The sequence below is a fragment of the Budorcas taxicolor genome, chromosome 3, assembly GCF_023091745.1.
Source record: "Budorcas taxicolor isolate Tak-1 chromosome 3, Takin1.1, whole genome shotgun sequence".
Taxonomy (NCBI): Eukaryota; Metazoa; Chordata; class Mammalia; order Artiodactyla; family Bovidae; genus Budorcas; species Budorcas taxicolor.
In genome coordinates this window covers 16,124,095-16,365,130 of record NC_068912.1, presented here as the reverse complement: position 1 = coordinate 16,365,130, position 241,036 = coordinate 16,124,095, and the positions used below count along the sequence as shown (strand labels likewise).

The following is a 241,036-nucleotide window of genomic DNA, read 5'->3' as shown; positions in this document are numbered from 1 at the left end:
ATGCTGCATTTTTGCTCATGGCCCTGATTCAACTCCTCAGTCATTCATAACGTAGTTAGGCCGGAAGGCCTGGATGGTAGGTGGGTACCATCTTAAAAAAAAAAAAAAAGGCTCTCAGCTACACTGGCTAAGTTACTAATGCCTCCAAATCAGTAGTCCTTGGATGGAAAGTTCAGATTAAGTATTTTTAATATGTTATAATGAACATCACCTTTAATTCGGCCATTTTGCCACCCCAACTGAGACAAGAAATATTACAAATAATTTAAATCTTCTAAGTGGGCCCCATACTGTACCACTGCTTTCTGCTAAGAAGTAACCTCCATCCTGACTTGTGTTTACACAACTTTTATATTGCTTTCATTTATTTTCACATTTATGTGCATTATTAAACATTTTAAAATTAGTTTTTTGTGTGTGTATGTGTGATGTTTTTGAACTTTCATCTACTGTTCTGGGCATTTATTTTAACAAACATATTCCTAAGTTACTTAGTCCATTCAGACTGCTATAACAAATACCAAAGATTTGTAAACAGAAATTTATTTCTCACAGCTCTAGAGGCTGAAAGTCAGGGTGCCAGGATGTTCCAGGGAAGGCCCTTTTCCTATTGGCAGAGTCCTTGAATAGCAGAAGGAGTTAGGGATCTCTGTGCCGTCTCCTTTATAAGACTTTAAATTCCATTCATGAGGGCTCTACTCTCATGAGTTAAGCCAATGGCCCCACCTCCTAATACCATCTGTTGGGCATTAGGATTTCAACTTATGAATTAGGGGGAGAACACGAATGTTGACCATATCACTAGGATTCATTCTTGTTGAGTGAAGTTGCGTTTCATTTATTCTCACGGCTGTAAAACAAGTCATTCAATTTTGTGAGTGTACCCATTATTCATTCTCTGGCAGCCTAATATTTATGTGATTTCCAGTTGTTGGGTTTTTATTTTTGTATATATAAAAACTATATATATATATACACAAAAAATATATATTTATATACAAAATATGTGTATGTATATACATATATATGTGTATGTATTCAGATTCTTTTCCACTATAGGTTATTACAAGATTTTGACTATAGTTCCCTGTGCTATACAGTAAGTCCCTGTTGTTTTATCTATTTTATATATAATAATGTGTATATGTTAATCTTAAACTCCTAATTTATTCCCTCTACCTTTTCCCTTTGGTGAAAGTTTGTTTTCTATGTCTGTGGGTCTATTTCTATGTCTGTTTTGTAAATAAGTTCATTTGTACCATTTTTTTGAATTTCACATATAAGATTCTCTGTCTGATTTACTTCACTTAGTATGGTGATCTCTAGGTCTATCCTTGTTGCTGCAATTATTTCATTCTTTTTCTGTGGCTCTTCTATCCATTCATATGTTGATGGACAGATGGTTCCTCAAACATTTGTTCCCCTTTTTGTAGGAGGACTACACATTTCTACCTATTGCCACGTGATTTAAAGTGCCCATTTTGGGAGGAGTATGCATATCCACCCAACTGACAATGACTTTGGTCACAATGACTTCATATCTGACCAGAATCTTTAAAAAATATTCTGTGTTTCCACTAGCTCTCTTGCTCATTTCCCTCTTCAGTGAGAATGGCATGTCCTCCATTGGGGATCTGAGAATGCAGAAGACATGTGCTATACAGAGCAAGCAAAAAATAAACACTGAGATTTCAGGTTTTGTTAGTTACCACAGCATATTATAGTGAAAACTGACTGATAAATTATTTATCTATGTCTTCTTACCTGTTTTTCACAGATAAATCATTGCAGAAGTTTATTTTATTGGTCTTTTCAAAGAACCAACTTTTGGCCTTGTTGCTTCTCTCTACTGTAACTTAGTTTCCTATTTTATTTTTTAGTTCCTACTTTTGCTCTTATAATGATCATATTCCATTCACTTTCTTTGAGTCTATTCTGTTGTTTGTTTTCTACTTAAGTTGTACACTTAGTTCATTAATTTTCAGCCTCTTCCTCCTTCTGTAGAAAGTATTTAAAGCAATAAATTTCCCTTGAAGCACTATTTTCATATCCTACAAGTTTTAATATATACTGTTTTCATTAAATTGTAAAATGTATTTAAAATTGTATTATAGTTTCTTCCTTGACTCATGACTTATTTAAAAAGCATATTTTCCAATTTCAAAATCTATGGAGATTTTAAATTCTGAAATATCTACATTGTGATTAGAACATAGTTTTGTAATACTTTTCTTTGAAATTTGTTATTTGCTTTATAGCTTAACTCATGGCCCAATTTTGTAAATGTTCCATATGTGCTTGAGAAGAATTTGTACTCTCTCACTGTTGGGTGCAAAATTGATGTATGTCCATTACTATAAGCTTGTTAATTTTGTCATTCAGATATACATCTTGGCTGATACATTTTTTTGGGGGGGGGGTGGTCTGCTTGAATCATCAGACACAAAGACATGTTTAAAAAAATCTCCTGCAGTGATGATATATTTGTCCATTTATCCCTGTAGTTTTTAATCAAGTTATAATCTATATGTCTTTTTTTACTGGAGTAGAATTGCTTTACAATGTTGTGATAATTTCTGCAGTACGAAAAAGTAAATCAGCTATATGTATACATATATTCCCTTCTTCTTCAGCTTCCCTCCCACCCAACCCCCATCCCACCCCTTTAGGTCATCACGGTATATTCTATATTATCTTGAGCATATTTTATTAGATGCTTATACCTTTAGAACTGTGTTATGGTGTATGCTCAGCTGTGTCCGACTCTTTGCAACCCCATGGACTGTAGCCCTCCAGGCCACTCTGTCCATAGAGTTTTCCAGGCAAGAATACTGGAGTGGATTTCCATTTCCTTCTCCAGGGGATCTCCTTGCCCAGGGATCAAACCCTGCATCTCTTGTGTCTTCTGCATTGTCAGACAGGTTCTTTACCAGCTGAGCCACAGGGAAGTGTTATGGTAATTAAATCTTAAATCATTATAGAGTTACCCCTTTCTATCCCTATAATGCTCATTATCTTCAATATATTTTATCTGATATTAACATGGCCAAACTAGCTTCCTTTTAGTATTTGCTTGGAATATCATTTTCATTCCTTTTACTTTTAATCATTCTAAGTTCTTTTGCTTTAGAAGTACTCAGAAATCCAGATGGACTTTTAAAAAATTTTGATAATCTCTGTCTTGTAACTGTCAATTTTTGTCCACATGTATTTATTTTAATTCTTGATATATTTGAAACTGAGTCTGATTTCTACTTGATCCATGTTTTCTATGTTTCTGCTTTTTTTCTTTCTTACTTCCCCTACCCCTTTTCTTTCGTTTTGGATTAACTGAGTTATTTTTGAACTTTTTTCCTATTCCATATTTTTCTTTTGAAATATTTGGAATTATGCTTTCTCTTTTTAGTGGTTACCCTTAAAATTTTTCATGCATTCTAAAGTTTAAACACAATGTTGACATCCTCTTCTACACAGTACAAGAGCTTTTGAATAGCTTAGCACTTTTCTTACCCCTTCTGAATAATACAGCACTATTGTCTAATTTTTGGTTCTGTTTTTTCTCTTTTTTTAACTCCGTAAACTGGTCATTGTTATTTCATTCTACCCCAACAATATTTATTTGAGTTTACATACAGAGAAAGAAGGAGGGTTAATATGAGGATGTGTTTATAGACTAGCTGCCACTTCATGGAAATAGGATAGCTTGATTTTATGGGACTGTTCTCCAAAAAGTCACATAAAATGTGTTTCAGGAAAGTCTGCCTGGGGAAACATTTTAAAGATGTCTTCAATTGCTTAATAAACTGTCTTGGGGAAAGAAGACCAGAATTGTCCCACTGACTCCTGCTTTCCTTCTGTTAGGAGAGTTGACTCCCCTGCCCCTTCTGCCATGCAGTGCGCCTCACAGTTTCTGATGTCTCTGCATCCACTGGGTAGCCAGGAGGGAAAAGGTGTGCGGTGTTAGCATAGAGTGTGTACTTGCATGAAAGTGGGTGGAGTCTATGCAGAGCTGGCCCAGATTAAAAGTGAGGCCAAGGAAATCTCAAGTGGAGCATATAATGAAAAATAAAGTGGGAGAAGGTTCTCAAAAGAAGGAATAGCGTTTTAGAGGCACAGAGATGGAAGAAAGCTCTCTTCCTTCAAGGAAATGGAAGAATAGCAATTTCTGAGAATTCCCTGGCAGTCCAGTGGTTAGGACTCCGAGCTCCCACTGCCAGGGGCCCAGGTTCAATCCCTGGACAGGGGACTAAGATAGCTGCAAAACAGTTTCTTTCAAACTGAAGAATTTCCTTTCTGTGACCTCTTAAAGATGAATTTTTACTTCTGTGAGCCTTTTCTGTAAGCTCAAAGTTCAGGTTGTATATACATGAATTAATTTCTAACATTGGGAGTAATTACAGATAGAGGGTACAGGTTACTGGGAAGAAGAAAACGATGTTTGTGGGCATATATGTTTTTGCAGTGATAGTTTGGTAGCGATAAAAAGCTAAGGCAAAGAAAAGTCTTTGGAATGGTCCGTCTCAGTATCCCTTCCAGGAATGGTACTGAATATGTCAGGACTTCTCAAGAGCCAGATCAGTGTGTTCTGTTAATGTTCTGGTGGGTTCTCAAAGTTTTTATTGGCAGAATTTTATATTTGAGAAATACTTTGGGTGTTATTAAGGACTTCCATTTAAAAAATCTTTGAGTGAGGTAGAATAAATTAAAATCATCCAAGGACATTTCAAAACATTGTATCAGACCAAACCTCCCATGAAGAATAGTTAGAAGAACTGGATAAAACATTTTTTAAAATGTTTGAAAGCATCTATTTGAAAGCATATCCATTGAGATAGCAAAGGATTTAAGAGTGAAGAGACTGGAGAAGAGGGAATCCCACGGAAGTGAGACAAACATTTGACCCCACATATGGTATTTACTGTTAGCTTTCCTGGTGGCTCAGTGGTAAAGAGTCCACCTGCCAATGGTTGCTGGCCGCCTGCCAATGCAGGAGATGTTGGTTCAATCCCTGGGTCACCAAGATTGCCTGGAGAAGGAAATGGCAATCCACTTCAGTATTCTTGCTTGGGAAATGCCATGGACAGAGGAGCCTGGTGGGCTATTGTCCATGGGGGTCACAACGAGTTAGACATGACTTAGAGACTAAACAGCAACAACAACTGTATTTTTGAATTCTGAAGTCAAAGCTGTGAGGGTAAGAAGCTGGATAGAGCTTTTGGAAGGGGGACAGTAACTGAAGTTCAGAACTCACTGATGAGAAGGGTTCTGGTAAACATACCAGGTTTAGATTGTGATCCCTAACTCTCAAGGAAATTGAAATCCAACTTGAAATAATTCAATCTTAGATGTATTAAGTGGTTTGCCCCTGTCTTAACCTCTTCTATGAACCATCTTCCCTGGGAGAAGATAATATTGTCCAGTACTTCAAACATTTTCATATAGTACATCTAGCATTAAAAGAAAAATAGGGTGGAAAAACAGAATAGACTTTCCCAAAATTCAGACACAAGATAAATAATAAAAAGAGGTCAACAGGAAATCCACATATTAGAGTTATCATGCACAGAGTTTAAGATGGCTATAATGAATGTGTTTCAGAAATTAAATTACAAATACAGTATTTTTGGCCTGTGGTTGTACAGTAAAAATGTATTTTTTGTCCTCCCAACTGACATCAATTGTTTTTACAAAACAACATGCAGGGAAATTCTCAAGTTACATTGCAAATACAGGATTGTTGGTAGAATATTAGAATTGTTGGTAAAATATCAGAATCAGATGTTTTGAGACGTAAACCCAGTGTCAACAAAGGAGGTGCATATAGGGATATTGGTTTTTAAAAAAGCAATTCTACTGCATGCAGAGCAGCTGTTTGTTAACAATTATATTAATTATTGAGAGTTTTAGCATTTTCTATCCTATTATTACCATCTGTTACTTCAGTTCAGTCGCTCAGTCATGTCCGACTCTCCATGAATTGCAGCACGCCAGGCCTCCCTGTCCATCACCAACTCCTGGAGTTCACTCAAACTCACGTCCATCGAGTCCATGATGCCATCCAGCCATCTCATCCTCTGTCATCCCCTTCTCCTTCTGCCCCCAATCCCTCCCAGCATCAGAGCCTTTTCCAATGAGTCAATTCTTTGCAGGTAGCCAAAGGTAGTCAAAGTACTGGAGTTTCAGCTTTAGCATCATTCCTTCCAAAGAACACCCAGGACTGATCTCCTTTAGAATGGACTAGTTGGATTCCTTGCAGTCCATGGGACTCTCAAGAGTCTCCTCCAACACCACAGTTCAAAAGCATCAATTCTTCAGCACTCAGCTTTCTTCACAGTTCAACTATCACATCCATACATGGCCACAGGAAAAACTATAGCCTTGACTAGATGGACCATTGTTGGCAAAGTAATGTCTCTGCTTTTCAATATGCTATCTAGGTTGGTCATAACTTTCCTTCCAAGGAGTAAGCGTCTTTTAATTTCATGGCTGCAATCACCATCTGCAGTGATTTTGGAGCCCAGAAAAATAAAGTCAGCCACCGTTTCCACTGTTTCCCCATCTATTTTCCATGAAGTGATGGAACCAGATGCCATGATCTTAGTTTTCTGAATGTTGAGCTTTAAGCCAACTTTTTACTGGTGTTCTATTGTGTTTAGTTTTAGGAAATTGATTTAGAGAGTTTGGTTTGAAATTTAATACATTATAATTTTCTCCTTTTAAAATAATGGGGAAAAAATCAACAAAGTAAAAAGCTGGTTTTTTGAAAGGATAAATACAATTGACAAACCATTAGCCAGACTCATCAAGAAACAAAGGGAGAAAAATCAAATCAATAAAGTTAGAAATGAAAATGGAGAGATCACAACAGATAACACAGAAATACAAAGGATCATAAGAGACTACTATCAGAAATATGCCAATAAAATGGACAACGTGGAAGAAATGGACAAATTCTTAGAAAAGTACAACTTTCCAGAACTGAACCAGGAAGAAACAGAAAATCTTAACAGACCCATCACAAGCAAGGAAATTGAAACTATAATCAGAAATCTTCCAGCAAACAAAAGCCCCGGTCCAGACAGCTTCACAGCTGAATTCTACCAAAAATTTAGAGAAGAGCTAACACCTATCCTACTCAAACTCTTCCAGAAAATTGCAAAGGAAGGTAAACTTCCAAACTCATTCTATGAGGCCATCATCACCCTAATACCAAAACCTGACAAAGATGCCACAAAAAAAGAAAACTACAGGCCAATATCACTGATGAACATAGATGCAAAAATCCTTAACAAAATTCTAGCAATCAGAATCCAACAACATATTAAAAAGATCATACACCATGACCAAGTGGGCTTTATCCCAGGGATGCAAGGATTCTTCAATATCCACAAATCAATCAATGTAATTCACCACATTAATAAACTGAAAAATAAAAGCCACATGATTATCTCAATAGATGCAGAGAAAGCCTTTGACAAAATTCAACATCCATTTATGATAAAACTCTCCAGAAAGCAGGAATAGAAGGAACATACCTCAAAATAATAAAAGCTATATATGACAAACCCACAGCAAACATTATCCTAAATGGTGAAAAATTGAAAGCATTTCCCCTAAAGTTAGGAACAAGATAAGGGTGCCCACTTTCACCACTACTATTCAACATAGTTTTAGAAGTTTTGGCCACAGCAATCAGAGCAGAAAAAGAAATAAAAGGAACCCAGGTTGGAAAAGAAGAAGTAAAACTCTCACTGTTTGCAGATGACATGATCCTCTACATAGAAAACCCTAAAGACTCCACCAGAAAATTACTAGATCTAATCAATGAATATAGTAAAGTTGCAGGATATAAAATCAACACACAGAAATCCCTTGCATTCCTATACACTAATAATGAGAAAATAGAAAGAGAAATTAAGGAAACAATTCCCTTCACCATTGCAACGAAAAGAATAAAATACTTAGGAATATATCTACCCAAAGAAACTAAAGACCTATATATAGAAAACTATAAAACACTGGTGAAAGAAACCAAAGAGGACACTAATAGATGGAGAAATATACCATGTTCATGGATCGGGAGAATTAATATAGCGAAAATGAGTATACTACCCAAAGCAATCTACAGATTCAATGCAATCCCTATTAAGCTATCAATGGTATTTTTCACAGAGCTAGAACAAATAATTTCACAATTTGTATGGAACCACAAAAAACCCTGAATAGCCAAAGCAATCTTGAGAAAGAAGAATGGAACTGGAGGAATCAACCTGCCTGACTTCAGGCTCTACTACAAAGCCACAGTCATCAAGACAGTATGGTACTGGCACAAAGACAGAAATATAGATCAATGGAACAAAATAGAAAGCCCAGAGATAAATCCATGCACCTATGGACACCTTATCTTTGACAAAGGAGGCAAGAATATACAATGGATTAAAGACAATCTCTTTAACAAGTGGTGCTGGGAAAACTGGTCAACCACTTGTAAAAGAATGAAACTAGATCACTTTCTAACACCATACACAAAAATAAACTCAAAATGGATTAAAGATCTAAATGTAAGACCAGAAACTATAAAACTCCTAGAGGAGAACATAGGCAAAACACTCTCTGACATACATCACAGCAGGATCCTCTATGATCCACCTCCCAGAATTCTAGAAATAAAAGCAAAAATAAACAAATGGGACCTAATTAAACTTAAAAGCTTCTGCACAACAAAGGAAACTATAAGCAAGGTGAAAAGACAGCCTTCAGAATGGGAGAAAATAATAGCAAATGAAGCAACTGACAAACAACTAATCTTAAAAATATACAAGCAACTCCTGCAGCTCAACTCCAGAAAAATAAACAACCGAATCAAAAAATAGGCCAAAGAACTAAATAGACATTTCTCCAAAGAAGACATACAGATGGCTAACAAACACATGAAAAGATGCTCAACATCACTCATTATCAGAGAAATGCAAATCAAAACCACAATGAGGTACCATTTCATGCCAGTCAGAATGGCTGTGATCCAAAAGTCTACAAGCAATAAATGCTGGAGAGGGTGTGGAGAAAAGGGAACCCTCTTACACTGTTGGTGGGAATGCAAACTAGTACAGCCACTATGGAGAACAGTGTGGAGATTCCTTAAAAAACTGGAAATAGAACTGCCTTATGACCCAGCAATCCCACTGCTGGGCATACACACCGAGGGAACCAGAATTGAAAGAGACACGTGTACCCCAATGTTCATCGCAGCACTGTTTATAATAGCCAGGACATGGAAGCAACCTACATGTCCATCAGCAGATGAATGGATAAGAAAGCTGTGGTACATATACACAATGGAATATTACTCAGCCATTAAAAAGAATACATTTGAATCAGTTCTAATGAGGTGGATGAAACTGGAACCGATTATACAGAGTGAAGTAAGCCAGAAAGAAAAACACCAATATAGTATACTAACGCATATATATGGAATTTAGAGAGATGGTAATGATAACCCTGTATGCAAGACAGCAAAAGAGAGACAGATGTATAGAACAGTCTTTTGGACTCTGTGGGAGAGGGAGAGGGTGGGATGATTTGGGGGAATGGCATTGAAACGTACAATATCATATATGAAATGAATCATCGGTCCAGGTTTGATCCATGATACTGGATGCTTGGGGCTGGTGCACTGGGACAACCCAGAGGGATGGTACAGGGAGGGAGGAGGGAGGGGGGTTCAGGATGGGGAACACGTGTATACCTGTGGTGGATTCATGCTGATGTATGGCAAAACCAATACAATATTGTAAAGTAATTAACCGCCAATGAAAATAAATAAATTTATATTTAAAAAAATAAATAAAATAATGGGGAATGAGCCCTGATTAGATTTTTTGTGTGGAATATCTGGTTTTCAGGATTGGATTACTGATATTATCAGGCATTATCAGGAGATACTTGGTGAGCAGGTTTCACTGTATCTTTTTTTTTTTCAATTGCTGCAGTTTTTAATGCTCTCTTCCTAAAGTCCATTTTCTAATCAGTTATTAACTATGCAACTAACTTTTGCATATTTATGTTTAGCTTTTAAAATTCTACTGCTTTGTTTATTCTATGTATTTTTCATGTAGATAATATGTCCTGTGAATATCAGATTTGACTCTTCTCTTCTAGTCTGTATACATTTTATTCACTTTTTTCTTTTCGGTCTTACTGTTCCAGGTAGAAACTGTAATATAGGAAGTAGTGGTTTTAAAACATGTCTGCATGTTCAAACCTCTTCTCACAAAAGGGGAATATGGGTTGCTGTAGTGACTTGCTTCTAATGAATAAAATTTGGCAGAATTAATGCTGTGGTGTGACTTCCAATGTTACACATAAAAGGCAGTATTGCTTTGTGCCTCTTTTTCTGTCTCTCTATCTTAAACGAAATCAGTTTCCCTCACGTTTATCGATTTTCAATCAACCTTGGCTTTATTGATCCTGTTTTCAATTTCATTATTTCTCTACTTATTATTTTCTTCCTGATATTTTCCTCTTGATTAGTCTGTTGTTCTTTTTCTAATTTCTTAAGTTGGACATTTAGCTCATTATTTTTATTCTCTCCATGTTTCTAACTAATTTCCCTTCTTTTAGAATGTCACCGATTTTTTATTTCTGGAAGTTCAGTTTGGCACTTTTTCATAGCAAGGTCATTTTTACAGTCTTGTTCCTTACCCATGTGTCTAAGTCTTTTTTTTTAAATCTACCAATATATTTGTTTTTGTTTATATGATCATTTCAATACTACACATCTTTGTGGGTCTGATTTCGCTGTAGGTTTTTCTTCTGATTTTCTCAGATGATGTCTTGTTTTCTCATATATTCTGTAATTTTTATTGTGTTCTTCTGTTTGTTCAAACTGTATTGTGAGCAATATTTGAGGCCTACATTAAGGGTATTTCCCTTAGAAACACTTTTTATTTCTGCTTATTATGTCAGGGACACTCCAAAACTTGGAGCCACTCTGAACTGAATTTTTGGCCTAGAGTTTTCTGATCAAGCAGTAGCATGAATTTGGTTACCAAATCTTTGTGAGGGCCAACTTGCTGCTTATGAATTATTTGGGGGAAATTTTACCTTACTCCATTCAAGAGCTATATCCCTCTCCCTTTATGAAGCAAATTTTCACAGAGAGTATAGCCCTTTGACAGTACTGGCTTTATGCAAGCTTTTAAAACCAAATTTCCAATTTGCAAGGGCACTAAACTTGGCTTTCTGTTTCATAGCATGGTTGATGAGACTACAGCTCTAGGTTATTGGGGGTCACGAGATGCTCCTAGGAAGGGGGCTGGATTCAGTGCTCATTCACCCTCTGGTTTTATGCTTTTGATTTATTTTAGCCTCTGAGGAATTCCCTTACTTTCTTGCCTGCTCAGCTATATATATATATATATATATATATATATATGTATGTATGTATGTATGTATATATATGTATATATACATATATATATATGGAGATTTACAAAAATATTTTATTTAGTATTTTTAGGAATTGTTTTTAAAGCAGGAGTGTTTTTTTGTTTCTTTTGGAGTGCTTTGAATAGTAACTTTTCTTTCATATTGCCAGAATGGGAGCCCCATTAATTAATTCTCCAATGCTTGCTGAAGCTTCCATTCCTACCACTTTGCTAAAACTAATTTTGCTGAAGCTATCAACCATTTCCTTGGTGCCATATTTAATGACCCTTTCAGTGGCCTTGCGCTTACCTGACCTATTCAGCACATTTTTATTACATCCTTTTCTTTGAAACATTCAAAAAGTAGATTCAAACGGTATTAAAATTCTCTTCCTGGCTTCAAAACTGTTGCTTGTTCCACTCTCAACACTGCTACTGAACACAAATGTATATTAAATACTTAATTGAAAGCATTATAATCAGTATCATTCCCTGTATAAGTATTTCCAAAACCTTCAGGCTCCTTATGCAACATTTACTACAGCATAAAATCAAAGCAATATGATGAGATTAGAATAAATTCGTAACCAACTTTCTATTTTTTATAAGCACATTATCTACTTTGTGAATTATGTACTGTGATGTGATACTTTTCCTTAAAGTCATGACCCGCCCCTGAGCTATCAGTTAAATAATTAATAACATGACATAACCAGAAGAGAAGTTTTTGGTGAGGATACTGATGAATAGCCTGGTTAGTCACTGCAGAGAATAAACTTAAAATTCCTTAGTTTGGCATTTAGTTCCTAACTTACTCTTCCACCCTCATTACTCCCAAGAAAAGTTCACTTTTTTCAACAATATGGTCTATGGTCTAGTCCCTTCCCTGAAAACACTTACCCACTTTTCTCCCGTATATCTTCTTTATTTCTGTGCTTCCTTTCCGTATTTCCCTCCACTTTTCTCTCATTCTGTTGAATTTCTCACTCTTTTTAGTTGTGCCTTTCCAGTTCCTCCCCGATGAAGCGGTTCAGGCTATTCCAACGGTCACAGGAAGCATCTGACCTGGCTATTCCAATGGTCACAGGAAGCATCTGACCTGGCTCTTCTGGTATTCATGCCCTTGTATAATCTTCTCCCCTCCAGCGTGGGCTGTACCTAGTGCCTTGCTCCTAACAAGCAAACAGAATAGAGCAAAGTAATAAGGTAGCAGGTCCATGGCTTTTGTTTTGCTGACATTCTCTTTTGCTGGTACTATCTCTTCCCCTTCACTTCCTCACTCTGATGTTGTGGGATATTCTCCAGAGAGACTTACATGGCAAGGAATGGAGGGTGGCCTCAGGGCAAAAACTCATGAGGAATTAACCCTGACAACCACTGTGTGAGCAAACTTGCAAGCAGATCCTTCTCAGTTGAGTCTTCAGCTGAGATGGCAGCTGTAAGCTGACACTCTGAATGTGGCTTGTGTAAGTCTGTGAAGCAGAGGACCCAGTAAAGTCGTGCCTGAATTCCTAACTCACAGAAACTGTGACATAGTAAATATATTTTGTTTTTAGCCACTTAGTTTGTGGGGCAGTTTGTTACAGAGCAATAGATAACTAATACATCATTCTATATTTATTGTTACAGTCCATAGGGTCTCAAAGAGTGGGACAGGACTGAAGCCACTGAGCATGCACCCACGCACACACCTGTGAACACAAAGTATTTGTTATCCACAGTTTGTAATTTATTATAAAAGACATACATGTGCATGATGAAAAAATGCAACAGTATAAGTGTCCTAAAATAAAAAGCAAAAGACTGCCATAACCTGTTCCTGACGACCCTCTAGGGTAAATACTACAATCATTTCTTATGTGCTTTAGAAGTGTTTTACCATAAATGGGATCATACTATAGATACTGTCCAACAATTTACCTTTTTTCACTTAACAATCCATCTTTCCATATATCACTTCATGACAAATAGATGGGGAAACAGTGGCTGACTTTATTTTTCTGGGCTCCAAAATCACTGCAGATGGTGATTGCAGCCATGAAATTAAAGATGTTTACTCCTTGGAAGGAAAGTTATGACCAACCTAGACAGCAATCCCATGGACAGAGGAGTCTGGAAGGCTACAGTCCATGGGGTCGCTGAGGGTCGGACACGACTGAGCGACTTCACTTTCACTTTTCACTTTCATGCATTGGAGAAGGAAATGGCAACCCACTCCAGTGTTCTTGCCTGGAGAATCCCAGGGGCGGGGGAGCCTGGTGGGCTGCTGTCTATGGGGTCGCATAGAGTCGGACACGACTGAAGCGACTTAGCAGCAGTAGCAGCAGCACACAGCATATTGAAAAGCAGAGACATTACTTTGCCAACAAAGGTCCGGCTAGTCAAGGCTATAGTTTTTCCAGTGGTCATGTATGGATGTGAGAGTTGGAATATAAAGAAAGCTGAGCGCCAAAGAATTGATATGTTTGAACTGTGGTGTTGGAGAAGACTCTTGAGAGTCCCTTGGACTGCAAGAAGATCCAACCAGTCCATCCTAAAGGAGATCAGTCCTGAATGTTCATTGGAAGGACTGATGCTGAAGCTGAAACTCCAATACTTTGGCCACCTGATGCGAAGAGCAGACTCATTTGAAAAGACCCTGATGCTGGGAAAGATTGAGAGCAGGAGGAAAAGGGGAAGACGGAGGATGAGATGGTTGGATGGCATCACTGCCTCAATGGACATGGGTTTGGGTGGACTCCAGGAGTTGGTAATGGACAGGGAGGCGTGGCATGCTGCGGTTCATGGGATCGCAGAGTCAGACATGACTGAGCGACTGAACTGAACTGATAGGACTTTTAGAAATATAAACAATATTCATTGCTTTTCCCCTGTTTATGAAAATAGTACATGGTCTTAGATGAAAATCTGACATATAGATAAAAACATAAAAAATTAATTTTCTTCTACTCCTACCACCCAGAGATAAAGTGTGGGACTGAATGTCTCTTGTGGTCTGTCTCAGGCCTCTTCTGGCTCTCTTCTTGTACAGAACTCCTTTCTTGTGAGGAATCCATCTGATACAATTAGTTTGGGCCTACCTTCCCTCTCTAGGTGTGGTTCTATGACCTATATCTGGCCAGTCAGAACCCTCCTCAACTCTTCTGCCTTCCAGAGTGGTACATAGTTGGGCATGCAACTCAGCCAAGCAGGAGAACAATCAGTCTTTCTAAGCTTTTGCAGGGGGCTGTGGGGGAACTAATGATGGCTTCTTTTTCCAGGTTGTTAAACTAGAATTGATGCTTTTGAACTGTGGTGTTGGAGAAGACTCTTGAGAGTCCCTTGGACTGCAAGGAGATCCAACCAGTCCATTCTAAAGGAGATCAGTCCTCAGTGTTCTTTGGAAGGAACGATGCTAAAGCTGAAACTCCAGTACTTTGGCCACCTCATGCAAAGAGTTGACTCATTGGAAAAGACTCTGATGCTGGGAAGGATTGGCGGCAGGAGGAGAAGGGGACGACAGAAGATGAGATGGCTGGATGGCATCACCGACTCGATGGATGTGAGTCTGAGTGAACTCCGGGAGTTGGTGATGGACAGGGAGGCCTGGCGTGCTGCAATTCATGGGGTCGCAAAGAGTCGGACACGACTGAGCAAATGAACTGAAACTAGGATTTTGTGATATGAGGGCTTCCAAAGGCCATCTCGCTGTCATTTGTGGAGTGGATATCTGCCTTCATAGCCAAGGAGGGATAAATAAAACTGAAAGATGAAGAGAGTGGAGCCCTAAGGACATCTTTGATCCGTGCATGTCTAAATTGACTGGAATTCAGGTAAACCCTTGGTTATCTCAACTTTTGATATCAGCAAATTCCCTTTCATCTTTTAATCATCCCTGTATCCAACGGAGCCTTACCTAATAGAAGTATTATGCTGACCTTTGTTTGAATTTGATAGAAACCAAGCAAAATTTAAATGAAAATGGAAGAAATGATGACAATAGATCATTTCTTAAAGGCCCTTTAAACGAAACATGTTTTGAAAACATTTAAAGGTTGAAGTATTGTGTTTCGTGCTTTATAGTTTGACTTGAGATTTCATAATGAATATAAGTTTAAATATCTAGAATCAATCAGTCAATTGTCTCAAAAACTAAAAGCTATCTCTGATGTCTAACCAGTCAACTAACTAACCAAACATATCCATTTAATTTTTTAAAAAGCAAAACAAATTAAATTTTATATCTATGTATAATATGTATGGGCTTCCCTGGTGGCTCAGCTGGTAAAGAACCCGCCAGCAATGCAGGAGACCTGGGCTTGATCCCTGGGTTGGGAAGATCCCCTAGAGAAAGGAATGGCTACCCACTCCAGTATTCTGGTCTGGAGAATTCCATGGACTGTATAGTCCACGGGGTAGCAAAGAGTCAGACACAACGGAGCAACTTTCACTTTCACTATAATATGTACACGTGAATAATTTTGAATGCAAATATTTTATGCAGAAATGTCATGAGGTTTTTTGGATTTTTTAAATTGAAATATAGTTGATGTTCAATATTTTATGTCACAGGTGTACAATATACTGAGGACAATTTTTAAAGGTTATATTCCATTTATAGTAGCTATAAAATATTGGTTATATTCCCTGTGCTATATAATATGTCCTTGTAGTTTATTTATTTTATGTATTGAGTTGGCCAAAACGTTTGTTCAAATTTTCCTGTAAGCTGTTATGGAAAAGCCTGAATGAACTTTTTGGCCAACTCAGTAAGCTGGTTTGTATCTCTTAATTCCCTATCTCTATCTTGCCCCCAACCCCCTCTTCACAGGTAACCACTAGTTAAAACAAATATCTTGTAAAATATAGGTCCTAAGCCTACCTTGCCTGGAAAATCCCATGGATGGAGGAGCCTGGTAGGCTGCGGTCCATGGGGTTGCTAAGAGTCGGATACGACTGAGCGACTTCACTTTCCCTTTAGACTTTCCTGCACTGCAGAAGGAAATGGCAACCCACTCCAGTGTTCTTGCCTGGAGAATCCCAGGGACGGGGGAGCCTGCCGTCTGTGGGGTCGCACAGAGTCGGACACGACTGAAGCGACTTAGCAGCAAGCCTACCTTTAGGGTCATTCTTTAAATTATTAGGGGACGTGAGGCTTCCCTGGGCTCCGTGGTAAAGAATCCGCCTGCCAATGCAGGAGACACAGGTTTGATCCCTGATCTGGGAAGGTGCAGCAGAGCAGCTAAGTCTGTGTGCCATAACTACTGAGCCTCTGCTCTGGAGCCCGGGAGCCGCAGCGAAGGAGCCTGTATGACGTCACTACGGAAGCCCGTGCACCCGAGAGCCTGTGCTTCACAACGAGAGAAGCCACCGCAATGAGAGGGCCCCACGCCACAGCTAGAGAGTAGCCCCCACTCTCTGCAACTAGAGAAAAGCCCAAAGAGCAGCAAAGACCCAGCACAGCCAAACAGAAGGTAAAATAAATAAAATTATATAAAAAATTATTAGGGAAGAAATTAATACAGATGAGATTGATCGATAAGCACAATATTTTTTTGTGTAAAGAAATCTCCACTTTTCAAGAAAAATAAAAATACCAAAAACTGGAGAAATAATGATGGTTATTGCCTATTATAGATCTGAAGTGAACTCACTTAATCCAAATGGTTCCGATACGTCATTCAAATGATTCCGTCGTTGGTCTCTTGTACTTAGTGTAGATTAAAGCTGGTTGTTATTGTGTTAAATTTCTCTTAATGTTCCAATGGCTTAAAAAACCCACAATTCTTCTTAGAGAATTTCAGAATATTTTGGAAAAAAAGATTTAAGCTAATTTGGATACTGGCACCAAATATCCTCCAGAGTATTTTACTTCAGGAAGAACCATTTAGTCTATATTCTACTGGAAGTAATATGGTTATCATGTGGAAGAACCCATCTTGTCTAATGGCATATTTAATAAAAGCATATATGGGAAGACAATATAACTGTCTCCCCAGCCCAAGAATGAAGGATGGTCTGCAGTGGAAGTATGACCTGTTCAAGTTCCATCAATTTAGAAACGATCAACCTCAACCTGGGCAGCTGTCCATGGCCTTGGAGAGGCCAGCTCAGGGTCTCTGCTTAGTGAATGCTATTGATCGACAATGCCAGGTGAGGATAAATTTGTGCATGCTCGTATCCCTGTGGCAGGGTAGCTATCCAGAGAATCTCCTTCACCATAAGCTTTCCCATGTAAGTGTAAGCTGTAACTGCTGTGCTCAGTCATACCCAACTCTCTGCGACCCCATGGACGATAGCCTGCCAGGCTCCTCTGTTCTTGGGGATTCTCCAGGCGAGAATACTGGAGTGGGTTAGCATAAATTTGTAGTTATGCCTTTCTTTGGTTTATTTCTTGTTTTCTACCCCAATAAATATGTATGTTGAATTTTCAAGCTGGCCAGGGCCCTGGAATAGCTGAGGATAAATTTCTATCTGACAGGCAAAGGTGAACGGCAGTGTGTGCTGTGTTGTGCTTAGTTGCTTCAGCTGTGTCCGACTCTTTCTGACCCGATGAACTGCAGCCCGCCAGGCTCCTCTGTCCCTGGGATTCTCCTAGCAAGAATACTGGAGTGGGTTGCCATGCCCTCTTCCTCCAGGGGATCTTCCCGACCCAGGGACTGAACCCACATCTCCTGTGATACCTTCATTGCAGGAGGATTCTTTACCACCGAGCCACCAGGGAAGCCCAAAGGTCATTGCAGTGGTGGCCTAAAATCAGGTCTTTGAGTCCTCGCTCTGCTGGGTGCCAGCCTGACAACCCTCCTTGGGCAAGTCCTGAAATCACTAGTGCCTCAGTTTCTGCATCTAAAAATTCAGGAGAGTGATAGTCTTCTTGCGTATTTCCTACGATTGTTGTAAGGATCAAATGATACAATGGATAGAAAAGAGCTTTGGAAATGAAAAAGGGCTATATCAAAATGTTGCTTTATCACCCACATAGTATTCTGAAATATTTCTGAAAAATTTCTTTATTTGTTAGAACTTTTACACCCAATCCAGCCAGTCCATTCTGAAGGAGATCAGCCCTGGGATTTCTTTGGAGGGAATGATGCTGAAGCTGAAACTCCGGTACTTTGGCCACCTCATGCGAAGAGCTGACTCATTGGAAAAGACTCTGATGCTGGGAGGGATTGGGGGCAGGAGGAGAAGGGGACAACCGAGGAGGAGATGGCTGGATGGCATCACCGACTCGATGGACGTGAGTTTAAGTGAACTCTGGGAGTTGGTGATGGACAGGGAGGCCTGGCGTGCTGCGATTCACGGGGTCGCAAAGAGTCGGACACGACTGAGCAACTGAACTGAACTGAACTGATACACCCAATTACCAAAATACCATTTGTTTGTATACCCAATCACTTCTATGCAAATTCAGTAGATTTATTTCCTTACTTAGTTCCTGGGTAAATAGCAAATAAAAACACAGTTAGTGAAATGTGAAAATGTGCAGTTTCCGATAGTCAAGGGTAATGTGTTTCCTTTATGGATTTGGAACTCTGTATAAGCCAAAGGCCTTCCTCTTTGCCTGCCAGTAATGATAAACTCCATTTCAGCCAGTGGCACACTGCTTCCTGGAGAGACTTGCTCAGGGCTCTGCTCTTTGCCAGGTGTTGGCAGATTTTCTCACCCACCTTGGAGCTGTGATCAGGGCTCCCCCTGCGGGTGACTATAGCTCTGACGCTTGCTGCAGGGTTGGAACTGTGGCCGTGTCCTCTCTGAGTAAAGGAACCAGGAAGCTGCTCCATTTGCTATTTGGCCACTTGGCTGCCACCCAGGATGGTATAATTCTTCCTTTAAATGCGGGCATCCCAAAGTGGCTGGGCATTTGGCTGAATGATAAAACAGGTCATTTTGTTAACAGTTGCCTTCTGGCTCATAAGCTCAAGAAGGAGAATTGAGGCTTCAAAATGCCATTTGTAACAGCAAATCAGTACTAGTTATACATAGGAATAAACAAATTAATCTCTCTATGAAGAAAATTATAAAACATTACTGAATGACAGTTTAAAAAATAGGATGAAACATATTCCTGGATAGGATGATTCACTATCATGTCAGTTGCAATTCCTCTTCTCCCTCTTCTTGGCCCCCTCCTGCTACTCAAAACACTAAGTCCTGTTGGTTCTGCTTTCTTCTCTTTCATCTGCCCACTTCTCTCCCACTCTCACTAATTCAAATTTATTTCAAGTCCTCCTTATTCTTCTCCTGAATTACTGAAGCAGCCTCATAACTGTTGCTCCTTTCCAATCCATCTTTCTACAACTGCAGTTAAGTTTAACTTTCTAAAGTGCTCATGTAAGCATGCCACTCCAGCTTACCACCCTCCAATGACTTATCCTTAGAACAGAGCCCAAACTCCATAGCAAGGCATTCCAGGGCTCGATGTTAGTAGTTCCCCAGGCGGCCCTGGCTCCTTTGGCTGGGTCCCCTTCCTCCTGCCCCCCCATCAGCACCCTCTTCCTCTCTTCCCTTTGTCACCTAATGAGCTCCTGCTAATTATTCAGAACTAAGCTTGACTCTAACCTCCTCTGGGAAGCTTTCCTTCAGCTGTCAAGGCTCAACAATCTGTCTTTCCTAACGGCCACAAGCCTCAATTTCCTCATCTGCCGAGTGGGGATAATAATTCCTATGTTATATGGGCTTGGTATTGGTCTAGTGATAGGTAGGGCAACCAGATATCCTGGTTTATGCCTGTTGTTCCTAAGTCATGTCTAGTTAGCGTCCCTGAGAATGGAAGCCATCTACACGTAGCTTAATAGGGTTAGGAACAAACACTCCATTAACAATACTTGAACTTAAGGAAACTCCAGCTTAGGAATCTGTAAATATCATTGTTGCTTATCTCAGGCACATCTAGAAAAACCCACTTATTTGAACGTAGACTACTCAGCTAGTCCTCATCAGAGTAATAGCCCCCTTCTCACTCAGCAGTCGATCACTCAACTGGCTTGTGAAACACCTGTATACTCCTCCGCGTTCCCTTGAAACCCTCTCCCCCCTGTATCCCTCAATTCTAAACTATGAGATCATAATTTTGGTCAGTTCTAGTCATCCTCTCAGGCCCCTGTATTGAAAGACCTCATTTAGGCCCAACTCTTCAAACCTTCTGAACCCACAACCGCCTCCTTAGGAGACACTAGTAACGTAATGGTCTCCCCTGCTGCACGAAGTAAGGAACCTAACTTTGCTGATAAGCAGGTGATTTAGATGATCTCTTTGAGGAATCAGCAGTTGACACCCTTTTACTCTGGAAAGAATCCCAGTTTGGATGATAAATTAAATGATTCCTATTTTAAATTGTTACCCTATTAATCTGTAACATCTATTGCTTTCATTTAACCCCTACAGCATCACAAGGTATGTATTACGATTCTACCGCTCTACAGACATGAAAATGAAGGCACAGGGAAGTTCAGTAATTTGTCCAAGATCCTGCAACTGCACCCATGGACTCAGACTCCAGAACTGATATTCTGTAAAAAAAAAAAAAAAAAAGCAGTGTTCCATATAAAATCACAAACTTATAGAAAAGTTACAAGTATAATACAAAGAACTGCCCCTTCCCTTCAAATCACTGGAGAGTAAGTTGTTAACTTATGCAATGCCCCATTACCTTCTAATATTTTAGTCTGTGTTTAGTATTTGTCCTACAAATAAGGACATTTTCCTTGATAACCACAATACAGTCATCAAAATCAGAAATTTAACAGATATATAACAACCATATAACCCTCAGAGCCCACTCCAGGCTTGCTGATTGTCCCTATAACAGCAGAGGAATCCAGTTCAGAACATTTTGTATTTGGTTCTTAAGTCTTTCAGTCTTTCAGACTTTCCGTCAGTCTGGAACAGTTCCCCAGGCTTTCCTTAATTTTCATGACCTTGACACTCTTGAAGATTACAAGAATGTTAGCCTTACTCCCAAACACTTCTAAAGTCATTTTAAGAAGCCACCATCATCCTGATACCAAAACTAGACAAAGACACTACCAAAAAATACCAAAAAATAGGTTAATATCTTTGATGAATATAGGTAAAAAATCCTCAACAAAATATTAGCAAGCTGAATCCAACACATAAAAATGATAATACACCATGATCAAGTTGGATCCATTCCAGGGTCACAAGGATGTTGTTGCTCAGTTGTTCAGTCCTATCTGACTCTTTGTGACCCCATGGACTGCAGCATGCCAGGCTTCCCTGTCCATCGCCAACTTCTGGAGCTTGCTCAAACTCATGTCTATCGAGTCAGTGATGCCACCTAACCATCTCATCCTCTGTTGTCCCCTTCTCCTCCTGCTTTCAATCTTTGCCAGCGTCAGGGTCTTTTCCAATAAGTTGGGTCTTTTCCAGTAATTTGGCTCTTTGCATCAGGTGGCCAAAGTATTGAAGCTTCAGCTTCAGCATCAGTCCCTCCAATGAACATTCAGGACTGATTTCCTTTGGGATTGACTGGTTTGATCTCCTTACAGTACAAGGGTCTCTCAAGAGTCTTCTCCAACACCACAGTTTGAAAGCATCAGTTCTTCAGTGCTGAGCCTTCTTGATGGTTCAACTCTCACATCTGAACAGGACTACTAGAAAAACCAGAGCTTTGACTAGATGGACCTTTGTCAGCAAAGTGATGTCTCTGCTTTTTAATATACTGTCCTAGGTTAGTCATAGCTTTTCTTCCAAGAAGCAAGTGTCTTTTAATTTCACTTCTGCAGTCACCATCCACAGTGATTTTGGAGCCCAAGAAAATAAAGTCTGTCACTGTTTCCATTTTTTTCCCCATGTATATTTGCCATGAAGTGATGGGACCAGATGCTATGGTCTTAGTTTTTTGAATGTTGAGTTTTGAACCATTCACAAGGATGGTTCAAATGAATTCAGCAGGCTAGCGGGATATGAGACTAATATACAGAAATCTGTTTTCTTTACACTAACAATGAAATATCAGAAAGAAAAGTAAAAAAAAAAAAACATTTAAAACTACATCAAAACCATAATGAGATATCACCTTACACATGTTAGAATGTCTATTATCAAAAAGACAACAAGCAAGAAGTGTTGGTAAGGATGTGGCAAAATGGAAATTCTTGTGCGTTTCTGGTGGGGATGTAAATATGGCAGCCACTTAGAATTACTGTATGATCCTAGCAATTCCACTCCTGGGTATACACTTGAAGAAAGTGAAACCACTAATTTGAAAAGATACATGCACCCCAATGCTCATAGCAGCATTATTTGCAATAGCCAGGAAATAGAAGCAATGTAAGTATCCATCAGCTGATGAATGGATAAAGAAGATATCATATACAATGGATATACCACTTTATATATACATATACATATGTAATACTACTTATTCTACATACAATGTATATGGAATATTGTATACATATACAATGGAATACTACTTATTATAAAACAATGAAATTTTGCCATTTGCAACAACATGGATGGACTGGGAGTGTGTTATACTTAGTGAAATAAGTCAGAGAAAGACACATGCTGTATAATATCACTTATATGTGGAACCTGAAAAGTTAAACGACCTAGTGAATGTAACAAAAGGTGGAAATAGACTCACAGATATAGAGAACAAACTAGCAGTTACGGTTGGAGAGGGAGGGGGGGAGGGGCAACACAGGGAGAGAGGATTAAGAGGTATAAACTACTATGTATAAAATAATTAAGCTATAAGGATACATTGCACAGTAGAGAGAATATAGCCAATATCTTCTAATACTATAAATGGAATATGATCTTTAAAAATTGTGATCATTATGTTGTACACATAAAACATATGATGTTGTAAATAAACTATACCTCAGTACAAACATTGGACCGCCACTGTGGAAAACAGGAAAGAGATGCCTCAAAAAATTAAAAATAAAACTACCATATGATCCAGCAATTCCACTCCTGGGTATTGATCTGAAGAAAATGAAAACACTGTAATTAGAAATTTTTCTGCACCTCTCTTTTTGTTGCAGCATCATTTTTAATAGCCAAGATATGGAGGGAAATTTAATGCCCCCAAACAGATGAATGGATACAGAAGATTTGGTATGTAGAGACAATGGAATATTACTCAGCCACAGAAAGAATGAAATCTTGCCATTTGTGACAACATGGATAGACCTAGAGGGTCTATTATGCCAAGGGAAATAAATCAAACAGAAAAGGACAAATACTGTATCATTTCACTTATATGTGAAATCTGAAAAACAAAGCAAATGAACAAACATAAAACAGAAACAGACACATAGAGAAAAACAGGTGGTTGCCCAAGGGGAGGGGTAGCAATAGGAAGGAAATAGGTGAGGGAAATTATAAGGTGGAAACATCCAGATGCAAAATAAATGCATCGTGGGTATGAAATACACAGTGTGGGGAATATAGTCAGTACCTATATCCTTGTATGGTGGTATAACTAGATTTTCAGTAAAGATTCATTTTGAAATATATAGAAGTATTGAATCGTGTAACAAAGACTAACATATTATGGGTCAATTACACTTCAAAAACAAAGCAAAGGAACAAATTCATAGAAAAAGAGATCAGATTTGTGGTTACCAGAGGCAGGGGGGCGGGGGGAAATGGATGGAATTGGATGAAGGCAGTCAAAAGGTACAAACTTCCAGTTATAAGATAAATACATACTAGGGATGTAATGTATACCGTGATAAATATAATTAACACTGATGTGTCCTATATATGAAAATTGTTGAGATCAAATCCTACGAGTTCTCATCACAAAGAAAAAAATGTTTAAGTTTCTGCCTTTATGAGACAATGGATGTTTACTATACTTATTGTGATAATCATTTCATGTTGCATGTAAGTCAAGTCATCCTGCTGTACACCTTAAATGGGTACAGCGCTGTCAGTTATGTCTCGGTAAAACTGGAAGAAGAACAAAGTAAACTATATATTTGCAGGCTTTAAAAAATCTACTTGTCAACAAATTTCAAGGGCTGTAAATAGAATAGTACTATTATTATTATTTTTAAGAGTTTAACAAGACAAGATTCATTTCTTCTCAGAGTTTACATGAAACATGGGTTGCTGGTAAGAAGGATCCTCTTCTTCACAAGCCACACAGGATAAGGCGATGGAGATACCAGTTAGAACAGTATTATTAACTATAGTCAGTATCTGTACTTCTGATCTCCAGAACTTCTTTATTGTGAATAACTAAGACTTTGTACCCTTTGAACCAGTGTCTCATTTCCCCATACCCCTTAGCCCCGTGCAAACACCATTTTACTCTCTGCTTCTAAGAGATCTGCTATTTTAGATTCTATGTATAAATCAGATCATGAGGTATTTGTCTTTTTGTGCCTGGCCTTTTTCACTTAGCATAATGCCCTTCAGGTTCATCCATGACCCATACTGTCATATGTAATAAGATTTCTTTCTTTTTTTGAAAGAAAGACTGAGTAATATTCCATTGTGTGTGTGCATATATATTTGTTGTTGTTTAGTCACCAAGTCATGTCTGACTCTTTTGTGAGAATGTAAATTGGTGCAGCCACTATGGAGAACAGTATTTGTTGTTGAAATCCTTTCTCTTGCAACCCCTTGGATTGTAGCCCACCAGGCTCCTCTGTCCATGGGATTCTCCAGGCAAGAATACCGGAGTGGGTTGCCATTTCCCTCTCCAGAAGATCTTCCCAACCAGGGGTCGAACCCACATCTGCATTGGCACGTGGATTCGCTGAGCCATCAGGGAAGCCTATATATATATATATATATTCACATTTTCTCTCTATATATATATTTGTGAATAATATATATATTATTCACATTTTCTTTATCTATTCATCTGTCAACAGAAACTGGTGGTTTCCACATCTTGGCTACTGTGAATAATGCTACAATGAGCATGGGAGTATGGATATCTCTTTAAGACACTGGTTTTGTTTCCTTTGGATATGTACCCAAAAGTGGGAAGGACTGCTGGATCATATGATAGTTCTATTTTTAATTTTCTGATGAATCTCCATATCATTTTCTTGTATTGTGTACCAATTTACATTCTATGGGGTGATATTATAAAACTAGGGTGATACTATAAAACTATGTAAATGTCCTATTCATCAAATTTTCTATTTATTCATTTAATTTATGTACTTCAGTACAGGGTCATATTTCCTATTTTATTCAATAGGCTTTAATTTGTCACTGCATTATTTATCTTGATGCCCTAATTTTTCTGGATTTGTCCATTGGGAGTGCTTTCAAGCTGCCTTCCAAATCTTTCTGACAATTTCTTGTTTTGGTAGATAGTATTTTTTACTTATCTGAAAGACTGAATTAGGTATATATAGAATTTAAGTTAATTGCATTTGCTCAAAAGATGGTATTTTGTGCTAAAATGAAATATCCTCCCAGAGTTTTAAATCATGCAGTGTGAACAGATACAAATGAGAGTACCAGTTTATCAATGGGAGCTCTCACTGAGCGTCTGTTATATCAGGAGAAATGAAGCCGTTCCATGTTTTCTCCATTAGGAGACTATAATTAGAAACGGAGCCTTTGAATAGCATTTTTCTAAGTCACTCTTAATTTTTAGTTTCTCATTAAAAAACCCATATATTTGTTGTTCTGTGAAAATTTATTAATAGTTCTGCAAATTCTCTGCTGCCCTTAGGGAACAGATTGTGTATTTAAATAAGTCTTTTCAGGCACTTATGTGTGAGTGTCTCCCTCCTATGGGCTCCGGCTACCTACTTATCTGTCTACAGTCTCGTCTTATTCACTAGTCTATTGGCAATCTCCTCAGGGCAGGGGCTTCGGCGTCTACACCTTTGTACTGTCTGGACCCATGTCCAGACTTGGTATGTTACAGATGCCCAGCCAATGCTGGCGGGATGGCCAGGTGGTCATACACTGTGTCTTGCTTCTGCCCACAGGATGGCAGCATTTAGTCAAGGCTCCAGCCCCACCAGTGGCCTGGCTGTCTGGGAATTTGAAAGTACCTGGTTTCTTCTTGAAATGAAAACAGTCTTCGGGTCTGCTCCTACGAAGAAACCCTCCACAAAATGATGGCACAATGTTATCTGCCCAGCCTCTCCCCAGTGGGCTTTCTGGAAGATGACCTCTTTGAGGTGAATTACAGGATATTATTGGACTGTGGGTATCCATCCTCGAAGGACTATTTAGGTCTAGGGTTTGTGTTAGTTAAAACTGAGCAGGTAGGCTGAAATCACTAGCTCATTTCATGTACAGTCATTAGATGCAAAGAACTGTTGTTATTTAAAGAGAAAAAAGGAAAAAGGAACTCTTGGGTGCTTGCTGTATGCTTTGTGCTTTAAACCAGGGGCTCTCATTTCTGTATGGGCATCAGAATCACCTGGAGGACTGGTTAAAACACAGATTGCTGGACCTTACTCCCCGAGTTTCTGGTTCAGTAGGTCTGGGATGGGGCTGGAGAATTTGCATTTTAACAAACTCCCAGGTCGTGTTGATACCACTGGTCCAGGAAATCATTGCTTTAAACAATCACACTTGATCCTCAGCGGCTGTTTCACTTGCTTTCTCCATTTTGCAGATGAGAAAACTGAGGTCCAAAAGTTGAAATAACTGATACGTCCTAGTAAGTGGAGAGCTGGGATATGAACCCTGGTCATTCTGACTCCAAACCCTTGCTCTGCTCACTGCACCATCTATAAGAGAAAGGGGATGAATCTGTACTTTGGGGGTTTCTCGGAATCACGTGCTGTGCTGTGGTTAGTCGCTCAGTCACGTTCGACTCTGTGACACCATGGCCTGTAGCCCGCCAAGCTTCTCTGTCCATAACGATTCTCCAGGCAAGAATACTGGAGTGGGCTGCCATGCCCTCCTCCAGGGGATCTTCCCAACCCAGGGATTGAACCCAGGTCTCCTGTGTTGCAGGCGGATTCTTCACCAGCTGAGCTAACAGGGAAGCCCTTCTCAGAATAATAAGGCTCCAAAAAATATGAAACAATACCCATTACCGGTGTAATACTTTTAATTTTTAAGAGTTTAGCAATAACACTTAATCTTTGCAATTCCTCTGGTACAAAAGTAATCAGGAAAACTGCCAAGCTGAAATAAACAGGTGCACTTGTGTATGAAGGTAACCGGAAGCTTTGCACTATTCATTTAAAATTCAAATGTCTTTGGAAACAAAATATTGATGTTAGAGATATTTTAATCACCAAACTCCCAACTTTGAGACTAGAATAGGGTGGGAAAATAAGGCAGAAGTAAGTAATTATCAAATCCATTAGCTTGCCCATGGAGATAGAAGACGCAGTTTGTCTATGGAAATTAATGAGGAAGTCAAAGCTGGTGGGCTTCTTCCAGAATTGAATCAGCAAATTAATGACTCGGCTACAGGTTCCAGCCATCGCTGTGGCCCTGATGTGTCAGCGTATGATGTATTGAGAATCTGTTCTGTATTTATTACTCAGACATAGCTTGCCTCCAACACACTCCCCCCAATTTTATAGAAAAAAATTAAACCTGATCTCTCAGAGGCAAGGGTGGAGTTTATTCTAAATGTTTGTGGAGAAGGAGTGGGACATGGAGGAGGAGGATGGAAAGTGAGCGATGACCTCAACTCAAGCTGAGGCTGCCAGTCTGGCCGAACAAAATGGTCTCTTACGTTGGCCAGGCCCCTTCTTGGCTCCTGCTTCTCCTCGACAGTCAGGTCTCACCTGTCTGGTTCAAACTGAACAGCCTTGTTCAACCTGGCCTTTAAAATGCTGCACCAAAGGCCTTAGGAATAGACCATGGAGGGGCAGAGGTGGGCAAGCTGGGTGGTGCAATCCCGCCATGCTGACCCTCTCCAGTCCCGGCTGAGTCTCACCTGCTGCCTGCAGTCCACATTTCTAAGGGGAAACTTGGTTACTAGAATCTGTGTGATAGGAACTTTCAGAGCCTGCTCCAGACCTGAGGGCTCCTCAATGTTTCCTTCTATCACCTTCCCCCAACAGCATCAGAACCAGGCACCTGGGGAAGAGAGGTGCCTCTGTCTGGGGCACTGAGTGGCTCCCTGAGCAGTGAGGTCACCTGGCAGGGCACTGGGAACAGCGGGACTGGAGACAGCCTGTGTGTCTGGAGGAGAGTCACCTATCCTCCCAGCCTGCCCCAGCCACTGCAGCCCGCCGGGAGGGTCACAGGTCCAGGGCTGACCTTCAGCCCCTTCACCCTGACACACTGAACTTCTCAGGGAGTGTGAGCCCCCAGCGGGAAAGTAGAGGCTTCCGAGGAACAGAATGCTATGAACGAAAGTCTGTAAACCGGGAAGCTTATCCCAGACAAAGCAAAATACTATTCGATGGTCTGAAGATTGGGAGGGCTTCCCAGGTGGCACAGTGGCAAAGAATCCACCTGCCAATGCAGGAGACCCGGGTTCGATCCCTGGGTCAGGAAGATCCCCTGGAGAAGGAAACTGCAACCCACTCCGCATTCTTGCCTGGGAAATCCCATGGACAGAGAAGCCTGGTGGGCTTACAGGCCTCGGGGTCGTAAAAAGCTGGACATGACTGAAACAACTGAATACACCCTCTGGGGACTGGGAACCACGGCTTTCACAGGCACTGATGGTGGGGGGTGTGGGCTTGACTCCGGCCCCTTCATTGTTTGCTACCAAGTACCAGCACAGGTCCCCGGGGCACATCACCTCGCTCCAGCTCTGCTGGTTGGGGCAGGTATCCCAGGCTCTGTTTCCAGATCCAGGTGAAGGCCACTGCTGCTCTCCCGGCGAGAGGGAGCTCAGGCCACATGCCTTCCACGTGACTTTAACTTCTTTGTTAAATTCGGTTTCTGCTGCTGCTGCCTTGACCAGTTACTCCTCTGGGAACCCCTGGGTGAGTGAAGGACCCACGGCTCACCCATGTGCCTCCTCCGTTTGACACGTGTGCTTAAAAAAAACCCAAACAAACGTATACTCTTCAAGCTTTCCCAGAGGTAGACCCCATGGCGAATGCATCACCAATGTTACTGTTAATTAGAGAACATCCACAAATAGGAATTTCAGACTTCTACCCCTTCTCTCAAGGAGGGAAACTTGGGTAAATTCATCAGTAACAAAGCTTTGTTAATTGATTTATGTACTGTTTTCATAGATGATTTGGAAATGACTTACTACATTAAAATACACAGAGAAGAGAGTAAATAAAAGATAAGAAATCAAGAGATGCATGATCCATTACTACCCTTTGCCTCCATTTTCTTACCTGTAAAATAGGGTGACTACTATCCTTGCCACCGGATTCCTTGTGAAGGAGATAATCTTTGTGAAGACATTCTCCCAAGGGTGGTGTGTGGCCCAGTGCCAGGCTGGGGAGCTGCTCAGACTTGGACCACTGTTCTTGACGGATTCTCCCCCTCCCTGCTTTCTTTTTTTTTTTTTTCTCCCCTCCCTGCTTTGTTTTCTTATTAATTCACATTTCAGCCAATATTAATGGAGGGCCGATGAGATGGCATTTATTGTGCTAGGTGTTGGGGATACAAAGGTGCCCAAGACATGGATCCCAGCTACACAGAATTTAACAGCCAGTGTTAAGTGGTCCATCCAAATGGTAAGGCCATTTCAATGTGACTTGCTCGCCACACACGTAAAGTGCCACGTAGTTCATGGGAACTGACCTAGGATCCAAGGGCGGGTTTGGTCTTAGATCCTAGATCTGGCTATGAGCCCTAGGCTTCTTTTTCTCTCTAAGCTGCAGATCCTGCATTGTAAACTATGATTAATCATAACTATCCTTCAGGGCTATTGTGAAGATTACGTGAAGTGTGTGCCAGAAACACATAATAATAGTTAACACCAATTAAACACTGACTCGGTGCCAGGTGGTTGTCCTGTATTAGCTCACTAAAAACTCACAGCTCTGTGAAGTAGACACCATTATTACTGTGGTGCCTATTTTATGGAACATAGAGAAGCTGAGTGACTTGCCCAAGGTCAGGCAGCCAGTTAGTAGCAGAGCCAGGCTTTACATCATTTGGTTCCAGAGCCCAGGACCTCAGCTGTTACACAGCGCAGCGTCTCAGCCACGGCCTTGCGAGAGCATCACCTGTGAGGCTTTCAGATGCTTTGTTCCCGCTGGGGAGAATCTGACTTAGAAGGTCTGGGATGAGGTCCAGGAATATGTATTTTTAGAGAGCTCTCCAGGTGATCTTGATGTGCAGGTTGAAAACCAATAGGAGTTTAGACAAATGAGGGCTGTTATCCTTAGAGTGAGGGAGATGGAGAGGGCTTTAGCGAAGCGAGTCTTGAAGCATGAGGTAGAATTTTCTTGGCAAAATGGAGGTAAGGGCTCTCCAGCAGGAGGAAAGCATGTGTAAACCCTTAGGGAACACAAGTATGTGAAACTCAGGTTTATGAAACCCAGCTGTGTGTGCATGAGTGTGAGACAGGCGAACAGAAGAAGGAGAGAGGAAGGGAGGATGGGGAAAGGACACGACAGGGAGAGAGGGAAGGAGGCTGGAAGGTGGGTTGGGGTCACAGTGGGCCAAGGATTAGAAAGGGATGTAGACTTGATCTCACAGACAGGGGGAGACTGAAGAGTTTCCATGCAGGGCAGAACCTAATTTGCTCTCCACATGGTCTTTATTTAAAAGCTCGCCTTTTTGATTCCAAGAATTTTGACATATTGAAGGAAAATAAACATAAGCAGGAAAAGGAAGATCACAATTTATAATTAATTTAGCTAGAAGCATCTTAGCGCTTTTGGTGAGAGAAGAGAGTAGACTGTCGAAAATTGAATGCACTGTGAAGTGGCTATTATTTCACTGATTTACCTCATTTGGAAGAAAAAGGAGGAAGAGAGAGTATTTTCACAGCAGAGGACATGGAGGTTCGATAAGGGTTTGAATCGATCACTGCGCCTTACCGGGTGGAAGGTGGCAAAAGGCAGGCAGAAGAGCACTCAGCTGCGGGGCGGGGAACGGGCGTGGGGACAAGGGGAATGAGATGCAGCAGGAAGAGGTTCCGGAGGCATCCTCCTCCGCAGGAACTCGAAGCTGCAGCTTCCCACGGCCCCTGGGTTTCCCAAATGATCCATGCCTCCCTCTGCATGCCCTTGAGAAATTCAGACCTCTGTGAAATGAAATTGGAAGGAGATATTTGTCAGTCCTTACGATTTCTTGATGATTGGGAGGATTGACAAGATTGCGCGGTGGAGGCAGTCAAGCCTCTTTTTAATCACAGTGAATAATGTGCTTTAGACTCCCGGGTGTAGTAAGAGTCGTGTGAGCTGCATTCTTGATTTGCCGCCCCTGGGACACTCTGTCGGGATTTCCAGCCCTCTTTATTTTATGCTGATGGAGTCGGTTGAATCTAGGCATGGGGGAGGCTAGAAAGCACCATCATTAGATGGAAAGAAGCAATGGTTGTGTAAGTCAGCTCCCTCTGGGTAAAACATCAAGCTTGAAAATAAGCGACTCCATACAAGCAGCAGGAGTCTGGGCTAGCCCTGTGTGGTGGGAGGTGACCTCACATAGGTTACCGCATTTAATTTTCATAGCAGCTCTCTTGCAGGAGTACTATTACTGTGCCCATTTTACAGATGAGGAAACTGAAGTTTGGAGCTCTTCCATCTCACAGAAGGTCACCAGCTATAAGCACCAAAGTCAGCATAAGAAACCCAGGCTAGCTGACTCTAAATCCAGCTGTTGGGTACTTAAGTTGTTCTTGACTAAATAAGACATCTTTTGGCAGGGCTTGTCTTCCTCTTGTTACCTGTAAGGACTGCTTTCTCTTTCCTCAGTGTTCAGGAGTGTCTGTCACATGCTCAAGGTCAAAGTTCTCTGGATAAAAGTTCCGTTGGTAACTGAAGAAGTATGGATGTCATTTATGGGCATCTCTTTTGTTTCCTAAAGTCTGAAACCACATTTGAGGCTTCCAGGGTGTACCTTAAGCTTTGCCCTGCTTTCCTGAATGTTGGCTCATTCCTTCTACTTACCTTAGAGGGTGCATGCATGCATGCCAAGTTGCTTCAGTTGTGTCCGACTCTTTGCAGTCAATCCTATGGACTAACCCTCTGCCCATGGGATTCTTCAGTCAAATATACTGGGGTGGGTTGCCATGCCCTCCTCCAGGGGTTCTTCCTGACCCAGGGATCAAACCTGCATCTCTTATGTCTCCTGAAATGGCAAACATGTTCTTAACCAGTAGCGCCACCTGGGAAGCCCACCTTAGGTGGTACTACTGCCTATAATGCCAGCCAGCTGTACTAGATCAGAGGAAAAAGCTAAGATATGTTGGGTGCTGCTTTATTAACAACTTTGAAAAACTATGAGGCATAATAGGTATACAAAAGAATATATGAATACGTTTCGTACAGGTTAAAGAAGAATAATAAAATGAACATCTGTGTCTTATCTACCTGGATTGAAATATGGGGAGTGTTTAGAAGCTTAGAATTCCCTGACACCCCTCTTCAATCCCATCCCCCATCCTCCCTTCTTCCCCATGACACACCAATGTCTATCTTTAAGAAGGATATCATTTAGTTCTGCTTGGTTTTGACTATCATATCACAGGCACATACAATGTGTATTCTTCCTGGGCTGGTTTTCCTCTTCATATTATGTGACCAGGAGTCATTTTCGCTGCTGTACATGGTTGTAGTTCACTGATTTCATTTTCGCTGGTGCATAATATTCCATACTTTTTCTGCTCACTCTATTCTTGTTTGAGGTTGATGCCAGTGGCATTTCTTTTGTTTTACAAATAATCCTGGGTCATTGGATATACACATTCTCAACCGATCTAAGTGATGACAAATTGTTTTCCAAAGTGGTTACACCAATTTATGCTCCCACTGGCGGTGGTGGTTCCTGTTGCCCCACACACGTATAACCTTCAGAACTGATTTTCAATTTCACTCTAGTGGGTATGATAGTAACTTGTGATTTTGTTTGCATCTCCTTGATCACTGGAAGCGGACCACATTTTCAATATGTTTGTGGACATTTGTGGCTCCTTTTTCTGTGAAACTCATGTTTCTTTCTTCTTCCTCCCCCTGCCACCCCTGCCACTTTGGTTTGTGTGACTTTGTCATACAGGTTGTAACTCCCTTCTCACTTTAAAAAAATATGGGATAGAAAGTCTTAATATATCAAATTTGTCAGTCATTTTCTCTTGGTTTGAGCTTTTGGAATCTTGCTTAAGGAATGATATCTACTGTCTTCTGAAAGTGTCACGTTTTTCTTTATGTTTTTATTTCAACCAGCATTAATTTTTGTGTATGAATTGTTTCATACAATAGTCATTGTTTCAGTGCTGTTCCGTGAATAGTCCATTTTTCCCAACTGATTTACAAGGCCATCTCTATAATAGATCAGATTTCCAAAAATGTTTGTATGTTTGTCAGCTCTCAGTTGTGTCTCATTGTTTAATTTGTCTTTCTCTACACAAAGGCCACGTTACCTTAAGTAAGAGAGCTTTATGACAAACATTCTTGATATATGGCAAGTCCTCCTACCAGCTCGCCTTCAAAGATATCAGGACCTCTTGGTTTCTGTATCAATTTAACATTCACTTTGTCATGTTTCACACACATCCAAAAACCTGTAGATTAATTTGGGGGAGAATAAACATATTTGCAATCCCGAACTTGAATATTTTCCCATTTAAGTTTTTTTTAATTGTCCTTTAATAACGTTTCATAATTGTCTCTCTGAAACTCTAATATATATTGTTGGTTTACTGCTAGATTTTTAATATTTTTGGATGCTATTATAAATGGTTGCTTTTGTAAAATTTCATTTCCTAGCTTCTTATTGATAAAGTATCAATAAGAATAATTAAATTTTATTGATTGAATTTGTATCCAGCAACCATGCTGTCTGATTAACTTATCTCTAATGATTTGTTAATTTATCTGTAATGGTTTATCTTCAGATATTTGGGGGGTAGACAAGCAGACAATCATATCAGCTGCAAATAATGACAAAATTTTTTTCCTTTCTGCTCCTTTCCCTCTTCTCTACAGATATTGTGCTGCTAGGAATTCCACCGCAGAGATGGTAATGACAGGCATCTTGATTTCACCATTAAGTGTGGTGTGTGCTTTAGGAAGAGTTATTTTGTAGATCTCATTTATTGGGTTAAGAAAGTTCCCTTTGTATTAGTTTTCTATTGCTGTGCAACAATTTGTTCAAAACAACACATATCTATTATTTCAGTTTCCATGGGTCAAGGGTACAGCCACAGCTTAGCTGGGTCATTTGTACAGAGTCTCACAGGGTAAATCATCTTGCTAGCTAGCCTGCCGTCTCATCCGGAGGCTCAACTGGGGAAGGATCATTTTTCAAAGCTCATTCAGACTGTTGACAGAATTCTTTCCTTTCCATGACTGAGAGTTCTGGCTTTTTACCGCTGTTGGCTGCCCTCAGGTCTGACAGGCCACTTGCTCCTTGCCACAGAACCTTTTACAAGGGCAGTTGACAACATGTCTGTTTGCCTCTTCAAAGTCAGCAGGAGAACGTCTCAGTCCACTAGGAAGGGGTGGACATAATCACGGGAGGGACATCTTATCACCTTTGTGATCTTCTATTGGCTACAATAAGTCACAAGTGCCACCCACACTCAAGAGGTGAAGGGTATACGAAGGCATGAATCATGGACTGATTGCTGTTGTTCAGTTGCTAAATGGTGTCTGACTCTTTGTGACCCAGTGGACTACAGCACACGAGGCTCCCCTATCCTTCACTATCTCCCGGAGTCTGCTCAAATTCATGCCTAATTTCCTCAGTGTTCTGTCTTTAATTAACCAATGTTGATATTAATTAATTTCTTTTAAAGTTACTATTTATTTAAAAATGCTTATTTATTTATTTACTAGGCTGTGCCCAGGGCCTTGGGATCTTTTAGCAGCAGCATGCAGGATCTTTTTAGTTGTGGCATCCGAATCCTTAGGGCTTCCCTGGTGCCTCAGTGGTAAAGAATCTGCCTGCCATATGTAGGAGATGCAGGTTCAGAAAGATCCCCTGGAGAAGGACCTGGCAACTCACTCTAGTATTTCTGCCCAGGAAATCTCATGGACAGAGAAGCCTGGTAGGCTAGAGTCCACGGGGTCCCAAAAGAGCATGACACAGCTTAGTGACCAAAACAACAATAAGCCGCACAAACTCTTAGTTGTGGCGTGTGAATCCTCAGTTGCAGCAGGTGGGATCTAGTTCCCTGACCAGGGATCAAACCTGCATTGGAAGGATAGAGTCTTGGCCACTGGGCCACCAGGAAAGTCCCTAATTAATTTCTTTTATTTATTTTTATTTTTAAATTTCTTTTAAAATCTATTATAATTAAATGATCTTTATCCTTTGATCTATTAATATGGCAAATTTCATTATTTTTCTAATATTAAACAAACATTTTGGGGACAAACAATTTAATTATGATGTATTTTCCCCCATTTATTTCTAGATTTAGTTTGATAATAGTATGTTTATTTTGATAATAGTATGTTTATGACTTTGCATCTAAAGTCGTAAATAAAACTGGCCTATAGTTTTCCATTCCTGTACTGTCCTATGGTTCTGATATCAATACTATGCTAGCCTCATAAAATGAATTGGAGAACAGCCCTTTTTTTTTGTTATGCTTTGGAAAAAGTGTATTAAGATTGGAATTATTTTGCTTCTTGAATAGTAGATAGAACTTGCTACTGAAATCATCCAGGCTAGGCATTTTCTTTGTGGGAAAACCTGAACCATTTACTTACTTATTTTTAATGATTTTATGATTATTCTATTTTTAACTATTTTTTTGAGTCAAGTTTGGTAAGTAGACTTTTTTATAGAGATCTATTTTTCCATTTCTTTCCAAATAACCTCCTATTATCTTTTCAGTGATTATTCCTAGGCATCATTCCTAAGATTGCTCTGTTTTCTCTCTCTCTCCTGCTCTTCCCTTCCTTCTCTGACTCTTTCTGTTCAATCTTGCTAGAGGTTTATCAATTTTAATTGTTTTTTCACAGGATCAACTTTTGGATTCTTAAAAGTCTTATCTAATATATATTTATTTTCTACTTAATTTCTGCTCTTGTCTCTATTTGCTCATTCTGCCTTTAATAAAATGACATTCAACTAATTTTGAAATGTATTTTCATTAAAGTTCTGTTTTACATATTTGAAAATTTATATTATGATTTATTTTTTGACTCATGAATTATTCATAAGTATGCTTCTTAATTTCCAAAGGACATTCTTTTGGTTAGAATTGGTGGCTCAGAGGGTAAAGCGTCTGCGTACAATGCAGGAGACCTGGGTTTGATCCCTGGGTGGGGAAGATCCCCTGGAGAAGGCAATGGCAACCCACTCCAGTACTCTTGCCTGGAAAAACCCCATGGACTGAGAAGCCTGGTAGGCTTCCATACAGTCCATGGAGTTGCAAAGAGTCGGACACGACTGAGGGACTTCACTTTCTTTCTTTAGTATATATTACATTGTACTCAGGGAATGTTTGTATGGTGCATGTGTGCGTGTTCAGCCACCTCAGTTGTGTTCAAGCCTTTGCCACCCTATGGATTGCAGTCTGCCAGGTTCCTCTCTCCATGGGACTTACCAGGTAAGAATACTGGAGTGAGTTGCCATGCCCTCCTCCAGGGTATCTTCCCGATCCAGGGATTGAACCCGTATCTCGTGCATTAAAGGCAAATTCTTTACTTCTGAGCCAGTGGGAAAGCCCCCTGTTTGTATGGTACCAGTCCCTTAAAATATGTTTATGGCTCATTAAATGGTTGATTTTCATTAATGTTCCATGTACTAGGAAAAGGTGTAATTTTATGATTATTAAGTCATTCACATTTTCAGTATCCTTTCAGATTTTTTTGCCTGTTTGATCTACCCTTACTCAGAGAGATGTGTTAAATTTTCTCACTATAATTGTGGGCTTGTCTGTGTTTTGCTGTAGTTCCACAAATGTTTGCTTTATGTATTTTGGGGCCAAATGACTAAATATATAAATTCAGAATTGTTATAGTTTCTTGGTGAACTCAATGCTTCTTACATTAAATTATATTTCCCCATGATATGTATATAGTTACGCCACTTTGTTTTGGTTAGAATATACTTGGTGTAGCTTTTAACATTGGTATGTTCAGTTTGTCTTTATGTTTTAGATGCATCCTTATAAATAGCATTTATTGATATCTGGGTAATTAAAAACATTGGGTCTGACAATCCTTTTCTATTGCTTAGAGCATTTAGTCTGTTATTTTGTTGTGATTATGGAAAGAGTTGGATATGTTCATTCCATTTTGTTTTGTCCTTTTAAAAATATGTATTTATTTATTTGGCTGAGCCAGGTCTTAGTTGCGGGAACTTCGACCTTTGTTGTGGCATGCAGGACCTTTTAGTTGCAACATGCGAGCTCTTATTTGCAGCTTGTGGGATCCAGTTCCCTGACCAGGGATTGAACCGGGGTCCCTGTACTAGCAGTGCAGTCTTAGCCTCTGGACCACCAGGGAAGTGCCTTGTCCTTTCAATTTGTTCCATCTTTTCTGTGTTTTTCCTCCTTTTGAATTGATTTTTTCCCCCTCAGCTTTTCAACCTCTACTAATTTGGAAGCTACAGACTCTGTTTCAACTGTATAACTTATAATTTTAATTGTCTAACTCTGAAATTATCGATATTTACCTTCCTTCCAAGTGATAACCCAGGTCACTTTTACCGCACTCCTCTCCCCAACCTGACTGATGAATCACGGTCTGGTTTAGTCTCTTCTTTTTGTGATTACCTGGCTGATTCATGGAACAGGATCTCATTCTGTATCTTTCCTTCTTCCATCACCCTTATACCCTGGTCAAGGTACACTCTAGAGTCAATTTTGGCATTTTCCAATTTTCTTGTTATCCTATTTAGTTTTTGTGTTTTAAACTTTTTAAGATCATGGCATCCGGTCCCATCACTTCATGGGAAATAGATGGGGAAACAGTGGAAACAGTGTCAGACTTTATTTTGGGGGGCTCCAAAATCACTGCAGATAGTGACTGTGGCCATGAAATTAAAAGACGCTTACTCCTTGGAAGAAAAGTTATGACCAACCTAGATAGCATATTCAAAAGCAGAGACATTACTTTGCCAACTAAGGTCCATCTAGTCAAGGCTATGGTTTTTCCTGTGGTCATGTATGGATGTGAGAGTTGGACTGTGAAGAAGGCTGAGTGCCGAAGAATTGATGCTTTTGAACTGTGGTGTTGGAGAAGACTCTTGAGAGTCCCTTGGACTGCAAGGAGATCCAACCAGTCCATTCTGAAGGAGATCAGCCCTGGGATTTCTTTGGAAGGACTGATGCTAAAGCTGAAACTCCAGTACTTTGGCCACCTCATGTGAAGAGTTAACTCATTGGAAAAGACTCTGATGCTGGGAGGGATAGGGGGCAGGAGGAAAAGGGGATGACAGAGGATGAGATGGCTGGATGGCATCACTCACTCGATGGACGTGAGTCTGAGTGAACTCCGGGAGATGGTGATGGACAGGGAGGCCTGGCGTGCTGCAATTCATGGGGTCGCAAAGAGTCGGACACAACTGAGTGACTGAACTAAACTGAAACTTTTTAAATGTCAGAAGTACTGAATAAGCATTTCCATTTAATTCTCATTCTGGTTATTCCTCTGGGGAATCAGAAGTGCACTGAAGATTGGTTCTTCTCCACAAAGACTCTTTACATTGAATGTGGTTGAAAATCCCTCAAACTTCATCATAAACCTGCAAACTTCATCATAAAGCAAAGTTACCAGCTCAGGTAATTAGAAGTCAGTGGCTCCAAGGCTGTTGGCTCCAAGGCCCCCGTTTCTCTCTTCCTCTCCTCTCTGCCTTCTGTGGTTTTGGCTTCATGTTCCATGTGTTGGCCCCTGACAACCCTACCCTCTTCCCTCATGAAACAAAAGGGGACATCAGTTCCTGACGAAATCTGTACACCACACCTTCCTGGGGAAGACTGTTTACTTGTTTGTTTTTTCTGATAGCTTCTGCTTAAGCCCTCATTCTGAGACTCATTTGCTCAGGTTGGCTTAATTTGGGCCATGTGCCCATCTTTGGGGAGGGTGATGAGTTCCTCTAATTGCCCTAGCCTGCCTTGGTCTTCCATGGGTCTGGAAAAAGAATCACTTCTACCCAAATGCATAGTGGAGGTAGGGAAGGGTGTATTTGCCAAATTAAAATCCATGTACCATGGGCTGGAGAACTGGAGGGAATGGATGCCCTGGAGGTAATGAATTCTGTCCTCTGTAGCTTTCTTTCACCACTTTTCTCAAAGAGAACCGAAGACGTCAGCCCCTCTTGTGGGTGTTCAGGCAATACTAGATGATTATTTTCTCATCTGAACCAAAACCAAACAGGATTCTAGCTTCCCAAATTTCTGAGTCAAGTAAACATTGCATTGTCATCCCGAGGGAAAAAATTCCCTAGGAAATCTTTAATCTGTTAGGATTCCTAATTTCTGATGTTCAGGCAGAGCTATGTATCTACCTTCTCATTCCAAGAGGTGGGAGGTGAGGAGGGTGTTAGAAGAAAGGGCAATTGAATCACGGTGTACAGGCGCTTACAGAAGACCTGACATTTCCCTTGATGAGTGACTGGGGTGTGGGTGCCCCACTGCTATATGTATTCTTTCTTGAGAAATACTTGATGGCTTTTAAGTGATACCCCAGTGTTGGAAAGTAGGAGATAGAACAGATTTGGAAAGAAGCTTTACCTAAGCAGAGAGGAAATGGCCTGTAGGTAGCAGTAACATATTGCACTCATGTTTTCCACCTTTGGTTTTCTAGGAGACAGGATTGCATTTTAAGACATGCTATTAAATGTGACTTGTCCCCGGAAAAAAATAATGTGTAAATTTCAAATTCATGCTACAAAAAAAAGATTAAGCTAATTTTGGCTAATGTTCATGTACTATTTGCAGTAGTGACTGGAATAAAGATTAATAACCTTGACCACTATTAGCATAATCCACTGTAATTCTGGATATAAAATTGCATCATTTTAATAATCTAATTTAATGTCTCCTAACCAGTGGGGGTTCTTGTAGATTTGCAAGTATTAGCTCGAAATTCTCTAAACTAAAGGCAGATAACATTGAAAATGATCAACGTCTCTGGAATATGAAATACATGATGAATTAATTTAGCCAGTCACAATATGCAAATCTTTGTTTTCAATGAGAGACTGATAATATGGTGTGTGTGTGTGTGTGTGTGTGTGAACATGTATGTGTAGGGGGAAGCAGGGCATTTTATTTTTACCAACATTTGCAAAATTGATAACTGACTAGGAGGATGAATCTAGGAAGAATGTGGTGAGGCTCTGGGCAGGCCTCAGCTTTCCACACCGGCACAGAAGGCATTCTCAACATGGGGTGGCAGCGTTCCAGTTCAGTTTCTGCCCAATTAGGCAGAAGTTCTCTGTTTGATTTTGAGCCAATCACTTCTCTTGCCCCTCCGTTTCCTGTGTGTCAGGTAAGGGACATGACACACATTTCCCGGATGCCTGTGTCGTTTTTTCTAGTCCCTTGGTTGCTGTATTTCTGTCTTACCTGCAGAGGGCAGTCTTACTCAGAGGGCCCCGTATTTAGCAGGATTGCCCTGTTCTGAGATCTGGGCCCAGTTTGGGGTTCCGATGTCCCTTTACCCAGGTTTTCATAGCTATGCATAATGTAATAAAGGATCAAGTGTTCTTTAAGATAGGAGTCATTTTATTTAATGGTTAAATACAGTTAGGAAAGGATCCATGAGTGTCACAGGGCAGGTTTACCCTGTTTTTGTGTTAGGTTTAATGAGACATCTGCTAGCAAGGGCAATGTGTTATTTTCAAGTTTAATCTTTTTTGCCTAATGAAAAATGTTGGAATGGCCCTCCCCGAATCCTCATAGAGACCTAAGGCCAAAGAAAGATATTATGCCCCAGACAGACTGTGTGTCAGGAGAAAGCAGAAGGCTGCAGCAGCCAGGCAGAGAAACACTGAGTGAATAATAGCCTGGCAGCATTGTTTGCCAATATGTGTAGAGTTGAATGCAAATTAGCACAGGTTCATGGGTCCAGAACTGGAAAGAAACGAGGGCAGGATGAAAGGAATGGCGCTTCAAGCAAATCCCCATCTTAATGCAAATCTCGCCCTTTCTGCCCCCTCCCCAATGGCTCCTTGCCAACTCGGGAGGGTAGAGATCCCTGGGGGCAGGGGTGGCAGGCACTGGCCAGGCTGGACACCTGCGGGGGTCTCACTTCAGCAAGCTCTGGATCAGCCTTCAACTCTGAGAGCCCTTTAGACCCCCTGGGGGCTTCAGGGAAACTCCCCGGGCACCACCCGAGACTCAGCCTTCTGAATCTCAGGTCTCAGGGGCACTGGCTTGAATGTTTTCAAAAGCTTCTGAGGTGCTTCTAGTGTGAAACCAAGACCGAGAACCTCTGCTCAGATAAATGGAATCACCGTACTGTGTAACTGCCTGACCCTTTATTTGAACATAGCTGCAAGCGTACTTTATCACACATCAGTGTGTCTGTACATCCTCATTGATAACAGTCGCTTACCTCTGGCACAGTTCTCACTTTCTCCCCAACGTTGTTAAAACTGGGTTAGATACTAAACCCGTTCACATGTTCGCTTCTTGGCAGGGCCAATCTCTTGAGTCAGGCACCGCCATCAACACTAAGCCAATGCTGACCTTGATTAAAGAAAAGAGGCAACTTTTTCCAGGGGGCTCTGTTTCCAATCTAAATTAAGATTTCCTCCTTTAAAAATTCCTATTTTCACAACTGACTTAGGGAAGGAAGAAGATAAAATTAAAGGAAATCAGCCGCTTGCGCTTTTGGTTTTGTGTTTGAGTCAATTCTCTTCTTGTTTTTATTTAATGCCATCGTATTGTATCAGCATTTACCAGAACATTTTTAAAATGCCCCTTCTCTCTAGCTTCAGTTCAAGAGGAAGTGGCGAAGGCCATGGGCTCAGCTCACCCTCAGTGGCACAACTCTCACACTTTGCACAAAGAAAGAGGTGTCGTCTCCCACCCAGGCCTCCAAACCCACCCACCGTTTACATTCCAAGCCTGGGTCTAGGCATGTGGTTGCCATACATTCTTGGTCTTCTTCATAAAGGTGGCCAGCAATAGAATTTGAGCCGTTAATTTCTGTTCTTTCCCAAATGTGCTGAAAAGTCTTAGGTTGTATTTTCAGCTTAACTCCTGACTTTGATGAGTCATTTGCTGCTTGCTTTTCTCTAGCTCAATTTTCCCATCTGAATAATGGGAATAATATTTGTCATCTACCTCACAGGGCGATAACTGAATTATTGAAAGTTATTACTGTTTTTAAGTATGAAGTATTGTTGTTTTGTAATCATTGGGTTGGTAAATGCATTACTTCAATAAGGGATTTTGGAAAGAGCTTTAAGTAATGAATGGCTACAGAAATATAGCTAGATATTTTTTGAAAATATTTTATCAGAGAAAAAACCCTCAAATATTAGATACTGGTTTTGAAAGTACCTAAATTGTGTTTTCTTCTTTTTTATCTGGAGCTACAGAAATGTTCATGGGCAGAACAGTATGGTATGGGGATTCAATTTGGGGAACTTGGTTTGCCAAGCCTTTAAAAAAAATTAATTAACTTGACTGCGTGCATCAGGTCTTAGGTGCAGCACACGCAAGTGGAATCTTCCAGGGATAAAACCCACGTGCCCCATACTACAAGGCGGATTCGTTACCAGTGAGCCCCCAGGGAAGTCCTGCCAAGCCTTCTTAATGACAGTTCCACAAATGTGGCTGTAGCAGGGGGACACCTGGAGAGACTGGCTGTCCTTCTGGGCCCCTCTGATATTTTGAAGTGTCTCTTCTGATTGACACCGTGAATGGGCATTACCTCTCTGGCCTGGCCCTGGCTGTCAAGAGGGCATTGGCACTTGGGCAGGGAAATGGAGAGAAGATTTAGTTGATGTGAAGAAGTAAAGTGTTTCCTTGAGCTCATGAACAGAGCTATGGGAACCGTGGGACTCTGCCTGGGACTCTGGAGAGCTTCTAACCAGAGAGGCGGGCCCCTTAAAAGCTATCGCACCATAGAAGGAGATGACCTTTGGTAGACAGGCTGATCGATACAGAGGATCGTATTATTGTAGAAAGGCAGGGAGCAGGAGCTCTAGAAAGTTCACTGGGGTCCCTTGGCTGGCCATCTTGGAGTTTCACCTGGTTCAGGGAGAGAAATTCCTACTTGTCCTTCTATGAGTGCTACTAAATGGAAGCAATATTTGTTTGGTTAGTTGCTAAGTCATGTCCAAATTTTTTTTGTGACCCACAGACTGTAGCCCACCAGGCTCCTCTGTCGATGGAACTTCCCAGGCAAGAATACTGGAGTAGGTTACCATTTCCTTCTCTAGGAGATCTTCCTGACCCAGGGATCTAGCCCATGTCTTGGTTGGCAGGCAGAATTTTTACCTCTGAGGTACCTGCGAAACCCAAGCAGTATTTGAGCCCCGTCTCCTACAATTTAGTCTTTCAGATGACAACAAAACCGTGCCTAGCTCATAAAGACCAGAACCTTCTGATGCTGCTGTGTGAAGAGAACTTGGCACTAGAGTGATCAAAAGGTTTGCTGTTAAAATGGATTATAATGAAATTACAAAATCACTGCAACCACTTTTACTTAGGCAGTCCTGCAGAGGGAGAACGACAAGCCACTGAAACAGAAAAATGGTTCCCGAAAGCAAATTCAATTTCCTTTTTGGCGACCTGAGAAAGTTGACCACAGTTCCATTCAAAACCTTCAGGCACTTGACTTTTTATATCCTTTACCTTTTTAATAAAAAGTAAAAAACAAACAAAAAATACATCAATGTCCTGGATAGAACCTCTCTATGTAAAGGTCTCACTGAACAAATAAACATAGGACCAGACAAAAGAAATGGAGCTGCAAATAGCAATATGATATATTACGAAGCATTTATATATGTATGTATATATTATATATGAATGTGCAGGGTATATGTGTGTGCACCTATGTATGTATAAATTGTAAATATTTGCCTACATATGTCACACACACACATATATTTATACTGACCTCTTTAGATTGAAGTCCAAGGCACTTTTTACAATGAACAGGTTAAAGCCATTAATTCAGAACATAACTGTTTCTGGGTACATATCAATTTATGGCGCCAATATCACAATTCACATCTTTCCTTGCTTACCTCAGAGTGTCAGGTTGGTGTAATGAATAAGAGACTTGGTTTAAAGAGAGATTAGGAATGTTTCTAGATGGTTAAACTAACTTCTCTTGCTAGTTTCCTCTAGGGAGGAGAGTTCCCATTGGTGGGATGCTGAGTTTCTCAAGGGAGGAACACAGATGCAGCTATTTCTGCGTTATGCTGAGCAAGGAGCCAGGTGGCCTTCCAGGGGACCTGGCCCGAGGAACCACCTGATATTCTGATGGCCCTGCCAGCATTCACTAAAACAAAAATCTTAAAAAGGTGCTTTGAGATGGCTCACGGCAAGGAAGCGAGTCCTTTTAAAATAAGACTGGGAAAAGACTGCTTCTTTGTATATACCACTCGAGCTATCTGACCTCAAGAGGAATTTTAAGGTGCATTTGTTTTTATGATCATATGGGACCTTTACTTCATCAAATAATTCTATACATGAGGGTCAAGGAAGAAATAGTTTGATTTTCTGAATAGTAATGTTATTTACCATTGCTGTGTGGTCAGGACAGTGCTTACAATTAATATGTATACCACATGGGGACCTTGTTAAAATGCCTAATATGATTAAGTAGGTCTGGGATGGGGCCCGAGATTCTGCATTTCTAACGAGTTCCCAAGTGATGCTAATGCTGCCGATCTGTGGACCACACTTTGACTTACAACTGTCAGCATATAGCTACATGCCTGAATTACTGTCCAAAGGTCCCATTTTCCCCAAATCAGGAATTGGTATTGGTTTTCTTAATTCTAGATGGAATAATAACTTTGAGTAGAAAAATCAGAACACTCTCTATAAACGTAGAAGTCTTCGTCTGAGAACAGCTAGAAGGAAAAGCCAAAAGAGACAGTTCTATTTAGTAGCAGAAAAGTATTATGAGACAAATAAATTACCACCAGTACATTCATCAGTCAATTATAAAATTGAGAATAAACTAATTTCCATTACCGAGTGAGTAACTTGCTAAAAACAGGTGCCCTGGAGTTCTGATGGCTTTAATGGAGCTCAGCCAAACATGTAACTGAGGACCAGTATAGAGACTGAGAGAATTCAGCTCAACTAAAATACAATGTGTGTTCAGGTACACACGGCTATATTTAACATGGATAACTAACAAGGACAAATTGTATAGCACAGGGAACTCCGCTCAATGTCATGTGGGAAACTGGATGGGAGCGAGTTTGGGGGAGAAGGGATACATGTATATGTGTGGCCGAGTCCCTTTGCTATCCACCTGAAACTATGACAATACGGTTAATCGGCTATACTCCAATACAAAATAAAAGGCTTAATGAATAAAAATGAAATGTGTCTCCAAGTTAGCTCTCAGCCACATGAGCCGATTGAAGCTGGGCATTTAGATATTTCTCTTTCGAATGGCATGAGAACATTACTGAGCCCCCAGCCTTATCTATATTTAAGCTCAAATAAAATGGAAGTGTGAGAGGATTCCAGCCTTTTTCCCAGGAGAAAACCTACTGTTTTGCACTATCAGTACATCTGTGTGAATTTTCAGAGATTGTGAAGGGAAGAGATACACTCAGTTGAAGAATCTATTCTGATGCTTCTTGGTGTGCACCTGTGCAATATTTTACCAATGTGATAACAAGCAAGGGTCCTCCTCGGGAGGAGGCCACTGATTCCAGGGAACCTTCGTTCTATGACCAAATGCATCCCGTCTTCATCTACAAATAGTCCCATGGCCAAAGGAAGGAAGTGAGAAGTTTTACACATGTGTCTCAACTGCTCTATCAGAGAAGGAAGGACATCGATATCGTAGTTGCTGAAGTAGAAAATCTGTCGCAGTTTTGCTGATAAAGGAAAACGTCTTGATGGAAACTCCTTCTTTCCTCCCAGCCAAACTAGCAGAAAGGGAAGCCCAGCTCTTTGCATGTCCTGCCTCCTCCCTTCATCCCCTTAGGAGCTGTGCTCCATGTTGTGGTTTAAATGTGTGGAAACCTGGCTCCCTCAAGGAGCCGACTCAGAAAAGCATAACTGCCCACTGGGCTCTCACTGAGCCCCCAGGGAAATGCAATTCCAATCCCAGTTATACTCTGACACAGAGAAACTTACAATCCCTAGGAGTCTGAATCCTTTGTGTCACAGGAGAACAAGACCCTTCCTTATGCCCCATTCTGCCATTACCAAAGGAAAAACTGATTGGCTGAGTTTGAGACAAATCATTTATGTAATAGGGCCTTTGCATTTAGAAAGAGCCTGCCCTTTAATTAAACTGGCTTTGCACAGCTGCTAAAGGAGTGATGGCTTTTAAAATCTCTTCTGAAATGGCTTGAAAGAATTTAGGGTAGAATTAGTCTTCTAAGTGGGGTATAGCGTTCTTTTATCTCTATTAAGTCAGGTCTCAGAGAATTAGAATATGGCAGTTCAGTAGGCTGAGGACCCTTGGTCTGGGTGTCAGGCAGTCACTAACAGTGATGTGTACTCAGAAACAGTCGTTGGGAGAGCAGGTTGACACTGTACCTGCTAAAGACTAGTTTGATACAAAATGTTAATTGAAAGTTACAATATATTTTATAATATAGCAACATATTTCATATTTAAAATAAACTGTTATACTTTCTCCTATCATTAAAAAATAGCAAGCAGTACAGAGGCAAGATGCAAATTCATATTGAAGCTCATCTGATTCTGATAATAAACACATCAGTTTCTGAGTTTGCCATGGATATCCTTCCTCCATTGACATCCTGCTGCTCTCTTCTGTTGTTCTCTTCCGGTCAGTGCAGAATGGAGAGTCTGGGACCAACGTTGAGTTGTTGCGCCATTAAAAGGTGTGTCTGATGAAGGTAGATCAGTCCTGGTTGAGGTTCAAACACTGAGACGATATGATACAGCTAGAGAATGTTGTTTATTCCCTGTCCTCCTTCTGTGAACTTTCATGTTGGCTGTTCCGATCAGATTGATATTTGATTTGTCAAAAAAATTTTTTTGGCTATAAATTCAGCATCTCTTTGGGATCTGAACTATAGGTTGGTATTGAATTTTGTGCTTTTCCTCCATCAGCTTGGTTGGTCACAACGTCTGTTTGGTTTGTCTCAACACATGGTCCAAGCCCAAGAGTACAGCTTCCAGAACATATTTCTCAGGTGTGTAAACAACTGTGGCAGGGCCCTTGGCACCTAGATTTGGAGGTCATATGTTGACGATTTGATAATGGTTTTGTTCAGAGGGAACTCCAGTTCATACTTGGGCATTTCCAGTAATGGTGTAAGGAAAAAGATCACAGTTATTTTTTTTCTCTATCTGTATATATTTCTATACCATTCCACTGAGAACTTTTTAATAAGATTCAGTCTATTTTAGTAAAAATCTACGTATTACTTGTCTGACAGGAGTTTAGCGTTAATTTCTGTTCATGCAGCTTGGCACAAGCTTTCAGGATGAAGAGCAACTCACCTATATTCTACCACCAGAGGCAGACACTTAATATTGCTATCCCTGTAACCTTCCTTTCTTAGTGGTATCAGTGATCCCGTTCCCACAGTGTTTACTTTGGCGGCAGTAGAGAAGGAAGGGATACTGTCCAGGGTGTCATTAAGCCGACCGACTGTAGCGGAAGGATGGGAAGGGAAGAAGCTGTTCCCGCCTACCAGGAAGCCATCAGGTAGCTGTCTAAGGTACTGAAACCGAACGCGTGCAGGGTCAATAGGGGCAGCAGAATGATGACTTACAGAGCCTTCATCTGCTTCTAAGCAGCAGCTAGGGAAGTGGGATGACTGCAGAACTGGGGATATATTTTACGATTTAAAAGCAGTAACTTTAAAAGAGCAGTAGCCTACTGGTAGTGCAGTGACTCCACAGTGTCTCAATCTGGTACTGTGATGGCAGCAACGTCATGGGTTCTGGAACGAAACACTGATTCTTAACTTGGGGTGCACTGTTTGATGAGGTGCACTCTGAAGGAGGAGAGAGGTCTTGGGACTGTGTGCTAATCCCATGCTTCTCTCCCTGCTAATTTCACACAGGTCAGTATGTAAGAATTACTTTTTGGTAACTACTGAGTACACTCTGAGGCAACACCAAAGTGTGGACTAGACAGAGTTGGTTTGGGCTGGTGTTGTTGACAATAGTGATTCCATTTTAAAATCTACTGAGTACTTCACACTTAAGAATATTAATTGTTATCTTCATTTTAAGTATAGAGAAATTGAGGTCTGAGGTGGTTATAGTCATTGGCCAAAGATGTGGATCCAGTGTTAGATTTTTATTTATTCTGATTCTGTATCTCTAGATTTATTTTCTTCCATCATGATTTATTCATAAGAAATTATAAAATATCAAAGGGGAAAGCCCTAAATGTATTGAAATCATTATTTCTTCAATATTGTTTCTTCCCAGCCTTTAATATACAACAACAGTTTGCACTTGCTCAACACTTTAGAATTTACTTGTGAATACATTTTCTATACCCTCTCACTTACAAGATTATTGTTACACCACTGGTACTTGCTGAGGTCAGAAGTTAGTGGTGATTCAAGGCCTTACCCCTCTTGCTCTTTTGCATTCTATTATACCTTTCTAGAGATATGATGTCATGAAGTTACATATTATGAGGATGGCAAGAGCAGCTCATAGATACTTTATGATCATTTATTGATGATGATCACACATATGTGGCCTTTGATCCAATGATGCAGATTTTTATTTGGACTTCAATCTAAGGAGGGGTGAGCCCCTAGTCTGGTATAACTTACCAACTGATGTTCTGACCTGAAACCCCACTGAGATTAGTGGTCTTAAGTAATCATATACATCCCTGCCTTTACAGTACATGAAGCTATAATATGGCTTAAGCAATGAGGGGGTGGCTCTATATTTTTAATTCAAGTGTCTAGATATTTTAGGGAATATCAGAGTATACTTTGATCTGACACAGAGTTAACAGAAAGATTATAGGAGGGGCTTGGCCACTGGGTCTGACTTCCAGGAGGGGGAAGAACTCAATCAGTTCAGTACTGGAGTGGGATTACCGTAATTAATTGTTTTTTTTCATATAGCCAACTCTTGAGTAGATAATTAAATCTCCTCTACCACCAAACTTGAAATTACAGGAGAAGAAGGTGTAACACGAAAACCCACCTGGCCCCCTTTCCCATTTGACTGTGATGCTGAGGCACAGTGGACTTAGCCAAAAGAAGGGCTGTAGGAAAAAACGGGTAATCAATACCTAAGTCATCAAAGGTTGATTGTACTTGCAGGAGAATGGGTAACTTCCTCACCTAAAGCTGAAATAGCGCAGAGAAGCAGCATCCCATTTACCACTGGAGGGTCAACATGCGAATTCAATCATTTTCTTTTTTTGAAGAGTAAATACTCTTTTCCCAAGGAGAAAAACCATACTTAGCTATTGCACTACCAATAGGTCTAGTCACACTACAAACGCCTGTGTGTTTCTAGGATACCAGTGACTGCTGTTACTGAAAGTATCTCCAGCCACTCTCTTTGCTAGTGTTGCTAGCTTGGTCATTAGGATTTACCCAAGTGAACAGTATTAGTGATGGGTTAAAGAAGAGCCACCCATAGATAACAGTGGGTCAGTGACAGTCTGCACATCCTTTTTGGCAGGAGGAGTAACAGTGGAATCTTGCATGCCATTTGTTTGAAATTCAAATGAAATCCCTACATATGCACATGTGCACGTGTGCACACACACGCACATCATAGGGCTACCTGGGGAATGGGCAGAGTGACTAGGAATTAAGAATTGAGGGCTGCAGTTTAGATGACTGAGATTGGCATGCTCAGGTTGACCTGTCAGTGCTTTTCACACTGTGAAATGAACTAATGCCACAAAGAAAACATATGGTTATTTCATCTGCTTATCTGTCTGTTTATACTTTCAGCTGTCACTGAAAACAGGAGCACCATTCTTGGGACATAAAAAAAAGATACGGATCTTTTAGATAATCAATAGGTAAAATAACAAGTAAAAAAAAGCCAGCAGTAAGTGTGGCATCTATGGTATACAAAACAATCAAGGAAAATGCTCAAAGGAGTTATTGAGATAAAAATGAGGCCATCAAGGGAAGAGCAATAGCAATAAAAAAAGATAAAAGAAGAAATTTAACAAGAGACCAGATCTTCTTGAAAGAGTGGCCTTCCTAGGGTTGTCTACCTTTTGCTGTCTGATTATTCCCTTGTCCTTAGAAGACCAGGCCCAGAGCTGTAGAAGTCTCCACAGCTGGACTCTGCTTTCAGAAAGGGGATGATGTCCTGTGATACCCCACAGGACAATCATCCGCACCACAGATGACATCCTTCATTTTACCCTAAACAGATGAAACATTCCCTACAGTATCATTTAAGTCCCCACAAGCAGAGGCCTTGGAATGAGAAATGTGATGAGCAGTTGGATGGTTTTCACATCACAAGCATTATGTATGGTTAGATGGTGGTATGAGAAAAATATCTTGCATCCGGATGCCCTGTCCTCACAATTCCTGTCATACACAGGATCTGGATGTTTCTGAAGCCTCTTGAAGTTGGAGAAGTATTACAATAATTTTTGCACTGAGATAAACGTGGCACAATAGGAAGAGGCTACTGACAAACCTGTGTCACCTTATCTTACCCACAATGTTCCCTAAGGGTTCCCTTTATCTTCAAAACCTTGCACTCTGACGTGGTTTTAGGTCACATAGAAGGGACCACCTGCGTCACTCATCACTTCTCCTCCCAGCTCTCATGTGAGGCCCTTGACACATGTGTGCTCTTAACATCTGGGGCTGGAAAACTGTTACTGGATAAATATCACTGAACAAACCCCCAGACAATACTTCTATTCACGAAGGTGTCCTGGGGTTGCACCTATTCACACATGTGTGTGCATGCGTGCACAGATCCTCTTCCCCTGCCCTCATATCCATACACCTGATCATGCACTCCTGTGGAACACAGCTTGTTTGGATACAAGATAAAAAACTCTGCAGAAGCTGTTATTTTTAGAAGGCTGCTTATCTCTCCAGAATGCCAATTTTGGCTTGTCATTCATCTCAGAGCAAGCATGGTGTACCCTGTTTTGTATTTGAAGGGATCTGCGTCTTCAGTGAGGCTCAGAATGTGGCAACACTGGCAAACCCACTGAACTGACAGCACCCACATCCAGATTCAGACCAACTCCATGTGCATTTAGAGAGTGCCTTCTGTGTGCAGAGTAAGGTACCAGGTCCCTCTTTACGCGGGTCAAGTGCAAACAAGAAAAGACCTGGGTTGAATGTGGGATGTGTGTGTGTGCATGCACACGCTTGCCAATACATGGGGTTATATGAGTATTAATATTGAATGGAGAGTCTGGCTTTTTATTCATCAATTTTTCTTTCAGTCTAAATTGTATGACTGTGTAAGGGATGGGAGGAAAGAACATCTATTTTGGCAAGCTGTGGACAGCTCTCTCTTACTTTTGTCCTCTGGGGGCTTCCTTAGACAAAAGGAAAGGAAAGCAATGGGCTGGAGGGCCCCAGGGGTGAGGAACCCATCTCCCAAGCCTGCTACCACACCCTCCCCCCAGCGGGACCCACCTCCAGGCTGGCTTCACTGCTGGCTACTTCGGTGCATCTGACCCCCCCACCCCTCCCCACGTGAGGACCTGAGATTGGACGTGGATTTCTGCTCTCCACCAACTCTGCAGCAAGGGCCCTGCCAGAGGCGTCGCTTCCTGTCATCTCCTCTTCCTGCTCCCAAGTAGAGGCACCTAAACAGAGATTAGATTTCTGGTTTCAAGGCATATCAAACCAAGCACGCTGAATGAACATGAGTTAGTTAATTAGCTCGGTGTCTCTTCTTTACGATCCCTGGTCTGAAATGTTCCTTGATGGCAAAGTGACCAGGAGAGAGTTGATTTGCATCTTAAGACCTATGGGTAATGCTTCTGGAGTGGGGAGTTTTATTTAGCAACTGCTTGAACTTGTGTATGGGGTCGGGAAGGAGGTGGAGCTGACCCCAATCGGGCTGTCGGAGAGTGGGGTGTGGGTGGTGCCCACCGCCACGCTGACGCCCCGGGCCTCCATGAGGGCAGACAGGAGCTGCTGTTGCTGCTGGCGCAAGGTGTCGGCGATGAGCAGGGGCAGGGAATTGAAGCTGGCGGTGAGGTGTTCCAGCTTAGACTCCAGGCTGCCGATCTGTTTCTCCAGGTCTTCGCTCCGATCGTTGAGTTCTGTGATCAAGTCATACATGACATTCTGCATCTGTTTGGGGAGATGGAGAGGTGAGAGATGGGAAGACAACAGGTCATCACCGGGGAATCTGCGATGAGAAAAATGAGATACTCTGCCAGATGACGGTGGAAAGACCACTCTCCAGGGACCAGCTTCCACATCGGCTGCGTCTGCTCTGGCCAAGGACGGAGAAGCCGTTTACTTTCTTAAAGACATGGAGGCTCCTGGCACAGTGTTTTTTATGTTGTTCTTGTTTTATTACAAAAACAATGCATATCACCTACAAAAATACATATTAGAAAATAGGTAGGGTGGAAAAGCAGCAGCACTTCTGAAATAGAACAAGTCCCCAACGTGTCCTGTTTCTTCCTGCATCCAACCTCTCAGCTCACACAGCAGTGACACCTACTGATTAAAAAGAGACGGCTCTGAGGCAGGGAGTGCACAATGCGACAGGCTCATCCTTGGTAGGCCAGGGTTCAAGTGCATGTATGCTGCTCACTAACAGTGTGCTTTCCCTCAGGTCTCTTAAATGCTCTGAACCTTGGGCCTTACAAAATAGAAGTTAATAATAACTGCACATAGTAATGAAATCATTGCTCCGCCCCCCCCCCCCCCCCCTTACTTCTGACACCGCAGCCAAAATGTACGATTATCTGATGAAACTCACTCTGGCCTGGGTTGCAGTGAAAGGGAGCCGCCTTGCAGAGATTATAGTGCCTCTCCTGCCTGGTCAAGAATGGAGGGCGCCTCAACTTGGGACAGCCCTGAAGGGTCAGTCCACCTTGGGAACTGCCATGGGCCGGTCAAGGACTTTGTCTATTGTATCATGGTTCAGGCTATCTTTCTACCACGTTCTACCTGACTCTCCCTCTAACAGGTACGGTCCTGACACTGCCCCCCAGTAAACATCCTGCTCTCGTGCTATCTCCCAGTGTCCCAGGGACCCACCCATCACCAGTACTCACCCCATACACATCCCATGGCCAACAGTCTGACCTCCTCCAAACCTCCCCACAGAAGGAAAGGGTGGGACAAATTGAGAGAGTGGCACTGACATTCATATACTTCTGTGTTTAAAGCAGATGCTAGTGGGAAGCTCTGTGTAGCATACAGAGCTCCCAGCGGTGCTGTGTGATGACCTAGAGGGGTGGGATGGGGGCAGGGGGGAGACCTAAAGGGAGGGGATATATGTATGCATATGATTGATTCACGTTGCTCTACAGCAGAAATTAACACAACATTGTAAAGCAAGTAGACTCCAATTAAAAAAAAAAAAATCCCCTCCCCTCCCCCATGCCCTTGTTTATAAGGCACCTTGTCCGCACTCCACTCCTGACCCGCTAACCCTGCTCAGTGCTTTCCTTTCTTTGATGCTATCGTCTAATACACTAACTATCTGCTGTTTCTTTTGCATGTTGTTGCTGTCTGCCCTCTCCCACTGAAAGGAAATCCCCTCCAGGGCAGGGACCTTTGCCTGTTGTGTCCACTGACGTGTCCCAAGGACTTAAAATAGTATCTGGCACATACGAGATGCTCAGCTAACATTTTTTGATGAATAAATATTCACAGATGTGCCTAGCAAGGGGGTCTGTTGCACATGGTCAGCACCAAAAGCTGTTGGTAGGACTAGTGAATGAATGAAGTGCTGTCTCAGGGGAAAACCTCTGCCCTTCCATTCTTCAGCCAACGTAAAAGTTTAACTGATGGGAGAAGACCTCTTATACCACAAGTTATTTCCATATAACTAGAAGATTTCCCCGTGTTTCCCGCTGAGACCTGAGTGGCTGAAGAAAAGGAGAGAAGAGTCCCGGGGGGGCCCAGCCCAGGGCCCACCTCTGGAGAGCAGGTGCTCAGGAAGTTTTTGTGAATGAACCCTGAACGAGGTCGTGAGAGAGGGAGAGCAAACATGGAGTACCTCCAGGGAACTGCAAATACGATACAACTTGAGAGGAATAAAGTCGTCTTCTAAACCAGGTCAGCAGAGTGCTGAACAAATGCAACTCACGCCTAGTGCTCCATCTTCTGCTCTAGCTCTGTTCTCTGCCAGTGCTCCTTATCTCCAGGAGAGGCCGTTCACTCAAGCTGTTCCCACCTGAAACCTGGGCACCAGCCTCTCCTGGCCCCCTCTCACCAGTACAAAGTCCTGCCCACTATACATCTAATGATCATTATATCAATGATCATTATATATCATTATATCACCTAACGATCATTCGATTGAAATGAAACCACTTTTGTTCCATTCACTACCCCCACGGTTCTGACTCTACGCCTATCAGGCAACTTTCTGGTTATAATTTGGCTTCCTGGGTTGGTCTGTAGGGACTTTATCAACATGACAGTCACATTTCTCCTTGCAAATTAACAAATGGCATTAGACTTGGGAGCAAGATTCTTGGAAGGCTTCAGGAACACATTGTTGGGTGTTTTTGTGGCTGCAAGGGCAGAGCCGGGTTTGCGGTTGCTTTGTACCCTCCAAGCCTCACCTGCAGGTACTGTGGCTCTGGTCATTTGCCAATGACGCTTTGATCCTATTTCACCTGAAATTTCAAGTTACTCCAGGAAGATTCATAAACCATGGGTGCAGGCAGGGGCCAAGGGTGTAGGAAGTGAGGCGAATGAAAAAAAGAGTTAGAGGTGGCAAAATGTGAGAAGCCAGAGAGGAGATAGGAGAAGGGGCGTTGAGAATGTAGTGATACCTTCCCAGGGTTTCCCTGGTGGCACACAGTAAAGAACCCACCTGCCAATGCAGGAGGTGCAGGAGATGCTGGCTCAATCCCTGGGTCGGGAAGATCCCCTGGAGGAGGAAATGGCAACCCACTCCAGTATTCCTGCCTGGGAGACCCCTTGAACAGAAGAGGCTGGCAGGCTAGAGTCCATGGAGTTGCACAGAGTTGGACATGACTGAGCAGCTAAGCATGCACGCACGACACCTTCCCACCAGGAAATTGGCTGCAGCCCCAGAAGGAATGAGGCAGCTGTGACTTCTGCAGGGCAGGACTCTACTGTGGCCCTCTCAGAGGAGAGGCTGTTTAGGGGCGGCAGTGCTTCCTTTATTAATTAACATTCACAGAAGTTCCTCAAGGTGCATGTTCTTCCCGGAATGTACAAAACTGCAAATGGATTTGCCTGCAGGGGCACCCTGATGAGCTCTGGACTGAGTCTGGGCCCTGGGGTCCCAGCCCCAGCATGGCAACTCGCCAACAGACCGAACTTGGGATGGTCTCTTTGTTCCTTGGGATCTTGGTTTCCTCATCTAGATTTCTAATCAGCACTACCAGGTGCAGAACCATTATAGTTTTTGGAGCATTTTCACAGATATCACCTTATCTGATCAGTTGAGCCTCAGATGTGGGGAAGGAGTTTTACATTTCAATGGAAGACACTGAAGCTAGGTATAAAGAGCCCCAGCACACACACCCCTCCTCGGCCCCCCAGCTCTGCCACCCTACAAGAGAGCTCTTCCATAGAGCAAGTGATATTTGGAGGCCACATGCTCTTTTCTTGATCTCAAGAGGACCACAGGACAGGAGTGGGAAGTGGTGAGCTGGGTGGACGAAGCACAGAGAGAAAAGGAGAGAACACCGTGTTATTATTGTCTCCCCTGTTTTGTTGCTTGGCGACAAGATGCCAGGCGGGAATGCGGACCAGTGTGAAAGATGCTAGGCTGCTGCCAAGACCTTGGCTGAGCCTCCTGGGAGGAAAGATGGAGCGTGGCAGAGTTCACACCACCCCTGCAGTCCAGCAGACACCTTCCCTTAACCCTTTCCCCCACACCCTTTCTTTCCAGTTATTGATGGTTTAGCTTCCCCACCCAGTTTCTGTGAGCCTCTTTCCAGTTCATGGAGTTTGCTTTACCCAGCCTGCTCTGCAGGGCCCCCATCTCTGTGATAGGCAGTGACTGACAATGAAGAAATGCAGGCTTGAAAGCCCAGGGTGTCCACTATTTCCAGGAGAACTCCAGCCACAGAGGCAGAAATACGGCTACTTGTTAAAGAAATATCTTGGGGCTTGGTGACCATTCCTGCATCCCCCAGCAATGTTTGCCTTACCTGACCCTCCTCTGGCCTCAGCTGATTGGTCCGAGGGTGAACATGTGACCCAAACTGGCCAGTAATCTCATCCCTTCTGAGAATTTAGAATTAAGACCAATAGGAGGTCAGTCAATTTGTCTTTGTCTGTGGCTAGAACTAGAACATGGACTTTCTGGATAGGGGCCTCCCATGGAGACAAGGGGCATAGAAAGTTGTTAGGAGATGGGGGAGAGGAAGAAAGAGAGAACTGATGCAAGCGCTTGAACACGAGAGAGAAGAGAGGGTGGGCACCTATTTCCTGGGGTGAAGTTCACTTCTAGTTAGCTCCTTCCTGAAGTCTAACCACATGCCTGCCCTGAGGTTCTGCCTGGAATGAGACCCTTGTATTCTTAAACACCTACATTTTTAAACCTACTTCCAAAGGGTTTCTGACACTAGAAGCCAAGAGTATTGAGCAACGCACGCTTGACCCTGCTGAGGGGTTCCCTTCTGCATTTGGGCATTCCATTCACATTCTTGCCTCCTCCAGGCTCACAGGAAACAGTCTACCTCACCACCCCCTGCAAAGACAAACAGGCCTGTGGGCTTCGCCCAACCCATGCCAGCCACACATTCCCTGATGAAAGTCCTCCCAAGCTTGGGAGATCCTTTCTCTGGCCTGATGCCTTCATTGAACAAGGCACTGCACGCGGCCCAGGAACCGGCAATTTCTCTGATTACACCCTCTTTTCAAAGGGGTTTAATTTGCCTGAGGGAGTTTCTCTTGCTTACTCAGGGAACGTGTTCTGCGATAATTGACATCTGCTGGAATGTTCTGCCAGCCTGGCCCTGGGCTATACACTTGACATACAATTTTTATCAAGAGGCAATGAGGAGGAGGAGCTGAGGAGGGGAGGTCCTTTCTTCAGTGGCACCTACACTCAGCTCTGCCAGCGGTGCAGCCTCCGATCCTTTCACTCCAGAGATTCCCCAAAGGAGCGAGTTCCTCTACAGTATTTGCGGCAGTTCAGGGCCAGAAATGCAGGACGACTGTGGGGCTCTGAAAGCAGGGCTCTCTTCTTTGGCATCTTTGTGAGGTAGAAAGAAATGCACCTCCCCCTGCTCCTGACTGGGGGCCAGAAAAGCTTGAGTTGTAAGGACTGAAGGATGCAGGAAAATGAGCTTACAATTATAACCACAAATCAGAAGGCTCCTTCTAGGTGTGACCTAGACAAGCAGCATCGCCATCATCACCATTTGGTCTTGTCAGCGTGCTTCCCCCTCTGCAAACTCAGCATACAGCTAATCAAGCGACACACTAAATGGACTTAGCAGGTCAGCCCATCGGTTCCCAGCAGAGCCCGACCTGAGTGATGGAACTGAAGGAACACATGCCAGGTTTTCAAAGTCAATAACACACACTAGTAGCTTGCAAATGTCAAGAACTTGAACCCAGATTATTTTTTAAGGAAGGAGGAAGTGGCCTTAACTTTCCTGGTCCTGCTCTGTGCAGTTTAGCCATGGCACTTCTTTACAGCCACACCTAAGGAGATGAAAGGCCAGCATCTGAGAACCCTTTGTGAGGTCTTTGGATTCCACCACTCACCTTGGAAAGGTCCACCAGGGTGTTGGCTTGGTCACTCAGCTTCCTCTGCTCCATCTTGACGCTCCTCAGTCTGTGGGAAAGAGTCGAAAGAGCCACACTCTTCAAGCGCATGCTGGGTTCACCCCACAGCTGATTCCACATCCATGTCAATTCATCTGGTTTTGAAACCCAGCCCAGGACCTTAAACATGGGTGACAACTGACCAGAATCAAGGGCTTGGCAGGTCCCCAAGAAAGCAAACTCATCTCCATGGATGCTTGCCTCTAGTCACTGTAGCTTGCCCACCACTCTCAGATCATGTCCCAGCTTCCAAGCCTTTATCAAGGCTGTGCCTTCCACCTTGAAGGTCTTATGCTCAGCCTTTCAACGTTTCCCGAAACTTCCAGGTCAGACTAAATGTTTTCATCCTCTACTTTTAAAACTCCACTATAATTTTTAAAATACTTAGCTTATAGAAAGCACTGATCACAGTTTGCTCTGCTTCCAGTTGTAATGTGATGTATGTGTGCGTATGTAGACTGTGAGAGCTCCCTGAGGCTCTTATCTAGTTTTTACCTTCCATGGCAACCTGTCCAATGTCTGGCAGGGGCAGGTGCAATAAATGAATAAACAGACTGATCTGGATCCAGTTCACCACCCCCTGTGCTTGCTGAGTGGAACAGAATAGCTCTCTCCCGCTCCTCTAAGCGTGTGAGCGGACGCCGGCGGGGCTCGGGGCCCACCGCTCCTCGTTCGGCGGCGCACTCACTGGTGGATAGCCTGCAGGAACTTCCTCTGGTGCTTCCTGACTTTGGCGTGGTCAATCTTCTTTAGCAGCTTTGTGTGTTTGTAGATTAGCCACGTTTCCCGAAGGACATTGGCTGCAGCATTCTTGATCTAAGGAAAAGCAAATAAACAGGTGACTATCAGGTGAGTTTTCCTAGCTTCACATGACACATGTTGGGGGGGGGGGCAGTTTGCCGATAGAGTCGATTTGGCAAGGAAATGAGTCTGCAATGATCTTTTTCCTTAATCAAATCGTGACCTCTTAGAAAGGATGATGAAAATTCATCTCTCATTAATCCTGTATTGGACACAGTAGACTGGAGGCTGAAGTTGAGGAGTGCCTCTTTCTCTTAATTATTCTGGGACTGCCTCGCCACTGCTGTTGCTATATTTAGATAGGCTGCCTTGCCGAGGCCTGGAGGCCTGGGGTACACTTTGAATAGATAAATATGTACCACTGCTGCCCTTGGATGCAGAGTTCCATGCTCTACATGGGATTTTTATTTAGTGCACATGGCACATTTCTTGGATTCAGAGAGTAAACAGCTTTCCTATCAGCTAGAGATTGTAGTTATTTAAAAATTGTTTAAAATTTAACTAAAATTTATTTTTTTTAATGTAAAGGTTACTTTCCACTTACAGTTATTACAAAACATCAGCTACACCCCCCATGCTGTCCTATTTGTCCCTGAGCCTGTCTTACACTCAGGCGTTTGTATCTCCCACTCCCCAGCTGCTATGTCACCCCTCCCGCCTCCCCCCTGGGAACCACTAATTTGTTCTCTTTATCTGTGAGTCTGCTTTTTTGTTGTTGTTATATTCACTAGTTTGTTGTCTTTTTTAGATTCCACGTGTAAGTGACATCATACGGTGTTTGTCTTTCTCTGACTTATTTCACTTCAGCTGCGGATTTTACAAGGCCTCCTTGAGGAAATCTTTCCCACCAAATGGAGCTCTAGGCATCAACAAGTCCATTGTTTCCTTTCCCAAATGGCCCAAAACAGTTACACTGCAACTTTACATATAATTGGCATAAAACTGACATCATTTCCAAGAAGGGTCTGCAAATCAGTGAAGATATTTTGGTGTGAAACCAGAGCTGCTTCCTTCCGCAGGCTGGCTCCTTCTCTGCACTGCAATCACACATTTCCACATATGACGCTGTCATCTGTTGACATGGAAACCACTGATATCATCCAGCTCACGATGGAACTGAGACATATCAATGGCATCCAGATGGCAGGGGACAAAGTTTTAATCCAAACACAGACATCTTCAGCAATTAGTAACAAGAGCAAGAGGAAACATTTTTTATTAAGCACAAGCTAAACAGATTTTTGATGAACTGTTCCCATTTCTATCAGCCATGCACATTGGCACAGGCCCACAGGCCCAGGGCCTGGAAGTAAGTAGGCCAGCCTAGTAGAAATCAGGTTACTAGCCAGAAAAGATTTTAATAAAATTGGAGAGTACAGGCCTGCTTCTTCAGACTGACATCAACAGATGGGACGTTGTTAAAATACTGAGACGTGTGGGAAGGCTTAGGAAACATTGTTTTGTAGGCTGATAACTTTTGTGTGTGTGTTTAAAAAATTTATTACGAAGGCTGGATTATATTTTTCACTGGCGCTGAAGCGATGTTATAAAAGAACAGCTAGGTCTTCTCAGAAATGTCTAAGTGACATAAATACTGCTTTTCTGCTCAGTAAAAATCTACCATGAAAATGGTTTTAAATGACTTAATTGCCCACCTCTGGCACTTTCGTGCCTGAGAGGAAGCAGGTGGTGGTGAGTGGAAGCTGGGAACGGTGAGTGTCCAGGTGAGGAGGGGGGAAGACGAGGTGGGGGTCACCACGGGGGTTCTGTTCAGGGGCTACAGTGGGTGTCACCTCCTGGCAAAAGAGGCAGCATAGCAGGGAGGGCCTCTCTGTGGAGGGCCTCCTCTCGCCACCCGCCCGTAGGGAGAGGGCAACTTGACAGGTGGTTTCTTCAGTTTTCCGAGGCGTGTAGCCTCCTTGGACAGCCTCCCAGAAGAATAGGAGGGAAAAGCCTGCCCCAGCATTTAGGGTGACTGGCAGCGCCCCAGTTATTCAAGTCTCATCCCTGGAACATTGATAAAGGCATGGAACATCAGCGTGGATGAGCCCCTGACCACAGTCTCTGTGTTGGTGGGGAACCGGTACTGGAAACTGGAAAAGCTGCAGGTAAATCCTTGTTCTGCCAGTTTAGGAGTAAGTGCTTAATTATCCACAAGATGGGAAAAGTGAATCCTTACCTTAAGGGTTGTTTTCAGGCCCCTAGGAGGCAATTACCATCGTGCTGATGGTGCTAAGGCTGAACATTTACCGGGCGCCAGATTACATATGTGCAAATGCATTTAATCTTCACAACAGCCCCGTCAGGCAGGCATTCATGTTATCCCCATTTTACAGATGGAGAAGTGGAGACACAGACCAAGACCCTAAAGTTATAAATGGCAAACTGAGTCAATTTGAATTTAAGTGTCATAGCAACTATAAAGCACCATGAAGATGTTAGTTATCATCATCTGGCCCACGTCCCCACTGAGACTATGAGGAAATGGCAGTTCCAGAGATAGGATGTGAGGATCAGAATCCCACAGCTAGCTAATGGCAGAGTCAAAACAAGAGCCAGGTCCAAAAAGAGCAGAAGGTTTTCGTGTGGTCTGAAGAAAGACCTGACGAGATGTCATCGCTACGCAAACAAAATTATTTCCTGTTTTCCAGGATCAAGGAACTGGAAAGGACATTAGATGTGTTTTTAATCATCACGGCCCTCACTTAGCAATATGCCAGAGCAGGGAGTCCAGGTCCTGCCCTTAACTTCAGCCCAAATATAAGGTACTAAAACCACAGCACAGCCTGGGTCGCTGAGCGAAGCAGTCACAGCGCCTTTATGGGTTTGAACAGGAGGCCCCCACGTATTCGGGAAAGCGATGTTAAATGCGAGCCTTGGTGCTGACTCTGAATTAATTGTCAGCAAACAGCCTGGCACAAAGCTAAGTAGATCAATATCTGCAAGAGAAAAAGAAATAGGCTTTTAACTGCACTGTGCTTTCCCGAGTCGACAGTAAATGCTATTGTGACCAGGTTCTCCCTCCAATTCACCTGGCTGATTGCTTTGGGCATCACTGGGGTGGGAAATGGTAGAGGTCATGTGCACCTCCTGGGATTCACTGAGCTTCACAGGGTTCTCAAGCACTGTTTCATGATGGGGGTTTGGGTGCCTACTGAGCGCTCCTGATGGGCAGGGCATCAGGGCCCAAAGATACTCTTGAGGGTGAGAGTGGGTGGGTCAGGGAACTGGGAAGATCTGGGTAAGCTTGGCCATGATCTGATGGACTCAGGAATAGTTAGAAGAGGGCTGTTTGTGCACGAAGACTGGCTATTCCATCCCCTAAATCTGTAGCACATGAGCTAATTGTTTCTGTGGGTCCATTCATTCTCTCCCCAAAACTGTGTGCCAAAGAAACGGCTCAGAGACTTATATACTTCAGGGAGGGCTCAAAGATTCATGGGCCTGGGCAAGAAAGTCGTCCAGCTAAGATCTTGCATACAGCACCGACAGCTAACATCCACTGAGTGCTTACTATGCGCCTGGCTCTGTGCTCAACACTTTATGTTTATGTTGCTCCACTGGCCCTTGGAAAAACCTCACAAGGGGATGATCACCTTCACTTCGGACCAGTTGGGAAAGCTCTCTGTGACTCAGTTTTCTCATTCATTCCTTCCCAGATCATTTACTGCAGCCCAAAGATGGGGCTGACACTGTTCTAGGAAGTAAGAATCCTAGGCACAAACCAATAACCTTTCTGCCCTCAGGGAACTTCTAATCCTGTGGGGCCAGCATACCCTGTAGCTGCAGCATAGAAGGGTGCTACAGAGTAAGTTCTGACCTGTGAAACGGGATTGCAGGGTTGATTCAATGAGAATGCACTTCAAACACTTAGCACAGAGCCTGGTTGCCCGGCACCTTGGTACCTGGTGCCTTGCTGATGCTCTTCCCCCGCAACAAATGTCAGCTTCTTCCTCCACCTCCAGCGAAAGAAAACACAGAGCACATATGTCTGTTCTTTGAGCTCTTGGCTGTATTATACATGTCCATGACTTGCTCTGGCCACCTCTCTGCAGGGTAATCTGTTCCTCTGTTTTATGCGGGAGAGGGGCTGGTTGTTGCAGGAGGAACATGGGAGGCAGGAGGAGAAGCACTCTTCTTGCCGGCCTCCCCATGCTTCCAGCAGCCACAGGGAGTGCTGGGAGAGTGATTCCCAGGAGCCCTGTTGGTGGGGCCCCCAGAGAAGAACTATTAGCATACCCACAAGGCTGCCAGCACTCCACCCCAGGGAGAGGGTGTTTGTACCTGGAGGATAGAGAAGTGGGAAAGGAGGAAAGGAGGAGGGCAGATCAGACCTGGCAAGAAGGTGTGACTTGGACAACTTCAAGAAGTTCTAGAGGTTGAACGTAGATGAATAAATCTGAACGGATGGTAATATCCCAGTCTGAGAGCCCTCAGGTCCGGCCTGTCTTCAGATGCTCCACTGAAGTTGTCCGGGATGCTCGGACGTCCCCTCTTCTCCATCTGCCTCCCCGACTCTCCACCCCACCCCAACACTGCCTGCTGGCTTCCTGCGGCTGCCATCTCTTTCCTTTCCCTGCTTACACTTACCCTGCCTCTTCCCCATCTTACTCCACCTTTCCTTTTCAGGCTCCTCTGCCTGCCTCGCCCAGAAGCCCTCAGTGAACACTAAGAAATGGGGGCTCCTGTGGCCGGCAGGACACTGGGGCTGCGAGCAGGCAGGGCTGTGCTTCCATGTCCAGAGCTGCAGTCTGGTCTCTCCCCAGAGCAACACGGTCCTGAATCTGTGGATTCAGCAGGCTAGTTCCGTAATGCTATTAGTGTGATGCTCAGCTTGTTTGGAGGTACACTGGCTTTTTCTTCCAGCAGACCTGGGACCCTCACCTCTATTCTGAATTCCAAGGAACCAACTGTTCTGGGAAACCCACTGGGTTATGGCTGGAGAGCTGCCTACCAGCCTGAAAACAAACAGCAGCCCTGGCTGGGACCCAGCTCACTGCATATGGCTGGGGGGCCCCCTCGCCTATCTCTGGGCCTGAGAAGCTCATCCCTAAGAACCTTCCAGCTCAAAAATTCAATGTTCCTATGACTATTGTTAAAAAAAAAAAAAAAACTGTACCCAATCTGTCTGAGACAGAACTTTAGTGGGTGATATAACTTATAATTCCCTTCTGGGGACAATTAGCATTCCTGATAACTGCTCAATTGATTATCTGACTAATTCTTAAAAGATTAAGACCTGTTCTGGGAATCCACTCGTGGGTCCTACCGGGTGTCAGCCAGGAATCTAGCGTCCTTTAGCCAGACTTTCTGTACCCAGTATAACAATGACTACTATTGTTTCTTCCGATAGAAGACCCCTTCTCTGAGTAAACCTTTGAATTAGCCTGCTGGAAAAAAAAAACAAAACATTTTTTACCCAGCAGGATTGTGATAAAACTATGACACGTGCTTTAATTAAAGAAAAGTTTCCTTTAGCACTGATCAGTAGGTTCTGGGCGGCTGAGAAAGGTTTTTGAGCAGGTTGGTGGCATGTGCAGAGCTAAGTCTCATCATCTAAGAAGAGTCACAAGGATAAAGTACAGGATGACTTGGGCAAGGGAGGTCCAGGTGAGATGAGAAGGTAGCAAGCAACTGAAATGGCACAAGACTGAGATGGTGGCTGAAAGTATGGTGCCCAGAGGACCTGGAGAGGCTGGTTTGGCCAGGTGGAATCAGACTCTGAAGCTGTTTGGACCCCTGTGGGTACCAGAGCAGAGAGGAGTCAGCGATGCTGCTAAATTTTCAGACCTGGAGACTGGAAGAATGACGATGTCATTAATAGGAAAGTCGGGAGAAGACACTAGTGTTAGGGAGGTACAGGTTTGGTTTTTGTCTTACCCACTGATTGCAGGGGGAAATGTACTTGGATGAAGTATCTGAGGCAGGAACCCTTCGCGGAAAGAATGAAGAGATAACAGTCCTCAGCCGGTGGCACCACACCATGGAGGTGTCTGCAGATTTGACGCGGAGAGTGGGCGTGGCAAACAGAGCACCTCCTGGTACCTCTTAAGCCAAGTGTGTACGTCGGCAGCTACCTTGCTCTTTAGAAGGGAGAGGTGCTCTTTGAGGACAGGCAGCAAGTATGTGGGCAAGGACTGCCTCCTATTCATCTCGGTGTCCCCAGAACATGGGACGTGGTATCCAGCTGCAATGGATGTGTTTCGTCGCATAAAACAGAGACACAGGGATGTGTAGCGTTGCGTGGGAGAAAAGATGAGGATCTAGTATCTTTTTCATAGTCTCTCTGTGTGTAATTTACATATACATTATCTAGTAGCCCAGAGGTTAGCAGTAAATTGTAATTCGAGATTAACAGTGGCGGTAACACTGCAAAGTCCATGTGGGAAGATCTGACTGCGTTAAATACAGAAATGGTGTTGCTGCCAGGGTTGACAAGTTATACAAGTGAGAGACAAAAGTCATGCGACTCAGAAAACCAGAGTTTGGACCCTGTGCTATCAGACCACCACCCTACCTCCCCCTGCCTCCCTGGCAAATAATTGAATAAAAATAGTGTGACTCTAATGGTAAAAAGGCTGGGCTGAAGCCTTTATTACAAATAAAGACTAGAACAATTTGAATATTTTCACGATTAATAGGTTAGAATTCCTCTTTTTTAGTATTTTGCTTAGATGTTTGAAGAATTAAGGCTGCATGTACTTGTAAGAGATGGCTTTTATCTATTAAATCTGCTAATTGTCCACTCCTGGGAGGTTTGCAATTATGCCCCAGTGAGCTCCTCCCACGATCGGATCTTTCTCTGTGAATTCACTGAGATCTTATGAGTAGACTAAGCTTAGCATCTGTTTGACCCATGAGCCACTCCGTCTGGACACAGTGGGCCATTTGGAGAAGACGGAGGATGGATGAGGGAGGTATCACGGGGGAAGGAAGGTCCGCTTCTCTGAAATCAGGTGAAGGGGAGCTGCAGCCAGAGCAGGCCAAGCTCACAGCCCGTGTCCTTTCAATTAAGGTTACATAAAAGAACCTTTCCAGTCTTGCCAGCTTTGAGAATCCTCTCTGTGTGAGAACCATCCCTTTCGTGTTGGTTGTTTCTCTGGGAAAGAGATATTAGACATTAAAGGACCATTTCAACAGATTTAAGTGTTCTCAGGCAAGTGAGATGTTATTCGATTAAAAAGGTGCCTTGTACTCATAGACGGGCAATAAATATTTGTTGATTTGGTTTTCAGTCCTACTTTTCAAAAAATAAGTAGATTTGAGGAGGATTTTAGAGACTATGTTTGAAAGAAAGACTGAAATTAGCCACCACAACCTCATCTTTTACAATCATAGCACAGAAAAATTGTTTATTTTCTTGTCATAGGAGGGAGCTGGCTTTCTTCAACTTTATTTTCCTCTAGTGTCTGATGCAAACCGTGAAAAATGGAGAGGACAAAGGGATAACACGAAATACAAAGTATATCCTTGGTTTCAAATGCAAATAGAATAAACAGAGAGGCTGTCAATGCCTGTGCGCTAAGAAACAGCTTCTGAGAAGGTTTTGGGGGCCAAATACCCTTGTCCTTGACTCCTGCACTACATTGTTCCAGGAGAATAGAGGGAAGTATATTTGCGGCTCAGATGGTAAAGAATCTGCAATGCAGAAGACCTGGGTTCGATTCCTGGGTCGGGAAGATCTCCTGGAGAAGGGAATAGCTACCCACTCCAGTATGCTTGCCTGGAGAGTCCCCATAGACAGAGGAGCCTGGCAGGCCATAGTCCCTGGGGTAGCAAAGAGTCAGACACAACTGGGCAATACTTTTTCTCCCCAGTAGCTTTGATAATTTGCTCAACTCCTAGCATGACTTCTACACGCATAGTAGGGGCTGAAGGAAAGCAGCTGGGCTGCAGGGCCCTGGATGGAACCCGGCTGGCCTACCACTGGGTACAGCCCTCACCACTGCCATCTGGATGCTACAAATCGTGCTCCCTTTTGTACCACGGACAGCTCAGTGCCATGATGTGCATACGTAACCACCTGTATGTCAACCACAGAAGAATATCTGCCTGTACGTTTTCTTTGTAACATCTTTTAAACGGCTTGTTAAAGAATCCAATACATGTAATCAAAGACCAAACAATCAAACACCATGAAGAATTCTGCTGAGAAACTGGAGAGGCCTTGGCAGCTTCCCCCTCCCCCACTGCCTCCCTCCTGAGCGCACTCACCCTCTATCACTCTCCCTCTCTTTCTTTTCCCCTCCCTTCCTGCCTTTGTCTCTATTTCGAACACATTTTTACTGTGCCACAACATTCATCACTGAATATTTTCTCCGGCTTTCAAAAACCCCAATCAAAATCTGGCTGCTCATGGGTCTCCCAGCTCCACTTAAATCCTAAATGAGAAAGACTCGCTAGGGTGGCCGAGACCCCAGCACAGGTTTTTGCTTCTCTCTCACTTTGGAAAGAGGAGAGTTTTTTGCAGGAAACCATATTCCTGACCTTCGTTCAGCCTGCAGCTCTAAAGAATTTTCCATAAAAGCTGTCATTAAATAAACAGCTCCTGCCTTGCTCATTTGGCCTGCTCTTATCCTGGAAGGCTTGTTTCTGTCTCTTCTAAAGGGACCTTTTCTTTTCTGACAAGTCAGGGGGATGTCAGATTTTTAGCAGCTAAATGATCTCCCCCATTCCTGCTTAATCAGTTTTTAACCCTCCTTACCCACTTTCCTAAGGGCACATGGGAGAAATATTATTTGGAAAACCCAAAAGGGAAAAATTGGATGTTGATATTTTGATGAACATTATTTAGGAGTGATTGTCTGTAATGATTTTTTTTAGGGGTTGAATTTAGATACATTTCCAATATCATTTTAAAGAGTTTCTACTGCCCTTGCTAATGAGAATCATGAAAATATTTAAGCAGAAACCAAAACATCTCATGGTGGGTGATTTACTTGGTACCGTTAGGCAAGAGAGTAGGTTACACCATTGTAGGCTATAGATTTAATTATCAGGGAAATTATTTGGTTGCCTGAACCATGCACGGTGATTTAAGAAGACAGGAGCCTGTAGCACTGAGGCATGTGGCCATTCTGCACCAGCTGTTTGCATGTGTCCGGGGCTCCCTCAGCCCTCCACTGAGAGATGCAGCCCTACCCTGTTGTGGCTACATTCTGACTAGCTCCCAGGTGGGTCTTAGGTCCCCCTTTAAGACATGGGCAGTGGCGTTTTACCCGTTTGGTGAGCTGAGTGTCCATCATGAAGTTGTGAACGTGCTTCTCCGCTTTGGTGAGTTCCAGCTTCCGGGCCACCACGGCCACCACCAAGGCAGTGCAGCCGGCACCCTGTGGCGGGGGGAGGGGGGGGGGCAAGAGGACCGGGGAGAGAGCACATCATTAATGAAGCAGGGCTCATGCATAAGACTCCACGTGCCCCGGGCCCACAGAGGGGTTCTGGGGGTGGGGTGGAGACCTGAGCTCTGGCTAGTCAAGGCCAAGTCACAAAACCCAGCAGAACCCTGATCCCCACACCCACGAAGGTGTTGACCTCTGGGACATGAGCCTTCCTAGAGCTGGCCACTTCCTCATAGAGCAGGGTACTCGATGGGGCTGAGGCTTGGGGTCATATAAAATACTGGACAAGCGCTCGGTCACCTGCCAAGCTAAGCAGGGAAGACAGAAAATCCAGCACACGTGCGCCCTCTGCCTCACCCATACCCCAGCCCCACTGCCAGTCTAGAGCACGGGGGGCTGGGGAGGGCAGGAGGGAAGCCAGCCAGCCAGGCAGTCTGGACAGATCATCTGCTGGTGGTGGACAGTTTTCCTGAAAATGATCTAATGAAGAGGCAAAGCATCTCCCCTCCCCCCGAGACTGCTTTCCAGGGCAACCCCGGTTGGATAGAGTCTATGCGCTCAATGACTGCGCTTGCTCCTCAGTTGGGTCTTTTCACAGGAGTTCTAGCCTATGACTCAGCACAAGATATCAGTTCCTTCTTGCTTTCACCAGGAGGCTCCAGAATTCACCATCTTGCAGAGATTTTAAAGATGACAACAATATATCTGCCTCAACCCAGGATTTTAAAGGAATGCGCAGAAGGCGCTCAGTATTTTCCAGGGCAGTGTTCCTACTCTGCTCTGGAAGGTCTATTCCAGGGGAGCCCCGGGAGGGTGAATAATAGAGGCAGGTTCCTGAAGACTCAGTTTCTCTCTCCTAATTCTCTGGGCACATGCTTGACTGTCTGAGAAATGAGCAGACAGGGACTCCTCCCAATATTCTCCAGAAGGACTTTGAAGTCCTCTTTGCTGTGCATCTTGAGTTGGGGGACAGGCTGGGGGGTGCCGGGGATGGCAAGAGAGAACCGCCTGCTTCTCCTGCAGGCAGCGGTGATAGCCCTGCCCTCGCCTGGTTCTTGGAAGAGAGCACATGCCTCTTGGGGACCATTGCCTCTCTCTTGCATGTGGGGCCCTGCACTGCCCTGACCTCTACTCATGGAAAGATGATGAGTTCAGGAAAGTCAGCAGTCTAATGCTCTGGATGCCAAACAGTAATTATAGGTGCCACTGAGCTCAGTTTAGCAATTGAGATCCCAGGATTCAAGGAATCCATCAAGAACTTTGGGACTCATGCAGTCTAACAATGTGTAGGAAGTCACAAAGACTTTTTTCAAAGGTACTATCTTCTGTGTCAGAGTTGAGCAGCATGCATATGACAGATCAGCCCCCTACTCTCTCCCTCATAACTGCTTTCTTTCCTTTGCCACAGATTGGCAAAGGCTAGCCAGTGTGAGGTTTGGGCAAAGCTGAAGTTGGCAATGTTTTTCCCTAGCTTTTTTAGAAGGGTTCTCATGAAAACAATCTCCTGTTTCTTGGTACATTTGGTCAGCGACCCATTTCTAGCACAATCACCTGAAAAGAACGGAGTCTGTGTGAACCTTCCTCTTTCTGACCTCATTTTCCTTTCTTGTTCAGGGACAGCCCTGTTTTCTTGGCACCTGTGACTTGCAGGAGACTCTGTGCCCAGTTTTCAAAGGATAGGTATGGGCAGTTGGACAGCCTGGTCTGTAGGTGTCATCAATTAAGCCAGGCCTCTAAAAGCAAAAAATAGCTTAAAAAGCTCTTCTAGCAGGAAGATGTGTGATCCATTTCCCCTCAACCAGACCCACTCTTTTGTATGGAGTTCCAAAAGTACTTTGGGCTAAACGCCCAAAAAGCGGGATATATCATAGCGTTAAAAACAGAACATCAGATGTATAGGGTTCTTCCCTGACTCCAGGCTCCCTAATCTCCCTGGGTCCAGAGAAACTCTGCTTAAATCATCCCTGAGAGCTGGGGGCAGAATTAGCCTGAAGGAGTCTCCTTGCTTGTCATGTCACCTGGGGAATTTCATTAAAGCAATCAACCATCCACAATCCCAAAGTTTCAGGTGCTAGACGGATTGCTCCAAGGTTCCTGCCACGGCTTACAACGGAGCCTGCTGAATGCAGAGGGGTTCTAAAGAGAAGCTAGAGTGATCTAATTATTAAGGAACCACCTATCTTATATGATTAAGACACATTTCTGCATGGAGGCAGGAGGTTGGACTAGATGACATTTCTCAGTTTCCTTCAACTTAAAGAGGTCCAGACTTCCTTGTGGATATTTCCCAGAAGGATGCTTTGTTCTTAACCTGTAATTCTAACTCGAATAGATAGCAGTGGATACTTTCAACTTCGCTTTTCTTTTAGAAAAAATCCATCATCTGGATGGGTTAGGGAAGTAGCCATTAATGAAACCTAATCTGGTCATTCCCATTAAGGAGCAACCTTGCAAAGATGGGGTCAGACACCAGCAACCTTCAGAAAGTGGTGTGCAAGGTGCTGAAATCCAGACTGGTCCTCTCCTGTGTGTGTGAGAGAGAAAGAAAGAGAGGGAGGGAGGAAGGGAGAGGGAGAAGGGAGAAGGAAGGAAGGAAGGAAGGAAGGGAAGAGGGAAGATGGAGAGAGAGAGTTGGAGCAGAGACTGAGATAGGCGACAAGTTGTGCTGCCTCCTCAACAGCGTGGGACAGAGAGCAGAAGAGGAAAAGAAGTGAAAATAGGAAAGAAAATAGAAAGGAACAGGGAAGAGGGATGGGCTCAAGGGAACTGGGTGGAAGGCAGGAAGAACAAGGAGCCTGACTTGGGTCAGAAGTTAATGTCAACTTTGGCTCTTTAGGGGAAATGAAGGAAATAAAGACAGCAGGATCCCCTCTCACCTCCTGCTGTCTTTACTTTTAAGCGGTATAACGATTACTTCAGGCTTCCCTGATCGCTCACTCCAGTATTCTCGGGCTTCCCTTGTGGCTCAGCTGGTAAAGAATCCACCTGCAATGCGGGCGACCTGGGTTTGATCCCTGGGTTGGGAAGATCCCCTGGAGAAGGGAAAGGCTACCCACTCCAGTATTCTGGCCTGGAGAATCCCATGGACTATATAGTCCACAGGGTTGCAAAGAGTCGGATACGACTGAGCAGCGACTTTCACTTTCCCTTCACTTCACTTTCAATGATTACTTCTGCTTTTTTGGGGACAATGGGCCTTTTTACTTGGGTGAGTTTATCAGCCAGATAGGGCCATGTTAACAGTTTAAGAAGGCTCACGCGATGTGGCAGGGATGTGGGTTGATTTCAAGAGACAAAGTGCCAAGGCCGTGGCTGATTTGGGCATGTGAGCACTCCTGCTCTCCCAGCTGTCCTCACGTGGAACCTCAGAAATCGCTGGTGGGCAGAGGGGGAATTCGAGGAGAGGACAGAGTGGGACCGAAGAGGGTAAGCAGCTGCTGGTGTGACTTCCACTGGATCAGACTGTGGAGCAAATCCATGACTCAGAGTTCTGCCTTCAGAGGTGCCAAGTCCTGAATCCCGGTCGACACTAACTGGATTCCCTGGATCTTCTCTATCCAACACTATTTCCATGGGAGAGTGGTGGGAGGGGATAGGGTCCTCTAATGAGGTCGTACTTTCCAAGGTACATAGTGAGCAGGAGCGCAGGAGTGAACAGAGAAAGGAGTGGCTGGCCTGGGGTCAACACGCCTAACTCATCCATGGATTTGGACCCAAATCAGAGGCCCAGTCTCCTTCACACTGGTCCTCCCACTTCTTGTTTCCAAGAAACAGTTTCCAGCTGGAAAACCTTAGACTCTCGAAAAATAAGTATCCCAAGGGGAAGAGTATGAGGTGTTCTTAACTAAAGAAGCATAAAATAAAATAAAACATAAATGAAAGTGACAAATGGAGGAGGGAAGCCTGGAGGATTTACAGTTGGATTCTGTTTCTGCAACAGATTCCATGTAACAACTAAAATAACATCAATTGGTTTGAAACCAAGGTGTTTCAGGGAGAAGCTCATCTTCTAAAACTGACATTAAGCAGATGTCTTGCTGAGCCCTCTCCTTTACCTCCTCCCCAAATGACTCAATTTGTGCCACCTTTTACTTCATCATCCCTTTCCTTTTGCAGTTCAAAGAAGCCTCTTGCATGAAATCTTGGGGGAAAAGCTCAGTGTCCCCAGAACATATCCTGGAATCTTTTGTCTATTTGTCCCTAACTCCTGAAGGGTCCACAGAGTGGGTCCAGCTCTGTTGTTCAGCCGCTCAGTTGTGTCCAATGCTTTGCAACCCCATGAACTGCAGCATGCCGGGTTTCCGGGTCCTTCACCATCATCACTCAGAGATTGCTCAAACTCGCATCCATTGAGTCGGTGATGCCATCTAATCATCTCATCCTCTGTCGTCCCCTTCTCCTCTTGCCTTCAATCTTTCCCTGCATCAGGGTCTTTCCTAATGAGTCCAGCTTTAGAAAATGTATATTGAAATGGGATTTCTACCAATCAGTCTTGGGGTCCCAAAAGTCTTCCAGATGACTGCAGAGCCAGAAAGCCTTCCGAGGCCCATTCTGGATACTAAATATTGTCAGCTTTCTCTCTGCCTTATAACTGTCATCATAAAATTCTTTATGGAAAGATGCTGGACTTTGATATATCTGCTTTAGTGGGTGAAATCTCTCAAACACACCAGGCCTGTGCCAACAATGTCAAGTTGTTCAGACAATTATATACCCTGCTTAATGGTTGATAATTACACCGTTACTGGGATTGCCAAGAGAAAACAATGATTAAGACTATTTACAGCCTGCACACACAAATTCTTCCTTTCCCTTCCCGCTAGGCCTTGCCTTGGCCTGCGTCGTATCCATGGTAACCAAACAGGAAGCCCTACCTTTCGTAAAGGCACTTCCAATAATAATCAGGAGAGGTACAAAATGTTGGGAGACTGGGGGATGGGAGGAACGGATTCTCAGCCATGTGAAACCCTGGAAAGAAGTGACTCAGCTAGAGAAGTCCCATTTGTAAGAAAAAAAATGCCACCAGGGTTCCTCACTGTGGCTGACCCCAGAGGGAGGCAGCTGATTTTAATTTGGGTAAAAACACAAGTGGAGGGAAGCTCCCTGTCCCTGTGTATAGACAGGTATCTATGCAGCAGGGTTGATGCAGAGAGAGAAGATGAAAGGCAGGTGCTATATTGTTAATACAGGGGGTGGGTATCAGTTCCTCCTCACTCGTTTATTCTCTCCACTTTGATCACACCTTTCTCCTCAAGGAACAAACACTTTCTTCCAAGCAGCTGCTGAAGCCCCTGGAGCAAAAGCAGGTGTGAAGACCACACCCAAGGAGAAGGCAGGGAGGGGCCAGGGTCCGGCTGGCCCACCGCCCAGCTACGCTGGAGCAGAAGCCCAGAGATGCAGGAGTGAGGAAGCCAGGGAAATGATGGCTCCCAGGCTCTGGCTTCTTGGCCGGGGCATAGCACCATGCTGAGAGGGAGAATGGCTAGTATTTAAAAATAACGGAGGCTCCCAGCAGGGCCGTTCACCTATCAGCAGCTGGGCTCCGTGAAGGCCAGACTGAGAGCTGGTTCTGAGGCACATAGCTGGCGCCCCAGGAGCAGCTCAGAGACAGGAAAGCTTTGGTCTTTGGGCGGCATTTCATTCTTTTCTGGAAGGAAGACTCATTCCCTGGTTTCCTGGTGACAGCTGGAGCTGTGCCAGGCAGACTCCTACCAACCAACAGGAGGTATTTGTTCTGAGCCCTTACACTCACCCATGGTTTATCCCAAGCCCGGCGCTAAGCCGCCTGTCATTAACTCCTGCCCAGGACCCACTAATAACAGCCTGCCCTGGGTTTCGGTCAAAAAAGGAGAGGACGGCGTCCAGTCGTGACATGGCAGCGCCGGAGCCCTCCTGACCCGCGGCCCAGGCCTCTGACCCCACGGCCTCCGCTGCTCTGAGCAACTGGCTGCTGTCAGTCTCAGGAGGCCTCCATGCTAGTGAGGCGCTAAACCCCTGCCCACTGCGGGATGGAGTCATTTCCTTTCCAGAAGGAGGGTCTTTTGTTTCCTCCTGGAGAAATGGGGGTGATGGCTGAAATCTGAGGGAGCCCTGGAAGGCTTTTGATGACAGGGGTGCAGAGAGGACTCCTCGGGGTGGGCTGCCGTGACCCAGCAATGAGACCTAGGAATAAGCTTCGGGCCTCCGGTCCCGCCCCCCCCCCCACCGCCATCTCCACCAACACCTCCCCAGCCCGCTGCAACACACAGCCTTAGATTCCTGCATCTTCTCTGACCCTCAGTTTCCTCTTCTGAAAAGAGGACCCTGCATGTTTACTCTGTGCTCTGGGAAGGAGGTCAAAGGGCCCGGTTTTCTGTCCTGGTCAGAAAGCAAGGAGAGAGGCAAGAAGCTGGGGACGCTGAGGACTTGCCAGCCCTGAAGGCAGGTGCAGCTCCCTGTTGTTGACAGAGCGGTTAACATAAGCACTGCGGTCTACCCTCATCAGCAGCCAGGGAGGAGGGCGGAGCAGGCCTCCCGTCTGCACTTCCTACTGGAGAATGCTGAGGTCCAGCAGGCTAAGTGCCCTGCCTGGGTCCACACTGAGGTCCAGCTATGGGCATTCAGACTCTGGTCTGAAACTCCCTACCCACTGCCCTCCCATGCTCCATACTGTGCAGCCATGTGATGGGCACGAGTGTGTGGCAGGCTGGGGATGGCAGGGTAATGGGGCAGGAAAAATACAGCTTAGAAGGAGGCAGCACAGCTGCTGGGCACCTGGGGAGGGATGGGGATGCTGCCACAGGCTAGCCGGCTGCCAGCACGGGGAGGGAACTGGCACTCGGAGCTCAGCACCTCAACACTTGGACGCAGAAGCCAAGAGCTGGCCCAGGGCCATGTCATCAAACTGGGACCAAACCAGTGGCCAACCCAGCCTAGGCCCTAGGTCTCTCATGGTCAGCTCAGAGCACTTGCCCCCGTGAGTTCTAGCTACACTTTATCAGATGTGGCGCTTAGGTCTGTGGGGCCCAGGGCACTGGAAAGAGGACAATTAACTGCAGGCCCTGATGGGAGTGGAGGGTAAGACCCATGGCCAGCTTCACCCAGCCCATTCCTAGGGGGTCTGTGAGTAGAGCGTTAACTATTCGGGAGCCAGGACCTCTTCCTATCTCAGAAAAGGAAATGAAAACGCAAGAAGCTGTACAGATGTCACATCTGCCTTTCTACGTGCGCAGGCACACATGCTGGCCTGTTAACCAGCAGCTGGCCCTGCGCCCAGACAAGGCAGGCCCCCTGCACCTGCCGTAAAGGGATCGCTCCTAGCGGCATTCTACGGGTGAGGAAGGGTAATGGGTGGCGGCAGATACTCACCATGATGCCCGTGAGAAGACAGACACCCTTCCCACAGTACGTGTGGGGCACCATGTCCCCATAACCAATGGAAAGGAATGTGATAGAGATGAGCCACATGGCACCCAGAAAGTTACTAGTTACGTCCTGCTGGTCATGGTACCTGCCGAGGAAGGGGTGGGAAGACAGGAGTTAGTCAGCGCAACTGCCATTCCTGGGTTCTGAGCATACCTGGACAAAGAAGGACATTTTGCTGAGGCAGAGAGAGCAGCGATAGCGGCACACAGATCTCTCCAGGAGATGGACGCTGTTGAGGCTCTGCCCACCCAGGTCCTGCCTGCAGCTCTCTGTCCATCCCCCCCAACCCCCCACCACGAGCTTGGTCCCGGCAGTAAAATGTTTTGTCATGATTTGCACCATATTGCAGACGTCCTTTTTGGTAAAATAGCTTTGGATGAAATCATGCAGTAATAAAATTTAGATTTTCCCTTCCAAGCTGACAGTCTAAATGTATGTGGATGTGATTAATCTGAAATCACAAGCTCCTGAACAGGGAAAATGTCAAAAAAAATCACCAAACGCATTTAGCAATTTCCCGTTAAGAAGGTTGACGGAGCCCAAAGACTGGCACCTCCCTGGTGTCTGGAGGGAGGCTGCGGCAGCTGGGGTTCTTCGGACCTGTTTCCAGGGAAGTTTCCAGAGTCTTCGTGGAGGCATGGCCTCCTCTTCTGAGCTGGATGGAGGCTCGTGGCTGTCCTGCCCTGGGAGGAACTAGCTGGAAACATATCCCCACCATTCCCTCTGCCCAATACCCGTTCCACCCCATCCCTCACCTCCCTCCCTTCATCTCCAAACACCAAGGCTCGCTGTGTGCCAGGCTTTGTGTCAAGTACTGAAACAGAGAGATGAACAGGATACAAGCTCTGCCCTTAGGCTTCTCCGCCCAGGGGAAGGGCCCATTTTAAGCATGTAGACATTTGAGGAAGAGTAAGGATGAGGCACCTGGAGGGCAAGAGGGAAAGGACAGTGATCTTGACCCCGATGTAGGAGGGTAGGTCAGAGGCTGGAGTTTTCCTGGCAGACCAGGGGAAGGGTGTTCTGGGCAGAGGGAACAGTGCCTTTGTGAAAAGCTAGGGCCCAACATGAGTGCAGCAGGTGGGCCTGGCTGTACCTGGGGTGGCAGGGCAGATGAACGAAGGTGGGTGTTTTTCTCAAAATGTTCTCTAACAGGATAAGCCTGAATGACACGGACATCACTCCTGGATAAACTCTTAGCATCAGCCTCTTGGAGTCCAGTGGACGGGAAAAGTGAGATATGGCCAGGGCGACCAAACCACCCTGGTTGGATAGAGCGGAAAGCCATTTAGGAGCCTTAATCCATAGAACGGAGTTACCAACAAGGCTTACATGACATGCTTGGGACAGGGCTGAGTACAGGAGACCCTCAGAAAGTATTCGCTGCTACTGTCAGCGCTCTCCATGTCCCCCACAGGGCCGGGAGCCCAGTGGGCAACTGGCAAATGTTGTTCTTTCCCTTACCCCCACCCCAAGTCAGGCGTGCTGGAAAGGCCGCAGATACGGATGCATCTGGAGAGCAGCCTAAAAGCCGGGAGAAGCCTGACGGTGAGAAAGGAGGTGGAGGGCATGTGAGTGGTGAAAGCCAAGGGCACAGTAATATGGATTTCATTTATTGACTCAAGGGGCTTCCCAGCTGGCTCTAGTGGTAAAGAACCCGCCTCCCAATGCAGGAGACGTAGGAGATGCAGGTTCGATCCCTGGGTCGGGAAGATCCTCTGGAGGAAGGCATGGCAACCCACTTCAGTATCCTTGCCTAGAAAATTCTGTGGACAGAGGAACCTGGCAGGCTACAGTACCTGAGGTTGCAAAGAGTTGGGTGAAGCTACTTAGTGCACTTATTGACTCGCACTATATTAGTGGGAGCCACACAGTACAACCTACCCTGTGGCTAGTACTTTGTATACAAACACTCTAATTCTCACAACATCTTGTAATGTATTTTTACAGGTAAGCAACTGGAAGCACACAGACCTTGAGTGACTTGCCCCAAAACACAGAGGACGTAACCAAAGTAAAGCCCATGCTCTTTTCACTCTTCCCGCAGCACCAGAGAGGTGGAAATGACTGCTGTGTGAGTGGGGGAATGATAAGGAAGTTTTAGCAACATGAGGACACCTGGGCTCCAGTAGCAGATGATGAGGTGGCCGTGGAGACAAAGGGTCTGATTTGGGAAGGCCTTGAATTCCAGGGTAAGAGGCTTGCATTTGGTCTTAAAGGCCTTGGAAATGATTCCAGGTCCTTGAGCAGCCGAATGACAAAATGACATGGCCGACTGGGGTGAGTGGTCTGTGGGTGGTGAACAGGATGTTTAAAAAGATGCAGCCCTGGGGTGGTGTAGCCAGGTGGGGAGCAAATGGCAAAGCCAGGATGGAGGTGTAAGCGGCAGCCTTCATCGCACAGCTGAGCCTGGCCCGAGCAGACCCCGGTGAGCACATCATTAGGGGGCTATTCAGCCCCAGCTTGGAGCCTCTACCAGCAGTCAGAGGAGGGTGATTTTAGTCTTCCATAGCTGTGCACATGACAGCATTCCCGGAACTCCAGGGGGACACTCGAAGAGCAGACAGCCCCTCCCCAAGCTCAGCTGAGAAGACGCTCTCCCTCCCCTCCCCTCCCCGCTCTGCTGGCTCCCCAGTGACACTCTGTTGCTACCCTAAGGGCACCCTGGCTGCCTACTCCGCCCAGTGGGCCTCATCTCCCCAGGGCTGGGCCTGTGTCTGCTCACCTGGCTATACTGGAGTAGCATAGGCTGATGATCCCCAAATCTGATCCCCAAGATGGAGTGTGGCCTGCCCCAGTGCTCCAGCCCCATCCCAGGTCTTACGTGGCCTTGGACGGGCAGCCACTCTTCCCCTCCTGTTCCCCAGGGCCCTGGGGCTCTGCCAGGCCCTCGGGCTGGTGTAGTCCCCTCCACTCACAGCCTGCTGCTCTTTGGCTGGGAAGAACGGTGGCAGCCTCGGCTCTCAGGGCCCGTGCTGGGGTGTTGGTGGGGACTCCTTCCTTCCAGGGATGCACTTTGGAGATTGTGAAGTGGCAAGACTCAGTGACAGATCGAATGTAGGGGCACAGAAGGGTGAAGACTTAAAGATGGCTCCATGCCACAAGCCACCAACATGTAAACACATGGTGCAGAGTCAGGGTCTTCAGTTCATCAGACATTTCCTGGAAGGGGTCAGGTCTGAGGACAGTGACATCAAGGCAGTGCCTAGACAGGAGGTGAGCCTGTGGTCTTGAGCTTAGCTTGCCTGGCTTCAAGCCCCAGCTCTGCCTTAAGTAGCTCAATGGCTGTGGGCAAATGACTTAACCTCTCTGTGACCTAGTTCCTTTATCTACTGATGGGAGGATTAAGGAAAATAATCCACCAGCAATATTAGCACAGTGCCCAGCGCAGAGTAAGTGCACACTAAATGTCAGCAATTACTGTTATTGCCGAGAGTGGTAAGTGTTATCAGTCTGAGAAAAAAAATGCACAGAAAAATACAGTGGCAGAAATTTACAAGTCCAGTGGATGGAGGGTCCCAGTAAGGGAGAGAAGATGAAGGGAAGGATGAAGATGAAGGGAAAGATGAAGATGTCTTGGTATTTGGGCTGGAGAACTATCTGATGCAGGGATGAAAGAAATCTGTCAGTTCCAGGACAAAGAAATGGATATGGGGCACTTGCTACCTGAGAATGGTTCTAGCAGCTACATGCAAGGCTGATTAAAGAAGGCAGGCCCCAGACAGGGAGTTTGCAGGTGCCCAGGGGGAGGCAATGGAGAAACGTGAATGCCAAACCATGGGGTTTGGACTTCATTTGCAGCCTGTCCTTTGTGGATTTAATTGGCTGATTGACTTATTGGCTGTGCATGGAGGTTTCCAAAGTCCTCCTTTCCTTGCTTAAACTAGTGTTCCCAAACTGCTCGGCTGCCCTCAGGACCTTGGGCCATCCTATTCATATGTGCGTGGACTCTGAGGTAAAGAGATTAGACCTCAGAGTGGAATTAAATAACAGCAACCAATCATCTGTCTCTTTAAAGCTGAGGTTTGATCTCCTGCTTTATTTTTCTCTAAATTCTCTTTATGATCTTGTGGGTTTCTTTTTCATTCACCATTTACAATCCTCTGGTGTTAACTATGCATGCTGAGAAGAGGAAAAGGGGATCTTGAAGATGTATTCATTCATTCTTTGTCTAGCTTTGAAGATCTCCCTCCTGACAGGGGCTATAGAAGATAAGAGATGAACCGGACATGCATCCTACTTTCCTGTGGCTTGGAGCATTGTCATGGAGATAAAACACACAGGCAACTCACCAAGCAGGAAGTGATGAGTGAGAGAGCCGGGCGGCTGATTCAGGACTGTGGGAGTGGAGAGGAGGGAGAAACTGTTTCCAAATCTATTCACAATTTTAGAGTGGTTTACACTTGTCACAAATTCACATACTAATCTCATGATATTTTTTGCGATAGACAGTTTCTTTGATAAAAGAAGTCCCAAGTTTTTCTTTAAGAGCTAAAGAGGAAAAGCTGTGGGCATGTTTTTAGGGTTAGGATAGTTATTAATATATCATTAGAGTGTGGCATATGTTTTTTTTTGCTTTTAATATTCTGAAATAAATGATAGATATGGAAGATTGTGTGACTGGGTAAAAATGGTAGATGCTATTTTTGCTTCCTCCTCGTATCCCTCTGGGCTTCCCTCAGCTGGTAAAGAATCCGCCTGCAATGCAGAAGACCTCAGTTCAATTCCTGGGTTGGGAAGGTCCCTTGGAGGAGGGATAGGCTACTCACTCCAGTATTCTTGGGCTTCGCCAGTGGCTCAGATGGTAAAGAATCTGCCTGCAATGCGGGAGATCTGGTTTTGATCCCTGGGTTGGGAAGAGCCCCTGGAGAAGGGCATGGGAACCCACTCCAGTATTCTTGCCTGGAGAATCCCATGGACAGAGGAGCCTGGTGGGCTTTGATCCATGGGGTTGCAAAGAGTCAGACACGACTGAGTAACTAAGCACAGCACAGCTTATCCCTGTACAACTCTGTTTTAGTTCCCTGCTTTTAGAAACAAGTGGGCAACCAGGAATCCCCAGACATCTGAGGAAAGTCTCAAATATTAAACACACAGACCAAATCAGTCAATTAAACAAACAAAGAAAAAGGACTTTGGATCACAGACAATTAACAGAGAAGTACTCTTGAAACAAATCCGGTAATTAATATGTTAAGAGAGATAAATGAGATATTGAACTCATGAGACAAGGATAGCATATACCAAGAAAGTCCTCCCACAGGGCTGGAAGATAAATAGAGGGAGTCTCCCAAAAGGCAGAAAAAGAGAAAGAGAGGAAAATAGGAGAAAATTAGTGAATCAGTCTACCAATTCAAACACTAAGTTTCAGAAACAGAACTGGCAAAAAAAAAAAAAAAAGAAAAAGGAGGAGGTGAAAGAAGGAAAAGAGGGCAAGAAGTAATCATTAAAGATATCATTAAAAGATTTCCCAGAGCTGAAGGACACACGTTTCTAGATCAAGGGCCCACTGTTCCCAGCATAGTGGATGGAAATAGACTCACAGCAAGACACATTATGTGAAATTTCAGAACACCAGGGGGAAGAGGGAAGATGCTATGGAGCTTCCAGAGAAAGAAAGATCAAACAGATGTCAGAGTGACTTTGGACTTCTTCACAGAAACACTGGAAGCTAGAAGGCCATGGAATAAAGGTTTCAAAATTCTGAAGGAAAATGATCTCCAAACCAGCCAAGGCTTTCAAAGATTTGCGTCCTCAGTCCCCTTTCTTCTGAAGCTACAGGAGGGCAAGCATCACCCAAACAAAAGAGTGAACCCAGGAGGAAGCCCTGAGATGGAGAAAACTGGGGATCCGCAGAGGAGACAGGCCCAGGGTGACGGTGCCTGGAGGTCCTTGGGTGACGGTGATGCACTAGGCATGAAGAACAACCTGTCCAGACAGGAACAGGTCAGACGACTCTGGGAGGTATTGCTCCAAGAAGACGAAATTGATAGAAAACCTGCAGGGCCCGAACATACTGAGAAGAAATGTAAACAACTGCCAGAGTCTCAAGTGAAATTAGTGATAAATACACAGCAACCTAAGCAAATGAACAAACACGATAATTAACCAGGAAAAACAAAAAGTTCTACAGGAAAGGAAAAGTTGTGCTTTACCACAAGGCTGAGCTCTGAATAGAGTCAAATTAGCGTTGGCTGGGTAATGTAAATACTGATTACTGATCTAACCAACACAGTGATATAATGATGAAAGGAGGTGGGGGTGGGATACAGGAAGAGTTGGAGGGAAGGAACGGGAGATAAATCCTTATCTTCCACTGTGGGAAGGGGACAGATGAGGCTGAAACCGGAGCACCGAGAAACAGCAGTATGAGCATGTCATGAAGAAACATGGAGGTAAATTTTACAATTAATTAGCAAAAGGAGGTAAAAGTAGCTACTCCTGGAGACGCATAAACGGGAAAAACTGGTGGAGGATAGCAAATACCACAGAACAACGGAGTCTAAGTGTATGCAGCTGTAACTTCCATAATATCAAAATGAAGCTAAACCTAAGGGAAAAAAACCCCATCGATATCCATAACATAAAATTGTTATGAAGCCTGAAAATAGAATAAGCATCCTTGAACTCACTGTCCTCTTGCTCCTACTTGCGTGTTCTTACCACCTTCAGCCTTGCAGATCTCCCCAGAGATCTCCAACATCCTGAATTTCATGGTTACCATGTTCTTGTTTTTTTTCCCGTGGTTTTCCTTTAAATTTTTTTTAAATTTAATGGAAGTATAGTAGGTTTACAATGTGGTGTTCATTTCAGGTGTACAGCAAAGTGATTCAGTCATATATATATATATATTCATAATATGTATGTTCTTTTTCAGTTACTTTCCCCTTATAGGTTATTATAAAATATTTAGTACCGTTCCCTGTGCTATACAGTAGATCCTCGTGTGTTGTCTATTTTATATATAGAAGTGTGTATCTGTTAATCCCAAACTCCTCACAGTGCTTCTACTTAGGTATGTATGCCTACCTAACCAATATATAATTTACTTTCACTTATCTCTGAATTTCATAAAATGAAATCATCCTGTAAGAGTGGGATAGGCAACCTCTAAAATGACCCCCAGTATTTCTTCTCCTGGAGTATTCACAGACTTTTGTAATCTCCTCCTTTTACGTGTGGGCTGGACCTAGCAACTTGTTTGCAAGGAATAGAACATGGCAGAATACGGGTGTCACGTCTAAGGTTTGGTTATGAGAAGACTGTGGTTCTGTCTCGGAGATCTCTACCTTGATCTCTTTTGAATACTGCCCCCTGGGAGAAGCCACACGTGTGGTAGGGGACCTCAGCCTGCCCACAACCACATGAGTGAGCCTGGAAACAGAAACCCCTTAAGTCAAGCCTTGAGGTGAGACGACAGGCGTTAACCATAATCTCGTGAGAGACCTTGAGCCAGCAGTACCCAGTTAAGATGTCCCTGAATTCCTGACACATAGCAACTATGAGACTGCAAATGTTTGCTGTGTTAAGCTGGCAAGTTACAGGGCAATTTGTTACACAGCAGTAGATAACAAATGGGGCTTCCAGGCGGCACTAATGATAAAGAACGCACCTGCCAATGCAGGAGACGTAAGAGATGCAAGTTCAATCCCTGGGTCGGGAAAATCCCCTGGAGGAGGGCATGGCAACCCACTCCAGTATTCTTGCCTAAAGAATCCCATGGACAGAGGAGCCTGGCGGGCAACCATCCATAGAGTCGCAAAGAGTCAGACATGCCTGAAGCAATTTCATGCACGCAGCTAACTAATACAATGAACTTTTCTCTGAATTGCTTTTTCCCAGTCAACATGTATGCTGCTATTTGTGACTATAATGCATCCTCACTACTGTTCTGCATTTCATCATATTACTACACCATCACTTATTCACTCACCCATCGATGGCCACGTGAGCGGTTTCCAGGGTTTTCCTCTAATGGGCAATACCGCTACAAACATTCCTAATCACAGCTCCTGGTTGTTTAAGAGTTTCTCTGGGGCACTTGCTTAAGAGTGGATTTACTGGTTTGTACATATTTAATGTCATTTGAAAATGTCATGTTCTTTTCCAAAACACAGTAAAAATTAGGTTTCTACCAGTACTGGATACATGTTCCTGTAACTCCATGTTTTTATCAACACGTCATCATCTGACTTTAATTTTTGCCAAACTAATGGGTAAATTGGTATTGCGTCATGCTTTTATTTTACATTTTCCTGATAAAATCTGAATGTCAATTTATCTGTTTTTTGGTCACTCATATTTCCTCTTCTGTAAAGTACTATTCATGACTTTTTTTCATTTTTCTATTGGTTTATTTTTGTCTTTTTTTCTAATTCATTATAAGAGTTCCTTACATATTTTAGATAAAAACTTTGTCAGTTTATATGTTGCAAATATGTTCTCCAAGTTTGTGCCAGGTCTTTTTACTTTCTTTGTAGTATTTTTTTCTTTATAGTATTTTTGATGAACAGAAGTTTTACATTTTACTGTAGCTTAATTTTTCATCATTTTAATTTATAATTAGTGACTTGCATAATTTGTTAAAGAAATCCTTTCCTATCTGCAGTTTTAAGACTTTCTTTTAAATGTTTCTAAATGTTGCCTTTCATATTTGTCTTCAGTTCAGCTAGAATTGATTTTATGTATGGTGTGAGATAGGGATACAACTTCATTTTTTTTATATGCTGCTGCTGCTGCTAAGTTGCTTCAGTCATGTCCGACTATCCCAAATCCACTTAATGAGCAGTTCTTCCTTTCTCCACTGAGAATGCTACCTGTCATATAGAGTATATGTGAAAGTGAAGCTATTTCTGGGTCCTCTACTCTGTTCCATTGGCCTTTTTGTCCAACCTGCGGTTACCTCTTTGTAGCCTTTTCTAGGTACCTTCTCAGAACCTAACACATAAAAGGTGCTTAGTAAATATTTGTGGAATGAATATGGCCTGCTTCTTGCTTTTCCTGTCCCCTTGTGAGAGTTAAGTTGCTTTAGTAATTCAGTGACGCACGTTAAAGTGACTTCAGCTGTTCTCTCTGGCAGAAAAACTTTTGTGAAAGTGGCTGCCAAATTCCCTGGGCTTGGAGTTGGTTCTCACTATTCACAAGAATTCAGCTTCTTGACAGTAGCTGTGACCTCGCTCTTTTCACATGCATCTTAGTGATTTGATGGCTCTAGTCATTTATCCTGGATCTGGTTTGTCTGTTGGAAATTTTCAGGAATCAAATCAAACCTTGAAGACAAGATTCTTTGTCTTCATCTTCTAGTATTCTCCAGCTTTGTACAGTTAGACCCTAGCCCCAAGCCCCTGCACTTATTCAGTTCTCCAGTGGAAAAACCCACATGTACCTGACTCAACCCTTTGGTGGCCTTGGAGCCTGTTGGCACTTCCCTCCTCAGAACAGTCCTCTTGGCATCTTCAGTGACTTGTCCTGCTCTCCTCCTGCTCTGACCATTCTTGGCTTCTTCAGTGTTGCTGTGCTCCAAGCTCGCCTCATACCTTTCCTGCTTCTGTATTGCCTGCCATGTCTTCACTGATCCCTTCTAAGTGACCTTTAAAGCGGCAGCTCAAAACCCATCCAAGTCAATGTCGGCCTCTGTCTGCAACCCCACACCTCTCGGCTTCTGCACTCTCCATTTGCTGCCCACACGCCACCTCGGGTAGAAGGCCACTGGTGTGGACCATTGCTAGGTGTCATGGTGAACTACCTATGTTTGAGTCTGGGTTTTATTCTGTAGTATCTGCATGACCTTGTCCTCAGTTTTCTTATCTATAAAAGGGGATAAAAGACACTTGCTCCCTGGAAGAATAGCTATGACAAACCTAGACAGTGTATTAAAAAGCAGAGCCATCACTTTGCCAACAAAGGTCCATATAGTCAAAGCTAAGGTGTTTCCAGCAGTCATGTATGGATGTGAGAGTTGGACCATAAAGAAGGCTGAAAGTGAAAGTGAAAAGTCGCTCAGTCGTATCTGACTCTTTGCGACCCCATGGTCTCTACAGTCCATGAAATTCTCCAGGCCAGAATACTGGAGTGGGTAGCCTTTCCCTTCTCCAGGGGATCCTCCCACCTCAGGGATCAAACCCAGGTCTCCTGCATTGCAGGTGGATTCTTTACCAGCTGACCCACAAGGGAAGCCCAAGAATACTGGAGTGGGTAGCCTATCCCTTCTCCAGTGGATTTTCCCAGCCCAGGGAGCAAACTGGGGTCTCCTGCATTGCAGGTGGAATCTTTAACAACTGAGCTATCTGGGAGGCTGAGCACAGAATTGATGCTTTCAGACTGTGACATTGGAGAGGACTCTTGAGAGTCCCTTGGACAGGAAGGAGATCAAACCAGTCCATCCTAAGGGAAATCAACCCTGAATATTCTTTGGAGGGACTGATGCTGAAGCTGAAGCTCTAATACTTTGGCCACCTGATGCAAAGAGCTGATTCATTGGAAAAGACCCTGATGCTGGGAAAGACTGAGGGCAAGAGGAGAAGGGGGTGACAGAAGATGAGATGGTTGGATGGCATCACTGACTGAATGGAAATGAATTTGAGCAAACTCAGGGAGATAATGATGGACAGAAAGCCTGGCATGCTGTATGTAATTCACGAGGTGGCAAAGAGTCAGACATGACTTCGCAACTGAACAACAATAACAATACTTGTACCAGCTGCCACAGAATTACCTTTAGGGTTAAATGAGCTGATATTGCTAAACCATTAGAATAGCGCCCGGCACATAGCTGCAGTAAAAATGTTGGCTATTGTTGTGCCCTCTTGTGTGATACGCCTGGCCTTTTCATAGCTGAAAGAACGCAGCATCTGGAGCCAAAGGACTACCTTTCATGCCCTAACGGCTTTGTGACCTTGAACAAATTACTATCTCAGAATCTGTTTCTTCTTTAGGGAACCAGGGTGTAATAATGTCTGCCCTGACTATCTCACAAGACTGTGGCGAGGAGTGACTGTAGAAGGTCTTTGTCCACTGGAACATATGATACACATAAAGGGATGTGACTGCTTCTTGGAGAGCCTCCCACCTGGAGCATCTCCCACCTGGAGTTTTGTCCTAGTGACAAGGGCAGCCACAAGGGGACATGGAGAAGAGGCAGCAGACGCTGCCCCATAGGAAAAGTCATTCATTCCGCCCAGGTTCTCCTTTCACTCATCCTTGTCCGGCTGCTGGGGGTTGACCACAGCCCTTCTGCATGGTGATGCGTAGTGTCAATCCCTTATCACTATCCAGCCCTATCTGCCTCATCTCCAGTGTATGTCCAGAGTATGGGCAGCCCCTGCCAGCTTTGCTGCCACCATCTGGCCCAGGCCCACCTCCTCACCTGGACCGCTGCAGCAGTCACCTAACTGACTCCCCTGCTGCTGCCTGTATCACCCCCACTCACCACCCACCGACAGCAACTAGATCGGTGCTTGCAAAACAGTATGACAGACCGTGTCACCTGTATCCCTCAGACCAACCGCCAAAGTCTGCATGTGTCTCAAGAACCCTCCCCCACAGCGCTGGGACCTCTCTGACCCCATACCCTAGGAGCTGCCCCCTCAGCCACTCTGTTCCTGCCGTGTGCTGCCTGTACAGCTCCTTCCGTAGCCCAGCTTTACTCCATCTCAGAGTTTGGACCCCTGCCATTCCTTGTACCTGGAAGGCTCTCACCTCAATTAATTGCAGGCTTTTGCTCAACGTCAACTTCTCAGGAAGGTGCTCCCTGTCTAATCTATTTAACTACTGCGGCCCCAACCCCACCACACCCCACCTTCCTCTCCTGCATCACTTTTCTCCACGTGAGTGTTAGCCCCTGACATAATACACGTTTGGCTTATTTTTTGTGTGAATTGACTGTTGATACCTGTTTGAATACCAGCTTCAGGGATATCCCTTATGGTCCAGTGGCTAAGATGCTGTGTTCCCAATGGAGGAGGCCAGGGTTCGATCCCTGGTAAGGGAACTAGATTCCACATGCTGCAACTAAGACCTGGCACATCCAGATAAATATATATATATATATACTTTTTTTTTTTTAAAGAAAAAAAAAGAATACAAGCTTCATGAAGAGAAAGACTTTCTCTACTTTGTCTACTACAAAGTAGACAAATATTTGCTGAATGAATGAATTAGTGATCCTATTTTGTTTTAATTACAAGCCAGCAAGACAAGTTCAGTGGGGTAGGAGCTGTTACTCCAATTTCATAATAAAACAATGAGAAGATCAGGAGACTAGGCAACCTCCCTAACTTCTCACCGCAAGTGAGTAAATAAGCTGGGCCAGAAACCTATCTGTTTTCTGATTCGAGAAACGGTGGCTGCAGTGCGCAGGGCATGGGGAGGGGTGCGGCGGTAGTGTCTGTGGATGCCAGCCTGTCCTAGCTCGCCGGAGCCCCTGCTTAGTCCCCACCAGCAGGACAGATTGCCAGGGGACTGGCGAGTACGTACCGGCTTGGATCAGGGGGCTTGAGAAGCTCTACCTAACAGAAGACGTTTTCATGGAGTCCTGGGTTTTACTCCCATCCCTACCTCCGCCTTTATGTTGGTGGCCAGTATAATCAAGCCCTGATTACCAAGTGCCCTCAGCATGCCAGGGCATTTGATTCCAGCCTTGGGGAGAAAACTGCCATTTTTAAGCATCTTATGAGCCTTTGCTTAGGAGGATTTGAGAAATGCTTGAGGTACATGAAAGAATGTCATGAAATTCAAAGTCAGCTGCACAGTAAATGGCTTATTATGGTGACTTTAGGGTTATTCCATTATTCTAGCTACAGGTGAATTCACATCAAGACCAAACCCCCCAAAAAGTTTTTTCTTTTCTTAAAAACAATTTCCCTTCTAAACATCTTATAATATGAAATAAATGGCCCTGGAGGCCCAGGGCTAAGCATCAGCCTCCTGGACCATGTGTCTGATGACACAAGTATCCGTGAAGTCATTCGCTCATCTGTCTCATTTCTATAGTCAATGCCCTATTTTTTTTAAAGAGTTGGCTTTGAATTTAGGAAAGTAAGGATGTTTCCCTCCACCAGGTAATTCAAGGCGACAGCCCTGAATCTTTCCAAGGCAAATCTAAATCCAGTCTTTTATTTCCAGCCCCAAGAACTCACAGCATGGGTGCAAAGCCTCTGGTTATTTTTAAAGGGGAAGAAAATCATCACCACCAAAACAGACAACTCCAACAAACAAGTTGCGGCGTGTCACCAAACAGAAGTGGCTTGTGGTTTTTCTGTGAACATAGCGGGCATGGCTTTCTCTCTCAGAGGTGGTGGCCTGCACGTCTCTCTGGTAGCTTTCTTCAGAGACTTTCGCCAAATTGGGAGACTTGGGACATCTGGCTGGTGTCATACATCTGCGTGCAGCCTCTCTATGGGGAACTCTGAACAAGAACATCAGCTCAGCTTTTCTTGGGGTGTGTTTGTCTTCCCTGGGGTCTCTCCCTCCCCATGTTTGGTTGAGAAGTTTTGTTCAACTTCCCCACTTTGCAAATGGTTGCAGCATTTGAGGGAGGCCAGCTGCCATTCCTTCCACAGTCCATTTTCTCCGCAAAGGGGAGTACTGTCAACCTCTTTGAATGGTTATTAAATTAAAAACCAGATGGTTCATCTGGCAAAGCCTTCTGAGTCAGTTTCTCTATTTGCAATGTTTTCTTTCTTCTTATTAAAAAATATTTCCATGTTTCCTGATTTGGAAATGTTTAATAAAATGCATGAAAATGGAGAAAAACAATATGTTTGGAAGAAGCACTGTTCCCATGGGAAGCGCGTCCTCCACGCTCTTTGGAGGTGGCGTGGCGGAGACGGGATGAGAGTTCAGACCCCAGCCCTGCCATCTGTTCTCTGTGTGACCTGGGTAAGGAGCTCATCTCCCCACGCCTTGGGCTTTCCTTCCATAAAACAAAATGTAAAACATCTCCCATGGGATCATGCTGATGGTTAGGTGAGATAACAAATATAAGACCCCGAGCAGCATCTGGCAGGCACTGGGGCTCACCAAGAGAGTTCATTCGGTCAACAGCTGTCGGTGAGCCCTTACTATGTGCCTTGGCACCGACTTCAGGGAACTTACAGTCCAGGGAAGGAGGCTGGCACCCAGCAACACAAAAGCTAGAAAAGGCTGACTTGGAACTGAGACACATGCTGACAGGCAGCATGGGGTGCTCTAAGCAGGGACACCCTCTGAGGTTGCAGAGCCCCCCAGGATGCGCAGGGGTGAGGCTGGAGTGCAGGGCGGGAGGGGGGTGCGCCAGGTGAGCAGCAGGGAGGACATGGAGGGAGAGGCAGGGCGGGTAAAGGGCGCTCGCTCCACGCACCAGTGCTGGGCCTTGCCGAGCAGGGCAGCATGAACAGGCTGGCTCCATCGGCCTGGCTTCCTGGGTCCTTGTCTCCCTTCTTCCCCCTTCTCTGTCTTCCTCTCCATTGCCTACTTGTCTGTCTTCTCTCTCACCCGCTTTCTCCCCTCCCTCCTTTGAAACACCCCCCTCACATCCCTCTGTCTCTCCCCCCTGGCTCAATCTCTTCCTCACCCTCTCCTGTGAGGAGAGCCTCCCCACAAAGGGTGGGGGGCTTCTGCCTCCAACGAGCTGACAGTCCTTGTGGGGCCACCAGTCTTGCTTCGCCTCAGCTTGGTTTTGCTTATCCAGCAAACTTATATCCTGTACCTACTGGATGGTCAGATACCAATATCAGGAGATGAAACAGCTCGGAGTCCCTGCTCGGGGAAGCCCCCGCAGAGTCAGACTCCTGGGACGAAGTGGGGAGGACTGCGCCAGAATAAGACTGCATGTCCTTGCCCTCCCAGGGCCCGGAGACCACCGCCCTCTGCCCTTCCAGCAGAGGTTTCAGCTGCCACCCCCAGGCCTCTCTGTGTGTGTCTGCGTGTGTGTGCTCAGTTGCTTAGTCGTGTCCAGCTCTGTGCAGCCCCATGGACTATAGCCCACCAGGCTTCTCTGTCCATGGAATTTCCCAGGTAAGAATACTCAAGTGGGTTGCCATTCCCCACGCCAGGGCATCTTCCAACCCAGGCATCGAATCCCCACCTCCTGTGTCTCCTACACCGGCAGGTGGATTCTTTACCACTAGCACCACCTAGGAAGCTCTCCCAGGCCTCTGAAACCAATGCAAACCTCCCCTCTGACCGTCCAACCCATGGACCCACCTGCCAACACGGGACATATCCAGGGGACAGCAGGTAAATTAATTCAGCTTATCTGAACCCTGCTCATCACCTACCCCTCCCTGTGCCCAGATCCTTCCAGATCCATCCTCTTCCTCCTGCATTTCCTGTCTGTGGGCAATAACACCACGCAGCTACTCCAGGATGCTGGAGTGTTCGCAGAGTTCTTCCACTATCACCCCACATCCAGTGAGTTGGAGTGTCAATTTGGGCTCCTTTAGCTCTTTCTCCTTTTTGGCCACAACATGCAGTATACAGGATCTTAGTCCCCCAGCCAGGGATGGAGCCCGTGCTCCCTGCTCTTGGGAGCACAGCGTCTTAACCACTGGACCACCAGGGAGGTACCTCCTCTAGTTCTTTCACATCCGTTCCTCACTCCCATCCCCGCCACCACCTCCACCACTGCTATAGAGGTGCATCCTGTCCCATGTCCAACATGGCAGCAACCTCCCAACTAGCCTCCTTGACTCACAGTCATCTGTGCTCCCCTCACACACCGGAGCCAGGGAAGTCTTTCCAAGACAAAGGACTCTCCTCCACTCAAAACCCACCAGTGGCTCCCCACTAGTCTACAACGGGGGGTGGTGGGCTATTCTTCAGCCTCAGTGTGGAGAATACCTCAGGCACTCCCAGTGTGGAGAAACACTTTGACACACCAATAACCTCTCCAGGACTAATAGTAGTTGAAGGGTTGACATTTGAGAAGGATTTACAAGGTAGTTTCAAGGTTATCACTATGATAACATCACTCTCGCTGTCTTATACTCTGATTTGCTTTCTCCAACAGAAAGGAAGGGCAGGGACTCCAGCTAGGCTGGCAGAAATGATTTATAACCCATGGCACACCCACAGCAGAAGTCACGTATCTCAAAACCATCGTTCCTGCATTATTGGAATAACAGAAAAAAGTAAATAAATAAGGTTGGTTACTGTTGTATATAATAGAGGATAAAATCCAAACTCCTTAGACTGGCCTGGCCCCTGCCCACCACTCTAACCCTGAGTACAGCTGCAGCCTCACTGACCCCCTGGCAAGCAACTACTTACTTCCTCTCCTACCCTGTGCTCCCCCACCTCTAAGCTCTGCTTGTGCTGGTCCCTCTGGCTGGAGTAGCCTCAGGCCCAGCAAATTACCTCCTCCAGAAAGCCTTCCTGGATTGAGCCCCCGCTGCAGAGCACCCTTAGCCTCATGGCCCTCTCTGTCCCTGCCACTGCAGGATCTAATCTTGTGCTTGCTCCTGGGGCTTGCTCTTTTCCACGGTCCTGAGCCAGCCCCAGTGGTCAGGCACTAGGAGGAAGCTCTGAGAATCGGCGGAAGGAGGCAGTGAGTAAACAACGGTCCAGGGGAGGTGCTGCTTAAACCTGATCTCATCTCACTCACCTCTGTGAGCCTCTGGTTTCTCACAGCTGCCGTCTTTGGTTTTCATTCAGTTCTACCCTCCTGGGCCATGGTCTTCCACCTGGGAGTTTTCTCTCTCCTAGTTGAACCTTTTCTCAACGTCAATCAGAGTGTCATTCGGAAGCAAAGAGGCTTCATGGATCTTAGTGTTTTATATATGGAGACAAGAATAACAGTGGTTGGGATACTTGCAAGATATTTCATCAAAGACCTTAGTGATGATCTATTTCTCATCTCCTTTTATTTCTGGGGCTAACTCTATGAAGTGGGTAGGACTGGATATATAATCCTATTTTAAAAAGTATCAGTCATCATCATTTGTCAAATGACAGCTGTGTACCATGTGGGCCAAACCTTTCTGTGTATCATCTCACTTAATCCTCACAATAACAAGGTTTGCAATGGTCATTTCCTGTGTTCCTGAGTTGGAAACTGAGGCTCAACCAGATGACAGAACTTGCACAAAATACCATGTAAGTGTGAGCTTGGGTCTGGCGGATTCCTCAGCCCCATCTTTGACATTATTACGCCTTTAGGTGGCGCTAAGTGGTAAAGAACCCACCTGAGAGAAGCAGGTTTGATCCCTGGGTTGGGCAGATCCCCTGCAGGAGGGCATGGCAACCCATTCCATATTCTTGCCTGGAAAATTCCATTGACAGAGGAGTCTGGTGGGCTACACTCCATAGGGTCTCACGGAGTCGGACACTACTGTTAGCATGGAAGAGTCTAGGATGCTTAGGACACGGAAGCAACTTAGCACACACATGCCTCTGAAGTGAAGGCCCAGTAAGGTTGACAGGAGAGATTGCTGGGGATGCGCCCTGTCTTGGGTATCTGATCCTGGATCTATATTACAATGAGCCAACTTCACGAGGGAGTGAACCGGAGCCAGGGCTGCCCTGTTACAGCAGCGTAGGTTGTGCGCTGTGCAACTGCGGGGAGCGCCATTCACACAGCAGTCAATGTAAATGGCGCCCCCTGGAGTGCAGTGCCGCGTAGGCAGTGGTCCCAGCTAGAGCCTCAAAGGGAAGAAGGGTGTCTTTCTCCTCTCCGTTCTGCCTTCCAAGAGAATTCAAGGCAGGCAGCTCCCCAGGAGAGGCAATGTTGAGGAGGGCCCAGAGCTGCAGTCTCACCTGGGCAGTGTTAGAGTGGGAGGGAGGTGGGGGCTGCTCTGTGACCAAGAACAAAGAGAAGCCGGATGGAAGAAATACCCTGGGAAGGCGTTTTCTTGTTACTGTTTCCCAGAGCAGTGGGGATTCCAGGGCAGGACGTGGGAGCTCCGGTTGGGCAGCTTCCCCTGCCACGGAGAAGAGGGGATGCCAAGCAGGTGAGTGGGAAGAATTCTAACTCGGCAGAGGCAACCAAACCCATCTGGGGAGCCTGGCTGTGGGGCTTGGGGGCCTGCCTGTGGAGGGAGCTGCCTCTAACCCCTTTCCAAAAGCTTGGGCGTCCAGATGGCACACATCCTTGGACTTCCGGGGGCGGGCTTTGGCCACGTGAAGAGTGACAAAGTCTCCGGCAGGCTCTCAGGGGCTGGTCCAGGCCTGCCAGTGCCACAGCCAAAGCACCCAGACCTTGGCTCATATGATTAACCGGAAGATCCTAGAACACATTAGAAAGAAGTCGAGTTCTGAAGCTGAGGACTTAGGTGGAAAAGGGAATGAAGACGGTCAGCACCTGCACACCCCAGCCCATGCCCCTAGGGGGGCTTTCTTGCTAGAGGAACTTCTAAATCTTCAGAGCTGGCACACCCCCAAGGTCTACAAGAGCAGCAGCTGGAAGGAAAGCCTCCTGTGCTGGGGCCTCCTTGCTCATCTCTGTGGCCCCAGGAACAGAATGAAGCGATCCAGCTGGAGAAGAAGAGTCCAGAGCATCCCAAATTCTTTTTTTCTGCCTCCTGAACTGAGAGATTCTTGCTGGAGAAAGAGAAGGAGCAAGGCAGAAGAGAGATGACCCAGCTGGAGAAGAAGAGCCCAGAGCATCCCAAATTCTTTTTTTCTGCCTCCTGAACTGAGAGATTCTTGCTGGAGAAAGAGAAGGAGCAAGGCAGAAGAGAGATGACCCACCTGGAGTTTCTTCTCACTTGCAGGACCTGGAGAGGGAGGTATAAAATCCCATGTGCCATCAGCAGCCCCCTTGGGAGCTCCATCTGCTCCTCTGAGACAGCAGGGGGCCCCAGCCCCATGCAGCTGCAACCCCCAACACAGGTTGGAGAGCTGGCCAGGTAGAGGAGTGGGCAGCTGCAGCTCGCCTCTCTGATGCCTTATGGGGCCATTTTGGAAAGACACAGATTTCCTAAATGGGCCTGATGGTGACAAGTGTCCTCAGGAACACGACGTGGCTGTGCTGGCAGAATGGGACTCTCCTAGGGAGCACTAACCAGAGGCCCAGGGCTCCCAACCTCTGGGCCTTTCTAAGGAAGGGAGAAAACAACCATGGTCATACCACCAAACTCCTGGGCAGGAGGTGCTTTGCCTGTTGGGTAGGCTTTGTCTCTGGGAGTCATTGAGACTTGGGCCTGCCTCTAGCCCCACAAACCTCATTCTTTCCAGGTAAGGAAATGGAGGCTGGAGGGGAGTGTGCTGGGCCCAAGTACACTAGGCTTCTCCTCACCGTGCTGCCTCTTCCTCCTCCACAAAGGACTCATCATTCAGCCTGTCATTCACCCGACAGTCAGCCCCAGGAGAGAGCCACTCAACAGGGAGTTTGGATGCTCTCCAACTTGTGTGATACAGCCAAGTCGCTTCCCTTCTCTGGACCTCGATTTCTTCATGTAAAACGTGAGGATTTTTCCAGTTCTAAGGTAGGTGTTTCTCTGATGACACTCTACCCCCACTCAACCTCCACCCAGTCTCTGGGGAGCGTGTGGCTGGGCTGACTGCAGATATAGAAGCCAGTTATCTTCACAGACAGGAGGCCTTTTACATCCCATGGGGAACAAGATGAACTAAGAGCTTGGCTCAAGTGGAAACCATCCAGCAACCTCCACCCAGATCCAGCTGGCCACCCCTCGGGCAGCCATAGCAGGTGGCCACCAAATCAAACAGAACCTCTGATGGCTCCTCCCCAGGACCTCTGACCACTCAACACCTGTGATTCCTGAAACAGAACAGGAGAGGGTGAGCTGGCGCCCCCGCTGTTACAGAAGAGTCAGAACGGTTACACTCCAAGTCACCTGAGCCTGCCTGACTGTCGTTCTCCCTTCTCCTCCTCCCCAACCACCCTGGAGAGGCCCCCGGAGCCTGATCCATCCCAGCGGCCCAGCCCTGGCTCTATTTTACAGGATGCAGCCATCACAGAAGATGCTTGTTACATGTTGCCAGGCAACAAAATGCTGCCTGAAAACTACAACCCACCTCTGACACTTCATAGGGCTGGAAACCGGCAGATGAGAGGAGCCTGCCAGAACAAAGGGGAAGCGTCAGGAGGGAACACGTTGGAGCTGAGCAACCGCAGAAGCAAAATGAAAGAGCCCAGACAGTTGTATAAAGTGCCAAACAGCAAACAGATGGGGAGGAAAAACTGACTCACTGAAATGAGGGAGACAGACAGAGAAGGCTCCATGGAGGAGAGCCCTCCCCGAGTCAGGTCCTCAAAAGGCCTCCTTTATTTTCTTTTTGGTAAAATCTGTCATGATTAGAGCTGAGATTGTTGATAAGGAGGATGATGGTAATGATAATGATGATGATTCCTTAGGCAAACACTTATCTATTAGCTTCTACTTTGATGAGTGATATTATGAAACACCCTCAAGCAATGGCACGATTTTTCGCAGACTTTCCAGGAAATATGATTATTTCCTAAAATAAAGATCTCCACAGGCATCATCATCACCCCCTCACCCAAATACAAGGTCATGCGCTTGTTAGCTTAAGTGACCTTGGGGTCTGAAATCTCAAGCACTGAGTGGATCAGGGAGAGCCAAGCCCAGGGGATGCCCAGGCTGAATGGCTCCCCAGCTGCCAAGGGAACGTCAGAGGAGATTCTGGGCCATCAGCATGGGAGTGTCCCAGGCAGAGGACCCTCCCTCTCCAGGCAGGATCCCTGGGCCAGCAGTGAGATGCTGCCTCACATACCTCTCAAAGCCTCCATTCCTTTGCTTCTAAGATGGAAAAATTACTGCTGCCCCACCTACCTCACAGAGTGCAGGGCACAAGGAGAAAGTGCATAGAATGAAAAGCCATGAACAAGAGGACAGTGTCCCTGACTTATTCAAAAATAATGCCTACCAAAAAAATAATAATAATACCTAACCAGGACTTCCCTGGCAGTCCAGTAGTGAAGACACGGCACGGGTGTGGGTTCAAGCACTAGTTAGGGAACTAAGGTCTCATATTCTGTATGGCACGGCCAAAAAACAAACAACAATAAAGCCTAACCTCCTACAAGTGCTGGGCATTCTAGAAAACACTCTCTTAAATACTTACAATCTGCTGGGTGAGAGGCAATTAATAAGCACCCTCACACAGTGGTGGTGGGTTACCCCCACAGCCCTTGGCTTCAGTGTTTCTATCAGTGCAATGGAGATAACACCATAAAAGATTCTTGGGATGGTTAAATGGGATGACAAATGCAAGAATCCAGTACTCAACAAATGATGGCTCTCCTTCTCCTTCCTCAGGCTTGAGGTCATCCTTAACTAGACTTCCGAGACCCTGGCTCAGTCTCATGAGCCCTCTGGCTTTGCCTAATTTGGCCGCAGCAACGGTCTGGCAAACTCAGGAGGATATAGTCTAATTTCTGCAATAATGAAAAGCCTCAAGACACATTTACTCCCTAAATAAAATACACAGTTTAAATTATAAACAAGAACAAAACAAATTAAGAATGCTGGTAACTAAGTGGGAGCAATTTCATATGTTAAACTTGACAAAATAATTACAAAGCTACTACCCAGTTAACTGTAATCACATTTACTTAACTCTGTAAGTTTGACAATACAGCTGTTTACTTCATTAATTTTGACATGTACTTTCTCAGAAAACGTCTAGCCAGTCTCCAACCCCGCCTGCGCCACCCCCTAAAATCTGACATCACGGAATTCAGAGATGATGGGTCATTTCCACCTGTACCTGCTAATAGGAAGTGGCTTCCCACTAAAAGTTGCTGTTTGTTTTTCTACAGCACCGATCACAATTTCAATCTAGGTAGCAGATAGCATGCCCTTAAACACATGATAAGTTGACCTCAGAGTCCCAGCTGAAAGCAAAAGTTAATTCGCTTTGCACAGTTGGCTTTTTCTCCTTTGGCCCCAACACAATCACAGAAGACAACCCCCAAATTCAACAAATAACCCAAGAACGTGACAGCAGGTAGTCAGGATCCCAGGCCGCTTCTGCCCTATGAGTCGGGGACAGGACAAATCACCAGGCCTCATTGAGTCGCCATGTTCTAATCCACTAAACAGGGTCTCTGGACTCTATTCTGCCTGCTTACTTCTCTGGGTCATTGGGAGAAGCAGAAGAGTGTGAGTCCTGGATTTTATGTGCTCCCCAGCTTTTTGTGCCTTCTCTTATTTGAATTTCATACTTAAATATAGGAAGTAGGTGAGACCTACTACAACCTACAGATCAGAAGAATGAGGCTCAGCAAAGGAAAAGATCCAGTGTTCCCCAAGAACCATCTGCACTCATAGGCACTTGTCTTATTTAATAGAGGGTAAATGACTGTGAAGAAGGCTGAGCGCCAAAGAACTGATGCTTTTGAAGTGTGGTGTTGGAGAAGACTCTTGAGAGTCCATTGGACTGCAACGAGATCCAACCAGTCCATTCTAAAGGAGATCAGCCCTGGGATTTCTTTGGAAGGAATGATGCTAAAGCTGAAACTCCAATACTTTGGCCACCTCATGCGAAGAGTTGACTCATTGGAAAAGACTCTGATGCTGGGAGGGATTGGGGGCAGGAGGAGAAGGGGATGACAGAGGATGAGATGGCTGGATGGTATCACTGATTCGATGGACGTGAGTCTGAGTGAACTCCGGGAGATGGTGATGGACAGGGAGGCCTGGCGTGCTGCAATTCATGGGGTCGCAAAGAGTCGGACACGACTGAGCGACTGAACTGAACTGAACTGAGCTGAAATGACTCGCCTGGCTTCCCGGGTGGCGCTAGTGGTAAAGAATCTGCCTGCCAGTGCAGGAGACCTAAAAGACCCGGGTTAGATCCCTAGGTTGGTAAGATCCCCTAGAGAAGGAAATGGCAGCCCACGTCAGTACTCTTACCTAGAGAATCCCATGGACAGAGGAGCCTGGAGGGTTAGGTCCATAGGGTTGCAAAGAGTCAGACACGACTGAAGTGACTTAGCACCCATGCATGACAATCATTGCTAATGTTACTGAAACTGAACCCAATGGGTTCTAGTGTAGGTTAACTATAGAAGGCCTTGAACACTAAAACAAGGAATGTGACATAACCTTCTAAGGGAGAAACTGCAGGACTTTTAGGGGTAACAGAATGTATCCAGTGATAATATAATTTGAGGTCAGAGAAGCTACTTCTACAATCCAGTGTAAGATGACAGGGATCTGTGTCTGGGAGGCAGCAGGAAGAGCTGAGTCTGAGAGACATTACAGTGTAAGAACCATAGGGCTTAAGGTCTGAATAAGGGCTGAATGGGGGTGGGCATAGGCACAAAGATCGTGAACAGTTTTGAGCCTATGGGATAGTTATGCCCCAACAGTCCTTCTCCTCTTCTTCACTGGTGAAAGAGCCCAGGAATGAGTAATGGCTGCCAACAATAAAGACTGCGTTTTCCCAGCCACGTGAATGAGCAATGAATGTGAATGGAAATGACATGTGTTACTTTTAAGAAATGTCTTTAGAGGAAAAAAAAGCACACATTATTTTGTCCCTTCCTCCCTCCTGCTGGCTAGAACGTAGATGGGATAGCCAGAGCTCTGGCAGCCTTCTTGAACTACGAGGAAGAAGCCACATACCCAGGCTGGCAAGACAAGCCAGAAGAAGCCTGGGTTCCTAATGCCACGAAGCGCCACACCTGCTTCTTACTGACCCTTTCCCAGTCTTCTTTCGCATAAGAAAGAAACTTCTATTTTATTCAAGCTGCTATTTGTTTGGGTTCCCTGTGATTTGCAGCCGAAAACTAATACTAACTGGAAAAGTTCTTAAGAAAAAGAAGATAGAAAAGCAGAGGGAAATGAGGGGCAGCGCGGTGAGTTTGGAAGGACTGATGCTGGAGCTGAAGCTCCAATGCTTTGGCCACCTGATGTGAAGACAAGACCCTGATGCGGGAAAGATTGAAGGCAGGAGGAGAAGGGGGTGACAGAGGATGAGATGGTTGGATGGCATCACTGATTCAATGGACATGAGTTTGAGCAAACTCTGGGCAATGGTGAAGGACAGGGAAGCCTGTGTGCTGCAGTAGGGGGTCGCAAGGAGTCGGACGCAACTTAGTGACTAAACAGCAACAACGATGACTTTGAACAGAGGCCTAATACGTGGGACACTCAGTCTTGGCCGGGTACACAGGAGGCAGTCAAGGACTCTACTCCGCCGCTGCCACCCTTCTAAGCCACCATTCTCTTTTGCCTGGTCTGTGCAATGGCCTTCTAACTCACCCTCCCGGTAGTTTTCGTGCCCATTTCCAATTTATTCTCCACAAGGTGCAGAGTGATAGTCTTAGAATGAACGAGGTTGTATTACTTTCTGACTTAAAACTTTCAGAGGCCTCCCACTGCACTTGCCTTTGACCCCTTAACACGGCCCCTGGAGTCCCCTCTGCAGCTCAGGCCTTGCAGTCACATGCTCATCCATATCACTCTCCTTCCAGCCTCTCCACAACCATGCTCTTCGCCAGCTCAGGACCTTTGTACGTGCTTTTCCCTCTTCTTGGAAAGCTCACCCCCTTGGTCTGTAAATGACTCATTCCTTCCCATCCTTCAGATCTTAGCTGAAACATAACCTCTGTGGAGAGACCTTCCAAGCAGGTCCCACCTGAGTAGGATTCCTCTCCAACCCCATTACTTAAAAATCATCACAACCTTGTTTATCTTAACACCTTCAACAGTATGTACCATAGATTTGAAAGTACATACATGTGTCTTGAGTTATTATTGTTCTACACAGTCTTCCCTGGTAGACTATAAATCCCATGTGGGCTTATACGTGTGTTTTACTATCTAAGCAATGGCAGCCCACTCCAGTTCTCCTGCCTGGAAAATCCCATGGACGGAGGAGCCTGGTAGGCTGCACTCCATGGGGTCGCGGAGGGTTGGACACGACTGAAGCAACTTAGTAGCAGCAACACAATGCCTGGTGCACTGTAGGGCTCAATAACCATTAATGTTATTGTTACTCAGCAAGTGATTCATAATTGAACGTTACAGCTCAGGGGACAGACTTGGCTCAGTGTTTAGACTTAGGAGGTGAGGATGCATTCTTGAGAAAGTGGATGCATTCTCTGGGGTAGAGAATGTCATTTAGGAAGCAGATCTGATGGAGGAAAGAAGGGAGTGGGGAAGACCAGTATGAAATGGTCCAGAGAGCAGAGGGTGGAGGGAGTGAGCTCAACATTTGGGCATTCTCTGTTTAAAGATCTGCATGGGTCTGATAAACCACTGCTTTTATCAGCAGGAAAACAAAGGCAGAGAAATGGGCTCCCAGGCCAGATCCCCAGCACCTTGCTAGGGATGTCCATGGAGACCAATAACAACTTGAGCCCAAGCATATACTTACAAATCTATGGCACGTACTGTTGAAGGTGATAAAGAGACAAGGTTGCAATGATTTTTTTTTTAAGTAATGGGGTTGGAGAGGAAAACTACTCAGGTGGGACCTGCCAGGAAGGTCTCTCCAGAGAAGTTATACTTCAGCTGAGATCTGAAGGATGGGAATAAATGAGTCATGTCCTGGAAACAGGACATGAGCCTCTTGACACTAACAGTCCTACCTGGTTCTCCACTTAGCTTAACACCCCCGGCCTGAACTCAGCTGTGGCTCAGTGGTGGCGGGCCGAGTGGGGTTGGGGTGCTGGTCACAAGGCACAGATTAGGCAGGGCCTGTGCAGTTGAATTCAGGGAATATTAACAAAACAGGCTGTGGGGCTATAGGAGAGGAATGTCCAAAGTGCTACACCTAAACAGAGATGTGCTCTGAATCTCACTCCCTAATTCCAGGTCATTTTGGTTGTTCTGGGAGATGCTTGCCCTTGCTATGGGCCACTCTCAAGCTGCATTAAAAAATATTGGTGAGAAAATGGAAGGTTGCCTAATCCTTGGGGCACTGTGTTCAGTCTGGGACCTCCAACTGGTGGAGACATTGATGAACAAGGAGGAGGGTGAGCAAGAGAGTGGAGTCTGATCAGGACAGGGTCCTGTGTTGAAGGATCAGAGACCTTTAGATCAAAGAAGATGAAACCTGAATTCTCAAATATTTAAGGGGCTTCCCCAGTGGCTCAGCGGTAAAGAATCTGCCTGCAATGCAAGAGAGAAGGGAGACTCAGGTTCGATCCCTGGGTGGGGAAGATCCCCTGGAGGAGGACATAGGCAACCCACTTTAGTATTCTTGCCTAGAGAATGTTAGGGACTGAGGATCCTGGAGGGCTACAGTCCATGGGGTCGCACAGAGTCAGACATGAATGAAGCAACTAGACACGCACATGCACAGTGGAAGAGGGAAGACAAGCCTGCCTCACTGGGTACTCGGCATGTGCTAAATACTTTGTTTTGTGCTAAGGGCTTTTTGTGAATTATCCCATTTCCTGGATGTCCTGAGGCTAGCTTGCCCAAGGTCAGGGTGCTTAAGAGGTGGAGCAAGACCCCAAGCCTGTATCTGCCTAGAAGGCAATGGTTTAACCACCAGCGGTTTGTTGCTTGAATTTTTGTGTGGCTGAAGAAGACAGTGTTAGGACCCAGGTCAGAAACTACAAGGAATTTAATTTGAACAAAGATTAGGAAGATAGTTCTAAGTCACAGTTGTCTGCAGATTGGATTGAATCTTTATTTTTTAACTTTTATTTTATATTGGAATATAGCCAATTGACACTGTTGTGATAGTTTCAGGTGGACAGTAAAGGGACTCAGCCATACATATACATGCATCCATTCTCCTCCAAACTCCCCTCTCATCCAGGCTGCTACATAACATTGAGCAGAGTTCCCTGCAAGACAGTAGGACCTTGTTGGTTATCTATTGTAAACAGAGCAGTGTGTACATGTCCATCCCAAGCTCCCTAACTATCTCTTCCCCCTCATCCTTCCCCCTGCCCTGGCAACCATGAGTTTGTTGAATGAATGGTCTTTTACAGTGATGAGTTCCCTGTCCCAGAGCATGGTCAGTAGAGGCAGCATAACTCTAGAGAGATTAAGTACATGTACAATGTCCAAGGTTGATGGTGGAACCAGAAGCCAAACTGTCTTTTAACCCTGAGTTCAGGCTGTAACCAGCCTCTGAGCACTGTCACCACAGTGTCACTGCATGTATTGGCTCAGCTCAGACATGTTTACCATTTTCAAAAGGAGTCTTACTCACTAGGTTCTGTGCCCCCTCTATCGTGGGGGTGTTGAGCCCATCTGGCCCTTCTCAGCATGTCCGTGCCTGCCTCGGACCTTTTTGGCAGGCAGATCCCATGAACTTCTTGGGAAAACCAAAGAACCAGGTGTGGTAGGGTTGGTGGGTTCCCAGGGCCACTATTCCCAAGCCACCAGGGGTTGGAGGTTGCCAGGGAAACCCTTGGGCAGCGCACAGAGCCGGGAAGTAGGCATCCAGGTGGGGTGGGAGGTAGAGTGGGGCTGGGGATGCTCAATGAGGTGCCACTTGGAGTGTAGCATAGAAAGAAAGAAAAAGAGAAAGAAAGTGAAGTCGCTCAGTCGTGTCCGACTCTTTGCGACCCCATGGACACCAGGCTCCTCCGCCCATGGGATTTTCTAGGCAAGAGTACTGGAGTGGGTTGCCATTTCCTTCTCCAGGGAATCTTCCCAAACCAGGGATCAAACCCAGGTCTCCTGCATTGTAGACAGACGCTTTACTGTCTGAGCCACCAGGGAAGTCCTATCTCACCCATATTCCCTTCCAGCTCAGCCTCTGGGAGGCTGGAGTCAAGTCTCAGGGGATGGAGGAGACTCTATTAAGTGGAAGGAGACTATCTTATGACAAAAAAAAAATCTCCCAGCAGCTATGCTATGAGAGCAGGAGTGCAGGGTTTCACACTAGCCTGGGCAGCGGCAGCCGTGCCCACAGTGGAGGGGGGAGGAAAGCGCAGGGTGGCAAGCAGTGCGCATGACGTGTGCCAGGCCACTAAAACACATTGAGAAGAGCTGTGGGATGAGGGTCCCAGCCCTTGCTGGTGGGGGGGCCTGCACTGAGATGCAGGGCACCATGGCATCGCCAGGGGCAAACAAAACCACCCCAAAGTTGAAAAATGGAAAAGTTGACAGAATGTAGATTTCCTGTCTTGACAAATGTCAGCCCACAAATAGACGTGGCTGACGCAGCTTACAGGAAGCCCTCCCTTTTCCTCACCTTGGCTCCCTCCAAGGATTCCCACCCCTGTGAGATTTTTGGCACTGTCCCCTCCTAGTGGTGCAGGCTTTTTCATGTGGTCCTGGGGAAGAGAAGCCTGGGTCCCCTTAGGCATCTATGATAAAAAAAAAAAACAGGCAACTTTCCTCTTATACAGCAAGGATGGTACTAACTGTGTACCATTCTGGGTGGTATCAGAAAGATGGTCATTCCAGGTCTTTTCTGTAGGGCTTAATTCTCAGATCCTGGTTGAGAAAGGTTGAATGATTCTTTCCAGCTGGAGAAAGAGCCCTGCCCTTATATGGATCTACCCTAGGCAAAAATCCTGGAGGCAAAAAGGCACTGGCCACCTCTCAGCACCAGGCTTCCCCAGTGGCTCAGCAGTAAAGAATCCGCCTGCAATGTAGGAGATGAAGAAGACACTGGTTCGATGCCTGGGTGGGGAAGATCCCTTGGAGGAGGGCATGGCAACCCACTCCAGTATTCTTGCCTGGAGAAGCCCATGGACAGAGGAGTCTGGTGGGCTACAGCCCATAGGATCGCAAAGATTCGGACACAACTGAAGCAACTGAGCACAGCACCTCCCAGTGAGAGAGAGTTTAGGGAAACCTAGTGTTTAGTGTAACAGAAGCAGAAGGAATCTGGAGATTGACTTGACTGTTAAAATAGAATGGTTTCTCTGTACAACAGAGTTCACTTTGCACCCACAATGTCCTAAACAGTACTTCAGAATGCTACTTTTGGGGGGCATTTTCCTCATTTCTTGATTCCCCTTTCTAAGAGGTGTCATTCGTTACTTATAATTTGTGAATGTTATTTAATGTAAATAAAAAGTACAAATAAACCAGTCACAAATTAACAATTGCCATGCCAAAGTATCAAAGGGCACAAAAACACTGCCAAGAAAAAGAGGAAAGAAGTTTTGAATCAGAAACAACAGAGAAAAAGCAAGTGGTCTGTGAGCGAGTAAGGATCAGTGCAAAACACGCACGTGAAATAAGAACGGGACTCTGCAAGAAGCAGGAGAGAGAGGCAGCGCTGGGACAGAGGACCAGTCCTCAAGTTTATTCTTGTGTCTCTGGGCGCGCGCGCCACAGCAGGGTTGAACCTGAACTCTGACAGTGCCCAGAGCCGCCGTCTGGCTCCTCCCCGAAGCCCGCCCCTCCCCTGAGACCCCGCCCACCGCCCCTGCCCCGCCCGCCCCGCGCCCCCTGCACCAGCCTGCTCCAAACGCCTTGACCTTGCAGGAAGCACCCGCGGGCTGGCAGTTTCTCTTGACTGGATAGGGCGCTCCCGCGTCATCGCTGGGCCCCTAGAGCCTGACCCACCCAGTGCCGGTGCTGAAGAGCTAATGCCAGCCGGGCCTCGGATCACACCTAACCTGCAGAACTCCACCTGCTTGGACACTGGTTCTAGGTCCTCCCGTAATCATCCCGCGGCCACAGAGAGGCTCTCTAAGTGTCACCCCTGCCTGGGGGAGGGAGGACCCCAGCCTAGGCTTACGTCGTCTGGTTACCTTGTCCACTGAGGACAGTGCCTGCTAGATCTGAAGGGGAACCCTTTAGGAAGGAACTTATATTGTGCTTCTCTGAGAAAATTACGTGTAAAAACTGAGTGAGCCATTCAACTTTACTTTCAAGCCCTGTTGATAGAAAATATGAGTTTCTGTGGAAGATGAGAGGAGGGGCTTTGTGGAGGGAGAAAAAACAAAATGATCCCTCTTTACATTAAAACACACACACACATATTGTCATGCATTCTCACTGCAAGTAAAATGTAACCAAAAAAATCACATGTAACATCCCACAGAAAACAATATATGTATTTCCCAAGCATTTTCTATGCATGTTAGATATCTATTTTTAATTGGTAACATCCTATATAATACTTTTGTGTGATCCTTTCAAAAAATATTACATCATGACTTTTTCCTACTTTATTATAGTCTTCAAAGGATGGGTTAAAAAAAAAAATTGTTGCTTGATTACCCATATGGATGTGCTATGATTTATTTAACTGCTTAAATCCTGGACACTTACTTGGTTTCTGATTCTCCACTATTGTAGAATGCATATGAAGGACCTTGACATAAATTGATTATTTCATTAGAATAGCTTCCTAGAAGGAGAATTCCTGGGTTAAAGTTATGAACTTGTAAAGGCTCCCTTGACATACTGCTAAATTGTTTTGCAGAAAGGCAGTGCTAATTTTCCTTCTTGCCATCAGCATGAGAGAAACAACCCACCCACTCCACCACCACCAATAACAACTTTCTTCAGCATTGAATTATATTTATTTAAAATTTTGTCAGTTCCAGAGGAGAAAAAGCAATTCTCCTTGTAGTTTCAATTTGCAGTTCTTTGATTTGAGAGGCTGTGTTTTTTCATTTTATTGGCTATTTGTATTTCTTTCTTTGTGGCTGTGTTTTTATTTTTAGCTTTTTTTTTTAACTGAGAAGATGAGTTTTTCTGATTGGTAACTAGGATTGCTTTGTACAACAGAGATATTTACCTCTTGTCATGTTTGCTGCCAATATTTTTCCTAGTGTAACATTTGCCTTTTAAATAAGTTTATTTTTTTTTTGAAGAACAGAAATCCAAAATTGTATGTATAATGTAATCAGATACTCCAGTGTTTTCCTTCACATTTCTTTTCTTCTAAAATTTTATGCTTAACAACTCTCTCCCATCTCAGGATTGATTAAATATTCACTTTGTTTTCTGGAGTTTGTTCATGGTTTCTTTTTATATCTGACTTTTTGATCCACCTGGAATTTATTTTGGTGAGAGGTGGGATTCTAATTTGATTTTTCATCCAAGTATCCCATCTTTCTATTAACATGTATGGAATAATCTATTGCTTCCTAATTGGTTTTTCCGCTCAAATATTGAGTTCTCACAAAGTGGGATTTATTTTGAAGGTTTCCCTTAGGTTTCATTGATCTGTCATTACTGATTTTTCAGCAATGCCAAAGAGACTTAATTACCTTAGTTTTATAATACATTTTATTAATGATATCTGGTGGAGAAAGTCTTCCTCAAAGGTCTTTGCTTTCAAAAAAAAGTTAAGCTATTCTCTTTTATTTATTAAATTATCCTCAGAATCAGTAGGTATTCTGCCTTAAAATTTCTAGTTTTGTGTTCTTTTTTTTCTTGATTAGACTTGCTAAACATTGATACCTTTGAGATTTACTAATTCTGTTTTTAAATTCATTAATTCCTGTCTTTGTTATAAAACTAATTTGTTCTCCTGAGCCTTTTTGTTCTCCTAATGAATTCAATTTATTTCCATGCTTCTTTTTCTCAGTGTAAAACTTTAAGGATATTTTTCATCTGAGCACAACTTCGGGCACATCCTGAGTTTTGGTTTATAGAGTTGTAATTTTTTAAATAGTCTTCAATGGTAGTTTTGAATAATTCTCTTTTGAACAAGTTGTAATTGAGGAGATCGCTTTCAAAATCCCGCTGCCCCAAAGTTTCCTTTTAGTGGAAGTTTTGTGGCCCTGAAGTTAGACAATATGCCTGAAATTTTTTTTCTGATGTTTTGAAATGTGTGGCCAAGAAGTTGATCAATTTTTGTAAATGTTCAATGGATGCTTTAAAAATGTATTATTTATCAGCTACAAAGTTCAAAATTTATCAGTCAATTAAAACATTAAAAACTCAGATTCTCTATCTCCTTATTTATTTTTGCATAAAAAGTTCACAGTATTACTGTGTATAACGCATTTATCCAGATTAAATGATTCCTTTGGACCATTTAATGATTTTGGCTTTGAATTCAACTTGGTTTAAAATGAAGATTTCTACTCAATTGCCCTTTGGTTTGTACTCACCTAATACATCTTTGCTATTCATTTATTTTTCTGGACCTTTCTATTTAAGGTACCTCTTTTGTAAACAGCATAACATTTAGTTTTGATTTTAAATCCTATCTAAGTAAGCGACACTGTCTTCTAATTGGGGAGGTAAATTCAGTTCTGTTGATCGTGACACATTTTAAGTTTGGTTTCCTCTCACCTTTTTTCATGCTTTCTGTTTTTCAATTTTTCCTTCCTGGTTCCTTTATTTTTCTGTCTCTGATGATGTTTGTGTTTCTCATCCAGGAATGTGGAAAATGCGCCTTCTCCGGGTAGGAAAAAGCGAGACTCTCAGACAGGGGGCTGGGCGGGGGGGCGGTGGTCTCAGGTCTGCAGACCCCTGGTTCCATGACCCAAGGCACATTTTAAAACTGTAACTTCTCTGTGCCTCAGTTTCCTCCCATGCAGGATGAAGATAACAATAGTCCCATGCCTCGTGGAGCTGTGGTCTGGATGAAGCGAAACAATACCTGGCTGATGCTATTGTTATCATCATTAGACTTATAAAATTCTTCCTGTGGTTACCTTTAGCTTTAAAAAATGATTTAACCTATATTTCTCTAATTTTTAAAATTGAGAGATAAGGCTTTTAAAATTCTCTTCTACTTAAGATGATGAATTTAGCATGTATTATTAATCCTTTCTAGACTTCTCTCACCTTTTTAGTCTGTGGGTTAGCGACCCTCTCACTACTACTGAATTATTTTATTGCATCCATTTACTCTTTCCAGAATCTACTCTTTCTTTGACATTAGAATTTGGTTGCACGGTCATGTTTAAATGTAGTCGGGACCGCATGTTTACCTGGCTGCAGTACTGTCCTGTCTTTTTTTCATACTGTTCCATTGTTACGATCCTAACTATGATTCACTCCTGGGTCAACTAATACCCAAGCTCCCTGCAAAATGTAAGTTGTAACCTCTAAGCCCACAAAACTCCAAGAATGACCCTCGTGTTCCTTCATGTAAATGACACTAATGCCCCAATGTCTCCTAGAATTTAGGGTTCCTAAGGAAAAGCCCGCTCTGTATTGCCTATGTGCATCTCAGATTGCTTAACCTTGTTGTTGTTCAGTTGCTAAGTTGCGTCTGACTCTTTGGGACCTCATCGACTGCAGCACACCAGGCTTCCCTGTCCTTCACTATCTCCTGGACTTTCCTCAACTTCATGTCCATTGAGTCGGTGGTGCTACCTAACCATCTCATCCTCTGTCGTCCCCTTCTCCTGCCTTCGATCTTTCTCAGCATCAGGGTCTTTTCCAATGAATCAGTTCTTTGCATCAGGTGGCCAAAGTATTGGAACTTCAGCTTCAGCATCAGTCCTTCCAATGAATATCCAGGGTTAATTTCCTTATGTTTAACCCTATGATTCAGTAAATTTTCCCCCTATTCTAGCTGGAAAACAGAAACCTTTATGATCTGACTAATCTTAACCTCCTCACCACCCCTCTGGCCAGCCAATTCTGGAAAAGTTTTCTTCATGTATGTCCTTGATTATGCTTTTATCTAATTTATTATGGTTTCTTCCTCCAAAATAACTCTAGTGCTAGGATTTAGCCTTGACTCTGCAGCTTCTAATTCTGTCCTATTCACCCTCTTCTCTCATCTCTTTGTTCTTGTCTTCTACATTCAGAGAGAACCTTTAACTTTGTCCTTCACATTCTGCATTAAAAAAAAAAATCAGCGCCCTGATGTAGATTCTCTTTTTGCTAAAACAGTTGTCCTTCTCTGTGAACTCTAGGCTTATGTGAACTAGATACATTTTCATTTCCTGTCTGCCCACTCTTCTCTATGATGATCACCTTCTTGCACCCTATAAGGGATACCCAACAATCTTCAAATGTTGCTTTTTGTTCCTCATAAGCAATCTTTTGCATCTTGAGAATTATTTTCCTCTTTCTTAATGCTGCAGATTTGCTTCAAAGGCCTCCTATAGGACTCCCCTTCCCTTCTCCCTCCCTTCCTTCCCCTCCTTACTCCTCCCCGCTGCCCATTGCCAGGAATCCAACTTTGAATAAGGAGGGATCTATCCAGACGTGGCACCAGCAGCAGGATGGCCCCAGGCTGCTCCTCTACCCTAAAGGAGGCTGATTTCCCCCTTGCTCCAGCTAGAGGGCAGGGTTTTGGGTCTAGCAGGCTTCATCTAATGTGACAGATAATTTCCTATCCTTACTAACTAGTCTTCTCACTCTCCAAACCAGTGGTTTGCAACCTCTAAAATCATGGACCCCTGATAGTGCAATTTCTGAGCATCACCCTCCCCCTGCTCTATGGATATTTCTTATAAATTGTTCTGTAGCTTGGAAGTCTCTTCTTATCTTCCTTGTGATGGGAGGGGTGGCTCTGTTTTAATGAGAGAAAGAGTTGGCCATTCATGGTTTTTCTCCTGTTCTAGCAACCAGGTCTCCAGAATTAAATTTCTCACAAAAATGCCAATGTGCAGACATAGATAGAAATTCACACCATCATCACCAAGGACCTGTGGATAGGCTGGAAGTCCTGAGATACTGACACAGCCTGGGGCCTCAGGAGAGAGGAGACCAAAGGGATTCCATCCAAGAGGCTAGGGATCACAAGCCTCGGCTCACTCTATTAGTGTCGTGGGAGACCCTGTTGCTTCTCCTAGGAAGATAAGCGCCCATATATGAGCTGGTAGGCTTCTTTTGGGGTGTGCCCCCTGAAAAGGAAGCCCCCTGCCCCACCTGGTGGCCTTTAGGCCTGGGGCCTCCGACGGTCTCTCCACCAGCTAGGCTGCTCGGCGTGTGACAGTGCTTAATGAGGAGGTTCCTCGGATGGGCTCTGGGAGGCCTGTGGGAGGCAGGCACACGGCCAGGAGAATCCCAGAGAATGCCGAGTGCCACAACTGTCAGGCCTCGGAACCCATGATGTAATGCCTCAGCGGGGTCCAGGGAAAACAAGCCTGCTGTTGACGCTGCCCTCCCAGCAACCAGGCACTGCCCTCCTGATAGCAGGCTGTTCTGGGTAATTACCAATTCTCTCTCCCTCCTTGGAAGGAGGAAATGTGAAAAACCTTTATTGTCACATAAAAGCCAACCCCAGTTATGAGAAATGTCTTTTCAAATGAGGCTTGCTGAGGAGGGATTTCCATAGCAACTTCAGAAGTGTGTGTACACAGCTAGAGATGCATCCGGGCTGATGAAACCCACCTGGAATGTGAACAAGCCCCGCTGGGGGTATCAGCAGAGGGGAGTCTTTTCGAGAAACTGTCACGCTGCTATGTGACCTTAGGCAAGTCCTTTACCCTCTCTGCTGTCTCAGGTGACAGAATTGTCATTCCATCAGGCTGAGAGCAATCAAGACCATCTTGCCCACACTGTCCTCCCACCCTGGCCAAGGCTCTGGGCCTCCACAGCAGCCCCTGCCTCCAGTTTCTGGACAGTCTCTGGCTGACTAATTCCTGTCTCTGCCAGTCTTGCTTATTATTTGACATTGAGGAAAGACAATGCTCATTTGGGCTTGGTTCTAAAAGAAATTGCTTGGTCTTTGTAAAAGCAGTGCTTTGCCTGATTAGGAAAATCACAGTTCCATAGGTCAGATGCCTGGGAAAGTCACTGAGATGCTGAGATGTGAGTGCGGAAGTTTTGCTGGGCCCGCGCTCAGGATCCAGGCGGGTGGGGCCTGAGGTCTGGAGGACGGGGGAGGGGGGAGGGTCTAGTATCACGTGATCCTGCAGGGGATGGAGGGGCTGGGCCTTTAAGCTCCTGCACTGACAAGTTGCTGGATGCTTGCTGCCCTGGGCAGGAGGCCTGACCCTGGCTGAGGCAGCTCCCTTCATCCAGAGCAATTCTGCCATGGCCAACAACCCCAGCTGAGGGAATGAGAGCCTGGGTGGAGAGGGGACCCCTGGGTGGCCCACCACAGCATCCACTACCTACACTCGGATAAGCTGGAAATTAACATGAAGGTGGCCCTGAAAACGGGATGACAAAATGGTTAAGAGCACAGACATCGGAGGCAGGCCAAACAGCCAGACTGGGATCTAAGTGTCGGTCTCAGTGGCTTTAAGGCGCTCGGGTCGGGAACGTCGCCAGGAGAGTTTAGGCCACAGTTTCCTTGTAAGTGCAGCATTTGGCCTGGGCTGGTGAGACAAATATAAAGTTCAGAGTCAGAAGCAAGTTCGAATTCTGGCTCCGTGTGTCCTGGCTCCTCGGGCCAGTCACTTGACATCAGTTTCCTCCACTCTAAAATGAGGACAGCCACAGTGCACTCTCCCAGGCCCACTGTGAGGGCAAATGGAGTTGCCGGTGAATTAGTTCACACAGAACTGGCACAGGGAAGGTGCCCAAGAAACAGGGGTGATGACAACGTGTGTTTTAATATACCTCATGTGAGATCTAAGCAGATGCCTCCTGGTCAAAGGGCCTTTTCACAAGAGAAGGGGAAACTTCAGGAGAACCTTTGATTTGCTCATTGCTTCTCTGCGCCTTTGCCTTGGGCTTCAGCTGGGCATGTCAGTCATCTCTGCAGACAGAGGCCCACGGGCTGATGAGGGCCAGGTCAACCCAGTCCCAGCGTGGAGGCCATGGAGGGTCATTCAGCACAACAGAGCACTTTGCAAGCTACACATTTTGAAGCAGGCTTATCTTCCAATAAAAAATCATCACCTATACTTCTGACAGGTTCAATAAACAATGAAACTCACTTGCTGGTACTTTGTTCCATGTTTGCTCATCTGAGACAATGAGGTGATGATACACACCAAACAGGATAGATTTGAGAACATGGAAGATTTCAAACACCTTAAAGGGCTATGTAAATTCAATTAGTATTGTTGCTAGAAGACTCAGCTTTGATCAATTACAAAGGAAAACAAGAAGAGCATAGGTCTACCTATAGTAGGCTTGTTCTAATTATTAAAAAGCAGCCACAGGATTCCCAAGAGTTATCAGAGATCTCTGTTATTATTATTTATTGTTACTATCACTATTACGATATACATTTCACATGTGTTATCTGGCTCCAACAACAAATCCTAAAAAGTTGGTATTATTAATTCCAGCTTGCAGATGAGAAAACTGAGGCCCAGAAAGGTAAAGTGACTGGCACCATATTGCTCAATTAAGAGGACTTTGGGCTTGGAACCCAAACATATGCTTTCTCCACTGTAGAAAGAGTGTCTGCTTACCAGGGGAGGTTCATGAAGCCTGGCGAGGTATGGTCCTACTTAGAACAGATAGTTATAATGTCAGCTGTTGAGTAATGATGCAGTTCTGAATACATGGGTATTGTGTGTCCTTTGGGCTTTCTATGTAAGAAATGTGTCCCAGCTTGGTACTGGCTCTAAGAAACTGACCCTGCCATATGAAGGGGCCCCTGATGAAGGGGCCCCTGTCCAGCTGCAGCAGAATGGGCTCTTTGTTTGACTGTGTGTCTGCTGACCAAACTTTTGAAAGAACTGTCTGCATACAGAACATTTTCAAAATAGGTGGGAAATGTGGTTCAGTGCATACCTGAGATGGTTTTAGACCAACTCTCCTCCAGCATTCTCTTGCTTGTTTTCTCTGCGCATGGAATATTTGATAATGCCATTTTAAGTGATGATGAATGAAGGGTGACTGCAGGATCTGAGTAAATTACACAGGATGCATGACCAGGCCTCCCAGCGTACTGAAATTACCTCTCTCAAGTGAATATGGATCTTCCCTTCTATCTCAAGTGATCCTTATTTTAAAATGAGGACACCGAGGCTCAGAGATGTGAAGTGACTTGCTCAAGATCTCACAGCTACATAGGGGAAGAATCCCGGTTTTTAACCTTCATGTTCAGACTCCACATACAAAATCAGAGAAAAATGAATGTCCAGAACCAGCTTGAAAGGGAGAGGAATCAGAAAGGGCAGCTTGGCGATGGCTATGGAAGGGGGTAGCCATGGATGAACCTTGAGCCTCAACGATGGCAGTTCTGAGGCGCTGGCATGATGCCCTAGGGCCCCCAGTCTGTATTAGGCCATCCCCCCTCCTCTCCTACCAGTCACTTCTGAGTCATGGCCCCGCCACCAGCCTCCTAAAACAACAGTTCCCAAAGTACAGTTCATCAGTGCAGTACTTCTCAAATGTCAAGGTGCATACAAATCACAAGCGAATTTGTTAAAGCGAAAATTCTATTCAGTAGTTCTGGGGTGAGGCCTGAGATTCTTCATTTTAACAAGTTCCCAGTGATGCTGATGGGTCTGTGGACCAAATTTTTTTGAGTAGTGAGGCATCAATAGTAATGCGCAAGGAAAAGCACTCATGGGTGAAGATGCTTGAGAAAATCTGGAGTTAACAAAATTAAACTAGTTTCATTACTGCAGGACTTCTCAGAGCCTTTAAAATGCTAGCGAGCATCCTTTACCTCCAAGAGGGAGAGGTAACACAGAAATTATAAAGTGTCATACGTGAGAAAGGGGTAACGATATAACCAGGATGCTTTGAGATATATTGGTTTACAAAGAATAGGAAATGAGGCAGATTATATATGCATTTACCCCAGCTTACCTTGGTCCCAATGTTTCAACGCTGCAGCTCATATTCAGCCCCAACTTGGTCCTCCCCTTTCCCATTTTCTCCTGAGGTGTTTGGGTACATGCCTGCTTCTTCCATCAGACCACATACATCTGGGCCTCCCTGCCCCTCCCCCTGCCCTCATCCCAGCATGAGCAGTGTGCTGGGAGGACCCAGGTGAGTGTAGAACCGGACCCACAGGAATACCTTTCACAGACACGGACGGTCCAGGCAGCAATGATCCACAGTGAGATGCTGAACACCAGCAGCACAGTGCCCGGGCAGATGGTCATGAGGGTCTTCATGACGAAGCGCGTGTTGAAGTTGATCTTGTTGAGGGCCCCGATGCTGCGGGACGAGGCATCGGTGAAGAGCTTGCTATGCAGTAGCATGACGCGGGCGATCAGGTACAGGCGCAGGAACATGGGGATGGACAGGATGATGTCCACGTCGGCCTCTGCCCGCGAGGGCGTGTAGGAGAAGGCCAGGCGTGCCGTCCAGAAGAACTTGTACTCGCCAGGAATGGGGTGGATGGCGCACACCAGCATCTCCAGGCTGATGTAGAGGATGCGCTCATAGGTCATGGCTATCCGCCAGTCGTCTGCACCATTGTCAATCACGAAGAGCTGTGGGAGCAGAAAGCCTGTGAGCGCAGCCCAGAGGGAAGCCCACAGTGGGGGTGAAGGAGGACGGGGCAGCCGATCCTCCCCGGGGAAACTCTTTGGAGCCCTCGCCTGGGGGAAGACAGCCCTGGGGGGGGCAGTCAGGAGACCTGGCTAAGACACGTCAATCTCTGGGCCTCTGTTTCTGTAAATTGCTCCCCAAGGTTCCTTCCAGCTCCAAGGGGCCCCTAAACTGGCTGTGCCATGACTAAGAAGACGCACAGCTCACTGTATTGAACACAGGTCCCTGGGCCCCTGCCAGGCCCTGAGCTGAGCCCTGAGGGGGATGTGGAGATGAAAAGGCTCAGTGAGTGAACTCACGGGGGCTAGCACAGACTCCTCTCCCCACGGGGAGAACAGTGTCTGCTGGCGGCACGTTGCTCTCAGTCGCTGCCGGGGTGTTAGCGGTGAGGGCCCTGGAGCCAGACTGCCTGGATCTGGATCCTGATCCCTACAGTAACTTACTCTGTGACCTCGAGCCAGTTACTAAGCCTCTCTGTGCCTCAGTTTCCTCCTCTGGGGACAGTGAGAGTAATACCTGCTGCATAGAAGCGGTCATGAAGCTGCAATGGGCCAGTATATATGAAGCGTGGGGAATCCTGCCTAGTACGAGCTCCGTAAGTATTGTTATTGCTATTTTTAGCATTATTAATCCATGGGGTCTCTTTCTGGAAATGAGTGTTGGGCTCGGGTTTGTCTAAGCTCCCTTCCAGCCCGCACCTTCTTTCCACAAAGCTGAGATTCTCGCTGTCGTACCAGGAAAGATGAGCAAAGCAGCCGAAACAAGCCTTCGCTGAGTGCCTGCTGTGCGCCCAGCCTGGGCTCAGTGCTGGGTTCACACACCAGGAAAGCCCTGGCTTGTTCTCAAGGAGGTCTCACTGTAGAGTTCCCCATGCAAGGGGGCCTCATGTCCTTCCCCTCCGTGGCCCCAGACTCTGCTGCAAAACAAGAGGCTCTGAGATCCAGTTTGGACATTCGAAGGTCCTGATTCTTAGAGGGTGAGGCCTGAGACCAGGGGCCTGTGTTGGACATGGGGGCCTCCTGGACAGGCGTGCACCTCAGTTCTGAGAAGTGATGGAAGTGTTTACCCCATGCCATGCCCTCTCTGTGCTGGGCCCTTGCCTCTCCAGCTTGCTCTGTCCTGGTTTGCCCATCACACAGCCCCACACGTTGCCAGCTCCAGGGCCGTGCAGAGCAATTCTTTGCATGGCTGCTTGGGCTGGCCCATAAGGTGGGGGGCAGGGCCAGGGTCCCCCAGCCTAACACGAGCCGGGCCCCACATGCACTGGTACAACCTGCCCAGAGGAGCAGCCCACGAGTGCCAGGAAGGATTGGTGGCCAGAAAGAAATTCAGCTGCCCCGGAAAGAAATGAATGTTGGGGCCAGGGCTGGGAGGCAGAAGTTTGATTCAACCTGGAAAAGTCTGATTTAACCTTCAGCATGGCGGGAGTAACAGAGAGGTTGGGTCAGCGTGCTGGTCAAAGGCTGAGCTGAGACTTCCTCACCCCCCCCCCCCATCTCTTTGCTCCACTTCACAGGTTGTTTAGGGATGTAGAGGTCCTTTCCTCTGTCTCTCCTGCTGTTTCCTCTACAGTTGGGGCCAAAGGAAACTTCCGCTGTCTTTTGTTGTTGTTTGTAATTGCTGTCTTTTGAAGTTAGTCACCGAGCACTTTTCTCTTCTTCCTTCACTGTCACCCCCACAGGCCACCATCCTAACAACCGAGGATGCAGGAAAGAAAACCGTGGCAGCCGTGCGTGGGACCTCTGAGGGTCAAGGGACCTGTGACACAAATTCAAGGTGAATCACTGTAGTCATGTGACTTGGATAAGGGGTCTCCTGGCTGCCCTGCTTTTAGGGTCTGCCTGTGCCATTTTGCCTGCCAGAAGAAGCAAGTACTAGGCTACTCAGCCGGCTGTGAAGAGGCAGGTGATGCTGCAGGAGTGCTCACGGAGGGGAGGCAGCCTGTGCAAGCCATGCTCTCACCTTGCTAGACCACAGTTCACCCTGCCTCCTGCCCTGGGATCTCATACAGCTATGACGTGGAATAGGGGCGATAACGGGTATAAAAGGGCCTCATAAACTACAAAAGGTCATTCATTCATTCATTCATTCATTCAACAAACATATGCTGGAGGCCCTCTATCTGCCGGGGGCTGAGCATTCAAGATGCAGTGAAACAGCTCTGAGCATGGCTCCTGTGATGAGGCTTGTGGAGGTGAATTATTAACAGAAGGTACTATGGGAGCAAGGGGCTGAGGGGCCAACCTCAGCCCAGGCAGCTGTAATTGGAAAGGCATGATCTCTAAACGGGAGAGAGGACCAGCCTAGCACCAGCTGAGACTCCCTCTCCTTCCCCAGTGCAGCTGAGCCGGGGTTTTTCCAGACACAGGTTTCCACCATCAATTAGGGGGACCTAGAGGCTGCTCAAAGGGTTCCCTCTGCTCCTAACTGCCACCGACAGGCCGAGCCATGGCAACGTGACTGCCTGGCCAAACTCTTCAAATACAAAATGAAAACCATCCGCCCTATAAGAAAGAACTGCATCAGGTTACTATAGTAACTGGGTTCACTCTGGGCAGAGCCGCAGGCTCCCTGGATTCCCTGATGAGAAGTGAGAGTGTACACCACCCATGTTCAAGTGGCGGCAGGTCGGCAGCTCTGCCCAGCTGGATGAGAAGCGGCTGGCACCAGGGTGGTGTCCCCACCTGCCTCCCACATGACCTGCTTCTGCTGCAGTTTCCTGGCACAAGCCTGGGGAGGGGGGCAGCATGCAGTAGTGGGGTACTGTGATCTGCTTGAGTAGTGGAGTTGGAGGCTGGTGAGCTGGACTGAACTCTCACACATCCAGACACTAGCTGTGTGATCGTAGGCAAGCCCCATCACCTCTCTATGCCTATTTCCACATCTCTGTCATAATACTATTAACCTTGACCCTGTCCATCTCTTGGGATTAGCATTAGGATCCAGTAATACAGATAATACAAGAGAACATTCTTTACGAACTACAGTCGGCCATCGATATCCACAGATGAAGAACTGTGGATGCAGAGGGCTGAGGGTTCTATACCATTTTATATAAGGGACTTGGATTTTGGTGTCTACAGAGTTTACTGAGCTTACTCCTCAGCTTTTGGTGTTCACAGAGTTTACTGGAGCCAGTCCCCTGCGGATACCAAGGGATACCTGTACTCTCAAAATGTGAGGGATTATTAATCCCTGTGAGGCACTGAGAGACAGTATGCATGGGGGCCCATGGGGATATAGTCCAGGCTGAAGATCAAGAGTTTCTGCTAGACAGGGCTCCAGTGCAGGGGTCTGTCAATCAGCAGGGTGGGCAGTATGGCCCAGAAGATTCCTTTGCCGTCCCATAGGAGGACACCCTTGTTCCTGCTCCCATCTGACCCCTGGAACCACAACTCTCTAAGTGTAGCCTCCCTCCTTTCAGACTCAAGCAGATAGCAGTACCCCATCCTGCCACATCCTCACTCAGCATCCTGTTCATTCCTTATAAGTCACAAGTCTCAGCTGTGTATTCATTTTTACTTGGAACCCTGAGTATTCATTGGAAGGACTGAAGCTGAAGCTCCAACACTTGGGCCACCTGATGCCAAGAGCCAACTCATTGGAAAAGACCCTGATGCTGGGAACGATTGAGGGCAAAAGGAGAAGGGGGCGGCAGAGGATGAGATGGTTGGATGGCACCACCAACTCAATGGATAGGAATCTGAGCAAACGACAAGAGAGAGTGAAGGACAGGGGAGCCTAGAATGCTGTAGTGCACGGGGTCGCAAAAAGTTGGATACGACTTAGCTATTGGAGAAGGAAATGGCACACCAGTACTCTTGCCTGGAAAATCCCTTGAACAGAGGAGTGTGGTAGGCTACATACAGTCCGTGGGGTCACAAAGAGTCGGACACGACTGAGCAACTTCACTTTCATTTTCTTAGCTATTGAACAACAACAACTTGGTTTTTATCTATCTCTTTCCCACCTCTCCACCCACCACCCAGAGCAGTGTTTCTTGATCTGTCTGCAACAATCACTTGGAAAGCTTATTTTAAAGATCCACATTCTGGCTCACCCTAGACCAAGTAAATCTGAAACTCTAGGCATGAGGCTCTGGCATTGGGAATTTTCTGAAGTTTCCTTGGGTGATCCCAAAATGTAACCCGAATTGTGACCCAAAAAGGGATGCGGGGTCATATCTGCCTTGTTTGCTGTGGAATCTCTGGTGCCGGCCCAGCTCTTGGCACATATAGGTGTTGGGTAAATTCTTGTGTAGTGAATTAATAACTGCTGTTGACTGTGTGACCCTGGATGACTAGACTCCCCCATCTTGGGTCTGATTTCCTCCTCTGAGGAACAGGCGGATAGGTTGGATGAGCCCTGAAGTGCCTTCCACCCTGAAGAGCCCTTATTCTGTGGCCTGTTGGTTTTTTTTAATGTATTATTTATTCTTGGCTGTGCTGGGTTTTCGCATGGGCTTTTCTCTGGCTGCAGCACGTGAGGGCTGCTCTTTGCTGTGCCGTGCAGGCTTATTGTGCTGGCTTCTCTTGTTCAGAGCATAGGCTCTGGGCACACTGGCTTCAGCTAGCTGGCACATGGGCCTTGCTTCTCTGCAGCATGCGGAAATCTTCCCAGGCGAGGGATCGAACCCGTGTCCCCTGCATTGGCTGGCAGGCAGACTCTTCACCACTGGACCACCAGGGAAGTCCTTCTGCACTCTATTCTCAGCCCTTGTTCTATGCAGACCTCATGTGTGGTCTCAAGGCACGTGAGCTCCCTGGGGACACGACTCATGCCTGGCTCATCTCACCTTTCTCCCAGGGCCAGGATGGTCCTGGTACAGTCAATGGAATTTTACTGAATAAAGAGGTGTGTGGGTGAATGACTATGTCATGTGAAGAAAAGGGCAGGTGGACAGTGGCCCAATGGAAACTCGTGTAGAAAACTCATTGCTAAGCCTGTGACTAACCGAGTACCTGATGAGTTATCTTATGCCATGAGAAGGACACCCTCCTATTCCCAGGGGCTGGTCCAATCTGGAATAAAGGGTCGCAGGTGATCTCCAAGCCTTAGAAAGTACTGGAGCAGTGCTGGACCGGAGAGGGGAGGGTGACTCTGGCATAGGACTGTCCTCCCCTCTCGTTAGGTCTCAGCCACCCAGACCTAGTTCTAGAGCAGTCTGACTGGTCGCCCTGATAAATTCTGGAACAGTTCTGAAGTGACATGGACAGGATCTGGCATGGGGGGCAGGGGGAAAGTCTGCTCTGAGCTGTCATAGAGCAGAAGACTCAGCTCTGTGACAAACACTCTTTCTTCCTGACCTTGCCCAGGTTTCTCCTGAGTGGGGAAGGAACGCCACATTCTCCAAACTGCTGAGTCTTACTGCCTCCTTAGCCTCCAGCAGTGATTCCACTCTTTGGGGTTTGGCCAGCCTGAAAATGGAATGCTTTGGTGCCAGGAACTGGGGTCATCTGCAAGAACCGCTCTTACCCCAGATACTATCTGAACGGAGCTGGCTCCAGACTTGATCCTCTGCCATTAACTGGTTCTAAGAGCCTGTGGGATTTTTCAGCCAGTTGGTGTAATTCCAAGAGCTTTGGGAGGGAGATTTTATGTGACAGAGCAATTCCAAACTTGCCTTCAAGGAGCTTGTAATTAGAAAGAAAGGAGAACCAATTCAACTCACCTCAATTCAATAAAATAATTAGGAAGTACCAACTAGTACTTGAAATTTGCTAAGAGAACAGGTCTTGAGAGTTCTTTAAAAAAAAAAAGGTAACAATGTGAGGTAGTAGATGTGATAATTAACTTGATTGTGGTAATCATTTCACAATGTATACTTGTATCAAATCATCTCATTGTACACTTTAAATATATACAGTTTTATTTGTCAATTATACCTCAGTTCTTTTAAGATTCTTTTTAGAATCAACTAGGTGAGAAAACTGTGGTGATATAAATATGAATCAGACACATGTCCCATGAATCAGCTCATGATCTCAATTAACTCCAGCATACAAGAGACACAATAAGGGACCATCGTGGAAAGCTTCTTGGGCAAGGCAGGGATTTAGTAGTGCTTGGAAGGCCTGTATCAGACAAACCGGGTGTTGTGCTACCACAATACCACTGATTCCTCCCATTCCTTTTGTCTGCTTCTTCATGTGTGACTTTGCTTCTCTTTCCAGCAAGAAGTACAGTCCATTTCTCAAGCCCTTGAATCTGAAGCTGGCCATTTGCCTTCCTTTCGCCAGTGGGGTATCAGAGAATATGACATAGATTGTGACCTTTGAAGAAGGTCAGTGCAGCAGGGCTTGCTGTAATACTGGGCCCCACATTCCCTGTCACTCCAACCTATGCCAACACAGCTGCTAGACATAAGAGGAGGCTTTCCTTAACAAGCTGCATGACAGAAGCTCACCCCAGGTGAGACCAGCAGAAGAACTACCATGCTGAGCCCTGCCCTGACTGCTGACCCACACAATCGTGAGCTAAATAATTATTAAGTCATTAATATGGGGTGTGCTTTGTCATGCAATAAAACTAATACATAAACAAATCTAACTCATGCCTTCACTTAACACACATGTTAGAAGTTGGGTGATTTGCCTGCCATGTCCAACATTTCCCTTTCAGCTTCTCAGGCCACAGCCCATAGAAGGAACTTCCACTCCCACCCTCCCAGCCAGCATGGTTAATCAGACAGGGCTGGCCAGTCTGTCCCAATAACTGGGCAACTGGATGAAGAGGGGATCATGATCAAGGGCCACGCCAGCTTCCCTGACCCCTACACCACCTAGGGGATACATCATTTCATATATCAAAGAAAACTCAAAGCATTTAAAAAATTAATTTGCAAGCATTTGAGTTATTTTGCATGCAACGTGTTTCTCACATGTGTGGAAGTCAACTGGTAGACTGAACCACGGAACAAAGGCAAAACAGAATTTATCGGGTGTGGAAGAGAAGAAGTGCAGGGACTCTTGGGAGTGGTGAATCTTCTTGGCAAATTTGGGGGGGTAAATTGATCAGCCAGCAGCTACCAAAGAGGTCATTGTGGACATTCCATCCTTGAGTGGTCAATTAGAGGTGTCAAAGAAAATAGTTCAGTAATTGACGGGTTCTCCAGAACCTTTGAATTTAGTTGTGGCATGAGAGTGCTTAACAGGCTCTCTCTCTCTCTGCACCTTCCATCTGTACCCCCACCTCAGTCGGACCATGTCTGTACACTTCCCTCACTGGAGTTTCTCACAGAGCAATCATGCAATTCACTAGCTCCCTGTGGGAGTCAACCCTGAAGGGCCATCTGGTCACCCAGGAGAGGTCAGTTCATGTACAAGCTCTGGAGCCCACCATGTGTTACTGCAGGGCTGGGAACAGGCTGTCTTGACAGGGAGACAAGGAGACTGTCTTGAAGCCCCCACTATCAACCTAACAGAGGAAACTGCACCAGGGAACCTGCCTTTTATTTTTTTAGTGTAAATACGTCTGGAATAGATTCATTGAATTTGCTCGTTTCCCCATTCTATTTTGAAAGACTTGAAGCCTTTTGAGTTATTTAAGCAATATCTTTTCTCAAAATGTTCTCAGCTGTTAGGGGAGATCCTGCTTAGACATTTTCTGACCGATCCAAAAAACTTTCATTCTTGTACAACTATCAATTTTTTTTAATTAAAGGAGAGAAGATGGAAAAGGCCCTTTGTGTTCTCTACTGTTTTCTCTGTGGGAGAAAAACTCCAGGGAAAATTTCCATGACTTAAAAATATATATATGCAGGAAAAAAGCAAGAGGAAAAAAATTAAAGATTTTCTTAAAATCCAGTAATAATATATATGTATTTTTTCCAAACTCCCTGGAGCATATATTCTGCATGTACACCATTACTATGGAGGTTTCCATGGAAACGACATCAGAAGTCCTGTAATACCTAATTAGGTTTCCCCAAGGACAAGAACTGATTGCCAGTGATGAAATGAACGCCTGGGTTTGCAGTAATGGTTAACATAAATTTCCAGGCAGCAAATGCTCTGTGGAAGTGGCTGAAGAAAAGGAGGAAGGGAAAGTAGAAAAGAAGTCAGCAAGTGAGGGGACTGTCACAAAAGTCCATCATTCTACCACCAAGACTCTCAGAGGGTCAGGGTCCATGCTCATCAGCTCTGTGTCTTTCTAAGAAGAAACCTTCTCCCTCAGAAACTGCTGTGACTTACTGGCTTACGTGTGATGTCCTTTGGTGACTCTTTGGCCTGGCCAGGGTTCTCCTGCGTGTCCCTGGCAGAGTTCACTGTTGGCCTCCTGCAGTGGGCTTGAGACCCCACAGGGACTTTTAAGCCTGAAGTTCCTTTGGGACTGCCAGTAGTGACCATAAGCCCTTCCTTTCTTTTTCTTTTTTTTTTTTTTGTAATTATACTTGTCTTTTGTAAGTCTTTATTTATTTATCCAGCTGTATTGGGTCCTAGCTGAGGCACACAGAATCTTGTTGTGTCACGTGGCATCTTTTGCTGTGGTGCACGGAAGAATCCACCTGCAATGCGGGAGATCCTGGTTCGATTCCTGGGTTGGGAGAAGGGAACAGCTACCCACTCCAGTATTCTGGCCTGGAGAATCCCATGGACAGAGGAGCCTGGTGGGCCACAGTCCACGGGGTTGCAAAGAGTCAGACATGGCTGAATGACTTTTACTTTTCACTTCACAGACTCTCTAATTGTGGCGCACAGGCTTAGTTTCTCTACCGCATGTGGGATCTTAGGCTTCCCAGGTGGGTCTAGAGGTAAAGAATCAGCCTGCAATGCAGGAGACACAGGAGACATGGGTTAGAATCCTGGGTCAGGAAGATCCCCTGGAGGAGGGCATGGTAACCCACTCTAGTATTCTTGCCTGGAGAATCCTATGGACAGAGGAGCCTGACAGAGCCTCACAAAAAGTTGGACATGACTGAAGCGACTCAGCATGCATGCATGTGGGATCTAAGTTCCCCAACCAGGAACTGAACTCACATCCCCTGCATGCAAGGTGGATTCTTAACCACTGAGCCACCAGAGAAATCCCCTATAAGCCCTTTCTTATCCCCATTTCTTAGACAGTGAAAGCCAAATTATAGTGTTTGAGAAAGCCAGTACTTTTCACTCACGTAACAAGAATTGTTAACAAGAATGGTGCCTGACCACAGCACCACGGGGGACAGAGTGTTCTGCCACTGACCATCTGTGCGTGGGCAAGGCCCTTTCCCTCTCTGGTCCTCAAATTCTTCATCTGTAACATGAAGGGTTGGATCCAATTTGTGGTTTTCCCTCTTCTCCTAGCTGTGGAGCTGCTTTTTTCTAATAAGATTTTCCATAAAAGCCCAATATGGGAAACAGATAAACTCACAACTCTTCTGGTTGAAAGGGTAGGAAAGAGCATTCGGAGGCCAACTCATTCACCTCTTCCTCCACCTAGCTCTGTCTGGTGGCCCACACCCCTCCATAGAACCCTTCAGTTGGAAAGCCTTTGGCTGGACCAGTTGGCCTCCAGTTACAATGAGGAATAATGTGTGATACTGGATGTCAAGGTGCTTTGGGTCTACGGCAAGAGATGATAGATGCACAGGCATGGTGTTTCCCCAGATCCACTGAGTTGTTCCAGTCTTCTTCCATTCAGCCAGCTTGGGCCGCCATAATAAAGTACCACAGACCGGATGGCTTAAGCAACAGAATTGTCCATTTCTCACAGTTCTGGGGGCCAGAAGTCTGAGATCCAAGTAGTCAGCATAGCTGGGTTCTGGTGAGGGCTCTCTTCTTGGCTTGTAGACAGCCTCCATCTCACTGTGTTCTCACATGGCAGAGAGAGCATGTGCAAGAGAGAGATCTCTCTTCTTATAAGGTCACAGTCCTAAATGATCAGGCTACTGTTATACTTCCTGAAGAACCTTTCTCCAAATATAGTTACACTGGGGGTCACGGCTTCAACCTATGGATTTTCGGGGGACACAATTCAGTTCACTGTAGTGTCTCATGTGTCCAAATCACCCAAAAGCCCAACTATAGGCCAAGTAAAGTGATTTTGCACACACTATCTCATTGCAACTTCACAATCTTCCTGTAAAGAAGTAATATAATGTCCATTTTACAGATGGAGAGACTAACCCAGCAAGGTTAAATCAACTGCCCAGGGCCCTGCATTCCATGTGCCTTTCATCTGCCCATCCACCAAGCAGGACCCTCTGTGCTAGGGACTAGTGGTTTGGGCTTTAGTTTATTTTATTCTGAAGAAAACTCCGGCCCACTGTTTGAAATATTCATTTCTCACAAGAACCTTCACTGACCACGGAATCAATACACAGCGAAAACAGGCTAGGTCTGCACCACCTTGGGAAACCCATACTGTGATTAGCAGTCCACATTGGTCTCTGTGGAAGTAAGGCAATTGTGTTCATTTCCTTGGAGCCAGTCTGAGCCAGCAGGGAGAGCAGAGCACACTGAGAAGCAGCTGCCGCTGACAGCTCCCCACTGAAGCAGGAACAGTCATGAGACTTCCAAACACAACACTATGCAAAGTTCGATGCCATGGTGTTTGTGCCACCAGCAGCATCAGGCCCTCCCCCTTCCCCCCTACCCCCAGAGACATCTGACCTTGATCATGGGTCCTATAGGAATGAAGGGACCAACCAGGAGGTGACTCAGTGGCTACAGGGGTCACTATGTGCAGGATGGAACTAAAAAATTCAGCAGAAGCCAGGAGTGTGGCATCAAAGGAGCTGGTGAGAGAAATGAAAGTTCCCAAGAATCCCCAGAGACCTGTGGAGAAACGCTGGTCCCCTCCTTGTTTGGGGTAGAAGCTCATGTCCAATTCAATTAGAAGCAGTAAGGAGAAGATGACCCTAGATAATGCTTGGGTCAGATTGGCCATGGCCTACCCCATCCATCCTCCACCCTACTACCAGAGCAAATGGTCTAAAATGCAAACCAAAGTGTGTTATTTCTCTTCTTGGAGCCTTTCAATGGCTCCCCAGGGTATTCAGAATCAAGTTCAACCTCCCAGGTGTACTTGGCAAAAGGGCCCTTCCTCACATGGTTCCAGCTATTGCCCCCGCCCCCACCCAAGCCCAGCATCTCATTCCAGCCAAACTAAGTTACTCATGATCTTCAAACTTCTGTTCCTGAAAGTTCTGTACAAGCTGTTCCCTCTTCTCAACCTCTTCACCAGGGAGCTCCTTCTCATTCTTTTTAAAATATAACTTTAAAAAATATTTATTTATTTGGCTGCACCGGGTCTGTTGCCACATGTGGGATCTCCAGTCTTCATTGTGACGTGCAGGAGCTTTTTTTTTTTTTAGTTGCAGCATGTGGAATCTTCAGTTGTGGAATGCAAACTGTTAGTCATAGCATGTGGGGTCTAGTTCCCTGACCAGGGATAGAACCCGGGCCCCTGGCATTAGGAGCACAGAGTCTTCACTGGATCACCAGAGAAACCCTTCCTTCTCATTCTTGAAAGCCCAGATCAAGCATCTCTCTTTTCCGCATATCTTAGCTGGCCTCTTCCCAACCCAAGGCAGGGTTAGGTGCCTCCCTTGGGAATCTCCCAGTCCGTGTGCCCTATGCCATCACAGAACCAGTTCTCAAATAGCATCTGGGAAGGATGGTCAGAAGGTCTGGTGTGCTAGCCCCAATTTCAGGGGAGGTGGAGAGAGGCAGGGTGGCCATCTCCATCGACGACGATAATACCAGACATCAGATATTGCAGCCTCATTGTGTACCAGGCCCTACGCTGTATGTCTTTATTAGGGCTCTGGGATAGGTATTACTGGTCCGATTACACAGAAAGGGAAATTGAGGCTAAAAGAGATTAAGTAATTTGTTGAAGGCCAGTTAATAGGGGCTTCCTGGGTGGTTCAGTGGGTAAAGCATCTGCCTGCAATGTAGGAGACACAGGAGATGTGGGTTCAGCCTCTGGGTGGGGAAGATCCCCTGGAGGAGGGCATGGCAACCCACTCAGTATTCTTGCCTGGAAATTCCCTGGCAAGAAGACAGAGGAGCCCAGCAGGCTACAGTCCATAGGGTCTGCAAAGAGTTGGACACAACCTAAGCAACTAAGCATGCATGCATAATTAATAAAGAGCATACATAGGCTCTAGAGCCAGGAAGACAGGTTCCAAAGGCTATAATCTTAACCACTATATCCTGGTTCTGGGCTATGTGAGGGGGGCCGACCCCAGGTGCTTGCCTACTCAGACCAGGCTGGAGGGTATTTCTGGGTCTCTACCTGCCTTAGCAGGTTGGGGAGTTAGAAGGTTTCTGAATATCTGCTAAGTCTGGGGTGAGAAGAATTGTTTTCTCAACAGGAAGTTTCTGATAAGTTTCCATTTCGTTTTGACACATGAATCGATCCTGCTGAATGTTTTCGGGGTAACAGCATGATCACTGGGGCTGCCAGACCCAGCTCCATTGTAACAGGAACTTGTTTACCACTGGGGAGAAAACTCTCTAACCCTGGCTCAGAGGTTATTGTTGTAACTGAAAATGAAGAGGTTTCTGAATCTTTCAACCACCTGGGGTGCAGAAGAACCAGGTCAGGACCAGGTGTTAGTGGTGGGTGGGGAGTGCTTGTTTTCCCCAGCAGACAAAAATACCCTTCAGCTCATCTTCAAAATCAACTGAAATGTCCACACTCACAGGAGCTTTCCCAATCTCCCCGCAGAGAGGCAGGCTGCTGCAAACAGCAACTGCAGCCCCTTGGAGCTTCTGACTTGCTGGCTTGGTCCAAAGTACTTTTCTTTACATTAACCCTCTTTGTCTTCACAACAGCCCCATGAGAAAAGTCTGAGATTTCCCTGCTAGTCCAGTGGTTAAGAATCTGCCTGTCATTGCAGGGGACATGGCTTTGATCCCTGGTCCTAGACGATTTCACTTGCTGTGGGGCAACTAAGGCTGCGAGCTGCAACTACTGAAACCAGCATGCCTAGAGCCTGTGCTTTGCAATAAGAGAAGCCACCGCAGTAAGTCCATGCACCACAACTAGAGGGTAGCCCCCGCTCACTGCAAGCAGAGAAAGCCGGAGTGCAGCAACAAAGACCCGGTGCCACCGTAAATAAATAAGAAAGTCCTACTATCTTCCCTAGTTTACAGAGGAGCCAGCTTCCCCGAGACCACAATATCAAGTGAGTGGTAGTGGCAGGACTTGAACCGAGTCCGCACTGTCTTCTGTTAATCCTCTAGCCCTCCCAGCGAGCTGCCTCATAGATGCTCGGTCTGTCTGCCTGTCTCGGCACTTAGGCCGACACATGGCTCTTTGAGGACGGACTGTCTTCTTGGGCGCTGTCCCACTCCCGGGCCACGCACAGAGCTCAGGAAACGCAGGCTGTCCAAATGAATGTGTGACTGGGGGCAAATATTCTGAAAGGGTGACAAGTTAAGGTTTCAAAACTCTTATCAGTGTGATGGTAAAGAAAACCATTTTCATTGTCCACCATTTCTATAATTCTCCCAAGGTAAAATAGTCTTTTGCAACATATGTGCAAGATAGAGAAACTAAAGAATATTTATAAGAAAACTGCTGATAAGAACTGCTATGAGACCTACTAATAATTAAAAACCAAACCTGGAAACGGCCTGAATACACAACAGAGAAACAGCTGAATGAATTACGATACTCACAATGTGGAACATTATGTAGCTGTTTTTTTTTTTTTTTAATGAAGTGGATCTATTTATATGGACTTAGAAAATGTTTGTGATATTAAGTCAAAAGAGAAATCGCAGCATAATGGGTGAACGTGATTCCTCTTTTAAAAAAAAAGCGAACACCAACATATGAAAACAGAAATCCCCCTATATTCTATTATTTTATACATATTGATATATTTTTGTATATGGAGACACACACGAAAACACGGTAAAAGCCCTCTAATTAACTGCCTAATTGTTAACACCAGCACCTCTGAGGAAGTAAAGGGGTGGGAGCCAGGGAAACCGTTGACCTTTTTTACCCTTTAATAATTATAACATTCTTCTGTGTTAAAACAAGCTTTGGTAATTTTGAAAACCCAATAAAGTGTTTTCTTAAAAAGAACTGGCCTGGGTTCTAAAAGGAGCCGCTAGTTGAGCCTAGCAGGGAGGTTTTAAGCATGGCCATTCTTGGAGGGACAACAATCCCTGAACCTTGGCTGCTTTGTAATTTTCCACATAGAGCTTTGAGGCCCCTAGGAGCATCCCACCCTACTAGGACACTGTGAACAAGACCTACTGAACAGTGTTAATACCCGGGCTCCTCTCACAAGGCCAATTTCATTACCTGTTCCATAGCTCTTCTGACTAAACCACCCTGTGAAGAATATTTCTCATGTACAAAAATTAGCAAAGGCACTTATCTCAAGGCCCACCTCTTAGGCACATTGCATTGCAGCAGCCTGCCCTGAGTGCCCACCGTGGGCAGAGGCCCGGGCTTCCTGTGAGAAGAAGTGGCCCTCTGCCCACAATTCATAGCATAAATTGAGCTCCACTGGTTACTCCATTCATGGGGGGTAGGGACCATGGGTGACTGCTGGCGGCGAAGTCACTGGGGATGTGCCCACAGGGTGCCAGGTGCAGAGTTGGGCCCCTGGGTTACAGCGGAGATTAGAATGCAAGTGTCTGCCCAGCTGGAAGCTCAGAAGTCACCAGACATTACCAAGGACAAGGCTATGGAGGGGCTCAGCTTGGTGACGGGAGCAGAGGAAGAGCCCTACCTGCAGCTCAGGCCCTGCGACACTGTCGTGTCAGTGCCCACACCTGTCCCCCTGTACCCAGACTCCCACCGGCTCCTGCTCTGGGCCACCCCAGAGAGAGGGCATAGCCCATGCGTCCTCTGGTCACACCACATCCCACGGAGACAGGAACCCACAGATGCCAAGTGCCCCATCTACCCTCACCTTGTAAACCACCCTGCAGACGTCCAGGCATCTGAATTCGCTATCTGAGCTGGCTTCTAGGGCCCCCACTGCCTGTTTCCCCATCTGTCCTCTGGCAGGCAGGCCACGGCTGCTTAGAGATGCGGCCCTAGGCCTGAGAGGTAGGCAAGCGGCAGTTGAGGGGCGGTGTGGGATGGAGCCTGGACCTGAGTGCTAAGGTGTCCACATGAGTCCTCAGGATACTGATGAGTCTGGGGAGTGGGGGGAGGGGACACGTTAGGGATGGGGTGCTTGGGTGCCCCCACTCAAGGCTAGCCCCAGGCCCTGAAAGCAACAGGAGTGGGTCTGTCTGTAATACTTTCTGACATCTGGTGTATGTCTGTACAGCAACAGCAGCACCTATATTTTCTAGATTGTTCTGAGGTCAGGCAAATAGGACCTGATACTCCATCTCAGGTCATCTGTCCTCTGCTCTCTCACCTTCTATGGCAGCCCCAGGCTTCTAGACTTGCTCTCAAGTGAGTTCTGTAAGACCCTAGTTCTGTAGGAAGTGCCATGAAAAGGGGTCCAGTAGCCCATGTTTGGGAAATGCCTCATGGAGATTCACTGGGTTCATCTGAATATTAAATGTTCAAGAATTTCCAAAGAAAGGAAAGCCAGTCAGCCTTGAAATGTTGTTTCTCCAACTTATTTGACCAGCTATTAGAGGAACAACTATAATGCTTCAAGGAAGACTGGAGAGCACAGTGGGTGCGGCCGTCACTGTAGCAGAGAACTCACGTTCACCCTGCAGGCATCCATGCTGTCCGTGAACCAAAACGGCTGACGGTCTTTCCTAAAGGCACCACACACCCCCTGGTTTTCTTCAATGGGCTCTGCAGAGCACACCAAACCCGCCAAACCAGTGTCAGTTGGCACTGTCAGATGACCTCCTGTCAGCCAGGAGCATCTACAGGCTTTGTAGGTATTTTATTTAACAAATGCATGTACATTACTTAACCAGGTTCCAAGCACTGTTCTCAATGCTTTACAGTATTGACATCCTTTAGCCTCATAACAACCCTATGCGGTGAGCCCTATTATTATCCCCATTCAAAGATGAGGAAGTTGAGGCCTGATGAGATTAAGTTGAGGCGGGAAATAGACGGGCTCCAGGCTAGACATTTACAACTGGCCTCCTGTTCACACTTCCGGGGGCGAGAAAAAGATGAGCTCCAGGCTGGACATTTACTACCAGCCCCCTGTCTACATTTCCTGAGGCAAGAGACAGATGGGCCCCGGGCTACATATTTATGACCAGACTGCCGTCTACATTTAGAGATCTGCACTTCGATATAAGAAACAACAACAGGAATAGGGTGGATAACCGGACACTGGACACTTTTATGGCAGGAACAGAGAGGGGCTAAACCCTGTTAAGAGATCAAGAGGTCACATATTTCCCATCCTTAGGGCAAGGGAGACACTATACATGCGCAAATAGATTTCACAGGGTCAAAAAGGCAGGGCACGCCAGACCACAGTAAGTCTTGCCAGTGGCCCTCCCAGATGCCATTGGAATGAAATCCATCTTGATGGAGGGGTGTGTGCACACCTAAGGGAGGATCCTGAGCCAGAGTAGCCATGGGGTCAAAAGAAGACAATTGGCCAAGGAGAAGATAAAGACCTGGAAGACCACCCCTTACAAAGGATTTAAACTGCCCAAAGGGGTGACTCCCAGGACTCTCTCTTTGAGTTCCCTCGTGGTCTCTCTGTGTATACTCTGCTTTCCTAATACAGGCTTTTCTTTCCCCTGTACATTCTTCTTGTCTCATTCTTCCTGCCAAGGTAGACAAGGACCAGGGATTTCGATTCTAGTCAACAGCCCCATGGTCTAGAAGACAGAATTCCTTGTTTCTACCCAGGTGACTACAGTTCAATTTCCCCGCCAGGGAACTAAGGTTTGGCAAGCTACCATCCGAAATCAAAGAGATCAGCCTAAGGTCACATAGCTGGGAAATGGTGGAGCCTGGAGGGACTCACACAGTCTGGCTCCAGAGTCCATACATACTAGTTGTTATTGTCACTGTAACAAATTACCATAAAATTAGTGACTTTAAAACAACGCAAATTTATTCTCTTCCAGTTCTGGAAGCCAGAAGTCTGAAATCAGTCTCAGTGGATGAAAGTCAAGGTCATTGAGCAAGGCTGGCTCCTTTTGGGGGCCCTAGGGGAGAATCCATTTCTTTGCATCTCATAGACTCTTCCCTCCAGGTCTCCAACCTCTGGCTTCAGTTGCCACTTCCTCTTCTGTGGTCAAATTTCCCTCTGCCTCTCTTTTATAAGGACACTTGTGATTTTATATATACTTAGTATCCCAAAAGAAAATCTGGGGTTATTGCCTCATCTTAAGATCCCAAATTTGGTCACATCTGCAAAGTCCCTTTTGCCATATAAGGTAATAGTCACTAATTCCAGGGATTATGGCCTGGATATTTTAGGGAACCATTATTCAACCTATCAAGGAGATCAAACCAGTCAGTCCTAAAAGAGATCAAACCAGTCAATCCTAAAGGAAATCAAGCCTGAATATTCATTGAAAGTGTCGGGAGAAGTTGTCATTTCCTCGGTTCTGTCTCGTCACAAAAAAATTTGAAGCAACAGACCAGTGTTACAGCCCTTGGACTGACCAGTGTTACAGCTCCATGTCACAGCTCAGTTTTATTTAAAAAGTAAAGGAAAATACATCCTCAAGGCTGAGGGCATGCTGACCCAAAACACTCAAAGAGAAGAGAGGCCACCCCCAGCCCAACTTTGGCTCCTCTTTTTATAAGTTTTTTCTCCCCACCCTGGGCCTGCCTATGTAAACTGGGCTAGCCAGGAGTGCTGTTTGTTTTACCCGAGGTCCTTACTACAGTTCCTTGACCTTCCTTTGTTCTATTTCCGTGGGCTTTTCCCTTCCTTGTCTTTTAGCCACCTCCATTCTGGACTCCTTTTTCCTATTCTAACTACTGAACAGAAGGACTGCTGCAGAAGTTGAAGCTCCAATACTTTGGCCACCTGATGCAAAGAGCCAACTCATTGGAAAAGACCCCGATGTTGGGAAAGACTGAAGGCAAAAGGAGAAGGGGGCAGCAGAGGAAGAGATGGTTACATAGCATCACTGACTCAATGGACATGAGTTTGAGCAAACACCGGGAGATGGTGGAGGACAGGGGAGCCTGGCGTGCTGCAGTCCATGGGGTCACAAAGAGTCTGACACGACGTAGAGACTCAGCAACAACAATTCAGCATATCACTCCATGCTTGTAACCCCTGCACTATGTTCATCTAACTATCTAACAATTCCTGGGAGGATGTTGTCATTATTCCTATTTTACAGATTGTAAGAGTAAGGCTCCAAGAAGTCAAATGAGCTGCCAAGGTTCACTCAGGTAGGAAATGGCACAGTACATGCTAGATGTGGACAACTTGCTCCTGCACTCCTGTACCTACTTCTAGGGAGTTCAGGGGATTAAAAAAAATTTTTTTAATATGTATTTTTATTGAATATATTTGGTTTATAATATTGTATTAGTTTCAGGTGTATAGCAAAGTAATTCAGATGTATAGCAAAGTAATTCAGGTGTAGAGTAAAGTGATTTTAGGTGAGTGACAAAGTGATTTGGTATATTGTGAGCTCAGGAGTTTTTGAAGCAGGGGGTGCTCCTGTTCCCTTCTAGATTGAACCCTTTTGACATCTTAACCCCACTGTAAACCTGATGACAGCTATGGAATTGCCTTTCCCCAAACAAGATGCATTTACACATCACATTTTGCAGATATGCTCTGGGGGTTTATGAGCTCCAGGTTAAGAATGCTTGCTCTTCAAAGCAAGGTCTCAAAGAAGTATTTGCACACCCATGTTCATAGCAGCATTGTTCATCATTACCAGGAGTGTCTGTTGATGGATAAATAGACAAGCAACATATTATACAGTGGAATGTTATTCAGCCTTGAAAAGGAAGGAAATTTTGATATATGCTACAACATGGATGCATTTTGAGGACATTATGCTAAGTGAAATAAGCCAGTTGTAAAAAGACAAATACTGTACAATTCCAGAGGAGTGAAATTCATACAGACTAAAAGTAGGATGGTGGTTGCCAGGGGCTAGTGGTGGAGACGGGGAGGTCCTGTTCAGTGGGTACAGAGTTTCCGTTCCGCAAGATGAAGAGCACTCAGGAGGTTGGCGGCATGACAATGTGAATGTACTTAACACTACCTAACCGTTCTCCTAGAAGTGGTTGGGATGGCAGATTTTAAGCCATGTGTATTTTTTTTTTAATTTGTTTAGCTGCTAAGTCGTGTCCAACTTTTGGCGATCCCATGAACTATAGCCCACCAGGCTCCTCTGTCCTTGGGATTTCCCAGGCAAGACTACTGGAGTGGGTTGTCATTTCTTTCTCTAAGGGATCTTCCCCACCCAGGGAGTCAACCCAAGCCTTCTGCATTGGCAGGCAGATTCCTTACCCCTGAGCCACCTGGGAAGCCCATGTGTGCTTTACTAATTTTTTTTTTTTTTTTTTTTTTTTTATGATCCTTGCTCTAAGCTGAGAGTCCTTGCAGGGTAGGGATCATATCTGTGCACAGAACGGTCTCAACACAAGACTGCCTGTGGGTTGAGTGGATGATGCTACTGCCCTCCCCAGCTATGAGCTGGTATTTCCAGAAGCTCCACAATGATGGTTAAACAACTACCCCAAGCTTGGTTAAAAACAAAAGCAGTAAAAGCCCTGAGAATTGGGAATGAATGGAGGCAGATAGGACGAGCATAAACCTGGATTCGTTGTGGGAAGACTTAGAGTTTCTCATCCATTTGAAAGGAATCTCAAAAGGGATCCAGGGGCTCTGATGTCAATGTTACAAATAAGTTGAGCCCCTCTCTAACTCGAGAGTGACTCCATGCTGCTCCCTTGGCTTAAAGTATCCAGGCTTTTTGACTGTTATATCCCTCTGCTGCCAAATAAATGGGGTTGTAAGATATTGAGGATTTTTTAAAAAAAACTTCTCTACTGTTTGCATACATTCAGAGGTAAGAATGAAACTCCAAGAACTGACCTGCACCCGTTTTGGGCATCCTGCCAGCCCCTCAGAAATCACCTCACCTGCCAACCTGCTGATGATACCTGGTTCGTAAAAGCATCCCTCCACTGAGCTAGAGGGACAACACAGAAAACAACGCGATTGCGAGGAAATCCAAGCCAGAATAGCAGGTGGCACCTGTGTCGTGATCAGTGGAGGGTGAAACCACTGAGGCTTCAGAACTGAGAGTGGGTGGAGGCAGATGAGCTGGAGAATGAATCTTGTCACCGTTGTGGTAAAAATGGGTGGTGCTCATCGTGGGAGTCTTGAGAGGAAACAGAAGGCCCTGGTGTTGCTAATGGGTGTCCCTTTGTCGAGGTCAGGTGACTCGTGCAGCACCCCAGGGTGCTCTGCCCCCTCTGTGCCCCTCTCTCTGCCAAGCTCCTACAACCACGGAAAATCCTCCTCCTTGAGCTGGGATTGTATTAAACAGCCTTTCAACCAGCGGCAGAAGGCGATGGGCTCCTAGTGGAGCCCGATCTATAAATACAGGGTAACAATAGGGGCCAGAATGTTCCACAGGAAACCGGTAGGGCTTGCCCTCACCACGCAGAGCATGGAAGATTTTCACAGGGATTTCTGCAGCCCTTCCCAGTTATAATTTCAGAACAGTACTGTAATAACAAACTGATGAGTTTCTTCAGGTAATATCCATGAGACAGAGTCCTCTCTAAAAGGAAAAGGAATTTGCTTGTTATAGCCATCCTTTATTCCAGTTTAACTGGTCCCTTAGAGGCTTTAACTCTAGCAAGAGGAAATTTGGTTAGGGAGACTGTCAAAACTTGCAGAAGAAGAGAGACAGACATTATGTCAGAGAAAACCTCCCCCTCCCTCCCCAGGAAAGTGCTTTCAAAATGGAATCCAACCTATCCATCCAGGAGAGAAAGTCCTGCATGGATTCTGCAGCTCTTTCCAGTCTGTTGAGATGAAACTATCTTCCCCTGTCTGAGACCCAGGTAGACATGTGATGTTTTTCTATCCCCAAAGGTTATTGGCAAGACTAAAGGGTTTTCTCTGCGTGTGCTCCCTCCTTTAGCCAGGTCTCAGGAGGCTGCTGGGGTGTCCCTCCCCATCTCCTGATTTCCAGCCAGATCAAGGATGGTTCCTGGGCCATGATCCTTGGCTCAGCACTAAGAACAGGAAGCCGCTAACCTAAAACCATCACATTCAGAAACATTCTCACCACAAACACTTAGAAGCCAGCCTTCCCATTCCAAATGGATATGGACAGTTCAATCCAGAAAGAAAGGGATATTTAAAAGCTGTAATAAATCATGTGCCAAGTGAGGTGTCAGACATGCAAACCAGTGAGCGAAAAGTTGGCAAGTTGCAAAGGGAGGGGTGTGTTGAATTTGCAACCGCCTGGTTCCTCCTGCCCATGGCCAAGGCCCAGGGCCAGAAACACTGGCCCTGTTTCTCGGGCACATGTCCTCGGAGAGAGACTAACATGAAAAAAGCTTGCACCTGGATTTCCCTCCCTGAACATTAAAGCAAAAGGGAGCATGGTTGGGAGGTTAAGGGGGCAGATCCCAATCCAGCCTATAAAAGCCACCAAGCTTGGGAACTGACACACCCTATTTGCAAGTTAAAAACCACACAAGAGAACTGCCATTAATGATGGTTATTACTGTAAGCCTCAAATTCTCAATAGATCATTAATAATACTTTTAATAAAAAGGAAAACAACAAATCAATATTAACTTATTCTGGATGCTAGGGACTATTATTCAACTGTTTTGTTAAAAGGCAGAAATAGAACACAAAATGCCTGCAGTGACCTATGAGAATGGCCAGAGCAGTAGCTTAGCTGACTTGGTCAAGAGATGCCAAAGTCCAGAAGTTAAAAACCCAGCCTACACCACAGCCCCAGGACCAGCACTGAGGTTGGGGGGAGAGTGATGCATCGATGCACCAATTCCAGGGTTTGTGAGTACCCCACAGGGCATCCCTCACGCCCTCACCATGCTCAATCCTTCCACCCGTGGATCCCTTCATCCCTCACTGACGGGATCTATCCGTTCCTCAGACTACTGCGTGGCACTGTCCCAGACGCTGAAAACACAGAACCAGTGGTTCCGCCCACCAGTTTCCTATTGTGTGAAATGAAGACAAGTCATCTTCTCAGGGCCTGCAGGGCCTCGAGGGATTGGGTCCCTCCTCCACAGCCTCCGTCTGCAACCACCTTGCTGTCTCCACTTCAAGCCTCCATTTGCATTTCAGGCCCCTTGCTGTCTCCACTTCGAGTCATCTTTCAGGAGTTCATGCTCATCTTCTCCTACCTGGCATAGGACCGTTGGGCAATGCTGTTCCCTTCATATGGAATGCTCTTTTCTTCTCTCTGCCAAGTTAGAACCTATTCATCCTCCCATCGACTGAGTCAGTCCCAGGCACTCAACACTTGCTATAGCTGCAATATTACTTCCTTGTGCAATCGTCTTACTAAAGTCTGATCTGTTATAAGCCTGTAAGCTATCCAAGGGCAGAGGTCATACTTGTTTCCATCTCCATTGTTTACCCCAGAGCCTGCTCTTGATACTAGGTATTTAATAAATACTTGAAGGATGAAAAACTGAAGTATACCTTAAGAGAGCTCACACCAGGTGGAAGAGACTCTCTTTGGTCCTCCATGTAAGTGGTTCCAAAGGCCTTTCCTGAAAGACCAGTTTTTCGGGGGAGGAACTGGGTTCTCTTGACGAGGTCAGAGACTCTCTAAGAGGAGAAAAGACTTGGACTGTGGAGAAGAAACAGTTGTTAGGCCCAGTAAGGTCAGGCACATGGTCCACGGTTGAGTCACAGAGTCACAGGAGCACCTTTCACAGGAAGCTGGCCCTCAAGCATCAGGAAGCAGCAGGTGGGAGGAAGCACTGCTGCAGGGAGGCGCAGCAGGCTCTTCTCTCAGGCCAGCTCCCGAAGACTGCAGATGCCTGGCTGGAGTGCTCAGTGAGAACTCTGGGCAGACATTTGAGCTCATCTGGAGAGGACCCTGGGATCCATTAGTCATGTCTGCTCTGGGTGTAGATGGGATCCCAGTGGCATGCCTGTCGTGTATTGGCCAGCCCTGCTCTGAGGAGGCAGGCGGCCTTGCTCACTGACTTGCTAGACAGCTGTTCCCTGCACAGTCTGTGAGGCCAAGTACTCTGTGGAATGAGGGAGGCCATTTCTTCCCAGTTAGTGGTTGTGGCTGGATTTCCCACAGCTGGATATTTCCATAAGCCTATATCTAAGTTGCTGAGGCAGGTATCGTCTTTGGTCATTCACATTTTTCCAGAGTGTTCTCTACAACACTGCTAAAGGAGTCTTGTGAGCAAATGGCATCCTAGAGAAGAGGGGACCCACAATGCCCAAGTCCCAGTCTTTGTGTCTCAGGCTACTTGTGCAGCTATTGGTTAAACAAAAACGGAAGTTCTAGCACTAGGTTGTGGTCCGAGAAGCCGTGTCCTCCTTTGACTGGCTTCTGAGGAAAGAACCCGGCCACCCTTGGTAGGCTGGCCACCCGAAAGAGAGCATTTGTTAAACATAGGAGGACAAAACAGAGCAGACAGCAGAGGCGCCTCAGCTGGGACAGAGGCAGGTCCCTGCCTGCTGACCGCAGCCTGAAGAGAAGGCTTCTTTGATGGCGACCTCTTCAGTTCACATCAGACAGGTCAGTGGAAGCTGTAGATAATTCACTCATTTGCCAGACATTTCATGAGACATGTCTTCTGTCAGACACTGTACAGGGCCTAGAGAACTCAGAGCAGCTGGGCCCGGATACTCTTCAGAACTCACTAAGAGAGACCAGAGGACTGGGTGGGGACTTCCCTGGTGGTCCAGTGGTTAAGAATGCGCCTTGCAATGCAGGGGACTCCAGTTCGACCCCTGATCCAGGAGCTAAGATCCCACATGCTGTGGGGCGACTAGGTCTATGCACGGCAACTACTGAGCCCTCGTCCTGCATCTAGAGAGAAGACTGCAGTGAAAAATCCTGCATGTGGCAACAAAGATCACACATGCTGTCACTAAGGCCTGACACAGCCAAAGGTAAATAAATGATTTTAGAAAAAGAGGACTGGTTGGCACAAGAGGCACAATATGAGAGGTCTGTGTGCCTGGAGTTGAGAAGGGGTCACTGAAAGGAGGACAGCAGCTCCTATCAGGGAGGCCCCCCCGACCAGCCTGGGGCAGCTCAGGCTAGAGAGATGAGTAGGTATTCCCCTATTAGCCAAGGTGGAGAAGGGCCCTCAGGAGGAGGGGTGGCATGTGCAAAGGCCCAGAGGTGTGGAAGAGGTGGGTACAGAACAACCCAGGGGGACTGGCACAGCATCTGAGGAAGAAATGGCAAGGACGTGGCTGCAGAGAGGACAGGGCCACTCCCAGAGCACCCTGTATGCCAGGCAGGGAGTCTAGACTGCACTCACAGGACAGTGAGGAGTTTCTGAAGGCGTTCAGAAAAGGCCAAGGTCAGACATGGCTACAGGATTCCTCAGCAGCAATGTGGGTCGGGTGGGGTGAGGGAGGGCGGGCAAGGAGACAGGGGTACTAGTTGGAGGCGGCCCTAACACTCCACCTGAGACCAGTGTGGGGAGATGAGTGGAGACAATGAACACTGCAACCAAAAGGCATTTCATCTGGATAACCAACAAGGACCCTGTACAACACGTGGAACACTTGCTCAAAGTTATGTGGCAGCCGGATGGGAGGGGAGTTTGGGGGAGAATGGATACACGTATATGTATTGATGGGTCCCTTTGCTGTTCACCTGAGACTGACTCAACATTGTTAATCAGTTATACCTCAATACAAAATTAAAAGTTCTTTCTTTTTTTAAAAGCAGCATTTTATCTCAGACAGTAAACAGCAAAGACAGAGAAAGAGATCATAAACTCATGCAAGCCCGGCCTTATCCTGGTCTCCACTCCATATCTGATTCCTTTGCCCTTTCCTAGTCTGCACAGCTCTTAGTTATTAGTCTGTCTTCCTTGAATTACAGTCCACAGAGTTGGCAAATCACACATTTCTGTATTTCCCATCAGCCCAGCGCAGTGCCTGACATACAGCTGACACCCAACCATGGATGGATGGTTGGATGAATAGTTAAATAGATGATAGACAGATATGCTTTCATGCATACATAGGCGTCTCAATGTAATTTTTAATTGAATGAAAGATTTAGGTGCATGGATTGTTCTGAGCCAGTTGCAAATTTGCAGTTTGGGAGACAGGTCATGATTCAAGCACCAATTATGTCCATAAAGCGCAGGCTCAGAATTGTCTGAAGCTGGGCACACTAGGGGAGGACCTAGCCCCCCCACCATCCCCAGCCCACCAGAACAGCCCCAGTGGTTGAAGTGCACAGCAATCACAGGTGTGCAGGGCGCTCCTGGGTACTTGTCAATCATGGGGCAGGAAAAGAGGCTTTGCCCAGGGGACAGGATATGGCTTTTGACGGTGTGGTTTGCTTTTGTGATGAATGAAAGAGTTTTTCCAGCGAGGCTGGTGGAATTGAAACAATCAGTAACGGGGAAATGAAAAAGGCATTTGAGAGCTGGGACACAAGTGTATCAGCCTGGTTTGCCTGTGGAAACTAGGAATGCTCTGCCTGACTTCATAAAGAGCCTGGGACAAATTGTGACCTAAAAAAGCTGGCCCAGGGACAGTGTCATATCACTCTCAATGAGGCCAGTCCTGGGAAAGGAGGGGGAAAGGCCACCTGGGTAGTCCACCTCATCCTTCACCTGGAACAGGAGGCAGAGAGAGAGCCTTGCCTTGGCAGGGTGAGGGTTTAATTCTCATATCGATGATCTTCAGATTTCTAAGAACTTGTAGGGCAGGGTTATCCTAATTCCTGGAGACTAGCACAGATGGTGGAAAGAACTTGGACTCTGGAGTCTGGCAGAGTAGGATTCAAATTCTGGCTCCTCCACTGACCAGGTGTATCATCCTGGGTAAGTTAATTCATCCTTCTAAGCCTCACTTTCCTAGGGAGATAACATTGTAGTGCAAACAGAAAAGAGATGACAAGAACAGAAATAAATCACAGCACCAAATCATCTCAAGTCTTTCTTGAAACCCCAACAAGTAATGTCTCTTTGCATCATTCTCCATCATCGCCCATTTTGGGCGTTGCACTCACCTGCATTCACACTCACCCAGCTGAGGCCTCATCTGTGATTGCCTGACCCTGTTCCTGCCCACTAGACTGGAAGTTCTATGAGGGTGGGGACTGTACCTATTTCACCCATTATTATCATTCATGATATCCCCCATGCCTGAAAAAATGTAGACATTCTTTAAATTTGGGGTAAATGAGATTAATTGGGGAACATGGTGTCTGGCCCATGATAGATGTTCAAGGAATAGTGATCAGTATGACCCAGACACCTGGAAAGCTCAGAGGCATGGAGCCACGAGCCCACCTGTGACCCAGAACAAATTTCTGTAACTTGCTGTGAGGAACGAGCGAGTCTCTTTGCCTCTAGGCCCTCAGATTCTTCAACCGTCTGATGAGGAAGACGATGGTCTAAAGATGTTCACTAAGGCCCTCTCCAGCATTCCTGGCCCCTTAACTGTCTCTGATTCTCCACTTGGGCCCTGAACTGAAAAGGACCAAGGGAAAAGCCAGCTCCATCACTGGACCCTCAGCTCTACAAATGCCACACAAATGACCCTGAGAGGCACAGGTGCAATTCCTAGGTAGAAATGAGCACTGGGCAACAGCCAACAGCCACCCTAACCCCACTCCTCTGCTGCCAAGCATCAGGCCCAGAGGACTCACCAAGACTCATCTCTTAGTTTCAGGCCTGGTTTGCAAACATAGGAAGGAAGGCAGCCAGGCACGGAAATGCACCAGTCCCTAAGCCAGGGGCTTTAGCACCGCCAGCTTCTCTGGTCCTCACCACAGGATGGACTGATACCATTGTCCCCACTCACAGACCAGGAGAGCATGCTAGGAACACCCCCTGGGAAGCAGAAAGTAACAAATACAGTTAAGCTTTCTGATTCCAAGTATCCCACACTGAAGAACCTGGTGGACTTTAAACCTTGGTCCTCTTTTCTGTGACTGTTACTCAGGATATACCCCAAGTATAACTTATGGCAAGCGGATACCACTAATTCAGGAGCAGCCTCTAGAGGAAACATTGTTTACACTAATGGAGTAATAAGAGCACTGAAAAGTGCTAGCACTTCCAGAGCATTTCCTAAGGGTGGCGTAGACGCAGCGCTAAGCACATCACGAGCACTCTCCGGGTTTATCCTCATGGAAACTCAGTGAGCAGGAACTGACTCTGTACCCACTTTGCAGATGAGGAGCCTGCGGCTTAGAGGGGCAATGCACTTGTCTGAGGTCACGAAGCTAAGAAGAGGTGGAGATAAAATTCCCATCCTGGTCTCTCTAGGCATCCAGCCTCACCACCTCGCCATACCCAGGGCAGACTGGTGAGGTTACTGGGATAAATGAACATTTAATTATATGACACTGACATTTATTGGATTAATATACTATTAATCACATACACATGACAGGGAAGCCTGGCAAGGGGTCACGAAGAGCTGGACATGACTTGGCAACTGAATAACACCAAATCACATACACATATCCAGAGCATACTGTATACAACGATTCATTCTGATACAGCACTTAGAATATGATCAAACTGAGATAAAGTGAGTGCTCTCCAGTCTCAGCCAGCACTGACACCAAACAGATCAGGTCAATCTCTGGGATTAGGTCAAAGGTTCAAGATCACGGTCACCCAAGGAGTGAATGCACATCAGTGTCAGGCATTTACTGTGTGCTGGTTGGGGGGCTTCTGAGGACGACCCCTGTGAACCATCCAGACAGGGCAGCCAGAGTCTCTAGAGACTGTTAACAGGTTGACCTGTTTTTGGAACCCACCTACTCCACGCTCATAATGTGATGCTGTCCTGGGTCATGTCCCCATCCCTGCATAGGGTCATGTTGAAATTCAGCTATAAATACTGTAAAGAGTGGCAGGTGGAAGGGCTTGGATCCTACTGAGGGCAACGAGAGCCTCCACTGCTTCACTCTGAAACATACAAGTGCCCCGGGATGGGGAGACTTGTGGAGGACAATGAGTGGGTCCTGACCTGGAGTTTCTAGTCAGCCTGGTGCCCTCACCCCTCAATGGATCAGGCAGAATGCAGGACCTGAGAAGGGTCATGAAATTACTTCTGCAGCAGGGCATAAAATGGGTTTGAGTGCTGGGGTATCCAGGGCTCAGCACCCCAGATCAGGAGATGGTAGTCCTGCCTTTTACAGTCTGGACAGTCCTGGGCACATTCCTTGACATGTTGGCCCTTCAGCTGCCTCATCTGTAAACAGAGGCTAAATGCCAGTCTAGGCATGGGAACTGTATGTGGGAAACAGCTCTGCAGAGTAACGTAAGGGACTTTGACTTCACTAGATGGGTCAAAGTCATCATTGTCATCCTGCTATTTTGGACAGCTTCATTGGTTGTGTTCGTACCGAGTGGACCATATAAACAGCTCACTCTGAAATGAAAGGCGGGCCTTTTCCCCTTCCCTGTCCCCTGCCCAGAGCAGATCACACCACTGCCTGGAATCATGAGTGACCACCTCCCCTGCCAGAGAAAAAGCTGTCAGCCCTCTTACTTGTCCATCCACTCACTCACAGGTGGGCATTACTGGAATTCCCTCTAGCGCAGGGCCCCTTGTGGTGTTGGTACAGCACAGCTCAACCCCCTCTGTCCTTACAGAGCTGCTGCTCTAATACAGGACACAGACAAGGAAGTCAGAGCTGGCTCAGCGGACCCAAACTGTGACCCAGGAGATGAGCACTCAGGGCTAGGGGTTGTTCTGCGCGGGGCAGAGCTCCAGAGCTGGCCTTGTTATAACTAACTGGGACACGTGACCCATAGGGAAAGCAGACATCACCCAGCCCTGGGCAGACCAAGCCTGGAACCTCCTTCCTGGACACCAACTGCAATACCAATCAGCCTGAGAAGGGCTCTTCCCAAGGGCCCCGTAAGCAATTATTCCTCTCCTAGACTCCAGGCTTCACCAAGAGACACCTGTGAGGAGGAAACAGAGTAAGATTCTACTGGAACTTCCCTGGTGGTCTAGTGGTTAAGAATCCACCCACAATGCTGGAACACAGGTTCGATCCCTGGTCGGGGAACTAAGATCCCACATGCCTCAGGGCAACTAAGCCCATGCCACAACTACCTGGCCTAAGAACCAGATGCAACCAAATTAATTAAAAAATTTTTTTAAAGACTCAGGCTTCTCTGGTGGCTCAGTAGTAAAGAATCCACCTGCCAGGAGACCTGGGTTCGATCCCTGATCTGGGAAGATCCCACATGCCTTGGAACGTGCACCGCAACAACTGAGTGTGTGCTCTAGAGCCTGGGAACTGCAACCACTGAGCCCACACACCACAACTACTGAGGCGCCTGTGCCCCGCGACAAGAGAAGCCGCCGCAATGAGAAGCCCACAAACCACACCCAGAGAAAAGCCCTCGCAGCAGCAAAGACCCAGCACAGCCAAAAATACATCAATAATAAAATTATTTTCCAAAAACTACTCTCCACAGAGCTGTCCTGGGCCCAACCTGGCCAGTGGATTCCAGCCTCCAGTGTCCTTTCTTTGAGATTCAAGGGGATACCAGGAGAAGGGGCGGGGAAGACCCTCACCCCTCACAGAGGAGGCCCTTCAACTTTACCTGGAAAGCCCTGCTTCTTTGCTCGCTATCCCTGACCAAAGAGAACCATTTATCTTGGCAAAATGGGAGAAGGCCCTTTACATTCTGAAATGAAGTGTCAGCATGCAATGACAGTTAAGGTCCCAAGATACCCCCAGAGTCACTTTTTATTCTTTTCTATCCACAATCATTAGGGGAAAATCTCTCTGCTGCTTCTATAAAACCCATTCACTGGAGGGAAATAGATCAATGAGAAAAGCCCAGCATCGTGTGGCTGCGCTGACAGCTCTGAAGCGGGTACACTCATTCTTCCCGGGAGCCCACGCCAAAAGGACAAAGGACGCTCGCTCCCACCCTCCGAAAGAAGAACTGGCCCAAAAAGTTCCTTAACTAGATAGCTATTTCTTATCTTTTATACAGCAAGAACAAAATCTCTTTCTGAGAGTGACATATCTTATACTTCAAACAAACGTAGCTCTTGCCACTTATTTTTAAGTGCACTTGCCTGCTAAAGTGAGAGCAAAAAATCCAAGGGGAGGACAAGGAAAGATGGTGGAGGTACAGCTGCTTCCAGAGTTGGCGTCTCCAGCCAACAGCTGCCGGACCTGGAAAAGGTCCCTGAGAAGAGACTGAAGAGCTGACACCCCAAGGGGATGTGCAATCCAAGTGGGAAGAACTTGACCTCTAGTGCCCCATTTGCCTCCATCAGCGCCCGGGTGCTCTGGGAACGCTCATGATGGCTGGGTGCAAGGGGAAGGCACATGGGCACCAAAACGGGAAGGAGCTACAGCCCCAAGAGCAGGGGAATAAGGACAGAGCTCGGGGCTTCCCTGGTGGCCCAGTGGTTGTGGATCTACCTGCCAATGCAGGGGACACAGGTTCGATCCCTGGTCCAGGAAGATCCCACGTGCTGCAGAGCAACCAAGCCTGTGCGCTGCAACTGCTGAGGCCTGTGAACCTAGAGCCCACGCTTGGCAACAAGGAAAGCCGCGGCAGTGAGAGGCCGGTGCACTGCAATTAGCGCGTAACCCCCGCTCACCGCAACTAGAGAAAGCCTGTGCATGGCAACAAAGACCCAGCGCAGCCAAAAATAATAAATACACTTTTCAAACAATAAGAACGTAGCTCAGCATTCACTCACTCGTTCACTAATCCTCTGATTATCAGCACCTACTGTCACCAGAGGCTCACCCTGCAGGAAGGATGAAGTTAAAATAGCAACAAAACTAACAGCAGTCAACCACACTGGACTTGTACCCTGCACCAGACACTCTGCCAAGGACTTTCCGCGCATTATTTCATCTGATGGTCACAGCAGCCCCTTAAGGAAGATAATAATATGGTTCTGCCTGTAGACAAGGAAATTGAGGCAGAGAGCTAAACCTCCAGCCCAGGATTACGTAGCTAATAAGAGGCAGAGCTGGGTCTATACCACACCCACTTGTGTCTCGGCAGGAGAGGCACTGACCCTCGATGCGTATCCTGATCTGGTCAGTGTGGACAGGCAGCGTTCACCCAAACCTGCATGGCGAAGCACAGGACACTGCTCCATGCCCAGGAGTTCACTCTCCAGCCAGGAAGGAGCAGAGTCTGCACAAACGCAGGGACGGGGGCAGCTGAGATTTGAGCTGTGTTCAATAACCACGGGCAGCCAGCCTAGGGCAGGACCCAGGCAGCAGGGAGCCCAGCCACACTGGGGCCTTGAGACCCAGGTTTAGGAGTTCAGATTCATCTAGAAGTCACCAACAGGTAAGAATGTGTGAAGAGAGGAGGATCTGTTCAGAGTTAGGTTTTAGGAAGACTACCAGTGCATACTACCATTCATAACCCCAGAAGATGGGGCAAAACAAAAGATTTAGAATAGTACAGAAAAAAAGTAGGATCCGTCTATTACAACACTCCAGCCACTGCTAGGTTATCCCAGGAAACCTGTCTTGGCCTGCACAGCCCCACCTGCTGCCTCAGGCTCACATGGGCACCATGACCATCCCAGTGGCTCCACCAGTGTCCTCTGGGGTCACTTGGAGGCTTCTTCCACGGCCTTATTCTCTCACCTCTTCAAGTAGTCGCTCTAACCGGATGGGAGGGAGAGACTGCCTGTCTTTGTGAGGGTCTTTATCATGCTGCCCAAGATGAGTCACGACTCTGCCCTCTATCCCGTCTCACCAAGGGCGTGAAATGCCTCTTGCTGGGGTGGAGCCCTCCCGTCTCACAGCCTCTGCCTGGCTGTACCGCACTGGGCTTTGGGCCCTGATCAGGCCCTGGGAAGTGGCTCCAAAATCCCCCTGGGTCTCCCCACCAATGAGCTCAAGGGCTCTTCCTCTCTACACAGATTCCTAGAGACTCCAGTGGCCAAGGAACAAGGGACACATCTGACCCCCTGTAAGGCACACGGATGGATTAGGAGACCTCCCCAGACTACTGCAAACGTTTTGCCACAAGTCACACCAGGGCTGCAGCTGAAAGGTTAAAGGTTGGCAGTGTGGAGCAGGCTGCCCCAACAGAGGTGGGGTCGAAATTTTCTGATAGTAACATCCTGAGTTGTGGGTCCGAATTGACGCCTGTCATTTTGGTAAGGATCTAATATCATGATTGGCTTGGGCAAAGCCCCCATAAACATACTCATGAACATCTGTCTGCCCAAGACAGGTGACTTTTTTTCAAAACCAGAAAACCCACAAGCCTATCAAGCATTCACCCCACTGTCCTCAACAGGCAGACAGGCCTCTGAGTGCCTATTTTACAGCTCGAACACAAGGAGTGTTGCGTCCTGTTTCTAAGTATGTTTGTTCACCCAGGTGGGGATGGGAACACGCTGGGGACAACTCAGACCCTTGTCCGTGCACAGCTGTTCCCACAGCTGGCAGATACGCTGCAGCTGCCTGCCAGCAACAAGGGCCAGCACCCAGCAAGGGGGCCCTGAGCCAGGAGAGGGTGTGGGTGGAGCCACCAGCCACTTGGCTCCGAAGAGATGGGAGGGCTCCTCTCTAAAGAGCCCGGCTTTACCCTCTCCTTCCCCACTAACCCAGCTTCCCGTCTGGGCACGTGCTGTCGCTCTCCTTGGGGGTGTTAATGTCCAAGTCTAGGGTTTTCCCAGCAACTCTGAACTCCACATCAATTTCCGCTATTGCCCTCCCCACCCTTACCCCCACACCCCCTCCCCACTCCCTCATCTTCGTTTGCATGACAACCCTCCTTGGACTACCACCTGCAACCTGGGATGGTACCCTTCCTTCAAGGGCAGGTTCTCCCGTCAAGGAATCCTCAACAGGAATTGGGACATATTAATGCATTCACTAGCAAGCACTAGCATGATTTATTTGAATTGACTATTCACACAATAGTTCACAGAAGGTTGTTACAGACCACAACTTTGCAAGTGTAGCTGGTAGGGACAAAGGCCCATGGAGATGCTTCAGTGCTTAGAATTCACAACACACCTTCCCATCTGTGGCCCCCATTGAATCGCCATATCAGGGACGTCCCTGTCTTTAGCATCCCTTAGCAATTCGGTTCAAATTTTTCACACTGTATTACGAGTTGCCCACATGTTTGACTCCTTCTCCTCACTCCCTCCCAAGACCAGGAATTATTTGAGGGTCAGGAACACTTCTTTCCTGTCCTGGCACAGACTAGGTCATCAGTGTTTGTTGACTGTAGCTGAATCCCACAGAGCCAGGTTAAGAACAGTAATGACAGCAGGGTCAGGGGCAGTAATACTAGCAGATACCTGTACAGTCTTCCATGTGCCAGACACCCTTCTTGTGAACCACTTTTATATAGATAAAACCATTAATTTGCACTCCAACCCCAGGTATAGATAAGTACTACTGTTACCCTTATTTTTTTAAATAGAGGAAACTGAGGCAAAGAGAGACAAAATAACTAACTCCAAGTTCACAGCAGGAACTGGCAGGGCTGGGATTTGAACCCAGGCAGTCTGGTTTAAAAGTGAAAGTGAAGTCTCTCAGTCATGTCTAACTCTTTGCAATCCCATGGACTGTAGCCTACCAGGCTCCTCTGTCCATGGGATTTCCAGGCAAGAGTACTGGAATGGGCTGCTATTTCCTTCTCCTGGGGATCTTCCCAACCCCGGGATCAAACCCAGGTCTCCCACATTGCAGACAGGCACTTTACCATCTGAGCCATCAAGGAAGCTTGGTTTCAGAGTCTGATCTCTAATCCCCACCTCTCAAACTGAACAGACGCAGACTCCCTAAGAAAGAGTTTACTGTATTTTCTTGGAGGGACCCTTTAGAGAAGTATAACGTGTGCAATGGGGAAATTAATAAAATTCAATTCTGCAGACAGCCATACAGAAGGAGACGCAGAGCCATACAAGAGACGCAGAAGGAAAGCATGTCTTGTTCCCAAGCGGAAGTTCCTCTGTGCACAGAGGATGTGGCTTTATACATAGCCAGGGTGCAAGGGAGGCTGCCAGGAAGAAACAAGGGAGACACGGCTATTCTGGGCAAGGGCCCCAGAGCAAAATGCTGGCGGTGGGAGGGCTGTGCCCTGGGCGTGGTCACAAGAGACTGACATAATTATGGAGGGCATGGTGAAGCAGCCCAAAGCAATGGCTCCCACACCCTGCCGTGTTTTAGAATCACCTGGGGAGCTTGGAAAAACCCCTACACTCAGTGCCTCCCCAGAGCATTAAATCCCAATCTCTGGGGGTGGGACTGAGGCACCAGTATTATTTTAAAGTTCCCTGGGTGATTCCAACACTCAGCCAAGTTTGAGGACCGCTGGTTCAGTTTATGCAGTGTTATTCACAGAGCAGTCTGTTCTTCCATCCTGAGTTAAACTGCTTCAGACTGGGAATGTTCCTTCCATCTGCCTGTCCCTCACTGTGGCTGACCGTTTGGGGCCATTCTGGGGACATGTGTTTTCTCTGTTTTCCTTGGGAGCCCTTTAAAATGAAAATAGGTTTTAGATCATGCAGCTCCAACTCAAATTCCAACCTTGCCACTTACTGGCTGCACGACTTTGGGAATGTTATGAAACAGCCAAGCCTCAGTTTCCTCATTTACAAATAGGGGATTGTGGTAGGCAGAATAATGGCTCCCGCGAACGTCCACGTCCTCATCGCCAGAACCTGTGAGTACGGTACCTGGCAAAGCAGAATTAAGGAAGCAGAGGGATTAGGATGGCTAATCACTTGACTTTAAAATATGGAGATTATCCTGGATTATCTGGGTGGATACAGTGTCATCAGAGGGGTCCTTCAAAGTGGAAGAGGGAGCCCAGAAGAGTCAGTGTTAGAGTGATACCATGTGAGAAAACCTTGGGCAATTGTTGCTGGATTTGAAGATGGAAGTGCAGACAGCTTCTAAAGACAGGAAATGATTTCTCCCCAGAGCCTCTGGAAAATGCAGACTTGCTGACACCTTGATTTTAGCTTAATAAGACTCATTTTAGACTCCAGCACTATAAGATGATAAATTGGTGCTGTTGTAAGCCACTAAGTTTGTGGTAATTTGTTACAGCAGCAATCAGAAACTAATACAGGATGAATGGGAGTAAATTGGGAAGAATATGAAGATTAAATAAGATAAATGCTGAAAAACCTGTAGCCCGACTCTTAGCACTTTGTAATTTTTAGTTGCTATCATCACTTTTATGGGCATCCCAGGTGGCTCAGTGATAAAGAATCTGTTTGCCAATGCAGGAGACACAGGAGACAAGAGTTTGATTCCTGGGTGGGGAAGATCCCCTGGAGTAGGAAATGGCAAGCCACTCCAATATTCTTGCCTGGAAACTTCCATGGACAGAGGAGCCTTGCGGGCTACAGTCCATGGGGCTGCAAAGAGTCCGAGCAACTGAGCGTGCTTGCATGAACGCCATCCTATCAGGGAGCTGCTGCCTCCTGCGTTCCATGCACCTCTCACAGGGCTGCCCACTCTCTGCCCATCATCCCTGGATCCACCCCCAGCTCCTGAGATGGCCAAGTGGCTTCAGTCCCCGGTGTCAGTAGGAGGCTCAGTGACCTTGGGCCCACGCTGGTAGAAACCAGCCCGTCTTTCTTGGACAGAGCAAGAGGCTCCCTGGAGCCCTGTAGTGCCCATTAACATAGCACGGACCAGTGTTTCTGCTTCCTGACTCTGTCCGTGAGAATCAACAGGAAATGGGGCGAGGGAGGGGAGAGGTTGGCGAATAGAGGCCCCCAGGGAGTCTTCCTGACCACCAGCTAAGAAAGCATCGTGGGAATGGTCAGCAAGGGCCTCAGAGACTTACTCTAAAGGACTAAAGGTGTTCAGCACCTCAACAGTTGCCAACAGCAGGCAAGAGCTGGACCACCAGGCCAAGAGCAGAGGGTTGGGTTTGACAGGCAGGGTCTAAAATTAAATCTCTGTCAAGCCCCTTGTTTGCACCAGGCTCTCATGGGCTGTTTCCCCAATTCTTGTAGCTGATGCTCACGACCCTCCTTGTGGCCATTATGATCTCATCCTACAGAGGAGAAAACATACTCGGGGAAGTTTAGTGCGTCGTCTGAGGTCACCCATTAGCATCAGAGCTAGTATCAGAACATCATGAGATTCAAACTTTTGATTCCAACTTTAGAAGTCTCCATTCTGTACCATATCTCATTTTCTTTTCATAAAGGTTCAATTAATATTTTAGTCACTATTGATTTAATCCGGGGAGCGTGAGAACACAACTAGTACAGACTGTTAATCGGTATTTGTACCTTGAAGTGGGCCAGCCATGAAAATGTAGACGCTTCAGAAACCACAAACTAGAAGGCGCTTCAAGGAAATTTCGCCCCAGATGAATCAATCTTGTGTCAGCACGGGATGGCCACAATTGCAATTCTACATAATGATCACAAACCTGGATTTCACGTGGCCCCCTGAAATGGACCAGGCCAGTGAAAAGAGGCCCGTTCCCTCCCCACCATGGGCGCCCAAGGACTCCCACCAAATTAGAATGTTGCACCAGCCCTGGGAACTAAATTTATCCTGAAACGACATCCAGATCAGAATGTTCTCAGCTAGAAGAGATCCTGTCCCTCATTGTCCTCCTCTCTTTTTCCAGAGCCAGGCAGTATCGGCTGTCAATTCAGCCCTGTCCATTCAGCCTGAAAGCCACACACATCCATGAAGCCAGCCCACAGTGACAGGCATCCCACGTTTAGATACAAAGGGCAGGAAAGGTTGAAACGAGCAAGAGAGGAGAGCCAGAGAAGACGGAAGAGAAGGTGGAGCGAGGCAGGCTTAGATGATGCTGATAACAGGTTTGAAAAGAAACTGAGAAGAGGGGAAAAAATGGCACAGATGCAGGGTGACTGTGACAGGCTCTTCCAGGATAAGCCAACAGGGGCAGGAGTAGGTGCCTGTCTGAAGTCAGTGGCTCCTTCACAAGCCTCAGGCAGCATGTCTCCTCCATTTCCCTGGCATTTGTACCTTTCAAACTCACTACAAACTGAGAACCTCCCACATCAGCCTCAGGTGATGTCACTGCTCCTGCAGGTGACAAGTTGGGCCTTGGGGACAGGAGCCCGCCCTGCCAATACTCCAGGAGGGTGGCACACCCCCTCCCCAATCCCATAGACAGAGGAAGGCCGCGAACTCCCTGCCTGAGGGAGGCTGCTGGGGAGCTGTGTATATTTAGGTAGAGGCTGGATTAGGGAACAATAAGAGCAAACCTGTAAAATCCTGAGGTTCTTGTAAATCTCATCAGTGCAGTTAAGCATCTAAAGAGATCTGACAGAACAAGACAAACCGGGCTCCCCAAGAGGCCCTGGCTCCTCGTGGGGTCGTGTTCCATCAATGAGATCACAGAACCCCAGGTTCTGGAGGGGTATTTTTCCATTCCTCTCCGTCTCAAACCAGAGCTTACCAGGTAGCTGTCATTTTTATGCCTAAAGAGCCCCCAAGGAAGGAGCTCTTCATCGTTTCCTCGAGCTCAGTGGTGTGCTTTAAAGTCAGAGCAGGTGCTTAAGCTTGCAGAAGGGGTGGGGGGCGGCTTTCCACCAAAATCTCCACTAGTCCCCCCTCCACCAGTCCTCCCACCCCCAGCCCCACCTCTGGTCTTAACGCTGACTACTGATGGTTTCTCAGTCTTACATAAAATGCTTGCTGATGCAACTTGGGGGTCAACTGTCTGGCTTCCTTCCCCACCCCCCCCCCCGCCCCGACCAGGTCTGTGAGCCCTTTCTGATAAACACTCAAGGACTGCTACCACTGTAGACAAGGATGCCTCATCTCTCCTGATCCTGCTTGCCAGGTTCTGGGTCCAGCCTTTTTTTTCTTAATAATCTTATTTATTTTTTCTTCATTGCTGCGCAGGCTTTTCTCTAGTTGCGGCAAGCAGTGGCCGCTCTGGTTGAAACGCAAAGGCTTCTCATTGCAGTGACTACTCTTTTTGCGGAGCACTGGTTCTGGGGTGCTCGGGCTTCAGTAGCTGTGGCATGTGGACTGAGTAGTTGCCACCCCCGGGCTCCAGAACCCAGGCTCAGAGGCATGTAGGGTCTTCCCAGCCCAGTGACCAAACCCGCATCTCCTGCATTGGCAGGTGGACCCTTCACCCCTGAGCCTCCAGGGAAGCCCCTCAGCCTTTCCATTTGTTCTCGCTTCCAACCACTGCCTTTATGGCCAGCTGCATCCCTCCCATTTCCCAGAAGCCCTGAGCTTCCCTCCACCCCCCCTCCCCATCTTCTCCAGCAGGTCTGTTTCCCTCAAGCACCTCATCCCGCCCGCATCTGCAGAATCTGCACCCAGCCTTCAAGGCCCAACTCAAAGGCCCTAGAGGCAGCAGCCTCATTTCCACCCCCGGGCAAGGCCCTGGTGTACCCACACCCAGACTTGCAGCTCAGCCCCCAGCACTTGGCACCCCAGGCGGTGAGTATCTGAGTGCTTATCTCCCCATTAGATCACAAGCCTGCTTAGGGCAGGGGCTTTGCCATCCACATGGTGCCAGGCTCATAACAGACCTTCAATAGCTCTGTGTCAGATGAATTAATCACCTTTTGTCCAGTCCTCAGGGGAGGCAGAGAGCGGTTGCTATTTCTAACAGCAGCAGGAAGACAAATATGGCCCTGCCCTCCCCCTACTCCCCCTCATTCCACACACACACACCCGAAAGCGGTCATTTCTCTTTGCTCTCAAATCAACAAAGATTCTAGTACATTCTGGCAAGAGGCACAAGAGAGAGCTGAGAGGCGCCTTGGAGAGCACGTAGCTCCCCACCCTGGTTACACAAATGGGGGACCTGAGGGTTGCAAGAGGCAGGGTGTGTGGGCACACACAGAGGACCAGCGTCAGGGGCTCACCCGCCTCCCCCATGGAGCAGCTCAGGGGTGTTGAGCTCAGAGGAAGCGGCCACGGCCACTCTGCACCTGGCGTGTGGCTCCACCGTGGCTGCTCACTGACCTCTGGTTGTGCCCGTGGCCAATGCAGCCACTGGTCAGCAGTCACAGCCAAGTCCAGCTGCTGCAGCCGAGAGTGGCTTCAGGAATGCTGGAGTCCGGGCAACACTCTCCTATGACGCAGGCTGCTGGGACAGCATTGTGATGATCCAATCCTGCCAGGTGGCCAAACACCTACCTCGCCCTTTCATTCACAGATGGTGAGGAGCACAGAGATGGGGTCCACTGGGCAGCTCACGACTCCTATCCCACACCGGAGCTCCGCTCAGTAAACTCTGACACTGTGCACGCAAGGCTGGGCTTACGGGGGAAAGTGGGTAGGAGGGCGCATAAACCATAGCCTAGGGGGAGGCCACAAAATGTTTAGAATGAGAAAGATTTGCAAAGCCTTGAATTCCTTCTTCTCTATACCTCCTGCCTTTAATTCAACAAAAGGAAGTTTACTTCCCCAGATTTCGTTTCTGGTGCCACATTTGTATCAGTGGTTTGCATGAAGCTATCACAGTCAAGCTTATCAAATGTGAGAAGACATGAAGCCAGGAGGGCCCCAAACACAGGCTGCTGAGTGAGATGCTAAAAGACCCAGATAGACTAGAGTGAAGGGCTGAAACCAAATGAACATGGGGAAAAAACACAGGATGCAAACGACAGGTGCAGCTCTTGTCCCCAAAAGCCAACTGGACAAGCAAGGGTGGGAGCTTGGGGACAAGGGGGTGGAGGCCTGTGGCTTGGCTTGGCAGCTCTGTGTAGAAGACAGAGGGTTTTAGCAAACATTCCATTCAATGTGGGCCAATGGGTTACCGTCCCAGTCAGGAGCACTAGTAGTCTTAGGCTGTAGTAATGGAATGGTGGCGGTCCTGTGTCCTGAGCAACTCACACCCCCAGGCAGGTGCAGAGCGAGGACACTGCACAGAGCAGTGGGCAGGATGGAGACAGGGCTCTGACGAGTGCCAGGGAAGCAGGGAATGTTTCATATGGGCAGCAGAAGATAATGGGAAGTCCTGTGTCCAATCCCAGGGGGCTTCGGTGTGAAACTGTTGACCCCTTACCACAGGGACAGTTGGAAGGAGGAGGAAGGAGGGATGGGGAAACTGAGAAGGCTGCTGACGCCTGATGCACCCAGGACACTGGCAGCCAAAGGCTCTGTGTCCAACGGGAAGGCCAGACGCAGCCCAGATAGGTGCTGACTAGTCCTGAGGGCCAGAAAGTGAAAGTGAAAGTCCCTCAGTCGTGTCCGACTCTTTGCAGACCCCATGGACTATACAGTCAGTGGAATTCTCCAGGCCGAAACACTGGAATAGGTAGCCTTCCCCTTCTCCAGGAGAGCTTCCCAACCCAGAGATAGATCCCAAGTCTCCCACTTTGAAGGCGGATTCTTTACCAGCTGAGCCAGCAAGGAAGCCCTGAGGGCCAAGCGGCTAGCAGAGAAGCAGGAGCCAGTCTCTTAGACGGTGGGGGTTGGGGGAGGACAAAAAAGAACAAGACCCAACAGGGCACCCAGCCAGGCAGCCAGAGCTTCAAAGAAGGCTCTAGCCGAGCAGGGATCAGGAGGGAAAGCAGGGAAACCAAAGCATCATCCAGTCTGGATGGAAAGCCACTTAGAATTGGCAGCCCCTAGCTCCCTGAGGGTGCTGGACCTCATCCTTGCAGTAGGCCTGGGACCCAAGGGGAGGACAAGAGGGGAATTAGCATGAGGAAGGGATTGCTTTCTTTCTTTTTTTAACTCTTTATTTGGTATTGGGGTATAGTTTTAGATGAACAGTGAAGGGACTTGCCATACATATACATGTATCTGTGCATGCGTGCAAAGTTGCTTCAGTTGTGTCGGGCTCTTTGCGACACTATGGACTGTAGCCCGCCAGGCTCCTCTGTCCATGGGATTCTCCAGGCAAGAATACTGGGGTGGGTTGCCAAGCCCTCCTCCAGGGGATCTTCCCAACCCAGGGATCAAACCCAGGTCTTATGTCTCCTGCATTGGCAGGCAGGTTATTTACCACTAGTGCCACCTGGGAAGCCTCATAGATGTATCCATTCTCCCCCAAATTTCCCTCTCAAGGGAAAGGGTTTCTAACTGTCAGAGGGGCCACCACAGGGCAGAGCAGAGGCTGGGGCTCCCTCCTGGAACTGGAACTGGGGCTAAGGGCCTGGGGTGCTGCTGCAGGGTTGGACCAATAGCGTCTGGCTTGTTCTGCCCTGGGCTTTGTCTTGTTCGCTCTTGCCCCTTTTTGGAGAGGAGTCCCCATGGTTGAGCCCAAATTTCAAGCTGCCTTTTCATCCTGCAGGAACTAGGGGCAGGAGAGACAGACCGAGGATGGAGCTCTCACCTAATGAGAGCTTAAAGGGCCTGGAGATGGTCCACCTGAGTCCAGCTCTGCCTCTCACCAGCCGCATGACTTTGGCCACGTCACTTACCTTCTTAGACCTCAGTTGCCCTATCTATAAGGCAGGGATGATAACAGAATTCACCTCACAGGACTGACCTGAGGATCCACTGAGATCATGACACAACTTCTGGCCCGTAAGAGATCAACAAATAGAGCCTGGCATTCTTGTCATTTGTGGGCTTACAAACCTTTTTTCAAATCTAAACTTGGAATCAGAACCTGGGCCTGTGATATAAGGGTGTCAAAATGGGGTGAAGGTAATTTCAAGGACTGACACAGTGAGGGGGTATGCTGGTAGGAGATGAGTGTGTGAAAGTTGAGTGTGAGTCCCCCAGACTCAGAGGGGGAGCCCACACACCCATGAGCCATCAGGTGCCTGAAGGTTACATAAAGGTGACCAAGTCAGGACTTCCGTAGTAGGCCAGCGGTTAAGACTTTGCCTTCCAATGCAATGGGTACAGGTTCAAAGCCTCTTCTGAGAGCTAGGATCCCACATGCCTCATGGCCGACAAACCAAAGCTTAAAACAGAAAATATTTGTAACAAACTCAATAAAGACTTTAAAAATGGTCTATGTAAAAAAAAAAATAAAAAAGCCTGCATCTGAAGATGCACGGTGGTGATGGCTACACAACAATATAGATGGACTTACTCCCACTGACGGAACTGTACACTTAGAAATGGCTAAAACGGTAAATTTTATATATCCATTTACAACAATTAAAAAAAAATTTAATGACAGAGTTACAGCTGGGGCCCAGAGTCCCTCCCACACACCCACCAGGTTTGTACCAGTGATGTGTTCAGAGGAAATGGAATTCTGCTGGATTGAATTGTATTGAATTCTTTAATTCCAAGATAAACTCGGCACATTTCATCTCTTTTCCAATTATTAGGTTTGGGAGAATTTGAGCAGTGGTGATTTTGCCATCTATTCTCTTAAAAACAAAAAGATGTCATTTTACCAGGTTCCTGCTGAACAGAGACTAGAATTATCAGCATTTTCTTGGCCGTATAAGGCAATGAAGTCTCCAAACAGTAAAAATTCTACCATGCCTCCCAATTTCCCAAACCCTCAGAGAGTCAGTTCTCTTTAGCTCAGATTTAGAATCACTGCACTCCTACTACGTACAGCCCCCTTATCAGCACAGCAGGGACAGCCACTGAGACGGTTACAAGGAAGCACAGCCCTCATGGAGCTCATAACTGAGCAAGATGTGTCCTAATTGGGAGGAAGCCCTGGGACCCTGTGGTGCTTTCCAAACACACATCCCCAGGCAGTGCAGGGTCCAGAACATGGCACAGGGGATCTGACGCCCATCCCTGATGTAGATCAGGGATGAAGAGACCATCATTTGAAAACAGTAACGACAGCAGTACGAAAGCAGCATGGGGACTTCCCTGGTGGTCCAGCGGCTGAGACCCCACACTCCCAACACAGTGGGCCCAGGGTTCCATCCCTGGTGAGGGACCTGGATCCCACGTGCCGCAACTAAAGGATCCTGCACGCTGCAACTAAGACCCAGCAAAGTCAAATACACACACAAATATTTTTAAAAGAACAATACAAAATAGAATGAATTAACTCTGAAAAAGTTATGGACAGTACATATCTGCACTCACAGGAAGACAGAATATTCTATTAAGTTGAACAGTTGCTCCCCAGTGACTTTGAAGAAGTGGGAGTTTGTATTCATGGAAAGGAGGCTGGAATTGAGTGCTGAGGAAGGGAATTCAGTCACTGACTTTAATTATCCTGAAAGCTTTAAGATGTCTGACCAGATTCTATCTGTAAGAGACTTAAGAGGAGTCACCTTTAAACTTAAGTGTGTTGTAGCCAAAGAACTGTCCTTTTGATTGTTTGCTATTTCAAGTTCAAGGCTATATTAAGGGGATGGCCAGCTCCCTTTGCGGACAGGGAAGGGAGGCAGTTGGGAGAAGGGACAGGTTGCTTGGACAGTCCCACACGAGGGCCTCCTGAATGCAAACTTTATCCGTTCTTGCTATCAAATATCATTCAGGGACTTCCCTGGCAGACCAGTGGCTAAGACTCTGAGCTCCCAATGTAGGGGACCCAGATTCAATCCCTAGTGGGGGAAACTAGATCCTGCATGCCACAGTTAAAGAGCTTGCATGCGGCAGTGAAGACCGAAGACCTCCCAATCCGCAACTAAGACCTGGTGCAGCCAAATAAATAAATAAAGATAAATATTAAAAAAAACAAACAAACATTCATAGCCACTCTGTCTACATTTTTCTCTCCTTATCATGAGCATCCTTCCGACATGGAATACTGGATAGAATCAGAGGCCCCAGAGATCATCTGATCTAATCTGCCTACTTTACAGGTGACAAAACCCAGGGAGAGAGAGAAGTAGCCTACCCAAGCTCACACTGTCATCAGTACCCCAGACAGACCAGGCCCCTCGCACCGTGCAAAGGGGGCAGAGGCTTGTTGGGAGGAAATGCCTTGGATGGGGCAGGCACTTGGGCTATTTTTCTCCCCCCATCACTCATTAGCTGTCTGTTTTGGGACAATGATCTCTTGTATCCCTGAATTATAACGGAAGCTTCTTGAGAAGTATGCCTAGGCCCTCCTCGTTTCCCAAGGCTAGGTGAGTGGTTTCCAAGGTAACGCACAGCTGGGTGGATTCAGCCTCCCAGGCACCACCTCATCTCGAACCAGCAGGAGAAGGGGAGTGGGAGGTGAGGTGACACCACCTCCCCATTTACAAACAGTGACTCCTCCCGAAACCAGTTTCCCCTCTGTCCCCCTGCCAGGGTCAAGGGAAGAGGACACCTCTGACATCCTGGAATCCTGGAGCTGAGGAACTTCTGGAGGACTTGGCAAGAGGTGACTGCCTAGAAGTCAATGGAGCTGCAGGCAGCTGACTCCAGAAGTCTGGGACTGGCCCTCCAGGCTGGGGCAAGTCTGAACATGCCCAGGGCAATGGTTTTCACACCTGTTAACAGACGTAGCACACGCCCTGTCAAGAAGCATGACACAGGATGACATTTCCAACTGCCAAAACAGAAAGTCAACACAGGCAGCTGAGAAACAGCCTTGCTGCTCCCAGGCACGCTGCCCTTGGGCTCTGAGGGGGCCTGAGATGGCAGCAGGAGGCCACCACCCCAACATGGCAGGAAAGCCCTCTCTGGGGCAGAAAGGGTTAAAGCTAAGTGTTCAAATATTTAGCAAATAAAACCAAAATGTCACAGAGAGATTGCCAAGGCTGGAGTGGTAACCATGGCAATCCATGGCCAGCTGCAGACCTGAGTGTGAAGAGGCTCTGGGACCAAGGCCTGTGATGAGAGGGGACAAGAAGGGACAAGAGGGTGTGCAGAGGGTCACAGTGGGCCTGGCCAGCCCAACTCACAGCGGGCAGCCTGCCGAGAGCCTGGACCCCTTATGATGCACAAGCCAGGGACTTCAGGCCAGTCTCTCAGCCTTAAAGAGACTCACTTTGGTCTTCTGTGGACCAAGGAAAGAGTCAATCTACCCGTCTGCCCCCTGGGCTTGCTGTTCATTCATTTGGTTCCACTTATCGAATCCCTGCCGTGTGCTGGCTGCTCTCAGCTGTGGCACAGAGCAGAGAATCCAAGTCAGTCCCCACCACCACGGACCTGCGGCCAGAGCAGACGCAGGTGAGAAACAGTGTCCACGTCAGAACCCAGCCAACTTCTAGAAGGGGCACCTTGCCCAGGGAGTGGGGGCAGCCAGAAAGCTTCCTGGAGGAGGTAAAAACCTAAAAGTCAAAGGGGTGAAGTCAGGCAGGCAAGCGGTCTGACAATATACATGACAACGCTCCAAAAAAACACGCAGCACTGGATGAGAGGTGACACCGCGTCACCGAGGGGCTCTACTGCGTCATCCTCTCAGCTCTCTGTCTTTGAAGGGAAGTCTGACAAGGACTCGTGGTATCCGGGCTGAGCAGCACTGGCCCCTCTTTCCTCCTTCCCTTTCAGCCATCCAGGTGCAGGCAGGTCGGTGGGAGGCCCAGCACATGGGCCTCCCATGCACATGTGTCCCAGCACATATGTCCTCTGGACACATTCCCCATTTCCAGTCTCCCTCATGTGCGGCCATCTGTCCAGGGAGTGTTTGTTGGCATAGGGCAAGAAATGGACGTGAGCTTGGCAGAGGAGGCCACTATCCAGAACATTCCAGTCAAGGCCTAAGGTTCTGAAGGAGCTCATGTCCTCAGACCAAGCAGGCTGAGGGGCTATCCGGGGGGCTTCAGGATCTCAGCGGTCCCCGATCTATCTGTTCAGCTCTAAAGGAGGACCTTGGCCACTGGCCCATCCATGAGCCCCAGTGAAGGCCATTCAAACTCACCAGTCAACCGGCTAGAGACACCATTAGGAAATGTCTATCAGGAGCTCACAAGGAGAGAGATCCCAGCCCCACCAGGGTGAGGCAGCTCCCTTCTCCCCTGGAAGACAGACAAACGTTCCTTTCTCTCCTCTTTAATGCCCCTGAAATGCTCCAGGCCAATTTCATCCCAAACACACACAGAACTCTGCTCCTGGTGAATACACTGCTTGGTTAAAATTTCGTCTCCCTGTGAGAGGTTCCCTTCCCTCCGTGGCCAGCTGATGTTTCACCCTCACACCTCAAAGCTTATCAGCCTGGGTCCCAGTGGATCAAGGCCTAGGACAAGCAGCTTCCAAAGGCAGGGAGCGGGTCTCAATTAGTTCTGGATCCTCCTTGCCTGACATACAGTAGTCCCCACCTAACAGATAAGATGTGACCTGAGCCCAGTTTCTTCTATAAGGAGAAGGGAGAGTAAGGGAATAGAGCAAGACTCAGCCTGGACCTTCATTCCATTCCCTGAAGGGAAGACACTGCTACCTAACTCATTTAGCAGTGGACCCCTAAAGCACCAGAATTCCCAGGGACTCAGTGGTAAAGAATCTGCCTGACAATACAGGAGTCACAGGAGATTCAGGTTCGATCCCTGGGTTGGAAAGATCCCCTGGAGAAGGAAATAGCAATCAGTTCCAGTATTCTTGCCTGGAAAATCCCATGGACAGAGGAGCCGGGTGGGCTACGGTTCATGGTGTCACAGAGTCGGACATGACTGAGTGAGTGATCGCACACAGGCCCAAAGCGTATGAACCAGGGACACCTCCTGTGTTCCAAATGCCCACGTCCCCGGACAGCAGGTTTCACGTGCCCGGGAGGGTACTCCAACCTCCGGGACCATCGTGCCAGGGTATGTGAGCCGTTCTGTAACATGAGCTGTCTCTTGAATATAATTTGATATGTCCTACAATCTGAAGTAATCTCCCTGTAAGCTGAGAATTCTGTGGCTACTTCATAAAAATATCCATGTTTACACAGAACTTAAAAGTCTCCCCTTTTATTGATCTCCTGTGTTTCAGATTCATGAGGCTGAAGTATCTTGTCACTGTTGTTCTGTTTCTGTCAGATCTGAAGTGGACGAGAAGGCTCTGGAGGCCAACAGCAGACTGTGATCTGATTGATGCTTTTTACGTTGAATATGGCCAGTAATCACAGACTGAAATTAATGACCTCTAAAGTTCCCATCCGCACTGGATGATGGGAAATCTGCCACTGCCTATGCCCCATGCTAGGTTCACAGCAGTCTCCCCATTTTAATTTGACAAACGTTATCTGAGCCCCGCTTTGTGCCAGGCACTGTCCTGCAGCTTCCCGCCCCATGGCTTCATCGAGGACACCAAGGCTTGGCGCCACACCTCCAGATGCAGCTGTACCTTCACTTCCCACCCGCTCCCTCCCCGACCCCATCCCCCCAGGCCCTCAGCCCGGGCACTTCCTCCCTGGGGCACCCAAACCAGAAGCTGGCTGCTGGGTATTTCCTCTCCCTCTCCACTGGCTCCTTCCTGTGAGCGGACAGACAGTGCCGTCTCTCCAGGTCACACACGCAGACCAGCAGCTCTCCCTCCTGACTGTGTCCTCCCCGGCAGCCACTCTGCCTTCCTTTGATTCACAGCCAAACTTCCCAGAAGACTGACCAGCATTCAGTGTCTCCACTTCCTCACTTCCTGCTTGGTCCTCCCTACCCCTTCCATTGCCCTGTAACTGCCACTCCTGTGACAGGGCTGATAAAGGGCACAATGACCTTCCCACAGCCAAACGCAAAGGACCAGCGTAGTCCCCGACTCCTTGACCCCTTCTGACAAAACTGACGCTCCCTTCCCTGTCCCGGCTTCCTGCTCCCTCCCCTGGGGTCTCCTCTGACCTCCCTGCCTGTTTTCTTCTCCTTTGCGGGTTTATCTGCCTCCTCCCACTTCTCACTGGATGATGTCCTTCTGGGGGTCTGTCCCCTGCCTCCTCTCATCCCACTGCCCCCTTCCCACCAGGCCTATCCTCTTTATCACTATCCTGGAGGCAGCTGGATGCCCACCCTCCCCCCAACCTCAACTTGGACATGTCCAAAACTAACCTGGTCATCATTTCCCACCTCAACCTCCTTCTGTGGTTTCAACCATAATGAATGGCACTGCCAGCCACTGAGTTAACCAAGCAACTGCTGGACTCATTTCCCACAGACAGTACCTCCAACCTAACAGGTGACCAAGCCTGATCTATTCCACTTGCTCAATATCTCATGCACAGTCTCTCCTGTCCCAGCTCTGGTCTTGCCCTGATTCAGGGTGTCACCATCCCTCATTTCGACCGTGGAAACACGCTTCCAATTAGGCTCTCTGCCTCTGAAATCGGCCCCTTGCAACATTTGCCATCCTGCAGCAAAAATGCAAATCTGATCATCTGTCTCTCTAACTTAAACCCCTTCCATGGTTCTTCTTGCTGCCCACAGGACACTTCTAAACCCCTTCAGCAAGACAGATGAGTTCCCGCTGGTCCTGCCACGCTCCAGAGTGGACCCACCCCCCTGCCCAGTACATTGTCCTCAAGGCATTCTGAATGTACTCTGCCGTTTCCCGTCTCAGAGGCTCTGTATATTTTGAGGCCTCTGCCTGGGATATCCTTTCCTTGCTGTCAGCCTACAAACACATCCTTATTGAAGCTAAGATGTTTTGCACATATTGTCTAATTTGATCTGTACAACAACCCTGTGGTGGGTATTGTTAGTATTTTCCAGAACCCACGTTGAACTACTAAAAAATCTGTGTTCTCAGCCTCCTGCTATCCTGCCTTTCAGGATGTCACTAAAGACATTAATTAGGGCCACAGTGACAATCCCTTGCAGAAGCAAAAGTGATTTCAAGGTTTCCAGCACAGAGAACTGGGTGTCTGTCAGGGTCTGCACAGAGTAGGCCCTTGTTAGGTACACACAGAATGAATGAACAACCTAGATGGATAAGAAGGGGAGGGGAGGGAGGATCCAGGGGAGCGATGAAGCATTCAGTGTTTCACTAGTCAGAATGGCCATCATCGAAAAGTCTACAAATAATAAATGCTGGAGACAGTGTGGAGAAAAGGGAAGCCTCCCACACTGTTGGTGGGAATGTAAATTGGTGCAGCCACTCTGGAAAACAGAAAGGAGGTTCCTTCGAAAACTAAAAATAGAGTTGCCATATGATCCAGCAATTCTACTCCTGGGCATCTATCCAGAAAAGATGAAAACTAATTCAAAAGATATGTGCACCCCAATGTTCACAGTGGCACAATTTAAAATAGCCAAGACATGGAAGCAACCTAAGTGTCCGTTAACAAATGAATGGATACAGAAGATATTGTATTGTGTATATACATGATGGAATACTAATCAGCCATAAAAAGAATGAAATAATGCCATCGCAGCAACATAGAAGGACCTAAAGGTTATCATACTAAGGAAGTCAGAAAGAGAGAGACAAGTAAACACGATATCACTTACACGCAGAATCCAAAATACGACACAAATGTACTTATGCGAGGCTAGTGGCAAAGAATCCACCTGCCAATGCAGGAGACACAAGAGACGCAGCTTCCAGCCCTGAGTCAGGAAGATCCCATGGAGCAGGAAATGGCAACCCACTCCAGTGTTCTTGCGTGGAAAACCTCCTCCTGGACAGAGGAGCCTAGCAGGTTATAGTCAGTGGGGTCGCAAACAGTTGAACATGACTGAGCACAGTAAAAAAGAAGAACTTATTTACAAAACAGAAACAAACTCACAGACATAGAAAACAAGCTTATGCTTATCAAAGGGGGAATAAATTAGGAGTTTGGAATTAACAGATACACCCCACCACATATAAAACAGATAATAAAGACCTATTGTATAGCTATATAGGGAAATATATTCAATATCCTGTAATAAATCACAAAGGAAAAGAATCTTAAAAAGAATATATATATATATATATAACTGAATCACTTTGCGGAAATTAACACAATATTGTAAATCAACTATACTTCAAATGAAAGAAAAAAGAAAGAGAGAGAAAGGGAGGGAGAGAGGAGTTCAGTGCTTTACGACAAGTCGAGTCAGGGACATGTCAATGGCCCCTAAAGTGTGATTGTTCAATGCGGGGAGAGGAGGCTGGCAGCCAGTCTGGGAGGTGCTGTTGATCACCAAACTACAGGAATAAATGGACTCCCCACAGGAGAGTTCAGTTTTCAAAGTTTTGATACACAATACAAAACCCAAAGTATTTTGCTTTTCATTTCTTTTCGGGACACATTAGCCTGAGGAACAGATGCCTGGGTCTTTAAGCCTCTGTACTCCAAGACATCATCCTCAGATGACAGGCGCTGCCTCGTGGAAAGCTTAGGGACCTTTTTTCCCTGTCCTAGAACAGAGCCGGGCTGAGTGGACATTCCAGAGAGGCCCGTTTCCTCTCAGTTGGAGGCGCAGACTTTCTAAAACTCACAATGCCCAGTCAGTGACAGGCCGGCCCACAGAGGGGGAGCCTCCTGCACTGGTAAGGGGTACATGCCATCGCCTCTAAGAACCTTCTAAGCCTCAGTGCAGGACTTGAAGCCAGAGTTTGGTTGAGAGGTTCCCAATAATGTTTCAGAATTCTTTATCAAAAACACAAGTTGTCCTATTCCAGAAAGCACTCCTGGCCTCCTGTGTGTGCTGGGAGGGGGCCAGGGGCCTGGGTGTGAGCAACTGGGGCAGGGCTGGGGGGAGGTGGAAACACGGCCATCCGGTTCCTGCTGCAATTGAGCCAAGTGGCCAGCAGCTGGTGTGGATAAGGAAGTGGCAAGCATATCATTGACACAAGCCCCTGACCTCACCCTACCCTGTCCCTGCCCTGCTTCCCAACAGATGAGCAGTGGCTGGCCTCTCCCTACAGAAGAGGTTATCCAAGCAGCCCCTCTGGATAAGTAATCGTGCCTGGGATTACCTTCCTTCCACTCACACTCTCAGGAGGCAGGTCCCCTAGCTGGCTGGCACCAGACCTCAATCAGAGAATTACAGAATTGGAGTGTGGCAGGCTTAGGATCCCCAATGAACAGGTGTGGAAACTGAGGCCCAAGACCACAGGGCTAAGTAACGGTCAAAATGACTTTGGAAATCAGACATCTCGAATCCAGCACCCTTTCATTCAAAACATCCCCTGTAGAAAACCGGCTCCCTGTCACACGCTGTGGGTCCCTGGAAATACAAAGATTCACAACATCATTGTCCCTGAGGCTGGGGAAAAGAACCAGAACAGAAAACTACAGTATGGTCAGGTGAGTATGTATGAAGGCCCTGCTCTCTGGGCCCAAACCATTCCAGATTCCCTCTGGCAAAAGGAGGTCCCATTAGAACTTTCCAGAAGAAAGAAACTCACTGGACAGGTAAGAGGCACAGAAGGAGCCACGTTCTGGCGACAACCCACGTGTTGGTGGGCCAGGTAGGATGATGGACTGTGTGGAGGGAGCTGAGCGTGCAGTCAGGGTAGAGAGAAGTCCAGCCACTGGCCAGTACCGGGCGGTCCTGACAGTGACCGTCTGGTGGGCACAGCTTGTAAGATGAGGCCCAGCTGGAAGCAGTGGGACAGAGGTCACAGGAAAGGGACTCACCCTCTTACAAGTTCAGCAAGATGGATGGTATGACTTCCACACTTCACATGGGGAAACCAAGGCCCAGAGAAGTTGTTATAAGTTGTTCTTGGCCCAAGGGCATTCAGACTGAAGTGTCCGAGCCAGGATTCAGTGTCTGAGCCAGGATTCAATGCCTTCACTGACTTCACTTCATTGCTCTGAACTGTGAGTGTCAGGCCAAGACAAGTAACTGACATAGCATCCTCTGGTGCCCATAATGAGGGCAAAACAGAGACTAGCTGTGAGGTGACAAAGGACAAAGTGTGCCCAGCTAGGTGCCAGCCCCACCACTTTTTAAGAACTGAGGTCACAACTGCAGTTGGGCGGGGTCAGGTCTGAGAGCTAAGGCTGCCAGCCCTGGGGATGGCAGGGCAGGACCCCAAGAGAATCAGAGACGGGACACCTGGCTCTTCCAATTTCAAGGCCTGGAGTGGAAATAGCAGCAGTCAAGCCGAGTAGATTCACCATGTAGGCATGAGGCTTGGACCAGCTCCTTTCCCTCTTCCCCGAGCCTGGATCACAGCTGAGCTTCACTGCTCTGCCTTTTTCTCTGGCCTATGTGACCCCTCTGCACAGGTCAAGGTGGTATCAGTTCAGTTCAGTTCAGCCACTCAGTCGTGTCCGACTCTTTGCAACCCATGAATCGCACCATGCCAGGCCTCCCTGTCCATCACCAACTTCTGGAGTCTACCCAAACCCATGTCCATCGAGTCAGTGATGCCATCCAGCCATCTCATCCTCTGTCATCCCCTTCTCCTTCTGCCCCCAATCCCTCCCAGCATCAGAGTCTTTTCCAATGAGTCAACTCTTCGCATGAGGTGGCCAAAGTACCAGAGTTGCAGCTTCAACATCAGTCCTTTCAATGAACACCCAGGGCTGATCTCCTTCAGAATGCACTGGTTGGATCTTCTTGCAGTCCAAGGGACTCTCAAGAGTCTTATCCAACACCACAGTTCAAAAGCATCAATTCTTCGGCGCTCAGCTTTCTTCACAGTCCAACTCTCACATCTATACATGACCACTGGAAAAACCATAGCCTTGACTAGATGGACCTTTGTTGGCAAAGTAATGTCTCTGCTTTTGAATATGCTATCTAGGTTGGTCATAACTTTCCTTCCAAGGAGTAAGCGTCTTTTAATTTCATGGCTGCAATCACCATCTGCAGTGATTTTGGAGCCCCCAAAAATAAAGTCTGACACTGTTTCCACTGTTTCCCCATCTATTTCCCATGAAGTGATGGGACCAGATACCATGATCTTCGTTTTCTGAATGTTGAGCTTTAAGCCAACTTTTTCACTCTGCTCCTTCACTTTCATCAAGGTGATATAGCGTAGTACAGATGCCTCCAGATGAGGGTGCAGGGGCTCAGAAGAACTAAGGAAACACCTGGATCCCACAGCTGGTTTGGGGTGGGGTGAGCCTGGCTGGGAGCCCCGACTGTGACTCCCGGTCCCGTCTCCCATTCCTGCCCATTTCTCCTGCCTGTGCTCCTGGCTCCTTCCTGGGGTTAAAGCCCACCCACGTTGTCCAGGCCGGACCCCACAAAGGAACCTGCTTGGTGGTGTCTGGGACTCTCAGCCTTCACAGCACAAGCTCTGTCCCTGCACCTGTGACCCCTCCGGAGACTAAAGAGTCCCCACCTTCTCAGCGAGTGTCCTCTGGTCATCAACAGAGCGGAGCCAAGGTGGCCTGCAGCCAAGGCTCCCTCCCCGAGGCTGGCTGCAGTGGCTTCTGACACGCAACGGGAGAGCAGACCACCCTCCCAGGAGCAGAAGATGCTCACCCATCTCTGCCTGTGTAGCACTCAGCTCAGAAATGCTGGGTGACAAGAGGTACGGTATTTGAAGTGTTTTAAAGTTCACAGAGCCCTCTCATACACTACCCATTCATCCTCACAGCAACCCGTAAACAGTGGAATAAAAAGCCCCATGTTCCAGACAAAGAAAAGTTCACACGTTCCAGCCCAGCGAGGCCACAGGGCTGGCCAGACACCTGCTGTGAGAAGAGGTCATGGCCGAGTCTCGGCCCCAGCTTTCCCAACTCTGAGTTCTGGTCTTTGTCAATTTCTCGCCTGCTGCCCAGATGTAGATCTATCTGTGCTCCTCCAGCCAAAGAACAGGGTTACAGTCAGATGTGTATGCAAGTGAGGAAAAACATCTGGATACCATAGAACCACCCAGGGCCGCAGCACAGCAGGTCAGCCCGAAGGGCCAGGTGACGCGGGAGACCCGTCGTCAGGAGGAGATGCCTCCGACCTGCTCACTCCTGCCTGCCCTTCCCAACCCAGGTCAAACCATCCTCCTTATAGCAGCCAAACTGGAGTACACCCCAGAGGCCAGGCCAATATTTCTCTGGGTGCCAAGTGACTCCTAGGCAGCAAGAAACAGAGGCCTCCTCGACCACAGCAGATTCTATTCTATCTAGAAAATGACTCCTTCCTGGCACAGTCCAGGAAACGGTAAACACACCATCAGACTCCTAGTGTTATCTGGTGCAGTGTGTGTGTGTGTGTGTGTGTGCGTGTGCATGTGCGTGTACACACAGGCACATGCATGCAAGGGCATAGGAGGAAGGTATGCTTCACTTGGGAGATTCAGTGGCTCACACTCAGAAAGGCTCTGGCAATAGAGAAAGAGCAAAGTCAGCCCTACAGTAGAAAAGTACAAAATGAAGACTCTGAGCAGGACTGTCCCCAAAACATGAAGCCATGTTTGCCTCTGGGATAAACACAATGGTTCTAAAGCCGCAGAGCAGCATCACAGTTACCTCTCCCATGAGGGCCCAAATCAAAAGAGAAGAGCCACAATCTCGGATACTGTCTGGTGAGATCCCCCAGCTAGTTCCTGGGGGGGTGAGGGGCGGGCTCAGCCTGGAGCAGAGGAATGGCCCTGCATGAAGGGATGTGGGCAAGGGCACCTACCTGGACTTCACGTGTGTGATAGGCGATGATCAAACCCAAAAGGATGATGGTAGACAGACTGATAAGGCATTTCAGGGCCAATGAAAACATGGAATCCTGCAGGAGAAACCGAAAGAGAGGATTAGAAAAAAATCCAGGACAGAACATTTCACTCTGAGGCTACGTAAAGGGGTGAGGGGCAGCGACAGCAAAGGAAAGACTGTCACCAGCGCCCCCCAGGAGCAGGATACAGCACAAAGGTAGCCAGATTCCCGAAAGCACCTTGGGCTGGGCCCTGGGCTGGCTCAGTCTCCGCAGCTGCCCTCTGAGCCTGTTTTCTAGGGTTAAGTCATATTTGCCTTCCTGGGATGAGCCCTGCTTGGGCGTGATGTATTATGTTGGTTATACATGGCTAGATCCAGTTTGCTGATGTGTTGTTTAGAATTTTTGCCTCCATACTCATAAGTCATATGAACATAATTCTTTTCTGTGCTGCTATTATCTGGTTTGAGCATCAGTACTGTGCCAGCTTCAGCCTTTCTTTCCTCTTAACAAGCCTGAACCAAAGGATTCCAAGGTCCCCTCCATCCTGACAATGCAGAGTTCTTTCAGGAATGAATGAGAATGTCCTGGTGGTGGCTCTCCCATTTTAGGCCAAGGGCACAGAAGGAAGCGAGGGCAGTGGAGGAATTCCTGGAGAGGGAAGGGGGCTGAGCACAGGAGCACAGCAAAGTTCCTAGGCAGGAGAAGGGCCCTGAGGGTCCCTTCAGCTGAGGCTGGGGGAGGCAGGGTGGGTCATTTGGCCCCTGCTGCAGTCCTCCAGCCCCAGGGCAGCTTAGGGGACCCACATGGTTAGCGGCAAGAGCTCCAGACCGGCCCACTGGATCCAACCCCTGATATAGCCACTTACTAGCCATGTGATCTCAGGCTGCTCTCTCTATCTCTGCACTCAGTGGCTTCTGGCATCAGACGGGGATAATAGCAGTACCTACCTCTCAGGGCTGCTGTAAAAGATAAAGGCACTCTAGAAGATTGAAGGCAAAAGAAGAAGGGAATGACAGAGGATGAGATGGTTGGATGGCATCACCGACTCAATGGACATGAGCTCGAGCAAACTCCAGGAGACAGTGAAGGACAGGGAAGCCTGGCATGCTGCAAATCCATGGGGTCGCAGAGTCAGACACGACTGAGCAACTAAATAACAATAAGTAAGGTGCCTAGCCTGGTACCCGGCCCTGTGAGGGATGGCTACTGTCATTTCCCTCATCTTCTCTGCAGGGCTGGTACCTCCTGGGCATTTGGAAGCCAGGGAGCAGAGGCGGCTCCGGGACCCGGAGGAAGGCAGGAACACAGCCCTGAACAAAGGCAGCGAGAGCCGGCAGTACTTCAAGCACGGTGCTGTAGCCCCATGCATCCTGAGAGACGCCTGCCACACGAGAAACAGTCCCTGTGCTCCAGAATCATAAAATGCCTGGTGTCTACAAAGCAACTTACTGTTTACAAGGTGGTTTCACACCTTGTTCTCATCCATTCTCAAGACAGCCCTAGGTCTTTCACCCAACTTTATAGATACTACAGGTAAAGGCTCAGAGGGGTGAGTGGCTCAGGCCAGCGTTCAAAGCCAAGGCCTCTGACTCACCGCCCACAAGTGCTCAGCCCACTCTTCGGGGAAAACAGAATAAAAATGTGAAAAGTGTCCATTTACACAGACCCAAATGACAAGATAATAATGGAAAGTGTCTCAAAGGTGCATGAGTGCATGCTAAGTCACCTCAGTCATGTCCGATTCTTTGCAACTCTATGGACTGTATAGCCCACCAGGCTCCTCAGTCCATGGGATTCTCCAGGCAAGAATACTGGAGTGAGTCTCCATTTCCTCCTCCAGGTCTCAAAGGTGGGATATAATTAATCACCACGTGCAACCTTCTGTAGCGAGGGGGGAGACATCACTATCCAAGAAAGCAAGCTTTCAGAGACAGAGGGAGGGGTACCTGAGATCTCCAGCATTAGAGGGGGAGGGGTCCAATATGGGGCAGCCACTGGAATCAGCCCCTTGGATTTGAGCCCAGGATTCCCAGATGCCCAAGTTTGTGTTCTCAATCACCCTTTGCGGGCTGAGATGGAAAGAGAACAGCTCTCCCTGGTGTCTGCCAGTCTACCATTCGCCTATTTGATACAGTTCTGGGGCCCACTTAGCGCTGGGAACCCAAGAGAGAACCCATGCAAGAGCTCATTCTCTCTTCCTTTCATGATGATTTCAACCACTTCTCATTTCTTGAGCACCTGCTAGGTGTCCAACAGTGTGCTAGACACTACAGGATATTTACAGAGATCCTCTGCCTACCAGAAGCTTCCAAACTGGCTTATACATAGACCCCCAACTTTCTATACTGTGTAGGACCATCCAGCTGCAGGGAAAGACATCCATTTTGCTCTTCCCAGATGATGGTCTAATTATAAGCCACTTTTCATTTAGCCTCTTGTATGTTCTATACTTAATGAAGAGCAGCCTGCAATCATTTACTCAGCACACATGCATACAGATGTCTCGAGGAGTACTATGCTGCTCCAATTAAGGGCCCAGGACAAAACAGAACACAATTTCAGTCCTTTGGAAGGTTCCAATCTTTGAAAGCACTATCGGGTGCCTGAAACACATCCAAACCACAAGACCTACTGGGGCTGAAGAGCAGGTGGTGAATTCAGGGACACTCAGACTTTGAGGATAAGTCCACTTCCCCTTCAGAAATCAACTGGGAACAGATCATAATGTTTTCAAGCCAGAAATGACCATCACTTTCTTCTCAAAGGGGTCTGAAGACATCTGGGGAGCATCACGCCTCCCCAGGGAAGGATTTGGGATCAGCTGCGTATTTCAAACTCTAATTAATTTCTTTTGGCAGAAATTAACTGAAATCAGAATCCAAGTCTATTTCCATCATTTTTAGAGGAAGAAATAAAGGGAAAGGGGCCAGATGCTGTCTCCTCTCCTTTGAGCCTCTTCTTTTTGTTCTAAAACTCAAAGCCTTTACGTAAAAGGCAACTCCACCCTCTTCTTGGTTTTGGCCAGTGAAACCTCGTTGGCCAGCTCCAGCCCCAAGGGGAGATGAATGTGTACAGGATCAGTGAGAATGCTCGCTACTTCACAGATTTCTTTGCAGTCTCTAGTACATGTCAATAAAAAATAAACCATCAACCATTTTTAATAGCCAAAAATATGTCAAAGAAGTCAGCTGGACTAGAATGTTTTCTATTTGTTAAAATGCTGAATTATCTTTTCTTTGCTGTCTGATCTCCAACTAAGCTTGAAACTGACATGGTTCTTTGAATGATGGCAGCCATCAGGGCTGGCTAGCTGACGCATGCCATGAAGAGATAAAAAAGGGGCCAAAAACTAAAGCAAAGTCCATGGATAGGGAGCTAGAAGGACCCCTTCCAGTAGCTCAGGCCTGGCAGCTTGTGCTGGGCATGTGGAAGATTCCTCTCACAGAGGCGAAATAACTCTGGAGGTAAACCCAAGCACCTGTGGGGCTTGAGGGCCTGCAGGACTGGGTTGAGTTGATCACAGCACTCCCTCCCAGCCCGATGAGTCCCTTTGGCCCTTGGATGGCAGTGCCTGGGAGGATGAACAAGTGTGTGTACATACATACACAAGCCCTGTGATCACCCAAACCGATCAACCCTTCTCCCCTGCAACTCAGAACTTTTAAACAATAGAGTAACAATCCTTAATACGCAAGAATGCTTACGAATCATATCTCAACAGATGAGAGTTGTTTTTTCAAAACCATTTATTCCTAAATGCTCCCAAATATTAGAGTGGGTAAGCAAACTGGAGACTAGCCAGTGATGGAACACGATGTTGTCCCTCAAAGCCACTTCTGTCGAGAATATTTGAAGACATCAGGAAAAGCTCATGATTCACTATCAAGTGATCAATCCAGACCCCAAAACTATATATATATACTCCCAATTATTTTTAATGTAAAAATGACTGAAAATATATAGTATGATTCTATTAAGTGTCAGGGTACTCAACTGTATTACCTCTGATGCTCTGAGTACAACAGGTGCTTAATGAGTGCTTCCTGAAGCTTCTTAACAATAGTACTTTTATTTTGACCTAATGTTTATTAAGTGTCAACTACATACCAGGTCCCAGACTATGCCTTCTACACAAATCACTTTGCATCCTCACCCTACAGATGAGGTCATAATGTCTCCATTTTACTGATTAAAAAGAACACTGATGGACTTCCCTGATGGTGCAATGGATATGAAACTGCCTGCCAATGCAGGGGACATAGATTGGATCCCTGGTGCAAGAAGATTCTACATGCCATGCAGCAACTAAGCCCATACGCCACAACCACTGACGCCCACATGCCTAGAGCCCGGGCTCTGCAACTGTGGAGGCCACAGCAATGAGAAGCCCCAGGACGGCAACAAAGAGTAGGCTCTGCTCTCTACCGCTAGAGGAGTCCCACACGCAGCGACAAAGACCTACTACAACCAAAAATATAAATAATTTTTTTAAACTGAGGGTCATAGAGACAATGTGATTTCTCCAAGGTCATACAACTAGCCCAGATTTTAGCTATACATCAGATTTTTCTATTTACCATGCTCCCACCACCACCCCCGCCATGCCTTCAAAATGAACTAGACTTCCATGTGAGATGCTGAGTTTGTGTCATCTTAGCAGAGGCTGGCTACAGCCATCGGGGTGCTGTAGAAGGGATTCCTAGCAGGGAAGAAAGGTGAACCACATTCCTACAAGATGACCGCATCTGCGTGGTCCCTGTTCTGCTCCAAGACAAGAACCAGCCCTTCACAGATCTGCGACTTCTCGTTGATGACAACAATCTGTTGCAAAGCACTGCTGTAGGGGCCTGCCATGCACGGTGAGCATTGTCAACCCCCTTTTACAGAGGAGGAAACCGAGACTTTGGGAAGTCACCTAATTTGTCCAAGGATGTGGCCAAAAAATGGAGGCAGGACTTTTTCCAGACAACCTGCTTTCAGGCGCCGTGCTCTGCCCATGCATCAGCACCCCACCTGCCCTGCTGGTCAGACCTTTCCAGCCTCCGGTTTCTGCAGTGAGCCTTCTCAGAACCGCTCCAGCCCTTCTTCCCCTGAGGCTGTGTGGAGTGTAATGGAGTGTGTTCCTGGCTTCTGAGCCAGCCATATAAACTGCTCTCCCCGCCTGCCTTGGAACTTCCGAAGCCAAGCCAGAATTGTAATGATTACGGTAGATCTTCCCAGAGACTTTGAAGTCCTAAATGTGTTTTATTGCTGGAACATTTGAAAATAACAGAAAACCGTACTTGCAAGCAGAGTCCTAGAGGGGCACTGAAAACAAGTGAAACGTATCAGGTAAAAAATGGGGAGGTGCCTTCCCCCAAGAATGAGTGTGCATGTGAGCATACGAGCCCCATTCATGATCTCTGTCACTGGCTGGAATCCCCAAAGGGGAAGAGGTGATACCGTCTAAAGTCTATATCTCCTGAATTAGGATCTAAATTTTATGCATTCGATTTGGAAAATAATTGATTTAGAATTCTTTTCTGCTAAATAAGGTCAACTTTTCCTTCGATTTCATGGAGAGGCTCCAAAACTGACTGACATTTCAGCATCAGCTTAATAGTGTGGCTCTATAATGGTTGTCCTAATTGGACACTCTTGCTAATTAATGCTACGCAAATTAAAATCCAGACCCTCGTCCACTGGCTGGGAAGACTGTATTCTTGGTTGATGTTCTCTGCTGAGACTCGGCTTCTTTCCTCAACCTGGTGCTTCCTTACCATAATCAAGCCCCTGACTTCCTCCTTCCTCTGCTCTTATCCTGCCTCTTTCTCATGATCTCTGATTCTCATTCACCCTCCACACCTTCCACTCTAATGCTCATCTCTTAGCTCGGTAGGCTGCCTGATTTAAATACATCCCTGGCTCTTCCTGGCATCTGCAGAGTGACTGCCCAGCCTGGATCCCACCAGAATCTGATTTTGGTCACTCATGGCCCAGAGTGGAATCACTCAGACACTTTGCATCCTTGGATGTCTAACTTTAGAATGAGGAAAACAGGCAAAGCTGCATAATGGGATGGGAAGGTGGACCCTGGGGGCCTCAGAGGGCACTTGGGTCTCTGACAGGCCTGAGAAGAGAGAAGTGCCAAGAACCCAGGGTGCCTCATAACCAAGAAGTCTTGGGCTGGGCCCTGGGCTTGCCATCAGAGGACCCAGGAGGTCTCAGCCACCTCCGTGATAAATGCCTGGCTTTGGACAGGCTGTATCACTCTTCTGGACCACAATACCCCCCAGTAAAATGAGACTCTTGGACCAAATAGTCCCTGAAGCCTGCTGGCTGATGGCACTAGCCATACACTGGCCGTGAAACGCATACAGGTCACAAGGACACTCCCAGCATTTTTTCCTTTCTTTCCCTTTTCTCAAGCATTTCTATACACGATAAAACTGTGACTATGAAACAGTCAGCAACGAAACTCACTCGTGCCAACTTCTCCTCAAATAGAACAAGATGGCTAACAAAGAAAATTACCATTGTCTTTTTCTAAATAACATGGGATTTGAAACCAAAAAGCCAGAATTCAAGTCATATCTCTGCTGCTCACTAGCTACGTGCCACTGGACCAGTCACTTAACTTCTCTGGGCCTCTGTTTCCTTCTCTGCAAGCCAGATCTAACAGGATCAACTCTCATTAGTATTAGAGAATACAGTAAAATAATGCATATGAAAAAACTCATTCTTTCTTCACAGAAAGAAAAGCTCACATTCTCTTGTAGCCAAGCACCATTTCTGTCGCTACACAGATGTCAATGCAGGGAAAGTCAGCTGCGTCTCAGTTGTGGGTCAGGGGAGGGGCTGCAGAATGCCCCTCCGATATCATCAACATTTGAGGTTTGCAACAATATACAAAGATGCCCCCCAGACATTTCAGAAAGACAGCTTTGGTGGTCTGCAGTGGGGCAAACATTCATTCACTCATCCATTCACATTATAAATATTTATTGAGCACTTAACTATGCCCAGGCCCTGTGCTTGGTACTCGCAAAACCCCATTCATCCCCGGGCTGCTGAGCCTGAATCCGACCTGGCAGATGAAGGGCAGGTGCGTAGGGCCTGGAAGAAATGGGCAGAAGGCCATGCTGAGAGAGAAGACGTACAAGTAGCTCCTTACATCCTGAATGTGAGGTGAGGACTACAGACTAACCAGAGACCAAAGGAGGCTTCAGAGAGAGCCTTCTCCCCAAGGATGCTTTTTTCTGAGCATGCAGGCTCTCTGTGCAGACGAGGCGAGCAAGGGACCGTCCCCTGCTGGATGCCCACCAGGGCTAAGCATCAGCCTGGGTAGCAGAGACACTTTCCCACCTTCCTGAGCCCTCTGTGGAGGTGAGTCTGTGTCTTTACCAGGCCCCAGGGGCTGTCACTCACCACCAAGATGGAAGCCCCGGAAGGGCAGTATTTTTCAATTTCATTTGTCCACTGGTGCCTCAGGCATTGTCCTGCACACAGTAGGTCAATAAGTATTAGTCAAAACTTAAATATTGGAATGAAGGGGGAATATTTTGAGATGTGTCAAGCAGATAGACACTTCCATCCTGAGCTTCCAAATACATGACAGCTAATAAACAATCAAAAGAACAGCCATAGGATTTCCCTGGTGGTCTGGTGGTCAGGTTCTATTCTTGATCAGAGCACTAAGATCCCACATGCCCGACAGAACAGCTGAAACACAAATAAATTAAAAAAAATAATAATAATGGCCCCAAGCTGGAACATTTCAAATGTCTATCAATCAGAGAACGTTTCAAACTTCTATCAATCAGAGAACATTTCAGATGTCTATCAATCAGAGATGCATAAAAAAACTGGTATCTCCATACAATTGAACATCATTCTGTAAGCAACCATTTACATATACAAAAATAAAGTAACAGCCAGCATCTGCTGTGTGCTTAGCATGGCCAGGCACTGGTGTGATGGCTTTAGATCTCAGGACAATCCCAGGGAGGCTACGTCACTTGCCCACCATCCCCAAGTGAGGATGAAGTAGAGATCAGATTCTAACCCAGGCAGAAGCCAGACCTCACGGTCTGGGTTCTCTCCACCCAGGGAGTCTTATGACATATAGGATGCCCACCCATCATCAGAACATCACGCTTTCCAGCCCAGCCTTCCCAGGCGGGACTAATCCCCCACCTCATGGCTCTCTGAGGAGGCCCCAGTCATGTCACCATTAAACCTAGGTCACTTACTACCATGAGAGGATATGAGCAGCCTGAGGTCAGGTCTGCAGGTCTGCATCGTCACTGTAAGCGCAGCCCAGACCAGGCCTGCAGTGGGGAGGTCAGGTGAAAACACTTGTGCAAAGAAGGACCCCAGAGGTCTCAAAATAAAACTGCTAAAGTCAGGTTGGCCTGGGGCATTTCTCTGCAGCCCTCAGAGTTGTCACTCCCAGAAGGAAACGAAACCTGATGGCTGAGGGACACCGTGCAGCTGATACAAGGGCATCGGGTCTGAGCAGACGGTGGCCTGGTAATGGTTACTGAAGCCAGCACAATGACCGGGACACCAATTAAGAGGAAACCATCCTCTCCAAGCCTCGGCTCTCCTGCCGTGCAATGCCCCGAGAAAGGACAAAAAGGTCATCTGGAAGACCACGCTACCAAAATATCAAGTCAGATGGGTCATCCCTAGGGCCACAGACATAATTCCAATTAAGGAGATGGTTTCCTTTACAAGGTCTGAGCAGAGGGGAACTGGCATATCATGAATTTGCTACTGCATGCCTGCTTATAATTTATCTTCCTGCCCCACTTACAATATTGGCAAAGATTCCATGCAATTCAATCAAAATTTTTATTACATACCTGCCATGTGCCAGGCACTGTGCTAAGTGTGGGACATTGAAATACATATAATGAGGTCTCTCTTAAGGCAGTTTGGGGCTGGTTGCTCCTGAAGTAGTCAAGAACTGGCCCGTTAGGACTTCCAACAGGAAGTAAGCACTTTACAAAAGTTTGTTGGGTGAATGAATGTCGAAAGGTTAGACTTTTGAGCTCAATACCAAGGCAGAATGAAACCGGGAGTGAGGGGGTGGGGTTCAGGGAGAAAGCAGGGGGGAAGGATACCCACCAGGCACCAACAGCACGGAAGGACCTTGACCTCCACCCCAGAACAGTTCAATCAAATCTCTGCAGGTGAGGCCTGGACACTGACATTTCAAAAAACATTTCAGTGATTCAAATGTGCAGGCCAGAAATGAGAACTGCTCCTCTAGGGGCACAAGAAAGAAGGCCAGAAGGCTGGGGCTGCCATCACTGTCTTAAGGAAATGCTGTTGAACAATCATATGCATAAGCGGTGGCATTCCTTAGAGTTAAAAGGAAATGTAAAAGCCACCTAGTTAAATGGCTCATGACTCTCCTAAACAGCTCATGAATCTCTGTAAGATTCCTGGCAAATAGTCATTCAGTCTCCGCTTGATTGCCTCCAGGGATGGGGAACTCACTTCCTATCAAGGCAGCCTATTCTATGTTGGAAAGGCTCTGACTTTTTCACAGACCTGGCTTCAGCTTTCTCAGGTGCTCAGCCCCCAATAAAGCTAAACAAACAAATGTCTCTGTAAAGCCTCACTCTGATCTTGGTATCATCTATGCCTATGCAAAAGTCCTCAATAAGCGAGCCCCTCCCCAAGACAAATACCAATAAAAATATAAGTACCAGACCTGGAGGTACCCCTGGAAATCAACTTGTCCCCACCTTCATTCTACATGAGGACACTGAGGTCCAGTGAGGCCAGCTCAGCCCCTATCAAATACCAGCCTGTGCTGAAGCAAAGCTTAGAAGCTGGTTTGGGGGCTCCCAGGCTTAGGCTCACAAGGTTGCTATCCCTGCCACCCTCCCCTGTTTCTGAAGATATAAAAGCTCTAAACTTATCTGTCTTCCAAAATCCTAGATTCCTACCCTGGAAGTCACCTCCAAACCTCTCACCTAGCCGCTTTATTTCCTTCTCCAACAAACAATCTGCTCCTGATTACCTTTCATCCTCCTCTGCTTGTGGAATGTGAGTGCTCTTGGCCAGTCAGCAATTACATCACTCTTATGGTGTCAAAAAGCCCCGTACAACCTTCTCCAGCTTTGATGAATGCACATCTGTCACTACACATCTCTCTGAAGGCCCCAGTCCCCGCCTTCATCTCAGGAGAAGTACACACTGAAGGTCTCTTGTCCTAGTCCTAACGTGCATCCTGGCAGCCTGGGAGTCCCCCATTACAGAGAACCACTTAAACTTACTTCACTCCCATGGCTGTGGGAGAGCCCTACCAGAAGGCTGCTTGGTTTGCCATCACTGTGAGAGGGCTTCTCCTTGCAAATATCCAGTGCCACCCTCACCAAGACCATCATCCCCATAATTCCTCCAGGTGGCAGGAGACCCCTTTTCTTAATGTTCTAAAATGTTGGAGACAAATAACTGCTTTCTGGATGGCTTGCTTTGAAGTCCTTTTTTTTTTTCCCCCTCTTATTAAAACCTATGTGGCCCCCAAACCAAGGAAACAACAGGAATCACTTTGCTCTGCAGAAGCTTGTGAGTGCCCACTGTGTTCCCAGAGAGAACCAAACCAGACCAGGCCAGGTCTGACCCAGGCCTGGGCTTCTCTCTCCCCATCCAACCCCAGGACACGCACCAGACTCCTGGAGCCTCTGCAAGACCTGTGGTCAACCAGTTTACCCAATGAGCTGGGTAAACGCCTCTTCAGATGAGCAGTCTTTAAAATAAGAGTTCCTACCACCTGACAGCCACAGATTACCCCAACCCTTCATCTCTCAGCCTCATCACCCCCCACAATTCTCTTCTTTCTTTTCATCCTTCAGCCCCTGCCTCTGTCTGCACCAGAGGCTGCTGCAGCAGAAGAAGCAACACCATGATCCCACCGACACTTTCCAACCTCATCAGAGGCTTCCACAGCACAATTCTCTGCCCACTCCCAGCCTGGTACCCAGATGCAAGCCCACTTCCATCCCCACATGCGGCACAGTCAACCCCTGAGCCTGGCAATGTTTGGGCCAAGTGAAATTTTTAAGATGCCCAGAAATCACATATGGTGAGAAAAACAACCGCCTGGCAGGCTGCACAGACATCTCTGAAGGCTGGAGCTTCCCAGATAAGGAGCAGCCCTGCCCCGTGTTTCCCCTGCCACGTTTCCAGGCTTCCCGGAGCAGCAGCCCAAGGACAGCATCACCCTCCTTCCACTTCCACACCCAGGCTCTTGCCAATAAACGTGAGACAGCAAGTCCTCCACTCAACGCACAGACCCAGCGGGCAGGGGCCCCCTCAGCTGTCTAGTCTAACTGCCCCACTTTATAGGCAAGGAAATGGGGGCCCAGCGAAGGGCTCTTTCCCCAGTCAAGGCCCCACACCAGGTAACAGAAAAGGCTTATCTTGCCCTAAGTCTTCTGAGGGCTGGGCTGGTATTTTTGCCACTTCCCCATCCTACCTGCCCATCAGCCACACACCCCTGCAAGGGGTGGGACCCCTCTCTGATTCCTCTCCCACTCCTCTGCACATACTCAGTTCATGTTTGGGGAAGGGACATTTATTTCTCCTATGGCTCATTCAAGGGCAAATCAGGAGAAATAATAATCACCTAGTCCAGGTTCTCTATCTTCTTGCTTAAAACTCAAAAAGCTTAAACATAAATAAAGGGAAATGGTCTGGAAAAATAACCAGTTGGCATGGAACAATCAGCATTTCAGAGCTGCATAAGAAGTGGAAATACTGTTTTCTCAGAAATTCAGCACAGCCATGAGTTGTTAACTCCTAGGCGCTTGGCACAAGCTTTTCAATTGTTTGGGTGTGACGGACGATGTTGATAGAAGTGGTGGAGACCAAACACGGGCTATTAATAGGCCGGATGTGGCATTTTTATCACTCTTTCTCTTACTAGCTCTCTGGCACCAAACTGTTGCCAACCTGCCTACCTTTGGCTCTGAGCTGCCATCAATTCCAGCAACAGGGCACCCTAGGAGCCGTAACTCCTACTCATGTCCGAGCAAGCTTATCCTTGAGCCTAAATGGCCAAGGCAGCCAGCCAACATGGGCTGCTTGTGTGTTCAGAACTTTCAGGGAATCACAAAAGCCTGAAGCTTCTTTGGATGCAGCCCCCGCCCCACACAGTGGATACAGGAGATAATCAGAGCTTAGGGGAGTCAGGAAGCTCTCAATTCCCCCCTGTATTTCTCTTATGCACCTGCTCCCTGCAAGAGTTTGAAGCAGCCCTGACTTCAAGGCTGGAGTACATCCACTCTACCTGGTCCAAGTCAGAACTGATATAAGGTAGAAGGATCCCCACAGTGCCCTAAAGCAGGGATGCCCCACCTCCAGGATCTACTGCCTGATGTAGAGCTGATGTAATAATAGAAGTAAAGTGCACAGCAAATGTAATGTGCTTGAATCATCCTGAAACCATCCCCCTACCCTGGTCCATGGAAAAAACTGTCTTCCATCAAACTCGTCCCTGGTACTGAAAAGGTTGGGGACTGCTGCTATAAAGGGTACTGCTTCTGGGAATTCTCTCCAGATTCTAATTCTGCAAGGATTTACTGAGTACCGATGGCATGTCAGTCTCCGAGGCCACACGTTTTCATACAGGGTCTCACTTAACCCTTTATGACAAGGAATTATTATCCCCATTGAGAAAGGAGGAAACTGGGGCCCACAGCGATCACACAAATAGCTGAGATCATGTGATTAGTGAGGGGCAGAATCTTCTGATTCTGAGCTCAGGACTGGAGAAGACCCAAGCAAAGTCCCTGTTGGCCTCTGTGCCCTGCACACCCCATGGGTGTGGTCACTCTACTCTTCTGAAGCCCAAGCTGCAGGGTCTCTCCATCTGAGCACCATGTGTTTCCCCAGCCCCAGAGCTTCCTGATCCTGGCCAGCTGTCCTCTACCTGCATGCACTCAGCCACCGGGCAGGCCAGGCCAAAGATCCCAACTGGACTGGTATAGCTCCAGCACTATCTTTGTCCTCACTCATAGTCATGTCCAACTCTCTGCGACCCCATGGACTATAGTCCACCAGGCACCTCTGTCCATGGGATTTTCCAGGCAAGAATACTCAAATGCGTTCATTCTCACTATCTTCGATATCCATTAAATGTGTAAAAAATCCTTTCTTCCTTTCACAGTTATTGTGAAGACTAAATCGTGACTGTGGAAATGCTCTGCCACCTAAGAGTTCCCAGAAGCTTGAAACTGTCTGCACACACAGTGGCCATATATATGCAGGTTTTCTCTGGCGAGGCCAGTTTAGGCCTACTGTCCGGCATAGTTATCGATGTGAATAGCAATTATTAATGTCTTGCTCTCAAAAACATCCCTTATGAATCACATGATTACATACGTAGCACTTGCTGCCATAGGGTCTCAGAGACTTGGGGGCCCCTCCCTGCCGTCCTGCTTCCATGTCTCCCAGCTCCCCCATCCACCTAGTCCAGTGGCAGCGGCTGGGCTCAGTGCTGCTGTTAGCAGACCCTTGGCCAGAGTCCCTGCTCCCAGGCTCATAGACAGGCATCATTTTTCTAGATCAAAGCAATTATTCGTAGATAGTTTTCAGCAGGGCAGTGTCAGCGACACAGTGCATGGATTCATTGCAATTATCTGTCACTCCTTTAGGCCTATTCTATCAATTATGGACAATCTCAGTCATCTGCCTTAACCCTCCGTGGCTTGAATTACTAGCACAGAAGAGGCTACGACCAGGGAGAAGGCTGAATATCCGAATATATTTGCTACTGAATCATTGCATCGTGGGTGTCAGTTTAGGGCTTCCCCATTTACGAAGCACGTTCTTGCAGTTTCCTATTGGATCTCCGGGAGACAGGGAGAATCACTCCCATCTCACAGATGGGAAAACGGAGGCTCAGAGTATTTAAGCAATTACTCAAGGTCACCCAGCTAGGAAGCCCAATTCTCCTACTAATAACCTTGTGTTGCCTAAACATTGTTTTGTTTAGCAATCAATGAGCATGACCCGCACTGGAGCCCTCCAGAATATGACCCTTGGGCTTCAGCAGTCTGACCTGGCCTCATGCTGAGGCGTTCGGGACAGCCTCTGCAGGCAGCCGGAGGCAGGCCCGCCAAGGAGCCTGTCCAACGAATCACAGGCTGCAGGCCCACTCTGCAGACTCACACTGTACTTGAAGCAATTCAAGTGACCTTACCATCAGAAAGAAAAAGACATGCCAAGAAGAAAATGTTCACACCAGAAAAATATCCAAACATGGAGACCCAGAACCTTCCTTCTTTCCACTAGTCAGTGGGGGGAGTCGCTGGAAGATGCCTCTTGCTAGCAGGGGGATGGCAGGACGCCCACAGGCCTCAGACACCTAAGGGTATCTCAGTGTTGAGATGGGAGAAGCCAGACAAACACTGCCTTCTACTTCCAGGGTGTTTATTTGGGCTCCTGCCCATATCTACTCCACCTTGCATTGGTTACAGCATGCTAGATCAGTGATCTCTAAGACCCACCCCCCCCCCCAAGTGCAAAGCCCCATTTTACAGATAGGGGAACTGAGGCCCCAAGCTGGAAATGCCTGCCTGCGAACCAGCTTGCCAGCGCCAAGCTGAGAGGGGGAGGGGCGGGGCGGGGGCGGCTTCCCCCTTGCTGGGTTCTTGCTGCCCACAGCCACGAGCTGCCTCAAGAAACTGGAAGGCCATCTGCAGCGTCCCTCGTGGGAAAGTTTGCTGCTTTCTTTCTTCCATCTCTCTCTTTCTTCTGCCCTCATCTCACTCACATTTCTTTCCTCTCACACTACTTCTATTTCCCAGTTTTCCAGGAACAGGGTTTAAGACTGTTGGCTAGAGTTCTAGGTCTGCATGGAACTCGCTGTGCTGGAGCCCCCAGGCTGCCACTGAATGGTCACTCCAGACTCTGGGCTGCTTCATGGGGTCTGGGTCCTATTTGTCTCTCTGTCCTCATTACTTCACACAGGGCCTGGCACATAGTAATGGATGCTCAATAAATGCTCAAATAAATGAATGAATGAGTGAATAGAATGAATGAAAGACCATGTCAAATTCCCTAGGAGAATCAAGCAAAATGATTCCATTGCAGCTCTGATCATTCAGGTAGTAAATAGCACTTAGAAATGGGGGGCGGGGGGATGGAATCTGACTCACTTTTAATTTCCTCATTCCACTAACCAAACAGATATTTGTTTAGAGCCCATGGTTTAAGCCTTTAAATATAACAGCTGTGATCAGAGACCTAGGAAAACAGAAGCCCCAACCAAGCTCTTCTCCCAAGCTCCTCACCCTGGAGAAGTTCTAGGACCAGGAGCAATAACCCTGCAAATGATGCTTGTGAGGAAAACCTGTCTTTCCAGCCACAGCAGTTTTCAATTCTCCTGCAGAAGGGCTCAGGGGTCCCTAGGCAGGAAGACCGAATGCTGGTGCTCCCAGACAACCACTGAGGTTGATGACTTGCTAAGCTTTTAAAACCTTGGTCAGAGCAAAGGAAAAGATTACACAGGCCAAAGGCACTGACATCTCTCCACGCAGATGTCCTGGCTTCTGGGCGGGGACTCTGAATCAGCTGCCTTTTGTCACTTGGGGCCAGGTGGAATGGTGGAGGGAGGTGGGGGGCGGGGGGGAGGTTAGGAGGGAGGAGGGGGGATGGTTAGGCCTAGGGGAATGAATTGCTTCATTGAGGAAACCCAGCTGGGCCAAGGACTGTGAGCCATGGGGAGTCAGGTGGGCTGGGGCGGGGGCAGGGAGAGAAGCTGCTCCTGCAGGGGTGGAAAAGGCCAGGCGGCCAGTGAGCTCTGGGGGTCAGGAGGGCATGTTCTTCCTGGAGAACTCACCCCTCTCCCTCCAGCTGCCACCAGCTGCTGAGCACGGTGGGACAGCCAGGAGACACGGGTCAGGCGGCCAGAGCTGGATGGACAAGCGCAGAACAAAAGGTGCGAGCGCCGAAACGAGACGAAGTCTTGGGCACAGAGAATGTCAGAGTTCAGACAGGTCTTGGCGTCTTCTCTTGATGCGAAGAGCTGACTCACTGGAAAAGACCCTGATGTTGGGAAAGACGGAGAGCAGGAGGAGAAGGTGGTGACAGAGGATGGGATGGTTGGACGGCATCACCAACTCAATGGACATGCGTTCGCACAAGCTCCAGGAGATAGTGAAGGACAGGGAAGCCTGGCGTGCTGCAGTCCATAGGGTCACAGAGAGTTGGACATGACTGAGTGACTGAACAACAACAATATCTTACAGACCAGAACACTGAGGCCAGACCTGGCTGAGGTCAATCAGCTGCTAGGTCCAGAGCGAGAATGTAGCTCACTAGACTCCCTACTCCAGGGTTCCTTTCGCTACACCATGTAGATTCCACAGCAGTTAATGTAAAATACAAATTGCGCTGAATGGGAGAAAATATTTCAAATGATATGACTGATAAAGAGTTAAAATACAACATATAGAAACAGTTCATACAACTTAACATCAAAAAAAGCACACAATTCTATCAAAAAACGGGCAGAACTGAATAGACGTTTCTCCAAAGAGGAAATGCAGTTGGCCAACAGATACATGAAAAGATGCCTGACATCCCTAATCATCAGGGAAATGCAAATCAAAACCACAATGAGGTTTTCACCTCATACTTGTCAGAATGGCAGAAGGTCTGCAAATAACAAATGTTGGTAAGGATATGGAGAAGAAGGAACCTCTGTCCACTGTTGACAGGAAAGTAAATTGGTGCAGCCACCGCGAAGCACAGTATACAGAAGTTTTCTTAAAAAACTAAAAATAGAACTACTATATGACCCAGCAACTCCACTCCCAAGCGTAGGTCTGAAAAAAACACTAATTCAGGAAGATATGTGCAACCCAGTGTTCACAGCAGCATTATTTACAATAGCCAAGGTATGGTAGCACCCTAAGTGCCCGTCATCAGATGAATGGATAAAGAACATGTGGTACAAAAATATACTGAAATACTACTCAGCCATAAAAAAGAGTGAAACTTCACCATTTGCAGCAATAGGGATGGGCTTGGAGGATATCATTCTCGGTGAAATAAGTCAGACAGAAAAAAACAAGTACTGTATAATATCACTTACATGTGGAATCTAAAAAAGTTACAGCCAGTGAATATAGCGTAAAAGAAGCAGATTCACAAATACAGAGAACAAACTAGTGGTTACCAGTGGAGAGAGGGAAAAAGGAAGGGCAGTATGGGGAAAGAGGATTAAGAGTTACAAGTATGACATAAGCTACAAAGATACATTGTACAAAGTGGAGAATATAGCCAATATTTTATAATAACTATAACTGAGGCATAACCTTTAAAAATTGTGAATTACTCTATTGCATACCTGTAACTTACATAACTTTATACATCAACTATACTTCAATAATAAATTTTTTTTTAAAGCATGAAATTTTTAAAAAACATACAAATTGGGACACACCTCTGCCTAAATCCCTTCTGTGGCTCCCCACAGCCTCTAGGATAGAGATGAATCCCTTAAGCAAGGCACCTGCATTATCTGATCATTGCCTACCTCTCCAGTCCCATCATACCATAGACACCAGCCACACTGAATCTCGAGTTACACTCCAAAATGTTCTGCACCCTCACATCTCTGGGCCTTTATACATGCTTCCTGGACCAGGAGCGACCTTCCTCTCTCGGCCTATCTCATTCCTAGTCAACCCAGACCCAAGGGCGCTCTCACTACTCCCACTGCCCCCCCCCACCCCCGAGCCGCCTTCTCTTCTGTGCTCTCTGCTGGACACCAGGCCTCTCTGGGAGATGATCCAAGTGCGCTAAGTGTCTGTTTACCAGGCTGTGAGCTCTGTGAGAGTGGGAACCAAGTCTTTTTCACCCTCCAGTTTCTCCCCGACCCCCAGCACCTAGCACAGTGCCCAGTATGTGAGAAAAGCTCCATTAATGTTTGCAGAATTAACTATCAAATTAAGGAGTGGGTGAACCCCTGGGCAGTATTGATAGCACCTTGTTTATGTTCCTTGTGAAGCTACTTAACCTCCAGAAGGGCCAGCAGCACTCAGAATACTCATTAACCCCCAGCTTTCTCTCTGATCTTCCTTTCTGCCCATGTGGGAGGGTGGTGGGGTCTCACCACAACCAAGTCATGTGAGATTGTATCTCTGTGGGGAACACAGCCCCTGAGATCCAGGGGCCCCAAGTGATGCTTCCAGCTGATGCGAACAAAGGTCACTGAAGAGGGATGGCAAAGCAACTGCCCGGTTGCTGAGTTCACTTATCCGTGAACTGAGCACGTCAACATGTGGCCACTGCCATCAAGGACTATGCAATTAGCAGCCCCCTGGCAGCAGGACCCAGCTGTGTGGCATCACCCTATCCTGGCTGCAAATCTCTGGGTACCCCGCCCTGCAGGCGGAATGGATCCCAGAGCCCAGAGGAGCAGTGAGTCCCCAGAAGACCCCTCAGGGGCTCTAAGCGATGTGGATTGATAAACCATTTGCCTCCCAAATTCTATTTTCCCTACCCAGAGCATGAACGGCATACTACACCTGGTTTACACCTCCTGAGCACCACCAACTGGTAGGGAAGGAAGGTGCCCAATGTGGAGAGATGACAGCGGAGACCTGACCTGGGGCCAGGAGCACGGAAATCCAGAGTGGACAGTCCACACTCAGCTGACCCAGGGCTGAGCCAGACGCAGAGACTGCTCCACAGGGAGGGTGGCCAGGCTTGAACAGCAGCCCGGTTCTCACCTCCCACGTGCCTGGGGCACACCCAGCCAGGAGAACATCCGAGCCTTTCAAAGCAGCCCTTGGTCTCCCCAAAGAGCATCTCTGGGGGCTCTGGTCACCAGTGGAAGCATTTTGAAAGGTGGAGCACAAAGGCAAACACAGATGGGACGAGGTGCCAGGAGCCACATACCAGAGCTGCCTTACTGCTAGAGCTGCAAATGTCTCCAAGGACATCCAGGTGGGCAGGGAGAGAGGCAGGCAGGTAGAGGCCACCACAAGCCAGAAGGAAGGGTGCCCGGGGAGCCAGGGATTTCTAAGACTCCACCTGAGAACCTGGTAGGCAAGGCACTGGAAATTGTACTTCTCCTTTTGGTCTATTTGTCTCTTGTAATTTATCTAGTACTTTCCGAAAGGTCACAGGGTGGCAATTTCAATATTGCAAAATTTGTAGAGATGCTCTCAAAGAAATGTACAAATTTCACAGGTTTACCCTGGCTTAAAGAGAATCTCTTTTATTAAAAGCGTCTATTCTGAGCGCACTTTGGACAGATTTGGCGACCGATTGGTTAGCGATCCAAAAGGCCTTGTGCTATTAAAAGACTCACTGTGTTTTTTGTGGGTGGTAAAAAGAAATAGAAATCAAAGCCGTGTGCCAAGGTATGGTTTGTGGATGGAGGAGAGAGTGGTGTGTGTGTGATCACAAAACGCTTCATCACCTTGCAGCTCCGAAGCAGGAAGCCGGGTAAGAAACGCTGATTAAAAGCAGAAGGATGCACGTCCTGCGAAGGCTCGCCACCTCCTGAAATTTCACAGGACCCCTTCTCACTTCCCTCTCTCAGCTTCCCATTAGCTAAACTCAATCTTTGTCATTTAGAGGAAAATAAACAGGGAGCCATCGCCTGAGGGGAGAAAAGAGTTCCTATATTGGAACAAAACGGCTTCTACAAGCAAACACCTTTTTCCTCAGCCCCAGTCAGAATTCTCTCTTTCTCTCCAAATAGCAGAGCCATTTCCTTCCTGTCAGCCCCAGTGATGCACAACTTCCTGTCAGAATAGCTGAGGAATCCAGGGAAATGTGTCTTCCTTCACAGCCTCCACCTCAGGGCTGCTGAGCCTCCAAATGTGCCCAGGAGCAGAGTCAGGGGATCAAGGAAGAGGCCCCTCCCCAACTCTGTCCCCACCGACACCCTCCCCTGAATCCACTCCCACCCCACAGCAGACCACCACATGCAGACTTAAGTGCCCCCCGTGCTAGCTTCCTGGGCCTCTGTCTCCCAGAGGCCTGTGTGGAGACCAGCCTCTCCAGCCCCTAAGTCACCAGGGAGATTCATGGAGGCCGGGTCAGGTACTGTGAACTCCCAGCTGCTTCTGGACCCCCTCTCAGGCATTCTAGCCTGATCACGAACTCCCTGGAGACTGTCAGGGAGACAAGGGTCTGCCTCAGGGCTGCAGAGACAGTGACGCAGGGCCGGGGTTGGGGGGAGGTGTAGGAAGGGAGGGGCTTTTCTAGTGAAGAAGGGCCCCTGCCGGCCATGCAGGGCCAGCACTCAGGGCAAACTCAGTATGGAGGAGAAATGAAAACCCTGCTTCTCCCTTAGATCCCACAGTAAATGGAGTAAGAGGCAGGAAACGAAATTAAAAAATAATCACCTCCATTTATCAAGTCTTTCCCACGTGTTTTCATCACCTCCTTTTAGTCCTCCTCTCTACGAGGAGTGGTTTCCAACTGTGCAGCCCAGTATCAACTGGGGAGTTTTTGAAACTACTGATAGCAGGTGACACCCCAAACCAACAAAATCAGAAGGTCAAAAGCTGGAAATCAGGCATGGTGGGCTACAGTCCAGGGGGTCACTAAGAGTCAGACACGACTGAGTGGCAAAGTGTATAGTATTATTTAAAGATCCCCAAGGGTTTCCCTGCTGGCTCAGTGGCAAAAATCCACCTGAGATGCCAGAGACACGGGTTTGATCCCTGGGTCAGGAAGACCCTCTGGAGAAGGAAACAGTGGACAGAGGAGCCTGGCGGGCTACAACCCATGGGGTCACAAGAGTTGGATACGACGTAGTCACTAAACAACAACAAAGATTCCCAGGTGATTCCAAAATGCAGCAAAGTTTAGGAACCATGAAGGTACTATTACCCCCATTTTCTTTTTTTTAATTTTAAATTAATGTTTTCATTGACGAATAATTGCTTAACAGAATGTTGTTGGTTCAGAAACCCCCAATTTCTTAACAAGGGAAATTGACACTCAAAAATATTAAGTCCCTTTCTGAACCAAACAAATGGTTCAGAAACCCCCATTTTCTTAATGAGGTAAACTGACACTCAGAACAATATCATATAGCTTATAGGTGACAGAGTCAGGATTCCAGCTCACACCCCTGTGATCCAACACAGAGCGCCCCCCTCAGTCCAGACTTCCTGCAGCAAGTCTTTCAGATCTACCTACCATGCCCTGCTCTCCTGCTCAAGAGTATCCCCCAGCCCCCGGCAGGAGCACAGACACCAGGGGCAGGCGGGGCTGGGAGAGCGGGCTGAGTGTGTGTGAGGGATCTCTCAGGGAGTAATGTGATTAGTACATTCTGCTTCTTCTTCAGCTGACAATTCCACTTAGCTTCTCTCCAGAACAAAGCCCTGGCCTAAGAGCATCCCAAGAGGATGGCCAGGTGAGAGGGGAAAATGGCAAGGGTGAACATGTGTGGGTGCCTCATACAGGACGGCGGGCGCTGAGCAGGGCACGCACAGCCAGGAAAGGGTGGGAGCCCCGGGGAGCCAGTAGGTGAGGGGAGACCTGGGAAGTCCTCAGACCCGAAAACATGGGGTTGATCTGCTTCTTCATCAGCTCAGTAAGAACTGCAAGTACTTGTTTCATCTCCATGGTTCTAGTACTTAACACAAGCCCTGGCCTACAGAGCCAGATGCCTAATAAGTATGCTGCACTGAGCTGAACGCCAGCCTGTTTGGGAGCCTTCACAGGCTGCTCAGCCTTTCCGAAAGCTAGATACACCTGCCCCTTCCCCAACCAGGGCTGGTCCCTGCAGCCGCCACGCAGAACATCCCCCTGACCCAGAACAGGAAGCGTCTGTGCTTTCTGGAAAAGCCAACAGCCCGGCCCCTCCCACCTTCCCACCTCTGCAGCTGGTGCCTACACCCCTTCAGTCTGGGCAGCCCCAGCTGCCCAGGCTTCCCAGGCAGCACCCACAGGAGCCAGGCCTCAAGTTCCCCCAGCCCCAACCTCAGCCCTCATAAAGCTGAAGTCAAAGACCAGCAAGGGCTCGGGGCAGGCGGAGGGAAAAGCAGAAGACGGAGCCCATTTGACAGCCGGGGGCCAAGCCCTTCCAAGCAACGGTCAGAAACCAAGGAGGCCAGCTGAGCTCTCCTCTCCAGACGCCTCCTCACCCTCGCTTCCCAGAGAGCCGGGAAAAGGCACTTGGCAGCAGTCACAATTCCAGACGGCGCTTAACCAAGTCCATGACCTCTGAGAGACAGAACAGTTTGGAGAAATAATGACCCGGGGGACTTCCCGGGGAAAGCTGTCTGTACACGGAGGGGCTGCTGTGAGATTTAATGAAGCCAGTTCCACATGAGAGGGGAGCACAGGGCGGCGTGCCCCTGCCTGGTGACACCCCTGTGAAGGGGAGGGACGGCCGTGCAGCCAGGCGGGAGAGTGACAGACGCAGGGCCAGCAGGGGAAGGCTGAGGAACAGTCTCCCTCTGGGGAAGGAGGAGAGAAAGGTGTCCCCCGCTACACACAGATCTGGGCTGGTGCCTTCACCCCCACCGTCTCCCCTCCGCAGCCCTCCTCCAGCCCCTCCATTATGCAAATCAAGTGACTACACGGATTTGCATAATTCATGCGTTATTAGTACGAGCTCTTGTCAGGCTTTCAGACTTTATAAAGCAATTTTGCTATCTTTAATGGAGTGTGAGTCAAGGGGAGAGAGATTTTTCTGTCCTTTTCTTACTAAACATGAACAGAGTCTCTAAATCTTAAGCTGGGGAGAGGGTCAGTGAGAGAAATGAGTGACCCCCAACTGGACACGTGACCAAACACTTTGTTGGCGCTTTGACCAAGAGGGGATAAAAGGCGTGCGTGCCAGGTACTGTCAGATCACCTGTCCCGTCAGCCACAGCTCTTGCACAGACCATGACGTGGTCTGGTCCAGTGACTGCAGACACTATTGTTACTGGGTCATTTGGGAGTCCTGGGGGACTCCGTGACAACAAAGCCCCGACTCTGCCCCGGTGTCGCTGCCTCACAGTTCATGCAGCACCTTCACTCCTGTCTTACTCAGTCCCCACGATGCGCGTGTCAGGTTGCAAGTGCCACATTTCACTCCCGTTTCAGAGACGAAGGACCCAGAGAGGTAAAAGCTACTCATCTAAAATCAAACATGGGCTGCCTTTCCACCATACCAGGGAGGGCAAACACCTTACCATTTGCCACCTTGCCATCCTTCCTTGCCCGGTATAGACATCACGAATCAACCACAGGACTCTTCCCACCAAGCTCAGGCTGCACCTCAGGATCCTCCTCAACACAGCCCTTCTGGCATCTGGGACCAACTGTTCAGAGTCAACACCCAGATTACACCTGTTTGCTGTGCCTACACCACCTCCTGCCAACTCCTCAACACCCAGACAACACTGTGATGGTGCCATGAGTTTCTGGGAAATGCCTGTGGGCTAGGCTTAGCTTGGTTGCTCAGCCCTACAAGCCCCAGAAAGCCACACGTCAGCCCACTCACAGGTTCCAAACAGGCTCCAGTTGGAACCAGATGCACCTGCTTTGGGAAGCAGATCCAAAACAGGGACCCTCATGCCCCCAAGTCCCAAAGTCTCTGTTCCCCTCACTGCAGGGGCCCCCCAACTCAGGACCACAGAGGCCCATCTGGAGGAACACACATCTGCTTCAGATGTAGCAGCGGCCGGAGGTATCTGGGTCCAAATCAGACCAGGGCCTTGCCGATCCCTCAGAAGGGGTTCAGGGAGAAAGGGGGCCAAGCCCTGCCAGACCTCAATCACATACACCCTGCACCTCAGCCAGCCCCAGGGACAAGCTTTCTCCCCTTGAACATCCACTGAGCCTCCACAGTCTGGAGAGATGGGCCCCTCCCTCAACCCTGCAAGGAAACCTGTTCAATCATGGTCATTAAACCCTAAAAGCTCTCATTTTGACTCTCATGCATATCCCTGTTCTGCCAGGTGGAGAACTGTGAATCCCAGCGTGTCTTCTGCCTTCTCCAAACCCCTCCCGCTCCCCCAGCCCCCAGGGCAGCTCCGACTCCGCCCCTCCCCAGTTTAGGACCAGTCCCTCCTAGGAGGACAGGCAGCAGCTCGCCAGTCCCACAGAGCGGGGTGGCACAGCACCCACACCAGCTAGCATCAGCTGCTCTGGCTGGGGGGCTTTCCTTCTGGAACCCACGGGGCTCAGCGCTGGCCTCCTGCTGGGCCCGGGGGAGATGGAACACACCCTCTCTTGCCCACAACCAAAGGGCCTGGACAATGCTTCCCCTGAGCTCACAGCGGGCACCTCCACTGCCCACAGCTCCCCACCTACTTCTCCTCTCACTTCCTGGCGAGGTCTCCTGGGCCCCAAATCCACGCTGCCACTCCCATCATAAATGCCTTACTCCCCAGATCACTTCTGCTTCCTTGGCCAGGGCTCCGTGAGCTCCTCTCCTGCCACTGACAGCTCTGAGGCTCTTTTCTGGAGGACCACTGGGCAGGGCGTACCAAGGGGAAGCGAGGAACAGCCTCTGGCCCTAGAAGGGGAGGAGCTGATCACTGACCTATTAAGAGAACACACGTGGTGGTAATAAAAGGACTTCTAGTTGGTTTTATTTATTCTTGCTTATTTTTTTACATTCTCCACACAGCATACCCCCTCATTGTGGGCACAGGAGCAGATGGCTCTCCCACAGTCCCTCCCAGGCCATGGTCCGCCACTGCCCTAAGGTGGCTGCAGCCAGTGTCTACAGACCTGGCTCACATTTAAGAAAAGGAATACATGACCTGCAGCCAGGGCAGCAAGAACAGTCACCTTCAGAAGGCCCCCTGCTCTCTGCACTGCCACAACTGGGGAAATAAAGGCATTTGGGGAGCACGCTTTGGGGGCAACTTTGCCCTAACTGCCTACCATGCTTCCTGAAGGAGGAATGCATGCTCCTGGGTAATCTACATGCTTCCTTGGTGCCATTTATCCCTATAGATCCATCGCCACGTGGTGAGGTGGGCATGAGGGTGGCCCCCAAGCCCAACCTCCTGTCCCTACCACCCACACATGGCGGTAATGAGGAAGACATTCCGGAAGCAAGTGGCAAAGCCAGGAGTTGAGCTGGGATCAAGCCTACCCCCTTGCTATCCACCGGACTCCCTGGCCTCTCCTCAGGGCCACCCCTCAACATCCCTTTCTGCCTCCTGCCCAGGCTTGCCTTCATTCATTCACCAAATGTTTGCTGAGAGCCCCAATGAGCCAGGCACAGCGGGAGGTTTCCCCAGACCTCAGTTCACGGATCCTCCCACAATCACCCCCATATCATGGATGAGGATGCTGACCCCCCCACCCTGAGAGCCCACACTCCTGCCCAGGTCACCCTGACAGGGAAGGGGCAGACCCGGGGCAGGTATCAGGGTCCTGGAACTCAGGGCTCCTCCTCTCTGGAGCCTGCGCTGGGCCAAGACCCATCGGGACCCTGGGCAGAGGTGGAGCCAGTTTCGGGGAGGGAGGCACTGAGGACCACGGCCAGGCTGACCCAGCTCCTGAGCCTCATACTGGGACCACCTACAATGACACTGGGGTTCTGAAAAGCTGATTCCAAGCCAACTAGGAAGCGTGGTTCCTGTGAACCCCACAGCTGGAAGACCCCTAGCATCACCCAATTCCTGCAGGATACCCTCCTGGGATGCCCCCGGACCAACCCCTCAGAGGCGATACCCTCAAGACAGAACTCACCATGTCACCCACTTCCCAGGACTCCATCTCCATCACAGGCCACAGGGCCCTGCTCTCCCCGCCCCGTCACAGTCTGTCACTGTGTCTTATAAATTGAAATCGTGGCCATGTACTGAGCTAAGAACTTTACACCTGTGGCCTTATTAATCCTCTCTCACAACACCCCAGGGGCTGAGCACCGTGACCCCCATTTCACACTTGCACAGGCTGAGGTTCAGGGAGACCGGGCAGCTTGCCCACGAGTGCAGCCTGTCAGCACCCGCGCTGTGATGTGAGCCCAAGCGGAGCTGGCCGCAGCCCGCTGCCGTGATTCCTCCCCTGTCTTTGAAAACGAGCAGGAAGAGGGTGTGCTCCATCTCCCTTGGGCTTGGCAGGAGGCCAGGGCTGAGCCCCGTGGGTTCCAGAAGGAAAGCACCCCCAGCCAGGGTGGCTCATGTGGGCACTGTGCCACCCCGCCCCCTGGGACTGGCGCTCTGCTTCAAGGCTCACGGCTTCCCATCGTCCAAGAAGGCGCTGGTTTTGAGCAGAACGGTAAGGGGAATAGGGCCTAGTGCTCGCCGTGACCCTCACACACAACATCCAGGGTGGAGAAATGTGTAGCTGCCCTGGTGGCTCAGATGGTAAGAATCTGCCTGCAAGGAGGGCAACCTGGGTTCAACTCCTGGGTTGGGAAGATCCCCTGGAGAAGAAATGGCAACCCACTCCAGTATTCTTGTCTGGAGAATCCCATGGACAGAGGAGCCTGGTGGGCTATAGTCCATATGATTGCAAAGAGTCGGACACGACTGAAGCAACTGACCCTAAGTATACTAAGTGAACACACTCGGCCTCCATAAACCTTGCCTCCTCCCCCATCTTTGCCTTCAGCCTGGTTCAAGCCCTCACCTCCTCTTCTGTAGAACTACTGCAATAACCTCCTAACCAGCCTCCCGGTTTCAAGCTTCCTCCTTTTAGAAACAACCCATTTCCTCTGCTGGGGCTCGATCATGCCCCCTCTCTGCTCAGACACCTTCCATGGCTTCCCGTGCCTTCAGAGAGAAGTGCAGCCTCTTCGGCCTGGTGGTCGGCCTGGTGTGTGAGCCCCATGGGCAGCTTCCACGCCCCTCTCCAGGGCTCTCTTCCCAGCACTTCCAGGAAAACCGACCTCCTTTGTCCCTCCCTGAGAACACTGGGCATGCTCCCACTTTGGGCCTCTGCCCACACTGTGCCATCAGCTCGGAACACTCTTTCCCTTTGGCCTCATGAAGCCCTCCCTACCTACGAAGCATGCACCCCCACTTCCTCTAAGACACCCCCAGATGTGAGAGGCTCCTGGCGTGCCTCAACGTAAAGCCCCACCTTATCAGAGCCCTTGTCACAGTCTGCTGCTCCTGAGAGTCGTGGCGGCCCGGCCCCCACCTCCCCCCCACCCGCCCCAAGCACACTGTGCCCATCTCTTTGTCCCCCAACATTTCTGGGGCCTATGCTTGGCACAGAAAGGGCATCGGGGAAAGTCTGCCAGAATACCCTCAGAGATTCCACTCATCAATGTGGACCATCAGCGGGGCCTGTCTTCCCCTGCAGTCAGTCTTGAGCTCAGAACAAACAGTCATACAAGGGGCCTACCGGGGGATTCTGGCCCACTCGCCCCAAAGGGATTCTAGCCATGCCCAGGCTGGCACACTCAGCTGACTCTCCCCTGCCAAGGAATCTGCCACTCAAGCGGCTCTGTCTCCCACTCACACGGCACAGAAACGATAACCCTGCATTTCCCTGCAAATTCCATCTTCCCAATTCCTCCACCTGTTCGGGAACATACAAAATAAGAAGCAAGATGGAGCAGGCCTTGCAGGAATAGCCACGTGGTCCTGTGGGGGCAGAGAGGCGCTCCTGGACTCCCCTCTCCTCAAGGCCCACTCACGGACAGGCAAATGTGGAAAGGTTCCAATCCCGGTGCCCTCGTTTGACAGCACAGCCCAGCTGATGGAGCGCCTTCCTCATACAGGCTCCCACGGGGTCCACCCCACAGCCCCCCTGCTGTGGAGGTACCCCCCCCCCCCTCCCCCCGCCCCGTCCCAATTACACGTGAGGCCTGCAAGGGCAAAGGACACGGAGACCAAACACAAGGACACACGCCACTGAGTCGGGCCTTGAACGCAGGTCTTCCAAGTCCTGGTCCAGAGCCCTTCATGACACGGGGCTGCCCCTGAGAAAAGGGTGTGGGGAGGGAGGGGCTGGAGTGGCACGCTCCAGCTGATGAAGCAGTCTCATCCATTTGCTCATGCCTCCTCACAAGAAGCCTGTGAGAATGAGTCATCTGGAGCAGGCTTCCCCCGCCCCGTTGCCCCTGACACTGGGGCCGGGTAATTCTTTGTTGCGGGGACTGCCCTGTGTGTTGTAGGATGTTTACCAGCGTCCCTGGCCTCTACCCTTGAGACATCTGTAACAGCCTTCCCCTCATCATGATGACCAAAAACGTCTGCAGATGTGGCCAAATACTCCTCGGGGGAGCAAAGTCACCCCACTCAGCAGCTTCGAGCCAAAGGCACACAATGAGATCCCAACCTCATGGACGGAGGAGACGCCCCGCTCCTCGTCCTCACTCTCTCCCATTCAGACAGGCGCTTCCTTCTCTTTCACTCACTCATTGCTAACTGGGCAACCTCACTCCAACACCACTACCCTCTGCACCACCTCCCTCCACTCCAAGCGCAGAGCTGGCCCCTCCACAGGCAATTCTTACATCCCTGGAAGGAAGAGGAGAATCAACATTTACTAAGTGTCGATATTTACCAAGTGTCACAATCCAGCACTAAAGTCATTCATTAACATCACTTCACAAAACTGCCCAGGCAGGCATCATCATCCCCATTCAACAGATGCACTAATGGACTCAAAGGTCAAATCACTGAAGTCTCACCGAATAATGGTCAGTCTCTGGATTTGGACCCAAGTCAAAAGACCCATTCCCCGCAGGCCTAGGCTGCCAGAACGGAGTGGCCTCTGTCCACAAGTCCCAGGACCCTCACTCTCCAGGCCAGGTGCCAGGGCTGGACACCAGAAGGATTGGGAGAAGCCCTTGCAAGTCACTCTCGCCCCCTTTCCCAGCTCTCCTCCCAGCTGGAAAAGGAACAGGTGTGACGGCACCTGGCACGGTCCCTAAGCGCTCTTGGTACTCAGTGGCACGGCTGGTGAATGTGAGGCCTGAGGTCCTCAGAGGCCAGGCCCCTCCTCCCCGGCTGAGAGACCTGGAGTGTCACCCCCTCTCCACCCCTAGTTAATCCTTTCCCCCACATTCCTGCAGAGTTAAAGTGCTGGGAAATTAGGAATGTGTGGCTTCAGAGGCTTGTATTGCTTTAGTAACTTCCCATAAAATTGGCCTTCCCAGCATGCTGGGAGAGCTCTTGACCATGTATGACTCTTATTCATCACACTGTTCTGGGGTCAGCCAGGAGCAGGGAGATGTGACCTTGAAATATGACTCTGACTCAGAAGACCCTAGCAACTTCCAGTGACATTCAGGAAGTACGCATCGATGGTGCTGGAGGCATGGAGAATTTATTTGAATGTTTTTAAAATGCAGCTGTGCCATGAACTGCCCCTGGGAATGGGAGGGGAGTCATCCGTCTTGGTGCAGGGGTTCAGGCGGAAGACTTCCACACCCCAGGCCTCTGACCTCCCACAACCTCAGGGCCCACGCTATCCACAGTACATTGAAACTGACACATCTCAAATCTAGCAAGTCCAATCCCCAACTCCCATCTTCTCCCCCAAACTGCTTCTCTCACAGTCTTCTCCATTCTGATTAATGGAAATTCCATCCTTCTATATTGCTGTTCAGCCACGTCCGACTCTTTGCGACCCCACGGACTGCAGCATGAAAGTCTGCTCTGTCCTCCACTATCTCCTGGAGTTGGCTCAAATTCGTGTCCGTTGAGTCTTGGGCCAAAATCTTGGCCTCATCGTTGACCTTCCCTTTCTCCACCCCGTCCCCCTCTATCATACCTCTGCATCCAGTTCATCAGGAATGCCTTCCTTCCAAAAATGCCAAGAAGTTAACCACTTCCCACCATTTCACTGCCACTGGCTGGTTCTGAAGCACCACCACCCCTCATCTGGACTGCGACTGCAGCTTCGTAACTGGGTACCTTTGCCCCCGCCCCCTCACCTGTTCCATCACTGCAGCCAGAGCCACCCTATTGAATGTAAGTCAGAGTCTGATACTTTTCCACTCAAAGCCCTCCATCTGCTCCCGTTTAAACCAGGGTGGAAGTCAAACTCCTCACCATGGCCTGCAAAGCCCTGCAGTCAGACCTGCCTCCTCTCTGACCTCACTCCCTTCGTGCTTCCTCCACGTCCCCATCACTCCCCAGCTCAGCCTCACTGCACAAGCCCTGCGCAGCCTAACACAGCAGCAACTGGGCACGTGTCCACTGCAGCCCTGCAATGTGGTGAGTGCAGAAGAATTTAATGTAGTTCATTCTCAATAACATACTTTAAAAATGACACTCCATTCATCTATTGGAAAACTTTTAAATATATTTGCTGCAGTCTCAGTATGTGAGCCTACTTTTCTAACTGTAAATTTTATGAACTCTGAATACAGATCAGGTATTTCCAGTGAAAAGTTCGTGTCCAGTTGACATGTGCTGTAAGATACACAACACTCCAGATTTCAGAGACTTAGCAGGAAGAATAGAATCTAGGCTTTCTCAATCATCTTTTGCATTGATGACACATAGAAATGGTAATACTTCTTACTGCTGCTGCTGCTGCTAAGTTGCTTCAGTTGTGTCCGACTCTGTGCGACCCCATAGACGGCAGCTCACCAGGCTCCCCCGTCCCTGGGATTCTCCACGCAAGAACACTGGAGTGGGTTGCCATTGCCTTCTCCAATGCATGTGAAAAGTGAAAGTGAAGCCGCTCAGTCGTGTCCGACTCTTAGCGACCCGATGGACTGCAGCCTACCAGGCTCCTCCGTCCATGGGATTTTCCAGGCAAGAGTACTGGAGTGGGGATACTTCTTACTACATTGGGATAAACAGAAAATAGCATTAGCGTTAATTTCACATTTCTCTTTTTCCATTCTCTAATATAGCGACTGGACAATCTGAAATTCCAGACGTGGCTTGTACTATATCAGTACTGGTCAGCGCTGCTCAGACCATGTCAGGCAGACTGATGACCCAGTGCCTTCAAACTGCTCTTTCCTATTCCCCCGGGGCTCCCTCCCTCACCTCCTAAAGATCTCCCATCAATTGTCACCTTCTCAGTGAGACCGTCCAATGTATTTAAGATTACAAGTCGTTCAGAACTCCCAGCCCTCCCATCTCAGCTTTCTTTTTCTTCACATCATTTATTGCCGTCTAACATAAAGTATAATTAACATATAGTGTATTGTCAGTATTACCTACTAAAATGTAAGTTCCAGAGGCCAGGGTTTTTATCTCCTTGGCTTCTTTCTACTATAGCTGTGGTACCTAGAACAACACTGGCACAATTATTAAAGTGTTTAATAACTATTTACTGAATGAATAAAGTTATTTATTTTTCTCCCTGGGCTCCCTACTCGGCTGCTGCTGCTAAGTCACTTCAGTCATTTCTGACCCTCAGTGACCCCATGGACTGCAGCCTTCCAGGCTCCTCTGTCCATGGGATTTTCCAGGCAAGAGTACTGGAGTGGGGTGCCATTATCTTCTCCGCCCTACTCAGCTAGAAATTTCTAAAGGGCACTGTAAGGCACGCAGCAGGTGCTTAACATGTGACTAGGGAAACAGAGGCAGCTCAGCTGAGTCACACACTGAAGACAAAAGCCAGAAGCAAAGAACCTTGAACCGGACCCAGTGTCTCCTGCCCACTGCCGTGCCGGCCGCTCTCCCCACACCTCCAAGAAAGCCGCCCATCAGCCCCACACTCCAGAGGAAGGTACATTGCCTTTCCTTCCTATCGATTTTTATTCTCCCAGTGAGAAGACAAATCTGTTTCCCCTCCGCCAGCAGGCCTTGAGCCACGGCTACTTACATTATAGTAATTAAATCCCTGCTGCTAGGAGGGTTCAGGAGCCGAACAGGCCTCACGCCAAGGGCTGGCCTGCAGGGAGGAGGCAGCAGGCAGGAAGGCTAGCCAGAAGGGTCTGTCTCTCAGCTGTCTCCCGATAGTGAGAAAATCCACTTAGCCAAAATGCCTTCGCAGGTTTTCACTCCTGGGTAGACAGATAAAACCTCCCCAGCACACCTCCCCCACCCCTAAAACACACCCGTGAGCAGCCAAACACCACTTCACTCAGGGCATCACAGCTTTCTTCCCCTTCACTCCTTAATTCCATCTGGTCCTCATGATCCTCCTCCCTTAAAGTGGCCAAATGAAAAATTATCATCCACCTCACTTCTCCCATTTTCCAGATGAGAAAACAGAGGCCCAGAAACCAAGTTTTAAGTTTCTCCCTCCTAGTCCAGGACCTTTCTCTTCACCCACAGGCTTCACTGGTGCTCAGCAAGGGCCAAAATCCATGTCACATGCTTTACATACAGTGGGGCCTCACTGAATCCTCACAACTGCCCCCAGAAATAGGGTTAAGCGAACCTCCAAGGAGGGAGAATCAAAGCATTGGATCAACTTGCCCAAAGCCACACAGGCAGTAGGAAGTTCAAACGCAGATCCGTCACGTGAAAGCCTGCTCTCCTGACACCAGGCTATGCTGCCACAGAGAGGAAGCCGGGGGTGACTGGGAGCCAGATACAAGCGAAGATGAGAGAAGTGAGGTGAGACAGACCTGCAGGAAGAGAGGGCAGGGGAGCAGGCAGAAGGCATGGGGGGCTCAGTCTCAGCTTTATGGGTCAAATGGAGGACCCAAATATGTGTGGTCTTGTCTCCTACGAAACTCCCACCATACCTGTCATGACTTGTTCACTGCCTGCCTCCCCCACCAGCCTGGAGCTCCATGTCTTAAGTGCTGAACTCCCAAAGCCAGCCTGGCACCTGTCAACCCTCATGAACCAAGTTACTCACCCAAGACCAAGGGCCTGTGAAGCTGGGGCGGGGGTGGTCCTGGGATACACCAGGAGCAGGACCAATGGTGGGGGAGACGAGGTGAGGGGCAGGGGTCACTGGACTGTTCCTGAAATGGAATGGGCCCAGGGAGACGCCTGCTGGCCAGGCCAGCCACAGACGGTCCAGCCAGGAAGGGTCACAAGGTCGGGGACTCTATCTAGTCCTCTGGGTTTTGGAGACTAAGTCTGTGTTTGGAGTTTTCAGGTTGTACAATGAGAAAATTAATGATAAAAACCAGCTGGCATTGCCCCAGCCCTTTACCATGAGTTCGGCACTGGGTCTCATCTCACTGGCTCCTCATGGCCCACATCGTCATCCCTATTCACAGATCTGAAGACTGAGGTTCACAGAGGTCAACTTTGTCAGCTAGGCTGCGCAGCCGGGAAGCTGCAGAGCTGGGGCAAGAACACTAAGCACGACTGTTGGCTGCGCAGCTGACCCCTCCAGAGCCCGCAGGGGCCGTCCTCCGCCCCAGAGCCCAGTCTTCCCTGTCGATGTGCCCAGGCCTCTTGAAGGTTCAATAGACCCCTGTGTCCAAGCTGACATCCTCCCCTTCTCTCTCCTCCCCTCCACCCCTTCCTGCAGAGCTCAAATCATCCACTGAGGCTCCGAGGAGGCTGGAAAGACAGTGACAGCAGACAAGGGTGGAGAGAACAAGAACAGCTTTTTGGCTTGAAAGAGCCCCAGGCCAGGAGGTGATCTGCAAAAACATGTCTGCCACACAAGGCATGTGTTTTGCCACTTTTGGGTTCGAGCCCCAAGACCACCACTTCCTGGCTGTAAGATCCTGAGCAAGTCACCAACCTCTCTGAGCCCTGGGTCAGTCATCTGTAAAACAAGGATTGCTGTGAGGATTAGATGAGTAGGCCCTGATATATGTTCAATGTCCTCTCCTCCTCCATCTGCTCCTTTTTACACTCCTGACTAAGAGTGTTGCTTTGGAGTCATTTTTATGAAAGGGGAAAGAAGTTTCCATTTTGTAAGAGCAGAGCATTCTGCTGAGCTGCTGAGAACAGATGCATTATAGATGGTCCCCTCCACCCTCGAGGAAACCCTCATGACTCAAGCTCCATCCTGGACTTGCTCTCCACTCACATCAATTTCATTTCACTCTTGAGGGATCTCTCCATCACTGGCACACAGTCTGGCTTCTTGTACCAAAATGTCCTCCCACCCAGCTCAGCATCATTAGCCCCTCAGGAGCAGGAGAGAGCGTCTTGATGGAGCTGAATGCTCAGTCCAACCCAGAGCAGGAAGGGTAGGGAGTCACGGGCCCAACTCTAAAGGGTTTCTACAATCCCATGGCCCCTGAACTCTCAAAAAGAAACAGCATGGCAAAGCTTGCCGTGGAGCAGTGTGGACAAAAGAGCCCCCAGTAGCCAGGTCTGTGCCAAGGTGAATCCTCCACCTCCACCCTCAGCAAAAGGAACTATAATCCCTCTTTCCAGATAAAGAGACCACTGCTCAAGGTCACACAGTTCAATAGCACATGACCAGGATTTGAATCCAGGTCTGTGTTGAAAGTCTGAACCCTTCTAGAAAGAGAATGCAGAGAGCAACACATTTCATTGAGGAGTCACTCCTATAGCTGACTTACATCCTTAAGGGCATAGACCTTTGCACTCCTGGAAACTAGAACAGGGCCTGCCATATAGTGGGTGTTCAGTGGGACTAAACCCCAGAATTCCTGGATTCCACTCACAATGCTGAGTGGCCTTGGACAAGTTACATAACTTCTCTGGGCCTTGGGGTCCTGTAAAGAGGAGGATGGTCTCTGCTCTTTCCTCACAGAGGTGGGAGGCCTGTACAGGGGCCATGTCACGCAGGCTGGCACACCTGGTGGGTCCATGGAGCTTGGCCCTTCAGGGAGCTATGGTACCACACCAGCTCAGATACGCCAGCAGCTGTCCCCAGAGGGGGCCTCTCCGGGTCAGCCTGTCAATGCCATCCAGCTCTGAGCCCCTCCACAGGCAGTAACTCAACCCACAGCAACGTGCCCAGCTGAAGCCCTCATCCTGGAGGAAGGTGACATCACCTCTGTCCGTGGCTCTGGGCATCCCCACTCGTGGGAGCTATTTGGGGACCGGCTGAGCAAGCCAACATCCTCCCCGATGGAAGCCAGGAGAGAGAGAAAATGGCTAAGCCCCAATTTGTTAAAATCAGAAATCTTCTTAAAAGGGAGAAAAGGCTGTGCAAAAATCCCTGCTGGTGGAACCTTGCGAGGATGCAGGCAGGTGCCAACTCAGGCAGAGGCGCTAGGAAGAACTGCCATTTGTTGGCAGCTCGGGATGTGCCAGCCACCGGGCTGGCCATTTACCCAACCATTATCACGTTTAGTTCTCACTGGGCTGGCGAACGCCACTCTCTCCATTTACAGATGGGGAAACTGAGGCTCAGAGACTTTGAGTCACTGGCCTTATAGCCAACCAGCCGCAAGGAACTGGGCCAGCATTAGCCCCCAGTGCAGCCTCTCCCCGGCTGCCCACGATCAGACAGATCACCTGCCTCATCCCGTTCCTTGTCTGCCAGGGGGCCCTGGCCAAGACCCCCAGCTTCCTGGGCTTTTCCATTTATCAGCTCAAGCTAAACACCAATGATTCCTGAAGATGCTGGCTGGCTGGTCTGGTGCTCATGAACCCTGAGGGGCAGGTACCAGCCCATTCAGCTACTAGGGGAACGTCCCGTAAGACAGTTTCCTGTTCACTTGACACTGAGCACAATGCCTGTCCTTTAAGAAAAATGCCCAACACGCTGCCTCAAAAATAACAGATGCCAATTTGCATATTATTTCACACATCATTTGCATGTTGTTCATTTAGTGTTAACACGGCTCTGCTCAGAATACAACTCTGGTTACCTTGCGACCAGGCCTATTGAAAAAAAAAATGGCTTCCATGCAGGGCGAGCCCCGATCCCCTGGTACATCCCTCCCCGACCCAGCTGCTCTTTCTGCTCCTTGACGCCTGGGTGGGAGAGTTACCACCTGCCAGAGTAGAAAGGGGGCTTCCCAGGTGGCACTAGTGGTAAAGAACACACCTCCCAATGCAGGAGAGGTAAGAGACGCAGGTTCGATCCCTGGTTCAGGAAGATCCTCTGGAGGAAGGCATGGCAACCCACTCCAGTATTCTTGCCTAGAGAATCCCAAGGACAGAGGACCCTAGTGGGCTACCGTCCATAGAGTCGTAAAGAGTCAGACATGACTGAAGTGGTTTAGTACGCATGCAGAGCAGAAAGGGTGTTTTTTTTTTTATGGAGATTGAGACACAAGCCCCTACGACCTTTTGAATTCAAGAAGGTACCCCATTGCAAGTGTTGAAGGAAAAAAGCTGTGTTCCCTTGAAGACACGTCAGGAAAGCTTTTCTTTTCTTGCCGAGCTCTATCCCAAGGCGGCTTCCTGGCTGGCCCTCTCCCTGTCACCCCATGCTATCAGCCTCATTCTGCCTGGTCATGGTGTGTCCCCTTGACCTTCCTCCAGGCCTCTCAGCCTCTGGCCTGGCTCCCTGGGCTTATTTTTGATCTCTCTCCACCTGTCCGGTTTGCAGGTCCACACCCAACAAGTTGTGCCCAGGCCACAGACTGCTGACGCTGAGTGTAGAATAACTGTGTCCCATGAGGTTAGTAGGCTCCAGAAGCCCAAGCCGGGCCACCACTGCAGCCCCACCTTCCAGGGGACAGCCTGCTTCTGTTTTCTACAGACTTACCCACAGGGACCCAGTCAGAAACAGGACCCAAGGTAAAGCCGTTTGATTTCAGGAGAAGGCAGCATTTCCACATGTGTTCGCCCCTTCCAGAGCCCCTTTCTACAGCCACCTGTGTGGAGGGTGACATGTGCACCCACGCCCCTACCCCCCGCCCCACGGCTCTCAGGGTGGTGGGGGCTCTGGGCTAACAGGAGCATCTTCTAAACACCGCTCTCACAAAAGCAGTCCCTGATGGACGTCAGGGCTTAGTGTATGCCCAGCTCTGACCTGTGTTCCATGTATGCTATAGGCAGGCCTGGTTCTCTCTGAACGTCTGAGAAACCGGCCCCAGGTTCAGGAAACTCCCTGAGGACCCACCACTAGAGGGTTGCCGAGTCTAGATGCGAGCCCAGAGCCCACGGCTGAAACTGCCATGCCAGGCCACCTCTGCCAATCGGCATCACCTCTAAGAAGAGCTGCGGGTCTTCAGCACTCGAGCCCCTGGCAATTGCAGTTATCAACAAGATGCTAAATCCCAGATTTTTCTTTCCTCCCTACCTGCCCTGTGGACAGCACATGGGGGTCCCTCCCACTCTGTACCCTCTACCCTGGCTGCCAACGTTCTCACTCTCTGAAAGGCCTGCGGTCCGTGACCCTGCCATCTTGGTCTAACTCTTGAGGGGCCATCCCACCTCCTACAGGGAGCCCCTCAACATCTTGAATGACTGCCTCCTTCCTCAGCACTCCCAACACCACTGGCAGAAACCATAGCCCAGCCTGGGTGGATCGTGCCTGGTGCAGGCCCAGCACCCCTTGAGAACAGGAGCTGGAAGACTATGGCTTGGCATCTTGGTGATAAGGCCGGGACAAATGTATGTTCAGTGGAATCGGAAAGTTTTAGAGCAGGAAAGGAGCTCAGCATCCGAGTTCAGCCCTCATTTTTAAGCTGGAAAATCAGAGACCCAGAGAGGTGATGGGACTTGACAAAGGCCACACAGCATGTCAGAAGCAAGAGGTGGAGGGACCTCTGCAGGGCTCCTTTAAAGCAGAGACAGGCCTTCCTTGAACACTAACTGCTGCTGACGAGAGCTAAATAAGAAGTAGGAAACTGGGACTCATGGAGGCAGAAGAAAGTTCTAGAAGCAGGGATGGGGAAGCCCTTGAAGTTTCCCTCACTCAAATCCCCAGAAGAGGTCTGTGGTGGGGTTTGGAACAGAGAGATGAGTAGGGTACTGGGGACCTGAGCTTTCATTCTTGACCCCTCTCTCCTCACACGGGCACCAGGAGTTAGCCGCTTAACCCCCCACAGCTCAGCTTTCTCATCTGGGAGCTACTGCACACTGTAACGACTCCCAGGGCTGAGGTGGGGATCCTGAGGAACAAACATGGAAATACCTGTGAGACACAAGATGCTGAGCCCGCACGGGTCATCCCAGCAAGAAGCCCTAGAGTCAGAGCTGGAGAAGAGGAAAGGAGGGCGACGGGGAGCACAGAGGAGGGCCCGGAGGCCAGGGGGCCTCGCACGGCAGCGTCCTGCTGACTCTCCGGGGGTGGGGGGCGAGCTCTGCAGGCCACAGGAGCCCACCTGGTCCAGGCCTCTGCAGGGTACACTCCTGTTCTTCCTGTAATCCCCACACCTTCTGCCCTCTCGGCTTTGCCGGCATCGCCCCAGAACAGTATCACCAGGCCTCCACTGAGTGAGGAGGCAGCGGAGGACAGACCGTGGACCTGTCCATGTGTCACCCCGGGCTGAGGCTGCCGCCAGGGCCCCGCCCCCTTGCCATCTTGCCCACACTGTGTCCTCTGGGTACCTGCACTGGTACCCACCCTCCATCAAGCCCCTTCTCGCCCCTTGGTAAAGCCTCCCATTCCCACATTTTGCATCACAGCTCTCAGGCCCATAAACCTTGGTTTGTCTCTTAAGAATGATAACCAATTTCTCCAGCAGCAGGCAGGCAAGCAGAAAGGCTTAAACTTGGGACCCTAATGGCCCTGGGTTCTTAATCCAGTGCTGCTACCCACCAGCAGTGTCAGCTTGGCCCCGTGACATCATCTATGAAGGGGGCTGCGACCACCCCCTACCTCCAGGACTCTCCATGGAAGGTTACCCAGTACAGATGCTCCCTGCCTCCACACTCCTGTCACCCAGCATTCACGGCCCCTGCAGGGCCAGGCCCAGAGACAAAGCCGGGTGGTCCCTGCCCCCAGCTCCCCCTTCCATCCTTGCTCTCTCGGATCCCAGCTGAGCTCCTGGGGGTGGAATGACAGGGGAGGGGGAGGGGGCACCCCAAAACCCAACAGCCTCCTCCGGACTTTCCTCACCAGGAAAAGACGGCACTAGAATTTTCCTCCCCACAGCTCCTAAGAACAGTGCAGTCTTAGAATTCCCCACCCTCATTATTTAAAGACTAGGAGGCTTTCTTCTCTCTCTCTCCCTTCGGGGTTTTGAAAGAAAGAGAAGAAAAACAGCTACGAATGAATGAATGTGCTGGTCCGCCTGCCACTGAGCTGAGGAAGGCAGCATTTAATCAGTACACAGCCGCCCCTCACCACCCCTTCTCTCTCCTTCTCGCTCCCTCTCTCTCCCTCTCACATACTCATTTTCTCCCCCAAATGTGCTTTCCAAAAAACTGCAACAAAGCCAAAGCTCTCAGTTCTGATTTTACATCTCTATCAGGGCCTCAGCTTCAACAATTTACTCCAATTTCTTTCCATCTTGTTTTTCTTTACCTTCTATGATTTAGAGCAGATCTTTGTGGACCCTGGCCCGACAAATCCCCCTTCCTGCAAGCTCAGTAAGGGAAATACAAGGCCACGCACCAGGCTTATAATGAGCCCATGCAGCCGATAAATGCCCCAGTGATGATGCCAGGGCCAGAGCAGCAGGGAGCGCTGCCTGTGGGGAAAGGAAGTCCGGATGTGTTATGAAGTCTTTCCCCCGGGACAGTTATAAATAGTGTCATGACACGCAAAGGAGAAGCATATATAAAAGTTAGCTGTCCCTTCTGTGGGTTACGAACGTTTGACTCATTTGCAGACTGTCCACCAAGGTTATAAATAGAGTCACCACCACCCTGGGTGGGAGAACAGGCTGGCTTTCACACTCCAGAGTCTCTCTTGACCTCCTTGGGCCAAGACCCTGGGTGTGACCTGTGATCGTAAAACATATGCCTCGGGCCTGGGTGGCTGGCTCCCCGGGCGCCTGCCTCCAGCCAATCGCTTATAAAGAGTCTCCTGGGACTTCCCTGGTGGTCCAGTGACTAAGACTCTGTGCTGCCAATGGAGAGGGCACAGGTTCAATCCCTGGTCAGGGAACTAGATCCCACATGCTGCAACTAAGACCCGCGCAGCCAAATAAATAATTAAAATTTTTTTTAAAAAATCTCCTGCCTTCTGCTCCCTGTCCCATAGGGAGGCTCCAGGGAGAGGAATCTGACCTTTTCCTACCTTCCCAACATGCCAGAAACCAGAGACATAAGTACCCTGCGGCATCTGCTCCCAAACACCGGGACACCGCCCCACAGTCACCCTCCTATCCCAGAGCAGCTCCTGGGTCTGGCAGGAAGTGTAGACCATTCACCCAGAACCCAGCATCAGCTGCTGGTCTGCAAACAAACCCTCCATGACAGGGAGGGCAGGAGAACAGAAGCGCTGGGACCAGTGAACCCACTCAATTATTCCAGCTGGAGGCTGGGGGCAGACCTCTGTGAGGTCACCAAAGAGCTACCAGTGGGCCCTAAAGGACCCCACTCTCTTGGAAGGGTGAACAGCCAGGGGACCAAGCTCCTCGGGATGTGCAGAGAAGCCTGCCTTTTTCAGGCTGGCCTCCCACGAGGCGGCCTGAAGAAAGGAAGCCACGTATGGAGTAGATTGGGCAGCCCGGGGAAGCCCGGCGTCCCCACGCCTCCACTCATGGCCTGGGTGACCGCAGCAACAAGGCCCCCAGGGGAGCGCAAGAGCAGAGAGGCAGGAAGCTGGGGAGGGCAGAAGCAGGGCACGAGGGGGCAGGGGATGGGCTCTGCCTGTGAGGTGAAACTCGGATTGGGAGGCCGGGGGTGGGGAAGTGGTTTGAGGTTGTGCAAAACAGCCTCTCTGCTGCCCCAGCATTTCCCAGCCTCCCCCGAGCTGACCCTACCACCCGACACCGGAGGTCCCTGAGACACAAGGCCACTGATGACTTCCCCGCTGGATGGAAGCACCAGCAGGATGGCAAGGTGGGGAGGGGGCAGCCACCGAGCCCCCAGCTCTCCCTGAAAGAGCACAGCAGTCAGTGTATGATGCCGGAGCAGGTGTGGCTCAGACCGGCTCTGGAGAAAAATAAAGCATGCCAAGAAGGACCCCCACATTCTCATTGCTTAACCCTGACCAGCACTAATGCAGTATCCTAAGACTAAGACTCCTTCCTCAACAGGACATCTAGACCTGGCCCTGCCGTGGGCTAAGTCCTCAAGGGTGAATCCATGCGTAAAGAAAACACCTCACCCTCATTCGGTTCGGGAATAACCATCAGGTGCCACGGCCTGGGTGTGATCACAAACGGCTCTCCTGCTACCTCAGCCCATCTTCCTTTCCCATCATTACCTGTGGCTTGTGAGAAGGAGGCTGAGGACCATCCCATCCTGATTTCTTTTACTTCCTTGGGCTGTCACCCTTTAGGATGAACTGACTATGCTCAGGGGTCACGCCATTTCTTCTTAAGAGAGCCAGGCCTCTGTGGTGAATTCCTCCCCCAGTAACAGATAGCAGCCAGAGACAGGCAAACAGGAAAGCCGCAGCCCCAAGAAAAAGAGCAGAAAACTACAGACAGCGGCAGCTCAAACACAAGGTTAGTAATCGTCATCACCTAGGGAAAAGAAAGTGTGTCCCTCTCCCCACTCAAAAGTGGGAACTGTAACCATCAGGACAGAATAATCCAATATGTCCATCATCCTGCTTCCACACCAGTCACCAAAGCAACCAGACAGAGTTCTCCAGCAAAAGAGGCTGTCAGCCATCCATCCCTAGGGTCACTGACTGTCTCTGAGTTCCCCCAGCTGGTGACTCTTCCTTCTGACCTAAGCCCTCTCGTCACAACAGAATCTGTTTTCTCTGCAAGGCTGGGAACAAAGGTTCACCTCCCCTGCAACAGACCCATGTTATAGGTGGTTTCAAGGCTTCCCAGGTTGTACTAGTGGTAAAGAACCTGTCTGCCAATGCAGGAGACATAAGACACAAGGGTTTGATCCCTCAGTCAAGAAGATCCCCTGGAAGAGAACCAGTATTCTTCAACCCACTCCAGTATTCTTGCCTGGAGAATCCCATGGACAGAGGACGTAGGTGGGCTACAGTTCATAGCGTCACAAGAGTCAGACACGACTGAAGCAACTTAACATGCATGCGTGTGAATCAGAAGACCCAGCCCATTCCCCAAAGTTCTCCCCTCCAAGACAACTTCTCATTCCACTGACAAGTCTTGGTTCCAAGCCTATCAAGGCCCCAACTAATTCTGAAGCCAGAGCTAGATAACAGGAAAAATACATATTTTTTCCTCCTATCATCAATAACAATAGCAATAGGTCCTACCTGGAGCACCCCACTCTCCCCACTTGACAGATGGGGAGACAGGCTCAAAGAAGCTACATGGATTGTCCAGGATCACACACTAGAGATGGCAGAGCTGGGACTCAGACTCTGCTCTGCTCCTTTAAAACAACCCTATTTGCCTCCAGGAGAGGAGAGACAATAGCTGCCCTAACCCCCTCCTAGGCCCACAGGGCCTGACACAGACACCCAGAAAATACTTGTTCCGTAGTGACTCAGTGCCTGGTGGATAGAGGATGGGAGGCCTGGTGAGCAGGTGTAAGTGAGCCCTGCTCAGCACACCAAGACCAATCCCAAGGTGCACAGGAAGTGGCCACCTCATTAGCTGAGGCAAGCAAGACTTTCTGGGTTGCTGCTGCCCTCCATGCACCCATCAGCCAGAGGGTCATCAACTTATAATTAGGCAAAGCCCAGCCCCTTGGATCACCTCAACTTTCCTTTGCCCCAGAGTCTGCTTTCTCGGGCTCTGGGAAAGCCCCTTTCCCTGAATACTCCAGCAGGGAGCCACCTGCTCCAGCAGCAACCCTCCCACCCCATCAAGACAAATGTGCACAGACAGATCCCACACTGGGAGCTGTCTCAAGGAACAGCCATTCCCCTAAGAGCTCAAGAGTTCACTAAAAGAGAGGGTCTTGCCCCTTCTCCCCACCCCCCCAGCACTTGGGCCTGCATCAGTTCCCCCCAGCAAGGGCTCCTGGTCCCCAGGGGGAACCTGGAGGGGGCCGGGGTTGTGCCCAGAGTGGCTGTCAGGCCTGCCGAGACCAGTGGCCCCCTCTCCTGGAGCACCCATCAGGAGAAGGCAGCAAGCAGAAAGACCTGCAGACTCAGAGGCTCATTACAGGGAATGACTAAGTGAGCTGCGATTCCAGGGGAAACCCCGCTCGCTCCAGCTCACTGAGGGGCTCAAATGCTACACCTCCAGAGATGAAGGCGACTTCCAGGAGTTGGCCAGAGCTGGGGCAATGCCCTCTGAGCAGCCAGGACCTTCCACCTGGAAGTCTTCATTCTGGCTCTTCATGCCGTCTGACAGGTCTGCCCCACCCCTTTCTAGAGCAGGCAGATCTGCCCATCCCCTGCTCAGAGAGCGAGAGGCTGGGAATGGGGGAAATCCGATCAGCACCTCCCAGGTTTTTGTGGCTGGATTTCAACAAGGAATGTGACAGTCTCGCAGCAGCTGTGCCCAGCCTGAAACAAGCTCTATTTGAAACCCCCAACAGCTGAGCCCCTCCCAGCTACCCGCTGGCCAGCCTAGCCACCCCCTGCCCAAAATGACAAATAAGTAGAGAAATCCAAGCAACAAGCAAGCAAGCATGCATGCGCGCACACACACACACCCCAACAAGTAAACTGCGGGTGAAGGGTAGAGTGGGGAAAAAAAAACCCACTTGCCCAGTGACTCCCCAGGTCTCCAAGCCTTCAAGCTCGCAGCAGGAGGGCTCCCAGCAAGCAGAGCTTTGACAGAAATCCACCTTCCTCAAGCCCCACTCCCTTGGAGGACGCGACTTCAAGCCCGCTAGGGGAGGGAAGCCCCCTCTTCCTCCTGGGAACTGGACAGAGGCTGGAGCAGCGGGGCCAGCTCCCCCGCTAAAGCCCGTGCCGCCGCCGCCGCTGTTCTCCATTGGGGCGCGCACTCACACACTCGCGCACACACTCATCCTTATTTATCCCTGAGAAGAAGGAGTTGGGGTGGGAGGGGAGAACTGGGACTGAGCCGGGGGCGCGGGCTCTCGGGGACGCCCGGGAAACCCTGTCATTCCATCCCAAGGAAAGGCACTCCCCCCCACCGCCGCCGCTGATGCCAAGGCGGCGCCCATCTGCTCTGCCCGGGTAACACCTGTAGCCATTTTTATCAGGGGGTGTTTACGAGGCAGTAGCAGGTTTATTCTGAGTCCTCTTTCCCGAGGGAAAGGACCGCTGATTTCCTCCGCCTGTATTTTTACCCCATGCCCCCCCGCTCCCCACACACACACAGGAGACGCCAAATCACCGGCGCTTCTCTATTTTGCCCTAAGTCTCTCAGGGAGGAGGAGGGAAATGGAAACTTGGGAAGAGAGGGAGAAGACAGAGAAGGGACTGGCATGGAATCCCCAGCCCCCACCCAGACATTTATTTCTTTTTTATCCTCGGGAAAATGGAGTGGAGCAGGGAGGGGAGGAGAGGAGGGAAGTCACAGGAACTGGCAAGCACATCAAGGCAGAGTGTAATTAATTGGTGCGTTAAGCTGCTGGGTTATGCTTTAGTACGAGTGAGCCAGGAGGAAAGATGATTTCTCAGAAGGGATTCTTTAATCCTCCCTAACACAGAGTCCGCAAATTAGACACAGTGTGTGGGGATGTCCCCCCTCCAAGGGAAGCAAGGAATGAATTCTCCCGGGATTAAGCAGGAAAACCATGGGAAGTTAAGTGTTCGATATAATTGAGCAAACGCCTCTCCCCACCACCACCATCTCTCTCTCTCCCCCAATCTCTCTCTCTCTCCCCCACTCTCTCTCTCTTTTGCTACCTACATATTCCTTTTGTTCAAAGGTATAAAGAGAAACTGCAGCCCCTACCTTTGAGTACAAACCCCAAGAGAGCTCGGTCTCTATCACCATAACAACAATTCCAAACATCCCAAAAATCAGAGCATAGTCACTCAGTCGCTTCCTCTTTTCAAACAGGGCCCTCCTGTGTCCCAGCTTATAGCCAATGTTTTGGTTTTTCCGCTTGTTGGCTTTGGGGAAGGTGGCGCTGCTGGCGGTGGTACCGGCATGCTGGTGGTTTTGGGTGGCATTGGGGTGATGGAGCAAGGTCTGGTGGGCATGGTTGTCCTCCCGGGAGGAGATGATGATCTCCGGGGGGTTGCTGGGGCTGAAGAGCTGGAGGGGTTGGCCCTCAGGCTCAGCCTCAATGAGGTTCCTCCGGGAGGCGCTGAGGCGGCTAAGGGGCTTCATGACCCCCCCGCTGTACTTGCAGGAACTCATGGCGATCTCCGTGAAGGGGTTGCTGTCCCGCCGGTGCACCAGGGGGCTGGCCTGCCGGTGCCTGCCGCCTCCACCAGGCCCACTTGTGGCTGTGGAACTTGGAGAGTGGCCAAGCAAGTGGTCATTGAGATTGAGCTGGCTGCCTTGCCTGGAGGAAGGGTGGAGGATGGCGGTGGAGTTGGATGAAGGGGGGCCCCTGAAAGCAGTGGGAGAGGAGTGTAGCAGGCCGGGATGGACGGGCTGGCTCTGGAGTTGGGTGAGCTGAGATAGGGGATGCGGTGGCTGCTGCTGCTGCTGCTGCTGAAGCTGCGGAGGCTGAGGCTGCAACGGGGGTCCTGGGGGCTGCTGGGGGGCTGCTGGTGGTGCTGGCGGTGGTGGCGGCGGCTGCTGCTGCTGCTGCTCATCCCCGGAGGATGGACAGGGGCACTTGGGGTCTTCATCCAGGTCCCCCACCCCAGAGTCATGGAAGTGCCCAGAAGTGTCCATCTTGGGGCCGGGCTGGATTGCCTGCAGCACAACCCCCCACCCCAAAGCCACCCTCGTTCCAAAGATGTCCTCAAAGAAAGCCAGGCATCCAAGCTCCCCCACCAGAGTGTCTTGGCTCCAGTCCTCTCTCTTTGGCTTGCTCCGGTTCTCTGGGGCTGCCTGGAGTCCAGACGCTGCCACTCAAGAATGCATGGTACTGGGCAGGGAGGGAGGGCAGGAGGGGAGCTTGGAGAAAGAAGAAGGGGGAAAAAGAACTCTGTCTCAGGAGGTGGTCCTCTAGGAGCGTGTGAGGCCAGGCTCAGCTTCACTCCTCGCTGGCTCAATAGCTTTGCTCTCCTCCTCCTGCCACTGTTATAGGGTAAGCCAAGCCCACTTATTAGCAGCCGGTCTCATTGGCTTGGCTTAACTCTCCAACCACCTCCTAACTCCGCCCCCCACAAAGGCTCCTCCCCAGAGGAGGGGCCTGCCGCGCTCCGCTCCCTGCCCCGGCGGCGGCGCAGCGCGGGCTGGGAACTGTAGTTTCCGCTTCCCACCCGGGAGCTGAGCAGCTGCCCTCTTTTCCTCTGACAGGTATGGCAGAAACCCGTCAGCCCACGGCGATACGGGATGTATGCGCACGCGGGGTGGTGGCGAAGAGGAGCAGAGGTCCTCGTACGGAGGGGAACTGTGCACCCCGATGCGGTGGCAAGAAACAGGAAGTTATTAATGGTCAGGGTCTACGATAGCTTATTTCACGCCTATTATCCAGCTACAGCCTGCAAATACCCAAGGAGGCGGGCATCGTGTTTCCATTTCACAAACTGATGCTCAGAGATATTGAGTAACAACTTGAAGGTCACAGAAGCAAAGGTCACATCCTCCTGACCCCAGGTAGATACTGAACTGCCTGCAATATGTGTGCAGGAGCATCTGTTATTTCTAAGCCTCACAACAACCCTATGAAAATGATGTCATTATTCTTCTACAGATGAAAATCGTTGTTTAAAAAAACCACTCAAGCACAGATAAGTAACTTGCCAGATGTTACCCCATTTGTAATTAAGGGTAGTAGAATCTGAACCCAGGTCAGTCTGAACCCACAGCCCCTATACCATCTCCCAAGATGCCTTTCTACTATGACGCTCAGTGCAAAGTGGTGGCTCCATAAATGTGGCTCAAATGACGAGTGGGAAAGAGCCAGATAGAAGTTGTGGGGGGAGAACTGGCCTCCGCAAAGCAGGATGTGTGGAAGGGACTATGGCTGCAGCCGGACTTGGAGTCACGGTAGGGTCTGGCGGGAAGACTGAAGACCCCTGTGGTTGCTCCCCACCTGATCTGTTCCATGGAGCTCTGAGAGTCAGAGCTGGGAACAGCTGCTGGCTTCCCAGGTTCAGAACCATCATCAAGTATTTATTAAGCTCCCACTGTGTGCAAAGGGAGTTCCAAAGAAATGGGACCCTGCTGAATTCATTTCCATTTCTAACTGCAACTTAGAGATCAGTGAAGAGGGGCCTGGGATTCCCCAGGCACACCTGGGGTTTTAGGGAGGCGATGTCTTCCTACCTGGCTCTTGGTCCCACCATCACCCCTTGGCCTCTGTCTAGCTGCTTTCCTGGTAGAAAGGGGGAAGAGTAGGAGAGCCATGCACACATACACACACACAGATACACGTATGCAGGTGCACATATATACACAGGTGTGCATTCAGTGGTCCATAAGCATGCACACACACAGTGAGGTTTTAAAGCAGTTCTGAATGGTGAGCAGCAAGTAGCCAGGTCAGGAAGGGGCGGAGCTCCCATCAAAAGAGCCCAGAGTACCCTTCCTATGCCAGTTCTCACCTCTCCAATCCCCTATCAGCCCTAATAATTGACAGTTAAGCATTACGTGTAAGCCACAACCCCTGAAACCTCCATAATTAAAACTATAGACAATACCTTGATAAGTGTTATTATAATTGATGACATGGTAACACTGCCCCGCCCCCTGCCACTGCAAGTCACAACACGGGCTCAGACACAAGCCTGGGGTCTTATGTATTTTCCCACAACCATGCCAGCCCACCAGTACCTCTCCCACACCTCCATCCCTCCAGCATGCCCTGCCTGCCCGCTCCTTTCCTTCTTGGTTTGTCTTCTTGGTTTCCCTCCTTCCATCCACAAACAGAGCCACCTGTTTTGTTCAAGGCTCCAGATCATATACTCAGGCTTAATGATTTCATAACAAATTGCCATTACTGTGTCGTGAGTAGAAGAAATGTGCTGTTACTATTGCTTCTCAGTGCTAGACACAGCATCTGGGCTGTGAAAAACCAATTTTTAGGGACAGACTCCAGGTCTAGGCATTTCTGTGCCCACTCCACCACCATGATCTGTCTTCTATCTCTGTCTCAGTTGACCTTTCTGGATCCCCTCCTGCTTCCAGGTCCCCTGGCTGTGCCAGGTGGATCCAATGGGGACTGTTTGAGTATGTCCTTCTAGCATGGATGGGGGTGAGAAACACCTGGCAGATGGGAGAACTAACTATTCAGGGCCTAATGTCAACTGGAGATTCATCTGGAAATGGGCTGGAACTTGAAGGCTAATGCCACTGATGCAGCTCACACACATCAATACAGCCACCCTGTTGGAATGGGAAGAGAACAATATCATGGTTAGAACTCAGGCTCTGGAGTCAGGCTGCCCAGGCTGCCCCTCTCTGTCAGGCAGTGGCTGTGCGATCACAGGCAGGACAACCACCTTCTGATCCTCAGCTTCCCAGTCTATAAAATGGGAGTGATAGGGTCCCTATATCATGCAAGTCAGTAGGAGCAGGCTACCTCTTCAGAACATACATGCAGCCCAGAAGCTGTGCTGGAGCTGGGTGGTACTGGCTTATAAAACCCAACACTGTATTTCTCTTCCCAACTCCATGACCAGTGATGTTGCATTGATAGCTTGAAATCCTTGCTGTTGGACATATTTACACCATAGTAATTGGCAAGTCTTGCAAATCAAGGCTGACTTTTCCTGCATATCCAAACCCACACCTTGAAGGACAGGCTCATCCTTCACACGAATTAGACCTCTTAAGACTGCAAGGGGCTTCCCCGATGGCTTAGCAGGTAAAGAATCCACCTGCAGTGCAGGAGACACTGGTTCCATTCCTGGGTCAGGAAGATCCCCTGGAGAAGGAAATGGCAACCCACTCTGGTATTCTTGCCTAAAAAATCCCATGGACAGAGGAACCTGGTGGGCTACAATCCAATGGGTCACAAAGAGCTGGGCACAGCTGAGTGACGAAGACTGTAAAGCGGAAGGCCAAGGGAATGTACTGGAGTTTCTTAGCCCAGAAAGGACAGAGAAAGGAAACAAGGGCATGCTCACCAAGCCCAGTAAGGCAGAGGTGCACTTTGGCCATACCAGCTCCACCTTGGGTGGACTGGTATTTTCCCCCTGCCCTCCTCTCCACATTCATCCCTCACCACTTCCCTCTTTCTTTAAGTCCCAACACCATGTATGGTTCCTGCAGTATATAGTCAGTCACTCAGTCGTGTACAACTCTCTGCAACCCTATGGACTGTAGTCTGCTAGGCCCCTCTGTCCACGGGATTTTGTAGGCAAGAAAATGGGAGTGGAATGCCATTTCCTACTCCAGGGGAGTTCCTCCAATAAGCCATGCTATTTCTACCTCCATGCCTTTGCCCACGCTGTGCCTTCTGCCCAGCATGCCTTTCCAGGACATCTTCATCTAACACATTGCTTTTTGCCCTTCAAGACATGGCTCACGGGACATCCTTCTGGGAAGCCTCTCCCAAGCTCCCCATATTCAAAGCAGGGGCCCGTCTCCTGTGTGTTCAGGGCCTGTGCCCACCTCTTTCCCTGTCTTTATCAAGCACTGGAGCAGCAGCAGCAGAGCTATTCTCTCTTTGTATGTCCCTTTGTCCCTAGACTGTGCATCCCTGAGGGCAGGAATGGCATCTTCACTGCCACACCTGCAGCTCCTGCCCAGAGCCTGGCACCTAATAGATGTTTAATAAAGATTCACTGAACTGAACTGAACTCGCGAGCTTGGAGAGGTTATTTGGAGGCAAATAAGAGGAAGTCATATTGTTTTCCACAATAAACAATAATCACAATTTCCCCATCAGTAAAATGAGTGTGATCAAAGAGAGTTCAAAGATCACTCAGCCTTAAAATCCCATTATCTGTGGTCTCTGGAATTTGTTACTCCGCAAAATGTAGAACTGACTGAATACTCTTTTTAAAAAAGTAATGATATATGATTTATACAGCTGTCCTTCCCACTAAGTGTTGAGTTCTTGAGCACAGGGAAGGGGTCTAATTTTTTCTGTATCCCCAACACTTAGCAGGGTATCTGGCCATGGATGTACTCATTATAGGTTTATTGGATGGATGGATGGATGGATGGATGGGTGGGTGGATGGATGGATAGGTGAATGGGTGAATGGATAGATTGGTAAACTGGCTGGATGGCTGGCTGAACAGACAAATAGGTGGATGGATGGAGTTCAGATGACCTACAACAACAGACAACAGTGGGATTTTTGAGAAAGTTTGTGGTGGTTAAGGGCTATCCTTAACCTTCCAGGAATGAAAGTATAAAGATCAACCACACTTCCTCAGACCCTGGATGATTGCGTTAGAGACAGCTTTGAGCTGAACTGCTGTCTAGCCCATCCAGGTTGAGTCATTACTTTGTTCTTACCTGGGAGTTTTGTTGCTGAATCAATTAATGCTTTAAAAATAAAAGCAGCCCCTGCGTTTTCATAGCACTTTATAGTTTTCCAACTGCTTTCACATAAAGTACTCCATTTTCACTTCCTGGCAGCCCTGGAAAGCAGGCCAGGAAGGTTCTATCACTCCAGCCTTTACATTCTCACCCCCATAAACTAAAATGTAGAAAGGCTGAAGTGACTCGCTTAAGTTCGTAAGTTAGTCATGGATTTGAACCTGGATACTTCTGACCCCAGACTCATGCTTTTACACCTTCCCCGTTCGTGCTGCCTGGAAGGCCGCTCCAGCCCACTCCGTGTCCCATCCCACTGGAATGTGAAGAAAGCACAGTGCTGCCTCCACCCAAAGCCTTCCCAGACAGCCCCTCCTCAGCTTCTCCCCCCTAGTTTGACACCATCTCCCTCTTCTGAATTCCCTTAGCACTTTATTTGTATCTCTCTGGGGATACTTTTCACCCCTTGCCTTGTATTGGAGTCCTCTGTATACATGCCTTTCCTCCCCTGTTTTTAATTTACACCCACAAGCAGCTCGGCGACAGGAGCCTGTAGTGTGAATTGTAAAACACACACACAACCCCGCACCGCACCTCGCACCCAGACTGTGTGTTGAATCGGGAGGTGAGTGAGTGAAGTGATGCCTGAGTAAGAGTCCAGGGCACTGTGACCCTGGACACAGTGCTTACCCCGTACCTGCACGCCTGGCCACAGTGAGCTCCGATCTGTAGGTGTAGATCCCTCATCCGTGCTTTCCTCTGAGTCCCTGAACATCCAGAGCCAGGATGAGGGCTCTCCTAACTCAAGCCCACTCAGCCTCCTCCAAGCCATGGTAGAAAGAGTGAGGCAAGACCACAGCACACCCCTACCTGCTTCCAGGGCGCCCACCAGCCGTTCTTAGCCACCTACGGCAGCATATACCATCTCCTCCAGGATCCTGCTTTGCTGAAGAAAAATTGAAACTTCTGTGCTCTGCATGGATCTCGCTACAAAAGAGATGTACAGCTTAACAGCTCATGCCCTGGTGCGTTCACTGAAAACCTGCTCTGTGCATATGTGGTCCCCACAGGCCAGTGGGGTTGAATTAGTAGCCCCATTCTACAGACGGGGAAACTGAGTTAAGATCCAGGGAAGGCAACCGGCTTGCTCTTGTTCTCAAAGAAGGCAAGAGGTCATGCCTTGAGCCCAACTGGGCCGTCCACTTGCAGGTCGCCTCTCCACTCAGCCACTGCCACTGGGCTTCGTCCCCTTCCAGAGGACAATTCCTCCCGCCCTCCACTTCTAGCCAGGTTCTCCATGAAACGCCCTCTGACAAAAGGACCTGGGGAAGTTTCATAAAAGCAGCCTCACAGAGAAGGGTGAAGGAAGGGTGACGATTCTGCTCCAAAAACCGTGTGGCCGGCGGGGCTGGTTCTGGATGTCAAGAGAAGACAGAGTGAGCAGGCAGGCAGCGGAGCCGGAGGAGCCTCAGGCTGGGACTCCAATCTGTCTGCTTTAGAGCCACCTTCTTCCTGCCGGTGACCACATGGCACCACTCTGAGCCCATAAAGCTGGACCCAGGCAGGCCTCCCTCCACAGTCATCTTGTGAAAATCGAGACACATTTTTAAATGCTTCTCCTGAACCTTTCTTCATGGCTTTGGTGTGAGAACTTGCTGTGCTGCCCAGATGAGTCAGTCTGGACGGTTCAGCTTTTTAGAGGAGTTAAACGCTTTTGGGGCTTCCCAGGTGGTGCTAGCAGTAAAGGACTCATCTGCCAATGCAGGAGACATAAGAGACACGGGTTGATCCCTGGATCGGGAAGATCCCCTGGAGGAGGGCATGGCAACCCCCTCCAGTCTACTTGCCTGGAAAATCCCATGGACAGAGGAACCTGGCGGGCTACAGTCCATGGGGTTGCAAAGAGTCAGACACAACTGAAGCAACTTATCATGCACAGAGGTCAAATAAAAGGTGTTGATACGATCTCTGGAAAGAATACATGAGATAATGCGTTCCAGGGCACCAGCATCTTGTCACCATGCTGCCTGGCCAGGCTCACAGGGAGCTAGGATAAGGGCACACACTTTGCAAACTGTAAAGTGAAACATAGGTTGACTGGGAAAGTGCAAGGACCTTGGTGGACCTTGGTGGCTGGAGTGGAGCCCATGGAGACCCATTTGGCCAGGGTTCAGCACCTGGGCCTCATCCCTAGAGTCAGGGCAGGTCCAAAGGCCAGTCTACTCAGGGCTAAGTCAGTGGAGAGGCAGGTGTGTTCACTCCCAGCCCCATACTGCAGTGTAGGTGATGGCATCCTCCTCTCTGTCCCCGACTAGACATTCAGCTTCCTGCGGGTGGAATTTCTGTCTATTTTATCCACTGCTGAATCCCCCGCACCTAGCACAGCGCACGCTCTCAATTAAGATTTACTGATTAAGTCCATTTCCTGGTCTCAGTCCCAAAAGGCTCAGAGGAGAAAACAAAAAAATTACCTCTAACAGTTTCCCAAACCCAGAACTGGCACCTGAGCTGCCAAAGAGAAGGCCAAGAACCAGGGCAGCCCAGGGCCCCAGGCACTCTGTAGCCTTGGGTGAATGGCCCTCCTACAGTTCGGGTGGAGTGGAGAACAGGTCCCCAGAGGCTGGCTGGTGACTTGGGCCCCAGGCTTCTGAGCCAACCGATGACATCAGCCCTTCCCCAGACTACAGTTGACCAGTGGTGGCTCAAGCAGGAAGGTCCTGGTGGCTCCCAGCCCAGCTCTGGCTTTGAGATTGAGGCCACAGCCTATGCTCACCCGTCACCCACCTGGGGCACAGAAACCAGTGGCGGGTTTGTGAGGAGTGTGGCGACCTCTGCTGGTGGTATATACACATAGCACTGCACTCCAGGCCCCTTGGGAAGCCAGGAGGGAGATCCCCAAACAGAACCACGCCCTTAACCTTCTGCCTCCTTCCTTGGAGACCCAGGAACTACCTTCGGCGCCAGGATTCACCTCTGTGAACGTTTTGAAGAAGTAGCTCCCATTTGGTAGGTTCCTTGAGCTGTTTCATCATCGGAAAATAATATATTACCACTACTATCTTCCCAAGGAAGCCAGCATAAAATCACTGAGAGGGCTGGAAGGAACCGCAGAGATCGAACCTGCGTCTCTTGCGTTGTTACGCAGGTTCTTTACCACTAGCGCCACCTGGGAAGCCTGCTTTCTGACTGACTCCACCCCATACCCAAGCTCCCCTCCAAGTCGCTGCTGCCAGATGGGGAAAAGTCCCCTCTGCCCGCACCACCTGCGCAGGGCAAAGTCAACAGCCAAGGCCTTCTGCACCCAGCACTTTGATATGAATAATGCAAAAGGGCAGGCATCTTGCTGCCTCCCTGCCTTCCCTTGCCTTCCTCCTCTCCTGGTAAAGGTGAAAACGGGAGGGTTGCTATGGACACTGCGCTCAGGCTCTCCCTCCTCAATAATAATCCCGTAGCCGCCCTCCCTGCTGGAGTCTGTTTCTAATTGCCAAGCCTCAGAGGCAGGAGGAAGCCTCACAGGAGGTACCAGGCAGCTGGAAGAACCCAGGGATTAGACAGGCTAAGGGGGAAGGACAGAGTGACAAGATGGAAATCACTTGAAATTGCAAGCAACAAGCTCAACCTTTGTAGGTACATCGACAAAACCAATGTCGATTTAGCCAGAATTAGAAAAGCATTAGTATCTTAACAGGATCCCCATCAAATCAGACACTTAATCACTGTGGCCAGCGTCTCTCAAGCAGGATTCTGAAAGGAAGAGCGGGAGAGGCGAGGCCCCACAGCTGTGTGCGTGAGCAGTGTCTGCAGGAAAGACCTTGACAGCCTTCTTGCTCTTACATAAGAACAAACATGAGTCCGGGAGCTTCTCTGAGCTCAGTTCCCGGACCCCCTGCTGCCCTGTGGGCAGAGGCATCCCAACTCCCCCCTGCCACATAACCCCTTCATTTATCCTCCCCAGGAGATCAAAGCGTCATCACACTACTGGTTTCCCCATGGGAACAGAGCACTGCCACCCAGCCATTAGGACCCCACCAGCTGACGGAGAACTGTCACCTCGAATCCTGTCTGCCATGAGAACCAGAACACATCACCTCTGTGAACATGCCCTCTGAGAGATCGGGATACAACCGCTGCTATTATTGTCCCCATCCTGAGGCTAGAGCTCTTTTCCAGCACTGGGCTCTCCACCATGAAATCAGAACATTGTCACCACTACCTGTGTCCATCCCACGACTGCCCATCTACACATCAGACCAGGTCACCAAGACCATGAGCGAGATTCCATACAGCTATGGACTCAGGTCCAACTGAACAGGAGAGGTCAAAGTGGAACATCCTTTCTCTGTTTTCAACCAAAAGCCACATGCTTTTGGTTGGAAGGGCAGCCAGTTTCTTCCTCCAGCGCCCCCAGTGGCCACAAGGAACCTTTAAAGAATGGGACAGGGAACAACTGACTGGTTCCAGATTGGGAAAGGAGTACGACAAGGCTGTATATTGTCACCTTGCTTATTTAACTTACATGCAGAGTACATCATGCAAAATGCTGGGGTGAATGAATCACAAGCTGGAATCAAGATTGTTGTTCAGTCAGTAAGTTGTGTCTGACTCTGTGACCTCATGGACTGCAGCACACCAGGCTTCCCTATCCTTCACTATTTCCCAGAGTTTGCTCAAACTCATGTCCACTGAGTCAGTGATGCTATCCAACCACCTCATCCTCTGTCGTCCCCTTTTCCTCCTGCCTTCAAGCTTTTCCAGTATTAGGGTCTTTCCCAATGTGTCATTTCTTCCCATTGAGTGGCCAAAGTATTGGAGCTTCAGCTTCAGCCTCAGTCCTTTAGATGAATATCAGTACTGATTTCCTTTAGGCTTGACTGGTTTGGTGTTGCTCTCCAAGGGATTCCCAAGAATCTTCTCCAGCACCACAGTTTGAAAGTATCAATTCTTCAGTGCTTAGCCTTCTTTATGGTTCAAATCTCACATCCAAACTTGACCACTGGAGGAAAAAAACATAGTTTTTACTATAAGGACCTTTTTCAGCAAAGCGATGTCTCTGCTTTTTTTTAATACAGTGTCTAGGTTTGTCATAGTTTTCCTTCCAAAGAGCAAGTGTCTTTTAATTTCATGGCTGCAGTCACCATCCACAGTGATTTTGGAGCCCAAGAAAATAAAATCTGTTACTGCTTTCACTTTTTCCCCTTCTATTTGCTATGAAGTGATGGAACTGGATGCCATGATCTTAGTTTCTGAACGTTGAGTTTTAAGCCAGCTTTTTCACTCTCCTCTTTCACCCTCATCAAGAGGTTCTTTAGTTCCTCTTGGCTTTCTGCCATTAGAGTGGTATCAAGATTGCCAGGAGAAATATCAGCAACCTCAGATATGCAAATAATACCACTCTAATGGCAGAAAGAGGAGAGTGAAGAAGCTGTGCCCTGAACACCACTAAAAAAAAAAAAAAAAAAAATCCTTCCCATATCCTGGAAGAAGCATGTGAATGAACCAGGGAAGCCCCATCTCTACCCCCAAAGATCCTTGAGATAGATACAGATGACACAGATAGAGATTTACACACATACATACATATACACATAAATATGTCTATGCATGTGTCTATACATATATTTTTTTAAAGTTTGAAAAAGATTGATTAAGGGAAGGATCAGAAGCTTTTCCAAATCCCCAGATTTACACTATTTCTCTCATTTTCAATTTCAGCCATTAAATACAATGAAGCAGAACAGAAAAGCTGTTTCTCCCCCAGACCTGTAATGGAAATTCCAAGACTTACCTTGAAAACAAGACTGCGAGGTCACCCCAGAAAATGGGCAGGTCAACCAGCTGGGCTCACATACCAGCAGTGACTCTCTCCAAGGCTGACTTCATGACAAGTGGAACTCCATCCGACACCTCAGGAGAACCACAAATAACCCCCATCCTTGGGCGAGGGTCACTCAAAGATAACCCTTCTCACAGACGCTGGCGCTGGAATGCCGAGGGTCTACAGTGCTGGACAGGCGGAGGCTCAACCACCGCTGTCCGGACACTTGGTACGGTGACAGATTCACTGCTGACAGGAGCCACAGCCCAGCCTGGGGCTCCGCTTTCTGCTCCAGAGCCTCCGGTAGGTTTTCCTAATAAAAGGAAAGCCACCAAAGAAGTGGGGAGACCTCACATAGGACACCTCCATGAGATCAGATGGGCTGCCAGCCTAGTCCTTTCAGCCCTGGCCTCTGCCCTCCACCTTGGAAATCTTCTCTTCCTGATAGTGAGCTCGGTTGACTCTCAGGAGGGTCAGGAGAAGAAAGAACATTTTCCTTCTGGATTTCCAGGCTGCCCATCATTGGATGGGGAGTAAGGGCATGTGGGCTGCACAAGGATACTCCTTCCATTGCCACACTACCAGGCCTGAACCATAGTTCAGAAACCAATTCTAACAACAGTTTGGAGGCACCTACCAAGCCTGGTAGCTCAGACAGTAAAGATTCTGCCTGCGATGCGGGAGACCTGGATGAGGAAGATCCCCTAGAGAAGAAATAGCTACCCACTCCAGTATTCTTGCCTGGAGAATTCCATGAGCCTGGTGGGCTACAATCCATGGGGTCACGAAGAGTAAGTACGTGACTGAGCAACTAACAAACACTTTCACTTTCACCAAGCCCCAGGCATTGTGCAACCAACTTCTCTCTGACCTGGTGATCCTCCGCTAGGCAGTTCCTGTCATCCCCATCATACAGAGTAACAAGAGGGTGCCCCAGTGGTTAAGAATCTGCCTGGCAATGCAGGGGACACCGTTTTGATCCCTCCAGGAACTAAAATCCCACGTGCCTTGGGGCAACAAAGCCCACGCGCCACAACTACCGGCCCGCAGGCTCTAGGGCCTGTGCGCTGCAACAAGAGAAGCCTCCGCGGTGAGAAGTCCAAGCACAGCGGCTAGAGAGGAGCCCCTGCTCGCCGCAACCAGAGAAAGTCCACACGCAGCCAGGGAGACCCGGTGCAGCCAAACAGAAAACAAACAAAATTGTAAAACAAAGAGAAACAAGAGGCCTAGGGGACCTGCCCAAGATCAAATAACCGAGTTGCAGATTCTAAAGGCCCAGCACGCTCATCTTGGCTGTTTTCCCGTCTGGTGTTTGAAAGGCACGCACAGAAAGGAAATGAGACGGGGCTGTGCATCTCAGAAAGCTGCTGCTGCCGCTGCTCGGTCCCTCGGCTGTGTTCGGCTCTGCGACCCTAGGCACTGTAGCCCACCAGGGTCCTCTGTCCACAGGATTCTCTAGGCAAGTGTACTGGAGTAGGCTGCCAGTTCCTCCTCCAGGGGATCTTCCTGACCCAGGAATCAGACCCGTTGTCTCCTGTGTCTCCTGCTCTGCAGGTGGATTCTTTACCACTGAGCCGCTGGGGAAGCCCTCTCAGAAAGAGTATGTGCCAAAGATAAGCCATTATTCTAACTGGGGAGTTCTTCCCACAATTTAGGAAAAAAGCCTCCTCTGGTTGCTCTGAAACTATGTTCCCAGCACTGATTTTATGACAAATACTGTCTCTGGCAATCCCTGTGGCCCATGGTGGGAGCCCCGGGGAGGCCTGGTGAGCACTAATCGTCTTTCTTAGCATAATAGCTTTTTCCTCCTGCAAACCTAGTGATTAAGCCTCCTGGTGGCTCCATGAACTGGCAGATGTGAGCCGCAGAGGGTGAGAAAGGCCAGTGGCTTCCTACTTACTTCTTGTCACTTCCATTAGAGAGCTTCTAAACCACCCAGAAGGGCCATAGAAGGGAAAGAAGAGAAAGAGGGATGAGAGCCTGCCCTGAAGGCCCCCTAGATCTTATCATAGCTGCTTCCAGTGCTCTGGCCTTGATTTTGGCCAATGGGGCACTTCTGTATCTCCCAATAAAGGCCAAGAAGGCTAGCACTGCTGCCCCAACCAAGAAATTTCAGTTTGCCCAGTTCTCTTAGACCCACAGATCTCGTCCGATCAATTTTTTAGAGTGGAGAAAAAGAACAAGATTGCAAGAGAGCCTGAGAGACCTGAACCCCAGGTCTAGGACTGGAGAAGATTTATTTTTGTGTTATTGGTACCAAAGCAGGAATTTTCCAGAATGGGTTACCAGAGACAAGCAAGCAGCCAGTATCTCCAGCTTCAGGCTAGACAAGTTTTCACTGGAAAGATCTGGTCTTCCCATGAAGTAAAAGATGCAAAGTGCTTAGCACAGAGACAGCATGTGATAGGTACTCAAATGTTCATCTTTCTTGCCTCACTTTTCATCCTTTTCATATGAAGGTGTTTCACTGACGGAAAGGAGGCTTTGGTAAATAAGAGGGTTCTGTCACCTGGCTAAAGAATCCAAAAGCTTTAGGGGACTTCCTTGGTGGTCCAGTGGTTAGGAATCCACCTTCCAATGCAGGAGATGTGGGTTCGATCCCTAGTCAGGGAACAAAGATCTCACATGTAGTGGAAGATGGGAAATAAATGACTTTGCAATTGCACTTAATACTTCATATCCCATGTGCGTGCTTTATCGCTCAGTTGTGTCCAACTCTTTGCAACTGTAGGCGCCTCTCTCTAGGGAATTCTCCAGACAAGAATACTGAAGTATTCCCTTCTCCAGGGCATCTTCCCGACCCAGGGATGGAACCCGGGGTCTCCTGCTTTGCAGGCGGATTCTTTACCATCTGAGCCACCAGGGAAGACCTCGGGGCAATTAAGCCTGTGCTCCACAACTAGAGAGCCCTTGCGCTGCAGTGAAAGATCCCACGTGCCACAGCTAAGACCCGACACAGCCAAAATTTTTCTTCAAAAATCCAAAAGCTCTAAATTCAATGCGTCTAATTCATTTTAGTTCACGCCATTGCTCGGTAGGGGGAAAGTCACCCTTGGCTCTAAGAAATGATGACGTAAGGGGAGAATCTCTGAGCATAGATGTAGTTTTGCCCTGTCTGGGCTGAATAGGGCCCATCAGAGGTGAAGAGCCTGCATCTGTGGGGCTCATTTCCACCTGGAGGAGCTTGGAGAAACTGAAGTCAAACTAGCCCAAGTGTGGACAGAGCCCAACTCCAAGGCGAGCTTAGTCACGCAGCTTCTGAGTTGTTCTTGGCTGGGGCGGAGGGCGGGGGAGGTGTCAGGCCCCTCGCTTCTCCCATCGCCCTGGCCTTGACTGTACTGAAGCAGCTTCGCCGAGTGAGGCACCAAGAGAGGAGAGATGGGCATCTTTGTGGCAGCTTGTCAGCTGTACCGAAAAAGTGATGGTGGGGGAGGTGGTGGAAGTCAGTGACTCAAAGCAGGTTCAGGGATTATCTGCTGTTTTCAATTATCCACGTCCCTCATCACCATGGAGAATTGAGAATTGGGTGTATTTGCCTCCCCCTCAGTGCTCTTGCTGGCATTAGAGATGTGATTTGTACTTAGAGCAACTGTGGGAAAGGACTCAGAACGGTCTCTGTATAAACTCCCCCTAGCACTGAAATGCCATTAAATATCTCTCTGTGCCTGGCCCCTCCTGGTCCCTTTAAAAATAACTGGAAGAGAAACTATCTAGTGGGAAGAGAACCGACAAGTATTGAGCATCCATGTGGTACTCAATACTCACTCTGAGCCAAGGAAACTACAACTTGGAGAGGTTAAGTGATTTGCCCGTGACTTGTCACAGGCAGGGGCAACAAAGCTGGTGCTCTAGCACAGAGCCAACTGGCCTCAAGGCTCACTCCAAGGCTCATTTCCCCACCCCATCCCTCTCTCAGCGAACTCACGCTTCCCTCGTAAGACACAGTGGGCCTGTCTTGGACCTCCCTGTCTGTATTTGCTAAGATACTTTCAGTTGCCAGTAAAGAAACCCTAACTCCAGAGAGTTTACAAACAAAGACATTTAGGGAGTTCCCTGGTTGTCCGAGGGGTTAGGACTTGGTGCTTTCACTGCTATGGCCCAGATTTAGTCCCTGCTTGGGGAACTAAGGTCCTACAAGCCACATGGCAAAAAAAAAAAAAAAAGGACATTTATTATCCCATACACTAACTCCAAAGGTAGGACAGTTTCAAGGGCCATTAATTCGCTGGTACGTGTCACCATGAACATATTCTCTCTGACTTTCTGCTCTATCTTCTGCATGTTGGCCACTCCCTCATGGTCGCAAGATGGCTGAAGCACCTCCATTACACTTCAGAGTGCAGAGACAAGTAAAGGAAGCACTCTCGCCTTGGATCTCTCTCTCTCTCTTTTTAATATTTATTTATTTCCTTGGCTGCTTCAGGTCTTATTTGCAGCATGCAGTATCTTTGACTTTTGTCGCAGCAGGCGAATTCTTAGTTGCAACATGTAGGATCTAGTTTCCTGACCAGGGATCGAACCTGAGCCCCCTGCATTAGGAGCCCGGAGTTTTAGCAGGGACCACTAGGAAAGTGGAATACCAGGAAACTCCCTTGGATCTCTTTTTAATAATGAGAAAAACTGTCCCAGCAGTCCCTAGGTTTTCCTTCACTTCTCACTGGTTAAAAATGGGTTGCATGCTCAGACCTAAGCCAATCACTGACCAAATCGCATGGGAGCGGGATTACCATGCTGCCTAGATTGGGCCCTATTGTCCTGTAAGGAAGGTGCTGGCCAGAGGGTGTGGACAAAGTGGGGATTCATGAAAGATGCGAGGCAAGTACTGCACCTGCAAGCTAGCCAAACATACTATAAGGATGCTCACGCTGAGAGTGGACCTGAAGGCATGCACCAACTCAGCATCCCTGTAACTCAGATGAAAAGGGGCGAGGCGCCAGCTTGCACCAAAACGAGAACCACTGGCCTGATTGTGAGCTTGCTTATCTAGAAGACACACACAACCGCCTTCATTAGAGAGATTTGGAAAAGAAATCTTATCAGAGATGTGTTCTGTCCCATAACAGGGAAGCGAAGCCTTTTGTGAAACTTAACAGGCCACACAGGTGAGGCAAGCAGCTACGCAGCACCAAGGTCTTTAATTTCCTGTAGGAAGCCTGATGATTATCTGTCTAGAAATGTCTCAGCTCAAGTAGGGATAAAGAGCCAGAATGAAAGGGCTCTTTATGTGGTCACGCTCTAAATTCAGACTCCTTAAAAAGAGATGCTTGTCTAAGAAGGCCAAACAAGCTCAGAGTAGCCCACCAACTCTGCCCTCCCCAAAGCCCCTCAAAGGCAGGCCAGGACCCCTTTCGATGGAGAAAACCCCTTTCAGGTCAGAAAACCCTGACCTGAAGACAGGCAAGAGATAAGGGAAAAGAGAAAGAGGAAATATGCAAAGCGAGAGAGACAAAAGCACTCGGAGAAACAGGAGGCAGAGAGTGAGATCAAGAAGCTAAAGAGAGATGGGAAAGAGGAAGGGAGGAAAGCAGATGTGACAAGGAGAGAGAAAGGAAAAGGAGATAGGAAACTAGGAAGAGAAGGCAAGACAAGCCACAGAACTAGGCAGACAGGAGATGTCCAATGATCACTTTTTCAAGGATTCTTGTTTACTGGTTGGAATTTCCAGCCCTAGGTTATCTTCTTATAGCTGGCTTTGCTTTCTGCACGAGGACAGAAATCCGGGGGTCACACAATGTTTTTCCAGCCAGCAGGATCCAGATGTTTCCAGTTCCTGAACGAGGCTGTACTAAAGGGTCGAGGGGTCATTATTCAAAGAGGCCTTGAATACTCCTGACTCCTAGTTAAAGGTGGAAGAAGAAACAGGTAGGACTCAAAAGAGTTATTCTCACTTTGTGAGCTCTGACATCTGACCTCACTTCTTAGCCTGGTTTCCGTGGATGGGATGAGGACAAGCGTCTATAAACAATCTGTGTATTCCATCTTCCCACATACTCTCTCCAGGAATAACTGTCAACTTAGCAAAAGCTCTGTTTCCCTCTAGTTGCTGCCTAAAGAACTCTTATTCACCCCTCAAGACTCTATTCAGATGAGCCTCCTTCCATGACCCTTTACACCCCCCAAAGGGTCAGCTGCATCCCCTGCTACATGCCCCCTAACACTCTGAAAAGGAATTCTCTCAAGGCACTTCTCACATGGCATTGTAATTATGCATTTATGTTCCCCAACAACTGGGCAATGCCACAAACATAGCAGAAATGCCATAAATATTTGTTGTTAATGAATGAATAAATAGATAAGTCTGCTTCCCTGACTAGATGGTGAGTTTCTCAGCTTGTGTGGAATCAAATTGAATCCCAGAACATTGGAGCTAAAAAGAGCGCTTAGCACCCACTGACTTCAGCTCTCAAATATCAGTTTTATCACAAACATGAACAACAGAATCTAGGGATCACCAAGCTCTTCTTACATCCGTGGGGGTAGATCATTGATCGATGCCAGTGTGTAGACACAGGAAGGTTCCAGTGTTTTCATTTCTTTACTTTTCTGAATTTTTATAGGAATGGCTTTCTCATCGCGAAAGGTTTGGAAAGAATAGAAGACAATAAAGAAGCCAAAAAATCATGTATATACTCTCTTATCTGAATCAGGCGTTGTTGATATTTGGCATATTCCAGTCTTCTGCGATGGATTGTTTTCCTTATAAAATTGAGATCGTGGTGTATGTACATAGGTTTTAGAGTAGTTGTAATTAGTATGTATCTGACCTTCTATCTGACTTTCTGTTCTGTTTATTTCATAAAAGGAAATCTCACCAACACATTAAATTCCATCGTACTACAAATAAGTATAATCCTACCTACTTGGTGTTTTTGTCAGTCTTCCTCTCCCATCTTATGTCTATAGTTTGCTCAGTCATTCACTATTTTGGGGTACCTGTCAGTTTCTGGCCATTATCAGCATCACGCTCTGAACCTCCAGCAAGTACGTATGTGTGGTTAGAGGTAAAGCTTCTAATAACAGCATCATCTATGGATTCTGGAAGTGCTGCATCTCAGCCAGCTTAGATGGAAGCAAGGATAACGTGCTCTAGAAGCCACTAACTGGCCCTGAAGGTGGCTGTGATGATGGTGGCACCCACTGGTGTGTGGTTGCAGGTGAAGTGTATGAGCTTAGGGGGCTGGGGCCAGGTTGCCATGATACGCCTGGAGCCCAGATCCTGGCACACAGTGGGTAAATGAATGAATGTATGAATGGTGCATAGATGGGGGTGGGGGTGGATGACTGTGCTTAGATGCCTTGGCAGCATCTCAGCCTCCTGTGTGTTATACTCCCTGACTGCAAAACAGAGCCCCAAGCCTCTGGGGAAATCTGGGAATGGTACGTGTTAGCAGCAGGGAAGTGTTCCAAGTCTGTGGTCCGCAGTGCTGCCCTGCGGCAGCCGGACCCTGCCCCCAGCTGAGCAGTAGAGGGAACGAGTGGTGATGAGATGCTGAGTACAAAGCTCCCCGGCTCCCGGTGTCCCTCACGTGCTCTCACACCCACACACCCACCCGCTCCTACCCACGTGAGCCTCTCTGCTCTCATCTGGGGTAACCACCAGAGCAGTCTGTTTGGGCAGATAACCTGCTGGGTGAGAAAGAACATAACAGGGCTTTCCCTGTCATCCAGGGAGCAGCACTTGTCTGCTGGCCGTTCAACCGACAAAGCAGGTCAGCAGGCCTGAGAGCGGCTGTCCTGCTGCTCATTCTGCATACAGTCCTCGGGCCCCTGCTGAGCCTAATACCGAGAATTCAAGGTGAATAATAGATGAATCCGTCCTTAAGGAACTCACCCTTTTGTCCCAAACTGGCTCCTGTTTTGCAAACTCAAAACCATCCCCTTGTCCCGTATTCTTCATCTCAGGCAGAGAAAGCCCCATCACCACCACCCACACTCCCCCTCCAGATGCTGGGAGCCGTCCTCAGTTCCTGCTTCTGATCCTGCTGACCCAGGCTCATAAATGCCTTACAACATCGTCCTCTTTTCCTCTTCACCTCTCTAGTCCAAGCCATGACCCCAACACCTCCTGACTGGTCCGACTGTCACCCCTGCTCCACCTTCACACCCACCCTGCACAGGGCAGCAGAGAAATCTGTTGAAAATGCGAATCTGGCCACATTGCTCCACTGCTTGCGTGCCCGCTGATTGACTTCAGTCGTGTCTGACTCTTTGAGACCCCATGGACTGTAGCCCACCAGGCTCCTCTGTCCCTGGAATTCTCCAGGCAAGGATACTGGAGTAGGTTGCCACACCCTCCTCGAGGGGATCTTCTCGACCCAGGGATCGAACCCACATCTCTTACGGCTCCTGCATTGCAGGTGCATTCTTTACTGCTAAACCACCAGGGAAGCCCTGCTCCTCTGCTTAAAAGCCCATAATGGCTTCCCAGGGCCCTTGGGATGAAAGCCAAGGCCCTCTTTAGTGCAGCCCCATGGCCCAAGGGGGCCGACCTCACTCTCCTCCCTTGCATCACCCTTCATCTCGCCCCACCTGCTCCCACACACCCAGCACACTGGCTTCCTCCAGCTCCACAAAGAGCCAGGTGACCTCACCACTCAGGGTGCCCGTGATGTTCCTCTGCCTAGAATACCACCAACACTCCTTCCCACCATCTTCCTTCCCTGACCACCAACCCCTCCCCAACCCTAGAGTTCCCATGCAGCCATCGCTTCCTCAAGAAAGCCATCCCTGATCCCTAGGCTAAGGCTGGTTCTCTGTTGTTCATTCCATTAATACCCTGTCCTAGCTTCCCTGGCTGGAGAAGGCAATGGCAACCCACTCCAGTACTCTTGCCTGGAAAATCCCATGGACAGAGGAGCCTCGTAGGCTGCTGTCCATGGGGTCATGAAGAGTCGGACACAACTGAGCGACTTCACTTTTACTTTTCACTTTCATGCACTGGAGAAGGAAATGGCAGCCCACTCCAGTGTTCTTGCCTGGAGAGTCCCAGGGATGGGGGCAGCCTGATGGGCTGCTGTCTGGGGGGTCACACAGGGTCAGACGTGACTGAAGTGACTTAGCAGCAGCAGCAGCAGCTTCCCTGGCACTAGCTCAACTCTAACCAGAGACTATGTACTTAGTGCTGGAGCCTTCCACCCCAACTCCCACTAAAACAGAAACTCCAAAGAGTGGGTGCCGGGTAACCTAGGGCCTGGAGCACAGAAATTCTACAAAAATTAAGTAGAGACTTTCCTGCTGGTCCAGTGAGTTAAGAATCTGCCTTCCAGTGCAGGGGACATGAGTTCATTTCCTGGTCAGGGAACTAAGATCCCATGTCCCATGGAACAACTAAGCCCCAGGCACCGCAACTAATGAGCCTGTGTGCCACTAGAGAGAAGCACACGCGCCACAAAGAAAACTCTCACAAGCCACAATGAAGACCCGATACGGTCAAGTTAACTAATTAATTTTTTAAATTATTAAGTGACAATTATAGCATAGAGCTAGGAGCTGTGACAGTAGACACAGATGAGGCCCCTGGATCAACCCCTGAAAAATGGGTGAGGCTGGGGTCATTTCCCAGGAATGGTAAAGCTTAAGTCCTGAAGGTGAGCCAACCAGGGGCTGGAGTGAAGAGATTCTCACTTTAGGCAGAGATAAGCTTTGGAGGATGGTTTTGTAGAAACTGAAAATAATCCCAGATGGCTTGGGTTCACCTGAGTGCAAGAACACTTTGAGAGATGGCTAAAGAATTAAGCAGGAGATAGATTGAAGGATTTTTACAACCAAGAGAGGTAGTTTGATAAGGGAATGGAGAGCATCAAAGGATTTAAACAGGAGAGTGACCTTATTAAAAAAAAAAAAAAAGTACACTTTGGCTCCAGTATGGAGAAAGGACGGCATGGTATCAAGGTTGGAGGCAAGAAGATCAATTTGGAGGCTGCTGCAGTAATCCAGGAAGCTGATAAGGGCCTGTGCTGAGGCAGTAAGAAGAGAAAGAAGGGAAAGAGGAAAATTAGAGAGGTGTTTGAAGATAGGATTGACAAAGTGACAATTTTGGTAATCTATTTCGGTGACAAAATAGATTAAGATGGATAAGAGGGTCATTCCCAAATTCCTGTCTTGAGCAGCTCAGTGAACGTAAACTCTCTAAGATAAGGAATGCAGGATGAAGAAGAGATCAGGGCAAGGTGATGATACATCACTTATTTGTTATTTGTTGAAATTCAGGTGTCTATGAGCCAAACCTTTTCATACTGTTCATACTGTTCATGGGGTTCTCAAGGCAAGAATACTGAAGTGGTTTGCCATTCCCTTCTCCAGTGGACCACATTCTGTCAGACCTCTCCACCATGGCCCACCCGTCTTGGGTGACCCCCACACGGCATGGCTTAGTTTCACTGAGTTAGACAAGGCTGTGGTCCGTGATCAGATTGGCTAGTTTTCTGTGATTATGGTTTAGGGTGTCTGCCCTCTGATGCCCTCTCACAACACCTACCATCTTACCTAGGTTTCTCTTACCTTGGACATGGGGTATCTCTTCACAGCTGCTCCAGCAAAGCACAGATTCTTCATGAACAGTATGAAAAGGCAAAATGATAGGATACTGAAAGAGGAACTCCCCAGGTCGGTAGGTACCCAATATGCTACTGAAGATCAGTGGAGAAATAACTCCAGGAAGAATGAAGGGATGGAGCCAAAGCAAAAACAATACCCAGTTGTGGATGTGACTGGTGATAGAAGCAAGGTCCGATGCTGTAAAGAGCAATATTGCATAGGAACATGGAATGTTAGGTCCATGAATCAAGGCAAATTGGAAGTGGTCAAACAGGAGATGGCAAGAGTGAATGTCAACATTCTAGGAATCAGCGAACTAAAATGGACTGGAATGGGTGAATTTAACTCAGATGACCATTATATCTACTACTATGGGCAGGAATCCCTCAGAAGAAATGGAGAAGCCATCATGGTCAACAAAAGAGTCTGAAATGCAGTACTTGGATGCAATCTCAAAAACGACAGAATGATCTCTGTTCGTCTCCAAGGCAAACCATTCAATATCATGGTAATCCAAGCCTGTGCCCCAACCAGTAACGCTGAAGAAGCTGAAGTTGAATGGTTCTATGAAGACCTACAAGACCTTTTAGAACTAACACCCAAAAAAGATGTCCTTTTCATAATAGAAGACTGGAATGCAAAAGTAGGAAGTCAAGAAACACCTGGAGTAACAGGCAAATTTGGCCTTGGAATGCAGAATGAAGCAGGGCAAAGGCTAATAGAGTTTTGCCAAGAAAATGCACTGGTCATAGTAAACACCCTCTTCCAACAACACAAAAGAAGACATGGACATCACCAGACGACCAACGCCAAAATCAGATTGATTATATTCTTTGCAGCCAAAGATGGAGAAGCTCTATACAGTCAGCAAAAACAAGACCGGGAGCTGACTGTGGCTCAGATCATGAACTCCTTATTGCCAAATTCAGACTTAAATTGAAGAAAGTAGGCAAAATCACTAGACCATTCAGGTATGACCTAAATCAAATCCCTTATGACTATACAGTGGAACTGAGAAATAGATTTAAGAGGCTAGATATGAAAGATAGAGTGCCTGATGAACTATGGATGGAGGTTCGTGACATTGTACAGGAGACAGGGATCAAGACCATCTCCATGGAAAAGAAATGTAAAAAAGCAAAATGGCTATATGAGGAGGCCTTACAAATAGCTGTGAAAAGAAGGGAAGCGAAAAGCAAAAAGCAAAGGAGAAAAGGAAAGATATACCCATTTGAATGCAGAGTTCCAAAGAATAGCAAGGAGAGAGAAGAAAGCCTTCCTCAGCAATCAATGCAAAGAAATAGAGGAAAACAACAGAATAGGAAAGACTAGAGATCTCTTCAAGAAAATTAGAGATACCATGGGAACATTTCATGCAAAGATGAGCACAAGAAAGGACAGAAATGGTATGGCCCTAACAGAAGCAGAAGGTATTAAGAAGAGGTGGCAAGAATATACAGAAGAACTGTACAAAAAAGATCTTCATGACCAAGATAATCACAATGGTGTGATCACTCACCTAGAGCCAGACATCTTGGAATGTGAAGTCAAGTGGGCCTTAGGAAGCATCACTATGAACAAAGCTAGTGGAGGTGATGGAATTCCAGTTTAGCTATTTCAAATCCTGGAAGATGATGCTGTGAAAGTGCTGCACTCAACATGCCACCAAATTTGGAAAACTCAGCAGGGGCCACAGGACTGGAAAAGGTCAGTTTTCATTCCAATCCCAAAGAAAGGCAATGCCAAAGAATGCTCAAACTACCGCACAATTGCACTCATCTCACACGCTAGTAAAGTAATGCTCAAAATTCTCCAAGCCAGGCTTCAGCAATATGTGAACCATGAACTTCCAGATGTTCAAGCTGGTTTTCGAAAAGGCAGAGGAATCAGAGATCAAATTGCCAACATCCACTGGATCATGGAAAAAGCAAGAGAGTTCCAGAGAAACATCTATTTCTGCTTTATTGACTATGCCAAAACCTGTGACTGTGTGGATCACAATAAACTGTGGAAAATTCTGAAAGAGATGGAAATACCAGAACACCTGACCTGCCTCTTGAGAAACCTATATGCAGGTCAGGAAGAAACAGTTAGAACTGGACATGGAACAACAGACTGGTTCCAAATAGGAAAAGGAGTATGTCAAGGCTGTATATTGTCACCCCGCTTATTTAACTTCTATGCAGAGTACATCTTGAGAAACGCTGGGCTGGAGGAAGCACAAGCTGGAATCAAGATTGCTGGGAGAAATATCAATAACTTCAGATATGCAGATGACACCACCCTTATGGCAGAAAGCTAAGAAGAACTCAAAAGCCTATTGATGAAAGTGAAAGAGGAGAGTGAAAAAGTTGGCTTAAAGCTCAACATTCAGAAAACTAAGATCATGGCATCTGGTCCCATCACTTCATGGGAAATAGATGGGGAAACAGTGGAAACAGTGTCAGACTTTATTTTCTTGGGCTCCAAAATATTTTTGGGGGACTGCAGATGGTGATTGCAGCCACGAAATTAAAAGACGCTTACTCCTTGGAAGGAAAGTTATGACCAACCTAGATAGCATATTCAAAAGCAGAGACATTACTTTGCCAACAAAGGTCCATCTAGTCAAGGCTATGGTTTTTCCAGTGGTCATGTATAGATGTGAAAGTTGGACTGTGAAGAAAGCTGAGGGCCGAAGAATTGATGCTTTTGAACTGTGGTGTTGGAGAAGACTCTTGAGAGTCCCTTGGACTGCAAGGAGATCCAACCAGTCCATTCTAAAGGAGATCAACCCTGGGTGTCCATTGGAAGGACTGATGTTGAAGCTGAAACGCCAATACTTTGGCCACCTCATGCGAAGAGTTGACTCATTGGAAAAGACTCTGATGCTGGGAGGGATTAGGGGCAGGAGGAGAAGGGGACAACAGAGGATGAGATGGCTGGATGGCATCACCAACTCAGTGGATGTGAGTCTGAGTAAACCCCGGGAGTTGGTGATGGACAGGGAGGCCTGGTGTGCTGCGATTCATGGCGTCGCAAAGAGTCAGACACGACTGAGCAACTGAACTGAACTGACTGATAAGCCAAACCAAATGCACATGGTAAATGGGCCCGGAGCTCAAGAGAGAGGCCAGCAGGTATGCAGCTCAGAAACAATCTGTCAAGCACTTAGAATGAAAGGTTGATGCTCAGAAGACTTCCCTGGAGGTACAGTGGATAGGAATCCGCCTGCCAAGGTGGGAGACACAGGTTCGATCCGTGGTCTGGGACAATTCCTCATGCCACAGAGCAATGAAAAGCCAGTGCAGCACAGCCACTGAGCCTGTGTCCTGCAGCTACGGAAACCCACGCACCTAGGGCCTGTGCTCCCCAACCAGAGAAGCCACCGCACTGAGAAGCCTGAGCACCGCAACAAAGAATAGACCCCGCCCACTGCAACTGAAGAATGCCACGAAAGAAAGCCCGGGGACAGCAAGGAAGACCCAGCATAGCCAAAAACAAATAAATAAATTGTTAAAAAAAAAAAGAAAGAAAGGTTGATGCTCAGAGACGTCAATATCAGAGAGGACTAAACAGAAAATCTTAAAAGCAACCACAGACATTATATCCAGAAGAAAAATGATAGTTTAACAGCAGACTTCCTGTCATAAATAATTCAAGCCAGAGAACTATTAAGCCACATCTTTAAAGTATGAAAAGAAAAGCACTGTCGGACTTCCCTGGTGGGGATGCAAGTCCAGTCCCTGGTGGGGAAACTAAGATCCCACAATGCCGAGGAGCAACTGAGCCGAGCTGCAACTACTGAGGCTGAGCACCACAGCTAGCGAATCCGTGTACAAAAGATCCCACGTGACGCAGTGCAGCTCCTGCGTGCCACAACTAAGACTCAACACAGCCAAAGGAAACAAAAATAAATAGATAAATATTGTTTAAAAGAAGAAAAGCACCGTAGACTATGAACTCTATTCCCAGTGAAAATATCTTCAAAATGAAGATAAAACAAAGACATTTTCAGACATATAAAACCTAAAAAGTTTCATCAAAAGGAGACCCGAGCTATAGTTATATATGTTAAAGGAAGTCCATCAGACAGAAGGAAAATGATAACATATATAACATATATATATTATATATATGTAGATATATGTGTGTATATATATATCTACACAAAGGAATGAAGAACATCAAAACTGGTAACTATGTGAAAAAGCAAAAAAATTAGAGCAAATGGATTTAAAGACTTCCCTGGTGGCTCAGATGGTAAAGCATCTGCCTGCAGTGCAGGAGACCAGGGTTCAATCCCTGCGTTGGGAAGATCTGGAGAAGGAAATGGCAACCCACTCCAGTATTCTTGCTTGGAAAATCCCATGGACAGAGGAGCCTGGTAGGCTACAGTCCATGGGGTCACAAAGAGTCAGACACGACTGAGCAACTTCACTTTCTTTCACTTTCTTTCAATCCAAAAACAGACCAAAAAAAGGGGAAAGAGACAAAAATGAAGAGGACAAACGAAAATTCAGTTAGGATGTAAATGCCTTAAATAGTATAATCAACCAAGTTGACCTAATTGATATTTACAGAACCCTCCATGCAACAATAGTAGAACACGTATTATTTTCGAGTGCACATAGGACATTTACCAAAACAAACTATATCCAGAGCCATAAAGCAAGTCTCAAAGAATTTAAGTCACATAAAAATATCCTCTGGCCATAATGAAACTAACTTAGAAATCAATAACAGAAGTCAGACAGAGAAGGGGAAATACATGATATCCCTTATGTGTGGAATCTAAAAAGAAATTATACAAATGAACTTACTTACAAAACAAACAAAAAAAACTCACAGACTTAGAAAATGAACTTATAGTTGCAAGAGATGGGGGCTGGTAGGGATAGTAAGAGAGTTTGGGATGGTCATATACACACTGCTGTATTTCAAATGGATAACCAACAAGGACTTATTGAATAGCACATGGAACTCTGCTCAATGTCATGCGGCAGCCTGGATGGGAGCAGGGTTTGGCGGATATTGGATACATGTATATGTATGGCTGAGTCCCTTGGCTGTTCACCTGAAACTATCACAACATTGTTAATCGGCTGTACCCCAGTCCAAAATACAAAACGCAAAAAAAATCACAGAAAGATCTTGGCAATATCCGCAACCATTTGGAAACCAAATAACA

At 47.5% G+C, this 241,036-nt stretch overlaps 1 protein-coding gene across 3 annotated transcripts; it reads right to left on the bottom strand.

Annotated features, from left to right (window-relative positions):
• Nucleotides 1-44,293: 44,293 nt before the first annotated feature.
• KCNN3 (potassium calcium-activated channel subfamily N member 3) lies at nucleotides 44,294-215,144 on the bottom strand. 3 transcript variants are annotated; one of them, XM_052638200.1, is made up of 11 exons: nucleotides 213,912-215,144; nucleotides 169,370-169,465; nucleotides 114,640-115,058; nucleotides 75,944-76,085; nucleotides 68,477-68,587; nucleotides 59,146-59,273; nucleotides 58,398-58,467; nucleotides 52,560-52,805; nucleotides 52,208-52,312; nucleotides 49,702-49,762; nucleotides 44,294-48,464 (listed from the first exon to the last, which is right to left on the bottom strand). In XM_052638200.1, the coding sequence occupies exons 1-9, from the start codon at nucleotides 214,806-214,808 to the stop codon at nucleotides 52,280-52,282; spliced, it is 2,142 nt and encodes a 713-aa protein (XP_052494160.1). In that variant the 5' UTR covers nucleotides 214,809-215,144; the 3' UTR covers nucleotides 44,294-48,464; nucleotides 49,702-49,762; nucleotides 52,208-52,279. The 3 variants fall into 3 exon arrangements, with proteins under 3 accessions (XP_052494160.1, XP_052494161.1, XP_052494159.1); XM_052638201.1 differs by having other exon boundaries at nucleotides 52,602-52,805; XM_052638199.1 differs by lacking the exons at nucleotides 44,294-48,464; nucleotides 49,702-49,762; nucleotides 52,208-52,312 and having other exon boundaries at nucleotides 52,359-52,805.
• Between the last annotated feature and the right edge of the window lie 25,892 nt (nucleotides 215,145-241,036).

Bases quoted from the DNA above. Each gene is read 5' to 3' on its own strand.
- KCNN3 (XM_052638199.1), bottom strand. From the start codon at position 214,808: ATGGACACTTCTGGGCACTTCCATGACTCTGGGGTGGGGGACCTGGAT. The intron at 68,588-75,943 runs GTGAGTATCTGC...CCCCCGCCACAG, and splicing joins GTCTTCTCACGGGCATCATG to GGTGCCGGCTGCACTGCCTT. The intron at 59,274-68,476 runs GTAAAACGCCAC...GCTTTTCCTTAG, and splicing joins ACACTCAGCTCACCAAACGG to ATCAAGAATGCTGCAGCCAA.